Source organism: Bos indicus x Bos taurus, chromosome 16 (assembly GCF_003369695.1).
Source record: "Bos indicus x Bos taurus breed Angus x Brahman F1 hybrid chromosome 16, Bos_hybrid_MaternalHap_v2.0, whole genome shotgun sequence".
Classification (NCBI taxonomy): Eukaryota; Metazoa; Chordata; class Mammalia; order Artiodactyla; family Bovidae; genus Bos; species Bos indicus x Bos taurus.
Window position 1 is genome coordinate 60,430,848 of NC_040091.1, and position 273,895 is coordinate 60,704,742.

A 273,895-nucleotide genomic window follows, 5' to 3' on the forward strand; every position below is an offset into this window, starting at 1 on the left:
CATGATTAGAGAAGGCAATGGCACCCCACTCCAGTACTCTTGCCTGGGAAATCCCATGGGCAGAGGAGCCTGGTAGGCTACAGTCCATGGGGTTGCAAAGAGTCGGACACAACTGAGCGACTTCACTTTCACTTTTCACTTTTCACTTTCATGCACTGGAGAAGGAAATGGCAACCCACTCCAGTGTTCTTGCCTGGAGAATCCCAGGGACAGGAGCCTGGTGGGCTGCCATCTATGGGGTCGCACAGAGTCCGACACGACTGACGTGACTTAGCAGCAGCATACACCATGATTGACACTGTAAATATATTGGATTGGCAAAAAACTTCATTTAGTTTTTTCCATAAGCTGGCTTTAGTAACAGTTATCTTTAACTTCATTCAAAGGAATTTTGTTAGATTGCATTGTAACAATTGTCATTAAAAAAAATCTAAGTTGGTGATTTTTTTATGTAGCCATTTTAATATTGAAGATAGAAGGAAAAAGTGACATTTTCAGCGTATTATGTTTTATTATTTCAAGAAAGGTAAAAACGCAACTGAAATGCAAAAAAAATAAAATAAATAAAACGGATTTGTGTAGTGTATGGAGAAGGTGCTGTGCCTTATCGAACATGTCAAAAGTGGTTTGCAGAGTTTTATGCTGGAGAATGCTGCATGGTCAGGAAGACCAGTTGAAGTTGATAGCGATCAAATCAAGACATTAAGAACAATCAGTATTATACCACTCAGGTGGAAGCTGACATATTCAAAATATCCAAATCAAGCCTTGAAAATCATTTGCACTAGCTTGGTTATGTTAATCACTTTGATGTTTGGGTTCCACGTAAGTTAAGCAGAAAAAACAACCTTCTTGACCATATTCCTGCATTTGATTCTCCACTTAAACATAACAAAAACGTTCAGTTTTTAAAAACAAATTGTGACAGTCAATGAAAAGGGGTTATTGTACAATAACGTGGAATGGAAGAAGTCATGGGGCAAGCAAAATGAACCACCAACAACCACACCAAAGGCCGGCCTTTATCCAAAGAAGGTGGTGATGTGTATGTGGTAGGATTGGCAGGGAGTCCTCTACTATGAGCTCCTTCCAGAAAACTAAACAATTAATTCCAATAGTGCTGCTCTAAATTAGGCCAACTGAAGGCAGCAGTCCATGAAAATCAGCTGGACTTAGTCAACAGAAAACACATAATCTTTGATCAGGATAACACAAGACCGAATGTTTCTTTGACAACCAGGCAAAAATGGTTACAGCTTGGCTGGGAAATTCTGATTCATCCATGTGTTCACCAGACATCACACCTTTGGATTTCCTTTTTTTTTCTGATTCATCCACGTGTTCACCAGACATCACACCTTTGGATTTCCTTTTTTTTTTTTTTTTCTTTACAAAATTCTCTTGATGGAAAAAATTTCAATTCCCTGGAAAACTGTAAAAGTCATCTGGAAATGAAATTGTCAAGTTCCTGAATAATGGCAGAAGGGGAACAAAATGGTCAATACATTGTTCTATATAGTTCTTGATGAAATGAAAAATATATCTTTTATTTTTACTTTAAAACTAAAGGAACTTTTTGGCCCACCCTATAGTATCTCATCAGAGAAGGCAATGGCACCCCACTCCAGTACTCTTGCCTGGAAAATCCCATGGACAGAGGAGCCTGGTAGGCTTCAGTCCATGGGGTCGCTAAGAGTCGGACATGACTGAGCAACTTCACTTTCATTTTTCCCTTTCATGCATTGGAGAAGGAAATGGCAACCCACTCCAGTGTTCTTGCCTGGAGAATCCCAGGGACGGGGGAGCCTGGTGGGCTGCCGTCTATGGGGTCTCACAGAGTCGGACATGACTGAAGTGACTTAGCATAACATAGCATAGCATAGTATCTCATTTAATTTTCATAATCTTTTGAAGTAAATTGTACTACTATCTCACTGTTATAGATGAGAAAACAAAGATACAAAGCTATATTGTTAGTTATTGGTAGAGATAAAATTTGGATGCAGATCATCTGACTCCAGAGTCTACATTTTTAACCATCATGCTACATTCTATCCCATCAAAATACCTACTTCTTAAGAAGTGAAAATGATATTAAACTATGTCTTACAAACCATGACATATAGTGGATATAAGTTAGAAAAAACATAATGCATGGCCTGTAAGATTACTTCACAATCTGATGAAATTTGTACCTCTCTATAAACACAAACGGAAAAGGCAACCGCAACCCACTCCAGTACTCTTGCCTGGAAAATCCCATGGATGGAGGAGCCTGGTAGGCTGCAGTCCATGGGGTCACTAAGAGTTGGACACGACTGAGCGACTTCACTTTCACTTTCCACTTTCATGCATTGGAGAAGGAAATGGCAACCCGCTCCAGTGTTCTTGCCTGGAGAATCCCAGGGACGGGGAACCTGATGGGCTGCCGTCTATGGGGTCGCACAGAGTCTGACACAACTCAAGCGACATAGTAGCAGCAGCAGGATAGACATAAAACCTGGTTTTGAAAAATTCTTTTGAAACTCAATTAAGAAGAATACTTTTCTAATAACTAAGGCCTACTGTGGTTCTGATTTCCAAAATCTTAACGTAGGTTGAACTAGATGTGCACGTGTGTTCAGTTGCGTTTGACTCTTTGTGGCCCTATAGACTGTAGTCTGCCAAGTTCCCCTGTCCATGGGATTCTCTAGGGAAGAATACTGTAATGGGTTCCCATGCCCTCCTCCAGGGGATCCCCCCAACCCAGGGATCAAGCCTGCGTCTACTGTGTCTCCTGTACTGCAGATGGATTCTTTACCCAGTGAGCTACCTGGAAAGCCTGAACTATGTGTAAGTTGAACTAAATCTCTGTCAATGCTCATTCTATAAATTTGGCAAAGGTTATGACTTCTTAAAACACTGTAAAGTCCAAAGTATTTTGCTTGATGTCACCTCTTAAAGAGTCTTTATCTCTTGTAGTGCATAATCTATCCATTGTTCAACAGATGATTCAAGCTGGGTTTGAGTGGTGTCATACTTGCTGCTTGAAACACAACACCCCAAATTTACTGGGCAAATTCCAGTAAAATCTTTCCCTTTGGAAACAGTCCCAAAGGATGAGATTTTCTGTTAACTGGTGGAATCCAAAGACCAAAGGTTTGCTTCTCTGAAACATTTTTATTAGCCTTGAATAAGCAGGTTGACAGACTCAGAGGGAATGAAATACTTTCATGTTCAGGAAATTCAGCCAACTTCCTATCTCTAAGTTTTTATTGTTACTGAATCAGCAAGTCTGCTCTTTGAATGATGTGGGTTATTCCTGAAGGAGCCCCTTTACTCTTGCCATTTTTCCTGAGATGGATGTGTGTTAGCTGGTTGGACTATAGGTTCAGCTCAGATTTAGTTCTAAGTGGCTAATCTTTTGCCCTTACAGCATATTATCTTGTTTCTCTAGAAAAGGCACACACACATCAAAATTTACAGCCATCTCAACATCTGCCTTAAATCGTTCACAGAGTGTACAGGAGGGGCTATATATCTGTGCTAAAAATTGCCTTTTATTATGAAATAAAATGCAAATAATGTAAATAAGAGAGATAAATAAAGCTCGTATAACTCTCATAGCTATAGTTGTCTCTTCTACCTAGAAAGTTGTTCAAGTACTTTCTGATTTGTTTCAAATCTTAAATGTAAGCATATGAGTTTACATAAGTGAACACACCAAACATAAAACACTTTAAATCATGGTTTCCTCAAAGCATCAACTCTCCTTAAAACAACACAAACAGCACAATGAAGTTAAAATGCATAAAGAGTATAAATAGAAATGAATGGAGCTGAAAAGCAATTGAACAGGTAAAGGTCGGAAGTAAGGTGCTGGGCTAATCAGTAATCTGGTGAAGTTCATTTCTTCAGACAGTATGAGGTCATGCCTCAGATAACAAAATACTTCTGGCGCCTTTCATCTGAGTTCTTCAAGTGCTTTGCTGACATTATCTAATAGCAAATATTATTGTCCCCATTTTATAGGAGGAGAAACTAAGATACTAGGAGACTAAATAACTTGCTTAAGCATGCACAGGGAGGTGGTGATGGAACCAGAAATTTACTTCAGGAATCTAATCTGCTTTTCTGTTCATATCATTAGGTCAGCTTTCCAGATACCAAAAGACATTTATTGGTATAAGTTTGTATTAAATGTACTTTTAAAACTGTTATCTTCTGTAAACAAGTCAATGAAAATGCTTTTGTTGTCCGTCATGGTTGCTTTTTGTAGAAGTTATTTGAGAGGTGATTTAAAAATAAATTCTCCCAGGTTCAAGAGTATCCACATTAAGTTAAGGTTACTTAGTAGAACCCGTTTTTGGATATCTAATACAGAACTATAATGAGATTATGTCAGTTAATATCCAAAGTCCTAATAATTGTGTGTGTGTGTCATACATTATTTTTGGTGGGGAAGAGCGTGAACAGGAGAGATCTAGTAATTATTCCATACTTCCTAACCCTACTCAACTCAGAATTGCCCCTGAAAATTCTATAATCTCTATGGGAACATATTAGGGGAAGAGGGGTGGTTTTTGTTGTCCTTTCTCAAGATTATTATTCATTCTTTCCTTTGTCTTAATCTCCAAGTTCCTGTAAATCTTTTATAGTCTGCCTCACAAACACAAAATTTTCAATGTGTAATACTGACATTGCTTCTTCTGACAAGAATCACAAATATAAATTATTTATAATCACAAATATAAATTTTTTTTTGCAAAGCTTTTAATTTTATTTTATTTTTAAACTTTACATAATTGTATTAGTTTTGCCAAATATCAAAATGAATCCGCCACAGGTATACATGTGTTCCCCATCCTGAACCCTCCTTCCTCCTCCCTCCCCATACCATCCCTCTGGGTCGTCCCAGTGCACTAGCCCCAAGCATCCAGTATCGTGCATCGAACCTGGACTGGCATCTTGTTTCATACATGATATTTTACATGTTTCAATGCCATTCTAAAAATATGGAACACTTCACGAATTTCTGTGTCATCCTTGCACAGGGGCCATGCTAATCTTCTCTGTATCGTTCCAATTTTAGTATATGTGCTGCCGAAGCAAGCACTATAATCACAAATATAAATTATTTATATTCTACTACTATCAAATACTTGTGCTAAAAGTAAGCTGTTCACAGGACAAAAATAAAGTTTTATAGTATTAACTGCATGTAAACTCTAACTACATTGCAAAATGAAAAAACTAATAAACTCCTTCATTTTGGCCTGAACTTGGGATTAAAGTTACTGACAGGAGGTCAAGGGCAGGGCGCTGCATATGAACATGCAGGGATACACCCTTCCTTTATTACCTGTGTGTGCTAGTCCAAAGGTGACTTAAACTATACTTCAATATGAAAAAAAAAAAAAAAGGTCACCAAAGAGTTTCAAGAAAGAGAAAGATCATGAACTCAGCAAATACAGCTGTTCTTCATTTAGTCACTCATATCCTTTTTATTCAGCCAAAGCACAGAAATTCATATCCCAGTGTTCTTTCCAAAGAGCATCTGACTGCTTTGAACAGCCATGCTATGTAGTAGAACAGTAATACGTTCTGGATCTAGAAGAGGGAGTTTCCAGTGCCGCCTCTAGCACTCTCCAACTTGTGTCTAAGAGCACCCTACTTCACTTTGCTCATCTCAATGATGCAAATACTCCTCAGGTTTTCATGAGAATTATGCAAGACAGTGTGTGAATAACAGGTTATTGGAGGTTATACAAGAGTTACTTATATAGTATATACTATATAAGTACATATATTAGTTATATAAAATAAATATATAATAGTTGTATAGTTACACTGTAACCACTTATATGTGTAAAATAATTGTCAACATATGTTAGATCACTATATATGTTTGCTTGACACAAATTTTTCCATTCATGCTTGATACATGCAATCATTTATATTTCCCAAAGCAGCTACCTATTCACCATCACTCTCATTTCTGCCTGTCATTTTTTGTCAGACAATTCCAGCTGCTTTTGCCTCTTATAATATTTTGTGGGCCTTCTGTTCATGCTCTAGGATTTGTAACCAAATGCTCACATGTTCTCATTTCTTGTTCAACAGGTGGGGAGCACTTGATCCTGGGATTCCAGGAGTGTTTTTAGTGGCTGATAAGCCTCATTAAAACCTGTGGGTCTTCTTCCCAGCTGCCTTTTTCTATTTTTGGAATGGCCAGAGAAAACGTCCTGTCAAGAGCTTAAAATTTTCCACTGTCTGTAAATAGGATGGTTTATCCCTTGCAAAACTTAACCTGGTTTGGTTACATACAATCTCATTCAGACTTATAGTCTGCAGTGTTTTTTGTTTTTTTTTTTTAATTGCACCTGTCTTGCTATCAGATGTTTCATTGCACATTTCATTTGTATAATTAGTTCATAAATCAGCTCTGAAACCAAGAGATTCTCTTAAGAGAGATGGTCTTCTCTCTGAGTGCTCTAAAAAACAGGGCTTGCCTTTGTATAGTGAAGGGATTACCATGTCTGTTAGCTAAGCTATTTACAAGCAATGCCAGTAGGTAAAATACTAAAAAGAAGGCACTCAGCAAAAAAGAGGCTAACCTTTGAAGATTCATGGAGATTAAATACAGGAAAATACAATTTTTAAAGCTTAGAAACGTTTCGAAATCACATGTTTCAGAAGTACTCTTGTTCTTAACAAGTATACAATTTAAGTTCGGGAAAATGGGAAAGACTTAGTACTTATATTCAAACATACTAGTTGTCTCACTCATAAATCTTGTTGAGGAAAACTAAAAAGATAGAAGTAAAGCATAGAGAGAAAATGATCAAAAGCCAACCTCACCCTAATCCATACCTCCTCTCCAATTTCAGAGTTTATCATTTTTATATATTGTTGCATATTTGTATATACACATGTACCCACAGAATAAGTATAGAATCATTTTGTTTTTTATTTACATAAAAGTCAGAGTGCAGACATCTGTTCAAGCAAGTTGCTTTTTTACACCCAACAATGCTTTTATTAAACAATATTTTTGAGACACACCCATTGTTTCCAATGTCTCATGATTGTCACAATACATGAATCTATGGTTCTAATCCTGTATATTAAAAAAAAAAAAGATCAGCCTCAGATGTGCGCTAAATCCTGGTTTACTTTTAACCTTACCAGAAATTGAGGAAGGAAGAAACTCTCTAACCCCATTGCCTGTCGCTATGCCAAGAGTACTTCAACATTCATCTTACAAGAGGGATTAGCCATCAAAAGTGAAATGTGGGTTTGAAGCAATTTTCCAGATAATTCAGTCTCCCAAAGCTGCTTTGATCTGAACGAGAAGATACTTAAGAAATGGCTTTTGTTCTGCCTTAGACTTCCAACTAGTTCTCCTCATCTGCTTCACTAAAGGAATGAATTCATCCATCCATCCATTCAGTGAGTTTTTATTAACTCTTACAACTAAATGCATAGCACTATGTTAAACAGGTCTGCATTTTTTTGTGATTGCAAAGAAGGGCAGGCCCTGTGTGAAGGGCGTGTTTATCCTTCTCACGTCAACTTTACACATTACAGGATGTACTCCCTTAATCCAAGCTACCTTTCCCAACCACTATGAACCAATAACTCAAAAACAAGATGGGAAAAAGTGTAGGTCCTACCACGGATTTAACTGCTCTACAATTTCATCACATCTTCAAGTCATACCCTATCTCACAAAAGTGGAAATAGACCCTAAAATCAGAATCCCTGCTAACACTAGGTCCATCCAGGTTAAATTTCTTGTTTTAGAATCACAGGGCAAGTCTGTGTGAGTAGAGTTTGGAATCAGACAATCAACAATGCCCTGCTATTTAAAATTTCAAGTCCTTGTAAACCCTGAGGTATTTTATCACAAGGCTTTTATTCTCAACAACTGGTTTGTGCAAAATCAATGTTAATTATATCTATAGATTATTTGGAATGGGGATATTAAGATCCTTTTTTTGGTCTGCACTGCATGGCTTGTGGGTTCTTGGTCCTCCAACCAGGGAATGAATCCAGGTCCCCACAATGAAAGCACTGACCCCTATCCACTGAACAGTCAGGGAATTCCCATTAAGATATTTTTTAAAGTTCAAAAATAAATTTCCAGACCATCCAAAAGTAAATCTGAGCCTATTTGGGTTGTTTGCTGCTAAACTCATTTAGCTGCAACATACACTGAAAACCTCTCATTTCTTTCTGAAGCATGATGTCTCACTTTCCCAGGCAGGGTTAAACCTTTTCCTTAGCAATAAGACAAAGATAATATTTTAACATTTACTCAACAAGAGGTTGTAAGTAAATTAAGTGAAGGTCTCTGTTTTCATTTTACTAGATCCTATTTAATGAGAACTTCTTTCACTTCACTTCTTTCTTCTGAGCTATGGCTTTCTGCAATGGTCAGGTAACTTTTTACATTTAAGAAGAGTGAGTATTCTGAGCCATGGCTGAGCTCAAATCCTACGTCCTTTTTTCACTGAGATAGACAACACTGCTGCCTTATTGGTGTATTCTATCTGTGACTTGAATGGCTGAATTCTCAGAGAACTTTAAGACATATTCTTACATGATGTATTTCTAATCAGCAATAGGCCTCATTGTGTGCCCTCTCACAGAATCTCAAAATCCCAGGGCAGTTCCTCTGAGCTGAGTCATGGTGTCAGGACTGAGTGGCATCCACCATGAGAAACACAATGCATAGACTTATGCCTACCCATCTGTCCAGTGAAAAAGGGATTCTGCCGAGGTGACCCAGTAGATTCTTACCAAAGGCAAATTCTTGCCGTATATTTCTTCTAGGGCTGTTGGGATCATTAAACAAATGGGCAAAGCCCACTGAAAACACTGCCATAAAGTATTATACCTAATTCTCAGCTGATGTCTAACTAGTCTGTACTAGTTGAGTTGTTTAAATATTAAAATAGTTCTGTATGAGTTGCTGAAAAACTGCTGTCCCTCAATAAACTGATTCATAAGATCTAACAACTAAGGAGCTTGTTATCCCCATCCCAAAAGAGGTGGTGGGGGGGGTGTGCTGTGACCCTGCTGCATCCTTATTGGCTCCAAACCTGACCACACATCATAAATTTTAGTGTCACTTTCACCTAAAACAAATGTAAAAATAAAAATGAATGATGCAACAAATGCATATACAAGTAGACGGACTATGTTTTATAAATTTAATGTCCAATTATTCACGTTACATAGCACATTATCCAGAAATTTAGTAGGTTAAATAAAAATACTGCTCAGAAGTCTACAGATTGGGCAGGACTTGTCTCTGCTTCAGTTATGTTAGCTGGGGTGGCATAAAGACTTGTGTGATGGTTAATTTCATGTGCCAACTTGGCTAGGCCACATAAAATAGCACTCAGCTATTTTATCAAACAGCAGTCTGGATATTGCTATGAAGGTATTTCTTCGATGAGACTAACATCAAATCAGTAGATTGTGAGTAAAGCAGATCACCCTCCATGATGTGGATGGGCCTCATCTGATCAGTTGAAGACCTAAAGAGAAAACAGACTAAGGTCCCATAGAGAGGAAATTCTGCCAGTAAACTGCCTTTGAATTGAATTCTTCCCTGGGTTTCCAGCCTATTGGCCTACTCTCAGATATTGGACTTGCCAGGCTCCATGGCTATGTGAACCAATTTCTTAAAATAAATCTCTCTCTCTCTTTCTCTCTCTCCATATATACATAAAATATGTCATTTCCTTCTCCAGGAGATCTTCCTGTCCCAGGGATTGAACCCTCATCTCCTGCATCTTCTGCATTGGCAGGCAGATTTTTTTTTTTTAACCACTGTGCCAGCTGGGAAGCCCCATTTTTTACTTGAACTGGTACTAATTTACCCCCAATGAAGTTACTGTTGCTTTTTCTTGGACATAAATTCTTTTCTTGGCTTAAACTCTGATGAAAAGAATGACTGTGCTTTTCTGTCCAGTGTTGAAAAGGTGAAAACCTTCTTGAGCCCCAATTTTGTAAGATACCATTTCTACTGAGTGAATTACATTTTTGTGCTGTTCTTCCTCACATTCCCTGCAAGGATTTTTAAATTGCTTATTTTTATTTTTAACGTGTACTATTTATTTATTTATTTTTAAATTATGTGATAAGTGTTTATAACTAAAAATTATCCTTAAATATAGAAAAAATGAACAGGAAAATTGGTACATGGATTATAGTGGTTGTACTGGATACTTAAATTATAGCTTTTTTTTTTTTCTTTCTACTTATATACATACCCCAAATTTTCTATAACAAGCAAGAAATACTTAGTTCCAAAAACTGCTTTTCTATATTCATGACTTGGGGGAGGAAGACAGTGGCTCAGTGCCAGGACCCTTGGGTTCTCATGCTGGTGTACACTTCTGACTCACCCTGAAAGTGACTTCAAATTTGGGGGCCTAAGTTTTTCATCTGTTAAGTGAGAGAAATGGGGACACTGGCCTATATAGCCCCAAATTGCTCTATGATTCTTATTCTTCTGCCTCTTCTTTTTTTTGTCCTTTTCTGCTTGCCCCTTTCTTCCTTCTCTTAATTTCCCCCTCCTTTCCTTTTTCTTTTCCTCTTGTCTTTCCCATTCTCTGACCTGCCTCATTATCAAAACTCTTCTCATGCAAACATCAGATAGCAGCAAAATTCCAACCAGTCTATAAAATGAAAAGGATTTATTCCTCCTGGAATAACTTTCTTGAAGTCAAGGGAAGCATAACTTCAGGGATGGCATTAACGTGTACTATTTAATATTTTGAATATAAAAGGGCTCTGAAGAATAATAATAGCACATCTTTATATCCACTGGAGAAGGAAATGGCAACCCACTCCAGTACTCTTGCCTGGAAAGTCCCATGGACAGAGGAGCCTGGTAGGCTGCAGTCCATGGGGTCACTAAGAGTCAGACACGACTGAGCGACTTCCCTTTCACTTTTCACTTTCATGCATTGGAGAAGGAAATGGCAACCTGCTCCAGTGTTCTTGCCTGGAGAATCCCAGGGACGGGGGAGCCTGATGGGCTGCCGTCTCTGGGGTCGCACAGAGTCGGATACGACTGAAGCGACTTAGCAGCAGCAGCAGCAGCATATATCCACACCCAGCTTGAGAAATAAAACATTATCAACACAGTTGAAGCTTCCTGTTTTCACCCCATCACACATTGATTCTCCTTCTGCTCCCTCAGAAGTAATCGCATTTCTGAATTTGGTATTTTTTTATTCCTTGATATTTGGGCTTCCCTGGTGGCTCAGATGACAAAGAATTCACTGGCAATGCAGGACACCTGGGTTCAATCCCTGGGTTGGGAAGATTCCCTTGAGAAGGGCATGACAGCCCACTCTAATATTCTTGCCTGGAGAATCCCCATGGACAGAGGAGCCTGGCAGGCTACAGTCCATGGGGTCACAAAGAGTCGGACAGAACTGAGCGACTTAACACATACATTCCTTGATATTTAAAAATATTTCAGTATAATTGTGTGTATTCCTAAGTAAGCTATACCAAAATTGCATGTGTTCTTAAGTTTTATGGTAGCGGTACTATGTATATAAGGGCTTCCTCAGTGACTCAGTGGTAAAGAATCTGCCTGCCAATGCAGGAGATTCGAGTTCAATCCCTGGGTTGGGGAGATCCCCTGGGGAAGGAACTGGCAACTCACTCCAGTATTCTTGTCTGGGAAATCCCATGGACAGAGGAGCCAGGTAGACTACAGTCGTTGGGGTCACAAAAGAGTCAGGAATGACTTACTGACTAAACAACAACAACAAATTATGTACATACCGTTTTTCAATTTGCTTTTTAAAAACTATGTTTGTGAGATTCATTCTTTAATTTCATTGCTGCTTAGTATTTTATTGTATAACTATTCCCCAGCTTACTTACCCATTCTCCTACTAATGGGCCTATTATTTCCCATTTTTGAGATTATGAACAATGCTTTCATAAAATCTCTTGTACTTGTCTATGCACTTGGGTTTCTTATAGAAGTTAACACAAGTTTGAAATAAGGAACTTGTATCAGAATATATATCAATGTACCATTTCTTTCATCAGGAAAGTTTTATTGCCAAAAAAAAGGTCAGCGCACCTAGGCAGTGTGCTTAGTGATGCAGCTGATTTATATCCTTGCACAAGCTTTTGGGGCTTCCCTCGTAGCTCAGCTGGTAAAGAATCTGCCCGAAATGCAGGAGACCCCAGTCCGATTCCTGGGTCAGGAAGGTCCCTGGAGAAGGAAATCACAACCTACTCTAGTATTCTGGCCTGGAGAAGTCCATGGACAGAGGAGCCTGGCAGGCTACAGTCCACGGGGTCACAAAGCATTGGACACCATTGAGTTACTTTCACTTTCACAAGCTTTTTATCTTATTGTGGCTCAGTAACAACAGGTTTGAGAATGTGAGCCACTTTCAGTGAAATTGTTGGTTCATAGGGATATCTTCCGGAGAAGGCAATGGCACCCCACTCCAGTACTCTTGCCTGGAAAATCCCATGGATGGAGGAGCCTGGTAGGCTGCAGTCCATGGGGTCGTGAAGAGTTGGACACGACTGAGCGATTTCACTTTCACTTTTTCACTTTCATGCATTGGAGAAGGAAATGGCAACCCACTCCAGTGTTCTTGCCTGGAGAATCCCAGGGACAGTGGAGCCTGGTGGGCTGCTGTCTATGGGGTCGCACAGAGTCAGACACAACTGAAGCGACTTAGCAGTAGCAGGGATATCTTCAACTTTACTGCCTATTTCTAAACCATTCTCCCAAATCATTGAATCAATTTACACGGCTATCAGAAGTGAATAGAAATTCCCATTGCTTCACAGCTTTGCCAACATGTGGTATTATTATACTTTTAAATTTTTGCTAATCTGGTGGCGTCAGATGGTTTCTTATTATGGTTTTATTTTGTCTTTCCATAATTGCTAGTGATGCAGAGCATCTCACCATTTAGAAGAATTTTAAAATTATTTTTTATTGAGATATAACTGACATATAACATTGTATTAGTCTTAGGTAAACAATATTATTATTTGATACTTGTATCTGTTGTGAACATATAGTATTTGTCTTTCTCTGTTTGACTTATTTCACTTGGCATTATGTCCTCAAGTCCCATCGATGTTGCAAATGGCTGCCACTTTTAAAAATTGGTTTTCAGTTGTTTTTTAAATCACTGAACTTTTCTGGACCGTTGCTACTAATCTTTCTTTTTTTATTTAGTCTTTTTTCTAAAGATGAACTATATCAGCTATTGCTTTTTCTTGTTTTTATTTATTTATTTTTTTGATGTGGACCATTTTTAAAAAGTCATTATTGAATCTGTTACAATATTGCTTCTGATTTTTATGTTTTGGGTTTTTTTTTTTTTGGTTGGGAGTCACGTGGGCTCTTAGCCCCTTGACCAGGGATCTTAACTGCACCACCTTCATTGAAAGGCGAATTCTTAACCACTGGACCGCCAGGGAAGTCGTCCACTACTGCTTTTTAAATCTCCTCCTCTTTCTTTCCCCACTGTTGATCATTCCACTCCTGCCTGTGGAATATTACTGATGCATGTATGACAAACTTTCTGCTTTTCTAACTCTTTGCTGGCTCACATTCTCTCAGGATCTATCTCCAGTTGTAAAGGTCATGGAACTGACTGCTGAATAAGCAAGACTTAGGGGTACAATAATAAAAGCAGCATGATTCTTGCACTGTCCTGCTAAATCTATTCAGCGAGGGAAATCCTTCTCTTACTCCTAGATAAAGCTCAGGAAGTTCTCATGACTTTTCTGATCAATTTTAGTTAACAAAAAGTCTTAAATCACGTAAGCTGGCAAACAATGTTAATTCAGTAATAAAACATCCAGTCCAATTTATGAATCAACATTTCTATCCTTAATCAAAAGTATGACTTCTACTTCCCTCCTATCTAGGGCTTCCTGCATTTGTGCTGTCTCCTTCCACAGAGGGAATAAAGTGCTTTTCTTTTTCTATCTGGACTGTCTCCCTTTCCTCAGGTTTACTGCTTAAACAGGGGAGGAAGGCAGGAAGTCAAGGAGGCAGCAGGGAGCTGTGAGGCTTAGGAGAACATTCCCACCTGTTGTAAGGTAGATGTTTAAAGCCAATGTTTAAAGCCAGTCCTTTCTCTTGGAGTACTTCCCTGGCTTCTTTAAGGGTTCTCCTGCCTGGTCACCATAGCTGCAGCTCCCTGGGTGGGTGTCTTGTGTCCTCTTCAGCTGACCACTCCCAATATCCCCTCATCTTCAGTTCCTGGACAAATACTCTTCTTTCTTTCTGAATTTCAGGCTGCCCTCTTGAGAGGATTCCTTCACTTTTGATTTTTTTTTTTTAAAGAAAATACTATTCTTTATTTTAAAATATTGGGTTGGCTGAAAATTTTGTTCAATTTCCCCAGAATATCTTGTGGAAAAAGCTGAAGAAACATTTTGGCCAACCCAATATTTGTTTTTTCAATGGTTAGTATATTCACATTCTTTACTGACAAGTCGCTTTAGTAACCCAGAGAAGTGAAGGAGAAAGCAGCTGCCTCACCACCCAGATATTGATTTGTTCAGATATTCCAGTGCCTACTGATACAATAAAACCATGAAAATTTTCTTTTAAAAAAAGTTCAAAATTTTAAAAATATAAAGGAGTACAACTGATGTGTCTCCCTCTAGTCCCTGTTTCCTTCCACATTGACAGTCAGTGTTGCACTCTCCTCTGCATCTCTGAGTGTGTAATCAAATGTTGTATATCCTCCCCCCTTTTCTTAAGTCGAGTCAGTTCTTAAATTGACCAGTGGAATACTAATGACATGGGTTTCTACTTCAGGTCCCATCTCTGGTTCCTGGGATTCACTAATCTCTGACTCCCCTTTCAGAGCAAGACAAACTTGATTTCACAAGTAGCGTCAGATACTCAGACACAGAAGTTGTTCTTTTTTCAGGCCCATTTCCAGCCTCAGGCTACTCTGGCGTCCAAATTCCGGAGCACACATGTAGTTCTCCATGTCGACTCCTCAGAGCTCCTCTCTCACTAGCCTGAGGTAAGGAAGAAGCTACCTCTGCACCCCACTGCCTGTTTTTTCCCCAAAAATCTCTTCCTCAAAGCCTCTGAATCTACAATCTCTGAATTCCTTCGTATCAGTGACCAAGATGAAGGCTCTTTGGTGAAGTTATATGAAGAATCATAGTTCTCCTTTGATAATGTGCTTCTTGGAGGTCCGTCATGTAATTTACTCTGGTTGTTGCTATCAGTTTGCCTTAGGGCTTCAGTCAAAAATAGTAATTTCACATTTTTCCAAAGAAGACACGCAGATGGCCAACAAGCACATGAAATGATGTATCACTCATCACCAGGGAAATGTAAATCAAAACCACAGTAAGATGGCACCTCACCTCTGTTAGAATGGCTGTTATCAAAAAGAGAGAGCAAGTGCTGATGAGGCTGTGGAGCAAAGGGAACCCTTGAACACTGTTGATGAATATGTAAATTTAGTGCAACCACTACTATGGAAAATCATATGGAAGTTACTCAAAAAGTTAAAAATAGAATTGCCATATGATCCAGCAATTCCACTTCTCAGTATTCATTTGAAGAAAATGAAATCACTTAACTTGTATAGATATATGTACCCCCATGTTCATTGCAGTCTTATTTATAATCGCCAAGATATGGACACAAACTGTTTATCAACAGATGAATGGTTAAAGAAAATGTGATATATATCTATATCTATATATATGTACAATAGAATATCAGCCATCGAAAGAACAAAATCCTGCCACTTGTGACAACATGGATGAGGGCATTATGCTGAGGAAATAAGTCAGACCAAGAAAGACAAATACCACATGATCTTACTTAGATGTGGAATATAAAAACAAAAGGAAAAGAAAAGCTAAACTGATAGGTACAGATCTCTGGTGGAGGCCAGAGATGGGGAAGTTGAGGTGGAAGAAATGGGTGAAGGGAATCAAGAGGTAGAAAACTTCCAGTTATAAAATAAATGAATCATGCAGTTGTAATGTAGAGCATGGTGACTGCAGTTAATAATACTGTATTTCATGAAAACTGCCAAGAGAATAAATCTTGAAAGTTTTCATCACAAGAAACAAATTCTGGAACTATATATGGTGATGAATGTTAATTAGATTTATTGTGGTATCATTCTGCAATATATACAAGCATCAAATCATTATGCTGTACACCTGAAATTAATATAATGTTATTTTTCAATTATATTTCAATTAAAAAGAAATGAAAAAATTAAAAATTGCAATTTAATATCCCTGTTAACAACAATCATATATGGTTACAAGCTGCCTTTATAGATATTCTTCTTTTGCTTTCTGGATTTGGTGTCAAATGACTTCTCCGACCATGACCTGACCTTGGCCCATGTATACATACTCACATATGCACAACTATTTATATATATGAAGATAAATGACTATGTCTGTTTTCTTGTCAAGCTTCTTATTGATAAGTTTTAGGTTTTTTTTTTTTAAATAATTCTGCACATCAGAACACCAAGCACTCTAAAATATTCAAGACTAAGCCAAAAGACTGAATCTAGAAAAAGCAAGTAACCAGAAAACCCATCCCTAAATTTGCACAATTTGTTAGAATTGAAGGGAGATTTGCAGTCTGAATGGTTGCATTTATTATTGAAAGGGTGTGGACAAGATTACAGATCAGATTTGACACCTAGGCTTGATATTTCAATAGAAGTGTCTTTAGCCAGTCCTGACACATAATTTCATTCAATTAACCTCAAATAGTGAATGACACCACCATAGCTGTATCTCTCTGTTTCTCAATTTGTTATGTCTAGAGATCATTGTCAAAATTTACATTCTCAGGAGAGAACACATGTAGCGATTCACCTCAAACTTAATTAAATCCAACAAACATTCAGTTTAATTCAACAAATATTGAGTGCCTAGTACATGACAGACACATATTCAGCTGATAAAAAATAGCAAAAATAGCTAACATTTTTGAGCATGTACTATACACAGAGTATGTCCTTTATTTATTATTTATTTTTGGCTACACTGGGTCTTCGTCGCTGTGTGCAGGCTTTCTCTAGTTGCGGCGAGCGGGGGCTACTCTTCCTTGCAGTTCAAGGGCTTCTCCTGCAGTAACTTCTCTTGTTGCACAGCACAGGCTCTAGGGTGCTCGGGCTTCAGTAGTTGCAGCTCGTGGACTCAGAGTTGCAGCTCTTGGGCTATAGAGTGCAGGCTCAGTAGTTGTGACGAACGGGCTTAGTTGCTCCACATGTGGAATCTTCCCAGAGCAGGGAACGAACCTGCATCCCCTGCATTGGCAGGAGGATTCTTCTCCATTGTACCACCAGGTAAGTCCTATGTCCCTTACACATGTTGTTTCTTTTGAAAGTGATAGTGTTAGTCACTCAGTCATGTCCAACTCTTTGCGAACCCATTTCCTTCTCCAGGGTATCTTCCTAACCCAGGGATTGAACCTGGGTCTCCTGCATTATAGGCAGATTCTTTACTATCTGAGCCACCGGGGAATCCACACAAAACCTTATGGCTGTCAGGAAGATCCCCAGAAGAAGTAAATGACAACCCACCCCAGTATTCTTACCTGGAAAATCCCATGGATGAAGCAGCCTGGCGGGCTACACCCCATGGAGTTGCAAAGAGTCAGACACGACTGAGCGACTAACACACAGAAACTATTGTAATCTCTACTAGACAGATGCAGGAATTGAAGCACAAAGAGGTTAAGTATCTGACCGAAATTATTTGATTTAATCCAGGCCCACTGCTGCTGCTGCTGCTGCTAAGTTGCTTCAGTCATGTCCAACTCTGTGCGACCCCATAGATAGCAGCCCACCAGGCTCCTCCGTCCCTGGGATTCTCCAGGCAAGAACACTGGAGTGGGTTGCCATTTCTTTCTCCAATGCATGAAAGTGAAAAGTGAAAGTGAAGTCATGTCGGGCTCTTCGAGACCCCATAGACTGTAGCCTATCAGGCTCCTCCATCCATGGGATTTTCCAGGCAAGAGTACTGGAGTGGGTTGCATTTCCTTCTCCAAAATTTATGCTCTTAAGTAACTATGAAGGAGACAAAGGCCTTTACAGTCTAATGTGATGAAGATATGTAAGCTAAATGCAGAATTATCTATAGTAGATAAGCCCTAAGGAGGTACACAGCACTGTGGAGTGCAGGGGTGTGCTCAGTACTGCAAAAGATGAGCAGTCATCTTTTCCTGCAGTTGATAGCTTTTGAGCTTGTACTTAAGGAATGTGGCAGAAATTATAAACCAGAGTGATATGTGATCTAGGTTATGGACAAAAGTCTATAAGTAGGAATGAACAGGCTGTGTCCGATATCCAATTTGACTTGAGCATAACATTCAATTAGGGAAGTAATAATAGCCACTGTTTATTACTCTCTTTTATGTGCAGGCTCTTGACAAATGTTATTTCTAATCTTTACGGATTTCCCAGGTGGTGCAGTGGTAAAGACTCCGCCTGCCAATGCAGGAGATGCCAGAGACACAGGTTTGATCCCTAAGTCAGGAAGATCCCCTGGAATAGGAAATGGCAACCCACTCCAGTATTCTTGCTTGGAAAATTTCATGGACAGAGGAACCTGGTGGCCTACAGTCCATGGGGTCACAAAGAGTCAGACATGACTGAAGCGACTTACCATGCATACACAGACAATAAAATGAAGGGTTTTGAGTTCATAGGGCAAGTGATAGAGCCAAGATTTGAACTGGAATCTTCCTGACACCACACCCCTGCCCTGTTTGTTTGTTTTAATATGGCCTTACTTTAGTGTTAGTGTTAGTCGCTCAGTCGTGCCCGACTCTTTGTGACCCCATGGACTGCAGTCTACCAGGCTCCTCTGTCCATAAGATTTTCCAGGCAAGGATATTGGAGTGGGTTGCCATTTCCTTCTCCAGGGGAATCTTCCCAACCCAGGAATCGAACCCGGGTCTCCTGTACTGCAGGCAGATTCTTTACCGACTAAGCAACAAAGGAAGGAAGATAGAAAGCTTGGCTTGTGCCATATTGAGAAGATCTTAATGACTGAGGTGAGGAATTTTTACTTATTTTGGCAGGCACAGGCAGGCAGGGGCAAAACTCAAGCTGAACTCTAGGAAGACTGCTGAAATTATTTGGGCAATAGAAATGAGAGCCTGAATTAGAAGAGCAGTGGTGCAACTGGACAGAAAGGGAAGAGATAGAAGAAATATACATTCCTGGTATTTAGAGACAATATTTGCTTGGGTATGAACAAGGCATAGAGAAGAATATATAATATTTTAATACTTTTGATTCTCTCAGTTCTCAGAAGTATGTTTGCAATGATCATTAGCAGAAATACAGGGCAGGAGGAGGATCTGGCTTTGTGGAACTGAAAAGAGGGAAAACAATAAACTTAATTTGGGAGTTGGAGGCACTGATCTGTATCTATGTGGAGATGGGTAAGACAGTTAGAGATTCAGTCTGAAGTTTTAGGGCTAAGATCCAGTGCTTAAAAAGAGTTGAGAATCAAAGCTAAGTTCAGAAAAATTTGATCTTGGTGTCTACTAAGAAGTAGGAGAAAAAAACAGAGCTGCATTAAATACCTATTATGTGCCTAGCACTGTGGAAACTACTTGGAGGTTAACGTTTCCTCATTAAGCTTCCAATCTTGTTCAAGAGATTAGTTACTCTTATGAAGAGCAAACAGTATAAAACTTAATATACTCAGGAGCCAAGCTGTAGGGTATAAACAATAGGAGTAGGAGATGTTGGAAAGGAGAGAGCTTGATTTGTTTAAGGTATTTTCAAGGTGAGGGAGAGGCCAAAGATTGTAACAACAAAGATTACAAGTTGTAAGAGATGGAAATCGTGCATAGGCTGAAATGAGGGTAACGCTGCTCCCCACACAGTGACAGAAATTTTTGGCATTTTCTCTATTGCCCAGGGGATAGCATGGGGATGAAAAAAATATAAATAGTCTTTGGATTAAGGAGACCTCAAATTCTACAAATTCTGCCCTTTATTAATGGTTTAATACTGGGCAAATTACATAGCTTTTCAGAACTCATTTCCTGTTTTTTTAAAAAATAAGTATAATACTCAATAAGATCGTTGAATACATTCAGAAAATAGCATGAAAAGCATCTATTTCTTTGTTTTATATAGAAAAGTTGGGGGAAACCTAATGAACTCTTTCCTTATGTTGTTTTTCTAGCTACCACTTACACCACTGGGATACCCACATTTCCTGTTCTTCCCTCCAGCACAGCTTCCTGGAGACACAGCACACATTTTACACGTGTGCAGGAATTTTGTACATTCATTTACCTCCTATTTAGGCACAGGTATAGGCCCTACATAGAGGGGACAGTTATTGCCTCCTGCTTTTATTAAGATCCACTCGACAAGCATTTATTGAACACCCACAATGCTTCAGTTACTATGCTAGAACCTGTTGGGGTAAAGGATAAAGACGAAAACAACCTTTGGATATACGAGTTCAGAAGGTGGAGGAAAGTGATGGGTGCAATGTGCAATGAGCTTATGTGCAATGAGCACCTAGCAGGTGGCATTATTTGCAGAATAGATGTCATTTAAGCTAAGTCTTGTCAGATCATAGAATTCACCATGCAGAGTCTAGGGAGAGGATAAAAATGTTAGACTATATGGTGATCAAAGGGTCTCTTAAAGCACAGTTATAACAATGCCAACACCTAACGGGAGAAAAGTCCATTTTACTTGCTCTGGGGTCTTAAACCACTAGACAGAGCGCACGCTGAACAGAATTGTAACCCTCGCGAATAAAACGGCCAGTGACAGCACTGGGTAACTGCGGCAGCCGCAGAGCCGCAATTACTCTGAAACTGACTGGGATACAGAAGATTTATTTGGACAACTGGTGAAACATCGTAAACTCTGAGAAGCTGCGATTTTCAGACTTCCAGTTCATTCTTGTCACAACCCCAGCTTGTTGTTTTTTTTTTTCCGGCCCAGGGTGAAATCCGCAGTCAGAGGCCCAATTAGCTTCCGAAGAAAGAGGGCGGGGGATGGGAGTAGGGGGGAGACGAAGGGGCGGGGCGGGGCGGGGCGGGGGGAGGTCTCCGCTGCGGATCTACTTTGGCTCCTCCCAGGTCCTGCAAGGCTCAAACTTCGCCACACAAAACATGGCGCCCTTGAGGTTCCTCTCATCGTTTTATCTCACATTCGCTTCTTGGCCACACTCAACATGGCCCTAACCGAAGGTTGCATTCCTCTGGAGCCGACTCGGGACAGTTCTCGCGAGGTTTGCCCGGACCCTGACTGCTCCCGCCCTGCCTCGCGCCGCCGCCACAGCCACTGCCGCCGGCGCCGCTCCTCCTCCGTGTCAGTTGTTGGGCTGTAATGGCGACTGGGCCGCCGCTGCCGAAGTGACTCCCGGGCGGGGGAGCCGGGCCAGACCTGCGCCAGAGGGAACTGCAGAGAGCCGCAGCTCAGGGGGTGGCTTGCTGTGGGGGAGGGGAGGCAGCCTTTCTGCCTCTCCTTCCTTCTCTGCAGACCGGCGGATCCCGGGAGCCGGTGTGAGGCGGGCAGCCGGTGCGTCCCCGGAGCGGGGAGGCCAGGCCGGGCAGCCCTGGGGCCGGTCGGGGCGGCGTCACTGCACCCTCCGCCAGGCCCCGCGGGATGCGCCGTAGGGGCCGAGGGCGGAGGCGACACTCTCAGGTGAGCTGTGGGGGGACCTGGCTAGGACCGCGGATGCTCGCTGAGCCGCCGCTGCCTCTGTCCGCGGTCCCCGGTCCGCGGCGGCGGCGAGAGAGGCGGGGCGGGGCGCGGGGAGCCCTGGCCCAGCCTGGCGTCCCCCTGAAGGAGCCTCCCTGGGTCCTGAAGCTTTGCTAGGAGGGCCATTCTGAGACCTGGGTTTCAGGTCCCACCGGTGCCTGCCGTGGACGAGATTTCCTTCTTTACCTGCCAGTGCGTGCGACGCCCCCCCGCCCCCCCCCCGACCCTCCTCTCTTCTGCAAAAGATGTGAGATACATTCTTGCCTTTGGTCTCCAGAGAAGTGTCCCTTCTTCATTTGGAGATCAGGCATATTTTGGGAAATTCCGGGGAACTGGCTACAGTGGCAAGGATGACGAGTTTCTGTTCCTTTTTGGTGGGAATAAACGTTCTCAAGTATAGGGAAAACTTTGATCTTCTGCTTCTCTGGCAGCTGCTGAATGTCGTCTATTCATTTATTCACAAGTGGTGGAGGGGGAGATTTAAAAAGCTTGTACGCTTTGTAAGCTGTCAGTATTCTCCCCCGCCCTCTTTAAAGTGTAGCCTAACATACTAAATGACATTTAACTAATGTCACAAATATGGGTTGGATTTTGACTGGCTTTTCGGATAGGAAGTTTGCACATAGGTATAGATTTTGGTGTGGTTTTGGTGTAGCAGCAAGTCCTCCATATAGGAAAAAAACGCGTTGTCAGGAATACTGATCAGTATCCATGTCTGTACTCCACCTGTTTGTTTTGATGGTGATCCTTGTTTTGAGTTTCGAAAAGTCGTTAATGGTTATGTTGCCATGTTAACGATACCTCCTCCAGTCCTGACTTTTAAGGGTTTTAAAAGAATGGCTATTTTAGGCAAATCTAGTAACTGGAAAAGGTTTGTGGAAGCAGTGATAAACCACTCTCCAAAAAACATTTTCGTAGTTTAAAATATTGTTTTTTAAACAAGGCACCGTGCTGCTATTAATCATAACATGAGATTGTGACTTTGGGGGTTTGTTTGTTAGACCTGTGGTAGAAGTTGCCTTAAGCTCATGGGAATGTAGTAATTAGTTTTGGTGTGCTAAATTGGCAGACTCCATTCAGTGTAATAAAATAAATCTGAACTGTTGAACTGTCATTGCATTCAATTTAAGATACTTTAATCAGAAAAATAAACACAAAACTAGGATACATTGTATATATGTTTAAATACATGTGTATCTTATCTTTGCTTAGTGACTAGCAGGGCATGTGTTTGTAATGATGGTTAGTTATAATATGTAAAAAATTTCATGCATATGTAGAAGAATTTCTCTGATTCTCTAAGATATATTGGAGTATGGTGTTATGTAAGAGTGTTAATACTTGAACAACCAGCCTCCTGTTGGGTAATCAATGAATTATGAAGTTTAGAATTTTTTTCTAATGCTCTAATTGCTAGTCTTTTGTCCATTTTATAACACTTTTACTGAAGAAAGGAAGATGAAGTCACTATCTAATAAATTTTGTTGTTAGTTAAATAGCTGTAAGTTACTGTTGGAGCAAAAAGAAGCTGCTGCTAAAATAAATTACATCATTTTTTGGTGTGCTTCCACATAAATTATTTTATTTAGACCTCATAGCAACTTTATGAGGTACATTTGACAAATGTCTTTATTTTGCAGTTGTGGAAATTGACAGGGAATAAATAAATGAACAAGAAAGTTCATTTATTTATGTGAATGATGCTCTTATTTCCACTGATGATCAAAGGCTTTAAAATTTTTATTTACTTCATTGAGGTATAATTGACATATTAGTTTCAGGTGTATAACAATGATTCGATCTTTGTATATATTGTGAAGTGATCATAAATTAGTTAACATCCTAGGATTAATATCACTTAAAATTGAATATTAATATAGATATTTCTGGGATTTGTTTTCTTTTTACATCTAAAAAAGTTATTTTTTCTTCCTTTTGGTAAGCCAGAAGTTCCTTATATTGATGACTGTCAGTTCTTTAAAAAATTAGTATTTTCATAGCATTAGGTTAATTAGTAACAAGCCATGAATTATTGTAGTGAATTGCTTTACTTCTATATGTACTTTTTGGTTGAACAATGTTCTTAAGAAATGGTAGTTAATTTGTCATCTTTCATTTTGTTTGGATACTGAGAGTTCTGTCATTTTTAGTGTTTCAGATAGTTTATATTTTTGTTTAGTTGAAACAAATATTCAAGCCACAAGCAGCATCACTGAAAAGTATTGCAATCTTGGTGATTTTATTATAGAATCGATGATTTTAAAAGTTAACTTGCCGCCTGTATTTGTGATTGCTAATTTTGCCTTGTGGGGCAAGTTGTGAAGTAATTTTCTTTATTGTCTTTTTTTTTCCATGTCAATTTCTAATGTCACAAAATAGCCTCCTCCCAAACCTGAATTATCAAAAGATTGCAGTCTTTTTTTGTGTGTTAATATTTTTTTGTTCAGTGAGCAAGTATAACTGCACATTTGCTAGTGGTTTCTTTGGGTTATTTGCCTTTCTCATCTCGATGTAAGTTCCATGATGGCAGAGATTGTCTATCAACTATTGTGCACCCAGTGCCTAGCACACAGAAAAATAGTCAATAAATATTGGCTGAATAAACTGACTAGAGAGTGGTGTTGGTATAGTATATAAACGAAGTAAAATACTAGTTCATGGTTCCTAAGCACACATCAGCTCTTCTTAGGAATATACTTCACAGGTAAACTCAGCTTTGGTAGGTGGCAGGGGAATGACAGCCTGGGATTAAAAGATATTGAGAATAAGCCACAGGTAGATCCTAAAAACTTTATTGACTATTTTAATGATTTGCCTAGATGTTCTGGCAATAGTTATTGTAATTTAAAGGAAATGGGAGCTTTAAGACCCTGACCTGTTACACTAGTATTGTAATTACAGCCTTTAATAACCTTAAGTCACTTCTTAATTACAGCATTGGGAGTTTTAAATCTTAAAGGCTAGCTAGTCCAATTCCCACGTTTTATACATAAGTAAATAGACTATCATATAGAGGAAATATCTCACCCATAGTTGATTTCATAACTGAAGACTCCACTATGCAGACTCTACTACATTTGTTTAATATGAAGATACTTATCAAATGAGAGGGTAATTGTGATCAACCAGCAATCTCTTCTCTATAAGAAGAAATTGTATAAGTATTAGTTAAAAACTCAAAAGAGGCTTCACTTTTCATGAATCAAAAATATGTTTTAACTTAAATATGAATCTCAACCCTCTTCTCTGTCATTGGGACTATAATGTGGTACAGCTGTTTCTGGAAGGAAATTTGGCATTACCTATCAAAATTAAAACTGCACATATTATTTGGTAGAGTCATTTCTTTTTTAGGAGTTTACAGAAATTTTAATACAGAAGCACAAGAACACATCTATAAGGATGATCATTTTAGTATTATTACAAATAGATGTCTATAACATTTATAAATAGTAAAAAAAAGTCCTAAATGTCCATTGGTAAGGGCATAGTTAAAATTATAGCATATTTATGCTGTGACGTACGATGCACTTATTAACAGATTGAGGGAGAGCTATACTTCCTTCATGAGAAGTAACTGAGTGTTTCTTTGAGCACAGGGACCATGCAGCCCATTTTCTGGGATCACATCCTAACCATTTATTAGCTGTGACCATTAGCAGGTTACTTAAACTCATCTGTAAAGTGGATATAATCATAGTTCTCACCTGCCAGAGCTGTTGTGAGAATTAAATGAGTTAATGTTTAAGCCCTAAGTAAGCACAGAGAACCTGCCTGCCAGTGCAGGAGACATAAAAGGCATAAGTTCGATCCCTGGGTCTGGAAGATCCCCTGGAGGAGGGCGGCATGGTAACCCACTCCAGTATTCTTTTCTGGAGAATCCCCATAAACAGAGGAGCCTGGCGGACCAGAGTCAGACATGACTGAAGTGATTTAGCATGCACGCACGCACGCCCTACATATGTATTTGCAATTATTGTTATGTTCTGACAGGGAAGAATGTTCATGATATAATATCGAATGAAAAAAATTAGTTGCACTAACTGTGGAATGTGATTCAGTGTAAAAACAAAAACATAGGCAAAGAAATGTAGTTTGATTTTGTTTTGATTTTGTATGTGCATAGGAAAGGCTCTGTAAGGGATAGACATTAAACTATTAGCCGTGTTTATGGCTGGGAGAGTAGATGACTTTCTTTTTTTTTTCCTTTAGACATTTTTGTGTTCTTAATTGTAAGTTCCACTTTTTATCATTTTTGAAAATTTTTCTGAAAACAATATTGAGGTAGAATTTTTCTCTATTATACAAAAATATAAATGTATTTTTGAATATAATTTTTCAGAGAGCTACAGAGTTCATTCACAGAATATCACATGATTAGGTTCTATTTTAAAACTTTTATTAATGGAGAGTTAAAACTAATCTATGAAAATTTCAAGTGAGTGTATTTATTTTCTTCTCACCTTGTGACCTTACATATTATTTCTTAATTTACAAAGTAAGCACATAGACTGGATCAGTGTTTCTTAAACCTTGGATCCCCCGGCCATGCTGTGATGCTGTGAGGTACCTGGGAGCACTGTAGTAAACTCTCCTGGGCACAGTGGGATGTTTCTAAATTCTTGAGGGAAACAGTTATACTTGACAACTGTGGGTTCAGTTCAGTTCAGTTCAGTCACTCAGTCGTGTCCGACTTTTTGTAACCCCATGGACTGCAGCACGCCAAGCCTCCCTGTCCATCATCAACTCCCAGAGTTTACTCAAACTCATGTCCATTGAGTCGATGGTGCCATCCAACCATCTCATCCTCTGTCATCCCCTTCTCCTCCTGCCTTCAGTCTTCCCCACCATCAGGGTCTTTTCAAATGAATCAGCTCTTTGCATCAGGCGGCCAAAGTATTGGAGTTTCAGCTTCAACATCAATCCTTCCAATAAACATTCAGGACTGATTTCCTTTAGGATATACTGGATCTCCTTGCAGTCCAAGGGACTCTCAAGAGTCTTCTCCAACACCACAGTTCAAAAGCATCAATTTTTTGGTGCTCGGCCCTCTTTATAGTCCAACATTCACATCCGTATATGACCACTTTGAAACCATAGCCTTGACTGGATGGACCTTTGTTGACAAAGTAATGTCTCTGCTTTTTAACATGCTGTCTTGGTTGGTCATAACTTTTCTTCCAAGGAGTAAGTGTCTTTTTATTTCATGGCTGCAGTCACCATCTGCAGTGATTTTGGAGCCCAGAAAAATAAAGTCTGCCACTGTTTCCACTGTTTCTCCATCTGTTTGCCGTGAAGTGATGGGACCAGATGCCATGATCTTCGTTTTCTGAATGTTGAGCTTTAAGCCAACTTTTTTACTCTCCTCTTTCACTTTCATCAAGAGGCTCTTTGGTTCCTCTTCACTTTCTGCCATAAGGGTGGTGTCATCTGCATATCTGAGGTTATTGATATTTCTCCTAGCAATCTTGATTCCAGCTTGAGCTTCCTCCAGCTCAGCGTTTCTCATGATGTACTCTGCATATAAGTTAAATAAGCACAGTGATTGTATACAGCCTTGACGTACTCCTTTTCCTATTTGGAACCAGTCTTTTGTTCCATGTCCCATTGTAACTGTTGCTTCTGGACCTGCATATAGGTTTCTCAAGAAGCAGGAAAGGTGGTCTGGTATTCCCATCTCTTTCAGAATTTTCCACAGTTTATCGTGATCCACACAGTCAAAGGCTTTGGCAAAGTCAATAAAGCAGAAATAGATGTTTTTCTGGAACTCTCTTGCTTTTTTGATGATCCAGCGGATGTTGGCAATTTGATCTCTGGTTCCTCTGCCTTTTCTAAAACCAACTTGAACATCTGGAAGTTCACGGTTCACGTGTTGTTGAAACCTGAGAATTTTGAGCATTACTTTGCTAGCGTGTGTGATGAGTGCAATTGTGCGGTAGTTTGAGCGTTCTTTGGCATTACCTTTCTTTGGTATTGGAATGAAAACTGCCCTTTTCCAGTCCTGTGGCCACTGCTGAGTTTTCCAAATGTGCTGACATATTGAGTGCAGCACTTTCACACCATCATCTTTGGAATATTTGGCATCTGTGAGCCCTTGATCAAACTATTAGTTTGAGATACTGTGCTTGAGTTTGTGTTCCTTTCCTTTGGGAGTCTTTTGAAGACAATGTGTCTTCAAAAAGCTAGAATCTGCTGTTTGGCTCAGGAAACTCAAACAGGGGCTCTGTATCAATCTAGAGGGGTAGGATAGGGAGGGGAAATGAGAGGGAGGTTCAAAAGGGAGGGGATATAGGTATACCTATGGCTGATTCATGTTGCGGTTTGACAGAAAACAACAAAATTCTGTAAAGCAATTATCCTTCAATTAAAAAATAAAAAAAAGAAAGCTAGGTTTTGGTGGTGGTTGTGATTAAAGGAAAGTTCTGTGCAGAAATCAGTGTGAAACAGTAAATCAAAGTGGCTGTATCCAAAGTGATTTCAAGGTTTGAAAAATTATGTATTATCTATTAGGTGCACACATCCCATTAGTAGGTAATTGTGGTTATTTAGTAATTAAAATATTTCTTTTAATTTGCTATGTGTTTTTCAGTTGCTACTAAGTTGTTAAGCTATAAATACTTATTAGGTTGTATGGACCTAACTGCCTAATAAATGGGGCTATTTCCATTAAATATTTTTTTAGCCTATGAGCACTGTGAAAAATAACTGATACACTAAAGATTCTGTGAACTGAGAAAGCTTGGGAACCTCATGAACTCTTTGGGACACTCACAGTATAAAATAGATTTTCCACGGGAACATAATACACATAGCTACATATATATTTTTATGTAAAATGAAATGGAAGCTTCACTTTAAAAATCCAATACACTCTGATATTTCAATGTAGTTTTATTTGGTTTCAATAAAAAATTCAAGCTTCAGCCCACCAGGTTGATTTCGTTTTGATCTGCTAATGGTTCCATTACTGATATTTGAAAAAGATGAGGCTAGGTGACTCCTCACTTTCAACTCTAACATGCTGTGTTCTCTGTAATTAGTTATAAATGGAGTTGGACTACACTTCCATAGATATATCTCTGAAAATCTGTGTAGATGCTTCACTCTCGTGTTGAAATGATGAAACATTTAAATTCTGTAGAGAAATAATGATGTAAAGGAGGTCTTGTTATAGATGAAAGGATATTTTTGCAACCAGAAGAATTGGATTTATCTTTGATAAGTTTGGGGTTAAGTGATTTTTTAAAAAAATAACCAATTAAATTTTTTGTTGTTGTAAGTGGACTTTTTTTTTTTTCTTCTTCCCTTTCCTCAGTCGTGTCTGACTCTTTGCGACCCTATGGACAGTAGCCTACCAGGCTCCGCCGTCCATGGGATTTTCCAGGCAAGGATACTGGAGTGGGCTGCCATTTCCTTCTCCTTAAGTGGACTTTTTAAAAACTAGATTTAAAAATCATGCATGAGTAATAATAGCACTGGGTTCATATATGTTAACAGGCTTCATTTCATTCATGATTTCATGTCTAAATTTATAAGAGTATTTTAATTTATTTTAGTTTGGGGCTTATTTTAAAATATAAAATATATCTGTATAACTGTTATTTTATAATCCTTATTTTTTTAATATATTACCACGAGAGAAATTTTTGCTTTCCAGTGGTTAACCTCTTCATATTATATGAAATACCTTTGGGTTTTTTTGTTTTTGTTTCTTTTGCTCTGTTTGCATTTACGAATTGGATTCTGATAGTTATCAGTGGGGCCATCATTCAGCAGAGAGGTCTGAGGCACCTAGTATGTGCTGTGTACTGTGCATGGACTAGGGCTATAAAGAATAAAACATCATCCCTACAGTCCCATGTAAAAGACAGATATGTAAATAATAGTATGGGGGTTGGGGAGGTAAGAGGAAAGGTAAAGTGCTATAGATCCACAAAATGGGAGCGACTGCACAGTGTCAAGAAGTCAGAGGCTTCCAATGAAATAAAAAATTGTATTTGTTTCCTTAACAGCCTCTAAATTAGCCAAATTATTGAATGTTGAGGAAAACTTCTGAAAATTATTTTTCCTTGCTTGTTTCCTCACAAGGTGATAAATGCAATCCTTACCCAGCCTTCTGTACTCCAGAGGCCAGACTGCTTTAACAAATTCAAAAGCATATCCACTGGAAAATCTGCTTTCTCAGACTCTCACTCTTTCTCCGCAGAGTTAACCAGTGTTAATGGTTTCTTCTGTATTAGGGAAGCTTTTGTAGTGAAAATTTCATACTTTAGGGGAAAAAAAAAATCCTGATTCGTACCATAAGACACTTTTATAGGGATATATTCCTTGAAATCAATTTAGAGGAGTAAATATTCAGAGTGGATAACTAGATAGTAGGTGGAACAAAATATAGGTTCCTATTTTTAGGGTTTTAAAAATAAAAGACTAGGGGTACCTTTAGTTAGGCTCTGGTTTAGCTCTTCATTTCATATCAGTGGAAGACATTGCATTCTTTGCAATCCTTATCCAGCCTCTTATACTCCAGAGGCCAAACTGGTACCAAATATTACAGGGTTTTTTTGGATTTCCTGGATTATAGGCAGTTATTCTTCATTTGTAAAAGTAGTTGTTGAGGTTTGTATATTGTACATGAGAAGAGGTAAGGCTAATTCTCAGATCTCAGATGGTAAAAGCATCTGCCTATAAAGCGGGAGACCCGGGTTCGATCCCTGGCTTAGGAAGATCCCCTGGAGAAGGAAATGGCAACCCACTCCAGTATTCTTGCCTGGAAAATTCCATGGACAGAGGAGCCTGGCAGGCTACAGTCCATGGGGTTGCAAAGAGTCAGACACGACTGAGCGCCTTCACTTCATTAGGGGAGTATTGGTTACTCTGAGAATTTACATGGAACAGTACAGGTCTGATTTAGAGCTGGAATGTTTTCCACTTTTCCTAGCCTGGTCCTTAGTAAATTTGTCCACTTTGAGACTAGATAGTATGATTATTGCAGGGTTGGTTTTCTCAACCTTTCAGGCAGGGATGGTTGTTACATAGGGTCTGATAAAGATGAGAGAAATGAAGCAAAGGTATGGAAAGTACTCCTTGGGAGAGCCAGAACAAAGTCACATCTTTCATCTTTTATCCCCAGTACCTGGCACATAGTTGGTGCTCAGTAAAAAGTTGAGCTGAATGAGTCTATGTGACTGAATGAGAGTGCTGTCAGTAAATGTGAAAGGAAAATTTACTGCTAGAAGATACTTGAGAGTTGGCTGTTTCAAAGTGTCACATCTTATTTGTATATACATATGATAAATATGGGCTTCCCAGGTAGCACTAGTGGTAAAGAGTCCACCTACTAGTGCAGGAGATGTAAGAGACGTGGGTTTGGTCCCGGGGTTGGGAAGATCCCGTGGAGGAGGGCCTGGGAGCCTACTCCAATATTCCCGCCTGGAGAATCTCTTGGACAGAGAAGCCTGGTGGGCTTCAGTCCATAGGGTCGCAAAGAGTCGGACGTGACTGAAGCAGCTTAGCATGCACGCACTTGTGATAGATACAGATCAGTGTTTCTCATACCTCTCCGTGTCAAGAAGACACATTATATTCTTGATTTATTGAAAATTCAAGGAGCTTTTATGTGGACTATATCTACTGATATATATTTTATTAGAAATTTAAACATTTATTTATTTAAAATAGCCATAAACTCATATCATATTGGGCTTCCCTGGTGGCTCAGATGGTAAAGAATCTGCCTGCAATGCAGGAGACTCTGGTTCAGTCCCTGAGTTGGGAAGATCCCCTGGAGAAGGGACTATTAATACATAATAGTTTTAAATAAAAAAAAGCTATATTTTCCAAAACAAAAAAAAATTAGAAAGTGGCATTGTTTGGCAGTTTTCAAATCTTTTTAATGCTTGATCTAATAGAAGGTACCTGGATTCTCATATCTGCTTCTGTATTCAGTCTGTGTGATATATGTCATGGAGCCTTCGGGAAACTCCACTACATGCACTCTGATGAGAGTGAAAAAGACAAATAAAGTCTTCATGTTATTATGGAAATAATTATAACTTTAAAGACACCCTCAAAATGGTCTTATAGATCCTCAGAGATGCCTGGACCATACTCTGAGAGCTGGTGGTATAGATTATAAATTCAAAGGGTCTTAGAGGTCATATAGTATAATTATTGACTTCTTGTGGCTATTTCTTGCTTGTGCAACTGGAGTGCGATAGGAAACACCTCTTTTGGTTTTTGGGAATAATCATGAGTTGGATTTTGGAGATGATAAGTGTGATGTGCTTTGAGATTTCTAAATAAGCAGTTGGTTATATGGGCTAGGCTATCAGAGATGAGATCTGACCATAGTTTCAGAAATCAATAACATAGGCTCTGTATCACTGTATTGCTCTTGGTCTTCTTACACTACTGTAAACTTAATTTTCAGAAAACTTGAGAATACTTTTGTTATTTATTTGACTGAGGAGTTTTAGTGTAAATTTTACAGTGAGTTTAACTGCCATCTTACAGAGAAACAAGTTGTTTTGTGTAAAAGTCAAAGCATAAATGAACAATACTGCTTTGTTCAGACTAAAGTCAGATATCACAAGAACTAAAAAAGAAACTGTATTTGGCAATTTACTCTATATGCATCAAGTAAAATATAAATGAAAGCTCCAAACAATGAACTCAAAAATAAAAATGGCGAGTGTGTGTATGGGAAAGGAGAGGGCTGCAGAAGCAGTGGAGTAGTGGTGGGGAAAGGACTGACAGCTAACTTCCAAACCATAGCTCAGGGTGAGACTAACTTGCCAGTAGAAAATGGAAACACAGTTTCAAAAAAGCTATGATAAATAGTATAAAAAGAATCTAGTTAAAAGTGATATAAATAAAAAGCAGGAAAACCTATAAGTCAAATAAGACTGCAACGAAAAAACTATTTGCTTGATAACAGTCATAATCTAAGGCCAACAAGGAGTTCATACTTCATGGATCACCAAAATATTGACCTCATAAGAGAAGTAAGTACAGTCTAAGAGACGACCAACCAGAACTGAGAAATTTAAAGGAATTATATTTACGTTTTATCTTTCCCTTTTACTATGCAGGCTAAGAGTTCATAAATAGGGAGAATGGAAAAAAAGAAAAAGTAACTTTTAGAGGAAAGGGACCGTAAGAACACTTCATCTGTTTTAACATTTCCTCACTCCAGGTTCTCTCAAGAAACTTGGTAACCATCAATTATATTTTCTCTCATATGTATCTCTAGCCTTCTTTTCTCTCTGAGATTCTTCTTATCATCATTTATACTTAATCAAATCTTACTTAAACACAAAAATCCCTCAACACAATACCCTCCTCCGTTACTGCTGTTTTTTCCTTTACAGACTTCTCAAAAGAGTCGAATCCGTTTTCTGTCAGTGTTTAGAAGATACTTTTCAGTCTCTCTCCAAGCAGTTCCAGTGAATTTGCTACCCCCATTTCTCTGCATTTAGCTCTCAGTAAAATCACCAAAGAGCTCTTTATCTGTAAACCTAGTGAGCATTTTCAGATAGCAAATTCTCAACCTGCTTGGCCTTTTGGCAGCATTCATCTCATCTGACCACTCTCTTGACATATTCTCTTTCCTTTGACTTCTATACACTACACTCTGATTTTCTACCTCCACTCTACTTCCCTTTCTCGGTCTCCTTTGCTAGCTAGTCCTTGTCTTTCAAATCTTGAGGTGCAAGAGAGTTTGACCTTGGGTTCTTTTCTTCTCTAGTACTGTGTTTTCTCCCTGGGTGACCTTTCCTATGCCCAAAGCTATCATCTGTATGCCAGTGACTGCCATTATATGAATGACCATTAGTACCTTTCAGAGGTTTGAGAAAGGGAGAGATCTAGATTTAATTTCCAGTTCTGTCTTTTATTAGCTGAATGACCTAGGACTAGTTCCATTGTCTGATACTATTTCTTCATCAGTACAATGAGTATAGGAATATTGCCTCATGAGATTGGAAATAATGTGTGAAAAGTAATGTGCTCCCTTGGCCCACATAGAAGAAACATGGACTATATTAGCTGTGGTTATTTCCTACTAAATGCTCTCATGTTCATCCACCATAGTGTTAGAGGTCTGTGATTTTGCTTCCTGGTTTAAAATGATTGTTGTTGTCAAGTGTTCTGGAACTTCAGGAGAGAGATGCTGTCAGGTGGTTGGGGAATAGGATTAGTTCTCTCCACTGATGCTCATCTTTATGGGATCAACAGTGTTTTGGGGCTTCAGGCTTCAAAGAGTAGATTGAAGATGATTTCTAGAGCTGTAGTTCTCAAAGCTCATATGTATTGGGATTTCTGTAGACCTTTAAAAATACAGGTTTTTTTACTTCTCAGATCCACTGTGGAGAAGGCAATGGCACCCCACTCCAGTGTTCTTGCCTGGAGAATCCCAGGGACAGGGGAGCCTGGTGGGCTGCCATCTGTGGGGTTGCACAGAGTCAGACATGACTGAAGCGACTTAGCAGCAGCAGCAGATCCACTGATTCAGAATCTCTTGGAGTAGAGCCTTGGCATCTGTTTTTAATGTGTTATCCAGGTGATATCTCCTCTAGAACTTCTTGAGAAAGTATACTCAAGAGACAGGAACTCCGCAGCTGCTTGGTGAAAGGCATTGCCTGGCTGCTTAGAATCTTACTTACAGTGGGAATGATTGGGAATGTAGAATTTTTGTTATTGGGTTTCAGTATACATCAGAGTTCATATCTGCTGAGGATATACACTCAAGAACATCATGATACTTCCAGAATCAGGAAATTTGATTGCTAACAGACATGGAATTCTTTTTTTTTTTTTTAATTCATTTTTTATATATTTTTGACTGTGCTAGACTTTTGCTGCTCTTCATAGGCCCTCTCAGCTATGGTGAGCACAGGCCACCCATTGCTCACCCCCTGCCCCCCCAGTTGTGGAGTACAGGCTCTGGGGCACACGGACCTCAGTAGTTGCAGCCCTCAGGCTCAGCATTTATGGTGTATGGGCCCAGTTGCTCTGTGGCACATAGAATCCTCCCGGACCAGGAATCAAACCCATGTCCCCTTCATTGGCAGGCAGATTCTCATTCACTGTGCCACCAGGGAAGTCCCAGACATGGAATTCTCAACAAGGCAGGTGTGTTTGCCAAATTGTAACCTGACAGTTTGCAATGATGTGTGAATGTTCAGTTGCTAAGTCGTGTCTGACCCCATGGACTGCAGCCCGTCAGGCTCCTCTGTCCAGTATTCCAGGGAAGAATATTAGAGTGGGTTGCCATTTCCTCCTCTAGGGGATCTTCCCAACTCAGGGATCAAACCTGTGTCTCCTACCCCTCCTGCATTGGCAGGTGAATTTTTTTTACCACTGTTCCACTTGGGAAGCCCTCTAGTGATACCCTTCTAGTAATTCCCACAAAGTATCTGTTTAGCTGGGGCCGTACCATTCCCCTCCAAAAAACACTAAGATTTTTCATGAGGTTGAAACTATGGGTCTAGTAGTTAATCTTTTCTCTGGGTGAGTAGCTGGGAGAAATGTCTTCCTTTTCTGAGTAGTTTCTGCTGTTCAGTGAATCTTGATTACAGTGTATAAGTGAAGTGAGAGTCACTTAGTTGTGTCCGACTCTTTGTGACCCCATGGAGTATATAGTTCATGGAATTCTTGAGGCCAGAATACTGGAGTGGGTTCCCTTCTCCAGGGGAATCTTCCTAACCCAGGTCTCCTGCACTGCAGGTGGAATCTTTACCAGCTGAGCCACCAGGGAAGCCCAAGAATACTGGAGTGGGTAGCCTATTCCTTCTCTAGCGGACCTTCCCAACCCGGGGAATCAAACTGGAGTCTCCTGCATCCCAGGTGGATTCTTTATCAGCTGAGCTACAGGATTTATTTCTCCAGTTTAACTGCTCATTACCTTGTACATGTCTAGAGAGTGAATAAATGAACCTCAAATACAGTTTATACATAGTTCTTGTACTGTTTTTTGACCCAATTGTAATAAGGCCTTTACTTGATTATAGCCCTAGCAATAACATTGTCTTTTGCTCCTGTCTTCTGATTCATTGTACATTAATGATGGATGATGTATTTTTACCAAATGACTCCCATTTTTTCCATGGTGTTGTACATTTAACTTATTAAATGGTTACCTGTAGACCTCTTCTTTGCCCTGCTATCAGCAAGGTCGATTACACTTTTTGTATGTGTGCCTTGTAGTTTATTTTGCCACATATTCTTATAGGCTACTTGCAATTCATCAATAGGGTATGAATTCCATTCCTTTGTTTCCCATTTCTTTTTTTTCCTCACTGGCTTACTGGCCTAGTGATATAGGTTAATTGTGTTCCTCTTCCTTTATATGAGTAGTTTTCTAGCCTGGCTTTCTTTTTTTTTTGGCCATGCCTCGCAACTTGTGGGAACTTAGTTCCCTGACCAGGGATCGAAACCAGGCCCTTCACAGTGAGAATGTGGAGTCCTAATCTCTGGACCTGCCAGGGAATTCTTAGCCTGGTTTTTCATCCACCTCTTCTGCTTCTGTGATCGTGTTGCTTGTCACTTCTAATGATCTACTTCACTCTCTTTCCTATATATCCTTTCACTGGCAGCTCTTTCTTTGATTCCTTTTTATTTTTTCCTGTTTCTATTTGTTTATATGTATGTCTCTCTCACTGAATTGTGAACATTAAATTCAGTTCAGTCGCTCAGTTGTGTCCGACTCTTTGCGACCCCATGAACCACAGCACGCCAGGCTTCCCTGTCCATCACCAGCTCCTAGAATTTACCCAAACTCATGTCCATTGAGTTGGTAATGCCATCTAACCATCTCATCTTCTGTCGTCCCCTTCTCCTCCTACCTTCAATCTTTCCTAACATCAGGGTCTTTTCAAATGAGTCAGCTCTTTGCATCAGGTGGCCAAAGTATTGGAGTTTCAGCTTCAACATCAGTCCTTCCAATGAACACTCAGGGCCGATTTCCTTTAGGATGGACTGGTTGGATCTCCTTGCAGTCCAAGGGACTCAGAAGAGTCTTATCCAGCACCACAGTTCAAAACCGTCAATTCTTTGGTGCTCAGCCCTGTTTATAGTCCAACATTCACATACATATATGACTACTTTAAAACCATAGCCTTGACTAGACAGACCTTTGTAATGTCTCTGCTTTTTAATATGCTGTCTAGGTTGGTCATAACTTTCCTTCCAAGGAGTAAGCGTCTTTTAATTTCATGGCTGTGATCACCATCTGCAGTGATTTTGGAGCCCCCAAAAATAAAGTCAGCCACTGTTTCCACTGTTTCCCCATCTGTTTGCCGTGAATTGATGGGACCAGATGCCATGATCTTCGTTTTCTGAATGTTGAGCTTTAAGCCAACTTTTTCACTCTCCTCTTTCACTTTCATCAAGAGGCTCTTTAGTTCCTCTTCACTTTCTGCCATAAGGGTGGTGTCATCTGCATATCTGAGGTTATTGATATTTCTCCTAGCAATCTTGATTCCAGCTTGAGCTTCCTCCAGCTCAGCGTTTCTCATGATGTACTCTGCATATAAGTTAAATAAGCACGGTGATTGTATACAGCCTTGATGTACTCCTTTTCCTATTTGGAACCAGTCTTTTGTTCCATGTCCCATTCTAACTGTTGCTTCTGGACCTGCATATAGGTTTCTCAAGAGGCAGGTCAGGTGGCCTGGTATTCCCATCTCTTTAAGAATTTTCCACAGTTAATTGTGATCCACACAGTCAAAGGCCTTGGCATAGTCAATAAAGCAGAAATAGATGTTTTCCTGGAACTCTCTTGCTTTTTCAGTGATCCAGCGAATGTTGGCAATTTGATATCTGGTTCCTCTGCCTTTTCTAAAACCAACTTGAACATCTGGAAGTTCATGGTTCATGTGTTGCTGAAGCCTGGCTTGGAGAATTTTGAGCATTACTTTACTAGCGTGTGTGATGAGTGCAATTGTGTGGTAGTTTGAGCATTCTTTGGCATTGTCTTTCTTTGGGATTGGAATGAAAACTGACCTTTTCCAGTCCTGTGGCCACTGTTGAGTTTTCCAAATTTGCTGACATATTGATTGCAGCACTTTCACAACATCATCATTTAGGATTTGAAACAGCTCAACTGGAATTCCATCACCTCCACTAGTTTTGTTTGTAGTGATGCTTGCTTTCTAAGGCCCACTTGACTTCACATTCCAGGATGTCTGGCTCTAGGTGAGTGATCACTCCACTGTGATTATCTGAGTCATGAAGATCTTTTTTGTACAGTTCTTCTGTGTATTCTTGCCACCTCTTCTTAATATCTTCTGCTTCTGTTAGGTCCATACCATTTCTGTCCTTTATTGAGTTCATCTTTGCGTGAAATGTTCCCTTGGTATCTCTAATTTTCTTGAAGAGATCTCTAGTCTTTCCCATTCTATTGTTTTCCTCTGTTTCTTTGCACTGATCATTGAGGAGGACTTTCTTATCTCTCCTTGCTATTCTTTGGAACTCTGCATTCAAATGGGTATATCTTTCCTTTTTTCCTTTTCTTTTTGCTTCTCTTCTTTTCACAGCTATTTCTAAGCCTCCTCAGACGGCCATTTTTCTTTTTTGCATTTCTTTTTTTTGGGGATGGTCTTGATTCCTGTCTCCTGTACAATGTCACGAACCTCCATCCATAGTTCATCAGGCACTCTATCAGATCTAGTCCCTTAAATCTATTTCTCACTTCCACTGTATAATCATAAGGGATTTGATTTAGGTCATACATGAATGGTCTAGTGGTTTTGAATTTGGCAATAAGGAGTTCATGATCTGAGCCACAGTTAGCTCCTGGTCTTATTTTTGCTGACTGTGTAGAATTTCTCCATCTTTGGCTGCAAAGAATATAATCAGTCTGATTTCGGTGTTGACCATTGGTGATGTCCATGTGTAGAGTCTTCTCTTGTGTTGTTGGAAGAGGGTGTTTGCTATGCCCAGTGCATTTTCTTGGCAAAACTCTATTAGCCTTTGCCCTGCTTCATTCTGTACTCCAAGGCCAAGTTTGCCTGTTACTCCAGGTATTTCTTGACTTCCTACTTTTGCATTCCAGTCCCTTATAATGAAAAGGACATCTTTTTTGGGTGTTAGTTCTAAAAGGTCTTGGAGGTCTTCACAGAACCGTTCAACTTAAGTTTCTTCAGCATTACTGGTCAGGGCATAGACTCGGATTACTGTGATATTGAATGGTTTGCCTTGGAAACGAACAGAGATCGTTTTGTTGTTTTTGAGTTTGCATCCAAGTACTGCATTTTGGACTCTCTTGTTGACCGTGATGGCTACTCCATTTCTTCTAAGGGATTCCTGCCCACAGTAGTAGATATAATGGTCATCTGAGTTAAATTCACCCATTCCAGTCCATCTTAGTTCGCTGATTCCTAGAATGTTTACATTCACTCTTGCCATCTCTTGTTTGACCACTTCCAATTTGCCTTTATTCCTGGACCTAACATCCCAGGTTCCTATGCAATATTGCTTTTTACAGCATCAAACCTTGCTTCTATCACCAGTCACATCCACAACTAGGTGTTGTTTTTGCTTTGGTTCTATCCCTTCATTCTTTCTGGAGTTATTTCTCCACTGATCTCCAGTAGCATATTGGGCACCTACCAACCTGGGGAGTTCATTTTTCAGTGTCCTATCTTTTTGCCTTTTCATACTGTTCATGGGGTTCTCAAGGCAAGAATACTGAAGTGGTTTGCCATTCCCTTCTCCAGTGGACCACATTCTGTCAGACCTCTCCACCATGACCCGTCTTGGGTGGCCCCACTTGGCATGGCATAGTTTCATTGAGTTAGACAAGCTGTGTTCCGTGTGATCAAATTGGCTAGTTGTCTGTGATTGTGGTTTCAGTCTGTCTGCCCTCTGATGCCCTCTTGCAACACCTACCGTCTTACTTGGGTTTCTCTTACCTTGGGCGTGGGGTATCTCTTCATGGCTTCTCCAGTGAAGCACAGCGGCTGCTCCTTACCTTGGAAATGGGGTAGCTCCTCTTGGCCGCCGCCCCTGAGCTTGGACGTGGGGTGGTAATTAAGTACTCATTGACTGAATGAATGATTGTGTGTGTGAGGATAAGTGCTGTAGAAAGTGAATAAAATGGTATGGGAAACAGATGAAGTAGTAATTCTTAAGGGACTGCCTGGGAAAGATTTATAGGAGATGACATTAGAGGTTGGTCTTGAAGGGTATTACTGCTAGAGAAAATTTAGGAAAAGAAGATATGGAGATAATGAAAGTTTCGATGTTTAGAGAAAGCGTGCTAGGTATAGCTGTTTGACAGGAGCAGTTGGTATACTGTGACAATAGCGAGGGGTAAGACAAAATTAAGGGTTGTGAAGAGTTCAGACTTCCATCGTGCTAAGGGATTTGGAACTTTATCCTATAGATGATAGTCACTGAAGAGTTACAAAAGTAGAGTTGCTAGGATCTGTTGTAGAAAGGTAACTTTGGTTGTAGTATGGAGAATGTTAGGAGCAGAATAATTTAGGAAGCTTTTTTACTATAATTTAGGCTAAAGATGATGCTCTTACAGAGGCAAGGGGAAGAGAGAAATTAGAAATATTTTAAAGATTTATTTTTCAGCATCTTTGCAGAGGCATGTTTTACATATTGTAACATCTTAAAGTTAGCATTGACTTGGTAACTCAGTAAATAATGAAGTGAGGAAAAGGCAGGGATGTCAAAGATGAGATGGATGCATGGTAATCCCATTTGCTAAGAGAACAAGAAGAAGGAACCATTTTGAATATAGATGATAATGAATTTGGTTCTGAACTTGATAAGTTTGAAAGGCCAGTTGAACTGGGAGATGCACCATCAAGTAGACTGAAAACTTGGGTCCAGAGCTCAGAGAACAATTCAGGACATAAAAATATGGTGACGTTTAGGAAGTAGTTGAAACCATGAAACTGTGTGAGTTTGCCTGGGAACAAGGAGCACAAAAAGAAGATGCCTAGGAATGGAATCAGGAAGAAATAGAAAATATGAACAGATTGATTACTAGTAATGACATTTAATCAGGAATCAAACATCTCCCAAGAAACAAAAAGTCCAGGACCAGATGGCCTCATGGGAATTCTACCAAACATTTAAAGAAGAGTTAATACTGTCCTTCTCAAACTGTTCCAAAAAATTGAAGAGGAAGGAATACTTTTAGACTCATTCTTCAAGGCCAGAGTTACCTTGATAGTAAAATTAGACAAAGACCCTACAAAATAAAGGAAGGAAGGAAGAAAGAGAAATTGCAGATCAATATTACTGATGAACATAGATGCAAAAATCCTCAACAAAATATTAGCAAACCTAATTCAAGAATACATTAAAAGTAAACACCATGATCAAGTGGGCTTTATTCCAGAGATGCAAGGACGGGTCAATATCTGCAAATCAATCAACCTGATACATGACATTAAAAAAATGAATAAAAATCACACAATCATCTCAATAGATGCTGAAAAATCATTTGACATAACATAGCATCCATTTATGATAAAAACTCTAAACAAAGTGGGTATAGAGGAAATATACCTTAATGTAATAAAGGCTGTATATGACAAACCCACAGCTAACATTATACTCAACAGTGAAAAGCCCAAAGCTTTTGTTTTAAGATTGGGGACAAGATAAAAATACCCACGTCTGTCACTTTTATTCACATAGTAGTGGAAGTCCTCCAGTTCAGTTCAGTAGCTCAGTCATGTCCGACTTCGCGACCCCATGAATTGCAGCATGCCAGGCCTCCCTGTCCATCACCAACTCCTGGAATTTACCCAAACTCATGTCCATTGAGTTGGTGATGCCATCTAACCATCTCATCCTCTGTCATCCCCTTCTCCTCCTGCCTTCGATCTTTCCCAGCATCAGGGTCTTTTCAAATGAGTCAGCTCTTCACATCAGGTGGCCAAAGTACTGGAGTTTCAGCTTCAACATCAGTCCTTCCAATGAACACCCAGGACTGATTTCCTTTAGCATGGACTGGTTGGATCTCCTTGCAGTCCAAGGGACTCTGAAGAGTCTTCTCCAACACCACAGTTCAAAAGCATCGCTTCTTCTGCTCTCAGCTTTCTTTATAGTCCAACTCTCACATCCATACATGACTACTGGAAAGTCCTAGCCACAGCTATTGGATCAAAAAAAGAAAGAAAGAAAAAAAAGGCATCCAGATTGAAAGGGAAGAAGTAAAACTGTCACGATTTGCAGATGATGTGATACTATGTATGGAGAACCCTAACAGCTCCACCAAAAAACTGTTATGCATAATAAATGAATTCAGTGAAGTTTTAGAACACAAAAGTAATATACAGAAACGGTTACATTTTTATACAGTAATAACTTTCAGAAAGAAAAATTAGGAAAACAGTCCCATTTACAGTTGCATTAAGAAAAAATAAACCCAGAAGTAAATTTAACCAATAAAGTGAAAAACCTGTACTCTTCAAGCTGTAAGACATTGATGAAAGAAATTAAAGGTGACACAGATAAATGAAAAGAGATACAGTCCAATGTTCATGGACTGGGAAAAATAATATTGTTAAAACCCATACTACCCAAAACAGTCTTATGTAATCCCTGAAATGGCATTTTTTTACAGAACTAGAGCAAATAATCCTAAAATTTGTATGGAACTGCAAAAGTTAGTAAAAGAAAAGTTTTGATAGATTAGATTCTCTTCTTTCTATGAGGAGATTTTTTTTTTCATTGTAGTTATTCCTCAATGAAAGAAAATGGTGACATATGTATTATATATTCTTAAGTGAAGAACAAACCTGCTTAAATAGATTTTATTAATAACATTTATTGGGCATGGGATAACCATGGATTATGAAAGGTGAATTATTGTCAAATTGAAGTACTTCATGATACTGAACATATTATAGAATTTAATTAAAATTATAATTGTAAACCTAAGCTAGGATTTGGTTATTTCATGGTATCTGAAAATACTTTGGGAGAGGGGAGAATAAACTGGAAGATTGGATTGACATATACACACTATATATAAAATAGGTAACTATGAAGGACCTACTGTGGGCTTCCTTGGTGGCCACTTAAGTGGTGGGAGACATGGTTTTGATCCCTGGGTCGGGAAGATTCCTTGGAGAATGAAATGGCAACACGCTTCAGTATTCTTGACTGGGAAATCCCATGGACAGAGGAGCCTGGTGGGCCACAGTCTATGGGGTTGCTAGAGTTGGACATGACTTAGCTACTAAACAACAACAAAGGACCTACATTATAGCTCAGGGAACTCTACTCAATAATCTGTAATGGCCTTTTTGGGAAAAGAATTTAAAAAAGAGTGGGGCTCTTCATCAAGAGGCTCTTTAGTTCCTCTTCACTTTCTGCCATAAGGGTGGTGTCATCTGCATATCTGAGGTTATGTATATGTATATGTATAATTGATTCACTTTGCTGTACACCTGAAACTAACACAACATTATTATTCAGCTGCTGCTGCTGCTGCTCACTAACTTCACAGGTGTTCCTGGCCTTTTGTCTACCCATCACCCTGACGTTTAGCAGGCATTTATTGATAGAGCCATACAGGTCATTATAGTTTTTATATATTTTTATTTTATATACTTTCCTTTTTATACACTTTTCCTATTCCTTTCTGGAATTCCTTGAGTCCCCCACCTCTGGGGCTGCTCTGGTGCTAAGTCGCTTCAGTTGTGCCTGACTCTGTGCGACCCCGTAGACAACAGCCCACCAGGCTCCGCCGTCCCTGGGATTCTCCAGGCAAGAACACTGGAGTGGGTTGCCATTTCCTTCTCCAATGCATGAAAGTGAAAAGTGAAAGTGAAGTCGTTCAGTAGTGCCCGACTCTTAGCGACCCCCATGGACTGCTATACGCTAGTAAAAATTTAAAGAAAAAAGAAAATACTTTTAACTGAAGTTTAATATATATTGAAAAAGTATATGAATGTACAGTTTGGTGAAGTCTTACAAACTGAACACACCCAAAAAGTCAGCACCCAAATCAGTTCAGTTCAGTTGCTCAGTTGTGTTCGACTCTTTGCAACCCCATGGACTGCAGCACACCAGGCTTCTCTGTCCATCACCAACTCCTGGAGCTTACTCAAACTCATGTCCATTGAGTCGGTGGTGCCATCCAACCATCTCATCCTCTGTCGTCCCCTTCTTCTCCCGCCCCCAATCTTTCCCAGCATCAGGGTCTTTTCAAATGAGTCAGTTCTTCGCATCAAGTGGCCAAAGAATTGGAGTTTCAGCTTCAACATCAGTCCTTCCAATGAACAGGACTGGTTTCCTTTAGGATGGAAGGGATGCTCAAGAGTCTTCTCCAACACCACAGTTCAAAAGCATCAATTCTTTGGTGCTCAGCCCTCTTATAGTCCAACATTCATGTCCATACATAACTGCTGGAAAAACCATAGCCTTGACTAGATGGACCTTTGTTGGTAATGTCTCTCTTTATTATGCTGTCTAGGTTGGTCATAGCTTTTCTTCCAAGGAGTTAGTGTCTTTTTATTTTGTGACTGTAGTCACTATCTGCAGTGATTTTGGAGCCCGAAAAAATAAAGTCTCTCACAGTTTCCATTGTTTCCCCCATCTATTTGCCATGAAGTGATGGGACCAGATGCCATGATCTTTGTTTTCTGAATGTTGAAGCTGTAAGCCAACTTTTTCACTCTCCTCTTTCACTTTCATCAAGAGGCTCTTTAGTTCCTCTTCACTTTCTGCCATAAGGGTGGTGTCATCTGCATATCTGAGGTTATTGATATTTTGCCCAGCAATCTTGATTCCAGCTTGTGCTTCATCCAGTCTAGCATTTCTCATGATGTACTCTGCATAGAAGTTAAATAAGCAGGGTGACAATATACAGCCTTGACGTACTCCTTTTCCTATTTGGAACCAGTCTGTTGTTCCATGTCCAGTTCTAACTGTTGCTTCTGGACCTGCATATAGGTTTCTCAAGAGGCAGGTCAGGTGGCCTGGTATTCCCATCTCTTTAAGAATTTTCCAGTTTATCGTGATCCACACAGTCAAAGGCCTTGGCATAGTCAATAAAGCAGAAATAGATGTTTTTCTGGAACTCTTGCTTTTTTTTTGATGATCCAACAGATGTTGGCAGTTTAATCTCTGGTTCCTCTGCCTTTTCTAAAACCAGCTTGAACATCAGGAAGTTCACGGTTCACATATTGCTGAAGCCTGGCTTGGAGAATTTTGAGCATTACTTTGCTAGTGTGTGTGATGAATGCAATTGTGTGGTAGTTTGAGCATTCTTTGGCGTGGCCTTTCTTTGGGATTGGAATGAAAACTGCCCTTTTCCAGTCCTGTGGCCACTGCTGAGTTTTCCAAATGTGCTGGCATATTGAGTGCAGCACTTTCACAGCATCATCTTTTAGAATTTGAAAGAGCTCAACTGGAATTCCACGACCTCCACTAGCTTTGTTCATCGAGATGCTTTCTAAGGCCCACTTGACTTCACATTCCAGGATGTCTGGCTCTAGGTGAGTGATCGCACCATCGTGATTATCTTGGTCATGAAGATCTTTTTTGTATATTTGATTTTGCCAAATCAGTAAACAATATTATTAGTACCTCAAGCGCTTCCTTGCTCCAATTTTTGTCACCCTCCTGCCAAAAGCATACATAAGGAAAAAAAAAAGAAAGCATAAATAATGACCATTGTCAGTTGTAACAGAGTAGATTAATTCTGCCTGTTTGATGTTTTATAAAATGTATACAGTGTGTACACTAGTTTCTGGCATTCTTCACTTAACACGTTTGTGATGCTCAACTGTGTGGTTGTATGTAGTTGTGATTAGTTCATTCTCATTTGTTAGGTGGTGAATATACTGCAGTGTATTTACAGGGTGAGATTTCTGTAAATGTCACACTCTTTGTATTTAGTTATTGCTTTTGAAGATGATTATTAATAGGGCTGTTATTTTAAAGCAGATAGATTCTTTTTTTTTTTCCTTGGCTGCACTCTTTGTTGTGGCACACAGCCTTTCTCCAGTTGCTGTGTGCAGAGGCTTCTCTATTTGTAGAGCATGGGCCCTAGAGCATGGGGGCATTCTCTAGTTGTGGTGCACAGGCTTAATTGCTCTGCAGCATGTGGGATCTTAGTTCCCTGACCGGGGATCGAACCTGTATCCCCTGCTTTGGAAGGCTGATTCTTAACCACTGGACCACCAGGGATGTCCCTGAAGCAGATTCATTTCTTTTTGCTAATCTCCATTGTCTCAGCTTTATCGGCATTAGCTCTTAAGCATAGAGATTTTGGATGTATATGCAGTTTTTGATTATTTAATCTGTTTCTGCTTCCCATTAGAAAATTGATCATTATTTTAGCGTTTATTTTAAAATGAGGTCTGCTCAAAGAAAAGTTTTGTCTAGTCATTGACAGATGATTTAGTGATATAAAATAGCTCATGTTTGTTTCGGAGAAGGCAATGGCAACCCACTCCAGCACGCTTGCCTGGAAAATCCCATGAACAGAGGAGCCTGGTGGTCCGTAGTCCATGTGGTCGCTAAGAGTCAGACACGACTGAGTGACTTTTACTTTAATTTTTCACTTTCATGCATTGGAGAAGGCAATGGCAACCCACTCCAGTGTTCTTGCCTGGAAAATGCCATGGATGGTGGAGCCTGGTGGGCTGCCGTCTATGGGGTGGCACAGAGTTGGACACGACTGAAGTGATTTAGCAGCAGCAGCAGCAGCCACATGTTTGTTTAGTTATCATTTGACACTTAACTAGACCAAAAGTATCTTTATGAGAAGGACAGTGAAGTGAGTTTATTTTTCTAACTATGTTGGTAGCTCTGATTCTAACTCTGGTTAGAATAACTTTAACTATTGGCATATTTATTGATTTAAAATTTTTACTATTCTATTTTTAAACATCTAGATTGACTTTTCTTAGAATCATATTGTATAACCTATGAAAATTTTAGTTTTAGAAAATTTTTATTTTTGGAACCTTTTTGAAGTTTTTCCTAAGAAGTTTATAAATCAGGATTGTTTATTATAGGTAAAAGTAACACTCTTAAAAATTAATTATACCTTTAGTTTTTCATGTTTGGACTTAGTAGGTAGGCTTTTCCTTTTTTACGTAAATTAGAGTCTTTAATAATTACAATATTGAACTGCCTTTACAGACATTGAAGAAAATTATTTTTATCAAATATGACAAAGGTTTAATATACTATTTATAATGTAAGATGGCATCCTACTCCAGTACTTTTGCCTCGAAAATCCCATGGATGGAGGAGCCTGGTAGGCTGCAGTCCATGGGGTCACGAAGAGTCGGACACGACTGAGCGACTTCACTTTCACTTTTCACTTTCATGCGTTGGAGAAGGAAATGGCAACCCACTCCAGTGTTCTTGCCTGGAGAATCCCAGGGACGGGGGAGCCTGGTGGGCTGCTGTCTATGGGGTCGCACAGAGTCGGACACGACTGAAGCGGCTTAGTAGTAGTAGTAGTAGTATAATGTAAGAACTCAGCAAATCAATAAGAAAAACTTTAATATCCTGGTAGATTAGTGGGCAAAGAACAAGAAAAGATAGTTCACAAATGAGGATCTAAAATTAAGTTCCATGGCAGAGTGTTTACTCCTTCAAGCAATCTACTAAATTGAAATTAAAGAAACCTTTTTCTGGTACAAATGAACTTACTTGCAAAACAGAAACAGACTCACAGATTTAGAGGACAAACTTATGGTTGCCCAGGGGAAGGATGGGGGAAAGAAGAGATAGATTGGTAGTTTGGATAGATAGGTAGTTTGGTAGTGTGTGTGCGCTACATTGCTTCAGTTGTGTGTCTGACTCTCTGCCTGCCAGGCTCCTCTGTTCATGGGATTCTCTAGGCAAGATTACCAGAGAGTGTTGCCATGCCCTCCTCCAGGGATCTTCCTGACCTAGGGATCAAACCCATGTCTCTCGTGTCTCCTTCATTGGCAGATGGATTCTTTACTAGCGCCCCCTGGGAAGCCCAGATGGACACATACACTGCTTTATTTAAAGTGGATAACCAACAAGGACCTACTGTATAGAACTCTGCTCAATGCTATGTGGCTGCCTGGATTGGGGGGCAGTTTGGGGGAGAATGGATACATGCATATGTATGGCTGAGTCCCTTCGCTGTTCACCTAAAACTATCAAAACATTGTTAATGTACCCCAATACAAAAGCTGTACCCCAATACAAAATAAAAAGTTTTTAAAAAGCCATTTTCTTCCCTAAAAGGAATATAATTAATATTCCTTAATAATCAACAAAAGTAAAAAGCATAGTTAATACTAAAATATATTAATAAAACTGATCAGCTCGTATTATTGTAAATTGGAAAACAGTTCAACACTGGATCTCTAGAGTAGCATGTTCTATATATTCTTTAGTTCAGTTTTTGCATACTTTGTAGATCCTGTTCTTGTTGAATAATCCAAATGAGCAAACATTCATATATATAGCTATTTTCATTACAGTGTTATTTATCATAGAGAAAATGAGTCATATTATTGTATTGATAAACTCTTGTTGGATTACTTCCAGGATGGCTCATTCATATGGCTATAGGCAGGAACCCTAAGTTTTTTTTGCCACATGGATCTCTTCATAGGGTTGCTTGACTGTCCTTATGACATGGCAGCTGGATCCTTGAGAGAGAACAGGCAGTGCCTTTTGTGACTTAGTTTTGAAAGTCACACATCATTTCTACCACATTTGATTTGTTAAAAGTAAACCACTAAGTCCAGCCTACATCCAATGAGAAGAAAATTAAGCTCCACTTCTTGAAGAAAGGAGTATCAAAGAATTTGTGGATATATTCTAAAACCCACTTCAAATGTCTAGCATTTAAATAAGACACAAAATTGAAATTATAGTGATTACAGTTGGACTCTGTTGCAGAGGGAGAGGGTGGGAAGATTTGGGAGAATGGCATTGAAACATGTATGATATCATGTATGAAACGAGTTGCCAGTCCACGTTCGATGCATGATACTGGATGCTTGGGGCTAGTGCACTGGGACGACCCAGAGGGATGGTATGGGGAGGGAGGAGGGAGGAGGGTTCAGGATGGGGAACACATGTATACCTGTGGCGGATTCATTTTGATGTTAGGCAAAACTAATACAATTTGTAAAGTTTAAAAAAAAAAAAAGACAAGCTCAAAACAATAAATTAAGGAACCTAATTCAATCAAAAAAAAAAAGTATAAAGAAACAGAAGGGATCTTAATGATTGTGTTAAGATTTGGAGAGCAGGAATGAGTTTTCCCCTTCTACATTTTCCAAACTGTGTTTTTATGTGACTTTTACAACAGAATTTTGTCATCAGTCTGTTTAGTTAGCGTAAGTAGATCATGATCTTTCTCTTTGAGTCATTATATACTTTTTTCCCCTTTTTAATTTGTGTTTTGTGGTGAGATACATGTAACATAAAATTTACCATGTTAACCATTTTCCAGGATTCAGTTTAGTGGTACTAAATACACTATTACTATTATGCAGTCATAGTAACCATCCATCTCTAGAACTCCTTTCATCTTGCAAAAATGAAACTCTATACCCATTAGACAATAGCTTCCTATTTTCCCCTTCCCCCAGCCCCTGACAGTCGCTATTTTACTTTCCCTTCCTATGATTTGGACTATTCTGGGTATCTCATATAAGTGGAATCATATAGTATTTGTCTTTGTAACTGGCTTATTTCACTTCGCATAATGTTCTCAAGTTTCATTTATTGTAGCATATGTCAAAATATCCCCCTTCTTTAAGACTGAATAATAATGTTTTATGTGTATACTGAAAGTGAAAGTGAAGTCGCTCAGTCGTGTCCGACTCTTTAGGACCCCGTGGACTCTAGCCTACGAGATTCCTCCATCCATGGAATTTTCCAGGCAAGAGTACTGGAGTAAGTTGCCATTTCCTTCTCCAGGGGATCTTCCCACCCAGGGACTGAACCCGGTTCTCCCGCACTGCAAGCAGATGCTTTTACCGTCTGAGCCACCACACTACATTTTACTTATTTTTTCATTTGTTTATGGACACTTTGGTTGCTTTCGTCTTTTGACTGTTGTGAGCAGTGCTGTGAACAAATATCTCTTCAAGCCCCTGCTTTCAATTCTTCTGTGCTGGACCATATGATAGTTTTCCTTTAAATTTTTGAGGGGCTACTGAGCTATTTTCCATAGCAGGTGTACCATTTTACATTCCAACAAACAGTGCACAAGAGTTATAGTTTCTTCACATCTTCATTAACACTTTTGTTTGTTGTTTGGTTTGATAGTAGCTATCCTAGTTTGTGTGGGGTGGTTATGATATAATTTTTAATGGTTTAGCTTTCCAAGCAAAAATTAAGTTACTAAATTATCAGGAACTCTTAAGAGAATATAAAGATAACTTTTAGAGATGACAAAATTCTTTTTTGACTTTCACAAAAGGCAAGATAGGGCATTTTCTTCACTGATATTATAATGTTGATTTTCAGTGAATGCTGATGATGTGATTGCAGGTAAATTGGCAGGATGAGGAGCAGCAGATCAAAAGAGGTGCCTTTACCAAATCCAAGGAACTCTCAAAGCACGGATACTATTCAAGGTATGATTTGTTTTTTTTTTTAAACTGAACTTAATGCTTTGTTTAGGTCCTGTGCCTAAGATTTTGGGCTATTCAGTAAATGAAAATACCCATATGCTTTGATTTATAACAAATGGATAAATGCTTTTTAAAATTCAGTTTCATTTTAAATATACGATGTACTTTACCTTCAGAGGCACACAATAGTAAACTGTCTTGTAAAGCAATACATTCTTTTTTTAAAAAGAATCAGTATATGTAAAATTAGTTATATATAATATTTTACAATAAATTCTGACTTAATGTCAATAAATGATACTATATAGCTCCCGATGTAGACCTGTAGTGCACAGATTAAAAAGTTATAGTCTCATTGAACTTCTTGTTTTTAGTGATGCATGGGGGTAACTTTAATTTAGGACTTGATTATTTTGAGGGACTTTGACAAATGTGTACATCTGGAGCAAGATAATTGGGTTCGTGAGGGACCTGGAAATCATGTCACATGAGGAGCATTTAGAGAAGATGAAAATATTTATCCTAGAGAAGGCTGACTCAGGGGAAATATATAGACTGTTTGAATATATACTCTTTGAAGGGCTATTGTCTGAAAGAATGAATAGATGTTACCTTTGTTTCTACTAGTAGGTTGAAGTCTGGAGTAGTTTTCTGATCTTTTCATATCATAATACGAAATGCAGTATGGTACTTAACAGTGTATTTGTTCAGCTCATTGGGATAAACTGAGGATACTGCTTATTGTTGGAAATGTAGATGGGGGTGTTAGTCTAGTTGTCCTATGGGATCAGTGTCCTAGGGGGATCAGTGCCTAATACAGCTCTAAACCATGTATTAGGAAGCTAGGCTTTACAGGATGGGAGAAGAATCATGTTTTGGCTCAATGTAATAAAGCGCTTGCTGGAGAACAGTTCTGCCTAATAAAGTGGTTCTCAAACTTTTGAGTGCATTTAGGAGCTTATTAAAATGCAGATTTCAAGGTCCACTTCAGAGATCCTAATTCAGTAAATATTAATGTTGCCCAGCAGATATAACCGCACCATGGGATGCACTTTCTCAGACCAAGGCTGCTGTAAGTAATTATAGGTTCCATTTATTTCCTTCTAGTTTAAAATTTTCTGTTATGATTGAGTAGATTAAAATTCTTTTCTATAGTGCTTTTTTTATGAGAAAATAGTTAAACTTTTCAATATGAAAAGTTACATACTATGTTACAAAATTAACGTTAGTGACAACTATTAGATAGTAAAGTAGTAATTAGGACATTACTTTAAGTATCAGAAACATTAGCACTATGGCATATAAATTATTAAACTATGTTGTGTTATTTATTCTGCTTTAATAAATTTACTCAGTTGATATGTTGAGATGAAGTTTTAAAATGTAGAATTTATTAGAGAAGGTAGGAATGTGTCTATGTAGGAAGCTCATAGAGCAGAAATGAAAGGGACAGCTTTTGTTTGAGTGGACTGTGAGTCACCTGCTAGTTTTTTGTGGCAGTAACAGGTTGTTTTCTCTTAGTACTGCTGAAGAAGGATGATTATGTGCCACCGTTCTCATTTATATTCAGTCCAGTCTTGTCTGGAGTTTAGGAATCCAGATTTGTCAAGTGATACATAGCTCTTTAAAGAGAGACCTTTTTCTTTTCTTTTTCATTTGCTCTCTAGGCAAATTGCTCTTCTAATATATATTAGGTTGGTACAAAAGTAATTGTGGTTTTTGCATTATTGAAATTTGCCATTTGATATTGGAATACACTCTAAATGTGGTTATGTTATACATCATTTTAACGTGCATTTCTCACTTTATGTTTTTTTTTTGCTAAAGACTTAAATTACTTGCTGCTTATTTTATATTTTTTTTAGACTATGGAAATTATGTTAGACAAAAAGCAGATTTGAGTGATTTTCTTATTCGAGTTCAAAATGGGTCATTTGATGCAACAGAGACAACTGACAATAACAGTGCTTTTGGACCAAGAACTGCTAACAAATGTACAGTGTAGTGGTAGTTCAAGAAGTTCTGAAAAGGAAACAAGAAGCTTGAAGATAAAAGAGCATAGTGGCCGGCCATCAGAAATTAACACGACTAATTGAGAGCCATCATCGAATTGATCCTTATATAACTGTGTGACAAGTTGCTGAAGAACTCAGTGTTGACCATTCTACAGTCGTGCAGCATTTGAAGCAAATTGGAAAGGTGAAAAAGCTCTATAAGTGGATGCCTCGTGAGCTGACTAGAAGTCCAAAAAATCGTCATTTTGAAGTGTCTTCTCTTATTCTATGCAACATCAGTTGTATTTCTGATTGAGAATCCATTTCTCAATTGGATTGTGCCATGTGATGAAAAGTAGATTTTATATGACAACCAGTGACAACTAGCCGAGTGGTTGCACCGAGAAGCAGCTCCAAAGCACCACCCTAAGCCAGACTTGCACCAGTAAAAGGTTCTTGTCACTGTGTGGTGGTCTGCTGCCCGTCTCATCTACTGCAGCTCTCTGAATCCCAGTGAAACCACTACCTCTGAGAAGTATGCTCAGAAAATCGATGAGATGCACCCCAAGTTGCAACACCTGCAGCCGGTATTGGTTAACAGAAAGGGCCTAATTTTTCTCCATGACAGCACCCAACTGCATGTTGCACAACCAGCACTTCAAAAGTTGAACAAATTGGGCTACAAAGTTTTGCCTCATCCAGATATTTACCTGATCTCTTGCCAACCAACTACTACTTCCTCAGTATCTCAACAACTTTTTGCAGGGAAAATGCTTCCACAGCCAGCAGGATGCAGAAAATACTTCTTAGGAGTTTGTTGAATCCTGAAGCACAAATTTTTATGCTACAGAAATAAACTTCTCATTAACAAAAATGTGTTGATTGTAATGGTTCCTATTTTGATTAATAAAGATGTGTTTAAGCCTAGTTATAATGATTTAAAATTTGCAGTCTGAGGGCTGCCCTGTTGTGTCAGTGGTAAAGAATTCACTTGCCAATGCAGGAGACACAGGTTTGATCCCTGATCCACAAAGATTCCACATGCTGCAGAGCACAATAGCTGAGTTCAAGAGCCTGGAAACCACGACTACTGAAGCCCTTATGCCCTAGAACCTGTGCTTCCCAACAAGAGAAGCCACCGCAATGAGAAGCTGACACACCACAACTAGAGAGTAGCCCCCGCTCTCTGCAACTAGAGACTCAAGTCCACACAGCAATGAAGACCCAGGACAGACAAAAATAAATAAATAAAATTAGTTTTAAAAAGTCACAGTCTGAACTGTAATTATGTTTGCACCAACCTTATATATGTGTGTGTGTGTATGTATATATATTTATATATTTGTCTTATTTGTTTTGTATTCTACCAGAATTCAAGTCATCTATTTTTTAACAGTATAAACTTGATATTTTCTGTCCTATAATCTTTTGAACTGATTTGAAAGTCAATCTGATAACCTAGATTTGGTCATAATGCAGAGTCAGATTTTGGGTCCATGAATGTAGCAATCAGCATATATTCTTTGTGAGCATTGTACATTTATAATGTAAGAATAATTTTTATCCCATATTAAATTTAGAGGTAAACTAACTTAGAGCTGAATTGTTAATAGTTGTTTTTAAAAAAAAATTATTGGGTTTTAAAAATAATTTTTAGGGGTGATCAATGGTTCATAATATAAATGGGGGAACAGTCTGATATAGAATTATTAATATATAAAGGATTATTCCAGTTTTGTGAGTACATTGCACTGCTAAAATATGAAAGAGGATAAATCAGAATTTTACACAAAGCTTTTATTTCTTTGTGGTGGAATTTGGAATTTTGATTAATTTTATTTTTTTCTACTTTCTTCTGTTTTCTTCACATTTTCTCCTGTAAGCATTTAGGAGAAAATACTTTTTAAAATCATTGGTGGTTATATCAAAAGTCAACTGTAGTGCTTGGAAACCTGAATTTTATCTTATTAACTTTGTCCTTATTGTAAAACTTATTTTGTAGATATAAAATGATAAAAAGTTGTGGCTATTTAAATAATCCTAAATTTTAGTCTCGAGGAATTGTTCTTTCCTCACTTTTGCATATAAAACACATAAAATATGTAGAAATGCAGAAAATATATGTAGCATAATGATATGCAGCATACAATGTCAGAAAATTTACTGCTTTTAAAAAACTCAACAATTAAAAAAGTAGTCAACAGGTCAAATGGAAAACTCTTGGTATTCTATAGACATTTTTATTTTTGTGTCCAAATTTGGGCAGCATTGGCCAATTGCTTAAGTAGTAAATAATAGAAAAACTATATTGTTTTTAGTTAAAATAAAGCATTCCTAAGTTTTTTCTGCTTTGGAGAAAGTTGTTGGATAATATAAGTAATTAAATTGATGGTAGCTGGTTTAGAATAGAATTAACCTATTTGTTTTGATGGTGTTTAAACTTTAGCTGAGACACATTGAAAACAAATTGGAAGTAGCCCCTACAAGTACAGCTGTGTTTGATTCTGTCATGGATACCAAGAAATCTTCTGCAAGTGCTACCAGAAAAATTAGTAGAAAAGGTATGTAGGAGGTGACTTCCAAAGATATAAATATATTAAATATGAATTTTTGGCGTTTTGGTTTAATTTCTCCATATAGTCCCATGTATTTCCTTGTTCTTTTGTCAGAGACTAGGTGCTTCATCAGCATTTAGTTCTTTTCCTTTGGTACTGAGTAGTTACGAAGCAGCCTCATGTTCAGTGACTGTAGATGACGTTTTCTCCATCTTTTGATCGGGGACTTAGCACTACAGCATCACCTTTGGCAGTGAGTTTTCATTTGTTAGTGAGAATTTGATTTTGAGCCTTTAGGGTTATATATGTCCTTTTTAAAAAAGAAAAATTACAGGTATTTTAGTTTGAAATTTAGTTGACTTAAGACTTTTGTTTTTTTGGTTGGGATTTCTGATCAAAATTAGAATATTTATCTTACAAATACTATCATAAATTGACACTGTCAATATTTTCTTTGGTTACCTTTTATATATTTAATTTTGTGGTTGCATAATTAGTGGAATAAACCTGCAGATTAACTGAAACTATGATTCTTTTTTATAATCTGTGAGTCTTGGGTTTTAGCTGATGCATCTTTTTTGAAGTGAGAGCCTTTGACAAAAGGAATTTTTTATTTAGAATTTCACTTGGTGTTGTTTGCTTAGAATGCAGTCTTTCTCTATAGATTGAGTTACTGTAATAATAGAACCTGAATTTTTTTTTAATCTACTTGTATGGTATTCAGCTTGAGAGTGCAGAAACAATAAGATACCTAAGTTATTTTCTTAAATGCTAGCCACGTTCAGAGACAGTTGTATTTTATATCATATGTTTTCATAGATTTCCTTTTTCTTCAGATGGTAGATACCTGGATGATTCTTGGGTTAATGCTCCAGCCTCCAAATTTTCTAAATCACGAAAAGAGAAATCTCGTAGTCCTCTCAGAGCTACCACCCTGGAGAGTAATGTAAAAAAAATTAATCGTGTGGAGTTTCGTGACCCTTTGGTTTCTTACAGGTTAGTGTGGGTTTCTTTTTTTTTTTAAATTATCTATAGAGTTAACCTATAGTATTTGTACTAATATTATAGTTTATTTTCTCAGTTTTTCATCACACTCTGAATCTAGTAGTATTACCTTTTCCATTTTCCAAAAAGGTAAAGCAAAATCTTTTATGAAATGCTAACTTTCTGTTCTTTTACAGATTGAATATTTGGGGAGAAGTAGTAATATTTACTCCAGACCACTCCATTGTAATATGCTTCCTGCACACAAATTATTCGGTTTCTGGAAGTATGGCTTTCTTCTCCCTTATATCTCAGATTGGATGTTCTACACAGTGGTCTTCACATAGTTTAGTTTTCTTCTCTTTTTTGAGTTGGAGGGGGCTAGCATTAATCAGTTACCTAAAATTTCTTTCTTCTGAGAATGTGAGTTGGTTTATTGTTTGTGTTGCCAGTGGTTCCTTTTAACAATTTAGTTAGATGTTCAAGATTGATGAATGAATTTTAATATATGAATAGTATAAAATGCTTTGCATTTTTGTTAGCTAATTTAGGATATTTACCAGATAAGATTAAAGAGTTTTGTATTTGAGGGACGTTTTAACTACTGATAGAAATATGTTCTTGCTGTTAGGATAGCAAATAGTATTAAGTAATAGACACTGAAACTTATAGTTTGTTGTTTCATTTATAATCATTTTTTAGTATTTTAAAGTATCAATCAGTAAAGTAAGGAGTTTTTAATGATGGTGCTTGGAAATACTTAGTTTTTATATTTGCTCTTGTTCAGTTGCTAAGTCATGTCTGACTCTTTGTGACTTTATCAACTGCATCATGCCAGGCTTCCCTGTCCTTCACTATCTCCCCAAGTTTGCTCAACCTCATGTCCATTGATTCAGTCATGCCTTCCAACAATCTCATCCTCTGTTGCCCCATTCTCCTCTTGCCCTCAATTTTTCCCAGCATCAGGATCTTTTCCAATGAGTTGGTTCTTCACATCAGGTGGCATTCAGCATCAGTCCTTCCAATGAATATTTAGGGTTGATTTCCTTTAGAATTGACTGGTTTGATCTCCTTGTTGTCCAAGGGACTCTCAAAAGAGTCTCTAGCACCACAGTTCAAAAGCATCAGTTCTTCAGTGCTCAACCTTCTTTATGGTCCAACTCTCACATCTTATATTTGAGATAAAAAATTTGGATGATGAAGGTGAATTATGCTTCCCCAGTGGCTCAGCGGTAAAGAATCTGCCTGTAATGCAGGAGCTGCGAGTGATGTGGGTTCGTTCCCTAGGTCGGGAGGATCCCCTGGAGGAGGGCATGGCAACTCACTCCAGTATTTTTGCCTGGGGAATCCCGTGGACAGAGGAGCCAGGTGGGCTACAGTCCATAGGGTCACAAAGAATTGGACACAAGCAACTTAGCACACAAGCATGCAGAAGTAAATTATGGGTTTGATTTTCAGTGTGTTCCATTTGATGCAATTTTGAAATATCTAGGTGAAAATATTCAGTAGGCAGTTGGATGTTTGGGTAGGAATGTGTGTGGAAAAGTCAGTGCTACGAATATAAATATGGGAGTTGTCAGTAGCATTGAAGTGATAAAAGTGAAAAAAATAAATAGAGAAAAGGCCAGGGACTTAATCTGGGTACAAGTGCATAGTTTAGAAAAAGGAGAAAGGGAAAATTTAAAAGAATAATGAGATGCCTAGAAACATAATCACTATCAGAATTGAAACTAAATTACTATTTCTATTCTAATATTCTTTCTGCAAATAATACTACCTCACATTTAAAATTGTGTAAATTATGTGTATTTTAAGAAAAGAAACAAATATCCATAGGATAGCTGTGAATAGAACACCCTCCACCTGGCCAGCTCCATTCATCATCTAAAACTCAGCTTTTATCACCTTCTGTATGAAACACTGCTGTATCTGTTTCTACCCCATTTCATTCCCTAGCTTATTCAACCCTTCCTCTGTGCTTCCCAGGTGGCACTAGTGGTAAAGAACCTGCTTCCTAATGCAGGGGACAGAAGAGACTCAGGTTCGATCCCTGGGTCAGGAAGATCCCCTGGAGGAGGGCATGGCAACCCACTTCAGTATTCTTGCCTGGAGAATCCTATGGACAGAGGAGCCTGGCAGGCTGTAGTCCATAGGGTCATAAGGAGTCGGACAAAACTGAAGCGACTTAGTACCACCTGTGCTTCCTCTGTTGGAGCATTTTCATGCTGCATTATATTTTGATTAAATGTGTACCCATTACATTACTTTATGTAAAACTACAAATCTGTCTCATTCCCAAATCATCTTAATGCTTGTTATTTAACTAAGTATTCTATAGATATTTTTTCCAGCATTTTATTACGACAATTTTCATATTTATAGAAAAGTTGAAAGAATTGCATAGTGAACATCCTTATTCATAGTAGATATTTAATGAGTGAGTGAGTGAAAGAATGTGTGAAATTACTTTTTTTTTTTTAAAGTTCATTTATTTTGGTCTATCTAATTTGGCTCTGCTGGGTCTTAGTTGTGGCGTGCTGAGATCTTTAGTTGCAGCATGTGGGATCTAGTTCCCTGAACCTGGCCTCCTTCATTGGGAGTGCAGAGTATTAGCCATTGGACTACAAGGGCAGTCCCTACTTTACTTTTTTTAGTTAATTTTCTTTCCCTTACGATTAAGACATGTAGGTAACCTACCATTTTATATTTTATTTTATTCTCTGTTGTTTAGTCACTAAGTTGTATCTGACTTTTTGCGATCCCATGGACTGTAGCTTGCTAGGCTTCTCTGTGGGATTTCCCAGGCAGGAATAGTGGAGTAGGTTGCCATTTCCTTCTCCAAGGCATCTTCCCGACCCAGGCATAGAACCACATCTCCTGCATTGGCAGGTGGGTTCTTTACCGCTGAGCCACCAGGGATTCCTGTTTTATTCTCTGCATGTGCTGATTTTAGACCTTAATCATTTAAACAGTGAGTTGTTGCAGTCTGGTTGAGATAGTGAAAATAATTGAATTTAGTCTTGATCTCTAGTGAAAGCTGCAGAACTCAGTTCTCAGCCCCCGTCTTATTTAATAATCAGCCTCTTAGAAGAGGGTCTAATGTTTTTTGAGTCATGGACCCCAGTGAGAATCTGATAAAAGCTATAGACTGTCTCTTTAGAGAAATGCACACACTTGTGTACTCATGATAGCTGCAAAATTAACCATATTTTGCTGTAATAGAGTCATGACTTTAATAATTTTTGTGATATTTAGAGTTTTATGCCTAAACTGAAAGATTTAGGTCAGTATATACAATGGCACCATTAAAGTGAACCACACATATGTAATTTAAATATTTTTAGTAGTCATATGCACACACCCAAAGATGTTTTATGGTCTTTATTTTTTAATTTTTAAAAATCTGGTATGTAATTTACATTACAGCACATCTCAGTTTGGATTAAGCACATTCTAGTGCTCAATTGCCACATGTGGCAAATGTCTACTCTTTCGGAACTTGGGGGTCCAGATGATTGTTATGTCTGTTCCTATAATTTTGTTGGGTAGCTTTTCATGTCTTCTTCCTACTGCTGAGGCTTGTCTTCATTAATCTCCCTTTTAATAACTGCTTCTGTTTCTAAAATATAACTTACTAGAATGATACGTAAGATCAAAATAGTTTCTGAAGGAATACTTTTGCTAGTGTTTTTGTGAGTAGAGAATATGGACTTTGTGATGCATGCTTTGGCTGTGTCCAGTCTTCTTTGCCTACTCTGGAATTTCTAGACATGCTTTACATAACTTGAAGCTGCCAAAAAAGTTGTCTGTAGTTCAGAGAGATTTAACTTTACTAACCACGTTTATCTGGAGGTGAATGTTTATTGTACTTCCACTTTATTTCTACTCCCAATCTGTTAATTTCGTACACTATTTAGAAGTTATATATGTGAAATGCCAGAATTTGAGAACTTTTCCCCCTAGTTCTTAAGATTTTATGGAGAAGTAAAATGTACATTTTGGTAGTAAGTGTCAAGTGAATATCCAAAGTCAGATTGTATTTCTGCTTTCTGGGGTTCTTAAGGAAATCTCTGCATGCATCTTTTGCATAGTTTTATAATATGCACATTATGATTTAGATGATTTGCCATAATCTAACCTTTGATACCCAGGAGGCATTGAGCACTGAATTATTTCTAACCTACTAGAGTGTCTAAGTTTTGGGGTCTCTAATGTTTAGAGTTCTCCACTCAGTTTGTATGACTGGTTTTTGTATTCTTTATTTAAAGCTTATTATTTTTTAATCATAGGGAAGTCCATGGCACACCATCCAGTATAAGCCCCAGCCATTTAGAGTCAAAGCACGTATATTGTGTGGATGTTAATGAAGAGAAGCCTGAGAGTGGGAACCGGTTGATGTGCAGTCAAGAAGATCGGAATATACTTTGTTGTGATTTTGAGAGCTCCCAATCATCTGCCGTTGATGATACAGTTGTTAGGTTTTTAAATGATCGACCAACAATTGATGCATTGCAAAATTCTGAATGTTTGATTAAGGTGGCAGCTGCCATGAGAAGTGATGAAGAAAAACCTAATAGAACAAAAGGAAATGAGAACACTTTGAAGTCTTCTGTGTGTACCATGGGCCATAATATTGATTCAAAAGTGTTACGGTTAACTGACTCTTCTCCGTCTTCTACTAGTACTTGTAATTCCCAAAGATTAGATATCCTAAAGCGACGACAACATGATGTCAAACTGGAAAAACTCAAGGAGCGGATTAGAAAACAGTGGGAACACTCAGAAGAAACAAATGGCCAGGGCCAGAACCTGGGTCATATTGACCATCCGGTAATGGTTGTTAATGTTGATAGCTCAGTGACAGCGAAAGTCAGGAAAGTGGCAACAGCTCCACCTGCTCCAACATATAAAGGTTTGTAATCAGTGTTTACATCTTCTCTTTTCCTGCCTCCTTGTCTCCTTGTTTCCCTAGGGTGTATTGGAGTAGAGAGGATCATTTAGAACAGGGGGTGATTCTCAAATCAAGTGCATAAAAAAATTAATTCAAAGTGCATGCTAAAAATGCAGACTTAGATCCTTCAAGAGGTTCTTTTAGTTTGAGACTTCCCATATGAACCTTTAATAAGTTGTACAAAAGAGAAAATAAAAATTAGTATAAATTTTAAAATAAAATATATATAAATAAAATATAAAAATAAGTATAAAATTTCAGAGAACTGAAAGAATATTGCTCTTACTCTGTCATTGTATTTCTGTTGTTATTAGAAATTCTTTTAAAAGCAATGTTTGAAAAATACTTCAATCACTGCTAGTAAATATTTGGTTACAGAATATCTTGGCACTGACATTTTGATCCTCTTTTGTTAACCTTAGAATTTTGACAGGGGTTTTCTCCATGTTTAAGAAAACAATAAATCAGATTTCCATTGAGAAGATGCTTTTCAGAGAGAATTTCTGCTTTCAGCCTAACTCAAGTTTTTATATATGGTGGTTTTGCATATTTATGTCCCTGAAATTATTTTCACAGGGTCAGGGTCATCCATGTAAAATTTTGATTCATTGATGAGGTTAGACTTTGGTCTTAAAGTTCCTACCATTCTGGCCTTTCTTTTGCAGATATTTTTTCAAGTTCAGTATTTATAAATGTATGACAATCAAAATATAATCAAGATTGGTTTATTCTATTAATTTTAACAGAACAAACTTAACTATCTATAGTTTGAACAGTTTATCAGTTTTTTTGTGATATGTTTTGCTAGTAATATTCATTATGAATTAAAGATAGATAAGTAGCATTTAATTCTAGATAATTTATGATAAAATTGTGGGTAGTTCCCTTAATAAAATTCTTTCTTATCCTTCTAGTTGTTTGTGTGCCATGTAGAAATTGTCCACATTGCTGACAGAGCAATTAGCAAATGATGGGGTCAGAAGTTCTGGCTGGTTGTAAGATAGTGATTATACAAAACTTTGGCTATATTTATATCAGACCCATTAAATGCAGATTGTACCTTTAAGCTTTGTTCATTCTAGAAGTCAAAGTCTGCGGTTTCAAAAGTTCTTCCACTAAGGCAGAGTTAAGATGGTTGATTTGAATCTGTGTTCTATTTAATAATTTGTAAAAATCTAAAAATTAAGAAAGAAAGCAACCTTAAAGAATCAGAGTGAAAATCTTAGGTATGACTTTGAGTTGTGACTAGATTTTGTATATTCCTTTTATTACTAGTTTTAATACTTTAGTTTCCATATTAAAATATATTATGAATGTAACTTTCATGAGGTTAACTAATGAAATATAGTATTCATTTCAGAAATCATAACAGAATATGGTTTCCAGTGGCATCCTGAGCAGTGGATTTATCTTTTCCACCAGTGAAGAACTGTTTTTCTGCTAACTTTTTGTTAGTGTAAATTAAAAGTATCTTAATATACTGTATTCTAAAGTGACATTTTAATTTCATTTGTTTAAATACTTAGTAAATTCACTTGATTTGCAGTTGAAAAGACGAAAAAGACATACATTGAAAAGCTGTATCATTCTTGTGCTCCAGTCACCTGGTCCCCTTTCTGGAGGTTACTTGTGTTAACAATTTATGTACCATTCCAGAGATAATATTCTCTTACACAAATGAAAGAGAGAGAGAAAAGAGAGAGAGGAGGAGATTTTTCTTTGTCTTTTTATATAGTTGTTAGTATATGAAACCCATTCTAAACACATTACATTTATGTGTGTATATGTTTAAAATTTGAAGTAGTGAACACAGTGGTTCTTTCATTGTTTTATACTTAGTGGTTTACATATCTTTTTCTTTCTGGTTTAAATGCCCAAGAAGATTAAGCCTTCATTGATCATCTTATTTTATTTCAAACCTTAGTACAGTGTCTTGGACACAAATGCACAGTAAATATTTTATTCTATTCAATAAATTCAATTAGTAAGAAAAGTGTACACAAAGAGAATGGAAATAAAAACTGGGGAACAGAAAGAGAAACTGATGTAGATACTGAAAGCTGCTTAAAGTTGACTTATAAGTAAAGATGCAAATATAAAGAAAGGCTCCCATAAAGATAAATGTTTCCTGAAGGGAAGAGAAGAGAAAAGTGATAAGGTTGAATGTAGAGAGATGGAACGAGGGTAAGAAATGTTGGGAGGAAGATAGGTTTACATGGAATTGCCACACTTTCTTGTTATAAACTGTAGTTTGCAATAGACTAAACACTTTATAAACTTTTTGTTTATATAGCTATAAGCATAGTTGTATGTGTCCTGTGGTACAAATTTCAGGTGAAATTAAGCTTATGCTGTTGTCTTAAGAGCTGAATAGAGTACTTCTTATTAGACATGTAATTATTTTACCAGTAACATTTTATCTAGCACTTTTAAAGTGCTTTTACCAATTTTTGACTCCACTAAATTGATTTAATTTTTACAAAATATTTAATGGCAATTCTTTGGTAAGTTGAGCCCATTTGAAAATACAGATCTTTTTACTATTCTGGTTATCATCCATATTCATTACTTCATCTTTTTTTGCAAAGTAACATTTTAAGTTTAGTATATTTCTTAAGGAATAGTGATAAATTTGAAGTAGGAAACCAGAATGATAATTTCTAGGAAATAGCACATGTGTAATGTTTGTTAAGAAATAGAACAAGTATGTTTTAAGCAACTGTTTTCCACACTTTGGTTGTCTGATTTTGCCTGTGTAGACAGAAGCTTGTCCATTTGTTCAGCCATAGGCAAAATCAGAAAAGTGTGATTATTGTTGTTTCTCCTCAGACTTGAAAAGGTAGTTTCTTTCTCGGATATCCATAATTTATGATTGACATTCTTTTATCATTTAATTTGGTGCTTCTCCATTTCTAGTCTTTTTGAACAAATGTATATTGCTTTGTCTAACTGAAGCTTACTTTTCCAAACAGCACTTGTTAACACATTATGTGGTAGCTAATGATGCATTCCTCTTTTAAAAGCTTATAAAGCTGTTCAACGTTTAATTATTAGGGATGCACAAATTAAAACCACAATGAGATACCATTTTATACCTATGAGGGTGACTATAATAAAAAAGACAATAACAAGTGAGGATATGGAGAAATTTCTGGTAAAAATGTAAAATGGTGCAGCTTCTTTAGAAAACATTTTGATAGTTCCTCAACAAGTTCAGCGTAAGAGTTACCATATGACCCAGCAATTCCACTCCTAGATATACTGCTGCTGCTGCTGCTAAGTCGCTTCAGTCGTGTCCGACTCTGTGCGACCCCATAGACAGCAGCCCACCAGGCTCCCCCGTCCCTGGGATTCTCCAGGCAAGAACACTGGAGTGGGTTGCCATTTCCTTCTCCAATGCATGAAAGTGAAAAGTGAAAAGTGAAAGTGAAGTCGCTCAGTTGTGTCTGACTCTTCGCGACCCCACGGGCTGCAGCCTACCAGGCTCCTCTGTCCATGGGATTTTTAGGCAAAAGTACTGGAGTGGGGTGCCATTGCCTTCTCCGCCTAGATATACTACCCAAGGGAATTGAAAAAGGTATATTTACACACATCCTTGTGCATATATGTTTATAACGACATTATTCATAATAGCCAAGAAGTAGAAAACAGCCCAGATGTTCATCAACTGGTAAATGGATAAGCAAACATTGATATATCTGTACAATGGAGTATCATTCAACAATAAAAGCTAAGTGAAAAGCCAGACACAAAAGGCCACACATTGTAGGATTCTATTTATATGGAAATGTCCATAATAGGCAAATCTGTAAAGATAGAAAATAGTTGAGTATTTGGCAGGGAATAGAGGGAGTAGTGTGGGGAGCAACTGCTAATGGTTACAGGGTTACTTTTCAGGGTGATGAAATGCTCTAGAATTAGATGGTGGTGATAGTTGTGTAACTATCTGAATATCCTAAAAAGCAGGGAGTTGTACACTTTAAAAGAGTGAATTTTATAGTATATTAATTTATTTCACTTAAAGTTAATAATATAACAAAACTTTGAATGCAGTATTGATAAGGATGTTTTGTATTGTTGGTTATATATTAGGCTTCAATCCTTCAGAGACCAAGATTCGAACACCTGATGGGAAAGTGTGGCAGGAGGCTGAGTTTCAAAACATGAGTAGAGAACTGTATCGTGACTTAGCACTTCACTTTGCAGGTGAGAGTAGAGTGTTCCTAGGTTTTCAGTGTTTTATCATGCATACTACCTAAGCTGCAATGCTGAAACATAAAATTGTCACCAAACTAAAGTTATTTCCCATTTCTAAATGCATGGTATACTTAAGTGGTGATATTGTCAGTCACAAGACTCTTAGCTTCTAGGCTTTGCTCCAGGGTTAAATTAGCATATATAGCTGAAAAGACAGAAACTAGGCTATTTTTAAACTAAGGGACGTTCTGAGTGGGCTTGTCTGATTTGAAGGAAACATAGGAGTCTAGTTGAAGTTTAGTAGCCCTCTGAGATCTTTGAAATGGTCAGTAATTTGGTGGGCAGCAGATAAGATACTGTGAGGGCAAAAAGCAGGAAGAAAAATGAACATTATCAGAAGGGAATAATGTGTGTTAGAGGATTGAAAATAGAGGAACTTATGGAAGACTCGAAGAGGAAAATAGGAAGATCATACATATAATATTACTATATTGAAACCTTGTATGATTTGGGGCAAGATGCTGCCCAACATTTAGTCTCCTAAATGTTTTACAGTTGAGGAAGTGTAAGGTCAAGGAGTAATTTTCCCATGGTTGCATAGAGCAGTTAAGAATTGAAGCCAAGGTTTAAAACCAACTCAGTCTGACTCTGAAACCTGAAAATTTTCTGGTAAGCCCTAGTAGAGACTCTGCTAATAAATATTATGGCATTCACAGTCCAGTCCAATTTTCCTACTATTATTTTTGAAACAATATCTTCAGAAATTTTTTCTCATATAAAAAGGAAATATAATGTAATAGTTAAGAGCGAGATTTTGGAATTAGTTTACAAGGATTCAAATTCTGGCTCTGCCACTTAATTAGTTTTTCATACTATCTGTGTTACATAAACTCTCTTCCTTGGTTTTCTCATTTGTAAAATGGGAATGGTAATATGCTTCATAGAACAGTATCAGTAGACTAGTGGAATGATGTATGCCAAAGAACTCTTAAAGAGGTCTGCCTATTATAGTCTGCCTTCTCTTTTGTTTCGGTGGGTCAACTCTCCCACTGCTTCTGTCTTAAACAAAACCCATCTACTTCTGTATTAAATTCCAGTTGCTCTAGTGTATTTAAGGACATTACTACAGCCCTGTTTTCTCTTTTCCATTATCAAGTTTTCCCTCTCTATGAGGTCATGCCCATCAACATAGTGTTTGATAACATGCTGTTATCTGGGCCATCATAAAAGAACCCCTCTTTTGGCCCTACTCTGCTTTATTTCTCTCCTTTTATTTACAGTGAAGCTTCAGAAAGTTGCTTTATCTTCATAGTCTCCAATTTTTCTCCTCCATTTTACTCTTGAATCCTTTCTGTTAGGTTTTTGCTCCTACTTCTCTGTGGACTGCTGTTACCAAGGTCATCAGTGACTTCCACATCGCTAAATCCAGTGTGTAATTCTCATTTGTTATCCTGCTTGATCTCTTAGAAACATTCAGTTCAGTTCAGTCGCTCAGTCATGTCCAACTCTGCGACCCCATGGACTGCAGCATGCCAGGCTTTCTCAGAGCTTGCTCAAACTCACGTCCATCAAGTTGGTGATGCCATCCAACCATCTCATCCTGTGTCGTCCCCTTCTCCTGCCTTCAATCTTTCCCAGCATCAGGGTCTTTTCAAATGAATCAGTTCTTTGGATCAGGTGGCCAAAGTATTGGAGTTTCAGCATCAGCATCAGTCCTTCCAATGAATATTCAGGATGATTTCTTTTAGGATGGACTGGTTGGATCTCCTTGTAGTCCAAGGGACTGTCAAGAGTCTTCTCCAACACCACAGTTCAGAAACATCAATTTTTCGGCACTCAGCTTTCTTTATGGTCCAACTCTCACATCCATAGATGACTACTGGAAAAACCATAGCTTTGACTAGACGGACCTTTGTAGGTAAAGTAATGTCTCTGCTTTTTAATATGCAGTCTAGGTTGGTCATAGCTTTCCTTCCAAGGAGCCAGTGTCTTTAAATTTCATGGCTGCTGTCACCATCTGCAGTGATTTTAGAGCCCCCAAAATAAAGTCTCTCTCAGAAATGTTGGATATCACTAATCACTTCATCTTTGAAATTCTTCACTTGGAATCTTATCTATGATACCATAAGTGTTTAGTTTTCCTCCCAAGTTTATCTGCTCTTTTTTGTTCTTTTTTTTCCCTAATCAACTATCTGATCTCTGAATATTGGCATGTCCTGGTCCCTGTGCTTGGATCTGTGTTTCTCATTGTTTTTCTTTTTTCGTTTTTCTTTTCTCTTCCATCCCTTTCTTTTTCCTTTGCTGCTGCTGCTGCTGCTAAGTCGCTTCAGTCGTGTCCGACTCTGTGCGACCCCATAGACGGCAGCCCACCAGGCTCCCCGGTCCCTGGGATTCTCCAGGCAAGAACACTGGAGTGGGTTGCCATTTCCTTCTCCAATGCATGAAGGTGAAAAGTGAAAGTGAAGTCGCTCAGTCCTGTCCGACTCTGAGCGACCCCATGAACTGCAGCCTACCAGGCTCCTCCTGTCCATGGGATTTTCCAGGCAAGAGTACTGGAGTGGGGTGCCATCGCCTTCTCCGTCTTTTTCCTTTATTGTTTTTTAAATTTTTTGTTTATCCATACACAAACTAGGCAAGCTCATAGAGTTTCAGTACTTTAAATATTCTCTGCTGATGATTCCCACATTTATGTCTCTGACCAGACTTCTCTGAATTCAGATTCATATCCAGCTGCTAACTCTGCACCTCCCCCTGGATGTATAATAAATTTCTTAAGCTTAATATATCCAAAAATGGAGCTAGCTAACTAAATGAGGTCATGGTACACCCCTTAAACTTATTCCTCTGGTAGTCTCTCCATCTTACTGGAGAGTAAATCTTGTCCTTCTGATTATTCAGGTCCCAAATCCTTGGTCATCCTTGACCCCTCTGTTTCTCTCATACCTTATATCTAAATTGTCTGAAATACCTCTAAAATATAATCACCTTCACCTACCACCTAGGTTCAAGCCATCCACTGTCAGTCTCCTGGCTGGATTACTGCAGTAGCCTTCTAACTGGTTACCCTGCTTCTGCTCTTCTTCTAATGAATCTGTTCTCATCATAGCTATCAGAGTAAGCTTATTAAAATAACATTTAGGTCATGTCACTCCTTTGCTCAATTTCTCATCCTATTCTTGAGTAAAACCTGAAGTTCTCACAATGACCTGTAAAGCCCTATGTAATCTGGCCCTCAGTCATGTCTTTTGACCCTAACTCTTATTGCTTTTCTCTTTCTTCACTTCATTCACATTGATTTCCTTGCTATTTCTTAGACACTAAGTATGCTCGTGCCTCAGGGCCTCTGAATCACACTTAACTTCTTTGCTCAGAATGCAGAGCTCTATATATGTTTAAAGTACATTTATCCAGATCTGTGGTTGAGATTAATTTTCAAGTTTATGTGTATAGTCAGTTTATTTCTGCAGATTGGAATTTAAAAATTAGTGAGCATAGTTTATATGTGAAATACTTTGACATATTTCACTAGCCTAATCATCAGATCAGATCAGATCAGATCAGTCACGTCCGACTCTTTGCGACCCGATGAATCGCAGCACGCCAGGCCTCCCTGTCCATCACCAACTCCCAGAGTTCACCCAAACTCACGTCCATCGAGTCATTGATGCCATCCAGCCATCTCATCCTCTGTCATCCCCTTCTCCTCCTGCCCCCAATCTCTCCCAGCATCAGAGTCTTTTCCAGTGAGTCAACTCTTCGCATGAGGTGGCCAAAGTACTGGAGTTTCAGCTTTAGCATCATTCCTTCCAAAGAAATCCCAGGGCTGATCTCCTTCAGAATGGACTGGTTGGATCTCCTTGCAGTCCAAGGGACTCTCAAGAGTCTTCTCCAACACCACAGTTCAAAAGCATCAATTCTTTGGTGCTCAGCCTTCTTCACAGTCCAACTCTCACATCCATAAAAGGGCCTAATTTAGGAATATTGAGTATTTTATACAGTTTTATTCTAGAAGTTCATGATATTTCAGTTAAGTGGGAATTTTTAAATGAAATAGGAATCTATGAAAGTGCTTGCTTCTGAGATTCTGTAAATGCTATAATCTAGCTTGGAAAGCATTATTGTAGCTTCTTTCAGTTTGTGAAAACCAGGTGAGTGTCTCAAGGGTTTCCTGAAAAAAAAAAAAATAAACCCACAAAGAATTGAGACTTAACAGTAGAGTAATTGTGATCTCTAGACCTTTCTGTAAGAGGACTTGACATTGCAGCTTTTGAGTCAAAGAAATAGTGAAGGTTTCTCTCTCCCTTCCTGAACCATGTATTCTATATAGCTTTCTCATACTGGGGGGAGGATGAGTGGGTCAATACCATTTATTATAATATTTGCTATAAATGTTTCTGTTTTTCAGATGATAGCTCTATGAAAGAAAAACCAGCTGAAAAAAGTAGAGAGAAGAAAGTGGTCAAGCCAGTACGAAAAGTCCAAAAGGTAGCACAGTTATCAAGTTCAGAATGTAAAACAGGTTGGTTTTCTCAATATTAGGCCCATCTTAAAATTACATATTAGTGAAATGGCATCTATTCAGAAATAAATGTTCTTATTATTTGACACATACAAAAATTCAGTATATTTTATATATCATTTTATGTGTGTTTTCTTGAGGTTAATTGACACATTTAGAATATGTAGTCTGAAAAGTCTTCATATATGTATATACTCATGAAATATGTTCACCATGATACTGAACAGTGCCCCCCCCATTTTTTTCTGTCATTATTTTTTAATAGAAATTAACCAGATTAAAGGTAATGATTTTTATATAGTGAACTTTTATACACAGAGGGATGGCTTATGCCTGTAGCTAAGTCTCTTTACTTATTCTAATGAGTGAATAAATATTACACAAGAAAATCCGGCAGTTTGTGGTAGTAATGGACTGGACGCAGAATAAATCAAGATGAAGGGAAAGAGAATTCCCTGGCTTTATAGTGATTACCATTTTAGGCTTAATCTATATTGCCTGAATTGATACGCTGGTTCTGTCATGTCTAACTTTATTCCTTTGGTAATTGAGTTAATTTTGGTGTCCTTTGGTTTCCCTGTTTGTAAATGGGAAACCACTAGTTACTTTTCTCATAGGTTGTTGTGAGAACTAAAATAGTTAATACAGTATAGTACCTGACACATTGTAAACACTCACTTGTTAGGTGTAATTTCTCTACTACTAATTATTATTTCTAGCTATATTGAAAATGGCTGTTTAGTGTGTCATATTTAAGTCATTGAGTAATTTGGGTCAAGGGAGTGGAGAAAGTTGGAAACTTGTCACTTTCAGTTTGGAGACAATTCACACATTCATTATGCAAATATATTTGCTTTATTTAAGGCACTGGGATATTCTAAGCTTAGGCAATATAGTGGTAAGCAAGATGCACATAGCTCCTTCCCTCCTGGAACTTAGAATCTTGTCAGGAAAAAAGTAGATATGTATTATAATAAAGTGTAATGAATATTGAATAAAGTGAAAGTTAAAGTGTTAGTCACTCCGTCGTGTCTGACTCTTTGCCAGCCCATGGACTGTAGCCCACCAGACTCCTCTGTCCATGGGATTCTTCAGGCAAGAATTACTGGAGTGGGTTGCCATTCCCTTCTCCAGGGGGTTCTTCCTGACCCAGGGATTGAACCCAAGTCTCCCACATTAGAGGCAGATTCTTCACTGTCTGAGACCACAGGGAAGCCCCCAAATAATTGAATAGGGAACATACAAAGTCCTATAAAAACATGAAAATAGAGTGATGGGGCACTGGTTTCTGACGAAGTGTTTGTTTTTCTGATCATAGACTAATCAGTTCAGTTCAGTTGCTCAGTCATGTCCAACTCTTTGTGACCCCATGGACTGAAGCATGCCAGGCCTCCCTGTCCATCACCAACTCCTGGAGTTAACTCAAACTCATGTTCATTGATTGGGTGATGCCATCCAACCATCTCATCCTCTGTTGACCCCTTCTCCTCTCACCGTCAATCTTTCCCAGCATCAGGATCTTTTCAAATGAGTCACCTTTTCACATCAGGTGGCCAAAGGATTGGAGTTTCAGCTTCAACATCAATCCTTCCAATGAATATTCAGGGCTGGTTTCCTTTAGGATGGACTGGTTGGATCTCCTTGCAGTCCAAAGGACTCTAAAGAGTCTTCTCCAACACCACAGTTCAGAAACATGAATTTTTCGGCGCTCAGCTTTCTTTATGGTCCAACTCTCACATCCATACATGACTACTGGAAAAACCATAGCCTTGACTAGATGGACCTTTTTTGGTAAAGTAATGTCTCTGCTTTTTAATGTGCTGTCTAGGTTGGTCATAACTTTCCTTCCAAGGAGTAAGCGTCTTTTATTTCATGGCTGCAGTCACCATCTGCAGTGATTTTGGAGCCCAAAAAAATAAAGTCTGCCACTAGTTCCATTTTTCCCTATCTATTTGCCAGGAAGTAATGGGACTGGATGCCATGATCTTGTTTTTCTGATCATAGACTAATCAAAAGAGTGCCAAATAACTTACTTTGTGACGTCCATTGTTAATTGTAGATGCCATACAAGAAAGACCCTGGCTATATTCCAATAAAAAAATAAAATTTTATAGGAACAGGAATTACCTGGGTGTAAACTAAACTAATTCTTACATTAAAAAAATGTAAGAGTGTTTTTCATGTGATATTGTTGTGAGGGGCATAGTTTGAAAGGAAACACTGGGACCACTGTAACTTGTAAATACTGATCTTGGATTGTATTTATCCAGTTTTGTGGTGGGCTAATTCTGCCATGTGTATACTGTGGCAGTGACTGCTACAGAGAGTCATTTAATTGAGTTAAAGCTATTTTAAGAGTTTATCTATAGTAAAAGTTCTTTTTCTACCAATGACTGCATGGGACTATTCCAGAAAGCCAGAATTTAGAAATAACCACCCAGCATATTTGGAAGCCAACATTAATAACCACCCAGCATATTCATGATTGCTTGCTCTTGATTCAGAAAATTAAGCTGAAATTGAAGAGAAACCTGTTCTCCCATTTTGCTTAAGCACATGAAGTATCTTATAAATAGATTGAACAGTAGACTTAAAACCATTTAAATATTTTAGATAAACTTTTTAAGGTTAATAGCAAGGTGCAAAAGCTTTTATAAAGTAAATAGTACACATTTATAATTCATGTTTTTTAATGATAGATGTTTTCATTAAAACTACTTTCATTTAAACTTTTAAATGGTACTCTAAATATTTTTAAAAATTATAGATGCAAAGTAGTATCACAGAAAGCTTGGAAAATAGAAAAAAACAGATAAAAACCACTGCTCTTACTTAAACAAAGGACTAGTAGTTTTGTGTATTTTCTTAATTTTAAAATCAGTAGTAGATTACTGTAGTCATTGTATTATAAGATTTTATCTTTTTCTCTTAGCATCTTAGGACACGAATATTTCTGCTATTTCTTATAGAAATTGTAATTGGAAATGGCCACACAGTACTCCTAATAGAAACATAGTTTATCTACTATTCAATATTTAGGTTACTTCTGATATTATAAAAATAATACAGTGAACATTGTCATTTATTTTTTTTCTTTCTGTTGGATACATTTCTATTACTTCGATTATTTGATCAAGGGAAATATGACCCCTTTGACATGTAATACTATTTTTTAAAAGGAAACTGTATCCATTGATATTTCAACAAGCATAGTAAAAATGATTTTTACTGTAATTTTACCAGCTTTGGCTAGAATGTAAAAGTATTTTTTCTAATTTAATTAGGTTTAAAGTATTACTTCATTATTTTCATTTCTATTACATTTTTATATTGCTTTGTATTTAAATACTTTTGCATATTTATTGCAGATTTTTTAAAATGGTTTCTATTTTATAAATGGTCTTTCATGGTATTTTTTGTTTTTTAAGTCACTGTTTTGAAATAATGGTCTAATTTTATTTTTTTTTACTGTCTCAAGCTAATAAATGAAAATTTTTTCTCTTGGTAAACAGCTGTATTTATTGGAATATACTTTTATTTTTATGAACTTCTATAATGGCAGTTTAAAGCATTGATGATATTTGCTTTTTGAGTGTCATTGTTTTATGCATTAAAAAGTAATGTGTAGTAATGTGTTATATGTCTGTAAAATCCAATGTTAAATTCTCTGTAATAACCATCCCCTTCAAAGGTAGTAGTCACTGTTAACTCTTTGTTACATGTTTCCTTAAGGTTTTTTTCTATGCTTTGCTTAAGTCATTTGCTCATTCAGCAGACATACATTTTACTGTGTCAGGTACTGTGCTAATTTTGGTAAAACCAAACACTTATAGTTAAGACATATTTTTATTCTGTGCCAAAATTGTTGAATTTGGTGCCCTGGTTAAAGTTTCATAATTCATTAATATTTGGTACTTAACTTTCAAAGCATTTTACACTTAGTATTTGAGGTGTGTGGGTAAATAAAAATTTAAACAGACTCCATTAATTGATTTGGGGGGACTTGAGTTTAAAAATAAAATTAGATTGTAAATATTTTGACTTTGGCATAAGATAAGCAAAAGATTAATTACAAGTACTTGTATGGTTAAGTAAGAAGTACTTCTTACAGCTAAAATTTAAGTTTTATATATATATATATATCTTTTCTTTTTTAGGTAGCAGTCATCTGATTAGTACATCGTCTTGGCGAGATGGACAAAAATTAGTAAAGAAAATTCTTGGTCCTGCACCTAGAATAGAGCAAAAAGAGCGAAGAGCAGCATCAAGTGACAGAAGTGGAAGAGAAAGAACTACTAAATCTGGTGAGCAGTTACGTTAGTTAAACTACTTAATCATTTAAATTGTTGAGCAAAGTGATTAAAAGTTGATTGTGTAAGTACTTTGAGAGATGAAAATATTCCTTTAAGAATACTCTTTAAAATTTTGCTTTTTAATTGTGAATGTAGCTTAAAAAAGAAGAAATGTTCTGTTGGGCTTGGCTATGGGTAATTTCCATATATAGATGTTATGTTGATCCTTATTAAGAATTTTGTTTGTGTTATAGTAATTATATTTATCTGTCATTATGAATAAATAGCAAGGCATCATATAATCAAATCCTATTAGACCATTAGGGACCTTTAGAGGATTAAGTCCAATCTGTCTTATCTCCATAGATACAAGCAGAAGTAGATACAAGCACAAGGTTGGATTTGTTTGTTTGTTTGACAGATTAGGAAACAGGCCCTGAGAGAGAAGTGAGTTTTCTCAAGGATATACAGTCAGTGGGTGACAAAATTTGATCTAGATCCAGCACTCTTTAGTTTGACACTCAAGTCCATTCTCCTTTTAAAATGTCATGAGTGCCATTTGAAATAACTAGTTACTTTTTCATGAACACTAATTTTAGAAAATGAAATATAAATACCTACAAGCCAGTTTTCCTTTTCAGTTGAAAAAAAATTGCCTCAATTTGAGCTTCTGAAATGGATTCCGTAAGAAATGCTATTTGATAGAGAGAAGAACACATATTTTGTATTTGCTCTTTTTATCTGACTTATAAATAAACTCATACCATTGTCAGTCTAAGACTAAGCCACATCAGCAAACATTTAGTTGATAAAATGATTGTTTTTCTATATATTGAATTTTTTCCTGTTATTCATTGGAGAGTTGTGGCAGCCTGACATCAGTTTTTTAACAACTGATTGAGGGTTTGGGGAGAGAGATAAATAGTAACATTAAATATGCATATGGGAGAGAACTGTATCTCTCTATTAATAGTTGATATCGATAATTATTAATAGTTAGATATTCACATAAATAGCAAGATTGTCCTTATTTCAGAAATATTAAAAGATGCACTAAAAAAATGCTGTGGAAGTACAGTTTCTATGGAGTATCAGAATTGTTCTCTGTTTTTCTTTTCTTATGTTCTTTATAAGACTTTTTAAGATATTTGAGTTAAAGTGAAATTTCCTAATTTTCTCCTTAATGCAGTAAATCTTAGAAATGAATATAGAATTTTCATACTTTGCAGGGGGCCATATTGGAAGAGCAGAGTCGGATCCTAGATTGGATGTTTCACATAGACATCGTCCACAAAACTCAGAACGTTCAAGAAGTAGAGCTCGGTCAGAAAATAATGTAAAGAAATTAGTTCCATCTCTTCCAGATAATAAACAGGAGGAAAATGCTGCCTTAAATAAGGACTTTTTACCTGTTGAAATTCGTGGAATTCTTGATGACCTCCAGTTGGATTCAGCAGCTCAGACTGCAAGACAAGAGACAGGAGAGTTACAGAATCAGAAGTCATCAGCATCCATACAAGCTCCTAGAAGTCATAGCCCAATAAAAAGAAAACCTGACAAAATAACAGCTAATGAAGATCCCCCTGTTATTTCTAAAAAGCGTCACTATGATACAGATGAGGTACGACAGTACATTGTTAGACAGCAGGAAGAAAGGAAGAGGAAACAGAATGAGGAGAAGAAGGCCCAAAAGGAGGCCACTGAGCAGAAGAACAAACGATTACAGGAGCTCTACCGGAAACAGAAAGAAGCCTTTACTAAAGTGAAAAATGTGCCTCCTTCTGAGCCATCAGCAACTAGGCGACTGCAAGAAACTTACTCCAAATTGCTTCTAGAAAAGTCATTGCTTGAAGAGCCAACTCATCAACATATTATGCAGGAAACACAGGTAATGGTACTGACAAAATTAGAAAGGGAGGTAATTCATGGTTAGGAAAAACTTGCTTGCTGTAATATTTAAAAATTACTCACCATTCCTAATATTCAGACATATGTTCAGACAGTATTGATAATAATGATGGCCTTTCATGAAGTTTATTCTATATGCAGAGTAATTTTATAAATACAATTGAAAACAAGTGCTCAGTTAGTTTCCTAGAGTGATTGTTGATCTGTCTCATTTCTGGTTAGTTATATTCTTGCCTAGTTTTTGTTGTATTACTGAGCAAAGTTAGACTGTGTTAATAATGAAAAACCTAGTTTTGTTATCTGTGCTGAAATGAGAGAATATTCTATTATAGTATGCTAATTTTATGAGTATTGATTTTGTTTTTAAGGATAATAAAAATAACATCTGAGTCTATGCTGTGTGCCACTTACCATTTTAAAAGCTTTACAGGTTTAAGTTTCAGTAAACACAACTCTGAGAAGGGGAAGTACTGCTAGCATTTCCACTGATTAGGTGAAAAAGAGAATTAGAAAGAGTATTATTTCCTCCAAAGTACACAGTGAATTAATTGTAGGTGCCCTTGTTGGATTTCAGGTGTAATTTTTGCTGTTAACCGTAATGGTTGGTTTTAAGACAAACTAATTTAAATTGGTTTTATTTGAGAGGAAAACAGCTCCGGCATTTCATGATCTTTGTAAAGCTGAAGTGACTTAATATTTGTCTTATGTATAAATGTGTCTTTATTATGGGAGTCAGATAAAAATACCCTTTTTTTTACAGACCAGACCAGGGTATCAGCCATCTGGAGAATCTGACAAAGAGAACAAAGTGCAAGAACGTCCCCCAAGCGCATCTTCCAGTAGTGACATGTCTCTGTCAGAACCTCCACAGCCTCTTGCCAGGTATAAAGGGGAGAATGACAGATGCTTAAGGTTCTTTCTTTCTGTGATTTTTACTATAGTGGTCTATGCCCAGTGAATTTTGTTCATTGACCTTCTGTGAGAACAAGAGGTTTATCTAGAAATTGGTTAATATCTTCTAATGGACACTTAAGCATGGTTATACATCTGTACTTGGTGCATGCCCTATTTTGCTGTTTAGTTTCTTCCCTGTTCTTTAATATTTGGTGTAAATAGCAGTTCCTCTTGGGGATCACCTTCAGTTGGAAGTACTCTTGCTTTCTCTGACCTCAACCCATGAAAAAAGTTTGTTGGATAAGTGAATCACAGTGGAATTAATATTTTTAAGTATTTGTGTTAAATATTTTTGAAAAGGTGTTTCTTTATTTATTATTACTCAAAATTTCTTCATATAACTCCTGCATCAACATATCTTACCTCTCAAAAGCTGTATTTGGATACACATATGAACAAATGAACAAGGACTAAGAGGGGATTTGATTTGAATTCAGATTGGTGACTGAGGGCTATTTTACCTTAAATTAAGAAAAAGGTTTTTTTTTTCCCCCTTGGGCTGTATTGTTTGCAGTAAACAAACAAACCTATTTGTCCATGAAAGTTAAGGTGATCTTCAGACTGCATGATTTTAAATTATGCTTTGAAATAATCATTTTTGGAAGAGAAAGATTTTAAAATTCTCTTTTGGGAATGCACAAATAAAAATCAAGTCACTGGTTTGGGGTTAATGTACATAAGACCCTCTCACCCCTTGCTGACCCCCATGACCACCCTCCACCAAGAGAGTAATAAGTTTGATAAAAATAGCTAACATTTATTGTTTGTTACATTTCGGACACTGATCTAAGTACTTTGCATTTAACCCTTGTAAATTCTTTGAGTTCTCTCAGTTGTTGTTGTTCAGTTGCTACGTTGTGTCCAACTCTTTGTGACCCTGTGGACTAGAGCATGCCAGGCTTCCCTGTCTTTCACTATCTCCTGGAGTTTGCTCAGACTCAGGTGCATTGAGTCTCTTGGTTTCTTTGTGCTTAAAAGCACAGCATTTCTTTTCCTTTCCCTTCTTGTTCCACCATTCTGCATTGAAAGTGAAGGTTGCTCAGTTATATCTGACTCTTGTGACCCCATGGACTATACAGTCCATGGAATTCTCCAGGCCAGAATACTGGAGTGGGTAGCTGTTCCCTTCTCCAGGGGATCTTCCCAACCCAGGGATGGAACCCACATCTCCAACATGGCAGGCAGATTCTTTACCAGCTGAGCCACCAGAAAAGCATACCCTATTGAACTTTTATTATAAGTGAAGTTGCTCAGTCATGTCCAACTCTGTGACCCTGTGGGCTGTAGCCTGCCAGGCTTCTCCATCCATGGGATTTTCCAGGCAAGAATACTGGAGTGGATTACCATGTCCTTCTCCAGAGGATCTTCCTGACCCAGGGATTGAACCCTGGTCTCCGCATTGCAGGCAGACTCTACTGTCTGAGCCACCAGGGAATTTCATTGAACTTTATATATTTTCGTATTAGTACTTAATGGCATCGTGTTTAGCTGTTTATTAGTCTGTCACCCCTGTTAATTCTTTTGAAACTGAAGGATTAGGTCTTAATTGATCAAGTTTATTTCCTTTTTTGTGTATGGCTGTTCTTCTACCGTTAAAATTAGCATTCTAAACACTTGAATATAAAGATCACAGATTTTTACTCAGCAGTACCTTTTTATTTGTAACTTGCTTTGTATTTCCATTACTGCCATTACTAGTTTAGTTTGGGCACTAATAACTTCACACTTGCATACGTAATAGTCTATATTCTGTGGCATAGAATCCATTCACTAGTCTTCCTTTACTCCGCTTTCATAGCAGTCCTTTAATATGAAAGACTGCTACAACATAACCTTCAACCAAACTGTGCATGACATGCTTTTCATTTCCTTTCCCTGGTTACTCTCTTCCAGATGGTTTTTTTTTTTTAACTTAATTGGTAGGACTTCATATTTATTTATATTTGATTGGTCTGAGGTTGCAGCCTGTCTAAATACCTTTGAGTCATAATTTGATTATATGTTGGGTTAACCATGCCTCCTAGCTTTCTGTCATCTACAGATTTGATAAGCACACCTTCATGTCATCATCCAAAAATAATGGACAAGGCCAAGGACGAAACCTCATTTTTTTTTCTCCCCTAAAGATCTTCTTAATGGTTAACACTAGCCTTTAATCTTTGTGTATGGTATTCCTTAATATACAGGGAGGTATCCATAGTCTGGAAACATAAGTGAATTATATAATGTCATCTAGGACATCTTTGTTCTGTTTCTAGCCTCTGTGGATGGACTATCAGTTATTTCTGAGAACTAGTTTGTATTCATCTCATTTCTTTAGAATGCACAATGTTAAAACCTAACTGTTTGATGCTTACTAAATATACATTGATTAGAGTAATATTATGCCTATAATCTTAAGCATTTCTCTTTTATGAAACATTATTTTTAAAGGGAAAGGTAGAGCCAATGTTGTGAAAAATTTTGTCCATAGAGTTTTAAGGGTTATAAGGCCTTCTCTTTAAGTTTTAAAAATATGACTTAGTTTAAAAAAAATGTCATAGTGAAGAAAGCTGTTTATAAAACAATATGTATGATAAAATCTCATTTTTGTGAAAGTAACACCACCAAACACAACATACATGTAGAAAAGGGTTTGGAAAGATATAATTCTAAGTGAACTAGTGATAGCCTTTCTCTCATTGGTTAGCTATGAGTGATCTTTATCCTTTTCATCCTTTGTTGTTGTTGTCCTCATCTTTTTTTTTTTTTTGCAGTGGCTACACATTATTCTTATAATCAGCAAATGCAAAACTTTAAAAAAGAAAAGGATGGCTTAATTATGAGGTCCTGTGTTAACATATTGTAACTTTCATTTCCAGAAAGGACCTGATGGATCCTTCATGGATGCAGCCTGACAGACTAAGTCCACGACTCCACCATCCTCAACCACAGCCTCTTGTTGGGACAGCTGGAAGTTTACTTTCCCATCTCTTGAATCTAGAGCATGTAGGAATTTTGCATAAGGATTTAGAATCCATTTTACCAACGAGGAAGAATCATAATATGGCTTCGGGGCCGTTAACTTTTACACCTCAACCATATCTGACCTCACCAACTGCTCATCCAGATGCCTTGTTAAAATCTAGTGCTAGCCAATATAAAAGTAAACTGGATCGTATTGAAGCCTTGAAAGCAACAGCTGCTTCTTTATCCAGCAGGATTGAAAGTGAAGCCAGAAAATTAGCTGGGGCTAGCATTAACTATGGGTCAGTATGGAACACTGAGTGTGATGTGCAGCGAACACCACAAGAAGATGGACATTGGACCAAGGCTATAAGTCCACCTGTGAAAGAGGATGCAGAAGATGTTTTCTCTGCTCGAATTCAAAAGATGCTGGGAACCTGTGTATCTCATGCAACTTTTGATGATGATCTTCCTGGTGTAGGCAACCTCAGTGAATTTAAAAAGCTTCCTGAGATGATAAGACCTCATAGTGCCATATCAAACCTCAGAATGAGATCTCCTGGACCCAAACCAGAAGGGCTGCTAGCGCAGTTGTGTAAGAGGCAGACCGACTCTTCTGGCTCTGATATGCAAGTTTGTTCTCAAGACAAAGCCAAGATGTCTCTTGGTTCCAGCATAGATTCCGTCAGTGAAGGGCCTCTTCTTAGTGAGGGCAGTCTCTCTGAAGAAGAAGGACATCGAGATGAACAATCCCCTTTGAAGTTAACAGAGATCTTGAAAGAAAAGGAATTTTGTGCTGGAGAAAGAAATGCTTATGAACCCATCAAAGAGTTTCAGAAGGAAGCTGAAAAATTCTTACCACTCTTTGGGCCTATAGGTGGTACACAAACCAAAGGACCATGGGAAGAATTGGCAAAGGGAAGTCCACATAGTGTCATTAATATTTTTACAAAATCATATAAGTTATATAGAAAAGGTGAGAAAAATAGTAACCCTTGTAATATTTGTATGTTATCTTGCTGCTGTTACTGCTGCTAAGTCGCTTCAGTCGTGTCCGACTCTGTGTGACCTCATAGACGGCAGCCCACCAGGCTCCCCTGTCTCTGGGATTCTCCAGGCAAGAACACTGGAGTGGGTTGCCATTTCCTCCAATGCATGAAAGTGAAAAGTGAAAGTGAAGTTGTATCCAACTCGTAGTGACCCCATGGACTGCAGCCTACCAGGCTTCTCCGTCCATGGGATTTTCCAGGCAAGAGTACTGGAGTGGGGTGCCGTTTCCTTCTCCAGTATGTTATCTTAGGATAAATTATTTTGCAATCCTGTACAAGATAATACTTAACTACAGATTTTCATCATTCATTATAAGGGTAGTAGAGATATATCATTGTCTAAATTAATCTCAATTATCTGCAAGCTTCAACTAGAGTATTGTAATTTAATCTTTAAAATTTTATTTTTTAGCTGTTGTGATTAAAACAGTAGTTGATTGATGGTTATGGAAATTTTGGTCTGATTCAGAGAAATTCTTAGATGATGTTCAAGATTGGTATATTATCAAGTGTATACTCGGGTTACTCTGGCCAGAGTTATATATTTAGATAGAAAATATATGTATTTCTTAAAATGGTGATTTGTGTGTGACTCATAACAAATAGATCTTTGGGACTATAATGGTCAAGAATTGAGAGGGGCAGCTGTAGTAACATTTCTAATATGGAAGCAAATTTGTTATTGTTTGTCTAAACGAATGCTAAAAACAGACTTTGAACAGTAATGTAGCTGTATATTTGGGTCCTAAAATAATAACTTTTAAGGTACCCTTGTGATCCCTGAGATCCTGCAATGCAGCATTTCCTTTTGTGTGGCAGACTGAATTCCTTCAAGTTCCTTTCTTTGTCCTTCCTACCATAGGTGGATTCTACCCATCTTATGCTAATATCACCTTAGAATTCCCAGGTTGGAGAGTGAGTGAGGCTGAACCTGAAATAGGCTATGGATACTGGGTTTTTTTTTTTTTTTCATTTCCATTCTATATAGTGAACGATTTATCTGACAGATGAATTGATTTCATCTTTTCATCTTATGCTTAATTGGGTTTCCCATTACATTTGACTAGAATTCATAGTTAGCTATTTCATTTGATCTTGTGCAGACCTATATGTGCCTGTTTATCTCTTTTGTTTAACACTTATTTCTATAAGTAGTCATTTTCAAGTTCTTTGAATATTAAAGTTCTTTTGATTAAAGCAAAGTGCTTGTAAATCAACCCCCTCAATTTTTTTTCCACAAGAAGGTTGGATTTGTTTTTAAATCTTTCTATTAGATTTTCATTAAGATATTATAGTTATACTGAAATATTTAGAGTTGAGATGTTATCTGGGATTTGTTTCAAAGTAATATTTGAGGAGAATTACAGATGGAGGGAGTATGAAGTTTGTGTTGCTATTTGTTAAAGCTGGATAATGGACGCATTAGTTTCATTATATGACTCTCTACTGTCATATATGTTTGAAAATTTCCCAAATAAAAAGTTAAAAATGTATTATCAGATATAAAGATAACTTGAAAAGAAGAGCTAATAAAAGAAAACTAAAATATTCCTAAATCCATGTTGTTAATCCCCAGGTTGTGGAATGCTTTGCTTGTAGTTTTTTAAATTTTTATTTTAAAACACATTTCAATTACTACTTTTGACAGAATTTGAAGACAGGTTGGAAGGAGGAACATCAGCATCACGGCCTTTGAATGCCATCACAACCCCTTTAAGCAGCATTTCCTATGAAGATGATTTTGTCTCCTCTGCAGGGAGTGGGACTTTGACAGAAAGAAAGTCAGCTCTTGAACCCAAGTAAGACTGTGTTAACAGTATGGAATAAAATCTGAAGAGTGAGACAAATGTACAAATGAGAACTGAGGTCTGGATATAAGTCAGATTTTGCTTGTTTGAAGATCATGTAGAAGCTGCATAGCCTAGTAGTTATTAAGAGCATGGGCTCTGGATCCAGACCACGTGGGTTTAAATACTGACTCTACTAGTTTGTCTTTGGGCATGTTGTTTATCTCCCTGTGCCTCAGTTTTCTTCTCTGTTTAAGTGTTATGAATGTTCAGTGAAATACAAAGTACTTGGAATGAGTCTGGCACATAATAAACAAAATATAGATTGTTAAATCAATCTGTGAATCCCCGGTCGAGGTTAGTATTGGGAAAATTATCCCATGGTGTGTTAATGTGAGATGATTAAGAAATGATTTTCTATAACGGAGTTGAAGATGACTAGCTAAACACTTGGCTCCATGATCCTATTCAGTTCAGTCACTCAGTAATGTCTGACTCTTTGCGACCCCATGGACTGCAGCATGCCAGGCTTCCCTGTCCATCATCAACTCCCAGAGTTAACTCAAATTCATGTCCATTGAGTCAGCGATGCCATCCAACCCACCTCATCCTCTGTCATTTCCTTCTCCTCCCACCTTCAATCTTTCCTAGCATCAGGGTCTTTTCAGATGAGTCATTTCTTCACATCATGTGGCCAAAGGATTGGAGTTTCAGCTTCAACTTCAGTCCTTCCAATGAATATTCAGGACTGATTTCCTTTAGGATGGACTGGTTTCATCTCCTTGCAGTCCAAGGGACTCTCAAGAGTCTTCTCCAGCACTACATGATCCTAAGTAATCAGTAAATTTTTTTATAGTTGGAATAGCATCAAAAACTTTGCAAATCTTTGAATAGTAGCGATATTATAATGTTAATATTTATTGAGCAGTTAATGTACAAGGGACTTCCCTGGTGGCTCAGTCAGTAAAGAATCTGCCTGTAATGCGGGAGACCAGGGTTTGACCCCTGGATGGGGAAGATCCCCTGGAGAAGGAAATGACAACCCACTCCAGTATTCTTGCCTGGAGAATCCCATGGTCAGAGGAGCCTGGTGGGCTACAGTCCATTGGGTCATAAAGAGTTGGACACAACTGAACAACTGACACTTTCACTTTAACGTGTTAAGTTACTAAGAGGACTGATTGGGCTTTCCCTGTATGAACTCATTCTTCTAGTAGCCTGATATGATAAATATTTTTGTTACTATTCATACTTGAGAGAGGAAACTGAAGTCCTAAGGTTGTTACTTGTACAGTGTCATATAGTACGTGAATCATATTTCGCCAGAGAATTTCCTCCCTAAATTTTGTTACCATATAAAATAATCTGTAGTCACTCACATGCAGTATAATTTTCTTCACACATTACAAATTGTAATGCACATAAAATTATTGGATGATCTTTTAAAAATTAGTTATATCCTCATATATATGAAATCTAGAAAGATAGTAATGATGATCCTACATGCAGGGCAGCAAAGGACACACAGACATAAAGAACAGACTTTTGGACAAAGTGGGAGAAGGGGAGAGTGGGATGATTTGAGAGAATAGCATTGAAACATATACCTACCGTATGTAAAATAAAAAGCCCGTGGGAGTTCAGTGTATGATGCAGAGAACCCAAAGCCGGTGCTCGTGACAGCCTAGAGGGGTGGGATGGGGAGGAAAGTAGAAGGAGGGATTCAAGAGGGAGGGAACACGTGTGTCTCTAATGCCTGTTCATGTTGATATATAGCAAAAACCATCACATTATTATAAAGTAATTATCCTGTAAAAAATTTAATCAAAAAATTAGTTATATATAGCTGGATTAATGAAAATAAGTATTATTAAGATTATAGCAGAAGTGTAGTTTTAAATTTTGAACTTCAAAGAAAAGGTTTATTTTTTAATCAAGATGTGTAAGGATTTAATTGTGGTAACATTTAGTATCACCAATCAATATGATTTATTATATTTTATTTCTGAGTTGGAGTAGAACATATTATTCCCTATAAGATTGTTAGAAGGAAAATAATAAATTATACATTTGAATAGAAATTGAGCTCACATTTTTCAGTATCCAGCATTATATTTTTTTCTTTTATGTGTCCGAATTACCCATTTTTATTGGTTTCACTTCAGTAAAAAACTGCCTAAGACTTTTCTCAGTAATAAATTGAGCCATAGGGAATAATGCAGGCTTCTGGTACTGACAAAACAAGACAAGTGGAAAGCATCTTTGATTATAGTTATATTCTCTTTGTGACTAAATAGATTTTAAAATATCTATAGTTTTAGCTGTGAGTTGAAACTTTTTGTTTCTTTAACCACTGTTACTTATTCTTTGACAGTATTGGGGGTCACAGTTTAGGCATTCAGGAGGATCATTCTAGCAGAAAGTCTGCCTATGATCTCTCCTCTGTGGATGTTACTTCCCAGCACTCATCAGGGGCCCAGTCTGCTGCATCGTCTCCTTCTTCTTCTTCTAAAGGGAAGAAAGGAAAAAAAGAAAAGATAGAATGTAAGTGGAATCTGTGTGATGATCTTTTTCTCTTTACCAGTGGCTTTGTGACTGATCTAAAGTTAACAATTTGATTTCATAAGTTAGATAACTTCGTTATGATAATAGTATAATTGACTTTCATACTTACTTATCATTACAATAATACCTTTTGATATATAGCATTATAAATCTTTTGCTTACTATGAAAGGAATACATTAACAATGGTAAAATATTAAAAGTTGTAGAAAAACAATTGTACAACAATTATAAACCACTGTTGATTCTTCTCCTCAGAGATAACTACTATTGATGTTTTTGGTGCCTATTTTTCCAATATGTACATAAAACCAGGCACACTCCCACATGCATTTTAATGAAATAATATTTTGCAGCTGCTTTTTAAAAACTTTGTATCCTGTATGTTTCTGAGTGTTGTTAAATATAATGGTCAAATTTCTGTATCTACAAAGGGAAGATGATAATAAATGCTTTCTATGGTAATTTTGAAGCCTACATATATAATATGTACATCTCAGTACTTGCCACAGTAGCTGGCCCTTTGGCATTCTTGACTAATTGAGAATACCTTTCAGTCCCCTCAGTTCTACTGGCTATAATTTGCTCAGTAGGCCTAATGATGAGAAGATAACAGTCATTAGGCAAAGGCCTCTTAGATTCACAGGATGGTCTCTAGGGAATGATTTTGCTTCCACAATTATTTTTTCTAATAGTAAAAAATTGCTTGTTGAGTTTAAAAAAAAAAAAAGACTGGGGAGGACAAATGTATAAATATAGAAAGCTATTTAAAAATGAAAAATCATCTGTATTCCCTCCACCTAGAGATAACCAATGTTAATGTCTTTTTAGATTTTATTTTACTGTGATAAAATATACATAATGTAAACTTATCATTTTAACCATTTTCAAGTGTTGAATTCAGTACTGTTAATAAGCATGTTCATTGTGTTCCACAACCATCATCATTACCCAACTCCAGAACTTTTTCATCCTGCCATGCTGAAACTTGGAACCCATTAAACAGTAATTTCCCTTCCCTGAGCTGCTGCTAACCACTGTTCTACTTTCTGTTGCTAAATTTGACTACTCTAGGTACTTCATATAAGTGGCATCGTCCAATATTCTTTTTGTGTCTGGCTTATTTCATTTAGCATAGCATCTTCAGATTTCATCCACATTGTTGCATGTATCAGAATGTCCTCCCTTTTTAAGGCTGAATAATATCCCATTATATGGATATACCACATTTTGTGTATTCTTTGATCAGTTTATGGGTATCTTGGTTGTTTCATCATTTTAGCTATTGTGAGTAATATGGACATGAACATTGGTGTACAAATACTGTTTGAGTCCCTACTTCAGTTCTTTTGTGTATATATCCAACTGTAGACTTGCTGGATAAAAAGTCATTTCTATATTTTAGCTATAACATTTTACATTCTCACCAGTAATGTACAAGGGTTCCAGTTTCTCCACACATATACTAACGCTTGTTTTGTAGTTTTTGTTTTTTTAAGAATAGATATCTCAATGCATGTGAAATGTTAACATTTTTAGTGAGAATACTTCTAGACAGTTAGTAGGCATATGTAAATAGAAAATGTTACATGTATGAGATCACATTTTATGTGATTTTTTTTTTTCCTGTCAATGGGTTACAGAAACCTTTCTCTGTTAGTAAATATGGTTAACCCTTTTTAAGGGCTTCCTTGTTTGTTGTTTAGTCACTAAGTCTGAATCTTTTTGCAACACCATGGACTGTAGCCCACCAGGCTCCTCTGTCCATGGGATTTCCCAGGCAGGAATACTGTAGTGGGTTGCCGTTTCTTTCTCTAGGGGATCTTCCAAACACAGAGAGCGAACCCGCATCTCCTGCATTGCAGACCGATTCTTTACCACTGTGCCACCCGGGAAGCCCAGTGGCTACCTAGTGTTCTGTTGTTTGAATGTATTGTAATTTGTTATCCAGTTCCCCATTGCTGGACATTTAGATTCTTTCTTTTCTGTAATAAACACTGCTGCATTTTCTATAATAAACACTGTAAGGCATTGAATAGCCTTACAAATGCATCTTTACACATTGATCTGGTTCTTTTAAGAGAAAATCCTAGAAGGAAGATAATGGACAATGAGTATAACTTGCTTAAAATTTGGATACATTTTGCTGAATAGCTCTTCAGAAAGCTAGTGCCACTTTATACTTCCAATGTGAGACTGCTAGGAGAGATTTTTTTCTTTTAATTTTAATTTTTTTATTGAACAATAATTGCTTTACAGAATTTTGATGTTTTCTGTCAGATCTCAACATGAATCAGCCATAGGTATGCATATATCCCCTCCCTTTTGAATCTCCTTCTCATCTCCCTCCCCATCCCACACCTCTAGGTTGATATAGAGTCCTTGTTTGAGTTTCCTGAGCCATACAGCAAATTCCTGTTGTCTGTCTGACAGTTTTACATATGATAATGTAAATTTCCATGTTACTCTTTCCTCCCCTCTCCTCCCCTCACCCCATGTCCATAAGTCTATTTTCTATATCTGTTTCTCCATTGCTGCCCTGTATATAAATTCTTACAGTAACATTTTTTTAGATTCTGTATATGTGTATTAGAATAGATATTTATCTTTCTCTTTCTGACTCACTTCACTCTGTATAATAGGTTCTAGGTTCATCCACCTCATCAGAACTGACTCAAATGTGTTCCTTTTTTATGGCTGAGTAATATTCCATTGTGTGTATGTACCACAACTTCTTTATCCATTCATCTGTCGATGGACATCTAGGTTGCTTCCATGTTCTAGTTATTGTAAATAGTGCTGCAAGAAACTGGGATACATGTGTCTTTTTCAGTTTTTATTTCCTCAGGGTATATGCCTACGAGTGGGATTGCTGGGTCATATGGTGGTTTATTCCTGGTTTTTTAAGTAATCTCCATATTGTCTTCCATATTGACTGTATCAATTTATATTCCCACCAACAGTGCAAGAGTGTTCCTTTTCTCCACACCCTCTCCAGCATTTATTGTTTGTAGACTTTTTGATGAGGGCCATTCTGACCAGTGTGAGGTGATATCTCATTGTGGTTTTGATTTGCATTTCTTTAATAATGAGCGATGTTGAGCATCTTTTCATGTGTTTGTTAGCCATCTTTATGTCTTCTTTGAAGAAATGTCTGTTTAGGTCTATTCCCTACTTTTTGATTGGGTTGTTTGTTTTTCTTGCATTGAGTTGTATGAGCTGCTTGTATATTTGGGAAATTAATCCTTTATCAGTTGTTTCATTTGCTATTATTTTCTTCCATTCTGAGGGTTGTCTTATCACCTTGCTTATAGCTTCCTTTGCTGTGCAATAGCTTTTAAGTTTAATCAGGTCCCACTTGTTTACTTTGGTTTTTATTTCCATTACTCTAGGAGGTGGGTCATACAGGATCTTTTTGATTTATGTCACTGAGTGATCTGCCTGTGTTTTCCTCTAAGAATTTTATAGTTTCTGGTCTTACATTTAGGTCTTTAATCCATTTTGAGTTTGTTTCTGTGTATGGTGTTAGGAAGTGTTCTAATTTTATTCTTTTACATGTAGCTGTCCCGTTTTCCCAGCACCATTTATTGAAGAGGCTGTCTTTCCCCATTGTATATTCTTACCTCCTTTGTCAAAGATAAGGTACCCATAGGTGCATGGGTTTATTTCTGGACTTTCTGTCTTGTTCCATTGGTCTATATTTCTGTTTTTGTGCCAGTACCATACTGTCTTGATGACTGTAACTTTGTAATATAATCTGAAGTCAGGAAGGTTGATTCCTCCATCTCTATTCTTCTTACTCAAGACTGCTTTGGCTATTTGGGGTTATTTGTGTTTGTATATGAGCTGTGAAATTTTTTGATCTAGTTCTGTGAAAAATGCCATTGGTAATTTGATAGGGATTGCATTGAATCTATAGGTTGTGTTTGGTAGCATAGTCATTTTCACTTTCCTACCCAGGAACATGGAATGTCTCTCCCATCTGGTTATGTCATCTTTGATTTCTTTCATCAGTTTCATACAGTTTTCTGTGTATAGTTCTTTTGTCTCCTTGAAAGTGAAAGTGAAGTCGCTCAGTCATGTCCGACTCTTTGCGACCCCATGGACTGTAGCCTACCAGGCTCCTCCCTCCATGGGATTCTCCAGGCACGAGTGGCCTTAGGTAAGTTTATTCCTAGATATTCTTTTTGTTGCAATGATGAATGGGATTGATTCCTTAATTGCTCTTTCTGTTTTTTAATTGTTAGTATATAGAAATGCAAGTGATTTCTGTATATTGATTTTGTATTCTGCAACTTTTTTTTTTTTTTCTGCAGCTTTTCTTAACCTCACTGATTAGCTCTAGTAATTTTCTGATACTATCTTTAGAGTTTTCTATGTAGGGTTTACTTCTTCTTTTCCAATCTGGATTCCTTTTATTTCTTTTTATTCTTTGATTGCTGTAGCTAGGATTTTGAGAACTATGTTGAATAATAATGGTGAAAGTGGACACCCTTGTCTTGTTCCTGACCTTAGGGGGAAAGCTTTCAGTTTTTCACTATTGAGAATAATGTTTGCTATAGGCTTATCATATATGATCTTTACTATGTTGAGGTATGTTCCTTCTATGCCCATTTTTTGAAGATTTTAGTTATAAATGGGTGCTGAATTTTGTCAAAGGCTTTTTCTGTGGCTATTGAGATTATCATATGGTTTTTGTCTTTCAGTTTAATATGGTGTATCACATTGATTGATTTGCGTATATTGAAGAATCCTTGCATCACCGGAATAGACCCAACTTGATCATGGTGTATGAGCTTTTTGATGTGTTACTGAATTCTGTTTGCTGGAATTTTGTTGAGGATTTTGGCACCTGTGTTCATCAGTGATACTTTGCTGTAGTTTTCTTTTTTTGTGTTGTCTCTGGCAAGGAGAGGTATAACTCTCTTGCGCATTGGAAGTGTTCTTTAAAACAGATTAGAACATTAGACATTTTATCAACACTTCTCAAAGCCTGTCTTTTCTTGTGAAATACTGATTCACTGCAGTAGGCCGCTTCATAGGTGTTCTGAGAACAAAAGAACTCCCATGATTCCACAAACCTGGGAAATGCTTTTAGAGTGAAACAGGCTTCTTTCTAACAGGACTTATCAATACTTTTAATATGCTGATATGGATTATTTAGGATGAGGATGAGACTATAGTGTGATATTTTTCAAATTTATTTGACCACAGAATCAGTTCTTCAGTTAGCATGTTACATACAAATTCAGCAGAATACATTTCAGGAAATGATTTTGCTCAGTTTTTTTTTTTTTGCAGTTGTTATGCTTTATTATGTTAGTTTCTCACCTAAGGTTACTAACTGCTGCTGCTAAGTCGCTTCAGTCATGTCCAACTGTGTGACCCCATAGACAGCAGCCTACCAGGCTCCCCTATCCCTGAGATTCTCCAGGCAAGAACACTGGAGTGGGTTGCCATTTCCTTCTCCAATGCATGAAAGTGAAAAGTGAAAGTGAAGTCGCTTAGTCGTGTCCGACTCTTCGCAACCCTATGGACTACAGCCTACCAGGCTCCTCTGTCCACGGGATTTTCCAGGCAAGAGTACTGGAGTGGGGTGCCATGGCCTTCTCTGAAGGTTACTAACTAGTTATTGGCAAAACCTAGATTCTGACTTCTAACTTATAAATCAAGTTTATGTTTTACTATAATATATTGTACAACTTAAGATATCATGATATATTAAATTATGAGCGTAAACAATATGATTCAGTGTAAGTTTTAAAAATTATAAGCTAATCCTTGATTAGGTGAAATACAGGTAATTTTTTATGGTTTTCAGTTTCCCTGATTCCTTCTCACAGTGCCTTAAGAAAACCCATATATTTTACTTACCACAGCATCAACTTAAACTTAGTATCTTATCCCAAAGTTCTAAGATGTATACATTTTGTTGCATATACTTCGATCTGGTGGTGAAAAAGAGTGCATGCTCACTCACTTCCTCAATGTTGATGAAAAGAGTAGATGAAAGTGGTAATCATAAGAAAAAAATTATGTTAATTTAACTTTAAAACATATAAATATACTTTCATTTGGAAATCTTTTAAACTAGGGGCAGATGATTTCTTTGCATATAGGTCCCTTGAATGGAGTTTAGATCTTTCTTGCATAGACCATTGTATTGTCTACGATTTCTAGTTTTTTGAAATGAACAGTTTTTAAATTGTGTATTTTAAAAAATAATATATTAAGTGAATGAATTGTTTTTATTCTATAAGAGTGCATCTTTATTATGGTAAAGTTAGAGATAACCAGTATTAACAGCTTGTTTCTAGCCTAGGGGTCATAAATAGATATTAGATTGTAGAATCCTTTCTAATTGATGGACAGTCCTATTTGTATTTTTCTCCTCATTATGATATACTGACTAGCATATTTAATTCATTGTATACATCCTCACGTAGCTTCCTAGGATAAATTGCTATGAAGAATTCCACTGTCAAGGGTTTGGCTGGAAAATTATTTTTATGTATTTTTTGAGTTGTCCTTAAGAAAGGATATATGATTCCTTAAAAAACTAGGAATAAAGCTACCATATGACCTAGCAATTCCACTACTGGTCATATACTGTGTGAAAACCATAAATGAAAAAGACACATGTATCCCAGTTCATTGCAGCACTATTTACAATAGCTAGAATATGGAAGTAATCTGGATGTCCATTGACAGATGAATGGATAAAGATGTGGCATACACACACACACACACACATATACATATACACACACACAATGGAATATACTCAGCCGTAAAAAAAAGAATGAATTTGAGCCAGTTCTAGTTAGGTGGTAGATTTACAGAGTGAAGTAAATCAGAAAGAGAAATATCATATTATTGCACATAAATGGTATCTAGAAAAGTGATATTGATGAACCTATTTTTAGGGAAGGAATGGAGATGCAGATACTGAGAACAGACTTGTGGACACAGTGGAGGAAGGACAGTGGAACAAATAGAGAAAGTAGCATCAGCATATATACACTACCATGTGTAAAATAGATAGCTGGTGAGAAGTTCCTATATAACACAGGGATCCCAGCCAGGTGATCTGTGATGATCTAAAGGAGTAGGATGCGGGGAGGGGAGGGAAGCTCAAGAGGGAGTTGATGTATGTATAACTATGGCTGATTTACATTGTTGTATGGCAGAAATTGTCATAATGTTGTAAAGCAGTTTTCTTCCAATTAATAAATTAAAAAACAAAGAATATATGAGTTTGCACTCCCATGAAAATGGTGTGTGAGTATTATTTCATGTGTGTGCTGAATGACAGTCAAGGTTACATTACTTCAAAAATATTTGCTAATCTGATATTGAAAAATGGCATCTCATTGATTTGCATTTCTTTGGTACTTGGGTTTAATATTTTTCACATGGTAAGACTGTTCAAGTTTTTCCTTTTCAAACCAAATTTTGATGAAAAATTGTTACTTTATTACCATCACTACAGAATAATGTAGCTTAATTTTAAAATTTATTTTCTGTGTGACAAACATAGCTAACATAAAATTTGCCATTTTAACCATTTTTAAGTGAACCATTCAGTGGCATTTAATTTATTCAAACTGTTTACAACTAAGTTTCACTACTATCCACCTCCAGAACTACTTCATCCTCCTGTACTGAAACTCTCTATACCTATTAAACAGTGATTCCCTGTTCCCCCCTTTCCAGCCCCTGGCAGCCCCCATTCTACTTTCTGTCTATGTGGTTAAGTGTGTAGTTCAGTATCATTAGGTACATTCACAGTGTGCAACTGTCACCATTTCATTCATCACAGCTGTTTCATTATTCCAAACTAGAACTCTATGCCCACTAAATAATAGCTTTCATTCTCCCCTCTGCCATTGTGTTTCTATGAATTTGTCTATTCTAGGTACCTCATATAGATATGTAATGATACTATTGTTCTTTTGTGACCAAATGGCTTGTTTTACTTAGCGTAATGTTGTCAGAGTTCATGCATGTTGTAACATGTGTCAAAATGTCCTCCTTTTTTAAGACTGAATAATATTTCATTATATGTATATACCAGTTCTGCTTATGCAGTCATTGTTGAAGGACATTTGAGTTGCTTCTGCCTTTTGGCTATTGTGAATAATGCTGCTATGAACATGGGAGTGCAGCATAATTTGTTTTTTACTTTTCCATTGTCTTTTGATCTTTAACCATTTAAAAACCAGATTAAAAAAATTTAGCTGCCATTAAAATGTGTACACGGTTCTTTTGTGCCTTTTTTTTTTTTAAACATAGCGTGCATTTTTCTTTGCTGCTATTGAAGCATATCATCAAGATGAACAATGCCCTAAAGTCTGGGTTTATGTCCTATTTCTGCTGTCAATCATGATTCCTTAAGTTATTTAGCCTCATAGATCTCTAGTTACTGCATCAGCAAATTAAACATACAATACCTACTTCATAAGGTGTTTAAGAGCAATAAGGTAATGTATGTGTTCAAATTACAAAAAGCTGTTTCTTTATTCAAGTTACTATTATCTATGTAATTTAGACAATTCTATTGCTGGTAATGGAGGTTGAAATTTTTTTAATTATAAAGTTATACTTTGAATGTCATGTACAACTTTTGTTTCAACAGTCTCCTTAAGATACCCATATAAGTAAAATTATTTTGAATCAGAGAATAATTGTTCAGAGAATATGAACAGTTTTGTAAATCTGGGTGCGTAGTTCTTACCATAGAGTTTTTCAAAAGGATTATGTAGTTTAGTTGACAGTTGATAACCTTTTTCTCTCACCTCTGAGTTTTACCCTTAAAAATGTGGTGGTGGTTACTTTCTTATAGGGACAGAGTAGTACTTCATTCTTATTTAATATGCTTGTCTTTTTTCTGAACCATTTGATTTAAAAAGTTTATTTTTTAATAGCAAGTAGATATTAATGGAAGAAATGTCACTTCCCTTATATGGAAGTAAAGAAAGAACTGCATTAAAGTCCATTTTAAGATATTCTGGTTTGTGTTTTTCATTATTTTATTGAAATCTAGGTGTTATCTCTTAGTAGCTTCTAATACTGGGAATCAGTTTTATAAGAAATTTACTTTACAGGGCTAGATTCACTCACTGGAAATATTCAGAACTCACTTGTTGATGAAGAAAAAGTACACTCTGGTTCAGAACGTGGCTCTCATCAAGGAAAGAAATCTGGGACCAGTAGCAAACTTTCTGTGAAAGATTATGAGCAGACTCTTGATACCGATAGCACTTTGGAAGAAATTTCTGGGCATTCTTTGAGGTAAAGTTATGCATATTTTATACTGGAATTTGTATTTCATTAAAGTTATAATATCATTGATGCTCAGAGAATTCACTTAGTAAATTTATGTATTTTTTATAGTTTTGTTCATAGCTCTAGTCTTTATATTATAGAATATACTCATCTCTCACCTAAACTATTATAGCTACTGCTACAGGAATTCTTTGCCTCTAGCACAGTCCACCCTTCTATTCCAAACACAATTTTCACAGTTGTTTTCTTCACTCAGTCATTTGACCAAGCAACTACTCTCCTTAGAATACTCTGGAGCTCACAATTACCCGACAGATCAACACTTAGAGCTTAACTTTATTTGAAGTGTTATCACTAGGCTACCAAAGACTGTCTTACTTCCTTTGTTTATACAATTTTTCTTCTCAACTGTATTCTTCCACTCTTTAAACATAACCACTTAGTACCCTTTTGGTATCATTGTTTATTTGTACCTCTGAACTTTTCGCTTATGCTCAACTTATTAGACAATTAGATTTTGAAATCTCTTAAATTGATTGTGTAACTTGCACACTGTAATATATTATGCACTTAGCCTATTGCTTACAAATAACTATTGCTTCATGTACAATTCCTGCTCTGTCTCCATGACTTTTATCTGCTATGCTGGTTCTGTTCTTCTGGAAATTTAAGCTCTGAGAAGGCATGGACTTATTTTTTTACTTTAAAACTATTTGCTTTTTCCAATACAGTGCTACATACAGACAATCATTTTTAGTGCTTTCATGTTGCAGATAGTGCCATATTATTAATACCATCATTCCTGTGTCTAAAGTTGAATTTTAATTTCTTTGTCAATGATTTTGGAATTCAGAAAACTTTACCTTTCCTTAAGAGATACCTGATGATTTAACTGGCAAAATTTACAAAGTTAAACATTTCTAAAACTCCAGAGCCAAATAAGTTGATAAATGCCCCATGCTATAGTCTAGACCCCCTACTTCCTCACCTATGGAATTTGACAGTGGATAAAACAATTTAAGGATTTGATACAAAGGAGTCCAGTTTTTTAAAAAAATTATTTAACTTATATTGTCTTATTTGGCTATAGACACTTTCTGTGTCCACATTCTTTTCCTTTGTTTCTTTTTTATATTTTAGAAAACTTATTAATATCATTGGAAACAGCTAGTCTAGGTAAGTCTCTGCAGAGCAAATATGAATTCATCTTGTAAATCCATATGGTGAGATTTATCTTATGAGTCAGTTCAGTTCAATTTAGTTGCTCAGTCATATCGGACTCTTTGTGACCCCATGGACTGCAGCACGCCAGGCCTCCCTGTCCATCACCAGCTCCCGGAGATTACTCAAACTCACGTCCATTGAGTCGGTGATGTCATCCAACCATCTCATCCTCTGTCATCCCGTTCTCCTCCTGCCTTCAATCTTTCCCAGCATCAGGGTCTTTTCAAATGAGTCACCTCTTCGCATCAGGTGGCCAAAGTATTGGAGTTTCAGCAATTGGAATATTGAGCTTCAGCATCAGTCCTTCCAGTGAACATTCAGGACTGATTTCCTTTAGGATGGACTTGTTGGATCTCCTTGCAGTCCAAGGGACTCTCAAGAGTCTTCTCCAACACCACAGTTCAGAAGCATCAATTCTTCTGTGCTCAGCTTTCTTTATAGTCCCAACTCTCACATCCATACATGACTACTGGAAAAACCATAGCCTTGAGTACATGGACCTTTGTTGGCAAAGTAATGTCTCTGCTTTTTAATATGCTGTCTAGGTTGGTCATAACTTTTCTTCCAGGGAGTAACTGTCTTTTAATTTCATGGCTGTATCACCATCTGCAGTGATTTTGGAGCCCCCAAAAATAAAGTCTGCCACTGTTTCCCCATCTATTTGCCATGAAGTGATGGGACTGGATGCCATGATCTTTGTTTTCTGAATGTTGAGCTTTAAGCCAACTTTTTCCCTCTCCTCTTATGAATACTTTGTTTTAATATTGTGTTGGAATTCTTTCAGGGAAATCTATTAGGAAACAGAAGCGATGATAATTCTTTCTATGTTCTATAAATTGTCAGACTGTTAAAAACAGTATTTCTCTAAACTTCAGAAAATTAAAGGTTACTGGAAGCTAGTAAGTGCCTCTGAAGACTACTTTTATTCAAATTTAAATGCTGGTATAAGAGAAATTTTTACCTTTTAAAACCATGTCATAGTTTTATTAAAGCTAAAAGTAAGCTTGCTTTAGTATGTTGAAATATGCTAACTGCTAACATGCTTTATAGGATATTTGAGTCAGTATATAAATCTTTAGTGCAAAGCAACATGCTTTTTGTTATCAGAAACATTACCTTTAATGAGCTTAATTTATCAAAGAAGGACTTGACCTGTGCCTTGTGTTGAATTAAATGCTTTGAGTTGTTTTAATAAAACTGCTATGAGAGGTTACTTCTTAGAAAGTTCAGGAAAGAACTATAGCATTAAAAAGTGGAAAGAAACAAATGGACATATATATTTAGAGATGGTTAGTATGAAACTTTGCTGTGACTTTTTGGTTAATAAAAGTAATAACAAAAGTAGTTTTGTCATTTAAAATTTTTTAACATAAAATGATATTCTCTTTCAGAGACATTTTAAGGTATTTTTATGAAATAGGCTTTACCTTGCTTTTTTTATATGTTTGTAATTTTATTGCTATATAAGATTTTAGTATTCTAGAGGATTTTGCCTGCTACTAAAATAAGTGATTCATAGTAAATTACATTGTAGAGGAAGGAGTTTAGTCCCAATTTAATCAAAAGACTCCTTTTCCATATTATTTTGAGCAGGGCTTGTCCCTAGCTTCTTCCCTTCTGTAAATCTAGCAATAAAAGGAGTACTCATAGTCATTTATTCAGTGTAGCAACTCTGTTAAAATGAATAAATCAAAGCTTTTTAAAGCTAATGTTAATAAGTTTTGCATGTTGTTCTTATTGTTTAGATGGTTTTTGAAGTAGATTTCCTGTCTCTAATGTCTTTATGAAACAAACTTGTAGTGTCTCATCAGATAAGGGAAGATCTCAGAAAACTCCAACTTCTCCCATATCTCCAAGTTCTCAGAAACTGTTGCAGTTTGACCTTCCAGGAACTTCATTAGAAAGATCTAAATCCTCAATAGTAGTGACTCCAACAGGGTTTAAGCCTAATGCAACTTTTGCTGACGTGAACCTGGCTGCCAGCAGAACGACAACAGAGATGGCGTCAACACCAGGCAAGTAGATCCATGCAGCTGTAATTTTAAAAATAGGATATGAATTTATTTCTAAAAATTTATTTCAGTTAAACCATAGAGGAATGTTACTTCAAGTGAATGCAATTACTATTTGAAGTATTAAACAAAAATTGTGCCAGAAAATAAATATTGAAAAGCATGAGAGATTCAGTAGTGGTGACTTTTCCCATCTAGCCAGCATCAGTCAAAAGACACTTGAAAAATGTGTCTTGTGTATGTATTATGTACACTGGCTATGTATTATGTACACTGGCATGGTTTATACGTACGTTCACATGCATACACACTCAAAAAAAGTAGCTAGTAGAATACTATGTACTAAAACGTCACTGTCTTTCCTACAAAGGATAGCAGACTTGTTTTTGGACCTTAAGAAATGAATTTTAGAAATCAGATGTAATTTCACATGAACTTTTATATATGACAATTATATGTCTTCCAGGTTCTAAGCGCTTTTCTCCTGCTGGCCTCCAGCATCGGATGGCAGCAGAACTCAGTTACTTGAGTGCCATTGAGGAGTCCGTGCGTCAACTATCAGATGTAGAAAGAGTTAGAGGAGTTTCACTTGCTCAACAGGAGAGCGTGTCTCTGGCTCAGATCATAAAGGTATTTGTGGAATTTTCTTTAGCTTTCTGTGTTTTTTTTCCTCTTTTCTTTGCTATTTAAAATGATCTTAATGATGAGTTAAAAAGAAAACACGAAACTTTAAGGTGCTAAGTAGAAAAAATAGTCTTGTCACACAGTACCTATAAATAATCTTGAGAAAAACTGTCATATGCTAAAAAGATAATTAAACATGCAGTATTTGGCAACAGAACAGTAATACAGTCATTCTCTTTCAAATACTTCATTTTCCACATTCTTTACCTTTTTTTGTTACAGTGTGAAAATTGGCTTATCAAAATTTTTCAATATTTTCTCTTTTTGTGTGACAAGTCAGAAATGACTTAGTTTTGTTTTGTTTTTTTTAATACTTTATTTGTACTGAAAAGTTTCTGAGCTCTAAGTGTTTGGTAGTACCAGGATAATAGGACTTTTCCTTAAGGAAGCTAACAAAAATCTTAGTGTTCCTTGGTGGAGATGCTATTGGTATCTTAAAAAAAAACTGAGGTGACATTTGCATATAATAAAATACACAGATTTTAAGTGTATAGTTTGATGAATTTTGAGCATGTAACAACTACCTTAATCAAAATGTATTACACTTTTATCACTCCAGAAGGTTCACCCAGGCCCCTTTTCAGTTAATCTCACCACCCAGAGGCAATTAGTATTCTGATTCATATCACCATAGTTTATTTCTGCCGGTTCTGCTGCTGCTGCTAAGTCGCTTCAGTCGTGTCTGACTCTGCGTGACCCCATAGATGGCAGCCCATCAGGTTCCCCCGTCCCTGGGATTCTCCAGGCAAGAACACTGGAGTGGGTTGCCATTTCCTTCTCCAATGCATGAAAGTGAAAAATGAAAGTAAAGTTGCTCAGTCGTGTCCGACTCTTTAGCGACCCCACGGACAGCAGCCCACCGGGCTCCTCCGTCCATGGGATTTTCTAGGCAAGAGTATTGGAGTGGGGTGCCATTGCCTTCTCCTTCTGCCAGTTCTAGAACTTCATAAAATGGAAGTATACTTTGTAATGTGTTGTGTTTAGTTTATGCAGCATGACATTTTTAAGATTGATCCATTTTGTTGCATGTATGGTGCTTTTGGTTTTTTAGCTGAGTAACATTCCACTGATGATTATATCACGTATATTTATCCATTTAAATTCATTTGGATGAATTTAAATGGATAAATATTTAAATGGATGAATGGATAAAATTCATTTATCCATTCTCTTTGTTGGTGTACATTTGTATTATTTCCAGCTTTTGGCTATCATAAATATTCCTGCTGTGAAATTTTTTTTTCCAATTCTCTGTGTACGATACAAAATTTTACTTTTCTTGCTTAAATACTTAGGAGTGTAATTGCTTGGGTTAAGTATATATTTATGAGAAAATGCCATTCTTTTTTCCAAAATAATTGTAACATCTTATACTCTGATGGCAGTTATATGAGAGTTCTAGTTGTGTTGTTTCTTTGCTGTTATTGTGTATTCTAGTCATTCTAGTGAGGGTGAGGTAATATCTCATTATGGTTTTTAATTTGCATTTCTTTTATGACTGATGAAATTGATCTTTTGGTATATTTATGATTCTTCTTGTATCTTCTTTTGTGAATATGTGAGCAAATCATTTGCCTCTTTGATAATTGGGATATTTGTCTTTTAATTATTGAGTTGTAGGAGTTCTTTATATGTTCTAGAACAAATCCTTTTCAGATATATCTCTAATATTGCTATCCATCCTAGACTTGGGGCTTCCCTGATAGTTCAGTTGGTACAGAATCCGCCTGCAGTGCAGGAGATCCCAATTCGATTCCTGGGTCACAAAGATCTACTGAAGGAGGGATAGACTACCCACTCCAGTATTCTTGGGCTTCCCTTGTGGCTCAGCTGGCTCAGCTGTGCCTGCAATGTGGGAGATCTGGGTTTGGTCCCTGGGTTGGGAAGATCCCCTGGAGAACGGAAAGGCTACCCACTCCAGTATTCTGGCCTGGAGAATTCCATAGGCTCTGTAGTCCATGGGGTCACAAAGAGCTGGACATGACTGAGTGACTTTCACTTTCACTCACACCCTAGCCTTGCCTTTTCATTTTTTTAAACTCTGTTTTTTGAAGAGCAGAAGATTTTAATTTTGATGAAGTCTAGTTTTTAATTTTTTTCTTTTATGGGTAGTGCTCTTTGTATTCTAAGAAATCTTTCCTTACCCTAAGATATTAAGATACTCTAACAAAGATATTCTTTTATGTTTTTCCCCAAAACTTTATAGTTTTGCCTTTATATTTAAGTGTGTGAGCTATTTCAAGTTAATTAAGAATTGTGAGAAATGGGTCAAAGTTAATCCTTTCCCTCCCATTCAGGTGTTTGGTTGTACTAGCACCATTTTCTTAAATTACCCTGACACCTTTATCAACAATTAAGTAATCATATATGTGTTGGTCTGCTTTTGCATTCTGTTCTTTTCCATTGACCTATTTGTCTAGTACCATACTGTTTTACAATAACTTCAGAGTGAGTCTTTTTTCTTCTTTCTTTTATTTTTTCAATTAAAAATTTTTTATTGGAATACAGCTGATTTACAACGTTCTGTTTCGGGTGTACAGCAAAGTGAATCAGTTATACATATGCATAATAGCCACTCTTTTTTAGGTTCTTTTCCCATTTAGGCCATTACAGTTTATTGAGTAAAGTTCCCTGTGCTATGCAGTGGGTCTTTATTAGTTATTTAATTATCTATTTTATATATAGTAGTGTGTATATGTTAATCCCAATCTCCAAATTTATCCCTCTCTCCCATAGTGGGTCTTGAAATCAGGCTGTAATTACTCCAGTTTTGTTCTTCCCTCAAGATGATTTCAACTTTTCTTTGTTTTTTCTATCTAACTTCTAGAATCAGTTTGTCAGGTTCTACCACAGTTTTTTAAAAGCCTGGTGTAATTTTGATTTGATTGACATTGAATCTACAGATCAGTTTGGGAAGAATTCACATCTTAACAGTATTGCGTCTTGTAGTTCATGAACATAATATCTTTCTGTTTGTTTAGGTTTTTTAGATATTTCTCTCAACTGTAATTTTCAGTGTAGAGATGTTACACTTTTTAAAAGTTATTCTTAAATTTTATGTCTTTTTGACGATAAATCTTTTCTTTTATTTTTAATTTGATTTTCTAGTTCCATCTTAAAATATCTAGATAGTTTTTTTGAGTGGAACTATTCAGCCTTCCTTCACTCCTCCCAGTAAATAACAACAGTGCTGTCCATTCATTGTGACAGTAAAAGCTCCCCAGACACTTCTAAATGCTCACTGGCGGACAGTGGAGAGGAGCTAATTCCACCTTTGTTAAAAAATCAATGGATTGAGAAATAGCCCTTTTGCAGCTGCCATCTTTTCCTTGAAATCTGAACCACTGATACTATGTAGTATTTTAGGGATTTATTGTAACCCCAGGTTTCCACATATGGCCAGGGCATTGTATGACTTCATATGTAAACTTACCACCTTTAGAGAATCTATATTATTTAGCACCATTCTAGAAGAGATAATAATATATAAATTTATAGATAACATTATATGGAATAATTGTAAGAAAGTGTTAAAAAGGAGACCTTTGGGGGTGACGTTTTAATGAAGCTGCTCCTGCAAAGTCAAAGGAGTCATAAAATTGTGACTTATGAAGCATTATTTTTATTTTTACATGTAGGATGTTTTAATGTCCTCCAAAGAGCTGCCTGTAACTTTTGTTTTAAACAAGCTTTTTGATATCAGTTCTTAGTTCTGTATGCCTTGGAAATTTTTTTCTATTATATTATTTGACAAACAGGTGGTGGTCACTAAATACTTTCAGATCAGATCAGATCAGTCGCTCAGTCGTGTCCGACTCTTTGCGACCCCGTGAATTGCAGCACGCCAGGCCTCCCTGTCCGTCACCAACTCCCGGAGTTCACTCAGACTCACGTCCATCAAGTCAGTGATGCCATCCAGCCATCTCATCCTCTGTCGTCCCCTTCTCCTCTTGCCCCCAATCCCTCCCAGCATCAGAGTCTTTTCCAATGAGTCAACTCTTCGCATGAGGTGGCCAAAGTTCTGGAGTTTCAGCTTTAGCATCATTCCTTCCAAAGAAGTCCCAGGGCTGATCTCCTTCAGAATGGACTGGTTAGATCTCCTTGCAGTCCAAGGGACTCTCAAGAGTCTTCTCCAACACCGCAGTTTAAAAGCATCAGTTCTTCAGTGCTCAGCCTTCTTCACAGTCCAACTCTCACATCCATACATAACCACAGGAAAAACCATAGTCTTGACTAGACGAACCTTTGTTGGCAAAGTAATGTCTCTGCTTTTGAATGTGCTATCTAGGTTGGTCATAACTTTCCTTCCAAAGAGTAAGCGTCTTTTAATTTCATGGCTGCAGTCACCATCTGCAGTGATTTTGGAGCCCAGAAAAATAAAGTCTGACACGTTTCCACTGTTTCCCCATCTATTTCCCATGAAGTGATGGGACCAGATGCCATGATCTTCGTTTTCTGAATGTTGAGCTTTAAGCCAACTTTTTCACTCTCCACTTTCACTTTCATCAAGAGGCTTTTTAGTTCCTCTTCACTTTCTGCCATAAGGGTGGTGTCATCTGCATATCTGAGGTGATTAATATTTCTCCTGGCAATCTTGACTCCAGCTTGTGTTTCTTCCAGTCCAGCGTTTCTCATGAAGTACTCTGCATATAAGTTAAATAAACAGGGTGACAATATACAGCCCTGATGTACTCCTTTTCCTATTTGGAACTAGTCTGTTGTTCCATGTCCAGTTCTACTGTTGCTTCCTGACCTGCATACAAATTTCTCAAGAGGCAGATCAGGTGGTCTGGTATTCCCATCTCTTGAAGAATTTTCCACAGTTTACTGTGATCCACACAGTCAAAGGCTTTGGCATAGTCAATAAAGTAGAAATAGATGTTTTTCTGGAACTCTCTTGCTTTTTCCATGATCAGCAGATGTTGGCAATTTGGTCTCTGGTTCCTCTGCCTTTTCTAAAACCAGCTTGCACATCAGGAAGTTCACGGTTCACATATTGCTGAAGCCTGGCTTGGAGAATTTTGAGCATTACTTTACTAGCATGTGAGATGAGTGCAACTAAGTACTTTAGATAAATAATAAAGGGTTGATGTGTATGCTATTTACTCTCTTTCCTTTAGGCTCTCATGGGTTGCTTCAAAAGTTTTGTGTTAGGAAAACAGCTTTCCATTTAATATAATTTCTGCATTAAAATAGTTTAGTATCTTAGAATTAATAGTTGATCATTTCTTTATTTCTGAAGGCACAGCAACAACGCCATGAAAGAGACTTGGCCCTTTTGAAGTTGAAGGCTGAACAAGAGGCTCTGGAATGTCAGCGACAATTAGAAGAAACCCGAAGCAAAGCAGCTCAGGTAGCTTCTTTTACAAATTTCTATCCTTGAAATCACTTTAGATTTCTTTTAATTTTATAGGAGGCATAAGGAAAGATGTAAATAATAATGTTTTAGTACATTATCCCATGAGTTGATTTTATGCCATTTGACTCTAATAGCCACCTTGTGAAATTTAAGTAGTCACGTCAAGATTTATCCTCAATTTAGAGAAATGGAAATGGAAGTACATGGTAGTTACTTGTCTACAGACACATCAACTTGTAAAGAGTGGAGTTAAGACTTAAACTTCAGCAGTGATTTTAAGATTCCAGATTTTAAACTCTAAATTTTAAGACGTGAAATCCAGATAGTCAAAGTTTGGTCCCCCCCGCCTCAACAAGGCAGTTGATCCATGAAACTGATTTACATGTTAAAACTAATTTGGATAGGATGAAATTAGACATAAAGAAAGTTATCTTTCCCCCACTTTTATTAACAGGTCCATGCGGAATCATTACAGCAGGTGGTTAAGTCACAACGGGATATGACTGAAGTCCTGCAGGAAGCAACATGTAAAATAGCCACTCAGCAAACAGAGACCGCTCGCCTGACCACAAATGCAGCACGCCAGATCTGTGAGGTAAGAGCCACTGACAGCACTTTTCCTTTAGGTCTTTTTAGTCAGCCTGAGTACCTTTGGTCTTAGCAGTAGTGGGTCTCTAACATCTAGCAAATGCATGCTTTTAATAAGTGACTTTCAGTGAGGGCCATACCCTATTGAAATGAGGCATCATTTATTGTAATGTGTTGTCCAGGTCAATGATACAGGGGCAAAAGATGCAAAAGAACTCTATATTTTTTCCCCCGAGTAATCTTTTTAAAAAGATTATGTAATGTATACTAATATATATTTACAATAATGTGTGTGTATATATATTTACAATAATATGTATCCCTTTTAAGTATACAGTTTTATGATTTTTGACAAATATGTAGGTATAGGCATCTGTGTATATTTCTTATTTATTTATTTATGACTGTGCTGGGTCTTTGTTACCCTGTGTGGGCTTTTCTCTAGTTGTAGTGGGCAGGAGCTACCCCATGCGGTGCATGGGCTTTTCATTGCAGTGGCTTCTCTTGTTGCCGAGCACAGGCTCCAGGTGTGCAGGCTTCACTAGTTGTGGCACGTGGATTCAGTAGTTGTGACTCCTGGGCTGTAGAACACAGGCTCAGTAGTTGTGGCACACAGGTTTAGTTGCTCCATAGCATGTGGGATCTTCCTGGACCAAGGATCGAACCTGTGTCTCTTACATTGGCAGGCACACTCTTTACCACCGAGCCCCAGGGAAGTCCTAGGTATATTTCTTTATCATATCTTTCTATCCCTATAAACACCACCATAATCAAGAAATATCCAGCACTCTTAAAAGTTCCCTCATGCTTTGCAGTCAGTCCCCCATCTCAGTCCCACATCTGTTTGGTATGTAGATGTTTCATTGTTATCCAGAGTGATATTAGTGTCTTTTTTTTTTTCCTTAATTGTACCAAGTATAAAGCCAGAAATAGTTTTACTGCTGTCTCTGTATAGGATATCATGATCTATACTATAAAGTTTCAGTTTATTTTAGCAGTTACTATTTAGGACTGTTTGTGAAATGATTCTGTTATTAAAAAGCCATGAACCTGCTATATGCTGAGTACTTGGGGTTGTGCAAAAAAGTATAGAGTCTCTTCTCTCAAGAAATTTTAGGTTACAATTAACAAAGGTTTTAAAAACACTTAGTTTGTCAAAGCAATGATGGAATTAACACCAAATAAATAATATATGGCACTAATGGCTAAGAGTAGGGAAAATGTACTTCACATTATTGGTGAAGTTAGAAAATTCTAATTGAGTTTGCTTATTGAAGAAAGATTTAATTTTTGGTTTTAGTTAGTTCAGTCACTCAGTCATGTACAACTCTTTGAGACCCCATGGACTATAGTACACCAGGCTTCCACGTCCATTACCAGAGCTTGCTTAAACTCATGTCCATTGAGTTGGTGATGCCATCCAACCATGTCATCCTCTGTCATCCCCTTCTCCTCCCCCCTTCAATCTTTCCCAGCATTAGTTCAGTTCAGTTCAGTCACTCATTCGTGTCCGACTCTTTGCGACCCCATGAACCACAGCACGCCAGGCCTCCCTGTTCATCACTAACTCCTGGAGTCCACCCAAACCCATGTCCATTGGGTCGGTGATGCCATCCAACCATCTCATCCTCTGTTGTCGCCTTCTCCTAAGGCTGTCAATCTTTCCCAGCATCAGGGTCTTTTAAATGAGTCAGCTCTTTGCATCAGGTGGCCAAAGTACTGGAGTTTCAGCTTCAACATCAGTCCTTCCAATGAATATTCAGGATTGATTTTCTTTAGGATGGACTGGTTGGATCTCCTTGCAGTCCAAGGGACTCTCAAGAGTCTTCTCCAACACCACAGTTCAAAAGCATCAATTCTTTAGTGCTCAGCTTCCTTTACAGTCCAACTCTCACATCCATACGTGACCACTCGAAAAACCATAGCCTTGACTAGACGGACCTTTGTTGACAAAGTAATGTCTCTGCTTTTTAATATGCTGTCTAGGTTGGTCATAACTTTCATTCCAAGGAGTAAGCGTCTTTTAATTTCATGGCTGCAGTCACCATCTGCAATGATTTTGGAGCCCAGAAAAATAAAGTCAACCACTGTTTTCCCATCTATTTACCATCAGGGTCTTCTCTAATGAGTTGGTTCTTCCCATCAGGTGGCCAAAGTATTGGAGCTTCAGCATCAGTCCTTCCAGTGAATATTCAGGACTGATTTCCTTTAGATTGACTGATTTGATCTTCTTGCGGTCCAAGGGACTGTCAAGGGGCTTGTCCAAACCATCATTCAGAAGTATCAGTACTTCAGCATTCAGCCTTCTTGGTGGTTCAGCTCTCACATCCATACATGACTGCTGAAAAAACCATAGCTTAGACTAGACAGACCTTTGTCGGCAAAATAATGTATCTGCTTTTTGATATGCTGTCTAGATTTGTCATAGCTTTCCATCCAGGAGCAAGCATCTTTTAATTTCATGACTGGAGTCACCAACAGAAGTGATTTCAGAGCCCCCCAAAATAAAGTCTCTCACAGTTTCCATTGTTTCCCTGTCTATTTGCCATGAAGTGATGGGACCAGATGCCATGATCTTAGTTTCTTGAATGTTGGGTCTTAAGCCAACTTTTTCACTGTCCTCTTTCACTTTCATCAAGAGGCTCTTTAGTTCCTCTTCACTTTCCACCATAATAGTGGTGTCATCTGCATATCTGAGGTTATTAATATTTCCCCTGGCAAATTGATTTCAGCTTGTGCTTCATTCATCCCAGCATTTCACATGATGTATTCTACATAAGTTAAATAAGCAGGGTGACAGTATACAGCCTTGATGTACTCCTTTCCCAATTTAGAACCAGTCTGTTGTTCCACATCCAGTTCTAACTGTTGCTTCTTGACCTGCATATCGATTTCTCAGGGGGCAGGTCAGGTGGTCTGGTATTACCATCTCTTTAAGGATTTTCCACAGTTTATTGTGATCCAGGCTTTGGTGTAGTCAATAAAGCAGAATTAGATGTTTTTCTGGAACTCTTGGTTTTTGATGATCCAGTGGATGTTGGCAATTTGATCTCTGGTTCCTCTGCCTTTTCTAAATCCAGCTTGAACATCTGGAAGTTTTCAGTTCATGTAGTTTTGAAGCCTAGCTTGGAGAGTTGTGAGCATTACTTTGCTAGTGTGTGAGATGAGTGCCGTTGTGGGGTAGTTTGAACATTCTTTGGTATTGGCTTACTTTGGGATTGAAATGAAAACTGACCTTTTCTAGTCCTGTGGCCTCTGCTGAGTTTTCCAGATTTGCTGGTATATTGAGTGCAGCACTTTCACAGCATCATCTTTTAGGATTTGAAATTGCACAGCAGGAATTCCATCACCTCCACTAGCTTTGTTCATAGTGATGCTTCCTAAAGGCCACTTGACTTCAGGATATCTGGCTCTAGGTGAGAGATCACACCATTGTGGTTATCTGGGTCATTAAGATCTTTTTTGTATAGTTCTGTGTATTCTTGCCACCTTTTCTTAATATCTTCTGCTTCTATTTATTTTTTTTTGGTTTACTTTGGCCTATTTTAGACTTGAAGACTTTCTGCTTAGTAATTCATAGATTGTTATAGTTAGGTGAAACCTTAGAGATCCTGTGGTCTACCTCTGTTTATTTTATAAAGATGTGAAACTTCAAGAATCTAAATGACTTGCCCACAATATGTTACCCTATTATGGTAGAATTTGCTTGCTTTCAATACAGTGATCTGTCCAAGACACTCTACTCTCTCTCATTTCTTCTGTGACATTACCTTTTTGCTTCTTCTTTGCCTTCTGTCTGTTCATATTTAGATGGCGGAGTTGACTCGAACTCATATCTCAGATGCCATCACTGCTTCAGGAGCTCCCCTAGCAGCACTATATGATCACCAGCGGCAGCACGCTCCAGACTTTGTGAAACAACTAAGGACAAGAGCTGAAACAGATAGGTTAATATCCAGTCATTCAGCAAATATGTAATGAATATCTGTTATGTTCCAAGCACTGTTGTGGGTACTGAAAATATAATTATGGACATATAATCTAGTGGGGAAGAGAGACATTAATCAAATGCTCTTTTAGGTGAGTAAGCACAAATTAAGATAAGTATTACGAAAGAAAGGAACATTTGTTTTTGAGATATACAGCAAATGAGTTTGAATAACATGGAAGTCAGAGAAGATTTTCCTGAGGAAGTAAAGCTAATGGTGAGATCTAGTGGATGAAAAGGAATCAGTGATATAAAGGAGATAAGGAATAGGCAGGTCAGTGCATGCAAAGGTGGAAAAGAAAGTGAAAGAACACCAAGAAACTGGAGGCAGAGGGCGAAAGGAGAAAGGTAGGAGATGATGCAGGAGTCAGATCATGGTAGAACTTGGCAGATCCTCTGGATTTTGGAGTTTATTCTAGGAGCAATGAAAAGTCGCTAGAGAGTTTTTTAGGCAGTGCTGGGTGATGTCATTATGTCTGTGTGTATATATTTTTTATATCAGCTTTGTCTCTAGTTCATAGATTTTTTTTGTCTATTCACATTCATTGATAATTGAGGTGATTTGTGTTTATTTTGCATAGTGAATAGATATTCTTTAGTGTGTTATATACTTTTCTATGAACAAATACCTTTCTCAAATAGTTCGTAACCCGTATTTCATAATTTCTATTCAAGATTTTATCTCAATATTAAACAGTATTTAAAATCTTTCTCTTATTTGAGACTTTAAATGTTTTAATCAGTTTTTCTTTTCTTTGTAGGAAAAGTCAATCTGGTTCACTTTCTCAGAGTAAAGAAGGAACCCTTGACTCTAAGCATCAGAAATTTTCCCCTTCGTATGATAGTTATTCTGAGTCTTCAAGATACAAGAATCGTGATAGAAGGTGAAGACAGTTTGATTTAGTAAAGTTTGACAAATGGCTTAGACATTGCTTTTTTAAAATTCTTTTGTCTTATTTCTTTAAATGAAATAGTGTTTTCCCTTCTGTTCTGGCTTCCCTGATTTTTAGCCCGTTTATGAAATAGTTGTTTCATGTAATAATATAGCTACCATTCCTTGACAATCTACTGTACAAGTACTGTAAGAATTGTTTTTACTGCATTTAATCTTCACAGCAACCTTCCAAGACAGATGTTATTGTCATTTTTTAGGTAAGGGAACTAAGGATCATGGAGATGTTAAGAAACTTATCTATAATCACATAGCTAGTAGCACATCAAAAAATTGAACCATGATGTATCTGGCTTGAGAGTACACTGCTTTGCTTATATCCATATTTTTTGACATTACTGTATGTACTAATTTTTATCATTATGAAAGAAGATTGAATACTTTGTCATTGATACTTGATACTTGGTAACATCTGTAATTTTCAGTGATGGATCTGTCCTTCGATTAAAAAGTTTTAGAGGCTACTTTCCATCATTCCTAGAGATAGGATACCTATGTTATCAAAGTATACTAAAACCTCAATTTAAAATATTAAATCATGAGACTGAAAAATATGAAAATTAATGGGGGTTAAGTACCAACAGTTATTAAGTACTTTCATACTTAATAACTGTTGTGTGGAACTGTTGTGTGGAAAAAGTGTCTGGAACTATGTGACTTTCATTTAACCTTCACTGACACTTAATTTAGGCCATCACCTGAGTTCCTGCAGTGGTCTCCCAATAGGTTTTCCTGTCCTTTAACCTTTCCCTTCCTCTATTCATTAACCACATGGCAACCAGAGTGATTGTTTGAAAATTTGCAGCCGATTGGTTATTTACCTCTTTGAAACATCAGTGTTTCCTCAGAGCCGCTTAGTACAGCACGGAAGTCCCTTTGTGATTAAGCCTTTAGTCCATCTCCAGCTCTGTCACTTGGCATTTCCCCTCTTACCATATTTTACTAGTTCTAACTACTTCATTTCTCTAAGAGCCTTGCTCTCTTTGTCTCCTGTGCCATTACATGCTGTCCCTTCTTTCTAGACCCTCCCTACTCCATTTTATTTACTATAGTTTTACTTCCCCTTTAAGAATCAGTATTAGCCCCTCATCTGCTTTAGACATCCCTTCTGTGTTTACCCACAGCAATCCAAGTGTAACTATTACAGCCATTAGCAGCTTCTATATTCTTACTCCTTTACTTATTACTTGTAGACTAAACTTGGAGCTCTTTGAGGACTTCATTTTCATCACCCCCACAATGAAACCCTATACCCATTAGCAGTCAGTTTGTATGTCCCTTCTTTCCCAGCTTCTGGCAACAACTAATCTACTCTTTGTTTTCTATGGATTTTTGTCTATTTTGGATATTTCATATGAATAGCACCATTCAATAGGTGGCTCTTTGGAACTGGCTTCTTTGACTTAGCATAATGTTTTCAGAATTCATCTATCATGTATCAGTACTTTTCCTTTCTATAGCCAGATAATCTATTGCATGGATGTCCCACATTTATCCATCAGTTGATGGACTTTAGAATTTTTTTAATTTTTTTTTTTGCTCTTGTGAATGGTGCCACTGTGTACTGATTCATTCATGTACAAATTCTTGTGTGGATATATTTCATTTCTCTTGTGTATATACTTAGGAAAGGAATTGTAACTCTGTTTAACATCTTGATGATATGCCAAACTGTTTTCCAAAATAGCTGCTCTGTTTTACATTTTCACGAGGAATATAAAGATTTTCCACATCCTTACTAACACTTCTTGATAGGCTGATGAAGACTGTGTGATTCCTATATCCCTAGAGCTTAGCAATATGCCAAGTACATAGGTAGGCAGTCTACTACATGTTTTTCGAGTGAATGATTGGCACATAACTGCTAAGTAGAAGAATTGAGATTAACCGCATACCCTACTGATTGCAAAGCGCTTGTGGTCTCTTGCATTCTTTTACCTTATAGCTTTATTATACAATTTATCCTTTCAAAAACGTTTATTAAGTCAGACAAATAATTATGTAATATTCTGATAAGTACCATCATAGAAATCTGCACACACAGTATAAACACAGAAAAAGAAGTGACCAAACCCTCTTTGAGAGTAGAGAAGGGGTCTACAAACAGTTTGCAGAAATGCTACTTCAACTGAGTCTTGAATTCATTAAGCACAGAGGAAAGGTAGGGCGTGTCACAGGAGGGAAATAACTTATTCAGGGGACCTTAAAACTTGGCTCATGGTTGGCTATGTATTTATATTTAGTGAATAGATAAAGAAAGCAAAGAGGGAGGGAGGAAAATACTAAACTTTAAAACAAGTTCACTAAGCATTTGGAAACCCGAGGCTTAAAGTAAGGAGAAGAGCAGAGCTAATGATACAGACTTGAGGCTTACTCCAGATGATAGCAGTAGAAATTATAGATATGCATAAGATTGTCTAAGGAGAGTATAGAGCATAAAGGAGAAAGAAACCAAAACCCTAAGAAGCACAATCATTTTAAGAAAAGATAGAAAAATTAAAAGGAAGTGAAAGAAATACAGGAAAACTTGCTAGGGAGGTAGGGAGAGAAGCAGGGGGGAGTAGAGTCAGGGAATATAAGAAAGGAGAGCCCTTTTATCATTTAATTTTGTTATAATTTCAAGCTTACAAAAGCATTGTAAGAATAATACAAGTTTCCCAAATATCTTTCCTCCAGATTACTCTACTGTGTTAACATTTTACTATATTTGCTTAGCAAGTTTTTAAAGGAAGGAGATAAGAGATTCATATCACCTGATGTAGAAAAATAAATTATCTATTGGATGTGATAGTTAGAATTTAGGTAGAGTTTACAAGAACAGTTCCAATTAGAGCAGGTGGGAAATGAGGCAGGCTTCAATAAATTATGAGGTTGATGAAAAGTAAGGAAGTGGAAACAGCAAGTAGAAGCCCCTTTTACTAGTAGATTGATTGATTTTAAAATGAAAGGCAAAAAGGGAATGAGAGCCTGAGAATAGTGGTTCCCCATCATTACTATTTAAAAGTGAAACCTCTTCTGCTACTCATCTTTTCTAAAATAGTTTCTTCTCAGACTTAGGTCTAAGTGGCATTTTTATGTTTTATATCTTTCATTGTTTCAAATCTTGATCATAAGGCACATTTCCTTGGCCAAATAAGTTACTTTGAAATTATATCCGTATTTTGTTGCCTTAATTTTTTTTCTCATTTGTTTCCATAATATGCCTAAACAGGAGTAGTAGTGGTAGCAGCCGTCAAGAAAGTCCTTCAGTTCCATCTTCTAAGGAAAATGAGAAGAAACATCATGGTGAAAAGATGGAGAGTTCTATTGATGAACAGGTTCAGACCGCTGCTGATGATTCTTTTCGAAGTGATAGTGTACCATCTCTTCCTGATGAAAAAGGTAACTTTGTTTGCACATATATGTGTAATTACTTATGTGGGGAGGCTTCTGAGCCCTTCCAGATATTTGTGACTGAGCTAATTAGTATAGTTAGAACATGGTGATATTATAGACAGGTTTCATGTTTGATATTAAATGTGTTCAGGTAAAACTGTTTCAAATGCACCATGCCTTGATGGTGCATTTATTAGTAACATTGCTAATATTTTACATGATTGTGTGTCATGATCCTAAAGGGAGGCAAAACTAAATCTAGGAGAATGTGCATGTGAATGGAAAATATATATTCAATACTGAAAAAAACTACTTTTCTCCTATTGTAGGTATGTAACATGACCATAAGAAGGAAAATACATTATTAGACCTTTAAATTTTAAACAATATAGTAAGGATACAATTTCTTATAAATGATGATGCCATCAGATATATTAATTAGAATAAACTCATTACCTAACTCCTCCTGGATCATAAACTAAACGTGTACACCTGTCAAATCAAGAATAGTAAATAATACAGCAAAGAAAATAAAATTTGGCAACAAATGGCACCTTTAAGACATTAACTCAACAAATTAACAGCCTCATTTTTAGATATGCTCTTAAATAACTTTATTAAGCAGTGTTTTTGATCGATAGTCTAAAACTCTGTTCAAAGCAGGATGAGCTAGACAGTCTTTGGAAAGTAAGAAGAAAATATTTAAATTTATTCATCCTTTAAATATTTTTTTTGTAAATTTTGTAGTGAGTATAAAATAGGGGTGCGTGCTAAGTCGCTTCAGTGGTGTGCGACTCTTTGCGACCCTGTGGACCATACCCTGAGGGGCTCCTCTGTCCATGGGATTCTCCAGGCAAGAATACTGGAATGGGTTGCCGTTTCCTCCTCCAGGGGATCTTCCGAACCCAGGGATCAAAACCAGTGTCTCTTGCATGTCTCCTGCATTGGCAGGTGGGTTCTTTACCACTGGGAAGCCCTAATATAGGGTATAGTAGTCTATAGTTATGGCAGCCCTAGCTGATTAATACAGATGTTGGTACCTAGAAGTGAGGTGCTGCTATACTTTAAGTGTGAAAGTGGCTTTGAAACTGGATAATGAGTAAAGGATAGAACAGTTTTGAGGTTCATGCAAAAAAAAGCTCACATTGCCCTGCAGAGATTATTGGTAGGAATATATATATATATTAAAGGTGATTCTGATGGAGTCTGATAAAGGTGGAAATAAGGAACATCTTGGGCTTCCCTGATGACTCAGTGGTAAAGAACCCACCTGCCAACGTCAGAGGCGTGGGTTCGATTCCTGGGTCAGGAAGATCGCTTAGAGAAGGAAATGGCAACCCATACCAGTATTCTTGCCTGTGAAATCCCATGGACAGAGGATCCTGGCAGGCTACAGTCCATGGGGTCGCAAAAGAATTGGACACCACTTAGTGATTAAACAACAACAAGGAACATGTTACTAGAAATTGGAAGAAAGACAGTCTTTGTTATACAGTGGCAAAGAACTTAATTAAACTTGTTCTAGTGTTTGTGGAAGTTCAGTTCAGTTCAGTCACTCAATCGTGTCCGACTCTTTGCGACCCCATGGACTGCAGCACTCCAGGCCTCCCTGTCTGTCACCAACTCCCGGAGCCTACTCAAACTCATGTCCATCGAGTCAGTGATGCCATCCAACCATCTGATCCTCTGTTTCTCCTCCCGCCCTCAATCTTTCCCAGCATCAGGGTCTTTTCCAGTTAATCAGTTCTTTGCATCAGGTGGCCAAAGTATTGGAGTTTCAGCTTCAGCATCTGTCCTTCCAATGAATATTCAGGGATGATTTCCTTTAGGATTGACAGGTTTGATCTCCTTGCAGTCCAAGGGATTCTCAAGAGTCTTCCCAACACCATAGTTTAAAAGCAGCAATTCTTCGACACCCAGCTTTCTTTTTGTCCACTTTCACATCTATACATGACTAGTGAAAGAACCATAGCATTGACTAGACAGGCCTTTGGTGGTAAAGTAACGTCTCTGCTTTTAGTATGCTGCCTAGGTTGGTCACAGCTTTTCTTCCAAGAAGCAAGCATCTTTTAATTTCATGGCTGCAGTCACCATCACCATCTGCAATGATTTTGGAGCCCCCAAAAATGAAGTCTGCCATTGTTTCCACTGTTTCTGCATCTATTTGCCATGAAATAATGGGACCGGATGCCATGATCTTAGTTTTCTAAATGTTGGGTCTTAAGCCAACTTTTTCACTCTCCTCTTTCACTTTCATCAAGAGGCTTTTTAGTTCCTCTTCACTTTCTGCCATAAGGGTGGTGTCATCTGCATATCTGAGGTTATTGATATTTCTCCCGGCAATCTTGATTCCAGCTTGTAACTTCATCCAGCCTGGCATTTCTCATGATGCACTCTGCATATAAGTTAAATAAGCACCGTGACAATATATAGCCTTGACATACTCCATTCCTGAATTGGAACCAGTCTGTTGTTCCATGTCCAGTTCTAACTGTTGCTTCCTGACCTCCATACAGATTTCTCAGGAGGCAGGTCAGGTAGTCTGGTATTCCCATCTCTTTTAAGGATTTTCCACAGTTTGTTGTGATCCACACAGTCGAAGGCTTTGGCATAGTCAATAAAGCAGATGTTTTTCTGGAACTCTGTTGGTTTTTTGATGATCCAGTGGATGCTGGCAATTTGATCTCTGGTTCCTCTGCCTTTCCTAAATCCAGCTTGAACATCTGGAATTTCATGGTTCACGTACTGCTGAAGCCTGGCTTGGAGAATTTTGAGCATTACTTTGCTGGTGTGTGAGATGAGTGCAATTGTGCGGTAGTTTGAACATTGTTTGACATTGGCTTACTTTGGGATTGGAATGAAAACTGACCTTTTCCAGTCCTGTGGCCACTGCTGAGTTTTCCAGATTTGCTAGTATATTGAGTGCAGCACTTTCACAGCATCATCTTTTAGGCTTTGAAATAGCTCCATCACCTCTGCTAGTTTTGTTCTTAGTTTTGCTTCCTAAGGCCCACTTGACTTCACATTCCAGGTTGTCTGACTGTAGGTGAGTGATCACACCATCGTGGTTATCTGAGTCATGAAGATCTTTTTTGTATAGTTCTATTGTGTATTCTTGCCACCTCTTCTTAGTATCTTCTGCTTCTGTTAGGTCCATACTGTTTCTGTCCTTTATTATGCCCATCTTTGCATGAAATGTTCCCTTGGAATCTCTAATTTTCTTTAAGAGATCTCTATCTAGTCTTTTCCTTTTTGTTGTTTTCCTCAATTTCTTTGCATTGATAGTTGAGCAAGGCTTTCTTATCTCTCCTTGCTATTGTTTGGAACTCTGCATTCAAATGGGTATATCTTTCCTTTTCTCCTTTGCCTTTAGCTTCTCTTCTTTTCTCAGCTATTTGTAAGGCCTCATCTGACAACCATTTGCCTTTTTGCTTTTTTTTTTTTTTTTACTTTTTCACTCTCCTCTTTCAGTTTCATCAAGAGGCTCTTTAGTTCTTCACTTTCTGCCATAAAGGTGGTGTCATTTGTATATCTGAGGTTATTGATATTTCTCCCAGCGATCTTGATTCCAGTTTGTAATTCATCCATTACAGCATTTCTTATGATGTACTCTGCATATAAGGTAAATAAGCATGGTGACAATATACAGCCTTGACATACTCCTTTCCTGATTTGGAACCAGTCTGTTATCCCATGTCCAGTTCTACCTACATACAGGTTTCTCAGGAGGCAGGTCAGGTGGTCTGGTATTCCCATCTCTTTCAGAATTTTCCACAGTTTGTTGTGATCTGCACAGTCAAAGGCTTTGGCATAATCAATAAAGCAGAAGTAGATGTATTTTCTGGAACTCTCTTGCTTTTTCAATGTCCAATGGATGTTGGCAATTTGATCTCTGGTTCCTCTGCCTTCTCTAAATCCAGCTTGAACATCTGGAAGTTCACAGTTCATGTACTGTTCAAGCCTGGCTTGGAGAATTTTGAACATTACTTTGCTAGCGTGTGAGATGAGTGCATTGTGCAGTAGTTTCAGCATTTTTTGGCATTGCCTTTCTTTGGGATTGGAATGAAAACTGACCTTTTCTAGTCCTGTGGCCGCTGCTTAGTTTTCCCAGTTTGCTGGCATATTGAGTGCAGCACTTTCACAGCATCACCTTTTAGAATTTGAAATTGCTCAAGTGGAATTCCATCACCTCCACTAGCTTTGTTCATAGTGATGCTTCCTAAGGCCCACTTGACTTCGCATTCCAGGATGTCTGGCTCTAGGTGAGTGATCACACCATCATCATTATCTGGGTGGTGAAGATCTTTCTTGTATAGTACTTGCATTTCTTCTTCTTCGGATGGTCTTGATCCCTGTCTCCTGTACAGTGTCACGAACCTCTGTCCATAGTTCTTCTGACACTCTATCAGATCTAATCCTTTGAATCTATTTGTCACTTCCACTGTATAATCATAAGGGATTTGATTTAGGTCATACCTGAATGGTCTATTGGTTTTACCTACTTTCTTCAATTTAAGTTTGAATTTGGCAATAAGGAACTCATGATCTGAGCCACAGTCAGCTCCCGGTCTTGTTTTTGCTGACTGTATAGAGCTTCTCCGTCTTTGGCTGCAAAGAATATAATCAATCTGTTTTTGGTATTGACCATCTGGTGATGTTCATGTGTAGAGTTTTGTCTTGTGCTGTTGGAAGAGGGTGGTTGCTATGACCAGTGCGTTCTCTTGGCAAAACTCTGTTAGCCTTTGACCTGCCTCATTTTGTACTCCAAGGCCAAATTTGCCTGTTACTCCAGGTAGCTCTTGACTTCCTACTTCTGCATTCCAGTCCCCTATAATGAAGATGACATCTTTTTTTGGGTGTTAGTTCTAGAAGGTCTTGTAGGTCTTCATAGAACCATTCAGCTTCAGCTTCTTCAGCATTACTGGTTGGGACATAGACTTGGATTACTGTTGTATTGGATGGTTTGCCTTGGAAATGAGCAGACATCATTCTGTCGTTTTTGAGATTGCATCCAAGTACTGGATTTTGGACTCTCCTGTTGACCATGATAGCTACTCCATTTCTTCTAAGGGATTCTTGCCCGCAGTAGTAGATACAATGGTCATCTGAGTTAAATTTCACCCATTCCAGTTCATTTTAGTTCAGTGATTCCTAAAATGCCAATGTTCACTCTTGCCATCTCCTGTTTGACCACTTTTAATTTGTCCTGATTCATGGACCTGACATTCCAGGTTCCTATGGAATATTGCTCTTCACAGCATTGGACTTTACTTCCATCACTAGTCACATCCACAACTGTGTGGTGGTGTTGCTTTGGCTCCATTTCTTCACTCTTTCTGGAGTTATTTCTCCACTCTTCTCCAGTAGCATATTGGGCACCTACCGACCTGAGGAGTTCATCTTTCAGTGTCATACATATTTGTCTTTTCATACTGTTCATGGGGTTCTCAAGGTAAGAATACTGAGGTGGTTTGCCATTCCCTTCTCCAGTAGGCCATGTTTTGTTGAAAGTGGAAATTAAAAGTGATGACCCTGGATATTTAGCTGAGGAGATTTCTAAGCAAAACATTGAAGGCCTGGCCTAGTTTCTTCTTACAGCTTATAGTAAAATGTGAAAGAAGAAATAAATTGAAGGAATTATTAAGCAAAAAGGAACCGGAATTTGAAGATTTGGAAAATTCTCAGCCTGTGCATGTTGTAAAAAAAAGGAGAAAGCGAGTTCTGGAGAGAACACTAAGGGCACAAGTAGACAGTTACTTCATAAGAAACCGCCCGTGGATTTAATCAGCCACCTCAGCATGTTCAGCTGAAGCCAGGAGTACACATGGGATTATATGAGCAGAGACACAACCAGTTTGGATTAAAGGGCAAGAGACAGGATGAAAAAGGAAAGCTTTCAGACTTCTGGGATTCTGTGGGATGAGACATTAGAGCTATCCAACAGTGAACATGCCTATAGAAGATTAAGGTGGCTAGAATTGATGGGGCAACCAAGATCCAAAGAAATTAAAACTTTGAAAAACTAATATGAGGAAGAAAAAAAGAAAAAATCTAAGTCACTTTGGTTTGGCAATGATTTGTTAAATATAACACCAAAAGTACAATCCATGAAGGAAGAAATTGACAAGATGTACTTTATTAAAATTTTTAAAATTCTGCTCTATGAGAGAGATTATTAAGATAATGAAAAATTACAGACTATTAAAAAATATTTGTACAAAAACACATATTGGATAATAGACTTATATCCAGAGTACATAAAAGACTCTTAAAACTCAACAGGAAAATCAGCAACCCAGTTAAAAAATATGCAGAGATCTAAACAGATACTTCATTGAAGAAAACATACAGATGAAAATTAAAATCTCAGTGAGATAGTGTAACTTGCTTATCAGAGTGACTGAAATCCAAAATAACAACAAATTGGTGGCAAGGATCCTGGGCACCAGGAACGTGAATTGATCACAGATGAGAATGTAAAATGGCATGGTGCCTCGGGATGACATATTCACAGTATTTAATAATGACCCAGTAGTCATATGCCTAGGTATTTACCTAGTGATCTGAAAGCTTAAGTCCACACAAAAATCTATATGTTTAATGTTTATGGCATCGTTATTCACAATTGCTAAAAAACTGGAAGTAATCAAGATGTCTCATGGGGGGAATGGATAAACAAACTGCTAAATCTAGGCAGTAGAATACTGTTCAGCAAGGAACAATTTAATTCATGGACCAACACGAATCAATTTTAAGTGAATTTTACTGAGTGCAGTTAGCAAGCCCCCAAATCATATATATTGTATGATTCCATTTATATGACATTCTGGAAAAGGCCAAACTATAGGGGTGGAAAACAGATTAATATTTCCCAGGTATCAAGTGGAAGACAAAGTGTTAGACTGCAAAGAGATGCACAGAAGAACTTTTAGTGTGAAACAGCTGTTACGTAATAAAGTATTGTGTGTTCAGCATGTACTGTCTGATGTGCATTTGTCAAAACCCTAAAACTGTACATTACAAAGAGTAAGCTGTAACATATGCAAACTAAAGATACACACACCAACCAGGATGTTGGAATGGGGAGGTCCCAGGATGCAATGTCTGTGACAAATCAGCCTAAATGCAGTACAAATGAATAGCATAACCGCACTGAAGGGGTAGGGGTGGAGGGAAAAGGAGCTGGCCCAGATAAGTTTGGAAAATGGCATTTTCCAGTAGGAATTGTAAGCTTAAATACAAAAGAAATAGTATAAAAACTCTGTATTCTAGTTGGTAAGTTTGTTTTTTACAGATGGACAGTTTACAGTTGTTTACATATCTGATGGGGTTGAACAGATAAGTAAATGGATGTTAAATTGTGGGAAATAGATTTCTCAGTGTTGGAGATAGAAATCATAGACATACAAGAAAGGAAGACTAGAATGAATCCTGTGATAGAGGATTAGAGTCAGAAACATCAGTATGGATCATGTTTGGATGGGTGGATGGATACAGGAACGTGTGTGTGTGTGTGTGTGTGTGTGTGTGTGTGTGTAGATGGGTTGGTATACCTGCAGTTATTAATATTACTTGACTCTCTCCACTGAGAGTGAAGAGAGAAGCTCTGTCCACTGAGAGAGAGTGGAGAAGCAACAATGTCCTAGGAGTTATAAGGACAACCATGCCAAGATTGTGGTTTCTAAATATTCTCCAATAAAAGAAACCAGAGCTCTTTGGAGAAATGACTGACTCTAGGACTATACAGGGAAAATATGAAGTGAAAGAAGGGATTGAAGGGCAGGGGGAATGTCAAAGGCGCACAGGAACCAACCTAAAAGAGCTGTTATGTTTTTAATTAAGCATGGGATTGAGGAATTTCTAAAAATTTTTTCATTTGCATTTCTTTAACTTCTAGTCATGTTAATCTTTTTTAAAAAACTTAATTTTGGCCATTAATATTTCCTTTGTGAAGCATCATATCATGGCAATTTTTCATTTTTCTGTAGGGGTATTTGTTGTTTAGTTTCTCAGTTGTGTCCAACTCTGTGACCCCATCGACTGGTTTTCTGATTGATTTATAAGAGCTCTTTATATATGAAGTACATCACACTTTTGCCATATTTCTTGTACTAGTATTTTTAGATAGTTTAGGTTTTTTTCTGTTTCTTGTTTGTAAAATGAGTGAATTTTGCTTATTATTCCATGCCTATTAATAACTAGTGTTCAGTTCTTTAATTTGTTAGATGGTCCTGTAAAGATGCAACAGGGGCTACTAATTGAATATCTACTGAAACCTTTGTAATGGTAATGCCTACTTGCTCCATATTCTTTTAGATTCAACTTCTGTTGCAACAGAATATTCCCTGAAATTTGATGAATCCATGACAGAAGATGAAATAGAAGAAAAATCATTTCGATCTTTACTACCTTCTGAGAGTCATCGCAGATTTAACATGGAAAAGAAAAGAGGCCATCATGATGACTCTGATGAAGAAACTTCTCCAGAAAAGACTACCCTGTCCTCTGCCAAGGTGTGTTTTAGTTTACCCATGGAGATACTTCATATATAGTTATGGATATGCTCTCTCAAAAGTGTGAAGTATCATTTTGTATTTGAACTCAGTTGTCAGCTACCAGAATATTTTTCCTAAGGTACCAATTTTGGGGGTTTTTTTTTGGGGGGGGGAGTATAGAATTTAGCTTTTCTTTCCTTATAAAGTCGCTTAACAAATATATTCCTCGAAATAATACATAGGACCTTTGAGGATGTGAGCCAGAGTTATGTCTTGAGCTTTTTCATTCACTTCAGTCTTACAACACTTTATTCCATTAAAAAAAATTGCATTTATATAATCCTTCTTATTAAATTTTAAGCCTTTTGGATAACAGGGACAAATTCTTACCATCTTTACATCCCTGGGACAGTGCCTGACTTACTCTAGTTATTTGTTAAAATTTTATTGGGTAAATAAATTGGCAGTTGAGTGTTACTTTCTCTCTCATGTGCCTTTTTTTTGAAGAATGTTCTTTAACATGGTTGGCAGCCTTTCTATATACATAATTTATTTTTATAAGTGCATACCTCTTTTAATGAAGTTAATTAAGTTCCAAAAGGTATATACAGTGATCAAGATGACTTAAACTCTCTAACTCAGGAGCTGAGCATGCCATTCTCAGGAGGACAAGACAGCTTTTCTAAATTTACTATGGAGATGGTTCGACAATATATGAAAGAAGAGGAAATGAGAGCAGCTCACCAGTCTTCACTCCTGCGTCTCCGTGAAAAGGCCTTGAAGGAGAAAACTAAAGCTGAACTAGCCTGGTTAGAGCATCAGAAAAAGTAAGTTCTTTCAATGAACATAATTTTGACTGTTCAGTTTCTCCTTTTATGAAATGCTTTGTTTTTAAAGATGTTTTTGTTTCCTCATTTAATTTGATCAACCTTGTTTCTCAGGCTAGAAGTATAGCAGTCATTGTTGAATCATGTTGCTTTCAAGACCTCCTATTCATATAACATTCTCTTTGTATTTCTTTCATCACTTAACTGACTCTTATATTGTTATTTTATGCTTACTTTATTGTGTTATAGATTCTCAAAGCTATTCTATCTTTAAAGGACATAGTCTAAGATTTGCTTATATCACATATCCAATAAAATATTGGTTGGGATAGGAATTGTTGCATAAAGCAACTGTTTTCTACATTTGAAAATGTTAAATGATTTAAAAATTTTAAGGGGTTGAGAATTCTTGATATTAGAATAGGAATTTAAACTAATTTTGTCTCAATGGGAATGATTGCAGACATCTACGAGATAAAGGTGAAGATGACAAAATGCCCCCACTCCGGAAGAAACAGCGTGGTTTGCTCTTAAGGTTGCAGCAAGAAAAGGTATGTTAGGAAAAACAAAGGGGACAAATTAGATTGTGAAATCTATTATTTCGCCTAATCTTTTTTCTTATTATCTCACTGAAGGAGATTTAGTTGATATTAACCACTCGTTATGCCTACTACTATAATTACAAGAGTTGCTTAATGGCCTACTGTATTTCTTCTAAATTAGGATTGTGCTTCACTGCCAACAGAATACCGTATTAAGTCAAACCTGCTTTCATTTGCTGTGTAAAATATTGTACAATTGTGTTTTGATATGTGTATTTTAAAAATTATAATATTTGTGAGTCTAATTGTCTTAACTTTTTAGTCATTGTTTCCCTAAAAAGACTTTTAAGATACATGAATTACAAATTGACAAATATTTAGGCTTAGTGGACCTAGCAGGACCTGGGATTTGAATCCTGGAGAGGCAGTGTAGTGTCATGGTTAAAAATTCAGGCTCTAGATTCAGACTGTTTGTTGTTGTTTAGTCACTGAGTCGTGTCCAACTCTTTGCAAGCCCCTGAACTGGAGCCCTCCAGACTCCTCTGTCCACTGGATTTCCTAGGTAAAAATATTGGAATGGATTGCCGTTTCTGTCTCCAGGGGATTTTCCCAACCCAGGGATTGACCCATAGTGACAGACAGATTCTTTACCACTAAGCCATAAGGGAAGCCCTAAATTCAGATTGCCTAGATTAAAATCCCAGATCTACCAATTATTAGTTTTATAATCTTGAAAAGTTACTTAACTTATCTGTGCCTCAGTTTCATTTTCTATAAACTGATCATAATAGTAATAACATACTTTGTTGTTGAGAGGAATAAATGAGTAATATATATAATAAATTTAGAACAGACCTTGGCACAAAGGTAAATGCTCAATAAATGTTAGTTGTTATTATTTGAATTCGAGCTTTGCCAGTTGCAAATGTGTAATCATGGTCAAGTTTAAGTAACTCTCTGAAAAAAAAAAAAGTAACTCTCTGAGACTTAGTCTCCCCATCTGTTGAAGTGAGATTATATTTCATATGGTGGTTGTGAGGATTAAATGAGATAACATATATATAATGTGTTTCACATTGCCTGGTAAGTATTTAATAAATTCTGCTGCTGCTAAGTCACTTCTGTTGTGTCCAACTCTGTGCGACCCCATAGATGGCAGCCCACCAGGCTCCGCCGTCCTTGGGATTCTCCAGGCAAGAACACTGGAGTGGGTTGCCATTTCCTTCTCCAGTGCATGAAAGTGAAAAGTGAAAGTGAAGTTGCTCAGTTGTGTCTGACTGTTCGCAACCCCATGGACTGCAGCCTTCCAGGCTCCTCCGTCCATGGAATTTTCCAGGCAAGAGTACTGGAGTGGGTTGCTTAGTTTCCCTTTATTGACCTGTTAGCAGGTACTAGCTGCTATGTTGTATAGGCTATGAACTTAATCATTTGAGTCATATATTGGAATGTTACTTAAAAGTTTGTTTTTGTTTAACTTTGCCATAGAGGGAATTCCTTGGTGGTCCAGTGGTTAGGATTTGGTGCTTTTATTGCTGTGGTCCAGGTTCGGTCCCTGGTTGGGGAACTAAAATCCTACAAGCCACACAGCATGGCCCAAAAAAGAATGTTCACCTGAGGAAGCATCACTGGTCATATGAAGTTGAGAAACTTTTTTTTTAAAGATGTTATTTTTTTAATCCAAAAAAAAAAGGTTTTAAAGTAACTTAAAATTCTCCCTTAGTTTAAATAAATAATTTTTTACAATATTACAGTAGCTTTCTCTTTGTAAAGCAGGAAAAAACTGAATTTACAAATAATTTCTCATTCCGTAGGCTTGTTTTCACTTTCTTGATACTATACTTTGAGGCACACAACTTTTAATTTTGGTGAATCTGTTATTTTATTGTATGCTTGCTGATACCAAATTTTACTTTCATTGGTTTGAAGATATACTTGTTTTACCTTCTTTTTTTTTCTTTTTTTCCCATATTTTTTGGCCATGCTTTGTGGCATGCAGGATGTTAGTTCCTTGACCAGGCATCGAACCCATGCCCCCTGCAGCAGAAGCATGGTGTCTTAACCACTAGACCACAAGGACAGTCCCTTACCTTCATTTTTGAAGGATATTTTTAAGTAGGTATAGGATTATTTTCCTTTAACATTTTTAATGATTTCATTTTCCATTGTCTACTGCTTTCCTTTGTTCCCATGGAGACACAAGTTAATTCTTTCAGAGATTGCTTTTAAGATTTTAAAGAATTTGTCTAGGGAATTCCCTGGTAGTCCAGTGGTTAGGACTTGGCACTTCCACTGCCAGGGATTGGGTTCAGCCCCTTGTTGGGGAACTAAAATCCTGCAAGTCACACAGTGTGGCCAAAAAATAAAAACAAAAATTTGTCTTTGATTTTACAATGATTTAATATAGATTTACTGTGATGCGCCTAGGTAGTTTTTTTTTGTTTTTTTTTTAATATTGATACTATTAGAGTTTGCTGAGCTTCTTAAATCTATTGTCTGTATTATTTCATCAGTTTTTGAAAACTCTCTCTTTAGGGTTTTGCACTGTGATATATACTGTTAAATCTATCCAATGAATTCTTAATTTGAATTTTTTTTAGTTCTCTAATACCTGTTTTGTTCTTTTTTATAGATTTTCATTCTTGTTGAAATTTTCTACCTTTTCATCTGTTTTTCTGTATTTTTCTATTATTTTTTGAACACATTATACATAGTTTTTTTAACTTGAAAGAAAAGTGAAAGTGAAGGTTGCTCAGTTGTATCTGACTCTTTGTAGCCCCATGGACTATGCAGTCCATGGAATTCTCCAGGCCAGGATACTGGAGTGGGTAGCCTTTCCCTTCTACAGGGGATCTTCCAAACCCAGGAATCTAACCCAGGTCTCCCGCATTGCAGGTGGATTCTTTACCACCTGAGCCACCAGGGAAGCCCAAGGATACTGGAGTGGTTAGCCTGTCCCTTCTCCAGCAGATCTTCCCGACCCAGGAATCAAACCGGGGTCTCCTGCATTGGAGGAGGTTTCTTTACCAACTGAGCTACCAGAGGAGCCCACTTTTTTAACTCCCTTATCTCCAACTCCATCATTTGGACATTTGTGTGTCTACTACTATTGTCTGCTACTATTTTTTATTATCATACTATCCTTTTTCTTTGCATGCCAGTAATTTTTTTAAAATCAATGCTGGACAGTGTGTATAAATAACTGCAAAGGCTCCAAATGATGTTATCTTCCCTTAGGATTTGTTTTTTCCTCTGCTATGCATTTGGAGTGGTCAGCTGTTCATTTTATTCCACTCAAGGGCTGAGCTGGGTTGATATTGGGTTACGGTGTTGATAAGCCTCAGTGTCCTGCTTTGCATTGAGCCTAGGTTGTGACCCTGCAGGGATTTTAGCTAAAAGCCTGGTTAACTTTTTTTTTTTTTTTACCAGCACAAGAGACTATAGGATTTCTGCTGTGCTGTTGAACGGTTTCTGGCTTAATTCCTTAGGCTTTTTGTCTATGCTACTTTAGAATTCGCAGATAATTTGAGGGGAAGACTGAGTTTGAAGAATTAAATTGGAAGTTTTAAGACAGGTTTAAGAATTAACTGTCTTAGGTCTCCAGTTTTTGTCACTGAAGTTCTCTGTAGCTGGTGAGAGAGTTCCTGAAACTGGTGTAACCCCTTTCAGAGTAGTTTGATTGTATCTAGTCAACTTGAAGACACATATAATCTGTGACTCAGCATTTCTGTGTCTTGGTATATATCCTCGAAGCTTTTGCACTGTATAGGGGAAAGTGGAAACAACTTATTTCTTCAGTGATAGATGAAATAGAGCATATTTCTGCAAGAAAATATAACAATGCAGGACAAATTGTACTAGATATAAAACCCATTCAATAATGGTAACATTCTGTATCTCTGCTGTCCAATACCTGGAGAAGGAAATGGCAATCCACTCCAGTATTCTTGCCTGAAGAATGCAATGGACAGAGAAGCTGGCAGGCTACCATCCATAGGGTCGCAGAGAGTTGGACATGACAGGTGGATTCTTTACCAACCGAGCTATCAGGGAAGCCCAGATAGTAAAGAATCTGCCTGCAATGCAGGAGACCAGGTTTGATCCCTGAGTCAGGAAGATCCTCTGGAGAAGGGAATAGTTATCCACCCCAATATTCTTGCCTGGAGAATTCCATGGACAGAGGGGTCTGGCAGGCTACAGTCCGTGGGGTCACGAAGAGTCAGACATGACTTATGACTAAACAACAACAACACACATAACATAAAATAAGCATTTAAAAATGAATGTACCATTAATCATTTTAAAGTGAACAGTTGCTTCTACAACCTTATGGCTTATTCTTAAGAGAGACGCAAACATTTCCCCCTTAGAACCCATTAAAAAATATTTTCTTTCTGCTAGTCTTGGATTGGGTGAAATTATACATTAATTGATTTAGAAACTCGGGCCTAAGCTAGTAGGTGGTTTGTAGAGCTCTGGGAATCCCTTCGACCTTTTTCATGGGAGAAGGAGATCAAAACTGTTTTCATGAGGACAGTAAGATGTGAATTTGCCGTTTTTATGTATTGATATTTGCACTAAATGGTGCAGCAGCAATGGTCGGTAAAACTGCTGAGGCCTTATTTAGCACAAATCAGGCAGTGGCACCAAACTGCTAGTAATCTTTTATCTTCCATTGCCATACACTTGCAGCGAAAAAAAGCTAATTTCACTAAAGAATGTCTTGATTAAGTCTAGTAAAATTATTATGTTGGCATTTGAGTACTTGTTTTTGTGTTCTGTGTGACAGGAATGGGAAGCCTACAATGCACTTTTCCTGGATATTAGGGGAAGGTGATTAACTCATGGGAAAGCATTTGTACAGTTGTTTCAGCTGCAAGCTGAGCTAGCCACATTTTTTCGTGGAATACTGTTCTTACCTGAAAGAGTTATCCAGAGACAAACTATGTTTATTCAGAATAGAGTATTTGACAGTCATTTTCTCAAAAATGAACAAAGTGTGCTTGTACTTCAAAGAAGACAATTGATAGTATTTGTTGCCAATGGTAAAAACTTCTATCTACCACCTAAAACTAAAGAATTTTTCTTATAAGATCATAGTGATAATAATTGTGATTTTCTTGGTATTGTGTAATGAAATATATGAACATTTGGAAGATCTTCATAACTGAGTGAACTAAGCATTTTCCAAATAATCAGTGCATGGTATTTTTTTTTTTTTTAAATCAAGCCATGGTGGAGGGTGGGATAGGATAAATTAGGAGTATGGGATTAACAGATATAAACTATTATGCATAAAATAGATAAGCAACATGGAATTACTGTATGGCATAGGGAACTATATTCAATATCTTAACAATAATCTATAATAGAAAATAATCTGAAGAGAATATGTGTTACTGAATCATTTGCTGTACACTGAGACTAATACAGTATTATAAATCAACTATACTTCTGTCTAAAAAATTTTTTAAACCCCAAAACTCAAGTCAGAACAAAAAAATCAAGCCAGACAATAAAGATTTACAAACATCTGAATACTACTCTTTTCACTAATTTTGTTTGTTTTAGAAAATAGAATTATTTTCTTAAAACTGTGCTCAATGCCATTGTATACACATGAGAGTGAAAAGACAAATAATGTCTTAGTATTATGAAGATAGCTTGAGAGTCTCCAGAAAGGATCTCAGGAACCCCTAACGACCATGGACTGTACTTTGAGAAGTGTGTTTGAGAGGAATTTTATACATGTGCCCAAGGAGACAAAAAAGTGAAAGACTGTTGATTTTAGTATTATTTGTAATAGTAGACAGCAACCTCATCTAACCATAGGGGTAACAGATCCATGAAATATATATACCTCCAATGTAATTTTATGCAGAATTTAGGGACAAATCAACATGGAGACATATAAAAGCAATGTTTAGTAAATAAAGCAAGATTGAAAATATGTATGTATGATATTATTTATAAAATATTGTAAAACATTATACAAACCAAACAGTATATTTATTTTTGCAGGTAACTACAATTATTTGTAGAAGAATTTTAAAAAGCTGTATACCGTGGAAGCGTATATACCATGGTAGTGGTTACCTTTAGGGAGTGGGGTAGGGGATTGCAGACTGGTGTTATCTGTAATATTTTAGTTCTTTAGAAAATTTAAGACTAAGAGGAAATATGACAGAATATTCAGTTCAAGTCAGTCGCTCAGTCGTGTCCGACTCTTTGCGACCCCATGAATCACAGCACGCCAGGCCTCCCTGTCCATCACCAACTCCCGGAGTTCACTCAAACTCACCATCGAGTCGGTGATGCCATCCAGCCATCTCATCCTCTGTCGTCCCCTTCTTCTCCTGCCCCCAATCCCTCCCAGCATCAGAGTCTTTTCCAGTGAGTCAACTCTTCGCATGAGGTGGCCAAAGTACTGGAGTTTCAGCTTTGGCATCATTCCCTCCAAAGAAATCCCAGGGCCGATCTCCTTGCAGTCCAAGGGACTCTCAAGAGTCTTCTCCAACACCACAGTTCAAAAGCATCAATTCTTCGGCGCTCAGCCTTCTTCATAGTCCAACTCTCACATCCATACATGACCACTGGAAAAACCATAGCCTTGACTAGACGGACCTTTGTTGGCAAAGTAATGTCCCTGCTTTTGAATATGCTATCTAGGTTGGTCATAACTTTCCTTCCAAGGAGTAAGCGTCTTTTAATTTCATGGCTGCAGTCCCCATCTACAGTGATTTGGGAGCCCAAAAAAAAAAGTCTGACACTGTTTCCACTGTTTCCCCATCTATTTCCCATGAAGTGATGGGACCGGATGCCATGATCTTCGTTTTCTGAATGTTGAGCTTTAAGCCAACTTTTTCACTCTCCACTTTCACTTTCATCAAGAGGCTTTTGAGTTCCTCTTCACTTTCTGCCATAAAGGTGGTGTTATCTGCATATCTGAGGTTATTGATATTTCTCCCAGCAATCTTGATTCCAGCTTGTGCTTCTTCCAGTCCAGCTTTTCTCATAATGTACTCTGCATAGACGTTAAATAAGCAGGGTGACAATATACAGCCTTGATGTACTCCTTTTCCTATTTGGAACTAGTCTGTTGTTCCATGTCCAGTTCTAACTGTTGCTTCCTGACCTGCATATAGGTTTCTCAAGAGGCAGGTCAGGTGGTCTGGTATTCCCATCTCTTTGAGAATTTTCCACAGTTTATTGTGATCCACACAGTCAAAGGCTTTGGCATAGTCAATAAAGCAGAAATAGATGTTTTTCTGGAATTCTCTTGCTTTTTTGATGATCTAGTGGATGTTGGCAATTTGATCTCTGGTTCCTCTCTGCCTTTTCTAAAACCAGCTTGAACATCTGGAAGTTCACAGTTCACGTATTGCTGAAGCCTGGCTTGGAGAATTTTGAACATTACTTTACTAGCTTGTGAGATGAGTGCAATTGTGAGGTAGTTTGAGCATTCTTTGGCATTGCCTTTCTTTGGATTGGAGTGAAAACTGACCTTTTCCAGTCCTGTGGCCACTGCTGAGTTTTCCAAATTTGCTGGCATGTTGAGTGCAGCACTTTCACAGCATCATCTTTCAAGATTTGACAGAATATTCAGTTCAGTTCAGTTCAGTCGCTCAGTCTTGTCAGACTCTTTGCGACCCCATGAATTGCAGCACGCCAGGCCTCCCTGTCCATCACCAACTCCCGGAGTTCACCCAGACTCACGTACATCGAGTTGGTGATGCCATCCAGCCATCTCATCCTCTGTCGTCCCGTTCTCCTCCTGCCCCCAATCCCTCCCAGCATCAGAGTCTTTTCCAATGAGTCAACTCTTCGCATGAGGTGGCCAAAGTACTGGAGTTTCAGCTTTAGGATCATTCCTTACAAAGAACACCCAGGACTGATCTCCTTTAGAATGGACTGGTTGGATCTCCTTGCAGTAACAAGTGTTAATTTTGGAAATTAGATGTTTATTGTGCACTTTCCTGCACTTTCAGGTAGTTTCAAAATTTCTTAAACATGATTTAAAGAAATTATAATAAGTTATTCATATCTTTATTATGCTCACTTTATTGATGAGAAAACAGATTACAAGAAATTTATGATAAAAAAAGGATAATTGTTAAATTTTAATGATTGTTAATAGTGAAATGTGTTATCTTTTGCTCACTGTTAGCAACAGAAATGGAGAAGGCAGTGGCATCCCAGTCAGTATTCTTGCCTGGAAAATCCCATAGATAGAGGAACCTGGTGGCCTACAGTCCACAGGGTCGCTAAGAGTCAGACACAACTGAGCAATTTCACTTTCACTTTTCGCTTTCATGCATCGGAGAAGGAAATGGCAACCCACTCCAATGTTCTTGCCTGGAGAATCCCAGGGATGGGGGAGCCTGTTGGGCTGCCGTCTATGGGGTTACACAGAGTTGGACACGACTGAGGCGACTTAACAGCAGCAGCAACAGAAAATAATATCCTGTGTGGAGAATGTTTGATGCAATGTTGTCTTAAGTGTTTTCTGTTCGCATTTTATGTGGAGAAAATTCTTTTCTAAAAGCAATTTTAAAAACTGTTCTGCTGCTGCTACTGCTGCTAAGTCGCTTCAGTCGTGTCTGACTCTGTGCGACCCCATAGACAGCAGCCCACCAGGCTCCCCCGTCCCTGGGATTCTCCAGGCCAGAACACTGGAGTGGGTTGCCATTTCCTTCTCCAATGCATGAAAGTGAAAAGTGAAAGGGAAGTTGCTCAGTCGTGCCCGACTCTTAGCGACCCCATGGACTTCAGCCTACCAGGCTCCTCCGTCCATGGGATTTTTCCAGGCAAGAGTACTGGAGTGGGGTGCCATTGCCTTCTCCTATAAGGCCATAAAGTGATTCATTCTCTTTGACTTGTTTGTCCTACTTTTTGGAATCTCCCCTAAAGAACTAGCCCATGGTATGAAACAATTATAGGCATTAAAGCATTATTTGGGATGGAGTTTACAATAGAATAATGGTTATATTAATTACTTTACATGATATGCAGTTATTAAACAAAGAACTGTAAAGATTGAAAGGCACTATGGAAAAATGTGAAAGGTATGTTAAGTTTTAAAAGGGAATATGAAATTATTACTCTGTTGTGGTTATAATTACTTAAATTAAGGATTAAATCATGTTAAATTATTTTACAGTGATAGAAATTTTTCCTCCTTCACTACTAAAACATTTTTCAATGTTATTTTATCTTGAAGTTCTTTATGTATGTAGTTTTGTATATGTGATGATTGTATTTTCTTTTTAAAATATTAGTTTGAATTTGTCTCCTCCAAATTTTAAACCCTCTCCTAAATCTTTAAACCTTAGGCAGAAATTAAACGTCTTCAAGAAGCCAATAAGGCAGCTCGGAAGGAAAGACAACTGATTCTTAAACAGCAGGAGGAGATAGAAAGGATCCGACAGACCACCATAAAACTGCAGGAAAAGTTGAAATCTGCAGGGGAGAATAAATTGGTAAACTACATGAAATTCTTGTTTGTTTTCTGCCTCATGTAGCTTCCTAACACCTAACTCTGCCTCCTTACATGATGGATGTGTGTTCATCCCAACACTGTGATATAGTAATGCACCAGGATAAAGTTGTATGTACGTGCCTTTATATAAAATGAGAGTTCTAATTTTATTTTCCCCATGGATTATTCTTTTGAATGGGACACATAAGTCATATCTTAGTTTCAAAATGTTTTCTATTTATAAACTCAGTTGGGATAAAGAGCTTTGCTTTTTGCTAATCAATCCAAATATATTCTTCAGAATTAATGGGAGGAATTAATTTTTTTACTCTTTATGTGATACCTCTTTCAGCTGTCTAATGTCTTATATAATGATACAAGGCTAAAGGAGATATTCAGACAAAAACAAAATTGGACTTATTCTGAAGTATTGTAAAGTGTCAGTGTAGTGTTGGAAGATTCAGACTGTATAGAAATATAGTTAAATAATACTTTAATATTCACTGCTTTGACTTTTAAAATACACTTTAAAGTTTGAAGCAATCTCAAATTTATAGAAAGTTTCAAACACATAAAAAGAGCTCTGATTTTCTGAGCAAGAGTTATGTTGCTAACAAATTAATATTGACACATTACTACCATTTAATCTGCAAACACTATTCAGGTTTCTCCAGTTATCACAATAGTGTTCCTTATTTCAAAAGGTAAGTTCAGAAGCACATATTGTATTTAGTTTTCATATATCTTTAGTCTCTCTCAGTCTGGAAAGGTTCCTCGATTCTCATGACCTTCACATTTTAGATTACAGGCCAGATACTTTGTAGAATGGTCAAGTTGTGTTTGTCTGATGCTTCCTCATAATTAGATTCAGTTTATGCATCTTTGGCAGGAATATCACAGATGTGATGCTGTGTTCTCTGCATTCGATCTGGTGGTACCTGATTTCAATATATCTCATTACTGATGTGTGTGCATGCATGTTCATTCGCTCTGACTCTTTGTGACCCCATGTCCTGTAGCCTGCCAGCCTTCTTTGCTCATGGAATTTTCCAGGCAAGAATACTGGAATGGGTTGATGTTGACTCAATCACAGAGGAAAAAAGGGTAACTATACAGTGAAGGTGGCATCTACCATATTTCACTGTAGTTACCCTCTTTCCCTTTGTGATTAATAAGTACTTTGCATGATGATTTGATGATTAATAAATACTTTGTGATGGTATTTTGAGACTACATTAATTCCTGTTCTTCATCAGAGTTAAATTTATTCTTTTATGTCAGTATGGACTCATAGATTCCTATTTTACTCAGGAGTAAAATCTGTTACTATCATTATTTATTGTGATGCTCACTTTTTCTTAAGTTGGGCCATTCGGAGCCTCTTAAGCAGGTTTCTGTGTCCTTTTGACATGTACTCATCAGTCTTTGAGCACTTCCATATTTTCTGAAACAAGATGTTTCAGTCATTTTTTACTCTTTTTTGCCTCAGCCTTGGTTTCAGCTGTTTCTCTGAAGAGGATACTTACTTAGAAATCAAGATCTGGTGCTAGGCATGCTCACTGCTATTAGGGTTTTGTTCCTCTAAGCAACAAATCTGGGGACTGTGTTAGGACATATATATACATTTTACTTGTGCAGTATAATTTTGTCCTTTAAGTAATACCTTAATTTCAGCTATTTTACAAATACTGTTTAGAAGATAAATTAATTTTGAGAAGACAGTGTTTAAATTAGTTTGAGATCTTAAATTCTAGTTTAACACTTGTCCTCTTTTGTTTGCAGGAGTCTCATAGTGATGATGATACAAAAGATAATAAAGCAGCCAGTCCTGCTCCAACTGACTTGGAGACACGCAGTCCTTCCCCTATTTCAATCTCCAGCAGTGAAACAAGCAGCATTATGCAAAAACTGAAGAAAATGAGAAGCCGCATGGATGAAAAGTAATTCATTTTTTAAAATATCTCGTTTACACTGAAAGTAGTAGGAACAAATAATATTTTTAATGTACTTCATCAGATTAGATGGATACAACATAATATTTTATGGCTTCAGCTGCATTTTAGTAGATTAAGTCATCCTGGAAGTCAATTAACTATAGACCTTATTTATAAAACAAATTTTCTCTATTTTAAATACTGTCATGTTTCTTATTTTAAAACTAAAGTAGTATTTGCAGATATACCCATGATAATGTTTTCTCCTTGCTTTTATTAAAAGTAATAAAATGAGTAAGTGTGAATTTTTTTATCTTTTCTGAAATCTGAGGACATGTCCACTAACTTGGGAAAACAATCCAGTGGTATAGCTTGAGATCTTATCTTGTGACTCTGACAACTCTCAGGCTTACCCAAGTAGAAGAGTGAACTCTTAAACTCGTGAGTGATTCTGAATTGCTCAATTGAAACCATAAAGTCTGAAATTCTCCCAGAATGTTGAATGATTTGGCTGTCTACCATTCTACTAAAATATTTCTATGTATTATTTTTTAAAGACTCTTGGAGAAAGCTACTACTACTTGGATATAGCTCAGTCATATGCCAGCTTTGACCATACCAATGATATTTACCTGACAGTTTACTTTTTTGCATGTACATTTAATTAAATATACTTATAAAGTAGCTGCTTGTAGACTATTTTCTACCTTCTTTAAATATGGAAGAGAGGTCCTTTAAAATTTTTGTTGATTGCTATTTTATGTTAGCAGTTTGGACCACAGATTGAACTTAAATTGTACCTTGATATCCTTTGGCAGTATACTATGCATCACCAAATTTAGTGATGTTCTATCTTTATATGTGATATTAGCCTATGATTTAGGTTCTGAATAGTCAAACAGTTCTAAGTCAAACCTTACTTACTGTAAGTACAGTGTTGTACACTGGCACTTCATTGCTTAATTGAATTGCATTTCAGTGACTTAAAATTGGCATTTCACAACTTAAAAATACCTAAATTAATTATGAAAATAAGTTTAAAAAATAAATATAAATTTAAAAAATAAAAAGTATAAGGGAGTTAAAACTGAATATTTACAAATTTTATAAGAATGCGTTTTCTAAGATTTCCATGGACTAGACCAGTTAAGACGTATTCAAGTAGGAATTCTTTCTTCCTTTCCTGACAAACTTTCCAGTAGTCTATGTGGGCATACTGTATTGCTCCAGGGATCTTTAATTCAGAATAATCTATCTCATAAATTTTCATAACTAATTAAACATTTTCTATCTGCCTTGTAAATGCCTTTGGATCATAAGTGTTGGAGGAAAAAAAGCTTCACGGGAAATTTCTTCATTGATTTCTTGCTTGTCTATACCAGTAAAATCTTCATTGCTGGTCTCTATGAATAATATTCTAATAATTTTAATCACATCTGTGGAAGGAACTGCTTATTCTGCTTGTAAGATTAGTCAGTTTATGTGGTGTTTATTTCCAATTTTGTTAGAGTTTTAAAAATCCTAAATAACAAATTAAAAGTTGAATATATTGACTTTGTTCTAAGTTTTGTTATTTTCTCAGAGCCCAAAATATTAAACACCTAGAATTTTTTTGCAACATTGCTGTCCCTTCCTTTGTCAACTACTGCAATAAATTTTTGAGAAATTTGTCAAAGAGAATAGGCCTTGAAGCATTCAGTGACTTCTTAATTTATTGTTTGAAACAATACTTTTGTGTTTATGGGAGGGATGGCGTAAAGACAGCAAAGAAATTAGTTTTAATGTTTGGAAGATGATGCTGAAATTTGAGGATGAACAGGTGTATTTTTCAAAACTAGCAATGCATTAAAAAGGGAGGTTATTGTTATGCGATTTTTTTTTTTAATCTCTAGAACAGTGTACAGTTGATCCTTGAACAGTGAGGGACAGAAGTATTAGGAATGTTAACCATCTACATGGTTGAAAATTCACCTATAACTTCTATGATCAGTTCAGTTCAGTCGCTCAGTCGTGTCCAACTCTTTGTAACCCCATGGACTGAAGCATGCCAGGCCTCCCTGTCCGTTACCACTTCCTGGAGCTTGCTCAGGCTCATGTCCATTGTGTCAGTGATGCCATTCAACCATCTCATCCTCCTCTGTTGTCCCCTTCTCCTCCTGCCTTCAGTCTTTACCAGCATCAGGGTCTTTTCCAGTGAGTCAGCTCTTTACATCAAGTGGCCAAAGTACTGGAGTTTCAGCTTCAGCATCAGTCCTTCCAATGAATATTCAAGACTGATTTCCTTTAGGATTGACTGGTTTGATCTCCTTTCAATCCAAGGGACTCTCAAGAGTCTTCTCCAACACCACAGTTTATTTATTTATTTTTTTACTTTACAATATTGTATTGGTTTTGCCATACATCAACATAAATCCACCACGGGTATACACATGTTCCTCATCCTGAATCCCCTGCCACCTCCCTCCCTGTACCATCCCTCTAGGTCCTCCCAGTGCACCAGCCCCAAGCATCCTGTATCCTACATTGAACCTGGACTGGCGATTCGTTTCTTATATGATATTATACATGTTTCAGTGCCATTCTCCCAAATCATCCCACCCTCTCCCTCTCCCACAGAGTCCGAAAGACCGTTCTATACATCTGTGTAAAAGCAGCAATTCTTTGGTGCTCAGCTATGTTTATGGTCCAACTCTGACATCCATACGTGACTAGTATAAAAACCATAGCTTTGACTATACACACCTTGTCGACAAAGTAATGTCTCTGCTTTTTAATATTTGTGATTCCTCCATATACGTGGTTCCTCTGTATCTGCAGTTGTACATCTTCAGATTCAGCCAACCACAGTCATGCAGTACTGCAATATTTATTGAAAAAAAAATCCACATGTAAGTGGACCTATGGAGTTCAAACCCCTACTGTAATGTGAAAACTATTTTTGAATACTATTCAGATTACCAAAGCTTTAGAGTTCAATCTCTTTCAACAGTGTTGAGGTGTCAGCTCAATAAATAGAATGAGTTAATTTTGTAGTCATTTGCTACAGTAAATAACTAATGACAAAATCATTTAAGCCTTTGCTACTAAGCACTATTATTTGTTTTGTAGATTGGAAAAGCCAGTCTTCCAAGAGATTGCTATTTTATTAATATAAAATACCTGTCAGAAAATAGTCAACCTTCTCAATAAGTTAAGATACTTTGAGAGGAACATTTTCATTATGTATTACTGCTTATTGTTAACTCTTTGAACTTTGATTCTGTGATAAATATTTTTTCTGAAATGTTGAAACTTTTCTTGGCTACAATTAAAGATTTCCTTCATTAATGTTTCCCTGAAACAATAATGCCTTTGTTAAAATTTCTAGTCTGTGGCTTTTATTGACCTATTTAACAAGTTGACATTTTAGAAATCATTTCCATTTCTCAATATAGTGAAAAGCAAAAGAACTTTAAACTATGGAAAAAGTTAGTTACAATGCAGATATCAGTATGTTTGCAAAAGCCACACTGTCTAGACCTCAGTTTTTTGATCATTATTGGTAAATGGAATCTGAGTTTTGTTTACTGCTGTGAGGGGTATTATTTACAGTATAAAGTTGTGAAACAGATACTCGTGGGGAAAAACCATGCATTTGACTTCCTGTTAAGTTGACAATTCTATTTTAGGAAAATTATTTACCGAGCAAATGAAACACTGAAAGAATGATGTTATCTTCCTCATTAAGTGTTAAAATAGGACATAGGGCACTTTTTATTTCATTTGTTAACAGCAACTTGTTCTTTATTAATTGTATACTTATTCTCTCAGCAATTATTTACTGAGAAGTGTGTGAATATAGTAGGTTCTGAGGGACATGAAGATGAATCAGACATAAACCCTGCTCTTGAAAAGCTTACTGTCAAGGTGGAAAAAAGAATAAATACCAGATTCCTTTAGTAAGGTGTATAAAAGTCTAATGCTAAGAAACTCAGAAGAAGAAGTTTTTACTGAAAAGAGTACATATCACAGAGATTTTCTTGATGAGTGTTCAAAATTAAATACTTTGGATTTGCACTACTCCATTAAAGAAGACATTTTAATTAAGATTTTAAACAATGTATTAAATATCATTGCCTAAATTAGATATACAGTTTTCTTAGAGAAAGTTCTAGACTAAGTATAGTGGATGAATAAATCCTGATAGTCTAATAATATGCTCTTTTTTCCCTTTACTTCCTAGATTAGGGATAATGCACCTGTATTATTTCATTTATTTAAGTACAGTATGCTGCTGCTGCTAAGTCGCTTCAGTTGTGTCCGACTCTGTGCGACCCCATAGACAGCAGCCCACCAGGCTCCTCCGTTCCTGGGATTCTCCAGGCAAGAACACTGGAGTGGGTTGCCATTTCCTTCTCCAGTGCATGAAAGTGAAAAGTGAAAGGGAAGTCGCTCAGTCGTGCCCGACTCTTAGCGACCCCATGGACTTCAGCCTACCAGGCTCCTCCGTCCATGGGATTTTCTAGGCAAGAGTACTGGAGTGGGGTGCCATTGCCTTCTCCGATTTAAGTACAGTATATGCAGATTATTAAACAATTCAATAGATTTTGCTGTAGGAAAAATAGACTGTGTTTTATGTCAATACTATCCATATGCTCATTTATCTTTTTTGAATATCATTAGAAATGAAAGAATTGATTCATTTTAAAATTAAGAGCACTGTTTCATTTTTACTTGTAATAGTATAGAATTAAAGAATTGTTTATATCCAGAAAAAAAAAAATTCAAGATGTTAGGTTTTGTATTTTGTTTAATATCTTTCAGAATCAGATGACTTTAGAACTGAAAGTTTTATTTAAAGTTTAGATCATAATTCTGCTCTTTCAAATTGTAACCTAGTTTTAGAATCTGTTGGAATACAATGCACTGTTAGCTCAGTGGGAAAAAAGGGTTCTCGTATCACATGGTCTAGCAATGTGTTGAGGTATGTATTTTTCAAAAAGTGTGAAAAGGTACTTAAATGAAGAAAGAATCATAAAACGTTGAAACTAGGGAATTTTAGGGAAGTTGTCTATTACAGTCTCTTGGTTCTACAGGATGAAATTGAGGCCAGTAGTTATTGAGTGCCTTGCCCTAGGTCACACAGGTAGCATAATGGCAGAGCTCGAACTAGAGCCCTGCCCTGTGGACTTCAGCCAGCTACAGTGAAAATTAAGTCAGCATATCTGTTTTCAATTTTGTAAATTTTTTTTTTTTAACTTAAAGTTGTCTTAGTAGAAACTGACCTTCTAAATAGCATTTGTTGAAGCTGGGCAAGTGCTCAGTGGCTGATTACTAAGGTTCAATAGCTGCATGGCTAAAGTTTAGAGTCTAACATTTTGACTTTCTTTTGAATTTCTTAGGCTTAAGCATTATAGGAACATTATTTCCATACTAAATTAAATCTGTCATCTATCTCATGCTCATCCAGAGTTCTGTAACCACCAGAGGCCTTGTTGAGGAATGCCTTGACAACAGGCATAAGGTGTATCAGTAGCATTTTCTATGAGTAGGCATTTGTGTCTCCATCATTCATAATTTTGTTTCTTATTTGTGTGGCATTAACTCTAGTGTGAAGTATTACTTTTTTTTTTTTTTTATCAATTTTTTTTAATTTTTAATCAATTTTTGGAGGACCCTCTTGAATTCTAGAATATATGTATATTAAGTAAGGAACATGTTTGTGGGAAGAAATTCCAACTTTAAACTTTTCTTAATACTATCTCTTATACTGCTGTCTTTTTTTAGCGTTTCTTTTGTTGTGCATTTCTACCCTGGAGCTTTTGAATATGCTTTAATCTTTGTAAGTGAGAAGTAAATGATTAGTATTTGTTCTAAGAGAGAAAGTTATTATTCTCTATATTGAATTGGACAAAAACATTTAATATGTATTTGTTTTTTTTTTTTTTACAGTTTATTTCACATGTTCCAATATTCTACTTTTTCTACTAGGTCATGCATGCATTTAGCTGTTATATACTTAAGAGGGTGGGTGATATTTGAATGTTATGAATAGAATTTTGGAATCTTTTTTGAAGTACATTTGTTTTTGCATAATATTTTGATAATTGGCATCAAAATAAGCTTATTATATATTCATAAAGAGGGGCAAGGAAGAGTGCAGTGTCTTATTGAAAGTTGGTAAAATTGGTTTTCCTTGCACTTCAGTGCAGAAAATCAAGGCAATCCAGAAACAATAGAGAGAAGGAAGGGAGAGAGAGAGAAAGTGAATATTAAGTTGTATGTGGGGAAACAGACTTGAAATCATCTACACATGTAGTTATCTAAAGATATACATGTAGTCAAGATTCTACATACTTTTTAAATTCCAAATAAGTAACTGGATTCATACCTAGATTTTCTCACATCTGTGATTTACTGATATATTATTCCTTGCTCTTCCAAGGCAATAAGTGTTGGCCTTGATCTACAAGTTACTGTGTGCATGTGAGCAGGAGCATGCTCTGTCAAAGAGAATTAACCTTTAAACCTTTTAAAAATTACTAGACTTATGTATCCTTTCATATATACAATGATCTATTTAAAAATTTTTTAAAAAAGAGAAGCTAGTGCTTTTTTCCTACTTTTGTAAGTTTAACATATGGAATTTCTTACAACTTTTAACCATATGATTGATTGAACTGTCCACAGCATGATTTTTTTTTTTTTTTTCTTTTAAACTACTGGTAGTATTTGTGCTCGCTTCGGCAGCACATATACTAAACTACTGGTAGTATTTATTGGAACTAGCTTAGTTTATTCTCTCTTTTTTGGGGTGGGGGAGCCACATCATACAGCTTGGAGGATTTTAGTTCACCGACCAGGGATCAAACCTGGGCCATTGCAGTGAAGCAGTGAAAGCACTGAGTCCTAATCACTGGATTCCCAGGGAATTCCTATTTAGTTTATTCTTAATTATGCACCCTAATATTTTATAGAATGGGTATTATATTCCAGTATTGTTTAAATGGGCCTTTGTTAAATATAAAGCAAGATAGCTCCACTAGGTCCAGTTAGCATTAAGTTTTATGTTGTAGATATGAACAAGATATCTTTACTATAAATTGATTTTCTAAACTATATTACTGTTTTAGGCTAGATTATGATGGTGAGTTGAGTAAGGCAAATGTAGTGCTTTTTAAATTTAAATTCAAGTTTAAAATATATGATAAGACACAGATATAAAAATTACTTGTTTAAGATTACATATATGTATAGAATTGCTGATATGCGAGGTTCATGGCCATAATTTTTGTACTCTATGTTAAAGCTTATGAGAAAAAAAACTTAGCTTCACACTCCTCATTACTTTACTCGCAAATAAATTTACCTGAAAGTATAGATGATGGTTAAGCAACATCTGAGAAGAAAGGCACGTACATTCAGAAATCATTGGTAAGGTCTATAAAAGCAAATGTTTTATATGTCACACAAAGTATAACACTTGCTTTAACCAAGTGGCTTATTGTTGTTCAGGAAGCATATTTAAAGTTCTGTGATCGGCTCTTATGCTTTCCCTTTCTCATTCTTTCTCCTTCTTGATCTCTTGGTTTTAAAATCTTCCTCCTTATTTTGTAGACACTGCTCTCCTGTTCACTACTTCTTCTCTGTCTTTACGTCTCATCACTGGGCCTCTCTCAGTGTCTGTTTTCCCAACCTTCATCCCAAATTCCAGCTGTATATCTACAACCAGTTGGTCAGGTAACTTTGCACCTTTTTCAGTGCACTCTTTGATAGAGCATGCTCTGTTCTTTTTGCTTGTCTTTATTGCTTTTTTTTTTTTTTTCTTTCTTTCTTTCTTTTTTTCTAACAGCCTAGGGGCCTCTTGTCAAATGTCCCATAGATTTTACCTTTTTGTTCCCACAATTATTTGACATGCTGATTGTTCAAAAAGTAGAGTGACAGTTCTTGTGCTTTTTATTAAGTGTGTGTTGGATATGTGAATGCCTTTTTGTTGATTAGCTACCACTACAGATCTAACACTCGTAATATGAGCAGCCCAGCTTTTATTTAGCTATGACATCTACATTTGAGGAGAGCTTAATAGAAGCTTTTTAACTTCTCAAATAACTTTTCCTAAATCAATGCTATTCTCTAACCCTTTGGAGCCAAGATTTGTTAGGCTATCTAATTTCAGAGATTGGGTTAAATTGAGAAGTTTGAGGATTTGGTGCATCCTTATTTTTTACTCAAGTAAATAAATAGTTATGTTTTATGCGTAAGGCATCTGACTGTGGTGCATCTGACATTGTTTCTCTCCATGAAAAACAGATATAGATTATCACTTGGCATGGCATCTCCCAGGTAATGCTTCACTATACCTGAAGCAAAACCAGACTGAATTTGAAATAAAGGTCAAAAAGGGACAAGAATATGTTTTTTGTTTGCTTGCTTGCTTGGGATTTTGGGGGTTTTTGTTGTTGTTGTTTTGGTCTTTGTTGTTTTGAGTTTGTGTGTTTTTTGGTCTGAGCCTTCAGAATAAATTCTTTATACCTTCTGTTATGAAAAAAGAATCACCTATGAAGAATGAATATATAAGTACTATCAGTCATGGTTGGCTGAATATTCTGAAAAAATTTTTTTCTGAATTTACGACTGTTTTTCCTTTGCTAATCTTCCAAACAGTTAACTACAAGTAGAACATAAATTCTCTCATTTCCTGAATAAGATCACTTATAAAGTTTCTGTTCTCTCAAAAACTTTTTTCAGAGAAATATTATGAATGTCCTGCTGTTATACAGTTTGTTGATAGTATAATGAGTGATAAACCTCTTTAAGTGATTTCTGCCTATAGATTTGTTTTCTCACTATTCTTCATGGTGCGACCATAGGTTTCTGACAAAACGAGAGCAAAAACTAATGCAGCGGCGACAACATGCAGAAGAGCTACTAGAGTGGAAGCGACGTTTAGATGCAGAGGAAGCAGAAATTCGTCAAATGGAAAAACAAGCCTTGGCTGCCTGGGACAAAGAATTGATAAAACCTAAAACTCCTAAGAAAGAGTTGGAGGACCAGAGAGCTGAACAGAAAGGTAATAAATACTAACTGTCCAGACTACATTCTAAAGCCTGACATAAATGAAAGATTTACTTCATTATCTTAAAAAATATGAATGATTAAGGGTAAAGAAGGTGATACAAACATATATGCTTCAGAATTGGAAAGATAAGAGAATATGGTAAATACTTTTATGCTAATATACTTGAAAACTTAGAACAAATGGGTAAATTCCATGAAATGGAAATAGGTTATTCTAGGATCAAGTAGGGTTTAACACATACTAAAATTGATAATGTGGTCAAAGATTAAAGGAGAAAAAGTACGTATATCTCAAAGATTCAGGAAAAAAACACTTAATAAAATCCAAAACATTTGTAATAAATCTCAAATCAAATTAGCAATACAAGGAAACTTTCTTTACCCAGTATAGGATATTTATTAACAAAAACAAAAAACCAAACCTGCAACAGACTTCATATTTTAATGATAAAACTTAGAAAGTTTTCCCTTTGAATCTGGAGATCAGAGTTGCTTATTTTTACCTGTAGAATGAAAGAAAGAAGCAAAACTCTCATTATTGCAGATGAGAAGGCTATGCACATAAAAAATCCAACATTTACATGTCAGTTATTAGAATTAAAAAGGGATAGAAAGTTGCTGGATTTACAATCCGTAAATAAAACTCAATTGCATGTCTATAGATAAGCAGAAATCGGTTAGAAAAATCTAATTTTTAAAAGAGATGCCATTTATAAATTTTAAAAAGTATACAAGATCTTTATGGAGAAAAATTTAGAATTTTCTTAGGAAACATTTGAGAAGACCAAAATAAATAGAACTTTTCCATATTCACAACAGATTCAATATCATAAAGATGTTAATTCTCTATGAATTTAATGATAGATTCAAAACAATTTAAAGCAGAATCCTAGCAAGATTTCTTTGCAAGGTTTGACAGCTCCTTTTAAAGTTTATATGAAAAAGCAAAGGACTAAAAAACAATGCAAGAACTTAGCAGTTCTAAAAGTCTTGAAACTGGTAAGTTCTTGCATTGTGTTTTAGTCCTTTGCTTTTTCATATAAATTTTAAAAGGAGCTGTCAAACTTTGCAAAGAAATCTTGCTAGGCTTCTGATTTTTGTTATCAGAGATAGACAAATAGACTGTTAAACAAATAGCCCAGAAAAAGACCTGTGAGTATATGAAAGTTGACTTCTGACATAGATAACTCAGGAAACTAGTGAAGAAAGAAGTGACTCCAATAAATTTTGTGAGAAGTGAAAATAAAGTTGGGTCCCTACCTGACAATATAAAAAGATCTATCTCTAGTGGGGGAGAAGAGTGTAAATGTGAAATTTAAGCTGTAAAACTTTTAGGAGACAATATAAAAGTATATCTTTATGACATCAAGGGGATGGAAAGATTTCTTTCACATTATATAAGACAAAAATCATAAAAGGGAAGATATATAAATTTGACTGTAATAAATTATTTGTTTATTAATACACCATAAAGTAAAACAACATATTTGCAGCACATACAACAGACAAAGGAATAGTATCAAAAATATATAAGTAACTCCTGTGAATCAATAATAAATGACAACCACATTAAAAAATAGGCAAAAGAGCAAGTGGTTCACAAATAAGAAACTCTATAAACAGTCAATAAACATATGAAAAAATGTTCAACTTCATTAGTAATCAGAGCATAAAATCTTAAAGAAATACCATTGCATGCCAATGTTCATTTCCTAGGGCTGCCCTAACAAACTACCACAAATTTGGTGGGGGTTTTTTTTTGTTGTTCGCTCACTTCCGGAGGCCAGAAGTACAAAATCAGGGTGTTGGCAGTACTGTGTGCTCCCTCTAAAGGGTCCAGGACACAGTTCTTTCTTTCGTCTTCCAGCTTCTGGTGGTATGCTACAGGCATTCCTTGTGTCTGCTTTTAACTCAGTCTCACATAGTCTTCTCCTCTGTGTCTATCTTTCTCCTCTCCTGTCTCATAAGGAAACTTGTCATTGAATTTAGGGCCTACCCAGATAATTCCAGAAGATCTCATCATGAGATCCCTAATTTCATTACATCTACAGACCTTTTTTCCAAATAAGATTGTATTCATAAGTTTTGGGAATTGAGACATGGACATATTTTTGGGGGAGCCATCATTCACCCCATTGAACACACCCATCAAACCTGTTGGTTTGTAGGTGGAACAAAGAACTGCTAGTGTAAGTGTTAATTGTTAAACCTACTTTGAAAAACAGGTTGAAAGGTGAGGCATTAAAAATCATCAATAAAATAATAAAAATAATAGAGCCAGGTATGTATGCCCTGTAATTCAGCAATTCCATTGCCAAGTATAAATCCTAAAGTATGGTCCTTGATCTCTGAGATCCTTTCAGAAGGTCTGAATAATACTGACATGTTGTTTGCCTTTTCTACTGTGTCAACTTTACACTGATAGAATAAAAATAATGGTGGGTAAAATTGCTGATGCATTAATATGAATCAAGGCAGTAGAGCCAAATCACATAGTGGTCGTCGTACTGTTCACAACCCTGTACTCACAGTAGAAATGTGCCATTCTTACACTTAATGTAATTTTAAATATTTGTGTAATTAATTTAAATATTATTGAATCTCAACTTTGCGTACGTATCTTTTTAATATTTTGTGTGACCAAATAGAAAATATTCAAAAAGCACTTGTGTTTGCCAAAGCATGACATTTATCTTGAAGAAAAGCTAGTTATTTGATTTGCAAACTGAACTAGCCATTTTTTTCATTTGGTACCATTTTTACTTAAATGATCAACAAACTGTGTTTATTCAGTCTTGAGTATTTATAAGCAATTTTTCAGAAATAAATGAAGCAGCTCTGACTTTTCAAGAAAAACAACTGATAGTGTTTATTGTTGATAATAAAATTAAAACTTTCAAGTGAAGATTAGGGCTTTTAGCAATGCTATTTCCCCTGTTGTGAGCTTGACTGCTTTCCAGACTTCTCTGGTATGAGTGATGGTATCAGTCAAAGTCATCTTTTAATATTGTGTGATAAAATGTGTGAATATTTGAAAAGATCTTCCTAATAACTCAGTGAACCAATATTTTCCAAATGACCAGTGAGGATTAGAAAATCACGTATGGGTAAAAGATCCTATTAAGGTGAAAGATCAGACTGTGGATTTTAATGCAACAGATTATGAAAAGTTCACTGATAATGGTGTAAGATTTCACATTACAGCTAACATTTAAGAAACTACTAATTGTCCACTTTTGGTGTGGCATTAAAAAAGGAAATCCAGTTACCTGTAAATACTGTTAAAATATTCTTCCCTTTTCTTATTATGTATCGTTTGTGTGAAGCCAGATTTTCTGCATACGCTTCAGCCAAATCAACATATAACCACAGATTGCATACAGAAACAAATATCAGAATCCACCTATCTTCTGTTAAGCCAGCCATTAAAGATTTTATTTTACTGTGTCAATAAAAGTTTCTCTCCTTTCAATTAAACTTCATTTTTTCAAAATAAGTACTATGGTGGCTCAGAGGTTAAAGCATCTGCCTGCAATGCGGGAGACCTGGGTTCGATCCCTGGGTCGGGAAGATCCCCTGGAGAAGGAAATGGCAACCCACTCCAGTATTCTTGCCTGGAGAATCCCATGGACAGAGGAGCTTGGTGGGCTATAGTCCACGGGGTCGCAAAGAGTTGGACAGGACTGAGCAACTTCACTTTCACTTTCACTGTGTTGAATTTTAGAAAATATAATTTATGTTAACACATAAAGGTTTATTACTCTTATTTTTAATTAATTAAAAATTTTATGGATTTTAATTTATATTGTAAATACTGATAGAAATAACTGTGTCTATAACTACATAAACTAAAGTTTTGGGGGGTCCTCAGTATTACAGAGTGTAAAGTGGTCCTGAAACCAAAATGTTTGGGAACTGCTGTCTTATAGCATTGTTTTTCAAGTTCTGGTTTGTCCCATTAGAGATGCATGAAATCTATTTAGTGGATTATAGTCAGCATTGTTTAAAATTGAAATAGAATAGAAAATATCATTATGTCATACATAGTAAGGATAAATACTATGATAAAGGTAAAAAAAAAATCTTAAAACTACTGCTCTAGAGAACTTTTACATAGATAATAAATGGATATAAATAAAGCTATCTATAAATACTGATATTATAGAGATATACATATAGATATCTATAAGTATTTATCTATACTAGGAGATATATAACAGCAGTATTTGAAATGGCAGGGGGGAAAAAGGAAACCACCCACATTAAATAGGAAAATGGATTAATAAATTGTGGTATATTTACATATTATGCTCAGTAAAGATAAAAAAATTACAGTATACAAGTCAACATATAAGAATCTCAAATCACAGGAGACTGCAAGCAGCTTGATTTCTTTTATAGAAAATTAAAAGCAAACAAAACTAAATGATATATTGTTTAGCTATACATACCAAGTGATACATAAAACTAATGATACAGTAAATGCAGTTCATCTGTAGTGTTCCTTTTTATCCTTAACAATTTTTATTTAATTTCTTCAGCAAAGGCTTACTTCTGTGTCAGTTTCCACATCCTCATTCTATAGCCTCAAATTCTGCTAGACTTGTCCATCTTGAAAGGAAATCTAAGAGGACCTAGTAAACAGATTCAATTTCTCAGGTTTCGTCATTTGCTGTAATAGAAGTAGAAAACATTTCCAACCATGTCTGGAGGGCAAATCAAGACTAGTTGTTGTTATTCAAACCTCCATATGTCAGGAACTGTTGACCTATATGATCATGGAAAGTGTTACTGGGTAAATGAGCTAAAGACAATTTCAATCTCACCAAATATTGCTAAGGAGTAGTGTAGTTAATGAGCTAAATGACGTAAGTAAAAGAAAAATTAAGAAAAAGAATTGTGTGTACCTATTAGGGCACATTGTTGGAATAACTGAAGTTTACTAAGACCAAGCAGAAAAGTAACTTTCTGAAGACCATGTAGTGGTTCATAAAATTTTGAGTTGACTGGAGAGCCAGCTCTACACTGAGCTTCTAGAAGAAGTTCTAAAACCATACCAGAGAACTGGCTTGATGAGAAGACTGCTCTAGCAGTTACTCACCAGAGCACTAAAGAAAACTACTGTTTTTGTCATTCGCCATTCATGCCGCTTCTGCACCACTTTGCAACCTCTGAAAAATCCACTGTCACTACCAAAAGCCACCTAAAGTAGAGTCCACATGGAGCCTTCTTTTTCAGGTTATTCACTTTTGTAATGAGGTCTTCTACTGGGACACCTAGTTTCAATGCCCAAGTTCCAGTGCCCAGCAAGGAAGCTGGCAATTGGCTTTTCTGGGTTCTGTCTTGGGTGACAAGGAACTCATGTGGCAGGAAATCATCAAATAATCAATGAGGGATTAAAAGTAAGCTTGGGGTCCAAGAAATCTGACAGATGTCCATCATTAAGGAGTTTAAGCCATGTATCTTTCTTTCATAAAACATAAAATATTATTCAGGGAAGAGCTCTTGAGACTTTTCAAAAGCCTGATTTTTTAAATGGCTATTGAGCACTTGAAATTTAGCTGGTAGAACTGAGAAATTGAATTTAATTGCTATTTAAGTGGCAACATAAGGCTGATGGCTACCATATTGGACAACACCTACAGATTAAACATTTTACAAAGTTGTAGTGTTTTTCTGCTATAGTCCGTATTTCTTTAAAAGCGTAAAAATGTTGCTAGACTCCTACTGAAATATAACTCTTCAAAAGTCAGGAATACAGTGAAATACATACTCACATCTATTAGGAAAGCTATTCTCAAAAAAAAAATGTTGACAAGGATTTGGAGAAATTGGTGCCTGTGTGCAGTGCTGATGGGAATGTAAAATAGTTGTAACTATTATGGAAATGGTATATCAGTACCTCAAAAAATTAAAAATAGAATTACTATATTCCACTTCTGGGTTTATATACATATATACCAAAAAGAATTGAAACCGAGTTTTCAAAGAGCTATTTGTACACCCATGTTTATAGCAGCATTATTCACAATAGCCAAATGATGAAAAACCCAAGTGGCTATCAACAAATAAGTAGATAAACAAAATATGGTATATACAGGCAGTTTATTAAATGTAATTTTGTAAATGTTTATTAAAGTAAAACATTCTTTGGGGTATAGGTATTTCTTTTGTTGGGCTTCTCAGGTGGCTCAGTGGTAAAGGATTTGACTGCCAGGATATGGGTTTGATCCCCAGGTCAGGAAGATCCCCTGAGAAGGAAATAGCAACCCATTCCAGTATTCTTGCCCGGGAAATCCCATGGACAGAAGAGCCTGACAGGCTACAGTCCAAGGGGTCGCAAGAAGTCTGACATGACTGAGCACATGGTGATAATAATAGTAACTGATATAAAATTTTATCGATATTGAGCCAAAGTATAACTTAATCCTTGTGGGGCATTATATCCATGGTGACAGAATGAAAGCAGTGTACATTCTTAAGATCATACAAGTATAATATCAAGAATTTTCTGTTTACTGTCAAAAGTATTTGTTTTCTTAGAGCTGAGGCCACAGTGGACAGGAAATTCCAGAGGAAGGATAGTGCTACACGTTCCAAAAGTGCTGAGTAAAATTCATAGTATATCTCGATGCATACAGTTCATTCATTTGTATTGCTGTGTAGCATTTCAGTTTATAAATATACCACAATTTATTCATTTTACTTCAGTTCAGTTCAGTCACTCAGTCGTGTCCGACTCTTTGCGGCCTCATGAACCACAGCGCGCCAGGCCTCCCTGTCCATCACCAACTCCCGGAGTCCACCCAAACCCATGTCCATCGAGTCAATGATGCCATCCAACCATCTCATCCTCTGTCGTCCCCTTCTCCTCCTGCCCTCAGTGTTTCCCAGCATCAGGGTCTTTTCCAATGAGTCAGCTCTTCCCATGAGGTGACCAAAGTATTGGAGTTTCAGCCTCAACATCAATCCTTCCAATTGAACACCCAGGTCTGGTCTCCTTTAGAATGGACTGGTTGGATCTCCTTGCAGTCCAAGGGACTCTCAAGAGTCTTCTCCAACACCACAGTTCAAAAGCATCAATTCTTCGGCGCTCAGCTTTCTTCACAGTCCAACTCTCACATCCATACATGACCACTGGAAACACCATAGCCTTGACTAGACAGACCTTTGTTGGCAAAGTAATATCTCTGCTTTTCAATATGCTATCTAGGTTGGTCATAACTTTCCTTCCAAGGAGTAAGCGTCTTTTAAAATTTCATTGCTGCAATTGTCATCATTTTACTTAGTTTTTTACTATTACAACAACACTGCTGATAACCATGTATATGTCTCCTGCTGCATGTATACAAGATTTCTCTAGGATATATACCTAGAAGTAGAATCTCTAGAGCATAAAGTGTTTTTTCATGTTTACCAAATACTCCCAAATTGCTTTCCAAAGTGATTGATTTCCATATGTTTCCATTTTCCTAACAAATACGAGTTGTAATTGCATCTTTACAGACACTCAGGTTATCATTATCATTGCTGACTCTATGTTACAGATAATGTCTCTCAGTTTGGATCAGCCAAAATTCTTAGACTTAAGGATGTTAACAGTAAATGTGATTCATTAAGTGATGGGATTAAAAAATATATCTAAATGCAACTAGTGAAATCATGCTAAAAACAAATGTAAAGTCTAACAGATGAACATTTCCCTTGACTATGATTGTGTGCTTTTTCTTGTTTTCACCTTCTCTTCTAGAAATAGTGAGTGAAACAGAATCTCCAGTACCTTCCTACTCTCAGCTACACAGTGAAAGCTCTATTCCAGAAGAATTGGGCAGCCCTGCTGTTGAGTATATACCATCTGAGTCTATAGTTCAGGAGCATCCTGGGAGTCCAGATCATAGTATACGTACTGAAGACATGGTTTTTTCACAAGAACTAGAATCTTCTACCTCGCCTAGTAAATATGTAAGTTAATATATATTTATATCTTAAAGGTTCTTTACAAAAAACCTATCTGAAAGGTATATTATTAACTTATATTCTTGCTATTAAGGAAGCATTGACTATGACCCATACCTGTAATGTATAGTACATGACATTTGAATAGAAATAAAGCTTTTCATTGACTCCTAAAAATTTATAAATATATGAATTTTAGCTTTAGTGGCATTAATAAAATTATATGCTATGAAGTTTTTAATAAACAAAGATAGGAACTTCTAAAGTCTTTAATAAAGATAATGTGTGGGGCAAGTTCTTATTAAAGTCTGCGATTTGTCACATAATAGAAACAATAAGACCTTAAACCATACCAGTGTGCCTTTTCTATAATTTAGTTAATGACTGCTCTATACTTCTTAATCATAGTAGTGGTTTCATCTCTTTAAGGCAGATCTGAAATGGATATGGATTCTAAATTAGAATAATAGTCACTTCAGAATAAAGAGGTTTTTCACATTGCCCTTAATTCTATACTTTAGTAAAAAACTGTCTAGTAAAACCTTAAGCTAGAAATTTAGCTTTTTCTAAGCTTAATTTTATAATGTGTATGAAGGATTAGCGTAATAATATTAAATACTATAAGTGAACAAAAACATTGGTAAAAGCCACTTTGTGTTTGAAAAAAGAATCCACCTAAGTTGGAAATAGACCATATAAGAAAGTCAAAGCTAGTGTGCCTTAAAGTCACTTTTATAATAAAAAGTAATATTTATTGGGTGTTTGTCAAGTGCCAGGTAGTGTGCTGAATGCCTTATGTAGATTATCCTCATAGCAATTCTTTAGATAATGTTTTAAGCCCCACTCTGAAGCTTAGCAGACTGAGTAACTTGCCCACCATTGCAGGGAAAGGAAGTGATGATATAACAATTAGGAACCACATCAGGCTTATTCACTTCCTCTTGATACCAGGGTAGAAATTACTCCCTTTGTGATAAATAATCTAGTGTGGGCAGTCTTCTTATGCTCTTATTTTCTTCCCTCCCCCCTTTCCTATCTTCTTCTTTTCTTCCGTAAAGATAGTACCTATTTCATATTAAATGTTTTTCAGTTTTATTGACATATAATGGACATTTAGCACTGTGAATTTAAAGTGTACAGCATGAGTTTAAAGTGTACAGCATGATGACTTGACATACACATATTGTGAAATGATCACTACAGTAAGTTTAGTGAATATCCATCATCTTGTATAGTTACAAAAACATTTTTTTCCTTGTGATGAGAATTTTTAGGGTCTACTCTTTTAGCAACTTTCAAGCATACCATGTAGCAGTGTTAAATATAGTCGTCATGTTGTACATTATATCCCCAGTACTTATATATCCTATAACTGGAAACTGATACCTTTTGACCAGCTTCAGCCAGTTCCTTACCCACTACTCCCCACCTCTGGGGACCACAAATCTGATCTCTTTTTCTATGAGTTGGAGTTTTTCTGGATTCCACATACAAGTAAAATCATAAAATATTTGTCTTTCTCTCTCTGACTTTCTTCACTTAGTTAAGTGCCCTCAAGATCAATTCATGTTGTTTCAAATGACAGGATTTCCTTTTTCTTTTTTTTAATGACTGAATAGTATTTGTGTGTGTGGGGGGGGGTGGATGTCACATTTTCTTTATTCATTTATCTATTGATGAAGAACTACCAATGATCCAGCAAATGCACTTGTGGATATGTATCAGAAGGAAGTAAAATCACTATGTTGAAGAGATATCTGTACACCCATATTTAGTATTTTTAAAGTTAAATAAAGGGGTAAATATCACTGATTCAGTAGCCACTCATAGTTTATCATAAACATCTTTAAAAGCATGCTTTTAAATAACTTTTTCCATACACTTAAAAAAGTTGAAATCTTTTGTGTAATTTGCAAACTTTTTCACTTTTTATTTCATGAAGTTATTTAAAATTCTTTGTAAATATTACCTTTAACTTGTTAGTATCTTACATTTTAAATAGAGTTTAATAATTGTATCACAGAACAGTTCTTATTTGATTTCTGTTTAAACAGTCACCTCCCAAGAGCTGCATGTCTGTGTCAAAGCAAGAGTCTAGCAAAGGAAGTCATAGGACTGGAGGACACGGTCGTCTGCCCGTCAAGTCCCATCAACATTGTTATAGTTGGTCAGATGAGTCATTATCTATGACACAGTCAGGTAAGAGTAACAAGGAAGGAGTTAGTTTTCTTTGTAGTATGTTTGCATTTCTCTTTAATAAGCTTTGTCTGTCTATGTGACTGGTAAAATGTTATACTCTGTTTCATTTGTAAAGGCTTTTTCCTTGCCAAAATTGAATTACATAATTCTTTGCTTTCCCTTGATAATTTATATGCCTCATTATACAAACCATGATAAATTGTTATGTTCTTAGACATTAGTAGTCATTTATTCATCAGACATTTGTTAAATTTTTTGTGTGTGACAGGTGCTGCTTATGTGTTCCTATAGTGCTCTGCACTTTTAACTTGTTATACCAGACAGCACATAAATTTAATCAAACATTAATTTAAAACACATTAATTCAACCTAGTAGCAGGTCTCCTCTACTAGAATTTATGTTCCTGACCCTAGCAGTACTTTGCATTGCACATAGTAGGTATTATGTTTCTTGAATGATTTAATGATGCCCATGAGGAGAAACAGGAGGTGGTAGAGCAGGACAGCATTAAGTCTCAAGGAAGGAAAAGTAGAGACTGCACATGGCAGTAGGGAGCATTCATTATTTTCCCATAACCTGTATCCTACTATAAATCCCAGTTGTACGTAGATTATGAAAGAATGAACGGGCTCTACTCTAAGAGACTTCAAGGCATTGATCTTGGGAGACATATCTAGACAGACAAAACTTGGTTTATGTAGGATTCTGAGGAAGATTAATACTATATCGAGTGTATGTCTTTTGAGCTCATTTTCAATTTTCTTTTGAGAGTAGACATTTAGTAAAGGAAAAGTAAAAAATATTACTCATTTTTTTTATCTTTGATCCTATTTTATACCCCCTTTGCTTTCAATGTTTTATTAAACAACAGTAACTCTTGGGTTTTTCCTATGCCCATATTTACTTATTCTTTGAATAACTGCATAATATTTCAAAGGGTAGATATACCATAATATAACCATTTCCCTGGTGATAATCATGTAGATTTTCTTTAAATTTTCAAAATTTCAAGTAATGGTATAATGAATATCTTCGTTTATATATGACATGACATGACATGTGTGCATTCTCAGTCGTGTCCAACTGTTTGCAGCCCTATGGACTGTAGCGGCAAGGCTCCTCTGTCCATGGAGTTTTCCAGGCAAGAATACTAGAGTGGGTTGCCGTTTCCTACTTTCTGACTCAGGAATCGAACCTGCATATCTTGTGTCTCCTTCGTTGGCAGACAGGTTCTTTACCACTGTGCCACCTGGCAGCCCTTTGAATTTATATTTATATTCCTGTTGAATATTTCAGTAGGAATAAATTCTTAGAAGTGAAATTACTGAATCAAGTCAGTAATCGAAGTTGAAGAATGTTGTCTGTCATATTTATCTGTTGAAAGTGATTAATTTTTTGTATATATTTGCTTTCATGTAATCTGGGGAAAGTGGAGTAAGCTTACTGCCAGTGGAGTAAGCTTTCCGTGGACATAAACTTGATATTTGGAAATATGGATTCTCATTATTTCTCTTTTACTTACTGGTGACTTTCTTCAAGTTTCCTTCCCATAACTGATGTTCTTTCTTATCTATAGCAATGAAATAGTATCTTAATCATCCTTGTATGAATTATAAAATAAGGATTAATAATATTTGTAAGATATTATTTTAATGGTAAAATATATTCAAATGAGAACTGTTTTAGAAAAATATCTCTGAGATTTCTAGGCTGTAGATGCCATCTACCTGTTCATGACAGCATTATTCATTATATGTGGTATTTATAGGAGTGGTAATGTTAATGCAGTGGAGTTATATAATACCTTTCTTAGTTACATGATGGAGAGTTTGTTATGAGCCAGATTAATACAATCAACGTGTCAAATAATGAAGCTTAATTTTTAATCAAGTTATTCTGTTCATCAGGTTATTCTGTCTTGATGTATTTCAGCCAACAGAAGTCTCATTTTCCTGTCATTTCCCCTATCCCCTTTCTTCCAAAAAAAACCTGTAGGAGAGAATTCCATAAAGACAATACATTGATCTAGAGAGTTACTTGGATAAAAAAATATTTTTCTAGAGGTTCCTTTAGATATTATTGATGATAAACACTATATAGTAGAATTAGATTTGGGCATGTGGAAAATGTACTCCCATTCACTGTCATAGACTTTTATTTGATCTCTTTTTACCTTTCACTTGTAGAACTTTGGTTTCTTTACTTCTTAAAAATGTAAATATTTCACATGGTCTTTCATCTGAACTTAAAGTTTCTCATCATCTCTGTTAAATCTTCATAGTTATAGTTGAGAAATGTTTTTATTTAAAAAGATCACTGCTTACATATCCAATTTTTAAAATATATTCATTTAAAATAATCATTTTGGAGGCAAAGTTATAGGAAGTATAGTGGTCTCCTATAAAATTTTATCAAAGTAACATCTCAAGTTCTGGAAGCACATAAAGTTTATCAAGCTAAAAGAATACACAGCTTTAGCAGATTCAAAGGTATGGGGTTTATATTTCATTTTAGAAAGGTTATAATTTTCAGCCCAACTTGCAGTCCTACCCCCCAATTATTGTTCAGAATTGTTAATTAAATCACCGTAAAGCTTACCAGTAAGATTCAGAGCCTTTTAGCTCTAGAACAAATTGAGAGGACGTCTACTCGTCTCCTGCGAGAACACCAAAATTGCATGTTCAACAGCCATTGACAGGAGGATGCTAGAACCACCATAAAAAGATACTGTACGTCCAAAGTCAAAGAAGCTATAGCGAGATGGTAGGAGGGGCACAATAACAATAAAATCAAATTCCCATACCTGCCAGGTCGGTGACCCAAAAACTGGAGACCAATAGTAGCAAAGAAGTTCTCCCACTGTTGTGGAGGTTCTAAACCCCACATCAGGCTTCCCAGCCTGGGGATCCCACAAAGGGGCTGAGAATCCCCAGGGAATCTGACCTTGAAGGCCAGTGGGATTTGATTATAGGAATTTCACAGGACTGGGGGAAACAGCAGAGAAGGCAATGGCACCCCACTCCAATACTCTTCCCTGGAAAATCCCATGGACGGAGGAGCCTGGTAGGCTGCAGTCCATGGGGTCGCTGAGGGTCGGACACGACAGAGCGACTTCACTTTCACTTTTCACTTTCATGTATTGGAGAAGGAAATGGCAACCCACTCCAGTGTTCTTGGCTGGAGAATCCCAGGGACGGGGCAGCCTGGTGGGCTGCCGTCTATGGGGTCACACAGAGTTGGACACGACTGAAGTCACGTAGCAGCAGTAGCAGCAGCAGGGGAAACAGTGACTCCAGTCTTGGAATGCACAAACAAAATCTTGCACACACCAAGACCCAGAGGAAAAGAGCAGTCACCCTGTAGAAGACTGAACCAAAACTACCTGCTAATGTCGGAGGTCTCCTGTGGAGTCATGGGTTGGCAGGGGCTCACCACAGGGAAGGGGACACTGGCAGCAGCAGTCCTGGAAGGTCCCCCTTGGTGTAAGCCCTCTGGGAGGCCGCCATTAACCCTGCCATAGTGCCCATAGACCTCAGGCCGAACAACTGCCAGTGCAACCCCACCCATCAGCAGATAACTGGGTTAAGTTTTACTGAGCAAGGCTCAGATTTTCCCACTGCCAGTCCTTCCTATCAGGAAGCTTACACAAGCGTCTTAGCCTCCTGCATCGGAGGGCAGACAGAAGAAGCAAGATCAACAGTCCCACAGCAGCTAAAACAAAACTCACATTACTGAAAGTCAGTCAGGATGAAAAAGCAGAAAGTTATGTCCCAGATGAAGGGACAAGATAAAACCCCAGAAAAACAACCAAGTGAAGTGGAAATAGGCAACCTTCCAGAAAAAGAATTCAGAATAATGATAGTGAAGACGATCCAGGGTCTCGGGAAAACAATGGAGAAGATGCAAGGAATGTTTACCAAAGACATAGAAGAACTAAAGAATAAACAGAGAAGAATAATATACTAGAAGGAATCCATAGCAGAATAACTGAAGCAGAAGAACAAATAAATGAGGGAGGACAGAATGGTGGAAGTCACTGCTGCAGAACAGAATATAGAAAAAAGAAAAAAATGGAGACAGCCTAAGAGACCTCGGGACAACATTAAACACACCAACATTCACATTAGAGGGGTCCCAGGAGAAGAGAGAAAAGACCTGAGAAAATATTTCAAGAGATAATAGCTGAAAACTTCCCTAACATAGGAAAGGAACTAGTCAATCAAGTCCAGGAAGCACAGAGAGTCCCAGGCAGGATAAACCCAAGGAGGAACACACCAAGACACATACTAATCAAACTGACAAAAATTAAAGACCAAGATAAAATGTTAAAAGCAACAAGGGAAAAACGACAGGTAACATACAGGGGAACTCCATCAGGCTATCGGCTGATTTCTCAATAGAAACTCTACATGCCAGAAGGGAATGGCATGATATATTTAAAGAGATTAAGGGGAAGAAGCTGCAACCAAGAATACTTTACCCAGCGAGACTGTTATTCAGATTTAATGGAGGAATCAAAAAGCTTTCCAGACAAGCAGAAGTAAGAGAATTCAGCACCACCAAACCAGCTTTACAACAAATGCTAAAGGAATTTCTCTAAGCAAGAAACACAGGAGAAGGAAAAGACCTACAGAAAATGAATCTGAAACAATTAAGAAAATGGTAATAGGATCATTACAACTGTAAGCCATAATGGGAATATGATTAATCTAGTAATATAAAATAATTACAATCTGGGGGGTTAAGTAGAGTGATGTGGTAAGTGGAAGTGCATACATGGACATGTTTTCATCTGCTCAGCCAGTCTGTGTCTTGTGGTTGGTGCATTTGCACTTACCACATCACTCTACTTAACCCCCCAGATTGTATGTAATTATTTTATATTATTAGATTAATCATATTCCCATTATGGCTTGCAGTTGTAATTACCTTTTATTTTTTGTCTGGCTATTGATTGTGAAAACTGATAAACATCTTTTATTATTGTGATTATGCAACTATTACTCACTTAATACCATTGTATCATGATTGTTTCAACAGAAAAATAATTGAATTCTGTATCATCAAAACTACCATTTAATAGAAAAACCTGTAATCACTTTTTAAAATCCAAATGCATATCAGATTATCTTGGAATGTTTTGAAAAATCAAATGCCCAGATCTGCTTTTTTTCTCCCAAAGCTCCAGATACGTTTCTCATGAGCAACTGTGTTTAAAAACAACTGGACTTACATGATGCTCTTTTACTTTCATCTAGTTCGTTTCATTTTTTCATTTCATATTCAGTGCCCCCGTTTCACTTAGTTTATGTTTTCCAATTTCTCCATCTTCTCTTTTTTGTGATATTCTTTCTCAAGCCTTTATCAAGCGTAGTAGAAAAGTTTTTGTATACCTATATATAAGTAATATTGCCTAACTAAAAAACGTATGACATTTGACTCAACTTGTTTGACTTAGTATGAATAGAATGCTAGATTTCTAATTTTAAAAAATAGATATTCAACAAAGATTTACTGTATAGCACAGGGAGCTATAGTCAATATCTTGTAATAGCCTATAATGGAAAATAATCTGAAAAATAATATATGTGTATATGTATAACTGAATCACCTTGCTGTGTACCTGAAACATTGTAAGTCAACTGTACTTCAATAAAATATATATAAATAAAATCGATAAATTAAGCCAAAAATAAATAAAATGAATTTATTATTTTCTTCAGAAATTAAAGGAGAACAAGAGGAAGATACTCAGTTGCTGTCTCCTTACCACCACCTTTTTTAGGTTTAAACCAAAAAATATGTTACATAAAATATGGCTACATAAAAATGTTTTATGTGTACTAATACTACCACTGTTTATTGAGCTTTTTATAGTAGTCCAAGTACTGTGCTACATGCTTTATGTATCTTATTTAATTTTCACATCAGTTCTAGAAATCATTAAGTGACAGACACCTTACTAATTACCAGTAGTAGATTCTAAGCTAAAAATGACCTTTATTATTGCTTCATTTTATTAGTGTTGATCAGTAAATAGTGAACTTCGCTATTCACTCAGGGCTCAGTCTGATGGCACTACTGGCATAAGATGGGTATAATTTTCCTTTTTTTTTTTTTTGGGGTATAATTTTCCTAATGCACCTTAAGTCAGGAGACTAAAGTAGCAGGAACTTAGATGTCATTATTTCTAATTATTTAGATCACATTGCAAAAAAAGGACTTTTCAAAATAAATTCTGTGATTAGTTCTTTGCAATTTAATCTGAAGTGCTTAAAAAAAAAAAAAAAACCTGGGTGTTTATGATGTAATGTTATAATGTGCATCTAAGTCTTCAAGTTGTATATAATAGTATTTCTCTTAAAAGACTATTAAATGCCTCACTCATCATTAGCGTGTGGAAATGACACCATGGTGTGATTCAAGGAGGAGATGTCATTTTTTTTCTGTGTAATTTCCATGTGTAGTGAAATAAGCTGTTTTTAAATGATGCTTATTTTATTGTCAGTAGTGTTCATTTGACTGTGCCGGGTCTCAGTTGTGGCATGCTGGATCTTTAGTTGCCACATGTGAACAGCACATGGGATCTAGTTCCCTGACCAGGGATTGAACCTGGGCCCCCTGCACTGGAAGCACAAGTCGTAGCCACTAGACCACCAGGGAAGTCCTAATGATGCTTATTTTTATAAGATTTGTGTGATGCTTACAATGAAATGTCTTTTTCATGATTTTGCTGTGACTAAACATCTACTTTGTATGTATGCATGTATGTGTCTAAATTGTTGGGAAGAAAATAAGATTGAACCATAGCTTTATTTCATTATTTTAAATGTTTTAAGAGCTTCCAAAGGTTATCACAAAGTATATTTCTTTATAATTTTTCTCTCTCCTTTTATAATATTAAGCCATTAGCTGATGACTCACAATCAATTTCAAATGGTAAAATTCTAGTTTGATTTTAGTATGACTTTAAAACTATCAAACTATCTATTAATAACCAAGAGGAGGTACAGTTAAGTATGGCTATCCTGTTACCAGGAAATAAATCCTTAAAGAATGTCCAAATTCCGCTAACCAAAAGTTTTTCTACTTCCAGCTACTTATCAAGACAGAGTATCTTCAGATTTGCAAACTTTATTTGCAGTTTCAAAATAGCACAATTAGAAGGTGAAAATAAACAGGAAGACACACACCCACCCCTGCATAGAGATTTAGGAGAAAGGATGGAAATCACCAATAATTTTTTTCTGAATCTAAAATTTTAAATGTTAGATTAACTTTACATTGGTGCTTTCTATTAACAGTTACTGAATTTATTTTTTTTAATGACATTAAAAGGTTTTATATCTCTTTCAGAAACTACATCTGACCAGAGTGACATTGAAGGTAGAATCAGAGCCCTGAAGGATGAGCTGCGGAAAAGAAAATCAGTTGTGGACCAACTAAAGAAGGAACAGAAAAAAAGGCAAAAGGAAAGACTCAAAGCCCAAGAAGCCAGTCTGATCAAACAATTGGAGGTTAGATATAAGAAGGCTAGTGCAAACATGAAGCCAGAAATGTTTTAAGCATTAAAAAAGTGATAGATTAAAAATTTTCAATATTAGTTTTGTGCCACATTTTAACCTAACTTTAAAAACAAAGAAACTGACGTGTCTGAACAAACTCTTGCTTGAAGCATTAAATATTAAAATGTTAAATATTATAATATCAAGTATTAAAGTAAATAGTAAAAGTATTAAAATGAGTTTTTTCCCCAAAGAGGAAAGATTAGGCCTATGAAAGTAAGCTTGATATCCATGTCATCTTAAGGAAAGAACCATTAGATAAATAATCCTGGCTATTGAAACTGTTAACTGCCTTTTCTTTTCTTTGGGTTTTTTTTTTTTTTTTTTTTGCAGAATGGTGTTTCATGCCACCCAGCTTATTAGTATGATTCTTTGTACTATTTGAATAGCTCCTAAAGATAACTTTAAACTTGAGTTTCCTTCCAAACTCTAGCAGCCTTCCCTGATTTGATTCTACCCAACTCTGGAAACCTGGTTTTTGTTTGTTTGTTTTGTTTTTAGCTTTAAAAGCATGTGGGCACAGAAGGTTTTACTGAAAATTCCTCTGAATATTTTTAAAATTAATTTATTTAATTGGGGGCTAATTACTTTATAGTTTTTATATCTTTCTCATTCTGTTTTTTCCTATTCATTCAGTTATCAGATCCCATTGATTTCTTTTTTCATAAATCTTGCTTGCCCCTTTCCATTCCTACTGACATCAAGCTATTTGGAACCTGATGTCCTCTTACCGCTGTAGTGTGCACAGCCTCTTACTCTTACATGTCCTTGCCTCCAGTTGCTTCCCTACGGCTTACATGCATTCTGTCAGCCTAGTATTCCTAAACACCATATTCATTACAGAACCAGTCTGAACTTCCTGTATCATAAGAACCCCTTCTGAAGGCCTCACCTGACGTCATTCAGTTTCTTCTCAGTCACTTTCAGTAATAACAAGTTTCAGATTTTCAAGGCAGTTGATTTCATTGGTTGGACTCCAGGTGCTCTAAGTGCTAAAAAGGTTTTTGTTTGGGCAAAATTTCTGTTATTTTAATCATCCTTGTGTGCTAAAACCAAACATGTATTCTCCTTTATTAATGTGTTTATTAATTTAATCAAATATTCAAGGACCTTTTTATGTGCTGGAAACTTGGCTAATTACTGTACACATATTTTTCACTTTATCGTCAAAGCAACAAGGTGTGGATATTACTATCCCTGTTTTACAGATGAGGAAACTGAGTTTCAGTGAAATTAATGATATCCAGAGAGATGCAGCTCAAATGTGTTAAAACTAGGATTTTAATTTAGCTTGAATTCCAAATTCTGTGGCCTTACCATTACACTACACTGTCTTCCACATAGAAGATAAACCTGCTAACAGATCTGAAGAAGATAAGACATTTACATTAGTACACAACACAGAGATGGGAACAGGAATTGTAACTGGCACATATGTTTAGAAGAAAAGTGATTAAGATTCAGTGGCCATGCTGAAAAGCAGTGAGAAACAAAATTTTAAAATGAAGATCAAATTTAGGGCTTTAGAAATCAGACTGATGAGTTTGAACTTCATCCTATAGGTCTGTAGTGCTCAATCTGACTATACATTAGAATTAATCAAGGAGGTTTTTTGAAAAATACAAATATCCAGGCTCACTCCCAGAGATTTTTATTTAATTGGCCTAAGCTGGGGCCCACGATTTAAAAGTACTGCTGAAGGTCATGTTCAGTTCAGTTCAGTCTCTCAGTCGTGTCCGACTCTTTGCAGCCCCATGAACCACAGCACGCCAGGCCTCCCTGTCCATCACCAATTCCTGGAGTCCACCCAAACCCATGTCCATTGAGTCAGTGATGCTATCCCAACCACCTCATCCTCTGTCATCCTCTTCTCCTCCCGCCCTCAATCTTTCCCCACATCAGGGTCTTTTCAGATGAGTTAGCTCTTCGCATCAGGTGGCCAAAGGTCATGAGGACCAATTAAAAGCTAAATGAAATACTATTACATTGAATAGCATTGCCCCAAAAGTTCAATAATAGATACATCAACCAGAAAAATATCTAGAGAAAAATATAAAGATCCATCTCATTCAATATTATATTAAATGATTTAAATAAAGGCAATAAAAAGTTCTTTATTTAGATTTTATAATTATAGTATATGTATATAGTATACTATATAAATTAGTGAAGCTTTATTTATAGAATGACTAATAACTACGAAGTATTTTTGCAATTCTGTACTATTATGCTCTCAACCACTCCCTTCTCTTTCCTTGAGATCTCTATTCCCAAAGTACAGATTCCCTTAAGAAGCTTACTGCCATTGAAACTCAGTGCAATGGCTGAACTTAAAAATATCAGGAAAGTATTAGGACATCCTTTAAAGAATAATTATATAATCAGCTAAAGAGTTTTTTTAATATGGCAGGGCCTGAATTATTGCTTCATAAGTATTACGCTTCTGTAATTGAGATTATATCATTTCCTAATTGATATTAGTGTTACATTATACATCTTGCTTATACATAACCTATTTCAAGAAGGCTATGCAAATAACTAATTTTAGAACTCTGAGAAATAATACTGATGCAGGGAGTAAAAATTTTATATTAATATCTTTTTTACTGTTTGAATATTTTACCATTAAATGTTTAGTTTTCTAAGTTAAGATAGTTTTTAAAAATTCTGTACATTGACTCCTCTGATTTCCCTAAACGTAGTCATACGATGAATTCATTAAGAAAACTGAAGCTGAGCTTAGCCGAGATTTGGAAACTTCACCAACAGCCAAGCCTCAGATTAAAATGCTCTCCTCAACTTCTGAAAAACCCAAGATCAAGTCCCTTCCACTGCACAGGTAGAAATTTTGATAACTAACCTATATCCTGCCTTATTTGCAAAAGAAATAAGGAAAGATTTTTAGTTGAAGCTAACTTTTGAGTAACTGTGAAATTGTAGAAGTGAGAATACTGGTTTATGGTTTTAGTGTCACTAAAGTAAATTTGTTGTTTATGATATAATCACAAATCAAATTTATAATAAGGCACAGATTTAAAAATATATTCTGAAATCTGGAGGGTGCAGTGAAAATAATACTTCCAGCATTGTTGTTACAGCTTTGTAAGTTGGTATAGTTGTTGTGAAAAACAATTTGGCAATGTTTCAAAAGTCAAAAACAGTCTGTAACTTTTGACTCAATAATTCCCCATCTGAAAATCTAGCTTGAAAAAATACAAACTACCAAAAATATCTATTTGCATGAACATGTTTATCATAACATCTTTTATATTAAGTAAACACTGGAAGCAGTCTTTATATCCAGAAATGGGTGAATAACCCTGTTAATGATGGTTCTTTCCAGGGATAGAATATTATGCAATCATTGAATGCAAATACAGAAGATACAGAGTAGCACCATTAGAATATATAATATGATATATAAGGATTTAAAATGAATTTTGAACAATGAGCAGAGGTTATGTAGGTCAGTGGGACTGAAGTAGTGGGTATTGCAGAGAGGCACTGATGAGTGACTAAAAGCAGTCAAGAGCTTGGCATATCATGGAAGCTGAATGCCATAGGATATTACCAGAGTTAGGAGAAGAAACTGGAAAAGTAAAAAACAGATTGTGATAATATTGTACTCAAGCATTTTTAGTATTTTCTTATTCACTTTCTTAGAAGATGTGAAACCTTAAAGGCAATATTTTAGGATATTTTTTGTTTCTTAGAAACATTACACAGACTCATTACAATTAATTTAGCATTACCTGGGTTTAAATCCTGGCTCCAGCACCAGCCAGCTATTTAATTAGGGGCAAGTTATTTAACCTCTCTGTACTTCAGTTTTTTAATCAGGATTTATATCCCTATAAGAACACCTGAGTAGTAAACTTGTTATCAGGGTTAAAAGACTTAACTTAGGGCAGGGTCTAACACACAAAGTTAGCACTGTGTATTAGTTTTATTATTATTGCTACTAAAATATTGAGGGAAGTGGTAAAAAGGAATAAATTTAAATCATATCATTCATAACTGTCCCAAAACAGCAGACATCAACAATTAGATATATTTCTTTCTCGGGTTTTTTTATAGTTAGATTTTGTATTTTTGTTGTGTATATACTTTCCCTTTATGTTACATTATATGTAAGTTTTACTTTAATTTCTACATTCGATTAAGGGTTTTTATAGTTTTTATTAACCAAGCTACTAAGTATTTTAACTGGAGAATGATAGAATCATATTTCTCTTTAGAGAAATCTTTTTGACTACAGTATGAAGGAAAGATAGAAAGGGATAAGTTTAGAAGCAGGGATAACAGTAGTCTAAGCCAGGCCTCAGATAATCCACTGTAATAAGAATAGAGATAGGAGATAGATTTTAGGAATATTGAAGAAGTATACTTGACTAATTAAAGTTATATGGGAATGCTGAATGTCATATTTCTCTTAAGTAGTAGTTGGTTGAGTCAAAGTTACACTAACCTAAATGGAAAATCAGGTGTTCCTCAGTGGGAGGCTTAAGATTTTGGTTTTAAAATGTTAATTTTAAGGTATCTATAGTTCATCTAAGTGGAATTATCCAGGAAAGATGTTAGGTTTATACATATGTGTGTGTATATATATATAGGGATGATCAACATATAGATCATGGTTGAGGCAATAAATATGGCAACATTTGGATAAACCTTCTTCACCCAAAGAAAGTATTCATTCAGAGAGAATAAAAGAGAGCCAAGTACTAGATATGATAAAATAGCAACCTTTGAGGAGATTAGGAAGAAATAGGAGTAGAAGGCATATAATATGACTTTGCAAATAAAAAGAAAGCAAGAAAATGAAGATGGTAAATGTCAAATTAAAGCATAAAAGAGAACAGTAGTGTAGCATCAGATGAAGGAATAAAGAATGGGGGGAGGGGAACTTTGCTCAATATTCTGTAATAACTTAAATGGGAAAAGAATTTGAAAAAGAATAAATATATGTGTATGTGTAACTGAATCACTTTACAGCTGATACTAACACAACATTGTAAATCGGCTATAGTCCAATATTAAAGGAGGGAATCTTTTTTTTTTAAGCTTGAGGTATACATATAAGCTAAAGGGGAAAAAAAACCACCAGATTGAAGGACTAACGATTGTAGAAAAAAGAATGGTTAGTTGAGGGATATTGTCAGTGAGACTGTGGAAATTATGGGATTTGGGGCAGAAAGAAATTTGAGCAAATGTAAGAGATACACCTTTTTCTTCTTGCAGACAGGAGGAAAGGCAATTGGGATGGCTGTGAATATAGATGAATTTGTAGGTAAAAAGGTTCCTGCTGATGGCCTCTCTCTTTCTTATTAAAAGAGGCAAGATCATCTATTGAGAGTCACGAAGGCCAGAAATAGGCTTGGTGAAAGTGGCAACGGTTGGAGTACTTCCTGTGGAGTAGAAAGAAGTCGTCTAGTCAATTCGACTGCTTTTTGTTACCAGTTATTATAGTAGCAGCAATACACTTATTTCTGTTTATTAATTTTTCTGCTTAAGATCTGAAACAGCAAAGAATTGGAAATCACTGACAGACTCAGAACGATCCAGAGGATCCCTGGAGTCTATTGCTGAACATGTTGGTATGTAACTAGAAAAAATAATCACACTGTATCTACATGGGCTAAAGATTTATACAAATGCCTATGCAATTCTACCTCTAAGTTATTTGGTTAAAAAGTGAATTTTCTAAAGATAGTAGATCATTTAATATTTTAAGTTACTTTTATATTTTAAAGTGATTTACGGGTTATGCATAAGTTATATGAATCAGTCTTTATTGTCCCAGTAACTGACAAAAACTGAATCATAAAGACATTGATCTAAAATGGCTATGAGGGTGTCATCAGCATCTCAAAATTCTCCCTTAATCAGATTTTGCATCTGATTGTGTAATTGTTGGCCTCCACTATTTCTCAGCTGTGTGGTTATATACATTTTTTTCAGTCGAGTCCAAAGAAAAATAAGAACTATTGAAAATAAAGTATAATTAAATGAGGAATTAAAACTGAGGCGTGAAAAAGCCTACCTGGCAGTAATGACAAAGCAGCAATTTGAATTCAAAACTTTTAATTCTTGGTTTGTTGGTTCACTGAATCTTAATTATTTTCTTCTTTAAAGTGCTAATATTTGCAGAAATAGGTGTTTTTTGGGTTGTTTTTTTTTTTTTTACATTCAAGAGGTTAGTTGAAGTCCCTGGGAAAATTCATTCTTCTAGAAGTATATATACTAGTACATTTGTCCCTCCTTTATTGTTTTTCTATTTGAAAAACATATGTAATATGCTTCATCCAATTCTGTGTTTGCATAATTTGAGAATCAATTTCTCCATAAACTTTGATTCATTTTTCTTAATTTTATAACTTAAGACAACACTTAAAAAATTATACCAAACTTCAGATTTTTCAGTTTAGTTCAGTTCAGTCGCTCAGTCGTGTCCGACTCTTTGTGACCCCATGAATCACAGCACGCCAGGCCTCCCTGTCCATCACCAACTCCTGGAGTTAACCCAAATTCATGTCCATTGAGTCAGTGATGCCATCCAGGCATCTCATCCTCTGTAGTCCCCTTCTCCTCCGGCCCTCAATCCCTCCCAGCATCAGGGTCTTTTCCAGTGAGTCAGCTCTTCGCATGAGGTGGCCAAACTATTGGAGTTTCAGCTTCAGCATCATTCCTTCCAATGAACACCCAGGACTGATCTCCTTTAGGATGGACTGGTTGGATCTCCTTGCAGTCCAAGGGACTCTCAAGAGTCTTCTCCAACACCACAGTTCAAAAGCATCAATTTTTCGGTGCTCAGCTTTCTTCACAGTCCCAACTCTCACATTCATACATGACCACTGGAAAAACCATAGCCTTGATTAGACAGACCTTTGGTGGCAAAGTAATATCTCTGCTTTTGAATATGCTATCTAGGTTGGTCATAACTTTCCTTCCAAGGAGTAAGTGTCTTTTAATTTCATGGCTGCAGTCACCATCTGCAGTGATTTTGGAGCCCCAAAAAATAAAGTCAGCCACTGTTTCCACTGTTTCCCCATCTATTTCCCATGAAGTGATGGGACCAAAAGCCATGATCTTTGTTTTCTGAATGTTGAGCTTTAAGCCAACTTTTTCACTCTCTTTCACTTTCATCACGAGGCTTTTGAGTTCCTCTTCACTTTCTGCCATAAGGGTGGTGTCATCTGCATATCTGAGGTTATTGATATTTCTCCCGGCAATCTTGATTCCAGCTTGTGCTTCTTCCAGCCCAGCGTTTCTCATAATGTACTCTGCATAGAAGTTAAATAAGCAGGGTGACAATATACAGCCTTGACGTACTCATTTTCCTATTTGGAACCAGTCTTGTTCCATGTCCAGTTCTAACTGTTGCTTCCTGACCTGCATATAGGTTTCTCAAGAGGCAGGTCAGGTGGTCTGGTATTCCCATCTCTTTCAGAATTCTCCACAGTTTATTGTGATCCATACAGTCAAAGGCTTTGGCATAGTCAATAAAGCGGAAATAGATGTTTTTCTGGAATTCTCTTGCTTTTTTGATGATCTAGTGGTTGTTGGCAATTTGGTCTCTGGTTCCTCTGCCTTTTCTAAAACCAGCTTGAACATCTAGAAGTTCACGGTTCATGTATTGCTGAAGCCTGGCTTGGAGAATTTTGAGCCTTACTTTACTAGCGTGTGAGATGAGTGCAATTGTGCAGTAGTTTGAGCATTCTTTGGCATTGCCTTTTTCTGGGATTGGAATGAAAACTGACCTTTTCCAGTCCTGTGGCCACTGCTGAGTTTTCCAAATTTGCTGGCATATTGAGTGCAGGTCTTTTAATTATTTTTAAATGTTCTGTTTATTTTTGGTACAGTGTATATTCATAAAGGAAAAATTTACTACCTATGGTAACCTATAAAACAGGTCATATTTACTGACCAGAGCTTTTTCTCACTAATATTTGGTTTTTATTTAAACTTTGGTTTCAGAAATTGAAAGTTGTGATTTCAGTAATTTTGATGTGATTTTTTTTCTTCTTCCCCCTTTAAGATGCTGCATTGACAGGTTCTGAAAGATCAGTATCGGAAAAATCTTCATCTGCCTACGCAAAGAGAATGACTGAATTGGATGGTCGGACAGAAGAGCACTTTCAGACTTCTCCAATTCTGAGATCATCAAGGAGGACAAGAGCTGAATCTGGAGATTCTCTAGAAAATGTCCCTTCATTATCTCTTCTCAAAGAATTAAATGCCTCTCATAGAATTCTGGATGTATCAGGTGCCAAGGCTGAAGAAGAGTCTAGTCAAAAATCAGAAATACAAGAAGTAGAATATACAAAATTGGAGGAGAGTGCAATTGAAGATGCCTGTTCTAAACAGTCTAGGAAGGCTGATGTCTTCCTGAAGCTAGACCTGGAACAGGGAGATTCATCTGAAATTCTTTCAAGAAAAGATCTTCCTTTAGATTCTATAAATGTTCAGAAAGACTTAGTTAGATTAGCCATTGAAAATCTTCATAATAAAGAAACGAAAGAGGGACAGTCAAATGAAGATATCAGTCATAGTCCAAACATCCAATCAGAAAAAGAGACTCATGTACAAAAGAATATAAAGAGCAGAGACTCATCTTGGTCACAGCGTCTACTTGCATCTAAAGAGATATCGTACTCTGAAGATTTTGATGTATCGTCTTTCAAGAAAGACATTTCAGCTGAATTGTACAAAGATAACTTTGAGGTGGCGTCTTTGTTGTCACTCAGGAAAGACTCTCAGTCTTGCAGAGAGAAGTTACAGGCAACAAGCATCTCTAGAAGTAGAGCCACTAGCTTTGGTAGTGATGATGAAATCAGCGAGTGCCTCAGTGAGAAAAGCCTTTCTATTCATAGCAGTGTCCACTCTGAAAGGCTGTTAGAACTCAAGTCCCCCACTGAGCTTATGAAAAATAAGGAGCGCAGTGATGTAGAGCATGAACGGGGAGTTACTGAATCCCCTTCCTTGGCTTCAGCTTCTCTTACAGATGAATTACTTGATTTCCACATTGGTGATAGGGTATTGATTGGCAATGTTCAGCCAGGAACTCTTCGGTTCAAAGGTGTGACTAGTTTTGCCAAAGGGTTTTGGGCTGGAGTGGAGTTGGATAAACCTGAAGGAAATAACAATGGAACATATGATGGCATTGTATACTTTGTGTGCAAAGAGAAGCATGGGATTTTTGCTCCTCCTCAAAAAATATCTCACATTCCAGAAAACTTTGATGACTATGTAGACATAAATGAAGATGAAGACTCTTACTCAGATGAGCAATATCAATATTATAATCAAGAACAAAAAGATACCGAGGGTCCCACGTCTGACAGAGAAAAGGATACAATTGAATATTTTTATGAGAAATCTCTACCTAGTGTGCATGACACAGAAGCCTCAGTTGATAAAAGCCTTAAAGTAGAGACAGACAATATACAGGACATTCCTGGGGTACTCGAAGCCCATATTCACCAGCAGAATTCAGTGGACTCACTGATGTCTTCAGAGGAAAACAAAGACCTTGTTTCTGATGCCACAGAAAAGGTTTCTTCTGTTGTAGAAGACGATACTTTAGATAATACCTTTTCCGAAGAGTTAAAGAAGCAACAACAGTTGACTGAAGAGGAAGAGAACTTACATCCCGAAGTTTCAGAAACGCTTTCTACCCCACTTCTGGACCTGTTAGCAAGAGAGAAGAACCAATTGGAAGCCCAGCTGAGGTCATCTGTAAGTGAGGAAAAAAAGTCAAAGGAACAGCTAGAAACAGTCAGCTTACTGACAGACAGTTTGCTCCAAGTCTTTGTGAAAGACACAGTCAATCAACTACAACAAATCAAAAAAGCTAGAAATGAAAAAATCCAGCTTAGCAATCAGGAGCTTCTTGTTGAGGATCAAAAGAAAGTACCACCCCAAGGCCTATCCCAAAATCTTGAGGAACAGTCACCAAGCGTTCCGGGTTGCTTCTTAAGGTCTGAATTGGAAGATGAGAAAGAGGAGATTTCCTCACCAGATATGTGTCCTAGACCTGTAAGTATTTTGTTTAGAAAAAAAATGTCAATTAACCTTGCCTTTGTGGTACACTTTAATTCTGTAACTCCTAATAGGTATTTTGGTGATGTGTTGTTTATTAAATACAGATCACTGTACTAGTTTTTAAAGGCCATGTAGCTATTTTTCTGTCTGAAGTATAATTGTCCTCTATTATGTCATGAGTGGTCACTATAGAGTTGTCACAAACACAGGCAGATTTATGCTGGGTTGAAAACCCCTGTATACTGTCCACAGATTAGATTCCCTTCCAGATTCACTGATCAAATTTATTCATGGAGATTTCCATTGTTTCTCAACCCAGTTCTTTCTTGCCTATGATATCGTTTGTTCACATATGTACTCAGTCATAGTTGCCTTGCAGAAACTGCCAGTTGTGATGTTGACTCTGGTACAACTGAAATATATCCACTGTGACATATACTCAGGCCATCAACTTGTTTAGGGTGCCCATGGACAGTTGAACAACAGTAATGATTTTGAGTAACTTGAACCAGATGATCACCAAAGGTGAGAAATTTTATCTCATTTCCATATCCCAGAAGTAAAACATTACTTGAGAAACAGAGTAATGGTGATACAAAAAGGAAAAAACTAATCAATACATATTTTGTAAAAACTGAATAATAAGGCTTATGTAAATAGAATTACAGGAAATAGGGTAGTTTTTCTTAAATTGTTCATCAGTAGCCATTATATTGTTTTTATTTTGCTTGTTTATAGAGAAATAGCAAATATACAAGTAATGTATGTAGTTTGTCTTAAAAAAAAGAAAAAAAGCCCAAACTTGTTAAGTGACCTGAGTTTACTAAGTGGTGATCTGTTTGAATGGTTCCATTTCTGTAGGAAAGTCCAGTATTTGGTGCCAGTGGGCAGGAAGAGCTTGCTAAGAGACTTGCTGAACTTGAGATCAGCCGGGAGTTCCTGAGCGTGTTGGGAGATGATCAAGACTGGTTTGATGAAGACTTTGGTTTGAGCTCTTCTCACAAGATCCAAAAAAACAAGGCCGAAGAAACAATTGTACCTTTAATGGCAGAACCTAAAAGAGCTCCAGAAAAGCCGTGTGAAACGTTACTGGCAGTCCCACATACTGCAGAGGAAGTAGAAATTCTTGTACATGATGCAGCAGAAGAACTTTGGAAATGGAAAGAATTAGGTCATGATCTTCACAGCATCAGTATTCCTGCAAAACTGCTTGGCTGTGCCAGTAAGGGTCTAGATATAGAAAGTACTAGTAAAAGGGTGTACAAGCAGGTATGTAACAGGGAAGGATAATTCTAATTTTTAAACTTCTCACCGTTGTCTGAAATTTGGATTCTTAGCCATTTCATTTGTTTCTTTTTCTCTATCAAGGCGGTTTTTGATTTAACAAAAGAGATTTTTGAGGAAATATTTGCTGAGGATCCCAACTTGAATCAGCCTGTCTGGATGAAGCCATGTAGAATCAACTCCAGTTATTTCCGACGAGTGAAAAATCCAAATAACCTTGATGAAATCAAGGTAAATTGGAAACTACAAAGTATCTCCTTTTTTTATTTGATCTTCTTTTTGTACAGGTCTATAAATGTCATTAAAGCAGGTACTCTTTTGTATTATTCACTCTTCTGCCCTCAAGACCTGTTCCATAGTAGATATTCAGTAAATATTTGTTCATTCAGTCTGTGAGCAAAAGAACAATGAGGGTGACAGGGAATCCTGAACCCTCAACTTATTGCAAAATAAAACGTAATGGTAATTTCATATACATATGTTTTATAATATTTTTAAGAAATTAGCAAATACTCGGGGAGGTAAATTATTGGAATTCGTACGAGCTTTAGGTGAGTTCTTAATGATTTAGAGATAGGTATAATACTCTAAAAGTATCAGAAGACATATATCAAATATGCCAACCCTAGACACATAAATGATATAACCTTTCCATCTTTGATTTTGGAGGTTTCAGATTGGTTATGTGGTTTTGAAATATGTAGGATAGTGTGATATATAAAAAATATTGCTTGTTGTCTAAGAAGCCCCTGAAAAGATTAAGTGCCCTGAAGCTACAGGGACTTTCAACAAACCAACTTTAAAATCACATGGGTGAAAACCTCTCTGCTTGTTCACCTGTTCTTGAACTATATAGCAAAGGTTATATTCCCATTGCAGTGCCTCTCAAACTTCAATGTGCATCTGAGTCACCTGGGGGGATTTTGGTAAAAATGCAGATTTCTTATGGAGTAGATCTGGAGTAGGACCAGAAAGTCTGCATTTCTGCAAGCTCCGAAGTGATGCTGTTGTTGCTGACTCTAGGATTATTTTGAGTAGCAAGGCTCTAGAGTTTTGTCTCCCAAACTTATTTGATCATAGAAACTATTTTTTCCCCAGAGAGTCTGCCTCCAATTACTTATTTTACTTATGTATTGTCTTACATTATTCAGTTGTATATCTGGACGATCAAAATACATTAAACGAGCATACACATTAATCTGGTATATAACATGAAAGGAGGCACTGTCTAAACAATTTTGTCTTTGTTTTCCCTGAGATATAATTGACATATAACATTATATTAGTTTCAGGTATTTAATGTAATGATTTTATCTTTGTATATACTGTAAAAAGAGCACCACAATATGTCTGGTTAACATCCATCACCACACATAGTTACAAATTTGTTTTGCTTGTGATGAGAACTTTTAAGATCTCTGTTAGCAACTTTGAAGTATATAATACAGTATTGTTAACTATAGAAAGCTTTTAAAAATAGGCATACTGACAGAATACCAACAGATATCTATGAGATATATGCTTACATCAGAGGTAGGCAAACTATGGCCCACAGGCCAAATCCAGGCCACCACATGTTTTTAAAAATAAAGTTGCCATAACCACACCTAGTTATTTACATCTTGTCCAGGCCTGCTTTCCTACTACCAACAACAAAGTTGAGTAGCTACAATAGGGACCATATAGCCCACAAAGCCTGAAATAGTTACAATTTGGTCTTTTACAGAAAACGTTTGCTGACCTTTGCTTAACTTAAAGCAGGAGAAAAAGAAGTTTTCAAAGATTGGCTTGATGGATTAAAAAAACAAAAACTTTTAAAATAGTGTTCGACTTTGAGAAATGAATTATCAGAACCACCTAGGGGGCTTTTTCAAAGCCCCGGTGCACTCCATTCCTTTCAGCCCCCAGCAGTTGATATATCCTTGAATGCATGTGTGTGTGTGTGTGTGTGTGAATGTGAGTGTGAGAGAGACATTGTTTTTTTTAATAGAACCATAGAAAGTAATATTATTTTATTGGTAACAAAGAACAAACATGTTGAAATAAGATACATAATATATACCAGCATTCGTCAGACCATGTACATCATTATAACACACAGTGATGCTTCCTACCAATTTTAATATTGCTATAGCAAGGCTTCCCAGCTGGCTCAGTGGTAAAGAATTTGCCTGCAGTGCAGGAGAACCCAGGTTCAATGCCTGTGTTGGGTAGATCCGCTGGAGAAGGAAATGGCAACCCACTTCAGTATCCTTGCCTGGGAAATCCCATGGACGGAGGAGCCTGGCGGGCTACAGTCCATGGGATGACAAGGAGGCAGACACAGCTTAGCAACTAAACAGCAATGGCAGCATCTCAAATGCGTATCTTGTATGTCTATATCCTCAGGTCATTGAAGAATACCTTCTATAAGGCAGGAATTAAAAAAAAAAAAAGCAACAAAAATATTGTTAAAGCATTTTGTAAAGCTTTTTTAAAGGGTGATAGTTCAAATACTGTTAGTAAAATTACCATGCCTCTCAAACTGAAGTGTTGATTAGTATTTTTTTAATTTAACATACTTGAATCTTGGTGCTTCAAAATAAACTATCCCAACCAAAGCCTTATTCAGAGATTTACTTTACACGTTCTTTTGTAGTTTTGCCAGCTTGAAGTAAACTAACGGTGGTTCTTGGGTAGAGGGGACTCTAAAGTGATTTTTGTTTTTGCAAATTCATCAGTGGGTTTTACTTGTTTTTTTGTATGTTGTATAGAAACAAAAATTCTTTAAGTGAATAAAGTCTGAGCATTTGGGAATGCTTTTCATTTCAAATTGCTAAGTGGAACCGTAAATGAAAGAAGTTTGCATTAATGTGATCTTTTTTTTAATAAACATTGTATTCTTAGCAAAAATCTGTTTACTGCTTTATAAGTACTAAATCTGAAAAAGTTTGTGTTTCATGCATTCCTCTTATTTTCACAGAACTTCATAGCAACTGAAGTACTCAAGCTATTCAGTCTTAAAAAGGAGCCAAACCACAAAACAGATTGGCAGAAAATGATGAAATTTGGAAGAAAGAAAAGAGACCGAGTGGATCATATCCTGGTCAGTGTCTATAACTGAACTGTTTTTATTTGACCATCTTTTCCAAAATCAGAATGTAGTTAGAGTCTAAAAGGAAAGGAAATATAATTGATCTTAGGTATATGATGTGCTCATGTGCTCAGTTCTGTCCGATTCTTTGTGACTCTGTGAACTGTAGCCCGCCAGCCTCCTCTGTCCATGGGATTTTTCAAGCAAGGATACTGGAGTGGGTTGCCATTTCCTCCTCCAGGGGATCTTCCTGACCTAGGGATTGAACCCACGTCTCCTGCGTTGGCAGGAGGATTCTTTACCACTGAGCCATCTGGAAAGCCCAAGTCTATAATAGTAAAGTCTTAAAGTCTTCATTTGCTGCATGTCTCTCTGCCCATCAGTTTTGAAAATTGCTTTCTTTTAAATTCAGTAGATGAATATTTAACTTAATAGTATCTTGTAGGTGTGGAGAACTTGAGAAATAAAATGTTTGGAAACAAACTTAAGGTTCTGAATTTAAAGAGACCAGTATAGACGAGGGCCAGACCACCTGAATTTAAATCCCTTGTTTTGGCACTTGTGTAATCTTGGACAAATTATCTAATCTCTTTGTGCCTCATTTCTCTATCTGCAAAATGAAGATGAGAATAATAGTACCTACCTGTTACAATTATTAAGAGAATTAAATGAGTATTTATGTATATATATAGAACAGTACCTTGCACATAACTCAATAAACATTAGCTGTTATCATTTCATCCAGAAATTTAGCTGGACAGGATTTATTCCATTTTGAAGTATATTTTCTAGCATTAGAAAAGTGCTTATCAAACAGCAACAAAAAAAAAAAAAAAGGAGAAAAAAGGCTTTCATTCTTTCTTCCCTAAAAGAATGTTAAGATGTTGCTGCTGCTGCTGCTGCTGCTGCTAAGTCACTTCAGTCGTGTCGGACTCTGTGCAACCCCATGGACTGCAGTAGATGTTAAGTAGTAGCAAACCTTAGGAAACTCAGGTATTAGTTGATTCAGGTTTATCTCCAAGCATTTTCACTCTGGACTTTATATTTTATCATGAAAAAAAATATAATGCTTAAGTTTATCAATTTTTTCCAAATATGTACCTCTAGTGCTTCATTTACTCAGTAATAACTTTACTAGGTAAACATTGGTTAAATATTCTTTCTCATATCTTACTTGATCCTCACAATAATTATATGAGGTAGGATAGACTGTTACTCTGTTTTACAAATGAGATTCAAAGATACTAAGTGACTTGCCTAACAAATAAGAGCAGGACTTTAACCAATTCATAGATCTTTGCCTCTCAAGATGAACTTGCTCTCATATTTCTGCAGTGGTTTAGATTTGAGTTAGTAATTACCACAATGTTACTTCTTCCACCTCTTTAGAAATTAAAGGAAAAAGCACACCAAGAGACATTCATTTATCCTTCTATCAGTTGAATTGGTCATATTCCCTATAAATCATCTTTGCATGCATTTAGCCAAGAATTGAAGAAGGAAATGGCAACCCACTCCAGTGTTCTTGCCTGGAGAATCCCAGGGACGGGGGAGCCTGGTGGGCTGCCGTCTGTGGGGTCGCACAGAGTCGGACACGACTGAAGTGACTTAGCAGCAGCCAAGAATTGTGCTAATTAAGGACCAATGTTATAGTAGTAAGCAAGATAGACATAGTCCCTGCCTTCATGGATTTTACAGTTTGTTGGTGGAAGCTGCTGCTGCTGCTGCTAAGTTGCTTCAGTCGTGTCCGACCCTGTGCGACCCCAGAGACGGCAGCCCACCAGGCTCCCCTGTCCCTGGGATTCTCCAGGCAAGAACACTGGAGTGGGTTGCCATTTCCTTCTCCAGTGCATGAAAGTGAAAAGTGAAAGTGAAGTCGCTCAGTCGTATCCGACTCCTAGCGACCCCATGGACTGCAGCCTACCAGGCTCCTCCATCCATAGGATTTTCCAAGCAAGAGTACTGGAGTGGGGTGCCATTGCCTTCTCCATGGTGGAAGCTAGCCATTGTATATAATTATACAAATGTGTAATATAAATTATAAAAATAGAAGAATAGGGAGCTATTGTAAAAGCATTGACAGGAAACTTATCTAATGAGGATGGTCAGGAAAGGCTTCCCTGAGGAAGTGACAGTTGAGCTGAGATCTTAAAGATGAATAAGCACAACCTGAGTTTTGTGTAGAAAGAAGAGCAGTTCAGGGAGAGGAGGCTACATGTGCAAAGACGTGAAATGGGAAGGAGTATGGAACCAAAAAGTCCGTGTGGCTGGAGAGTGAGCTGAACTGCCTGGGCCTATGTAACTTTTTTCATGAGTTCATTTTTTATAATGTTTAGTGAAATGATACTGTTATCAACTTGAGTTCATTATCAACAAGAAACACTAAATAAACTGGTCATCGTCACCATTCCCACTATTATATTTAGCCAGTTTAGCATTTGGAGATTCTAATTTATGTGCATTTTAGAGGAACTGAGATTTAAAACAATTGTCATAACATGTAAAACAGAAACTTTGCCGTCAATTCAAAAGAAAAGGGTCTCAAAAATAGAAATTTCAAATAAGTTTTTAAAATTATATTTATTATAAATAATCATGCTCATTTTCAAAATGTAAAGTACTGATTATTTAAAAGAAAACAGTCATGATAATCTTACCATGTAGAAATTCTTAATTATTTTGACATAATATCCTTAGAGTTTCTTTTTATACAAAGAATTTTTTTTAATGTTTGGGATCATAGTTTCTTTCATATTCTGATTGTTTTTACTTAATTAAATGTGGATTTTCCTGTTATTAAGTGTATATCATTTTAAAAATAAATTTCCATTTTAATTTCTGTGGAAATAAAATAGTCCATTGTGGAATTATATATTATGGTTTATTTAATCAGTTAATCATTTTTTTTTATTCTTTGAAATAATACTGTTGTAATAAGTATCTTGCAATATGGTATATCTTTGTAACTATTTCCAATAATTTACTCAGTAAATTCTTAGAAATAGAGTTGCTGATTAAAAGTATATGCAGAATGTTAAAGCTTTTGTATGTGTTTGTCAGATTGTTTTCCAGAAAGGTTGTACCAGTTATACATACTCACCAGCTGATACAGGAGTGGCGCGTCTTTTTACCTTTGCCAATACTGGCTAATGTTTTGATCTTTGTAAAAAAAAAAAAAAAAGTTCATTTTTCTTTTAACAATTTTATTATTAATAAGGTTAATTTTTTTTACTGGTTTCATGACTATTCCAAATCTTTCATATGTTTAATAAATATATTGGAAGTACAGAAAAGAACAGAAATTAATAGAGGAACCATTGTTTGTTCATCTTTCATTCTGAGTTCAGTTTTCACCTTTGTAGTCTTTGTCTATACATCTTTTTATTTCAGCTCTTACTCTCTTTTTACTTCAGCAATTTGAATATACTATTTCATTATAATCTGACCTCTGTTGTTGATCTTGAGGAATATGCTGACAGTCCTTTATGGGGGAATTTGTCTTTTCTTTTTGTTTTCTATTTAAGATTGCATGTGTTTATATATTTGTTTGGCAATTTCTCTGGATGTGTCTAGTCATGGATTTATTTTTATTCTTCCTACTTTGGATTCCCTGTGCTTATTGTATCTGTAGATTCATTGTCTTTATTCAGTTCTGGAAAATTCTCAGCTATTGTCTCTTAGAATATTGCCTTTCCCCAGTTCTTCCAGTTTCCTCAGGTACTTTTTTAGACATATCATTGGCTTTATTCTTTTTCTTTCTTGTCTCTTAATTCCTTCCCCTAAGTAGTTGCAACACTTGCCACTCTTTTAAATCCCTATTTATTCTAATACTTAAAATCTCCTTCCTTTCTTATGATTTCTTTATGAATTACAAACATTTTTTATTATGCAAGAACTTTTTGCATTATCTTATGCTTCCACTTTTGCTGGAATTGATAGTCTTGCCAGCTAGTTTTCCTATACAGGGTTTGGGGCTTTTTTTTCCTTTTTTTTTTAATATACTCAAATTTTGTTTGTAACTGATATTTGGGTATTGTAATTCAAAAGAGCAGGAGAAGGCAATGGTTAATAATTTGGTCGGCTTTATACTGTAGAGATAAGAAAGCCTTCCTAAGTGATCAATGCAAAGAAATAGAGGAAGACAATAGAATGAGGAAGACTTTGGTTTGAGACCCTCTACACTGCAGTTAACTTTGCTGAATTCATGACTGGCTCAGGGTTGACAGTCTACTTCCTCCACCTGGCCTCCATCCCACTCAGAGTATCATTACATATATTAAGTCTAACCTGTTCCTTGTATAAGTAGTTTTTAAACGTTTATTGTCAACAAGCAAAGCATCTTGGACAGTTTGTTCTGATTTGATTCCTTTTAGTTTACCTTGAAAGTGAAGTCGCTCAGTCGTGTCCGACTCTTTGCGACCCATGGACTGCAGCCTGCCAGGCTTCTCTGTCCATGGGATTCTCCAGGCAAGAGTACTGGAGTGGGTTACCATTTCCTTCTCCAGGGGATCTTCCCAACCTAGGGATCGAAACCAGGTCTCCCTCATTGGGGGCAGACGCTTTAACCTCTGAGCCACCAGGGAAGCTAGGAATCTCCAAATCCTAAAATGCAAAGACAGCATTTTTTATAAAATATAACAGTAACTTTTAAAATAAACTTGAGCAATAGCACATTTCAAGAATATTCTAATACCAAAAGGAGGAGGGGGAGAAATTCCTTGGGAATCCAGTGCTTAGTATTTGCCACTGTCACTTCTGGGGAACTGAAATCCCACAAAGCCACATGGCATGACCAAGGGAAAAAATACTCCATAAATATGAAATTATGCTTATTTATTTATATACTCCAGAATCATGTCCAATATTATCTTTTGATATATGCGTTTTATAATTGTAAATCCTTATATCTAAAAATTTGCTTGCTTCTCTCCCCCTAAAATTCCTCTATGTATTCTCCTGTGTTGACAGAGACAACATACTTGCAATCCTTAATATCTATAAAATAATGAAATATCATCAAGGTTGACAGATTTGAAATTTTTATTCGACAATTGAGTTTTTTCAAACTTTTTGCAGCTTAAAAGGGCTATTGATAACATCATATAAATTACCATTTTTCTCTGACTTATTTCCTTGGGCTGTATTCCCATGCATGGGTTTACAAAGTCAGCAAATATCATTAATCTCCTAGCTTTTGTGTGACAGTAATGTTCTAACCTTTCTGTTTTCTAAATTCTAGGTACAGGAGCTTCACGAGGAGGAGGCCCAGTGGGTGAACTATGATGAGGACGAGTTGTGCGTGAAGATGCAGCTAGCTGATGGGATCTTTGAGACCTTGATCAGAGATACTATTGATGTTCTGAATCAAATCAGTGAAAAACAGGGGAGAATGCTACTTGTGTGACATCTTGCAAATAAATCGAACACTGAGTGCTAATGTGAGTCCTGGGCCTTTCTGCCTCGTGATACACACCCCATCTCCATCATAGCAAGAGTGCTTCTGGACCTTGTACCTGTTCTTAAAGACTACTGGTTTGGAGTTCATGGGACAGTGTGATCTATCTGGTATTACAGCCTTTGCCTTTAGGGACTGTCCACTGGATTAATTGGTGGTTTTGGTGGGCAGGGTTGCACTCGTGATGTTGACGCACAGTATGATCCTACACCTCTTGTTAGCGTTCCTACTGGTCTCAGATGAGGGCTGAAAACACCAGACTTACCTCTTAGCTTAGACTAGGGTATCACTTCCTTGAGTCTGAAGTCAGGCAAGAGAGGTATATAGATGTGCATCATACCGTTTCTGAAATGTAATCCTGGTTTGTACCATGAAAGTCAGAAAATGGACGTTATAGTCTCTATAGACAGTATTAAACCCTGAACTGCTTTCAGATAGGCAAGCTGGATAATGTGTGCCTATTTCCCATTGTGGAGTGCATTTCATTTCCTTTTGAAGATGATTTTCTTCCATTATTGCAGTTGAGCAGCACCAAGTGGACTGTCAAGTTGACAGGAATCAATGGTAGCCTTGCCTTCTGAGCACCATCTAAAGAATTTTAAACTTGTGCATTACGCTTAGTTTTCCTCTGTGGGCATGAAAACAGAGAAGTGCCCTCACTGAAGACTGGGCTTACAGGACTGGTGCAGGGCTGGTTCTTCTACCCCTTGTCGACTCCTGCACTTTTCTTACTTCTTCTGAACCTCTACCAGCTGCTCCCAGAATCACAGATCCTCAGGACCATCTCAGGCATCCAGGCATGGCAGAAGTGGAAATAATTCATTTTTGGCCTTCAAACTTTCAGCTCCCATTTCTCCCCAAGAAGTCAGAGACGCTGTTACTTGAATGATTTAGGAAATGAGTGTGTGCACCAAAGACAAAAAGATAACTGTCTATTGTTTGTGTGCTTGTTTTGCGCTATAGAACATTTTTTTAATTTATTTTAAGATAAATTATTAAGTTGAAAATGTATGTCCCTATTCAGAAGTGAAAGATTCTTCTTGTAATAGTTAAACTTCCGTCTTGAAGCTTCTATGGTTCGTAGTCTTTGCACAGGAAGCCTGTGGTTTTAACAAACCCATACACCTGTCCAAGAAGGCAGTTAAATTACATGAGAAGAAGTGAACTTTTCTAAGATCATCTGAAAGTAGCAGGAATGGGATAAGATGATTTGAAGACACTGTAAAATTCAAATTCTGCCTCTCTTGCAGCATTGCTTCTCACAACTATTACCTGTATCTGAAAAAAAAATATATAGACTCCAGCTGCTACCTTAGAGCATGTGTGATGCTCTCCTGGGGCCTCAGCACCCTGCCTTCTTGACTGGTTTCTCTTAATCAGTCCTATCCTTCTTCAAGCAATCTAGAAGAATGTGGATAATCTTAGGCGTGAATGTCAATGCCTTAATATTGAAGGTCCTGATTAGAAGCATGATAGAAGACATCCACTGGATTCATAGTTAAAATATCCTGGAATGTTATACCTTCAAAATACGTTAGGAAAACCCCAAAGATGGTATAATCTTTTAGTGTGCACATTCGTTCATTTCTGCATCTTTCCTCCAGACTTGCCTTTGCGTCTCAAATGTTTCACTATGCACACTTCCATTCTCTTTGGTTTCATCTTGTTATTATGAGAAACTTACTGAAATAATCATTGGAATATTTGCATTTTGCACAAGGACTGGTATGATAGCTCTTGACAAATAGGAAAGCACTGAAATGTTGTGATAGGGTCTCGGGAAATGCTCAGATTGATGTTGCCAGCATTTCTTCTAGGCTTTTGATGTTGAGCTCTAGTCTTGTAGCCATAATGAGCAAATTGATTAAGAGAAGCTAGGGTTTCTTGGGGTTATTAACCAGTAGTGTGGAGATATTATTTTCATGTAGCCAAGGAAAAGCAAAGCCTTTTCTTTTCAGTTGTGTTGTTTGAAAGACGGAAAAACACCTTGTCTACATTCTTTGGCTGTTTGTAGGATTACATTGTCCTTATGATACTGAAACTTTACAGCTGCTGTAAATTTTTTATAAGCGAATATGAAAATAATATAATAGGAATATAGGTTGTTTTTCTACATCCTCATTATTTGGACCTAAATCAATTTTTAATAAAGTTTTATCTTAGTCTGTATGACTTTGTGATTCCAAAAAAAGGAAAAAAAAAAATGATATAAGTCCATGGAATCAGCATCCTGGACTTAAAGTTCCCTGGTAAGAATGCTGCCAAGAATCTGGCAGCAGCAGTCCCAACATACTCCAGCTCTTGTTACTGTCTTGAGAATCCTGGGTTTCCGATGAGAGGCAGGAATGAATCAGTCTTACTCTTTGCTAGAAATGATTATCCATAGTTTGGTAGCAGAAAACAAGGGAAACTATAATCCGCAGATTTCTTACTGTTGTAACTATTTGGATACAATTGAAAAGGGGCTCATTGTTAGCATTAGGAATAACAAACATGGATACCCAGCCACTCGTTCCATATTGGGATCTTTTTAATCAAGCTCTGCCTCTTAACCAAGAATCTAAATACTCCCTCTTTGTAATCTTTGTTCCTTCTCCCCACACTCCCATCCTCTTTCACTCTTCATAATTCCTCTAAGAAAAAGATCTTTGCATCAGCAGTAATATCTTTTAGAATAATAGCACTATCAGAATTTAGCAGTAAACCAACCTATAGGCTTCAGATTTATTTCTGAGTCCAAAATAATTTGTGCTATCCAGGGTACTTCACTCTGGGTTAAATAAGTACAGGGTATAGATTCCCTCTTCAGGTCTAAACAGGAATTTTTACTCTAGGGAAAAATGGGAAGAGCTCAAAAGTAGTTAATAAGGAAGGTAATTTGTTTTTCTTTTACATAAAAGAAAGGAAAATTCCTTCTGTGACTACAGGTCTCTGAGAAATTATCTTTCAGAAGAGATTTCATTGCTCATAAGAGTGTTGTGGCCTATTGATAAAAACAATTTTGTTCACTTTCTTGTCTTGAAAAAAAGTGGCCTTAGCTTTTTGCAATACTTGAATAAAGTGTGTACTCGCACAGCGTTAGAGACTCATAACTTTTCTGCAAGAAGTTCAAACTTACATCTTCTTTTACTACCTTAAGAATACTAGTGAATAAAACATTAATTCAAAGAGCAAATGATAGAAACTACAATGATGTTTAATGCAAATTGTAGAAATTTACATGTTTACAAATCATCTTAAACTGGTTGTGCAACAATTCAATAAGATATCTTTGTATTATAAAAATGTGAAGAAAAAATGTAAACTGATGTAAAAGAGGTACTGTCATTTTAATTAACCTATGTTTAATAGCTTTTCCTTCCGAACTTTGCAAAGCCTTCTCGGTAAACACATTGCAAAGCGTCCCCTGGGAGGCCCAGCCTCCCTGTGTGTACTGTACTGTGCAGACATGAAAAACAAACCCGTTTACTGTGTATTTGTAAATAGCCTGGTCATCAGGCCATTTTCAGCCAATAGTCACATCCAGTGCAACTTCGCACAGAAGACTTAGGGTGTGGTTTGTAAGTATGATCTGTAAAATAACTGGGATGAATTCCCATGTACACCTGTGTAAATAGATTTGTTAACTGAAATGTACTTTAAGAAAAGAGAAAAATCTGTAAATAAACTGATTTGTAAATTAATTTCATGTCAGGCCTTCGTTTCTTTTTTTGCCTTTTGAGCCAAGTTTCGAAAGCTAGTCTGCATAAAATTCACTTCTGATCTCTTACTGGACAGCAGAGTGCTGATGCCTGAGCAAAAGAGTAGAGCAGGCTGCACGGAGGCACTCTTTACACAGATGCCACTTCCACACCCTCTGAGCAGCTTCAGCAGTCACCGCGCACACCTTCGTGTTCCGAGCGCTGTGCCCAGTGCAGGGGAGATAACGAAGACGACGGGCGTGATCCCTGACCTTGGGGGATGAAAGAGACATCAAAAAGTAATTTCAAAAACAGTGCACGACAAATGTGGTAAGTCCTGCAAAGGAAGCACGTGCTGTTTTGAGAGTATGTAATACAAGGACCCAACAGAGTAAGGGAGTGAGTCAGAGGAGAGTTCCCTGATAAAGTACACATTGTGTTCTGTATCAATGGGCTTCTTCCCTGTCATTCACAGCGAATGTCTTTTCTCCTAAGTGACTTGAATTCTGATCACCCTTATATAACACACCTGGAAAGTCACAATTAAGTGGACAACACGGAAGAACAACTATCTGATGTGATGTGGCTATAATTTATTTCTAGATATACCAACTTGGAGAAGAATGGGGCTAGACATACGGAAGAATAAAAGTACTGCAAAGGTGGAAATGGATGGTGTTCAGGATTATGAATGATCTCTGGTACAACAAGTTAGAACTCACCACCATCATCTCTCCTGAATTCCTCTGGTAGCCTCCTGATGTCTGTCCCTGCTACACCTTTTAAGTCCTACACAACCATGAACATGCAAGAAGTTCTCAGAAAAAGATCCCATATTGCAGCAAGTTCTAAGACATTGCTTCCGAGTGCCCACTTTGTGCCAGATACTGTGTTGCTAAGTCACAGTAGTAATGACAGCTTGAACCTTGGAATAAAGACCAAATGCCTGTTTTCTTGAGTGAAAACATGCAAAAATAGTAGATGGGGGAAGGCAATTAACATAGCAGAGCTAAGTAGAAGGTGAGACCAGCACTGGTGGGACCTGCAGTGATGAGTGCCTGTAGAGGTGAGTGCTGGAGAAGCAAGCCAGTGCTCCACGAAATCCCAGAAAAGCTCAGAAACTGGAGGCAGCGGCTGCCACAGAGAAAGGTGTGAAGCATGGCATTACTGTTTCACTGGCTGGCCAAAGCTGTGGGGCCACCTGTAGGGCCAGAGCTAAAAGGCAGGCTGGTGCTACTCATGGAAAAGGCCAGTGCGTAAGGTCACTGAGAACAGACAACGGCACCGCAAGCTCAAGTGGTACCGCTTTGCCTTACAGAAAGAGGCGAGAAAGCGCCCAGGATCCAGTCCCTTGCAGTGCTTTGTCCCGCGTGGCCAGCGGGTCCATCCGAAGCCTGAGGGGACGATGTGATGGCACACACCCCTCCTGGTGTTGTATGGAAGGACCCTGTCACCTCCTGTGGAGTCTGAGATACAGCAAGCTAGGGGCGGGCCTGAACAGAGGGCCACTGACGCTGGCACGGAAGCAGAACCCGGAGTACAGGCTGAGTCTGAAGCAGGGAAGGGTGACGAGCCCGGCACAGACTGTGAGGACTCTTAACTCTCAGTAAGGGTGTGTTCCAGGCCCAGGCCCATTCTTACGTGACTGTGCAGAAGGCGAGAAGTTGTACATGACTGCCTTTCCTAACAGTCCACCCCGCCCCCGCTGCCCAGACGCCGACAGAGCAGATGAAGGCGCACCGAATCTGGTAGGACCGTCGTTGGCCCCAAATGTGTAGGCGGAGCTGGGTGATGGGCCCCCTGAAACTCTGCATGGATACAGCGTGCTTGCGGAGCCTCCCTGTCACCCTGAGATGGCGCATCACCAGAGAAGCAGCAGACCCAGGAGGATGATCAAGCAGGCCTCCCTGGAGGATGGTCCTCAACTAGGAACCACCAGTGCCTGGACTCAAAAGTGGAGACCAGGGGGACTGGGGGTGCGCAGATGGTAACCATCCAGCCCAAGCCGGGCGCTTCTGCCTCCCCACCTTGTCGATATGCCCACAGCAAGAGGCGCTGGCAGTCGTGTTAATACCAACACCACCCCCTTCTCCCAGCGGAATGAGAGCCATTCAGGTGTGCATCACCACCTTGGCTAGTGTGGGTTGTGATTCTTGTTGATCTGAAGGAAAGTCCAAGTCACTGTGTACCGGCCAAGCCATTAAAATGGGAGTGTGGGACAAGAGGGGCCTTGTTCTGGGACGAGAAGCCCAGCATTGTTTGAGTTGGCCTCCTCTCCCGCCCGCTGTGCTGATTCTTATCAGAGTGTCATGCAAGCACCACAGAGGCTTCTTAGAAGTAAGAAGACAGGTTCAAGTTCCCACCTCACTCCCACTCCAGGAAACACCCAAAGCTGAAGACACTCTGATCGGCTATTTCTGTGGGACCCACCGCCCCTTGTTGCTTGAGCCGAACAGTCCGTCCTGGGGAGGGGAGTCATCCTGAATGGACTTGACATGCCCAGTAATATCACCCACTTGAGTCAGAGGTCCCAGCACGGCCAGGGGAACCTAGTGCCCCATGTTCTGTGTAGGGTTCCCGGGAGGGAGGCACTTGATGGTAGGTAGCATTGCCTCCATATTTGAACTGGGAGGCCCTCCTGGTGATCCCACTGTGGCCCCGATCACATCACCCCCAGGAGGTGTGTTCCAGCAGGAGAGAAAGAATGGTTGGGTGTCCTGGCATTGGGATTTGGCTAGTGCAAGCTAATCAGGCAATTGCCTGGTCCTCCACCCTGTCCAAGTTCAATGTCACCCCCTGTGTGTTGGAGCGCAGTGGTTAGTGTTCAAATGGCTTTTCTTAAGTGGGGGTGCCATTCAGTAAGCTGGGTTTTTTGATGGTTTTGTTGCAGTTGTTGAGGACTGAATGGAAAGATCCAATCAAGCTTATTCAGAAACCCCTGCCCAAGTGAGAAGACGGCACGACCCTCTTCTGGAAAAACAGTAGCACTGGAGAAAAGACCTGTAGGTATTAGCATTTGAAGACTCCTTCAGAGGAAAAGTTGGATTGCCACCTGACCTCCTTCCAGTAGAGTCGACCAGTGAAAAAGCCCCACCCACACACACTGAGTTACTCATCACACTTTTAGCACATTACCCACGTGTGAACAAACTGCCAACCATGTCCAGACACTTGGGGGAAGCCTCCTACGTGAAACATGTGTGCTAAGTCACTTCAGTCATGTCCAACTCTTGTGCGACCCAATGGACTGTAGCCCTCCAGGCTCCTCTGCCCATGGGATTCTCCAGGCAAGAATACTGGAGTGGGTTGCCATGCCCTCCTCCAGGGGATCTTCCTGACCCAGGGATCGAACCCACATGTCGTGTATCTCCTGCACTGGCAGGCAGGTTCTTTACCAACAGCGCCACCTGGGAAACCACCTATGTGAAACAGACCAATCCAAAAAGGAAAAAAAATCAGCGGGGGTGGGCGGGGGTCGGAATTCGGTGAAACAATGAGGGGCAAAAAGAAAACATCACAAGGAACACAAACTGTAATTCAAATTAAAATCCTGAGATAGCAGAAGCAATATTGTATCCATAAAATAGGAATGAGATGCTCTGAAAGAGTAGAGTCAGACACCAAGATACTGCTCTTGAAAAATAAAAGTATTATAGCCATAATTTTAAATTCAATAAAAAGTTAGAGGATAGAATTAAGGAAGTCCTTCTAGAAAATAAAACAGGAAGGTAGATAAAAATAGGAAAGAAATAGATAAAATCAGGGAACCAATCCAGGAAATCTAACACCTAATTAACTGGACATCTAACAAGAACAGAGAAAACAAGAGGCAATGACACAAGAAAAAATTCTGCAAATTAAATATATGAGCTTCTCATTGGAAATGGTTCAGTAGGCGTCCAGCACAATAAACAGATCCCCAGTAAGTCGTGTCATTGTGAACTATCAGGACTCTGTAGGTAAAGAAATAATTCTTAAAGTTTCTGCAGAGAAAAATAAAATATTGCATGTAAAGGATTAGGAATAAAAATATCATCATTCTCCGGAGAAGAAAAATACAGCAGAATTTTCAAAAACTGAATGGAAATAATTTTCATCCAAAAGTCTACACTTGGCCAAACAATGAATCAAGTGTTAAGGCAGAATATGGACACTTTCAAAAATGCTAAGTCCTTACTTATCAAGCATCCTTTTCTCATAAACCATGAAAGGTAAAGACTTGGCATCCAGAAACAAGGGCTCTACTCCAGGAAGACTGTGAGGGAAACTCCCAAGATGACTTGGAAACGGCATTTCCAGGATGACGACTATCTTGCACACCTAAGGAACAGTCAGTTCAGACTGGAGCAGGGGGACAGACAGCTCGAGAAGGAAGGTCTCTGGGTGGAAGGGAGGGTGGAGAAGAGAGTAGGAAATAACCTGATGTTTTAATCATGGGAAACTTTTAATTGGTAGGCTGCTGGAAGGTGAGAAAAGACTTAGTAATAGGTTCAAAGAATGAGTAATGAAAAGATGAGGAAAAACAGTTTTGTACAAACAGGGAACAATCATGACATACTGCTTGACTCAACTAGAAACAATGTTTATAATTAAAAATTGAATATTGTGATATCATTATATTGAGAAGATGAGGAAGGGAAGGGTGGTATCAGAGAATTAAATATGCATCTACCATTCTAGCAAATCTGATGGTTAATTTCATGTGTCAACTTAAGGCCAAAGTATCCAGATATTTGATCAAACATCAGTCTAGATGTCTCTATGTATTAGATGACATTAACATTTAAATCAGTAGATTTTCAATAAAACTGATTATTCTTCATAATGTGGTAGGCCTTGTCCATTCAGGTAAAGGATTTAAGAGGAGGAGGAAAAAAGACTGAGGCCCCACAGGGAAGAGGGAATTCTGACCCCAGACAGCCTTTGGCCTCAAGCTGCAACATCAGCTCTTAACTCAGCCTGCTGGCCTGCTTTGGTGATTTTGTACCTGCCAATCCCTACAGTTCCTCTCTCTTTTTCTCTTTCTCCACACATACATGCCATTGGTTCTGTTTCTCTGGAGAACCCTGAGGAATACAGGCATTCAGTAGCTAAAGTATAAGAACACCAAGGTAAAGACCAGAGCAAAAATCTGAAATGAAATGATGAACAGTGGGTGCTTCTGGATGATGCGAACTAGAGAAATGAGATTGAAGACTCCTCTGTGTATCTGTGTTTAATAAAAAAAGAAAAATTTTTTTTTTTTTGCCATGTACAATCACTTTCTGGGGGACTCCACTGGGTTTTTGTTATAGCATGCAGGATCTAGTTCCCCAACCAGGGATAGAACCCTGGCCCCCTGCATTGGGAGCACAGAATCTTAATCACTGGACCACCAGGAAGTCCCTACAAGAATCACCTGGATAATAAAAATTAATACTCCCTCTGCCCCAAAATAAAGCCACACCAAAAAGACCATATTCAGCTTCTCTTCATTTACTTCTCTAACCACATTTAGATAGAATTATACTCCTTTTCCTCTTACAATTTCAACACTATTCTGATACTACTATCTGCAAAAGTTAACTTTAGGTCACAGCTTTTCGACCTAAATATTTTTCATTTCAACTAAGAATTAGATTCAAGGTCATTAAAAAATGTTGATATGTAATTGAAATGGTGCATTTAACACAATTAAAAATATTTTAGTTCTTTTGCATATTAAAAAAAGATTAAAGATGTGCATCCGATTGTAGGGAAGTGATTTGTCCTGTTGCGTCATTAACTAGCGGCCTCAATGTGTCAACTTGAGTAGAACTACATTCAGAAGGCCCACATTTCCCTTGGCTCTGTAACTCTTACAATTTATTTTGTTTTCGTGACACTGGCATCGTCTGTAAGTAGATATCAAATTTTTGTGTGTCTTTGTTTGAACAAGGATATTCTTGAAAAATACATTTTATGCAATTTTGTCTTAAGAATGCACATCAGGAAACCCAAAACCACTCTTTTAGCTCCAAACACATTCCAGGATTCTGAGTTTCCACAATACAAAGAGGCATGTGTGATGACCCATTTTAAGCACAGTCAAAATATTTTGAAAAGTAATAATCATCTAAATAACTTCCCTAACTGGTCTGTCAGTGTTATTACTACTATTTTGAGAAAATTGATTTAAACAATTAGATGAGCTAAGTGGAATTTTAAAACTCCAAATTCCTACTCTGAGTCTCAAGGTTGAGTTTCTTCAGTGAGAGAAAGGGGGTAGAAAAGGCATTTATTCAAGAATTCCTTGGGAGCTGCAATATTGACCATTCCTGCTTCTGGTCTTTGAGACCAGTATCTTGTTAATTCTACTTCCTTCAAAGAACAATTGCTCAAAATGTATATAACATGAAAGTTTGTCTTAAGAAGCCTCCATACACTATTTTCATCACTCTGGGAGACCCAGAATAGAAGCTGGGAGAAACTGTACCTTTCTAGTGAAGAAGATGAACCAATTAACAAAACTGTTAATTGGTTCTTCAGTGAAGGGCCAGTGATTGGAAACAAGACCATTTCGGTTTCTACATCTTTGCTTATAAAAAGAGCTAAGGACCTCAATGTGTGAAATAACCAATATGAAAAATAAATTTTCCTGGGAACTCTCACAACTAATAGTCATTTGACTGCAAGGAACAGAATACTTGGCTAAAAGTAGATCAACAAGAGGGTCTTGGACCTCTCACACAACAAGGAATCTAGAGGTAGACTGTGCTGGGATCTGTCAATGATTGTGCAACGTTAGAGCTTTGTGTCAGCTTTATTCTCTTTGATCCCTTCCTCATGATGGCCGGGTGTCCAGAGCAGCTCCAAGTACCTTGTTCTCACACATCATCCAAAGGGAGAAGGGAAGAAAGGGATTCTATCTACTTCATTCTCTCTTTTACCCAGAGAATGGAGTTATTCCCAGAAATTACAAGGGGAAATTCATTTAAAATGATACTAGGGAATGAATATGTATTCATGGAGCCTAGGGATCAATCTTGCCCCGATTCCCATTTCCTCTCATGTCTCTTTCTTGTTGTTATTATTATTATTTTCTCTGCTACTGCAATTTTTGTTAAATGTTTTGATGAGAAAAAAAGAATTGAGAAGCTATTCATATAAGTCAAGAAGAAATATGTGTTTATGTCAGCAAAAGAAGTTCAAAGTTAAAAAATAATTTACTTTATTGAAGTGTAGTTGATTTACAATGTGCTAGTTTCTGGTGCCCAGCAAAGTGATTCTGATATATCCATATATGTATATTATTTTTTTCATATTCTTTTCCATTGTATGTTATTAGAAGATATTGAATACAGTTCCCTGTGCTTGTTATCTGTTTTATAAGTAGTGGTTTGTATCTGCTAATCCCAAACTCCTAATTTATCCCTACCCCCTTTCAAAGTTCAACATTTTTAACTTAAAAAATATTTTCAATTATTCCCGTAAGTCCCAGCCAACGTCCTCTGATGTGTCACTGGCCAGTGTCCTCCTCAAATTGTGAAACTCAGCAAGTATCCAGAATTTTCAGCTTCTGAGGGCAGGTCCCATAGGTAAGGAAGAAGAATGGGGATGTGACTATTTGTTTCACAACCAGCAGTGTCTGCAAATGTATATATCCCAAGCTGCTGACTTTCTTGGCAGAGTTATGAGTTTGTGACTAAATAAAGGTGTAACTGAGGAGCTCTTGCTGACCGGTCGTGTCATCATGTCAACACCCTTCCGTGTGCTCTATTATGACCAGAAGGGCCTTGGGCGTTCATCCATCTCTTCACTGCTGGGAACAACCACATACCAAATAGCCACAAAATGGAGCAAGTTCTCCAGCTTTAAACGCACTAGAGACAAAGCCATTTTTCTTGATCTCATTCATTAGCCGGAAGGTCTTCAAATTTCCCTTGCATGATTTACGATCTGGGTGTGGAGGCAAAACACATCCGTGTTAATAAGTAAAGGAAACCATTAGGTAGCAGCCATCCAGGGCCAAGCTCATCATCCATCCATGCATTCCACGCGTCCACTATTTTCTGGCTTTGTTCTACGCACTGGCAATCCCCACAAAAAATCAAGAAATCTAGGTCGCTGTTCTACTTGCTTACATTCAGGCAGGAGGAGACAGACAATAAAACAAGCAATATATATCTTGGGACTTCCCTGGCAGTCCAGTGGTGAAGATTTCACACTTCCACTGCAAGGGAACGTGTGGGTTCGATCCCTGGTTGGGGAACTAAGATCCCACATGCCCGTGAAACACAGCAGGATGGACGGCTGGGGTGGGGGGAGGCGCGGAGGGAAGTGTAATGAGGAGAGTGGTAAGATCTATGAAGATTGACGAACAGGTGAAGTAAAGAGGGGGTAGGGCAGGAACTACTGTCTACAGAAAGGTCAGGGAAGGCCTTTCTGAGAAGCTAACACTTGAGCTGAGACCTGGATGATGAGAAGATCTGAGGGAAGAGCATTCCAGACAGAGGGAACAGCCAGTGCAAAGGCTCTCAGCTGTGAATGAGGAATAGAGAATAGACGGGTGTGGCTGCAGCCCTGTGAGCAAGGGAGGGTGGTAGATGCTGAGCTAGGGCCTCACTGGCCGTGGCGTGGGGCTGGGGTCTATTCTCCCGTATGTCACCTGGGAGAGCCGTAACCAGGGGAGTGACAAGGTCAAGTCTGTACTTCGAAAATCTCCCTCTGGCTGCTGAACAATGAACGAAGAAGCTGTTGCAGGGGAAGCTAATGACATAGACTAGAGAGTGAGCTGTAGAGAGGGAGTGCCTTTCAGAAGGGAGGCCCTGGGCTGCTGCTGACTGAATGGGGCACTGATGGAAAGAGAGGCGTTAGCCTGACGTCAGTGGTGTGCCTTTGACGGAGACGTGGAAGGCTGGGAGAGGATGCTCTTGTTAATTCGGGTTATTCAGAGGTGGGGAGGATGACTGTGGCCTGTGGTATCAAAAAAACCTTTTGGAAGGGTGTGGGTCCTGAGCTTTGGGCTTGACAAAGAGAGGTCTGAGTGGGAGCTTCATGCAGGGAAAATGTGAGCACAGACAGGTGGGCTGGCTTACAGGAGCAGGGTGCACGTGGGGAGGATAGGCTCGGGGAGATAGGCTGAGACCACGTGACAGCCGTATTTAACTTTATTTGGTTCGTGACTCCACTTACCAGTTCTTCAGCAACCACAAGGGGACAACTATGCCGACAGCTACGAACATCTGAACGGCGGGAGGCCTCAGGGAAGGTCCACCGGCCCCTGTCAAGAGGCGTCATGGAGCGATACTGAACTCTTCACCATGACCAGGGGTCTGTTCCCCAACCTGAGAGGCTTAGAGACAGGAAGGTATCAGTTCTCCCAGAGACGTCCAGGCACTCTAGAGAAGCCAGAATAAGTCTCATAAATTGAAGACTACACCAGAAATCTTCCTTACTAATTTACAGTGGAGAGTATAACTTTTCAAAGCGCCTAACACCCCTATCTTCTCCCCATGGGCATGCACCCTGCCCTTTCCTGGTCCCAGAGGTCGCATCGTTAATTAGCAGTAGGTGTGGTGAGTGTGGAAAGCGGCCGAGGTCCGGAAGGGCACTGCACCCTGCATGGAGGCCCCGGCGTCCTCTCAAGCTTGGACTGCTCCTGCCTCTGTTCTGCACAACGCTGCCCCTCACGACCTCCACATTAGCAGACCCTCCAACAAAGGCCGCGACGATTCATAGGATAATTCAGTGAGCACTAGCTACCCGGGTGCTGGGCCCTCTGCAAACATCAGTGGATTTGGTCCTCCCAACAACCTTACGAGGCAGGCCCCATTGTACAGGTGAGGAAACTGAGGTTTGATAGTTTAGCAACCTTGCCCCAAAACACAGTTTATGAGTGACACAGCCTAGACTAACCCGGGTTTCTCCGGCTCCCAAAGCCAGGCCTTTTCCTGTGTGGATTTTTGGTCATTGTCCCTTCTATTGGAGCATCTTCCTCGGGGCTCAGGAGAGGTTCCATCTTCTTCCATGTAATTCTGGGAGGGCAACCTAAGGCCTCAGGTCCTCATATCCTAGAAAAGCCCCCAAGAACTGTCCACAGAAGAGTTCAGTTCAGTTCAGTTCAGTCGCTCAGTCGTGCCCGACTCTGCGACCCCATGGACTGCAGCACACCAGGCCTCCCTGTCCATCACCAACTCCCAGAGTTTACTCAAACTCATGTCCATTGAGTTGGTGATGCCATCCAACCATGTCATCCTCTGTCGTCCCCTTCTCCTCATGCCTTCAATCTTCCCCAGCATCAGGGTCTTTTTAAATGAGTCAGTTCTTCACATCAGGTGGCCAAAGTATTGGAGTTTCAGCATCAGTCCTTCCAGTGAATATTCAGGACTGATAACAGAAGAGCTAAAATCTTTAAATACCTCCCCATCTGTTTAGAACAGAAACAAACCCCTCAGCACAGGCTGCAAAGGCCCCGCAGCCTGGGCTCATGGCCTCATCACACACCTATGCTCAGATCAGCATTACGATCACCCAGAGGTTATCATAGTGTAACGCAATGGCACAATTTCCTGCCCCCCCTTGGATGGTTAGTAATATAATATGACAGAGTATTTAGAAGTCCTTCTAAATGCTTTTCATCTAAGTGTATCAATGTATATTAATTCACTTAATTGGCAAAGCAGCCTATGAAACAGATACTATTTGCAGGCCTATTTAATAGATATTATGATTGGGCATAGGGAAAGTAATTAACTTGCCCAATAAGATTCAGCTAGCAAGTGGTGGAGCCAGATTTGAATCCATATAATCAGATCAAAAGCCATATATTACATCTGGCAACAGAGGCCTTCTAGTGTTAGGGCTCAGGTCCTGAATGTGGGTACTTGTTTTCTTCTGAAAACAGGCTAGAAAACAGCCTGCTGAGGCCTGACTTCCATGGTTGTCCAGAGAAGAGAGAAATCCTCTTGGGTCCACAACCAGTACTTTAACCAGGTCCTTTAGTCACCTAGCCTGGGTTAGGACCACAGAGATCAGATTCCTGTCTCTGAACTCAGACCCCACATCTGCACAAACAAGACAAAGGAAGGAATGTCAGCTTCAGCCTCCTGCTCTTTAGAAATCCCTGGTGTTCTAAACTCCACCCTCAAGAACATCTTGCCTAAGATGGTTTTCACAATGAGAGGAGAGGCAATCTTCATTTCTCAATAAGAGCATTAAACTCTTGTTAAATGTAGATCTATTTTTAGCCACTAAAGTCACCTAATCTAAAACAATATGCATGGGGGATTCCCTGGTGGCTCAGACAGTGAAGAGTCTGCCTGCAATGTGGGAAACCTGGGTTCAATCCCTGAGTCAGGAAGGTCCCCTGGAGAAGGAAATCGCAACCCACTCCAGTATTCTTGCCTGGAAAATCCCACGGATGGATGAGTCCAGCAGGCTTCAGTCTATTGGGTGGCAAAGAGTCAGACACGACTGACGGACTTCTCTTCAACAACAAAAAATCATGCGTGGCTACGTCTGTGTGTGGGTCTGAGTGTGTGGTGCAGTCATTCTCAGTGAAGGGGAAGCCACAGACCAGCACAGCTCACAGGTGGAATAATCTGAAAGGGAAGTAGGCAATTCTGAAGGTGGAGGCCAGCTCACCCCGTTCCGGGACTGCAAGACTCCCTAGGGTCCACAGAGTCCCGGGCACAGTGGGCAGAGTGCAGGACAAATCCACCCGGCACAGGACTTGCCACGAGGGGCCGGCCATGCCTCTCTTCACTTTAGTTCCCTCCAGCTCCAGGCTACGAGATTGGCCTTTGGGCAGCTACTTTGAGAACCACGAGGTATTGTCCCTGGGCCTCAGAGCAGATCACTGAATTATGTAGACGCTCCCACATAAGCCTTAAAGACAGAACATTGAAGAGCCCATCAGATCAGATCAGATCAGTCGCTCAGTCGTGTCCGACTCTTTGCGATCCCATGAATTGCAGCACGCCAGGCCTCCCTGTCCATCACCAACTCCCGGAGTTCACTCAGACTCACGTCCATCAAGTCAGTGATGCCATCCAGCCATCTCATTCTCTGTCGTCCCCTTCTCCTCCCGCCCCCAATCCCTCCCAGCATCAGAGTCTTTTCCAATGAGTCAACTCTTCGCATGAGGTGGCCAAAGTACTGGAGTTTCAGCTTTAGCATCATTCCCTCCAAAGAAATCCCAGGGCTGATCTCTTTCAGAATGAACTGGTTGGATCTCCTTGCAGTCCAAGGGACTCTCAAGAGTCTTCTCCAACACCACAGTTCAAAAGCATCAATTCTTCCGTGCTCAGCCTTCTTCGCAGTCCAACTCTCACATCCATACATGACCACAGGAAAAACCATAGCCTTGACTAGATGAACCTTTGTTGGCAAAGTAATGTCTCTGCTTTTGAATATGCTATCTAGATTGGTCATCACTTTCCTTCCAAGGAGTAAGCGTCTTTTAATTTCATGGCTGCCGTCACCATCTGCAGTGATTTTGGAGCCCAGAAAAACAAAGTCGGACACTGTTTCCACTGTTTCCTCATCTATTTCCCGTGAAGTGATGGGACCGGATGCCATGATCTTCGTTTTCTGAATGTTGAGCTTTAAGCCAACTTTTTCACTCTCCACTTTCACTTTCATCAAGTGATGAAATCACTTTACATCATTACATTACATCAAGTGATACAATTTGCCCAACTGGTGGAGCTGAGACTTGAACCCAAGTCATATGCAGTGTCAGGACATGAGTCAGAGCAGCTGTTCCCAAGCCCTTCCGCCCTATGGGGTGCCAGTGACAGAGGATCCCAGGGGCTGCAGGATGCAGTGGAAACAACCACTATTTGAGCTCCCAGGGCAGGGACAACTGGAGGACAGGACAGCCACCGGGGAGAACTGCCCTGGGATCAGAGGGTCCCCGCCCAGAGCACAGAGGCATAGCCAGAGCGTGGCCCCGTTACCGCAGGGGTTAGTCCACCCTGAGACAGGCAACCTGGGTCCGCTTAGATCCACCTCTAAAATTCGTGGGGGCAGGACAGGAAGAGAGATGGAGGCCACAGGCCATATATCTACACGTTTAAACTACTTAAAAGTCATCAATCAAGCTCACACACTGTTAAGTGAAACGTGTTCTCTCCTCTGACTTTGACACGTAAGCTTCCACGATGACCTGGGAGGCCAGGTTTGGATTTAGAGCTCTCGGGCTCCGCGGAGCTCTGTGTCTGACTGAGGAGGTATGGGGAAAGTGGGCCCCAGCCCAAGGCCCTCCCTTCCTCTTCTAGAGCCTGCTCTGTCCTACCTCTTAAGGGGCTTTGCCACACATGTGTGGACACTGAGCCTGCATATTCAAGCTCTGCCCATGGTTTTTTGCACAAAGCTGCTGCTTGGCTACTACTTGGGCCCACTCAAGAGCATGGCCCAACCTCAAGAAGATGAACCCAGGGGAGAGGCCCTGGGAGCAGACTCATGGTCATTTGGGATGGGAATTCCACAGTCCCAGGCACCCCAGCGTGGTCTGGGGGGCAGGGGGGTGGGAGTTTTCTCCTTGGCCCGTGGATTCTCCACCCTGTGGGAAGAGACCCCTCCAGAGAGGGCCTCCTAAACCAGGAGGCCCAGGGCAGAGGCACTTCAGTCTGAGCCTAAGGAGGTTGTTGTTGCCACTTCCTTACTGTGAAACGTTGAGCACAGTAATCTCTCTGTTCCTTGTTCTCCACATTTTTTTTTAAAGGAAATCATTGTAATAAGGAATAACTGAAGAATAAGTGAGCTTAGTGTCAGTAAAGTATTTAAAACAATGCATGGCAAACAGCAAGGTTATGTAAGTGCCATCAGTTTAGTGTAATTATTATTTGGACTTAGTCAGGCATCCTCAAAGTTGTTAACAGATTGAGTGCTCCCCAGAAAACTCATTTCTTAACTGGTGATGGGCAAGAGCTCTTCCTGGAGAACTGGAGAATTCCAAGAGTCAGGCACTCTGGAAGCCTGATTTGCCCTCAGGCCAGAACATATAATAGAACAGAAATTTTGGAAAGGCAGGAGCAGAAGGGAGTGGGAGAGAGAGGGATGCAGCACTGGCTGCTAATTCATTCGGAAACCGTGCTTGGGCAGCGGGCACCTTCCAGGCCCCAGGTAACCAGACTGTGCAAGACAGACTAGGGGCTGTGCCTCTGTTAGTCTTACCTTCTTGGGACAGGGGAGAGGGAGAGAGGAAGCTATTTAACAGGAAAGCAAGGAAATAAACACGGCTTTCACTGCTAGAGATTAAGAGGAGTGAAAGCGATCAAGTAGGGTGAAGGGAGAGTGATGACTATTGAGGGGAGGGGAGCTGCTTTCTACAGGATGTTTATAGAAGGCCTCGGAGGAGGTGGTGTTAAGCAGAGACCTGCACAATGAGGAGGGATTGGCTCTGTGAACGACCAGGAAAAGATGTCCCAAGAAAACTGGCCAGAGCAAGCGCCTGAGGTCATAGCATGTTTGATACAATGTAAGAAGCAGAGAGAAGAACTACGTGGCTTAAAAGTAGTTCACAGAGGGAAGAGTGATAGGTAACAGAAGTCAGCAAGGTAAAGAGGGACGAGATCACGCCCTTCTCAAAATATAATATGCCTACACACCATCTGGGATCTTGTCAAAGTTCAGATTCAGAAAGTCCGAGGTGGGGCCTGAGATTCCGCATTCCTGACGTGATCCCAGGTAAGGCCAATGCCACTGGCCCGTGGACCACTCTTGGAGTAGCCAGGCTCTCGGCAACAGATTTCATTTTAACTATGTTCAGAAGACTTAAGTAGGAACTTAAGTCTTAAGTTCTTAAGACTTAAGTCTGGCCATAATTTTTTTGGAGGATAATTGCTTTACAATGTGGTAGTCTCTGCCATACATCAATGCGAATCAGTCATATACACACACACACACACACATATATATATATGCTAAGTCACTTCAGTCGTGTCCAACTCTTTCTGACCCCATGGACTGCAGCCCATCAGGCTCCTCTGTCTATGGGATTTCCCAGGCAAGAACACTGGCGTGGGTGGCCATGCCTTCCTCCAGGGGATCTTCCCGACTCAGGGATCCAATTGTGTCTCATTATGTTTCCTGCATTGGCAGGTGGGTTCTTTACCACTGGCCCCACCTGGGAAGCCCATATACATATATATCCCGTCCCTCTCGAGCTTCCCTCCTCCCTCCCCCTGCACTAGGTCGTATTTTTAAAACTCGGTCTGTTTGCAATGTGGAGACTGGGCTAAGGGTAAGACAGAAAACTGGACCCCAATGGGGAGGTGACTGTAGTAGTCCAGGTGAAAGGCAGTGGAGGCCTGGGGATAGTGGGGGTGGGGGATGTGGGTGAAGCACAAGTCAACCAGCATGGCTAATCGACTGGATGACAAAGGTGAGTTAAAAACAGAAACGCAGCATGTCTAAGCATTTCTCAGATGTCTGAGTCAGGGTTGGGCCCCAGCAAGGGGCTAGGTGATACCATTACTGACTTGGCTGAAGCTGGTGTCGGGGTGGGGTGGGGTGGGGGTGAGGGACAGAGTTTATAAAGGAAAACCCAGAGTTTCAGTTTGGATGTGCTAGGTTTGAGATGACGGTCACATATTCAAGTGGAAATGTGAGTCATATAGACGAATCTTGAATTCAAGAGTAAATTTACAGCTGAAAATAAAAATTTAGGAGCATTGCTTTGTAGATGATGTTTTAAAGGCACAAGAGTGTTGGGCTTGCTTGTGGAAAAAGTGTAGAAGCTGAAGCTGTGGGTATCTGATACTGGTGAGGCAGGAGGGGAACAAGGAGAGCATAACAGTGGACCCCAAGGATGTCCACACCTGATCCACGAAGCCTGGGGATACATTACCTGGCATGGAAAAAGGGACTTTGCAGATGCAATGAAGGTTAAAGACTTTGAGATGGAGAGCTTAGCCTGGATTATCTGGGTAGGCCCAATCTTACCAACAGAGTCCTTAAAAATAAAAAAGGAAGGTAGAGAGGGGGTCAGAGAGAGATGATATTGGAAGAGGCAGAAGTGACTTGAAATATGGGAGGGATTTACCCCCCCACTGCAGGCTCTAAAGATGGAGGAGCTAAGGAATGAGTTGCCTCCAGGAGCTGGGAAATAGTCCTCAGCTGATAGCAAAGATGTAGGACCTCAGTCCTACAACTGAGGGAATGAATTCTGCCAACAATCTGAATGTGCAAGGACACAGATTTTCCCCTAGAACTTCTGGAAGGGAACACAGAGCAGCCAGCAATTAGATGTTAGCCAGTGTTGGACTTCTGACCTATGGAACCGTAAGATGACCAACTGCCTTGTTTAAAACCACTAAGTAAGATAATTTGTTACTGTAGCAATAGAAAAGGGATTCATGTGGTTTAAACTAAAAGCAAAAAGAAGAAAGGGTTTCAAGAAAGAGGGGGCCATCTGCTGTGTCAAGGCTGCAAGTGAGAGGAAGGAGGTGGGAGGTGGACCAGGTGATGCTCCTGATTAACCAGGAGCTTGTGGTTAATCTTGATGGGCAGTGTCAGAAACCAGGCCAGGATGGGTTGAGGAGGAAAGGGCGGGGTGAGGAAGTGGAAGCGGTGAATACAGACAACCCTGTTGTTAAGTTTGGTTGTGAAGAGAAGGAAGGAAATGGTACCGTACCTGGGGGGAAGATGTACGTTCACCTAGGAGTTTTGTCGGTTTTCTTTTTTCTTTTCTTTTCTTTCTTTCTTTTTTTCTGGCTGCCCTGCACAGCATGTGGGATCTTACTTCCCTTACCAGAAATCAAATCCCTGCTCCTTGCAGTGGAAGTACGGATTCTTAACCACTGGACCACCAGGGAAGGCCCTTGTTTTCTCAGTTTTAGGAGTAGATAGAGAGCATGTTTGTTTGCTGAAGGAATCAATTTAGTACCAAGAAAGAGTTAGGTGTGTGGGAGCAGGAGGAGAGGATCGGGAGCAAAATTACAGAGCCACAAGCGGAGGGGGTGGAGGTGATGAGAGGAAGGAGCTGGAAGGGAGACTAAGCAGATGAGCACAAGTGTAAGGGGTTTGCAGTTTGGTGGATGGAGGAGGAGCTCCCGTCCAAGGGCTTGTTCTGTCATCCAAATGCCTGAAATGCTCACAGGAGGGTATGGGGAGAGAGACGTGCTGGAGGTTTGAGGAAAGACAAAATGATAGCAAATGGCTTGTCTTAGACTAGAGGAAGTCATCTGATTATGAAAGGAAGGAAGGAAGTGGCCTTAGCTTTCTCTTTCTTCTCCCCCGGGTGCTGGGACTGTGGGTGGTCTGTCGGGTCAAGGTTGGGCTCTGCAGTATGTTTCTTACTAGACACACACCCTTGGAGCAACTTTCTTAGCCTGCCTGAGCTTCGGTTCGGTTCTGCGTTACTGTCGTCATCAGGCTTGACGACGCCTACTTGCATCAAAGGAGACAGCATGTGGCAAAGTGCTTCGTGGACTGTCCGGTCCTGTTTGGGTGTGAAATGTGCTCTTTCGTCATGGGTGGAGTCTATCTTATGATTCCTGGCCATGGCAGGGGGATCCCTGAAGGCTGGAGAGGAGTGTCTGGGAGGGTGCTCATCTAGCCATAGCCTCTGTGTGCTGAGATCACTCCCTTTCGTAGCTGAGCAGTCCCTTCCACCTCCACCTGTTTCCAGGAGGGCTGAGAAACTCAGGCCTCAAAGGGAGGGGAAATCTGTATCGGGGTTTCCTCTCCTTGGGGTGCTCCTCCAGCCGTATTATCTGCAGCTGTATTGTTTGCGGCTGTCACCTGGCAGGTCCTGCCTTGCCCCTTGCTGAATGTCTGCTTCCCAGAGGGACCCCAGAGTGGCAATAAGTTTTCCAACTCAGGTTCCCTGCAAAAGCTGTCTGTTGGATTAGAACATGTTGTGTAGGTTGTCTGGAGAAGGGCTTTTGTTGTTGTTCAGTCGCTAGGTCATGTCTGACTTTTTGTGATCCCATGGACTATAGCCTACCAGGCATCTCTGTCCGTGGAATTTTCCAGGCAGTTATACTGGAGTGGGTTGCCGTTTCCTACTCCAGGGGATCTTCCTGATGCAGGGATTGTACCTGCATCTCCATGTCTTCTGCATTGGTAGGCGGAATCTTTACCTACTGAGCTATCCGGGAAGCCCCAGAAAATGTTGGGGTACCCTTTAAAAATGATTCATAGCTGCCACAAGGATAAAAGATTATCTTTTCTGACCAATATCTGAGCATCAACCAGGATATGCAAAGACACACCCCACAGTTAGTGAATGGGTAAATCACAAGTGTGATTACTTTCAAGACAAGATTAATAACACAAACAATGTTTCCAGAAAGAACAGGAGGTTAGCGAACTTTTATTTTTGATAAGGCAAAGTTAAGAAGAGGAGACCATGAAGGTCAACTAGGAAATTTCAGGCTCATCAAGTGGTGGACAGGGCATTTTATATTTTTATGAAAGTACAGAAGCAGACACTACATTCAAACTCCCCTTCTGGACTAGAGGGTACAGTCCCCAGCTGCAAATGAGGCAGCCGACCACCAAACTGCAGAGCATGGCACCCCGGGAGATGCGACAGTGGTGTCTGGGCACCTAGAAAGTCCATCTGTCCAACAGAAGCATCCTCTCAAGGGGCTGGGCAGGGAGTGAAAACCAGGGCTGGACGGGGTGTGGCTGAACTGTGGACCGCAGCACAGGGCAAGTGGGTCCATAAGGAAGGAGAGGTGGGGCCTTGTGAAGTCCTTCAGGGTATCTGCTGATAAGCAAGGCCATCGTAAAATAAGAACAACATTCTTATCCACACACATCTGGACACTGACGTGGTCACCTGGGAACATTAACACACTCGGTATTTCATCTGGGTGATTCATGCAGAAAGCACTAACAGTGCCTGCTGTGGACTAGGCAAACTCCTGCAGGATAGCCTTTCTTCTCTGCATGTGCTCTCCCTCTTTTGCAGCTAAATGGCTTAAGTCAAATTTATCTGGATATCTGAAAATTTCTGATGCATTCATGACACAGCTACATAGGTCTTGTGACCTCCTGGAGTACCCAGACTTAGCTACTATTTTAAAAAATACTTATTTGGCTGCGTTGGGTCTTAGTTGTGGCATGCAGGCTTACTTGCTCCAGGGCATGTGGAATCTTGGTTCCCTGACCAGGGATCAAACCGGTGTCCCCTGCATTGCAAGGCGGATTCTTAACCTCCGGACCATCAGAGGAGTCCCTTTGCTTCTACTTTAAAAAACAAAGAAAGAAAGAGAGAATTAGTTGAGCCCTGCTGTCCTGGATACTGTCCTAGGCTCTTTCACTTTCTCCCACTGGATTTGTCCGCCTCTGCCTCCAGGCTCTGGTCACAACCTGCTTTAGTCTGTGCCGCCTCATTTACCCTCTTCCCCTGATAACAGTATTCCTTTTTCTTTGGAAAACCGATCCTTTCTTACTCCAAACATGTACTTATGGTTGGGGTTGCCAGTTACAGTGCTCACCCCAATAGTGACGTGACCTCTCTGGTCACAGTGACTGATCTGGGGATAAACAAACAATCCAAGCCTAACCAGAGTTTTCTCCAGTATTTTTCAAACTAGGATCAGGAGAGAAGTTCTATTGCTTTTTTTTCCCCCCCTTCTGATCTCAAAGTTGAAAGCATACAACCAGAATTCTGGACTCTCAGAAGCAGCCCAGCTGAGAAAATAATGCCAATGTACAGAGACCAGAAATGCAGAGCAAGATGGTGTCATGGTGTCTCAGAGTCTAGGCATGGCTTTGTCCTACCCTTGATTTAGTTCTTTGAGGCGACTGAGTCCCCTTCCCTGCTTCAGCTGATTCGGTTTGGGAAACCCACTCCAGTATTCAATCCTAAAGGAAATCAGTCCCGAATATTCATTGGAAGGACTGATGCTGAAGCTGAAGCTCCAATACTTTGGCCACCTGATGCAAAGAACTGAGTCATTGGAAAAGCCCCTGATGCTGGGAAAGATTGAAGGCGGGAGGAGAAGGGGACAACAGAGGATCAGATGGTTGGATGGCATCACTGACTCAATGGACATGAGTTTGAGTAAGCTCCGGGAGTTGGTGATGGAAAAGAAAGCCTGGCATGCTGCAGTCCATGGGGTTGCAGAGAGTCAGACATGACTGAGCATCTGAACTGAACTGAGTCACCTTCCCTGCTTCAGCTGATTCAGTTTAGGATTTTCTTGAGTATAACCAAGTCCTCCTAAGGTGCTCATTTATTCAGACAAATCCCAGAATCTCAGGCAGTCCCTTCAACTGACCAAGAGGTTCAGATCCTGTTCCTCTGAGTTTTGACATCCCTTTGAAGTTTTCTTGTTTCCTCTGTAGCAACCCCCACCAAACTGGCTCCAGCTCATGATTCTGGATTAAATATTTATCTCATCTCCTCTAAGACAGGCTGAATTTTCAAAGGCTTGACTAAAATTCTGAGGGCTGACAGCCAACAAACAAATAATATGAGGTAGTAAATGTATAAAACAGACAACATTACAGAAGTCTTCCGCAAGCTTACTTCAAGACTTGCAGATCTATATTACTGCATGAGCTGTCTTGAAATGGCTTTATTGTAACTCTGAAGATGTGGCAAAAGGTTTTAGCAATTCAGCCTGGATCCTTTGCTTCCTGGCTATGAGTCTGACTCCACATAGAGGGCATTGTTTAAAAAGTTAAAAAAAATTTAATGTACCAAGACAAATTGATTAATCCATGCAGAAATCTGGTGTTGAACTCCAACTCTGTCCTTGTAGAGCTGTGTGACCTTGGGCAAGTTATTTAGCTTTCTATGTCTCAGAGACTATGTCTGTAACATGGAGATCACAATATTATAGGATAGTACGGAGGATTAAGTGAGATAAAACATGTAAAACATTCAGGGTTAATAAGTGGAATTTCTGTTCACTTCGTCCCTGAAACAGAACAAGCTGCAGGAGGACATGGCCATCTTCTTTCTGGTCCTTGCTTGCCTCACTGAGAGGAAGGATGGTGACCTAACTGGTAAGTTTTGGGAAAGGAACTCCACCGTATGGCTCAGTCTCTCCGGAATCTCCTCCTCTGGCACCTGGCAGCCTGTGTGCCAGCAGGTGCCCACCGAAGTCTTTTCCTCCATTCAGCCAGCTTACAGGACAGGCTCAGCCCGTCAAGAGCTGGAGTCACGTTTAATTAGGAACGCTTCGTGAAAGTGCATCTAAGCCACATTCTCCAGTCAATTTCATCTGTGAGAAAGTGGAGGCGTTTGCGTCTCCATTTGCTCTCTGTGCTTGTTCCTTGCTTGAGACGGGACACAGGGGTATTACTGACAGCCCCCCATACTCCCACCCCAAGCCCCTCTACTTAACAGTGCTCAACCCATAGGAAGCGCTCAGTAAGTGCACAGACATCTATTCTAGGAGCCTAACATTCTCCCAAACCAATCCCACAGTATCACAAGGTTGGCAAGGTCCCCAGAAGTCTCCTGAGGGGAAGACTGGACAACTCCACCCCAGCGACTCAGCCTTGTGGCCCTGATGCTTTTGACTTCAGGCCTCATTTGATGACTTGCAGGTTCCTAAAAGGCTTGCCTCTTGATATTGGCCAGAGAGCTCTAACAGAAAGCCCTGGAGACTACAGCCTTATATCTTCACTTGAAATAATCTGCTTGTCCTTGTGGAATGAGGATGGAAAGAGGGAGAAAGCAGAGGGGTTAGAATAGTATGTTGTTGTGGGGGAGGTACCTATTCCCTTTGAATTGCCAAATGACCTGGGGACCAGGGAAGCTCTACCTGAATATGGGGCTCTGCCCCATTTATCCTTTTCACAGAGGTCCTCATCTTAATATTTCAATAGCTATGTTGGAAAGCCTGATGAAAATGAACTCTACCATTACTTTGCTGTGAGACCTTGCGCAAGCGCCTTCACCTTTCTGGACCTCAGTCTCCTCAGACAGATCAAGAATAAGACCATTGGGCTAAGTGTGAGCAGGAAAGAATAAGGAGCTGGGAAGGGATTGCCTAAGCCCTTGCATGCTGGCTCTCTCCAGTGGGTGGCTAGACCCCCAGTTCCCTGCGCCCACCCAGGAGACTCACAGAAGGACGGGCAGGGATTTCTGTGTTTCCCACTCTCATTTCTAAGGCCTCGAAGTGCCCAAGTTTAGGTACAGTATTCTGCCTCCTCTACCTTCCTCTAACCAGCCTTTTGTCTCAGAAGCCCACTTTTATGGACTATAATCAGGACATCCTCACTTCCGGTTTTGATTGAGTTTGGCCAATGGGAGGTGATGGCAAGACAGCAGAGGACCGGGGGAGAAAGAGACGGAAGTGAGATTTCCCTGGTGCCTCCCTGCTTTCCTCCTGGCTCTGTGTCCCTGGCAGTGGCAGCATTTTGTGGTCACGGCTCCTATTGGGAGGCCTCTCTTCCTGGACTCAGCTTCCACCAGTCTTCCTCGCAGAGTTCCCTCCCATAATTTCCTCCTTTGGAGGAGTGCAAGAAGGACTTCTGTCATTAGTTGCTAGGGACCTTACACGTCTTGTCAGGTCCTTCCACCCACACACACCTCTGAACCAGTCCATCCATTAGCAATCCCCTCAGCCATCCTTCTGAAGGTGCCTTTTCTTTCCTGCCATATCTAACTGATAATGGACTCTCACGACCTCTCTTCCAATTTTCACAACGGGTATTCCAACTGAGCCCAGGCATGGAGAGGTTCACCTTGAAGACCAAGAGGCAAGTTCTGAAGGGACAAAGCCACGATTCCTTCCCTGCTGCTCAGCCCTTGCCTTCCAGCGGCTCACACTCTCTCTGATCCTCAGTGCTAGTGAGTAAGTAGAAAGTCATCTAGTGCTCTGCCACTGGATGACACGTTTTACCAAACACTATTCTGTTGCTCACCATCACCATCTGTATTGGTGTAGAAGCTGCATTCCTCTTACCGTCTATCTTGTTTTTAGTGGAAAGACTCCCAAATTCCCTTTTATTCACACATAACACACGAATGATTCACAAGTGGGAAAGTCAACAGGGCTCCTTTGACCTTAGTCTTCTCATTGGTAAAAATTAGATAATATAATAATATTCTCAACCTCATAAGGATGGGGTGAGGGTTAAATGAGTAGCGTCTGTAAGTGCTCAGCAGAGCAGGTGCAAACTATTAGCCGTTACTTTTATTCTCCCATCTGATTTATCTTGCCTCACTTTCCTACCACGTGTATGCAGGAAGGGGAACAGGGAACCAGCTAGGAATTCCCAAATGCCCCCACTTTCAATCCTTTCCTTGGCACGTCGTCCCCCCTCCATGCCCTATCCCCAAGTAGATTTCCTTCTCTGGCACTTTTTCATCCCAGGAAGCTCCTGGAAGAGCAAGCCAGGAAGTTGTAAAATTATGTTTTCTGTTTTCAATTCTAGACCAGTGGTTTTCACATGGTGGTCAAGGGGATCCCTAGGGTTCCCAAGAAGCCCCCATGGACCACAGAAAGTGGTTACTGCTGTAGGTCATACCTTTCAGCTTGCTTTGATCTGAGACTCCTTTTAAGATTCTGTTTAAACAGACTTCTGAGGCTTAAAGTTGAGAACCCCCGTATGACTGTTGTGAGACACTGATGTTCCAGATTTTATAAGTCTCAATGCTAATTTCTTCAAAGAAGAAATTGCCAAGAAACCTTATTCCATTCTTATCATTTGTATTCTTTTCTATTTCTGATATGATCTGAAATAGATATGTGAACAAACAAGTCTTTGTGTACTTACATGGGCTGTCCTTCCCAGGTACTCTTCACGTTCAGCCAACATTGTCCCCTTAATTCCCTAGGGAAGATAACTACAACACTGTTTAACAACAGAGTGAAGGCACTTGACTTTTATCGGCACCTGATCTCACCACTGGAGTGCATCCATCCCTGGGAATCCCAGGTTGCCAGGGGACTATCTGTGCAGTTCAAGACTTTGGCACAGAGAATATGAATGGATGAAGGGAGCAAAAGCCCCAGCCTCCAGATATCTGCCTGGAACACTCTTCCACATTGACACAAGTTTCCCTCCCATTCTCCATTTGGGTCTTTGGATCAAATATTACCTCATTAGAACTGCCTTCAGACTGGGGGCAAGAGGAACCCCCTACCTTGTCTTCTGAGCTCTCCAGTCCTCTTCCAGCCATGCCCCTTTCCACAGAGTTAGAAGCCCATGGGTCAAGGGGATGTGCCCACCCAAAGCTCCTGTGCCTCACCTCTTCTTAGATCATACAGGGAGTACCCGAGACCCTAGAACTCCCATTCCAAGAGTACCAGGCCAACTTCCAGAGACTACATCAGCCTTTTCCTCAAGGTCTATTCTCTTGAGGAACCAAGGATGGGCTATTTGCTAAAGGTATGGCTGGAGCTCAGATATGCAGACAGGGATGTTATAGGTGCAGGCACAAAGTCCCATGAAGAGTGGGACAGAGCTGGGGTGCAAAGAACGGGAGGAAGTTTGAGGGCCAGGGACCAGTTACCACCCAAGAAGCCCCATTCCAGTGTACATCTTAGGGGGAGTCTGAGAATCCTAAACTTAAGTTTGGCCTTCCAGATTTTTGTGACTGTGTACTTGTCAAGATGAAAGGACAGGATTTCTACCTAAGTTTAGACTGGCTTATAATTTTAAATTAGGTAGATATACGTGTGGGGCTTCCCAGGTGCTCAGTGGTAAACAATTCGCCTGCCAATGTAGGAGACATGAGTTTGATCCCTGGGTCGGGAAGATCACCTGGAGAAGGAAATGGCTACCCACTCTAGTATTCTTGCCTGGGAAATCCCATGGACAGAGGAGCCTGGAGGGCTGCAGTCCATGGGGGTCGCAAAGAGTCGGATGTGACCTAATGACTGAGCACACACACATGATATGTTTATCTCCATTTGCACTGTTTGCCCTGGCCCTGTAAATATCAGGGATGGGTCTATCCCTGACCTCCCTATCTAAAATAAAATACCACTTCCTCTGTCAAATAAAATACCACTTCCTCTGTCACTTTATTCTTACTTCATCGTACATTTCTTCAGAACCTTTGTCAACACAGGATCTACATTTATGTCTCTATCCTTGTCTATGTAGGTTCCATGACTGTAGAGTCTTGATTTTATGTACTGCCTTAGCCTTAGTACCTACAGCAGCGCCTCGCACAAAGAAACTACTAGATAAATGTTGAATGAATAACAAATCTAGTCTCAGAAGACTTACAAGCAAGGTGGGCTAACCCAGGAGGCACAGACGAAAAAGATCAGTTGTGACAACACTCTGAGGAACACCTGCTCCCCTGAAGATAACCCAGCATTGGAGCAGACTGGAGGGTTAGATGTGGGGGACCTGGGCTGCTGGGAGCCAGGTGGCCAGAACTGCGCGCTGAGCAAACTCTGACGCCACCCAATGGGCCATGCCAATCCAGTCCAGTCTATGATGGGAGGGGGCTTCTAATTCATTATCAGGAAGCCCTCAAATATGTTTTCCTTGGATGGTCACAGGCCTCAGGCGGTGTGGACACATCTGATCCCCGTGGGGTCATTGTGGTTACACACTCAAGAGACTGTCTTTCCACCCCTCCCTCTCTCCCACATGCTTCTAAGTCACAACTTCTCGTCGCTTGGTGGGATCCCCAGCACTTTCTGGGAACAACGTCCATCGGTCCAATCCATTCCAACGGATTCCTTTTCCGTTGGATACGGGGCCCATGAGAAGCCAAACAACTTCCCCGGGTCGCCCAGAGAGACTCTGTCGCCCGGGACTCTGCCCCAGCGGATGTTCCACACCTATCATTTGGCGGGCGGGGCTCGAGGGCCTGGGCTGCGCTCTCCGCCTTTTCTAAGAGGCGGAGGCGAGAACCCGAGCAGCTCTGAGGTCTAGGCGAACGGCGAAGAGAGGCGCTCGCAGCCGGGCGGGGAGACCAGCGCCGGGCTTCTGCCTTCGTCGGCTCTCTGGCCGGCGGGCGGGGCCAGAGGGCGGGGCCAGGGGCGGGGCCGGACCATGGCGGGCGGGGTCTGCGGGCTCCACCTCCCGACGGAGGCAGGAGGTGCCGCGGCGGAGCCGCTGAGCTCCAAGTCTTCCGAAAACTTGTGCGCAGCGGTGGCCTCGGCGCGGCGGCCGAGGATGGGGTGGTGCGGCCGCGGCTCCGGACCGCCGCCGTCGCGGCTGCTGATGCTGCTGTCGCTGCTGCTGGCGGTGCGCGGCGCTGGCGCGGCCCCGCGCTCTGCGCTCTACTCGTCCTCCGACCCACTGACGCTGCTGCGGGCGGACACGGTGCGCAGCACGGTGCTGGGCTCCAGCAGCGCCTGGGCGGTGGAGTTCTTCGCCTCCTGGTGCGGCCACTGCATCGCCTTTGCCCCGACGTGGAAGGCACTGGCCAACGACGTTAAAGGTGAGAAACTGGGTGCCGGGGTTGGGTGGGGGGAGGCTCGCTCTCCTCGTCCCATCCGGGCGGATCCCCGCCACCTGCCTTGCGGAGCCCCCTTCGGCATTGCCCGCTTCCCCCTGCCCATCACCTCCGCCCATCTTTCTTTCTGCCCCTCCCACCCCCCTCCCCACCCCCGCGCCCAGTTTCCCAGCTCTCAGCTCCATCTTTAGCTCCCGCCCTTCGCTTTCTTTTTCCCCTTGGCCGATGTCCCGAATTTCTCTCCCTCTTCCCGCGGTCTGGGTCCGCAGACCTGCCCTGCTTTCCATGTCAGTCTTCTGCCGGCTTACGGCCCCCATGCCTGCGACGTGGTCGCCTTTGTTCCTCCTCGCTGACACCTTACACGGCTTCCTGTAGTTCAGCCTTGTGGCAGCAGCACCCCTCCTACCGAGTTCCCCAGCTGCGATGGGATCAGTACTCATTCGACTGCCCTCTTATCCCCACTCCCTCCTTCCTTGCCCCACCCCTTGGCTAGCAGACCCAGCTGGTACGTAGACTCCTTTCTCAGCTTTATCTTTGAGGCAGAGTTTCCCTGTTTCCTGTTTCCAGGCCTCTCCTGACCTGCTGCCTCCGGCTTTAGTTTCTGGGCCCTCCTCTGTCTCCCCTTCCTTCTGCTTTAACCTAAGGAGCCCAGAGGCCTGATTGAGGGCAGCCTCTTGGTGTGTCTTTGGCCCTTACTCCATTTTACCATTCATTGGCCTGGCCGCTAATACCATGTTTTCTTCATTCTAAAGAGACCGTCAATTGCCATTCTTTTACTATCAGCCTGAGAGGTAGAGGGATAAGATGATCACTAATAGATGGATAGGGATTTAAAGGCATCCTCCATTACAGAAATGTTAATGTTTTTAAAAACTTAAGTTTTGGAGCTGAATAAATATGGCAACCATAGTAATTTATATTTATCTAGTGCTTACTACAATAAATGTCAGCTTCCTGAGTAAGTACTCGATGTACAGTATCTCAGTTTCCTTTCTGCAAGTCAGGATCCCTGTGGGGTCATCCATCTGTCTAGCCCGGGTGGTGGGTATTTGGGCGGGGCTGGTATGTGGTAGTGCTGTATTTCTGATATGCTGCTCTGAGTGGAGCTATTTCCTGCTTATGGTGCTAGGGCCCTAGCAGGGCTCCTGGCCTTCAGTGGTCACTGAATGAAGACTGCAGTTGTCTTTAGGGAATAGGCCTCTTCCTGGAGAGAAAACAACTGGAGCTGTTGTTCCCCTGCTGTGCTGTTGGTATTTTTTTTGATAAACTTAACTGTTTGCGGTAGAGTAGTGCATTTGGTGGCACTAGAGCCCACCTGTGTATGCTGAAGACATAAGAGACACGAGTTCGATCCTGTGTCAGGAAGATCCCCTGGAGGAGGGCAGTATTCTTGCCTGGAGAATCCCATGGACAGAGGAGCCTGGTGGGCTATGGTCACACAGAGTTGGACATGACTGAGTGACCAACACACAGAGATGTTGTTACATTTGTAGATGTTGTAGATGTTACATTTGTAAATTTGTATGTTGGTTTTCAAACTCAGGCCCCTTCTTCCCTGGAGCAGCTTGCACAGTGGTTGCTGAAGTGGCCAGATGGAAAGATGTATCATATGGTCTAGCCATATGGTCTTGGAAAGTTATTTTAAAACAAAACCAATAAACCAGTTTCCCTCCAAATTACATATAGACACTTGTCTGCAGGCCTCTACAGTTCTGTCACCTAAATGTGCCTTTTCTCAGCAGTTCTTCATGCTATTTCAGTGATATCTACACATCTGGTCAAAGCAGGAGGCAGGTAGAATGTTGAACGTGGAATCTGAACACCTAAGCAGTGTTAGGTGTTCAGGGGACACTGTGGTCCTGAACATCATAAAAAGTCCTAGGTCAGTTTCTACTTTGAGGCCATAAGAGGTCCTTAGTGGCTACAGATGGACTCCATCTAGAAGATTCTTAGGTCTTGAGAGTGATGGACAGAAAGATTACCTTCCAGCTGACTCATGAGTTCATTCTCTTGCAACCTAGAGATTTCCAGTGAATTGTACATCCAGACACTGACCCTGCCTGCTCCTAGATGAGGGTCTTCTCCCCACTGTAGGAAGTAAGAGTCTTTCCCTAAAAAAAGCAAGTCAAAACTTACCCTTAGAAAGGAAAATGGTGTCTGTGGAGATGAACCGCAGTCCATGAGAGGTAGGAGGTTTAGGTGAAAACCTGGAGTCTCTCATGAGCCATGGAGGTGTCAGCTCCCTAAGCAGGATCAGGTTGGGGGAACTGACTTGTCGAATCTGGTGTTGTGTTGCCGTGATAAAGAATGCCTCCACTCCAGTCCAAGGAAGTGTTTCCTGGTGAGGCCCTTCAACACCTCTGTGTTCTGAGGTTCCTTGAGAAAGTTTGGTTGTGGACCAGCAGAGGGCTGCTCTCCCACCACCACAGGCCCAGGGGCCTGTGGCCCCTGCCCTCTGCCTTTGGTATGAATGTGTTGGGTAGGAGCAGTGAGACTGTGGAAGGTTATGGGCGGGGTGGAAGTGGGGGAGAAAATTGTGCAATCCTGCCGAGTTGGCCTCAGGCATTCAATCTGACTGGCCAGGGCTCATTTCTTCAGTAACCTGTAGGCTAGGTTCTCTGGGGCAGTTGTTACCCTGGGGCAAAGCACCTGTTTCTAAGGACCCAGATCATCCCTTTCTACTCCAGAGCAGCTCTTGTTACCTCACCATACATTTGGGAAAATTGTGTTCCTTTTAGACCTTCAGGCTTCTTTACCGGCTAATCAATCAGCAAATATTTGTTGAGTGACTTCTGTGTACAAAGCACTGTTTACATTACTATTGGGTAAATCACCCAGCAGGGAAATTGGCACCCCTAAGAAGCTATATTTGAAAAGGGTCAAAGGAGCATGGCTTAGCCATTTCTTGTTGTGGGAATTCAGGGAAGGGCAAAGTCACAGAGGCCTTTATCTAAATAGTTATTTATTACACACTTGCCTTCTGCCAGGCACTGTGCTAAGGGCCTTTATTGGCCATTACAGGCCTTTAGACAATCTTTGTGAGAAGACATCTGAGCAACAGATAGTCCTGTTTAAAACAAAACAGTTAAGTAACTTTCCCAAGATTACACAGATGCTGGAGGAGGTTCTCTCTTTTTTTTATGTATTTATTTTTAATTGAAGGATAATTGCTTTACAATATTGTGTTGGTTTCTGCCGTACATCAGCATGAATCAGTCATAGGTATCCATATACGTCCCCTCCCTCTGGAGTCTCTCCCTCCCACTTCCCACTTCATCCCACCCCTCTGTGTTGTCACAGAGCCCCAGTTTGAGTTTCCTGAGTCATACAGCAAATTCCCACTGGCTATCTGTTTTCCATATGGCCGTGTATGTGTTTCCATGCTGTTCTCTCCATTAGTCCCAGCCTCTCCTCCTCCCCGCCCACCCCTCCCCAGCCCCGGGTCTGTAAGTCTGTTCTCTGTGTCTGCACTGGAGGAGGTTCTTGCACACAGCTCCTCCTGACTTTTTAGAGCCAGGCCAGGTGGTGAGGCGGGAGATGGAGGAAGGGTAACGCAGGTGAAGAGCGAGGAGATGAGACGTGTGAGACGTGGGTGCTGAGTGACAGCGAGCGGTGTCGGTCCCTCCCTTTCTCTCCCAGGTGTGGCCCTTGCATCCTGCTGGTACCCTTGCACTACTGGTGTAGAGCCTGGCCCAGGGCAGCCGCTCACTGAACACCCGTGCAGACTGGGGACATGAGCCTCACGGGATCCCCATGAGGCCGTGGGGAGCAGGGCTTCTGCTGCTGCCGTGGCTCCCCTTGACTCAGACCCAGGGTGTCAGCCAGCGTGAGGCACAGGGAAGGCATTTTGGCCATGTCATGGTCTCATGGCCCAGAAGCTGGCATCAAGGGGGAGGGGACGTGGTGGGAACAGCCTAGGCCGGGCTCCGGCTCCCTGAGTCGGAAGGACTCCCTAGAGACTCAGGTGGGATCGCGTTCTGACCTCTCCACCCGACTGGCCCCTGTGGCTGGGGCAGGCCTGGCCTCTGCCTGAATAGAGGCCCAGGCTGCATCACCCTCCGAGGTCTCAGCCATTCCCCTTGGCAGGAGTGGGTATCAGAGCTGGAAAGGACTTGAGAGACCTTCATCTCGGCCCTCTTTGACCTGTGAGGAAACAGACCCAGAGAGGAGACGTGAGGTGCTCGTGGTGCTTCGGCCAGTGACAGCCGTGAGCAGGCCTTGGGTCCAGTGCCCCTTCCCGGTCTTATGAGTGGGGGCGGGGACGCTGCCCGTGACTCCGGAAGGGGTGCACCCCCCTCACCCCAAGGTCTCCCTCTCCCACCACCCCAAGGTCTACAGCTGTCCCCTGCCTACCCTAGCCTCCCCTCTCAGCCCTTCCATTTGCTCACTTACACTCTGGGCAGTGGAGAGGTTACTTTGCCAGGGCAGTAATTGAATAGAGAGGAGGGCTGGGCTGAGTCTGCTGATTATTCGGTGTTAGGCCTGCAGGTTGTGGTATTAAGTCACCCAAAACCTTAGAAAGCCTCCTCCACCCAGCTGTGTTCCTTTTTGACAGCAGGGCAGCTTCCCTTAAATGTGGCTTAGCTTTACCAGCGGGGCACCCAGATAAGGCCGTCTTTATTCCTGGTGCTGTTACTAGAATGATGAATCGTCAGACCTGCGGTGACTAGTGTCAAACCAGATCTGTGTAGGTCATTATGGCTCATTAAGGTATTGACATTGATATTCCTGAGAAACATTCCTCAGCCTGGACTTTCCCAGCACCTGACTGGCCCCAGCCTCCCTCTCCCCCTCGGGCTGGGGCTGGTAAGAAGAGGCACTGGGTTTCCATTTCCTAGAGGTAGAGGGAATCAAGGCATAAAGAGAAGAGTCGCAGACTTCCAGGAGCCAGGAGCTGAGAACTCCCAGGCACCACCACCACGCCCCACCCCCCCCCACCTCAGCCTTCCCCATTACTAACACCCTCCCCATCCCATCCCCTCTGAGCTTCCTGGCTGAACAGAGCAACTTTCTGTTGTGTCCTGGGCCCTCTCGAGACCAACAGAGAGGCTCAAATCCTGGGTTTTCATCCCATATTCACCACTGATTAGTTATGTACCTTGGGCACAGTTATCTGATCTCTATTTTACAGTCTAAGAAAGCAGGTCTAGAGCTAAATACCTTCTTACTTTTTCATAGCGGAGTTGTGCACATTAAACTACATAAATAAGGCATGCAATAACCTAACATGCCTGATATCATCATCTGAGTAAGGGCTGAGTCTGTGATATTGACCAACCCTTGTGTGTTGCAGAGAATGGTGTGTAGCTAGAAGAGGAAACCGTTTTAACCATTCTCTCTCTCATGGAGAAGGTTGTGATCAGAAGTGAAGTGAAATTCGCTCAGTCGTGTCTGACTCTGCGAACCTATGGACTATACAGTCCATGGAATTCTCTAGGCCAGAATACTGGAATGGGTAGCCTTTCCCTTCTCCAGGGGCTCTTCCCAACCCAGGGATCGAACTCAGGTCTCCCGCATTGCAGGCAGATTCTTTACCTGCTGAACCACCAGGGAAGCCCTTTGTGATCAGAGCAAATGGCAAAAATACAAAGGGAGTGTCTTGACCCTGGTGAGGTAGAGGGACGAAAGTGGGTTTTTGGGTCTGGTAGGCCTTGGGCCCCTTGGAGACCTCTTGGTCCCTGTCCTCATTTGGCGACCAAGGGGAAATGGTGCCCGGGGTGGTGGTGGGGTGAGAGAATCTGGAGTGTGCCATGGGTGCTCATGGAACACTAGCTTTGAGTCCTAACCAGCCCCCCTTCCCCGCCATCCCCTGCCAGTCCCTTGAGAGCCTCATTCCCCAGTGAGCAGCAAGTTTGAGTCCTAACCCCACCCCCTGCCACCCTGCTGCCAGTCCCTTGAGAGCCTCATTCCCCAGCGAGCAGCAAGCAACAACTTGGCCTGAGGGAGAGCGGCCTGTAGTCTCTGAGAGGAGAGGAGCAGCTGAGGCCTGCTGTCCTCGGTCACCCTGCCAAGTGGCCCTGAGAGACCCCTGGCCAGGGGCCCTCACTGTTGGAAGGACTCAAAATTGTCTCTCTTCCGCCCTTAGATCTAATTGACTTGTTGACTCTCTTGAGAACAGCTGGATCTTTCCTGGGGGTCTCCCCAAATTAAATGACCAGAGCCCTAGACACAGAGCTGAAGAAGCCAAACCTGGAATGTGCTAGATGACCCTGTGGGGTGACTTGTACTTCTCACACTTTGCTGGGCCTCCCTTGGATAGGAGAGGCGCCAGAGAAAGGAGCTCTGGGGTGCTCTGTCTGTGATCCAGGGCACCATCCCGTCCCTGAGCAGTTTGCTTCTCCTGCAGGTGACGGGCATTAACCTCACTCCTTACCTGAACCTGAGGATAGAATGTGGCTGGGAGATGTTCCAGCCCTGGAGTGGCCCTTGCGTGCTACGTTGCTCAGTCATGTCTGACTCTTTTCAACCCCACGGACTGTAGCCTGCCAGGCTCCTCTGTCCATGGGATTCTCCAGGCAAGAATACTGGAGTGGGTTGCTATGCCCTCCTCCAGGGGATCTTCCCCACCCAGGGATCAAACTTGGGTCCTGCCTTGGCAGGTGGATTCTTTGAAGCAGCCCTTGGACAGGGGTCAGTTGTGTAATTCATTTAATAGTCGCTGAGAACCTATTGAGTTCAGGATAATGCGGAAGCTTGGCAAGGAGGGTTCAAGGATGGACAGGCTGTGGGATGGACAGGCTTGGAATTGTGTGGTGGAAACGAACACAGGGTCCTGAGCCTTGGGCTTGGAAGGTGACTCTTTCTAGGGGAAAATCCTGTTCCAGTTGAGTTGTACCTGACAACTGGAAGTTTGTTAGAAGGGTATAGGTGGCCGTGGAGTAGCCTTGGTGAGCATTGTGCTTTTAAGAAAGAAGAAAACCCTCAGAGTTCCTGGGGTATGATCTGGGGAAGTGGTAAGGGGATGCTGGGTGGGGAGGGACCAGACCAAAAAAGGCCTTATGCCTATAGGTTTTCTTCTAGAGGCAATGGGAGCCACCAAAGAATATTGAATAGAGAGTGACATAGATCTGCAGATAGGAAAGATCACTGGAGGCCAGCTAAGCCGGTGATAGAGCATAGTAGAACTTTGGCCAGGAGGGAAATGAGACATTTCATCTGGACAAGAAACCCTGCACTAGCTCACTGGGAGGGTGGTTAGAGGTGAGGTTAGAGATAAAGAATCCAGGAGCAGGAAAAGGAGACTAGACTAGGGAGTGGGCGGGAGGAGACTTGCGAGGGAGGGTGGACAGGACACGGACGATGCTTGGGATTAGCGGTTCCGCGTGGCTGGACTGCCTGACTCTGTCCCTCCCACGTGGTGCCCACAGTGGGGGTGGGGATGGGGAGAGCAGAGTGGCAGGGAAGGCAGGAGGGCTCCTGTCCCGAGCCTAGCACGGAGCAGACCCTGACCAGTGACCAACAGCCCCATTTGTGCAGGCCACCCTGCAGCTAGATGTCAGACCAAAGGACACAGGCCATTCGGGCTGGCAGGCGTTTGTAGGTCAAAAGGCTGTCTTTCTGTGCCAGGGGAGCCAGGAGCTCCCTAAATGGGGTTCGATGAGATGGGGGAACGTTGGGGAAATGGCATCACAGGCTGGGGCTCACCTGTCTCTGCAGAACACTTCCATTCATGCCCTATTCCCCCATCCTCACGTCTCTCTCCCACCAGGATTCAGTGCCAAGAGGAGACTGCCAGCCAGAAAGCAGAGGGGGAGGGGGGTGGGGAGGAAGTGGGCATTGCCTCTGGCCTGCCTCACAGTCCCAGACCCCCTCCCTTGTGTCACCTCTAGAAGGACCAGCTTGGCTGCTTTGAACCTTCAGAGCCTTTCCTTTGAGGGCTGGCTCAGGGTATGCAGTGGTATCCTGGCTCTTCTGTCATGGAAGTGGGGGTGACCCTGCTCCTCTGGGCATAAACAGTTCTTGGGAGATCCGATGGTTTTTCAGATGTTGTAAGGGACAGTTCTGGGGCGAGGTCAGAGGTCCTGGGTCTTGGGGATGTTATTTGGCAGTTAGTCTCCTGTCATTAGTGGGTTCTGGGTGGGCTGCCTGTGTCACCCTCCACCGCACCCCATCCTGTGCTCCAGATGGGAGGTGAAGGGCCCTGTGGGGAAGATGTGGGCTCCCCGAATCCCCGGGCAGGCTTGCTCCTTCCCTTACATGCCCAGAAATGCCCATGCTGCAGGGTGCTGTGGGAGTCAGCCCAGACCCCCTGCCTGCACGCCTATGCTGGCCCCTGCCTGCCTCCCAGCAGCGCCTCTGCAGCCCGCCTGGTCTGTGTACATGCCCTCACAGTCCACCTGCTCCTCACCTGCCCACCCCGTTCCCTGGTTCCCTGGCAGCTCGATGACTGTTGAGGCTCCACTCGACTCCCACCTTTCCTGCCAGGCCCCTGCATGGTCCTCAGGGCTGGTCTCCCCTGTGGCCACATTCCTCCAGGGCCCTGTGCCACTCAGCATGGTACCACCCTTCCATTGCCACCTCACGGTCTGTGCAGCTTCATGTGCCTGTCTTCCCGCCTGGCAGGAGCAGCCTCACCATAACGTGGCACTTTGGTGGGTACTCCCGGGGCACCTGACCTGGAGCTGGAGCTCGCGAGGCCTGCCTGGTTGATGAGTTTGTTTTCTGTTTCGTAGGTCCTGGGCTGCGGCCCAGATCGGTGCCATTGTTCTCTCTGCCAGTAAGTTCCAGCAGAGGGAGACTCATGGCCTGGGGCCTGACGAAGGAGCAGGGTGCCCAAGCAACTGGCCTGGGGTGCTGCTCGACTCCTTCCAGACCTGGCCTCAGGGCTTCTTTCCCAGCGGCTCTAGGTCCCAGGTGTCTTCGCCCGCCTCCTCTAGACCTGTGCCTTCATCTCTGGTTGGGCAGCCGGGCCTCACCGCCCTGTGTCCCACCCACCCAAATGGGGCTGACAGCCAGCACCTTTGGCCACAGAAGCCTTCACCGAGGGTCCACTGGGGAATTCAGAACTCCTGAGGCATGCTCTTCACCCTTCTGGAGCTGACCCTCTCTAGAGGCCAGCAGCAGTTGAGGCAACTTCCCAAAGGCTTTTCCCCAGGAGGGCCAGGCTGGTCTCACACCTCCCTTCAGCCCATGTGTCCCTCCTCCATCCCCGAATAATGGAGAAACACAGATTGCCGTCCTGAGTAGGCTGCTGGTGCTGGGTAACTGTGCCCTAAGCACAGGCTAAATGCAGAATAACCCAGCTATCTCAGAGGCCCTTTTTTGAAGAAGGGGCGACCTTTCTCCTTAGAGCTTCTGGGACAGGCACTGTGGGCATTGGTGGGGATGGCGTGTACTTACCCCAGGGTTTTGGTTTTTTTTTTGTCATTTCAGATTGGAGGCCGGCGCTGAATCTCGCTGCTCTGGACTGTGCTGAGGAGACCAACAGCGCAGTTTGCAGAGACTTCAACATCCCTGGCTTCCCGACCGTGAGGGTGTGTGACCGGGAGAGGGCAATGCGGGCCTAGGGGGGAGTGTCGTTGGAGCACTTTGCCGGCTGCCCCGTGCTTCCCTGGCATCTGCCCAGCTGAGCTCCGTGGGGGTCCTCCCAGGCTTCTGGGCCTGACCTGATTAGATCCCAGCCCCTGGAGTCCTATGCTTTGATGAGACATCTTCTCTAGAGGCAGAAAGGCATGTGAACTGGGAGGCAGAAAAGGAAGAGGCTCACGTGGTGTGTGACCTTCTCCCCTTTATAAAAAGGGGCTGGCTGTGTGTTGTCGTGTTGGGACCCACAGATTTTGGCTGTGAAAAGTGATCATCCCCTAGGTTGATGAGAGCTCCCAGCTCCTGGGAGCCTCTTTCCAATCAACTCCTTCCCCCGCCCCCACCCCCCGACCTCCCAGCCTTAGAGGGCTGATCTCAACCATGTAAAACCAGGGTTTAGGCTCTGACATACCTGGGGGCAGGATCAGACTCAGGGGACCACATGGTCTCCCCAAAAAGGACCCGAGAGACACTGGCAGGCCTCATCTTCCTCAGGCCAGTGCCTTGAACCTGAGTGTCTCAGAAGTGACCTGTCTGGAGAGGCTTAGCCCCGTGCCTCAGGCTGCAGGGATACCCATCACAGGAGTCGACACATGACGGCCCGTCACCCGGCTCTGGCTGCAGGCAGCATGAGTGCTCTGATGAGACCTTGCCTGCCCCCCACAGGGCATCAGCCACTTAGTTAGCATCTGGACGCCTTCCAAGGCTCTCACGTCAGAGGCCCTGGGAAGCCCAGAGCAGCAAGGCTGTGTGCCCTCCTCAGGGCTCAGGTCCGGCTGTAATCCAGTTAGTTCTCCTCCAAATTAAAGAATCCACATCCGCATCTCTCTCTCCAGCCATAGATAATTAGCCTGCTCCCCCCTGCCCCCGAGAATGGTATCTAGAAAAGCAGTTTCCTCTGCTTCCACTAGGATTAAGCAGGAAATGCCTTTGAAGACTGAAAAGCCAAGCATTGTCCCCAGAACAAGAGATCTCTGAGTTGAGGGGCTTCAATTGCCAGGTGGAACTTTGAACCATATCTGAGCCTGAGGACACCTGGTGAATTCCTCTGGAGAGTAAGACCCTGGGCTCCTCCAGCCACGTCCAGTTCTGAGTCCACATTCTCCTCCAGCCATTTCCAGCTCTGAGTCCATGAGATGGTCCTGTTCTCATGGCCAGTGACCTCCTGCTGGGTTCAGGGTTCTGTGGCCCAAGAGAGCTCCCTCCCACACTCCTGTTTACCACTTAGGGTGAGGGCCCTAAGCCCCCATTCCGCTGGCCTGGGAGGTGTCCTGAGGCAGCAGCTGCTGCTGTTATCATTTAGAGGAGGCAGCAGAGACATTTTCTATTAACCATCTCTTTTACATTAAAGACTCCCATGATGGGGCCACTCCCCTATCCCCAGCCCCAAGATATGTAACTTGAAATATTCAAAATTATTCTCCAGGGGCAGCATGGAGCCTTCTGTTCTTTCTGATGAGTCAGGGTGAGCAACCCCTTGTGGGAAGCTGAGGAAAAGAGTCAGGGTGATGGCAGGAGTCCCTGTTCACAGGCCAGAGTTTTGGTCCCACTGAGGGTTCTGCTCAGGGGTCCAGCTACTGCCCAACCCCTGGGAAGAGGGTTGGTGATGGGCCTATGGCCAGGTCGGGACCTTCTTGGGGGGTTCCGTGGGGCCTGGCACCTGGGACATTCTGTGTCTGGGAGAGGCTGGGGCTCAGTGGGTGTGAAGGAGGCGGCCCAGCCACACCAGGAGATCCAGTTACCCGAGTCACGCAGAACACGCAGCCCGGGTGCCTCAAGTGATTCATCTCCCCAGCCGCCCAGCTGGCTGTGGGAGGGGCGCTGGGAGGGCCCCTGAGCGGGGCTCCCTGACCTCTCCTGCCTCCACACGGGCAGCACCAGGCCGGGCCAGGCGGGGCTGGGCTGGGAGTCACCTGTCTATTTCTTCAGAACTCCAGAGACCAGAGTGGTGACCTCTCAGCCTCTCCCAGGCAGCCCGCCGCTCAGCCCTGGCAGGGAGAGGCACTCTGTGCCCTGGCCTCAGGGCTCTGGGCCAGGGTGCGTGTAGTTCTAGCTACTGGTGCATCTCAGCTCTAAGGCCCCAAGCAGTGGCTTTCAGATCTTGGTACTGTGGCCAGCGATATTTACAAGGAGATCCAGAAGTCGATTTGGATCCGTTGTCCCTAAAAGCAGTCGTTTCATAAAACAATGTTCTTAGTAAGTGCAGTACACATTGATATTTTCTATTCTATTTATTAAAAAAAAAAAAAACTGGCTGTGATTCACTAAGTTGATTTTACAGCTTACTGCTAGATTGCTTCTGGTGTTTGGGAAGCACTACTCAGATTCCAAATCTCCAGAAATTCTGGCCTCCTGAGAGCCCAGTGTGCCTGTGAGCAGCGTGGCTGGACTCCCTGGAACGCAGTGCAGAGCCCAGAGGTGGCCCTGGCTGCCAGCCGGCCAGGGAGACAGCCCTGGTCCCCTGGGAACTGGGGCCCGTCCTCACCCCCACCCACGAAGGCTGAAAGTTCTAAGATGATGAATAGGCCGAAGAGAGAGTATTGCTAGTGTAAAGGGGACAGGCCCACACAGGAGTCTGGCCACCCCCAGTGACATGTGTCATTGTCCCTTTCCTCTGCTTCCTGCCCCTTGTCACCCTGAGCAAACAGCTTCCACCAGCCCATCCTGTTTAGCAAACAGCTGGCCCTGCAGGGCGGGCCAGCTGCATCAGGGCCCAATCAGATGGGAGCTTGTGCCCAGCTGGAAGAGAACAGAGGTGAGGGAGGGAGAGGATAGCTGGAAGCAGGTTCTGGCTTGTGCTTGGGGACCTAGAAGCTAGAACCTGGGGTCAGGGAGGCTTTGCCATGAGTCACAGGAGCGCCCCTCAGTGGATAATGGAACAGTGTAGCCGAGGGCCTGGCTGGGATCAAGATTACAGGAAGCAGCAGCCTTGCGTGGGAGCAGACAGAAGTCTTCCCTTTGCAAGATTCTGAGGAGATAATCGACACAAGTTCAAATCTTGGCTCCCCTCTTACTGTGACTCGAAAAGTTGCTTAACAATGCCCTAGCCACCGGCCTCAGTTTCCTCCTCTGAAAAATGGGATGATAATATCTCCCTAATAGATCGTTGCCACGTGTGAAATGAGGTCTTACATGTGAGACTGCCAAGGCACTGCGGTGTTCACCAGAGTTCCATGAATCTTAGTGGTCTTCTTTCCGGTTGCCCATGGGCTCATGGTAGCCCCTCTGTGATGCTGCATTTGAGGCAGTCCATCTGTCAGCAACTGTGGAGTGAGTGTTTTCTGTGGATACAGCCCCGTGCTCACCATTGCAGAGAAGCCAGGCCTGTAAGCCACAGCCAGAAAGATAAGCAAGGCTGGCCAGACAGGAGAGTGCTGTCCACAGGGCACTGGAGTGCCCAGCTAGTTGCCAGGCAGGGAGTGACGTGTCTGTGGTGAACGCAGGGAGAGTTTGGGCTCACTGAACTCTCCCTCCCACGTCAAAGAGCCCTTCGTGTGGGAGGAGGAGCACCCAGAGGAGGGGGACTTCCGCAGGATGTGAAGGACAGATCAGGTTTGGCTGGGAGGGAGGAGGAGCATGGGCAGGGAGGATGTGAGGGCAGAGGCTGTGGGCAGAGCCATGTAGTGAGCTGAGAAGGCTGATCTGGCTGGAGTAGAGGCTCCTGTGGGGGCTGAGGCAGGGCCCCGGGAGGAGGGAGCCCAGGGATGGCCCGTCCTGGAATTCAAGGCTGGGAGTAGGGGTTGCAGTCTGGGCTATTATTTTGTGTCTCTCGTTAGATGGTGACATGTCAGGGAGCTGGGGCACAGGGATCAGAAAGATGTCTCTAGCCTCTCCAGAGAAGGAGATGGGCTTGCTTTCAGCAGTCACTCATGCTCTTCTAGGCATCTTCTCCATGGACAGTCCACAGGGTAGGAACCGTTAAGCTTGTGCATATCTTACAGGCTTACTGTAAGATATTTGGAGGTCATTTTCCTTAAAACTTGTTTCAAAGGCTTGGACTCAGTGCCACTGATGGTTGCCACTGGCAAATGTACTTCCTGCTTAGCCTTATTTGCCCCCTGGGAAGGCAGCTGTTCCTGGATAGGTTGGCAAAGACCTGCCCAAGGCCATCCGGTCACCCACCTTTGGGGAGATCCCCATGGTTGGGGAAGGCAGAAACTCCTGGGCAAAGTGTTGAGAGGAAAGAGACTGGGCTGACTGCTCCTGGAGGAAAGAAAACTCACTGCTGGCATCTTAATGGCCTGTTTCCAAGGAAGGTGGTAGTTTCCCTTGGGTACAGCACATGCCTCCAACAGCTGACTTAATAAGGATGCATATTAATAAGAGGACAAAAATGTGCCCTGACTCGATTTTAATGTGATTTTTACATGAGCTTCCAAGCTGATCAAAGGGCAGAGGTTCTCTATTCAACTGAACAAATGTCTTTTGAGGGTTTCCATGTCCTTGACACTGTGCCAGGCACTGTGGGGCTTGCAGAGGTGAAGAAGCTGTCGTCCTGCCCTCCCAGTTGGGAGGTGGATGCGTGGAAAGATCAGGTTCAAGTTCAAAATAGCTGAAGTGTAAGAAATAGGGGGCCAGTGGGAGGTAAGTGTGGGTGGGGGCAGATCCTGGAAGGCCTCGGATGCTGCGAGTTCACACTTTATTCCTTGGCAGTAGGGCGTGATGGAAGGGCTTTTTAGGAGGAGTGACGTGATCAGACCAGAACTGTCCTTTAGAAATCCTTGCAAAATGGCGGTGAGGTGATGGCTGGAGAGTGAACAGATGGAGTGTATTACTGATTCTAGGGCATGAGTCGGGGCACAGGTAGAGACAGTTGTAGTGGTCCCGGAAGTAGGGGGTAGGCCCTACTTCAGACAAGGCATCTGGTCTCGAGAACTGCAGAAGTGTCACAAAGGTCAGGTTCACAGAACACAGGGCTTGGGGGAGAGAGAGGTCCTGGGCTGGGTGGCAGGGAGGAGCTGGGCGTAGAAACAGGTTGGGGGAGGGCTGACTCAGTCTCCAAGAGTGTGTGTGTATTGAGGGAGGGGTGCCAACATCTGGAAGAAAGAGAAGTTAAGACAACTGAGGCTCTGAGGCAGGGTTCAGGTCACAAAGCGTTGGGACAAAGTAGATGACATCAGCCAGGGAGACAAATAATGGGTTTGTCTGTCCATTCACCCGTTTATTCACTCGTTCATTCAAAAGCAGAGACTGAGCCCCTCGTTGGTGACAGTGGCTCCCTGCGCTTTTTAAACAGCAGAGTGCCACGGTCTGATGCATGGCGGGAGGAGAACTGGGGCAGGAGATGACAGGGGCCATGGGCACAGGGGAGGAGCCCAGGACGAGGCTGAGACGAGGGCAAAGGGAAGGCTGTGAAGATGACCACAAAGGCCTGGGTGGTGTCAGGCAAACCAAGGGAGGGTGATGACATGAGGTGGAGAAGGAGAGTGTCGGGAAGACGTGGCCCAAAAAGCCCTGGCTGAGGGGAGGAGAAGCAGGCAGCGGTGGCGACAGATACCGCGGAGAGAGTAGGAAGGGCTGGAAGGTCACTGGGCGGCCAAAGAGGTCAGCCTAACTTTCCTGGAGCCCTCACAGCTGAGTCGAGGGGGCCTGAGCCACGGCTGGCTTCTTGGGAAGGCAGAGTACACTGTTCTGAGAAATTTGGCGGTGCAAAAAAATGGGACATGCCACAACTGGAGAAGCCTCCATTCCCATCCTTCATCCCTTCCTGTCCCTTCTCTTTTTTTTAACTTTTTAAAAAAATAGATCTGAGTCTATTTGTAGGCTTAGTGAAGGAGCTGGTAGACTAAGTAAAAAGTGAAAGAGAATGATCGATAGGAAAAAGTTCCTCTAGAGTGTGAGGTGCGGGAAATAGCACTCCGGCGGTGACATTGTTCTGGAAGGTGGCTGGGACAGAAGGGGCGGCTGTGTGAGGGGAGCTCTTGGAGTTCCTGCAAGCCCCTAACTCAGGCCCCTGTCTGACTTCCCACTGCCCATGGCTACGGCCTTCAGAAGGCTCAGCTTGGGTCTGGGGGGCTCACGTTTGATGGAGGTCATGCCAACCCCCTTTTCATAAGGCCCCTGCTCAGATCTTGGAGACCTGATGGTTGAAGAAGAAGAGTCACCACACTACTCTTCAGTAATGGACAGTAGCAACTATTGCCACGGAAAAGCCACATGGCTTAAGGCGTCATGGTGTCAGTCATGTTTTTACAGCTATGGAAGCAAGTTGAAATCTGTCCTGTCTGTACAAGGACCACATCACTCTGCGTAACTGCAGCTGTAGAGGCCAACCTCTGGGATATTATTTGTGAGCAAACCAAACCCCCAGTAGGTGTGTCTTTTATTTTGTTTCTGAGAAACAAAATCAGCCTATAACATGCCCTCTCTACTTGATCTCATGTCATAAGCCTGGAAAAGTGTGCTCGTTTTTACAAGTATAAGGATGGCATATAGTTTTCTTAATTCAAAGTATATTCAGTATCTACAAAGAACACTATTGGGAATACAAGTGGCATGTGCCAGTGAATGGTTTTCACCCAGAATAGAAGTTTATATTAATGCTGTAAGTAGAGAGAGGATAAAACAGGGTTCAGGTCCAGGGTCCAGGTGAGGTCAGCAGGAGCAGATTTCAGGTGGCGAGAGGTGCGTGACTTCTCCACATCTTTGCTGTTCACGGGGGAGAGGCGGGCAGGTGGCCTCCACATTTTAGTTTTCTACCTACAAATAGCAAGAACAGACAGGTCCAGCTGATCGGTGTTTCCTAGTATTTAAAAGGAACAAAGAAAGGGGATGATGATGTTAACATGTGTTGATTTCTTGCTGTCTGTACCAGGTACCATGCTAAGCACTTGAGTTGTCATTGAATTGTCACAGTTCTCCAAGGTCGACAAGTGTCATCCTCATCTTAAAGATGAGAAGGTTCAGAGAGGTGGACAGATTGCCCAGGGTCACACAGCAAGAGCGTAGTAGAACCAGGCCTTGAACCCAGGCCTGGTAGACCCGAGGGCCTGCACTCAGGCACCAGCTTGGATAACCGAACGGCCCTGCTGTTGGAGACGGGGGCCCAAGATGGCTACAGGTAGCCCTGAGGTTAGGGACCTCAGGAAGAGACCTCTCCCTAGCCCGCAGGCTCTCCCTCAGGCAGTTAAGTAGCCACCTGTCAGGACGACCCAACTCCGTTCCTCCTGAGCCCAGGCCGGGGTTCTGGCTGCTCTCTGAGACGGGAGCCCGGGTTCTGAGGTGCCCTCCTGTGTCCTCTCGCCCAAGGCGGTGACAGGCTGGCCCTGGGCGTCATGCGAATGGGGAGAGAGTTAGCCCGGCCCATGTGTTACAAGGCTTGTTTCCTCAGGGGCTCAAGCCTACCCTTCAGTAGGACTGAACTGGAGACGCCTCCCTTCTGGAGTGTGCCGAACCAGGCTGAGAGTCCTTGGAGGCCAGAGACGCCAGCCTCTCTGCCCCTCTTCCAAGATAAGGAACCAGGACAGATGGCCTCCAAAGGCCGCTGACATTTTCCAGGGTGGGGCTGGGGGTATGAAGTGACTTCACTTTATTTTTTCAGACGGGCCTGCATCATTTAGTCACAGAGGAGCTATTTACTAGTCCTACATGCTGGGTCCCTGAGCTTCGTAGAAACAGGCCGCCTCCAGTCAAGTGTCTGAGCCACAGCTTCCCTGGGGTCTCCAGAGCTGTGGGGGCAGGGCTCCGGCGCAGGACACTGGGGAGAGGAACCCGGGTGCTCTCCAAGAGCAGACACCTCCTCCTCTCATTTTACAGACCAAGAAACAGGCTCACAAAAGTCATTTCCCCATAGCCGCCCCGCTGAGTAAACAGCTGGGCCTCCACAGCCCAGCTGCTGTGGCTGTGGTACTCGGAGCTCCACTGACTCCTGCCTGTGTGTTTGCTTCCAGTTCTTTAAGGCCTTCTCCAAGACCGGCTCAGGAACCACGCTCTCAGGTGGGTGTCCCGGCTCTCGGGGTCCCGTTGGCGCTGTCCGCGTCTTCCTCTCCCTCCTTCACCTGGGCTTCTACTGAGAGGGGAGAGAGAGCCCAGCAAGGTCTGAAGGGGGAGGAGGGCCCCAGGGAAAGCCAGAGGGATGTCCTCCTGAACCTGCCCTCCCCAGCCAGCCTGGAAGATTCCTCCGGGAAAACGAGGCTGAAGAAGCCCGTCCTGGGAAGCGGGGTCAGGTGTTCCCAGAATGGCCCTTGTGTCAAAGTGGGATGGGCACCCAGAGGAGCAGCCAGACAGCGTGTGGAGGGCTTTTGGGGCGCTCTCTCCTGCCCTGAGGGATGGGTCCCTCTGCCGAGCTTAGGGCCGGGGGTGACCCCCACCTGCCTCACGTGGAGGAGGACTGACAGATGCTTCGTCTTGCTCAGAGCTAGCTCGTGCGTTGGGCCCTTTCTTCTGTGAGGGAAGCTGGGATCTGCACCCTACTCCTCATCCCCTGCCCCCTTCATCACTCCCCTCCCCCATCATCATTTACAGTGGCCGGAGCTGATGTGCAGACGCTTCGGGAGAGGCTCATCGATGCCCTGGAGTCCCACAGTGACACGTGGCCCCCGGCCTGTCCCCCGCTGGAGCCTGCCAGGTAGCTGGGGCCGGGGTGGGCCCGGGGCGGGGTGGCAGGATGGCAGGCATGGCAGTGAGAGGGTGGAGGGGACAGCAGGGCTGGGCAGTGGCTTGGGTTCTCCTGTTGCCTGTGCTGTGGACACCTGTACAGTGGGCTGGAGCCCGGAGCCGCTGCGAGCAGCTGGCGGAGGGCTTCCCATTGCTGGAGAAGCCCTGACTTCCTGGGGCTGAGCGGGATGAGAGGGCCCACCCCACCAGCTGGGAAGGGAAGGGTGGGCCGGGATTCTCTGGGTCATACCTGCTCTGCTTCTCACAACCTGTGCTCAGGAACCTTTGAGGAATGAGACAGGATGTCGCTCAGTCTGACAGAGGAAGGGTCCCTGAGAAGGTGGGCGTGGGGAGGAAAAAGGGAGACCAGATGCCATTTAGAGGAAATGGGACGGGGAACTGAGAGGCACAAAGCCCTGTCAGATGAAGGTGCTCCTTTCCTGAGCCGTGGCTGTGCCTGGGGGAGGGGGAGCTGACTCTGCGCCCCCCACCCCACCACCCCACCCTCGTGCTGCAGAGCATCCAGTGGCTGGGATTCAGGCAGCCTCCCAGGATTGCCTCTGTTCTAGGAAATCAAGATAACAGGGTGCACAGTCTCTGGCCCTAACTCCCCCATGAGGGAGACAGGGAGATTGAAAATACGAGGTCCTGCCCTTCTGGATGAGAGCTCCAGATAGGAGACAGCCCACCTGAGGGGCCAAGAAGGAACAGATGCAAGTACCAGCCAGGACTGCTGGAGGTGCCCAGCTGCAGGACACAGTGAAGGTTCCAGAGGCTGAGAGGGCCTCGGGAGGCAGACACTGGGCTTAGGGCCCCCTAAGTGTGTGTGCTGGTGTCTCGAAAGCTGAGGCCCTGCTGAGAGATTGTGTTTCCAAGTGTCAGTGGCTGTTGAATCCAAGTCACAATGCTTCTTTTATCCTCTTTCCCAATTCTTCATCCTCCCAGAGGGCCTCCAGGAGACCCTGGACTGAATATCTAGTCTTGGTGCAGTTTGGGGGTTCCATAAGTAGACCCCATCTCTGCAGGAAACACCCAAGCCAGCCTGTGCCCCGCCCCTCACTTCTGACGTTTCTCAATGACCGTGTCTCTATGTCTCTCTCTCTCATACCCACACTTCCCTCATGGTGCCTTTCGGCCCAGAGGGATCTCAAGAACAGTTGACTGGGTAAACCTGCCAGCCTCTCTCAAAGTGATCCTTCTAAAGAGCTTTAGGGAGGAGGCAGAGATGTGTAATGGAAGGTGGGCTGCCTACTCCAGAAGTGTGAGAGGGAATGAATGGGTTGGGGGTGGGCTGTGTGGACAGCAGCCTGCAGGGCCTGCTCTTCTGCCAGCCTGGGGGACACCTGCTACCACCTCAGCGGCTGTCAGTATCCATCCACCCACTGGGGCACGCTCTGGCCCCCACCTCTCTGGCATGTCGTTTTTACCATCACTGGGCTGGAATCCATTGGCCAGCTGTTGTGTCATTGGATCCAGAGAAGGGAGACAGATCATCAGTTTGAGGATAAAAGTAGAGGCCATCATGTACTGTTACGTGTCTGATGAGGTTCTGCTTTTTTATTGAAATAAGGACACAGATCATTTTTGCATTATGTAATTGTTTTCTGTTGAAACTCTGCATTTTAAAAACAATTTATATCTTAATTATTTGATTTTGGGGGGAATAATAAAATTTGACTTATTAATTTCCACCTTTGTCCTGGGACCCTAGTTTCCTTGTTTTAAAATGAGGAGGTTAAAAAATCTTAAGATAAGATTAGATGGCTTCTAAGATCTCCTGTACCCAGGACTTTCTGATTTTTTAATTCCTCTTTTATGCCTGCTACAGGAGAGGAAAAAGCAAATCTCCCAGTTGGTAGTGACTTGGCACAGACTAAGACTTGTGTCTGATAGCTAATAAACACCAGTCTTTTAGGGGACCAATAAAAACTGCAGTTCTAAGTCTGGGCCGTACCCTGGGCCAGAGCATAGAAATAACTGGTCTCAAAGCTTGCCTCCCCAGGTCTCCTCCCTAGAGTGCCCATACTCACTCCTGACTCTGAAAAAACAACCCAAATAGCTTGGTGAAATGAACCAGACATTAGTTTAGGTTTAGGTAACAGAGAATCTTTTGAGAATCAGTGTTTGGTTTACTCCTGCTGGAAGGCTGGTATGGAGACTGCGCGAAGCCTTGTGTGAAAACAGCAGATGTGTGTGGCTGTCCCCACAGTACTGTGTCTGCCAGGACGGTTGTCACCAGCAGTTTTGCTTTATTCTCACCACAGAAAGAGTGACTGCCAGCGGTGTCTCTTGCAGGCTGGAGGAGATTACTGGATTCTTTGCAAGAAACAATGAAGAGTATCTGGCCCTGATCTTTGAAAAGGAAGGCTCCTACCTGGGCAGAGAGGTGAGCTGCCTGCAGGGTTCCTGCATCTCCAGGATAGACATTGTGGGAGAGAGAGCCCATTGAGTTCAAGAGCAGGGCTGGTCCTGTGCACTTCTTAGCCCAGCACTGGCCTTCCCCCTGCTGGCGGAAGTGGGGAAGTGTAGGAGCTGGACCTTTCCGTTTAAAGCCTTTTTGTCCGTTTTGATCTTCCTCTTGGCAACTGAGGGCTTCCCAGATGGCTCAGTGGTAAAGAATCTGCCTGCCAATGCTGGAGATTCAGGAAACTAGAGTTCGATCCCTGGGTCCAGAAGGTCCCCTGGAGGAGAAAGTGGCAACCCACTCCAGTATTTTTGCCTGAGAAATCCTATGAACTGAGGAGCCTGGAGGGCTACAGTCCATGGGATCGCAAGGAGTTGGACACGACTGAGCACACACGTTTGCATGGAAAATGAAAATAATAACATCTGCTATTTATTAAGCATTGCTAGATTGCTGACACATATAGTTGCTAATTTTTCTAATTAACAAAGATGGTCAAATAACAAGCCGAAAATCACACGGCCAGTAAGTTGGTACAGCAGGACTTCAAACCAGGTTTGTCTGCCTCCAAAGCTCGTGTTGTTCCTATGCTACCCCACCCCCAAAGAAGTGGAGTAACAAATCAGGGGGAGGGAACCTCAGAGAGCATCTAGTCCCTCTTGAGGATATGGGGTCCCTTCCCAGGTGAAACAGATAACAAAATCAGGCTGGTTGGAATCTCCACTCCAACATTTATGATCAGTGGTCCTCAACCTTTTTGGCACCAGGGACTGGTTTGGTGGAAAACAATTTTTCCACGAACTGAATGGAGGGGATAGTTTCAGGATGATTCAAACACATTTCATTTATTGTGTACTTTATTTATAATCTAATGCTACTGCTGATCTGACAGGAGGCACCAGTCTGCAGCCTGGAGGGTGGGGACCCCTTACTTATGTGATATGGCTGTGATCGTTAGTCAACTTTTCTGATCTCATTTCCCTGTCTTTGAAGTGGTGATAATTACCTTTTGTCAGAGAGTGGTTGGGAACAGCAGGTGAGACAGCATAGGGGAAGAACCTGGGTGAGTAACTGGCAAAGAGTATGCACTTTATAAAGATCCATCCCAGCCTGCTGTGTACAGCCCGCCATTCTGTGGCTACATCATGAGCTTCTCAGGCCCCTGGGCTTATTCCAGGTCCCGAGGTGGGACAGGCCAGTGCCCGGGAGATGTTCCAAGGCAGTGCTAGGAGATAAGGAGGGGATGAAATTAACACCACTGTTGGATCTGGGTGGTTCTCCTCCTGAAACTCACCAAGCACAGTAGAACACTCTGAGCTTTCTCCAGACCTCTCAGCCTTGAGACGGGAAACATGGAGGTGGGAGGAGCAGGGAGCTTTGCTGAAGGATGCCTGGCCCTTCTGGGGTCCCCTTCCACACCTGGGGTCATGCCTGTAGAGATGACTGATGAATGTTCACTGGAATAGCTCTCCCCACTATACTCCCTCCATCCCTCTAATAACCAGGGGCAGGGGACCCGTGTTCATGCAAAGGCGCTCAGGGATGGGTGGTTTGAGAGGGAGGAGGACACACTGGCCAAGAGCCCTGGCTCTGGAGGCAGATTGACTTGGGATTTATAGCCCAGCTCAGGCACTTGTTAGCTGTGTGATCTGATCACGTGATTTCACTGCTGCGCTTTCAGCTTTTGCCTCTACTGTACAATAGGAGTTTGATTTTTTAAACGGATACTTACATACATACTATTTACTGGTCATTATTAGAAGCATTCTTGTAAAATTAATCTATTCAGTCTTCTTAACAGCCCTTGGAGGGGGGTATTATTACAATTTTGCAAGTAAGGAAATGGAGTCTGGGAGAGATTTAGTCTGATCAGGCCAGGATTTAAACCCAAGCAGCCATGGTATTCTGGGCCACCTGGCTTAGTCTCCTAGTAATTGTTCCTATTTCACAGTGAATGTTATTTTTGAAGATTAAACGAAGCAATCTATATATAAAACACAATACATACTCAATAAATACTACCTAATATTATATTTCTCCTTCTTAATGCTAGTGCATTAAGAAGGAGAAATTAAATTAATCAATTCAGTCGTGTCCAACTCTTTGTGACCCTATGGACCATAGGCTTCCCTACCCATGGGATTCTCCAGGCGTGAATACTGGAGTGGGTTGCCATTTCCTCCTCCAGGAGATCTTCCCAACCCAGGGATCGAACCTGCTTCTCTTACATCTCCTGCATTGGCAGGCAGGTTCTTCTCCCTCTTAACTCTTTCTAAAAATAAAATCATTGTGTCTAAGTGCTTTTCTGATTTGGGACATAGGTAGAAGTCTTTTTTTTTTTTTTTTAATTTTATTTTATTTTTAAACTTTACATAATTGTATTAGTTTTGCCAAATATCAAAATGAATCCATCACAGGTATACATGTGCTCCCCATCCTGAACCCTCCTCCCTCCTCCCTCCCCATACCATCCCTCTGGGTCATCCCAGTGCACCAGCCCCAAGCATCCAGTATCGTGCATTGAACCTGGACTGGCATCTCGTTTCATACATGATATTTTACATGTTTCAATGCCATTCTCCCAAATCTTCCCACCCTCTCCCTCTCCCAGAGTCCATAAGACTGTTCCATACATCAGCGTCACTTTTGCTGTCTCGTACACAGGGTTATTGTTACCATCTTTCTAAATTCCATATATATGCGTTAGTATACTGTATTGGTGTTTTTCCTTCTGGCTTACTTCACTCTGTATAATAGGCTCCAGTTTCATCCACCTCATTAGAACTGATTCAAATGCATTCTTTTTAATGGCTGAGTAATACTCCATTGTGTATATGTACCACAGCTTTCTTATCCATTCATCTGCTGATGTACAGATATAAAAATGAAACCACATTTTATTATGCCTTTTGCAATTCATTGGAAAGAAAATTACATTAAATTGGGACTGTCCTCAAAGATTTGAGACACGTGGCCTGCACAGTTCAAGGAGGCAGCATTTGCACGCCTTGCTGTGGGTTGGATGTGGTTGGTGGTTGTCACTCATCATGAAAGCCTCCTCTTGGAAAGACTGAGAGTCTTGCTGGAGCACAGCTGTCACCCAGGCGCATGCCCAGGGCTCCCTCTGCCCAGTGGCCACTCCGCCCCGATGTTCCCCTGTCTCTGCAGGTGACATTGGACCTGTCGCAGCACCAGGGCATAGCAGTGCGCAGGGTCCTGAACACAGAGCGTGACGTGGTGAACAGGTTTGGTGTCACCAACTTCCCGTCTTGCTACCTGCTGTCTCGGAATGGCTCCTTCTCCCGGGTCCCCGCGTGAGTGTCTCTCCACCCCTCTCCCCTATCCATTCCTGTGTTTCTCCTTTCTTCCTGCCTGGAGAGGCCGCCAGCCTTTCACAGGGGCTGATGAGTTCTTTGCCTTGCAAGTCTCCTGAGGAGTCCCTGGGCAAGCAGGGAGCACCCTCTGCAGGAGGAGCAGATGTCTGCCTACGGCAGGGTCGGGGAGTCTACAGCCTGAAGTCAGGGCCCAGGATGCTGCACACGCACTTCCGCCCCCCAGCTCAGCAGTCCAGGCCCAGGTCCCTGGCACACTCAGCACCCAGCCAGTGCCAGTGCTTCTGCACCAACCCCACTGCAGCCCTGGCCCTATTCCCCACCCTCCTCTCTTCACAGACAGACTCCTTGGCAGGCTGCGGGCCTGGCAAGCACTCAGCTATGCCTGACCCTCCCTCCCTTTGGTTTTCTAATTGCAGAAAAGTTCATTAGGAGCCAGACAATAGCCAGTTCCAAAATGCCAAGAGAAAACAATCAGGCCAGCCGCAGCCCCTCTGTCAGGCTCCCGCTGCTGAATGGCCCATTAAATGGCGCCAGATGGTGCCTTGGTGCCCTCCTCAGGCAGATGATTGATGTCCGCCCGGCCCCACAGGCAGGGGCCCAAGGGCCAGGGAGACCGCAGCCGGCCCAAGATGCCCAGTGAGCCGCTTCTTGGGGCCGTCAGTGCCATCCCGCTCCGGGGCCGGGCAGTGTGGCCCCTGGTCCTCCCGGCCACCCGGCAGCATGGGGCCAGGGCTCAGCAGGAGCACAGCCTGGGAGGAGGCAGGATGGCAGTGGGGACAGGGAGGGGCAGGACGTGCCAGTCCTGGTGGGAGCGGAGGCATTGTTTCCGCTCTTGGAGTTGGTGAAGGGGAAAATGGTTTGTGACGATGCTGCTTCCGCGCCATCTGCTCATTGATCGACATCAGTCTGGGACAGTGGAGTGGAAAGCAATGTTTCTTGATGCCGGCTCCCCGGGGTGTCCCGTCACACTGCTGGGCTTCACGTCCTTCCCTCCAGTGGCCCCGTCTAGGAGGCATCGCCTGCCCCTGAGGACTCCTCTTTATGAGAAGACAGGGAGATCAAAAGGATTGGAAGAGACTTGAGAATTTTAGTGGTTTGGGGGGTTGTGGCTGTGATTTTTTTTTCAGTCAGGTATCAAACTTCCGTTGACCTCCCTGGGGCGTGATGTCGCCTCTGGTACCTTGGAGCCAGCTTGTGTACTTCCTTGAGGCCACACACGCCACTTTGTATCTTTGGTCTCTGGGGAGGATCATCAGACCCACAGTCCAGTCTGCAGCCAGAAGTAGCACTCTCCCCAGGAGACCCACCTGCTCCCGAAAGTGCCCTGTGCCCTGCTCCCCCCGCCCCACCTCTCTGGGGCAGGTCGAGGAATTCACAGGCCCAGCCTCTTTCCCAGGTGGGATTTTGATTTCAGGCTGGTGTTAAACAGACTTGGCACAGCATGGCCAGTGAATAGAAAGGTTAACATGAGGCAGGGGTGCCTCGCTTTTGACCTCACTGAGGATAAGATCAAACCAAGTTCAAATATTTCTTGATAAACATTTTCGTCAGGGGACCCACCAGCCTTCTCTCTTTGTCATGAGTTAGCTCTGGGGTTTCACTCCTTCGAGCTCACTGCCTCTCCCCGGTGATTCCCTTCCCTCACAGGCTTACAGAATCCAGATCTTTCTACACCACTTACCTGCGGAAGTTTTCTGGGAGCACCAGGGGGGCTGTCCAGACCACAGCTGCGCCAGCTACCACCAGCGCGGTGGCTCCCACCGTGTGGAAAGTTGCAGATCGGTAAGGCCTTGCCTCATCCCTTCCCCTCCCCACCCTCTCCTCGGATCACAGCCCCCCGGCCCACCCCTTCCTTCCACACACTGTCCCTTGCCACAAGCCTGACTCCACAGGGCTGGCCTTGGCCTTAGGGGGACCTGGGCTGCTGGCCACGCACTGGAGAGTCGTCCTGTTGGGGCAGCAGCATCTGACGACTGCGTTCTTCACGATGGAATGCATACTTTCTGATGCCCACATTCCTTAAGCTTAACTCTATTCAAGACCAATTAGAATCGGCTTGGGAGGATGATCTGCAGCCTCCAAAACAACTTCCCACCCAAGCAATTATTTCTCCAACACAGATTTGAGTACCTGCTATGTGCTAGGCACCAGAAATACCAATCGTGCAGGGCAGGTGTGGTCCCTGCCCAGAGATTACAGTCCCTTCACAGCATCCCTTCTGGGGAGGCACCTGACCTCACTTGAACGCCTCTGGGGTCAAGGAGCTCACTACTTTTCTTCAGGGTAGTCAGTATCTTTGTGCTCAGCTGTAAGCACGAGGAAACTGTTCTTCTCTCTCAGCCTCTTGAGCCCCGCCCTGGGAGTAGAATTTCTGCCTTGGGCAGGGAGACATGGCCGTGGACTCTTGCTCTGGCCCCCAGGAGTGTACCGCGTGGAAATGGCTGAGCAGGAAGCTCAGAGCTGAGTCCAGAGGGTGGTCTCCAGCAGGGCGCTGCACAAGAGAACAGGGAGTGGGGTCATCAGATTCCAGGAAGGATTTTGCATCCCAGCATGAGGGACTCTAAGGATGGAAAGTGCTAATGGAGAGGTTTTTAGTAAATCGGGTGAGAAGGAAAGAGAAGGTGAGAGTGATCATTGTAATTATTCACATTATAATTCTTCGGACTATTCAGATTGCTGTGATGGCTGGCACTTCTAGCCATGTGTGCTGGGCTCTGCTGGTACTTCTGTCGTTAGCCCCTCTAGTCGGGGGCCACTCCTTGACGCAGAACACAGAAGGAAACTGAGACTCCAGGACACAGAAAGGGAGCAGAGAGAGGGGACTCGGGCAGGAGGGTAAAGCGCAGGTGGCCACAGTGCCCACCCGTCAGCTGACCTTGCTGACTCCCCACCACCTCAGGAGCAGGAGGGGCAGAACTTCGTTTTACCTTGAGATCACTGTGGCCAGAGAGGTGGGCTGAGTTGCCCAAGCTCCCAGGGCTAGCCCACCATAGAACGAGACCAGAACCCAGGGGTCAGGAGGCAAGGGTAAAGAAGCAGCCTGTCCTTCAGGTCCCTGGGCCCAGATCCCACAAGAGCAGTGATGGGCATGGGGTGGAGCAGCCAGCGCGGAGCCTGCAACCCTTCTCCCAGGGCTGGGGTCAGCCCAAGAGGTGTAAGATGGATCCCTGCCTGATGCCCACCGTCTGGCAGCTGCAAGAGCAGCAATCAAAATAACTGGAAACCCCACTTCCCCATTTCCAAACCCCCATTCTCAGCCTTGGCAGCCAGCCGAACCCATGGTCTTTCAGAGGGCTTGGCTTCCCCAGAGCCTTGTTGTGTGGGTGCCCCTGTGGGTCTACTCATCTGTCCCTCGGAGTCTTTGTTCAGATCAGAGCATGAAGCTCAGTCTTCTCCTTGTGGTCTTTTGTGAGTGCTAGGAGGGGTGGGGCTGTGGGCCTGCAGAGAGAAGACCCCATTCTATGCCAGGAGCTAGCGAGGGTTTTGTGTTTGTGCTTTTGTTTAATCCTCTCAGCAACCTACCTGTGAGCAAGTTGTTACTCTCCCCATCTCACAGATGAGGAGTTGAGGCTCACGTTAAGTAATCCACCCAGGGTCACACAGCTAGTTACTGGCAGAGCCAAATGTGAGCATGTAGGACTCTGTGACCATCAGGAGTGCCTCCTCTTCTCTCCCTATGGCCCTGGGTGCTCCTCCTCTGCCCCTTGCCCACAGTTATCACCCCTTTCTCTTCCTGGCTCCCTCTGGGTCCTCAGCTCCAAGATCTACATGGCTGACCTGGAATCCGCACTGCACTACATCCTCCGGATAGAAGTGGGCAAGTTCTCCGTCCTGGAGGGGCAGCGCCTGGTGGCCCTGAAAAAGTTCATGGCAGTGCTGGCCAAGGTGAGCGGGGCCCTGGGGCCCCTCATTCCAAAGCTCCACATGGGACCCGTGTGCATCCCTGCAGGCCGGTGCTGTGCCCTCCTGGAGGAGTCAGCCCGGCCCCTTCCTCTGGAGCTCGTGGTTGGGTTCGGATCTTTGGACCCACCAGCTGTCGCAGTCCACCGTGGGCTGCTGCCCTGCGGCCCCAGTCACGCGCCCCCCAGCCCCCTGGGACAGCCCCCTTCCCCTGTGCAGGGAGGTAGGTGGGACATGGCGCCAGATGCCCGGGGGGTATTCCCACCTGCACACGTCTGCCTGCCTGAGTCCTCTGCCTCAGGCCGAGCCTGGAGCGTGGCCTCTCACTCCCCGTCGTGATCACTGGGAAAGGAGAAGCTGTGGATGCTGCAGTGAAGGCTTCTCTGAGTCTCTTCTTTCCCCTCTCAGACTCAGAGTCAGAGGGAGCTCCCTGGCCTCAGCCTTGCATTCCTCGTCTGTAGTTTCCTGCCAGCGTGGCTCCTCCACATTAGTAGCCATGCTTACATGCAGCTCCTGCTTACGCAGGACCCGATATGTGTCAGGCATTTAATCCTCTCAGTCTCGCTTCAGGGTGGCTAGTACTACCCCCCTTAGGAGGTGCAGGTTACCCAAGAGACCTGCCTTAGGCCTCCCGGGAGGAGGTGTCATGGCCAGGGTTTGAACTGAGGTTCCAAGTTCAGTCCCCTGGAGGAGGAAATGACAACCCACTCCAGTAGTCTTGCCTGGAGAATCCCACGGACAGAGGAGCCTGGCAGACTATAGTCCACAGGGTCGCAAAGAATTGGACATGCCTGAGCAACTAAGCACAGCACAGCTAATCTAAGCTGGCTTCCCTGATGGCTCAGATGGTAAGGAATCCGCCTGCCAATACAAGAGACCATGGTTTGACCCCTGGGTTGGGAGGATCCCCTGGAGGAGGAAATGGAAACCTACTCCAGCATTCTTGCCTGGAGAAATCCCATGGACAGAGGAGTCTGGTGGGCTACAGTCCATGGGGTTGCAAAGAGTTGGATACGACTGAGCGACTAACACACACATACACACCTCCAGGCGTGCACACACACACACACACACAAACCTCTCCAGGTTTAGAGCTGGGCCCTTTCTCTGCCATGCTCCTTACACACACCACACACACACACACACACACACACACCCTCTCCAGGTTTAGAGCTGGGCCCTTTCTCTGCCATGCTCCTTACACACACACACACACACACACACACACCCTCTCCAGGTTTAGAGCTGGGCCCTTTCTCTGCCATGCTCCTTACACACACACACACACATACACACACCCTCTCCAGGTTTAGAGCTGGCCCTTTCTCTGCCATGCTCCTTCCTCATCTCTGAAGACGAGATGCCGGCTGCCTCCTCTCTCTGCACCTGCTGCCTCCTCCCTCCCCACACCCTTCTCTGTTGCTCTAGGCCCCCTGCCAGCGCTGCCCTACTTAAATCCCAAGGCTCTGGCTGCCCAGGATGCTGAGTCAGATGCGGGCTCCATCCCCTTCAGAGGCTGACTGCTGACTCAGCCGCCCTCGCCCTGGGGGCAGGTCTGAGCCCCTCCTTCTGGCGCAGGTCTGGGGCAGCTGGGGCTCCCTCTGGGGGTGGTCTGCACCTCTCCCTCGGGAACTGCTGCCTTCCTAGCCCCTTGTCCCACCTCACCAGTCCTGACCTCCTGGTCCACTTGGCTTAGTGACGGGCAGGTGTGGTTACACCGAGGACCCTGGGAGGTGGTGAGTGCTCGCCATCATGCCATTCCAATCTCAGCCGAGACAGCCTTCGGCCCCTCTCACGTGTCCCATGCAGACAGGGCCCCTGTTCTTCAGCCCCATCTGATAATAGAGCCTTTCCCCACCGGCCCTGTGAGCTGCTTGGTTCTCAAGTGGCTGAGGCCCGGGGTGGCTGGCCCAGAGAATCAGGAGAGGGGAAGAATCCTGGAGTAGTTCTGTAGGCTGTCTTCCTGCTCGACACATGAGGAGGGGCAGCCAGGAAGCTGGGAGGGACCCCCTCACCCCACAGGCCAGTCCTCTCTGAAGGACTCCTCCCAGGGGGGCTGTCAACTGAGTGCTGCTTGTGTCTCTCAGCTGGACTCAGAGCTGGTTTTGGTTTGCGCCCCCCACCCCGTGTGAGGAAAAAGAACTCGACCCAGGAAAGTCCTGACCAGGCAGAGGCTTAAGTGCTGCCCACCGAGCTTCTGCCCTCAGCAGTGCTGGAACTGAGTTTGGGGTGAAGTCCTCCCTGCTGGAAGACACGCCCCTCAGAGAGGAGAGGGCTGGCCCTGGGGCAGAGGCAGACTCGAGGTAGGAGCCGTGGGCCAGAGGGCACAGGCTTGGAAGCCTCTGAGCCGAGCAGCACAGCCCTTGAGACTGTAGAGACTTCTGGCCGTACCCTTGTTGTGTGGTTGCTTCTTCCTGAGTAGCAGTAATAGGAGCAGCTACTCATTTGAAAAGACCCTGATGTTGGGAAAGATTGAGGGCAGGAGGAGAAGGGGGTGACAGAGGATGAGATGGTTGGATGGCATCACTGACTCAATGGAGGTGAGTTTGAGTAGACTCCGGGAGTTGGTGATGGACAGGGAGGCCTGGTGTGCTGTGGTCCATGGGGTCGCGAAGAATCAGACACAACTGAGTGGAGTGAACTGAACTGAACCATTCCTTGAGGGGCTTCCCAGATGGTGCTAGTGGTAAAGAATCCACCTGCCAAGGCAGGAGATGCAAGAGACTCAGGTCTCTGCGTTGGGAAGATTCCCTTGGAGTAGGAAATGGCCATCCACTACCAGTATTCTTGCCTGGAAAATTCCATGGACAGAGCAGCCTGATGGGCTACAGTCTGTGGGGTCACAAAGAGTCAGACATGACAGAGCGCGCGCACACACACCCCATTCCTTGACCTCTGACAAGGTGTCAGACTCTGAAGAGTGCTCCTTTGTGTTTTAGCTTATCTGTATTTCTCAGAACAAAACCCCACAGGTGGGTTCTAGCATCGTCGCATCACATGCATGTCTGAGCTAACCGTCACCCTTTCCCACTGCGTGCCTGGGGCGCCGAAGAAAGTCTGGGGGGCATAGAGCTCCCTCCTCCTGCTCAGCCTCAGGGACCTGTCAGCTGTGGGTCTGCCCTGTGGCCCAGCAGGGAATCTCCCTGCTCCCTCACGGAAGCAGCTGGCAGGACTGGCCACTAGGTGGCATGTGGTCACCACAGTTTCCCTGCTCCCAGCACAGGGTGACTCCCTGTGGTCCAGAGCCCCTTAATTCATCCTTCCTCCTGACACCGTGGCCTTAGAGGGCGTCATCTTTCCTAATCAGGACAGCGGGTGAAGGTCAGTGAGGAAACGCTGACTTGAAGCTATAAATTTGTGTTGAGAACCCAGAGGCCAGTGTGAGCTGACCAAGAGGCAGCGTGTCAAAGCACAGGATTCTTTCTGGCCATTTCTCCCGCTGGGGGACAGTGTCCTGCCCGGAGGTTTGATAAGAACACGCCATGACTCCCTCAGAAGACTGGATCCCTTGGCAGGTTTTTCTGTTTAGGGATCATTCCTGTCTTCAGCTTCCTTCTTCTTACAAATGTTTCTCTGTGCTCTTGTCCTCCAGGTTTCTCTATATTGTCCTTCTGACCTTCTTGATGATTTTTCTGACCTGCTCTGCTACTGCAGCCCCCTCTCTCCTTCCCCCACCCCCGGTATGCTCGTGCATGTGCTCATGCGTGCACACACACACACACACAACACATCCATCCTCCTCCCTGGAGTCCTTGTGGTTTTAAAGTGCTGATACTAATCAGATTTGAGTTGACTTATCTTCAGAGTAGCTTTTCCTGCTCCTCAGAGACTACGGGGAGTTCCCATCAAGATTTGGATCTCGGCTCTGGCCCCTGTGCTGCCTGGTCGCCACTGGCAGCCCGTGGAATACAAATGAAAGGCCATTTGCCAGCCCAGCCCAGCTGGTCAGTTCACTAATCAGCTGCTGTATCAGAAGATTACCTGAACAGAGGCCCGTGTGGCACAGGGGTCCCAGCCGCCCTGGGCAGTGACACAGGTGCTCGGCCTTCCCCCCAGTGGGTGTGTGGTCAGGGGTCAGAGCCCCAGCCTGCAGCCTGGAGTAGGGGCAGCCTTGAGGGCCCAGCTCCACTGAGCACCTCTGCCCAGCCCTCTGCCTCACCTTCCGGTGTCCCAGGGCAAAGGTAGTGAGTGAGGAGCCCACATTTGGGTGTTTTTTTTTTCTCTCCTCACATTTGGGTCTTAGAATGTTTTCCTGGTGCTTTTGGAACATTCCAGAACATACCTGAGCCCCCTTCCGCCCACCCCCACTACCCTCCCCAGGGGAACCCCCGGCGAATTGCTTCTCACTGTCCACTTATTGCTTCCATAGTATTTCCGTGGCCGGCCCTTAGTCCAGAACTTCCTGCACTCCATGAACGACTGGCTCAAGAAGCAGCAGAGAAAGAAAATTCCATACGGTTTCTTTAAAAATGCGCTGGACAGCAGGAAGGAGGTGAGTCTGGGAGGCAAAGAAGCTCTCCTCCATGTTCCATATCTATGGGAGCAGAAGGGTCCACCTTGTCCCCTCTGACCTCCTCACCAATCCGCATTTAGGAAGGAGGCTGTAGTCTTGGTTGAGTCCTTGTGTTGGTCACGAGTGAACCGCCATCTGTTGAGCGCTCTCTCTCCAGACCTCACTTAATCCTTACAACATTAGTAGAAGGCAGATACTGTTCCCATTGGGCAGATGAAGAAGCAGAGGTCAAGTAACTCTGTGTGTGTCTAAGGCCACACAGCCAGTAAGTAGTTAAGCTGGGCTTTAGAGCTGGTTGTGAGATATCCCTGGTGGGAGAGCTTTTTAACCACAGCCCTCTGTTGCCTGCCGGGCTCCTCAGCACAGCTTCTCTCCAGGGGCGCTTTCTGGGCTCCTGCTGTCACTGCTGTTTGCACAGGTGGGCACGTCAGCCAGCAGAGGTGCAGAACCTCACAGACGTGTGTGTGTGTGTGTGTGTGTGTGTGTGTGGTAGGGGGGCGGGGTCAAGCCTGAAGGACCCTTAGAGATGAACCGCTCATTCTGCAGAGGGGGAGGTTGAGGCTAGAGGAGGGACATGACTTGGGCTGTGTCACCGTCTCTCAGCCCTCCTGCTCGTTTGATGGGTGTCACCAGCGGAAGGGAAACGCCCACCTCAAGGCGATAGACTGAAAAAGGGACCGTTTGTGTCAGGGCTGCGTGCAGAACTGGAGTCTCCTGCAAGCTGCTCTCCCCACTCCCCACGCAACTCCTGTTTCTTCTCTGCACATGCATTCATGCTCCTGTGTGTCCCGTAGGGCACTGTGATCGCGGAGAAGGTGAACTGGGTGGGCTGCCAGGGGAGTGAGCCGCATTTCCGGGGCTTTCCCTGCTCCCTGTGGATCCTGTTCCACTTCCTGACGGTGCAGGCAGCTCAGGAAGGTGTAGACCATCCTCAGGAAAGAGGTGAGTGGAGGCCCAGGCACCCGCTGTGCCTCAGCCCACCCCATCCCGCCCTCTGCTGGCGCCCTGCTGCAGGCCTGAACTTAGGGGAGTCCGCGTTTGCAGCTGGGGACACATGACCAGTGTGGACCCAGAGCAGGAGGGCCTAGAGGCCACTCTGTCCTGCCACTCCGTCTTGCTCATGGCCCCCGGGGTGGTGCCTCACAAACTCAGGGGTGTGAGGCTGCTCCCTGGCTTTCTCGAAGCTACAAGCTTGCTTTATTTTTATTCTTCATGAAAGAGATCTAGTTCTGTTTTTTATATTCCTGTAAAGAAAAAATCTATGTCTTCTTCACAATGTATGCAGCTAATACCATGGACTCTGAACAACTTCATTGTATTTCTCCCTGAAAAAATCATTTTCCAGGGGAAGCTGGGGAAACCTTGCCCCCTTTGCCCTGTTTTGTCCCCAAACCATGCAACTGCTGTCCGTCACTTACCCTGCCTCTCAGCCACACGAAACGACTGCATGGGTGGGCACCCAGTTCAGCCCCCGTTCCCTGAGGCACCAGGCTCACTCCAGGCCCTGGCCCAGCCTGGAGGACGCAAAGGTGGGAGAGATGTGCCCTGCCGCCAGTGGACTGTGAGGCAGGTGGGCACAGGGCTGACGGGCCGTGTGCCAGGGCCCAGGGGCAACGGGGAAAGGAGGATGCGCGGGGGTGGGGGAGTGAGGGAGTGCTCCATGATGTTGGGAAGAGCAGGAGGAGGTCAGTGAGGGGGAAGACGGACCGGAGTCCTGGAGGGAGGAGATGGCCTGTGCAGAGACAGAGGGAACTGGAGGAGTGGCCAGGCATGCGGACAGTCAGCCGGTCTGTCAGCCACGATTTACAGAGCGTCTCTGAAGAGCCAGGCCCCACGCTAGGGGTCAGGTATAGCAGTGCTTGCAGCAAGACATCCCTGCCTCGAGGGGACAATATTCCAGTGGCAGGAGACAGACAGTAAACACACGGATAGATCACTTCAGGTGTGATGGTGAGTCTGTGAGGAAGACAGAGCCCGTGGTGGGGTGAAGGGCTGGGGAGGGGTTGCGTGTTCAGACGGGCTGGCTGGCTGGGGGAGGCTCCTCTGAGGAGGGGCCCAGTGCTGAGACCTGATTGGGGAGAGGGAAGCAGTGGTGGGATGTCTGGGACAGGAGCCCCCCGGGGCCGCCTGAATCTGCTCAGGCCGCCACAACGAGCTGCCACACACTGGGCCTTAAACAATAGAAACGTGTCTTCTCACGTTCTGGAAGCTGGAAGTCCATGATGAAGGCGTTGGCAGGGTGGGTTCCACGGAGGCCTCTCCTTGGTTTTGTAGATGGCCGTCGTCTCCCTGGGTCGTCACATGGTCCTCCCTCTGGGTGTTCCTGGCTGTGTCCAAATGTCCCCTTCTTACAAGGACACCAGTCATATTGCAACAGGATACACCCCGGTGACCTCATTCTCACTTAATCACCTTTTTAAAGATGCTGTGTCCAAATACAGTCACATTCTGAAGGACTGGCATTAGGACTACAGCATAAAAACGTTAGAGGACGCAGTTCAGCCCGTAACACAGGTCAAGGACTGGAAAGAGCAGGAAACAAGTCAGGCGGTTTGCAGCCCCAGAGTGGGCCAGGAGAGGGCTGCAGGAGAGGAGGTGGGCACTTGGAGGTCCTGGGGAGGGAGGGAATTGGATTTCAGTCCCTGCATTATGAGAATCTACCGGAGACCATTGGCAGGGGAGGGATGTACACGATTGATGCTTTAGAGAGATGACTGGGTGGAGGGTGTGCTAGAGCAGGGCAAGGTGGAAGCAGGGCAGCCAGTTAGGACATTGTAGAACTTGTCCCGGAGAGGTGGTGGCAGCTCACACTGGAGTTGTTAGGTGAGCACGTGTAAGAAGGGCAGATTTGGGTATGTTTTAAAGGCAGAGCTGATATGACTCAATGAGGAATTGGATAAAGAATGTGCAGGATGAAGGACTTTGGTCGGACCCTGGACTTGGGCCTGAACGTCTGTTGGATGATGGTTCTGTGAGCCGAGAAATGGGAAGGCTCGGGGGTGGTAGTAGATGGGGAGAGGGCACACATAACCGTGTGCAGCTGTGGAATCTGTGAATGGAGATGCAGACAGTCAGCCCGCAGTTCTGGGCCGAGGTCCATGACAGAGACACAAATCTTGTGGTCGTCAGCATGTAGATGGTAGTTAAGACCTGGGGACTGGATGAGTGCATTAGAGGGTGGGCAGAGAAGAGTGCAAATAGGCCTGAGTTCTGGGGCATTCAGCTTCCAGACCTCTGCTCGGTGGAGAGCAGGGGCCAGCAAAGGAGACTGAGAAAGAGCTGCCGTTGCAATTTCAAGAAGGCCCCCAACATAAAGAGTATCAAGAGAGAGGACCCAGCTGAGTGGATGCTGCTGTGCTGGGGGAGGTGATACCAAGGGAGGACCTCGCTGGCAAGAGCTGTTTCAGGGTTTAGTGGAGAGAAAGGCCTGGGTGGATTGGGCTGAAGAGAGAAGAGCCGGGGAGAAGTTGGAGGTACTGGGGGAGTGATTGGGGTATGACCCCGGTCAGAGAGAAATTTCTTTATTGTAGTTATTTTTTTCTGTCGGAAGGAGCTCATACAAGGAGGAAATGGATGATGCCATAGCAAATGAAAATATGGACAGGAGTGAAATCTTGGAGGAGGCAAGAGGGGTGAGGTATAGAGCATGAGGGCAGGCAAAAGGAGCGCTGGGGGTGGACGCAGGAGCTGAGGGGACTGAGGCGGTGAGAGGCAAGGCACACCTTGGTGTGGACACCGAAGTTGCTAAAACCAAGGGCCCAGGGAGTGGTGGTGAGCAGGACAGAGAGCAGGGTGCTGCGGTCCCAGTGGGCAGAGGGGTGGGACTAGGAGACGGGCTTTTAAAGGGCTGGGGGTTCACTGCAGGAAGGAGACAGAGTCTGCATGCAGCCAGCAGCAGGGAGGGTGCTTCCACCACCTCCAGCCCTGAGGTGTGTGGAGTGTGGAAGACAAAGGGGTTCAAGAAGGGCGGGCTTGAGGGAGCAGTGGTATCTTCAGGGAGGAGCCCATGTCGGAGCAAGAAGAGGCTCAGAGCCTGTGATGTTGCCAGTCCAGAGACCCCAGTGGGAGGGCATGAGGGGGCTGAGGAGAGATGGAGACAAATTAGGGGATGTGCAGAGCCAGATCAGGATGGGCTCTGGGTGTTGTAGTGCCCAAGGGAGGAGACACAATGGAGAGCAGGTCACGACAGGAAGCCTGAAGCAGGAGGGGCAGGGTAGGGACCCACAGGTCTGGTGGTGGGCGCTCCAGCCCCTGCTTAACTCTCCAGCCACATCTCTAAGAGCCTGAGTGTCCTGACGATGAGTTTGGACTCTATCCTAAGTGTCAGGAAGTGATGAGGGCCTGGATAAGAGTCAGACAAGGGAGACTGAGGTTTAAGAGTCTGGGGTGGGGGATGGAGTCAGAGCTGTGATCACCCCTGGAAGGTGAAGTAGGCGAAGAGACCAGTCCCCGCATCAGTTGGGCCCAGTGTGTGTGCCCTATGCAGAGGAGGCCGTGGTGGGCCTGTGATGGGGCTGGTGGTGGGGTCGGCAGGGCCAAGCAACCTGCAGGGCCCCCGGTGACTGACATCTCCTCTTCCCTGTAGCCAAGGCCCAGGAAGTCCTCCAAGCCATCCGGGGCTACGTCCGCTTCTTCTTCGGCTGCCGAGAGTGCGCTGGCCACTTTGAGCAGATGGCCTCTGGCTCCATGCACCGGGTGGGGAGTCTGAACAGCGCCGTCCTTTGGTTCTGGTCCAGCCACAACAAGGTCAACGCTCGCCTCGCAGGTAAGGAAGGGCCATCTCCAAGGCCAGAGTCACCTGCAGAGGGAGGGTGAGGTGGGGGAACTTGGGAGTCTTGGACCAGAGGCAGGAGACGGGACCCTGACTGTCCCCCTAGGTAACACTCCATGTTGTTGCTTAACACCCAGAGCCCCTTCACGGGCTCTCCCAGCCCTGCTGATGTACGCCAGCATCACTAGACCTATTTTCTAGATGAGGAGACTGAGGTTTCGGCACCCTGAGATCCTGGGCCTCCAATGCCGTTGCTCTCTCTCTGCCCAACACAATGGCCACTCCCTCTGGCCCGCTGGGGTCCCTCTTCCTGGCTTCCCTGTTCTGCTTCCTGGCTATTGACCCCTTTCTCAAACCAATAAAGAGAAAAGAGCTGGGTTTTTCCACCCCCCTGGGAGGGGTCTAATGATAAAATGTGCTTGAGAAGAAAAACCTTCCTGGAAGCCAAGGACCGATTCTCACAGGACGAGGCCTTGTCTTCTGCGTTTCCCTTGTTTATAGTGTTTTCTATTCCCCTGTGTTAAGGAGTCTGATGGGTCCCACAGACAAAAGCATTAAACTCCAGGGGTGACCAGCAGCCATCTGTGGATGGAAGCCTGGGCTGCTCTGCAGGGAGAGAGAAAGTGCGATTGGCTGGGACAGACCTCCCAGGAGTGGGAGGCGGGGGAGAAGGCCTAGGGCAGGCCGAGGTTAAAGGAGCCAGTGGAGCAGGTGGCGTGCAGGCGGCTGCCCTTGTCTGCATCTCCTGGGGCCTCCTGGTGGACTTCTAAAGGAGACACGTGCCATCTCTCCTCCCACTCCTTCTCTCCCTGCCCCTGCCCCGCCCCTGCCACCAAAAGCTCATCTGAGCCTCCAGCCTTGTGTGACCTGCAGGCTCCCGGCTTTCCCGGGGGCCCAGATGCTGCTGGAGGGCCAGGAAGTCAGTGCCCTTACTCTCTCTAGGACTGCCCTTTCGGATCAGCCAGTAACAATAATGAGCAGGTGCAAATGGAGTGCTCACTTTGCAAGGCCTGCTCGCTATCACTTCTCACTGAACCCTTGGAATCTCCGTGTTGCTCCCTCCCCAAAAATAACCCTTCTGATTTTACAATTCTGATTTTTACATCACTTGCTGCTGCTGCTTCATTCTGCCCAACCACTTTTTTTTTCCCCCATAAAACCTTTAATAGAGGTGCCTCCTCCAAGAGAGATGAGCTGATTGCCATTCCCCAGGTGACGCTGGGCAAGGGGCCGGTGGCAGGTCCTCTGGGGCTCAGCCTGGGGCTCTGCCCACAGAGCTGGCCCCGCTTGGGGCTCCAGCAGCCTGGCAGGAAAGGCAACTTCCTGTCTCTCTCCTGAGTGTCCTTTCCCCGATCCAGGCGCCCAGCCCTTGGGACCCACCTGAGGAGGAAATTTCACTGTGCTGTGTTGAGTCGCCCAGTCGTGTCTGACTCTTTGCAACCCTATGGGACTGTAGTCCACCAGGCTCCTCTGTCCATGGGGATTTTCCAGGCAGAAATACTGGAGTGGGTTGCCATGCCCTCCTCCAGGGGGTCTTCCCAACCCAGGGATCAAACCCAGGTCTCCCGCATTGCAGGCAGATTCTTTACTATCTGAGCCACCAGGGAAGCCCAAGAATACTGGAGTAGGTAGCCTATCCCTTCTCCAGGGGATCTTCCTGACCTAGGAATCAAACCTAGGGCTCTCCTGCGTTGCAGAAGGATTCTTTACCAGCTGAGCTACCAAGGAAGCCCAGAGTTCCACTACCCGCTACCTACCCTAGAGGGCTGCAGGGGGTGCAGGAGAAGCCTCGAAACTACCATGTGCCTTGAACTCTTGCTTTAAAAACATTACATAAAGAATGTATCTTTACTCATGTGAAATATGGGAACTTTCAGAAAAATGCAAAGAGGGTTAATGCTAATGGACCTACCAAAGCCTGCCAGACAGATCATTCTGTGTCTTCTCGCCCTTTCCCTTGTCTGGTCCAGGGGTACAAACCAGCAGCGAAGGTGACAGAGACAGTGGGTTGACACGGGGAAGTGGCTGGGGGAGAAACTGTGGCGTGGCGGGGGTGAGGAGGAACCGCCTTGTCCAGACGGGCACTACTGTGGGCTCCGCTGTGGGCCAGGCCCTGTGCTAGGCCTGTTATCTGCCCTCTTGCATGCATATCCTTTCCTGGGGCAGCGGTGCCCACTTTGTGCAGATGAGGGAGCTGGCATCGTGAATGGAAGGGTGAGATCTGGGTTTCTGGGTGTCCAGTGTGTCACAGGCAGTCTGTATGTGTGCTTCTCTCCCCAGGCGCCCCCAGCGAGGACCCCCAGTTCCCCAAGGTGCAGTGGCCACCCCGCGAGCTCTGTTCCGCCTGCCACAATGAACTCCGGGGCACGCCTGTGTGGGACCTGGACAACATCCTCAAGTTCTTGAAGACCCACTTCTCCCCAAGCAACATCGTCCTAGACTTTCCTTCAGCTGGGCCGGGCCCCTGGAGGGGTGCAGAGAGGATGGCAGTCATCCCAAAACAGGTGGAGCTGGAGCTGGCAACCGGAAATGTTACCCTGGCCCCTGAGAAGGCTGAGATCCCGGTGGGCTCAGGGATAAAGGCCCCTGGAGGCACCATCCCAGTGGCGGGACTTGGGGCAAATCACCCCAAGATGCAGGCTGGCCTTGGTGCGGCCACAGACGAGCCAGACCCGGGAGCTCCTGAGCACGTAGTGGAGCTTCACAGGGATAAGTCAAAGCAACCAGAGAGGGAGCAGCGCTTGAGCAGGAGAGACACAGGAGCCGTGTTGTTGGCTGAGTTCCTGGCTGGGAGGAACCTCCCTGGAGGCCCTTCAGAGCTGGGCCGAGTGGGCCGCAGCTCCCAGCAGCTGGCGGGCATCCCTGACAGGGAGCCCGAGGCTGGGGCCGGGCAGGGCCAGGGCCAGTGGCTGCAGATGCTGGGCGGGAACTTCTCCCACCTAGACATTAGCCTCTGCGTGGGGCTCTACTCCCTGTCCTTCATGGGCCTGCTGGCCGTGTACACCTACTTCCGGGCCAGGATAAGGGCTCTGAAGGGCTATGCCAGCCTCCCCACCGCCTGAGCTGTCCAACTCGGGATGGGGGCAGGATAGGAAGCTGCTGTCCACGGGCTCTTCCAGCCCTCTCTGCCTCCCTCCCCTTGCTCCTTGGCCGGGGACACCCAGCGAAACCAGTTGCTGAAGTGAAACCTCCCTGGGGCTTCAGGAAAGGGATGGTCCATACATAGGGAGACGTGCAGAGGGCCCGGGTCCATCTGCCAGCACGGGCAAGGGCAGCCTCGGGCAGCGGGGTCGGGAGGCTCCGTCCCCAGCCTCTCAGCGCCAAATTCCTCTTTTTCAGCTTATTTGAAGTCCTGCCTCATTCTCCCCGAAGCTTCAGTGTTTCCCGCTTGGTGTTGGCCCTAAACTGGGGCTGATGAGGCTGCAGTGTCCAAGGCTTCCCCTCTCCAGAGGAGGGGCCCCGGGACTGGAGTGGACCCCCTCCCTGCTTCCCGGGACTCCGTCCATCCTGCTGCAAAGAGCCCTTTGCGCCAGAGAAGGAAGGACTGCCTGTGGCCCTCTGTGCCTGCCCATCCTCCAGCCCCTCAGAACCCCCGCCCCAACCCCCGGGTGGGGTTTGGCTTTGGAAGGGGTCCTGGAAGCTTCTGGAAGTCCTGTTGTTCTCCCAGGTGAGGTCTTTGGGAGGAGAGCCTCTGGCTGGCTCCCTTCCCAAACCTTGGGTACAGGAGGAACACAGGCTGGAGCCGGTGTGTGACGGTACCGGGCTGGGGTGTGGGGTTTATGGAGGGCTATCTGGTCTCTAGTGCCTTAGCTGTGAGAGGGCCAGTGAAGCCTTTGCTCTGAATGTGCTTTCCGCATTGGGCTCAACCCAATTGGGCTCAAACCGCATTGGGTCTTCTGTCTTTTGATTTTAGTCTCCAAAATAGATGCTAATCTATGATTGTGGGGGGAGCCAAAGCGAGGAGAGGGCCGTTCCTCTCGAGGGTCACCTCCCATCGTGTAGAGGTTAAAAGGGTCAGAGGGGAGGGTGATGCTGTCCGCAGGCTCGATTCCCACTCCCCTCCACTGTTAGCAGGGGCTGTGGAATAAATTATTTTGTTAAGGCAAGCACCGGTGTGTTCTTTAACTTGCTACTAGCATCCAGGTCTGGATTGCTGTTGTTGTTTACTCACTCAATCGTGTCCAACTCTTGTGACCCCATGGACTGTAGCCCATCAGTCTCCTCTGTCTGTGGGATTTCCCAGGCAAGAATACTGGAGTGGGTTGCCATTTCCCCCTCCAAGGGATCTTCCCGACCCCAGGGATCGAACTCGTGTCTCCTGCATTGGCAGGCACATTCTTTACCGCTGGGCCACCCAGGGAAGCCTGTCCACGTCTGGAGAGAATATGCAAAACCCAGCCTCATCTGGGATCCAGTCACCTCACGGGGGATCAAGGGGCCTTGTCACAGCCTCTCACTCCTGGACGGGCTGTCCCCCACTGCCCACAGAGCTCTCTGTGCCCGGAGCCCCTCCATGCCACCTCCTCCCCACCCTCCTAGGGAGCCCCTGGCCGGGTGCTCTCAGCCCTGCTCCAGGAACCTTGGCTTGCACCTGCCTGGCCCTCCTCAGCCAGGTGGTCTACATCTCCGCTGTCCCTGGAGGAAGGAGAGAGGGCTTGTTTGTGAAAGCCGGCCTGGACTGGCTGCTCAGCAGGGAGGAGTCAGCCAGATTAGAGAGGCTGCCCCTAATCCGGCCTGCTGGGTTTTACAAGGATCAGAGCCGCTGATAATGAACCTCATTAAGGGGGAGCAGGAGCCTCAATCCGATTTGGGGTTTTCTCTTTGACATCTTGCTCTGCTCAGATGGCCTCGGCACCGGGCGGAGCAGGTGGGGTGCCAGGCCTGCTCCTCTGCTAGGGCAGCCGGGTGGGGAGGGGTTGGCCCCACTTCCCTGCTTTGATAGCCCTGGGTCACCTCTTTAGCTGCCTGACTGCACGAGTGGATGGCGGCTTGGAGCCTCTCTGCAGGCCTCTCATCTTCCCCAGAGTTCCCTCTCTGTGTCCCCACTCTAGTCATCCACCTGCCTGCCCCATCCGCCCAGGCCGTCTCTGCTCATCTTCCCCTGACCCACCGGGCCCTGGTTGAGAGGCTGACAGGCCCACAAGAGGGTGAAAGAGGCTCCCAGCCCCCGCCGGGCCAAGACCACTTGAGTACGCCTGTACCTCCACCACCTGGTACCTGACTTGATGCCAGGAGCAGAGGATTTCTACCAGACGGCCCTTACGGCTCCAGTGACCATATTTTCTAAAACCAAGCTCAGGCGTTCAGAATTAGAACTAGGCTGAAAAAGCTGACTCTGCGACTACCCCCGGTGCCCAAGGCAGGGGGTAGGGCCTCACTTGGGGCCACAGGGGGCCCTGGTGGTGGTTGTGGGTCTCTGTCCTCACCTTGGCCCCTGGCAGACAGCCTGAGCAGCTTTCCACCCTGTCCCAGTCCCTCTGATTGATACACAGGGGTGGGCCTCCTGAGCAGGACTGCTGCCTTTCACCTTGATTTCCCCAGGGCTCTCAGCAGCATCAGCATCGATAAACCGGCTTCGCCCACCAGCTGGTCCCCTCCCCCACCCAGGCTGCCAGCCTGGAAGCCGGGGCTTCTGTGATTTGAGCACCGCCCACCTGTCCTTCCAAGTTGTTTTCTGTACCTTAGGAGAGCTCCCCTGCAGGAGAGGGTCCTCAGAGGACCCCTGCAAAATAAAGGGTCCTCATTCCAGGGTCTGACAAACTCACCTCTGCCTGGTATGTTCCATACTGACTTCAGAAACGATTTCCTAGAGGAGGGGCGGCTGTGTTGGGTGTTGAAGGATGAGTGGGTGTTCCCAAGGAAAGTGAGGAGGAAAAAGGACATCTCAGGCAGAGAGAGCACGTGCCGATTCCAACAAAGGAAAATCACAAATACAAGACATTCTAAGCAAAAAGCTTTAAAAGACATTTGAGAATTTTTTTTTCCAATGCTGCACTGGGCTAGAAGCTGGGGATAAACAGGAGAGAGACATGGTGTTATGGAGCTTATGCTCTAGAGGAAAAGACAAACAGATGAGGGGGAAAAAAAAGATTGTGGTAAGTGCTCTGCAGGATAGAGAACGGGAGGTAGGTGGGGCGGCTTCTCTGAGAACTGAAGGAAGGAAAACCCAGAAGGGATTCTACGGGCAGGGGTGGAGGGGCTGCTCCATTCAGAAGCCACCCCTGGGCTGTGGAGGTCCCAGAGAGGTGGCCCACCTCTCCGCTGGGTCCTCCCCATAGCCTTGGCACAGGCTGTTCATGGCAGAGGCCGATGTCACCTCCCCAAGCCCTGGTCTCTGCCCTAGAGGACAGCGTGCTTATGGGTGGGGTGTGATGGCCTCCAGAGGGTCCTGGAGTGCACAGGGCTCAGTCCCTCTGCTCACCCTCTCTGCCCCTTCCCTCTAGGTGTCATCTGTACCTATGCAGGGCTGGGACAGGGAGGAGGGGGCCTAGCCAGTACCAGTCATGGGTACCAGACAGGGAGGAAGAAGTCTAGAAGTCACCAGACGAAGGTAAGGGGCCCTCTGTCAACAGGAGGGGTAAAGTTAAGAGCAACAGTCTTGGGGTCATTGGCCTTGGGCGTGTTGAGGAAGACTCCATGAGCATCTGCTTCAATTCTAGGGTGAGTGCCACCTGGCAGGGTTGGCAAGTTGCCAGGTGTTTCTTCGGCAAGACTTGCTCATCTCTACACAGAGACAGCAAAAGGCGCTTCCTTGGGGGTGGCCAGACATTCTGGGAGGAAAGTGGGCCCCAGGGCTGCCTGTTAATCCCCTGCCTCCACCATCACGTTGGGACCTCCTGCCCTCACCAGGGTCTTCCTGGGAGCCTCTGCCACCTCAGAATCAGAGCTTGTGGTCTGAGGGGAACAGAATCTCGTCTGTCTCGAATCTGCTCTACCCTGTCCGCATCATGTTCGCAAACCTCAGCACTTCTGACGGTCGCAGAGTTTAGCACATGATGTTAAGAATACTGATCATTTGAGGAAAACTCAGCTGAGATTCCATTTTTGCACCATACATTCAAATAATCCCAGTGATGAAAAAACTAACACCTAGGGAAATATAGCCGAATAGTGTTTTTGTTAGCATAAGAGCAATGGAAAAAATAAGTGATAGTTTGATCTACTTGATAACACCAATTTTTAAAAATACAGTTTAAAATAAAATCAAGCTACATATGTAAAGAACTGGGAAATATGTGCAATAACAATTACAAAGGGATATGTCTATTATGATACATGGCAACTGGAGAAAGATCAGTTTGTAAGTATTGACATAAGATGTCCAAAGATACATTTCTGTAAACATAAATATTACTATTTATTACTATCTTCATTAATATATATACATATTTAACAACATAATTATTAAATATAATTTAATGTAAATTATTAAATGTCATATATCCATATATATTAATAATGTAATTTATAACATTGTTACATATATGTGTTAATGTTTAGAAAAAGTCTAGAAGAATATACACCCAAGCTATAATCAGTACAGTTATATCTAGAAAGTGAGGTTGGGTGGACTTAAAACAGGGTTGGGACTAGACTGAGCAAGGGAGGTATATAGGGTGCAAAATTTAAGTGAAGTGAAGTCGCTCAGTCTTGTCCGACTCTTTGTGACCCCATGGACTGTAGCCTATCAGGCTCCTCCATCCATGGGATTTTCCAGGCAAGAGTGCTGGAGTGGATTGCCATTTCCTTCTCCAGGGGATCTTCCCAACCCAGGCATCGAACCCGAGTCTCCCGCATTGCAGGCAGACTTGCAGGCAGACGCTTTACCGTCTGAGCCACCAGGGAGAGTGAGCAAGGGAGGTATATAGGGTGCAAAATTTAAGGAGGCATTTATCAACAGGGTATCCCAGTAGGGCAGGTCAGCCTCTGAGAGTGAGTGCCTCCTTAAATTTGGTGCCCAGGTGCCTCCACCTGGAGCTGCCTCCACTCTAGCTCTGGCTCTGACTTAAATACTTAAGTTTGTTTTTGAATTTTTGCAATAAACATTTTTGAAAAGAAAAAATAGCAGGGAAAAGAAATAGAACTAAAGGATCTTCAAGATCTATCATAAATAAGAAAAGCATTAAAGCCCTATTAAAAATAATGAACCAAAGTATTAAAACCAAAAGAGAGATGCTCCTTCTATCTATCCTGTTGGCAAAAATGGAAGGGGAAAAAAAAAGATAGTGGTAGCTAGAGTGGGAGGAAATGAGATGCCTCTGTTATCTATTGCTGTATAACAAACCACTCCAAAGCTTAGCAATTTGAAACAGTAACAGTCATTCATTTTGATCATGAATCAGCACCTTGAACAGAGTTCAGCTGAAAACTGGCTCATCTCTGCTCCATGCAGTATATCTGAGTGTGGTCCATCTGGCAAGTTGAGGCTGGCTGTCCCTCGGAAGCTCAGCTAGACAGTGGGTGGGAGGTCTCTGTTCCTCTCCACATGGAACTCTCTGCAGGCTTCTTGGGCTTCCTCACAGCATAGTAGCTGATCTCCAAGAGCAACCATCCAAAGAGAATAAAGTGGGAGTGCATGGCAGTTTTTTGTGCTGGCCTCAAAAGTCAAAAAGCATTACTTTGTTGGTTGAGGCAGATTTAAAGGCTTACCTGGGATGCAGCTACAAAGGCCTTCCCTGGTTCAAGAAGAGGAGTCCTAGATTCCACCCTTTGATGGGGTAGTGATAAAGTTCTAGAAACTATATGAGATGGAAGAGATTGTTGAGGTCACCTTAATACAATCTGCTTCAGAGCACTCTCAAACACTGATAGTGGTATTATGAACTGATATAAATTTTGGGAAATGTGTAATTTTTAATGTAATGTAACTGGTAATAAGTTTTAAAAGCTTTAAGAAAATATGTAACCTTTGATCCAACAATTCTACTTTTAGAATTTATCCTGGGAAAGTAATTGAGGATACATACTAAGATTTGCTATATAATGAATATTTATAATACCAAAATAACATAGACCTACAGTCTAAGTTAGGAAATTGATTAAATTCTGGTACATCATTACAATGAAATACAACGCAGCCAACAGAAATGCTTTGAATGTGTACTTTTTAACCTGAATATATTTCCACATCATATTGGTAAGTGAAAACATGAAGTTGCAACAATAGTATGATCTTATTTAAAAAAAAACAAAACACACATATACTTATGGATACTGGATGTAGATCTGGGATACACACACCAGAAAAATAGTGGTTAATAGTCAGTGGTGAAAAAAAAAAAAAAAAAGTCAGTGGTGGAATCATAGCTATTTATTTCTCTTTTTACCTATCTGTATTTTCTTATTTGCATTAAATAAATATGTATTACTTGTACAGTTGAAAACACTTTTAGCAGGCCAAGAATATGAACTGTCAATTCATAAAAGAAGAAATACAAAGATCAAAAAATATATGAAACAATTTTTCAATAATAAAGAAAGTGAGAGATTAATGTAGTATCTTTTCTATACATCATGCAACGATAAAACCTGATACTGGAAAGGTGATAATGTATGTTGGCAGAATATTTCTGAAAAAAAAAATCCATCTTAAAGATGTTTATACCCTTTGATTCAGTAATTACACTGCTCAAAATGTATCCTACATTTTGAAGGAAATAATCAGAGATACTAACCAAAACCCGGAACCTACCTACATGTTCACCATCAGAAGACCTGCCCCCATAGAGTACAGTACCCACAGGGCAACTGGGTTTCCCAGAGCTGTGGTTCCCACTTCTTCCTTTTGTGTTCCCTGTTTGGAGGCCAAGAGGCAGTTACCATTTATCATCACATTTGCACTGCTGATTTAGAAGAGGGCAATACTTCTCCACATCCATCTCTCTAACTCCACGAGTCACGTTTCAAGGAAAATGAAGAGAGCATTATCTGTGAAGAATGTTCCTATATATTTGATACTCAGCAGAGCATATCTCCATTTTAAAATGGAGCTAGCTTACTGTATTTCGGACCTCAGATGCCTACCCTGTGGGCATGTGAGTTGTGATCTGACTTTAGACTCAGCTGAGATCTCACTCCATCAGGAAAGCCCTCTGAGCCCCTCAATCCTGAGTCAGGCATGCCCACCCCATGAGATCGCTTGCCACCCAGCAGCATGGTCTCCTGGCTGTGGCCTCCTCCCCCATCTCCTCTGAGCTCCATGAGGACAGTCTTCCCCTCTTCCACTGCAGCGCCAGGACTTAACACAGTGCCTGGCCCATCACAGGTGGCCAGATGGCTTCTGAATCAATGGGCCTATATCCTGGGATCTGCATCTCTCAGAGCATGTTGTTCCTTTGTATCCCCCTTTCAGTGCCACTCAGTGCTTTGAGCCTCAAAGATGCTTAGGATAATGTTAGGATGAGTGGAAAACAAGACTGTAGTACATTATTAAGGCTGGTGTGCTGTGCTCAGTTGCTAAGTTGTGTCCAACTCTTGGTCTTCCCTGGTGGCTCAGTGGTAAAGAATCTGCCTGCATTGAGGAGACCTAGATATTATCCTTGGCTTGGGAAGATCCCCTGAAGAAGGAAATGGCAACCCACTCTAATATTCTTACCTGGGGAATCCCATGGACAGAGGAGCCTGGTGGGCCACAGTCCATAGGTTCACAAAGAGTCAGACAGAACTGAAGGGACTGAGCACGCATGCACACATATGTCCAACTCCACATGTGACCCCAAGGACTATAGCCCGCCAGGCTCCTCTGGCCATGGAATTCTTCAGGCAAGGATACTGGAGTGGGTTGCCATTTCCTTCTCCAGGGCATCTTCCTGACCCAGGGATTGAACCCACATCTCCCACGTCTCCTGCACTGGCAGGCGAGTTCTTTCCCACAGAGCCACATGGGGAGGTTGCCCACTGTGGTAAAAGGATATTTTAGAGTCAAGAGACCTGGGTTCAAATCCTCCTGCTGCTCCTCACCAGCCATATAACCTTGGCAAGTGCTTCTCTGAGCATGAGTTTCTTCATCTGTAAAGAAGGTAGCACAGGGCTAAAAGTGTATGTGACAGGGCTTGGCACATCATAGGGGTTCAGACATAGTCCAATGATCAATACCATCAGCCTTCCCTCCTAATCACGGCAGACTAGGGATTGGGAAGGGGGTGGACTCTAGAGACCCAAGCAACAAAGGAAAACCAGGTGGCCGACACCCCTGGCTGCTGGAAGCATCGGGCCCTGGGTGTTGGAACTGGCCTGGAGGCCTGGCCGCTCCCTCTGGCTGTGAAACAGCAGTGCCAGGGCCTGGCTACCACAGCAACTCAGGGTCATTCCTCCAAGACAGGAAACTCCGTGTTGTCAAAGTCTTCTCTCAGAGGCCAGTCTCATTCACGGCCAACCACAGGTCAGACCACAGGCAGTAGCCTGAACTGTGGGTGGTAAGATGGACAAATTACCCTGACGAGCTCCAATTTCCACTCTCCAGGAGCAGTTCCCCACAGGCGGTCGCAGAGCGGCAAGTGTTAAACGTGGCCTTCATGGCGGATTACCCACATAAAGGAAGCTGTCACCTCCAGGCGTCAGGGAGAGCCTGGGGCTAATTCTGCTTCTTCCTGGGAGAATTCCTCTCTGTGTGCAGCCTGTGGCCTGAGCAACCCTTCCTGTCACGGCTGCCCTGTTTCTGTGACGGAAAAGACTGAATCCATGCCGTGCACGTGTGTGTGTGTGTGTGCGTGTGAGAGCAGGCCACGGCCACACATGCTGCAGACTGGGAAACACATCTGACCCTCTTCTAGAAAGCTTTGGGCGGGTGTCTCCTGAAGGGCAGTGACATTCATAGCTAATAGGTATGCGGTGCCCTGCCCTCCAGGGCTGGAGTTCTAGAAGCTGAGGCCCATTATAAGTTCACTGTAAAGGGTTTCATTATAACTTGGCCCTGGGATGGCTGAGGTGCCCAGGAGCCCTGAGAAGTCCCCTCCTCTTCAGGAGGAACAGAGGTTCACAGAAAAGTTAGCATGAGGGGGCAGGGGTAGGGGAAAGAGGGGGAGCCCCAAGAGTGAGTAGGTGGGACGTGGCCTAAGCAGGAGTCTGAAGGAACAGTCTGTTGGTTGCAGCTTGATCCTGCAGACAGCAGGGGCTGGTGGGGTATTGCAGCAGGAGATGATACAATCTCGGGTATTTTTTAGCAAGATGTCTCTGGTGTGAGAGGTTCAGGCCTGAGGCCCGCCTTCTCAGCCAGTACATGTAAGACCTTGGTGTGGCTGCCCAGCTGTGCTCTGACCCTTGCCCACCCCGCCCCCCACCACAACTGCCTCTCTGGCCACCCTCATAAGCGCCCTCCACCCCAGGCTGGGCAGTAAGACTTGTGGGCGCCCCAAGTTTCAGGATCTCTCGGAGCGTTCCTGGCCCTCCTCACATACACCCCGTAATCAGGCTCTTCCTCCCCTGACCTCGGTAGGCCAGCAACATCTTTTCCTCTCTCATTGCTCCCATCGCATTGCTGAAGACACGTGTTGACGACACGGCCTCCTCCATCAGACTTGAACTCTGGGGAGGCAGGGGCTGAATTTTTTCCATCCCTGTATCTCCTTGTTGGTCACCCCGGCTGCTCAGCGAGTGCTGACGAATGAAAGCACGGCCTCCACTCGCACTGGTAAGGAAAACGCTTTCTGACTTTGCTAGCACCCAGCTTCTCTCTGTCCAGGCCAGTTCAGCTCTCTCTGCCCTGGCTGCACTCAGCACCCTAGGGAGAACAGAGATGCCGAAAAAGTATTTTGTTCTCAGAAGCACTGTGAGATTTGTCCACTGATAGACTCTTCCTGGTGAGGTTTTGGTACACAGTATCTCCAGCAGAGCTCACACACACAGGGGTCCCAAGCCCCCAAGTGCCATGCCTTCATGAAGCTTAGTCCCAGAACTGGTGCAGGGTCGCATCTGTTGTGTTCTGTTGGTTAAAGTAAGTCACGGGCCCAGCCCAGATTTGAGGAGCAGAGATGCCACAAAGGCACAGGTACTAGAGATGTTCATTCAGCATCCCTTGTGTGACACACGACCACATGACCCTTTCTGACTAATATAAACCCCACAGGTATACTCCACATGTGTGGTATGGTATGTGTGCGCTTTAAGGATGTGGTCACATAGGTGGCAGCCATATTTTTTCTTCTAAGTGGTAGGACAGATGTTAATCAGTAATACATTTTGCAGCAGGAAGAGAGTCCATCATGAACAGAACTCAAATTGGATTTTGTAGAGGTGAAAGGGCATTTTAAAGGGAGAATGAGGGAGTAGGGAGGGGAGGCTAACCGGGGCTTAGTACAGTCAGGGACGTGAGTGGCAGCTTATTTTTGAGAGCAATTCATTTTTGTGTTTTTTAGGAAATAGTCAACAATCTAAAATTCAGTTAAAAATCACAGCCCACTTTGAAAAAGCCAAGATTGAATTGTGAATTTTAGAGATCACCTCTCATCACTGTAGTTTAAATAAATGGTGAAAAAGCAAGTCACTCCAAATGGTAATTTTGTAACTATTTACAATAATTTAGGCTCTAACTATAAAGCATATGTAACACACACACTAGCAAAATTACACTTTCAACTAAACCTACTGAAAAGCAAAACTTGGTGGGAAGGGATCATCCTGGGCAGAACTACCTGGAGGTGGTCCTGGCTGCTTCTGAAGAGCCAGCCCGTGACACCTGCTGGGTCCATACAGAAACCCCCAGATGCCTGCCCCGCAGGGCCCACAGACTTAAGTCTGCAGGGCAGGCAATGGGCTAGAAGTCCCCTCAGCTGCTTCCTGCCTGAGGATCTGGTCCTGTGATGCCTGAGGTGGCCTGAAAGGGGGGCCGGGACTTGGATAGAAGGGAAGCAACAGCATGCACCCTGGGTCTAGGGCAGCACCCTGAGGACCAGCGGGCGGGAACCCCCAGCCTCGTCCCAGCAAGCCGCGCTGATGCGGGAGACTCGCGTGGCTTTTCCTGTGTCTTGGGGTCTGGGCTGTTATCCCAGGCTTTCTTCTTCTAACTCTCATTACAGGGACCACGTGGTCCACATAATAAAGTCCAAACAGTGCCATGGGAGAGCAGGAAGTACATAAAGAGCCAGGGACGATTAGGGGTGAGAGGTAAGTGGGGCCCTGACAGCTGAGTTAGCTCGAGTCCCCAGCCGGTGACCACACTGATAACAGGCCCGGCAGCCTAACCAGGCCTGACAGGGCCACGCTGGCCACCCCGGGAGCAGCTGCTGCTGGGAGGGTGTGTTCCTCCAGGTCTCAGGCTGTAGCAGTGGATTACTTACAAACTCAGTTGCTCCTTCATCCCTTTATGTAACATACATTCCCAAAGACCCCATAATGTACAGGGTCCTACACTTGAAGCTGGAAGCATAATGGCAAACAAGACAGTTTCCTTACTGAGGGGCCTGAGGACTTGTTAACAACGTTTATTATCATTTCTGAGTCTCTGTGATGCCATGGATGGTAGCCCACCAGGCTCCTCTGTCTCTGGGATTCTCCAGGCAAGAATACTGGAGGGGTGGCCATGCCCTCCTCCAGGGGATCTTCCCAGCCCAGGGATCAAACCTGCATCTCTTACATCTCCTGCATTGGTAGGCGGGTTCTTTACCACTAGCGCCACCTGGGAAGCCCTGTTAAGGGCCAAATCCTGAGCACAGTGATTTCACTTGTAATCATGAGAGGCAAGTGTTCCTCTCTCCATTTTATTGCGGTTGAGTAACTGGCCCAAGCTCTCCAGCGCGGGGGCCGCTAGTGAATGAGATCGCCTTTGGAGAGCACAGCTAGTGAGAATCCAGTGCTCGAATGCCTTCTCAGAGCCCCCCAAGAGGATCGCAATGACCGAGTGGCTAGGACAACTGGGGGCACACAAGGAAGGGCAGGAATGTGTATTGTCAGGGGTGTTGTTGTCATGAAGATGCTGGAACCCCGGAAGGACTTGCCCTCTGTTGGCAGGTATTATTCTAACAGGTGCAGAAGGGCTGGGGGGAGGGTGTTCTCAGACAGCAGAGGTCTTGTCCACACTGGTTGGACCCTGGGGGCCTGGGAAGCCACCACAGGGAAGGTGCCCGGCCATCTGCAACACCAGCCAGCTCACAGGGCTCACTGGTACCTTCAGGGACTAAATCCTTGCCCTGACAATTGAGCAGCAGGTAGGGGTTGGCGGGGCTTACTGGAGCCCATCACTGGGCAAGAGTAGCTTTTTCAAGACAGACCCTGGGCTGGAGGACACGGGCAGAGCAGTGCTAGGCTTCTCCCTTCCTGCCGCAACAAACAGCGTGACTATCCTGCTCACAGCCTCGAGCAGGGGACATCCTGTACCCCACACAGCACACACTTCCCTTTCTGAACACCCCCGTTCCTGCCCTCCCGACAGAACACAAATTTCTTGCTACTTGGGCCAGTACAACCACCCCAGCAATATAAATACACAGTTTAACCCTTGGTGTAAAAGTCAAGCTCACTTGGGGCTGCGATTCTGTGTCCCCAGGGCCCTCGGGGGAGCCTTAGATATCTGAGTATGCAAGAGGAGGGTCACATTCACTATTCTAATCCCGGCCATGGTCGGGACGATGCGCCATTCACTGGTGTTCTCAGAACTCTACGTCGCGTGCACCGGTGCCTCTCCGTGTTCAGGAAACGGTGTACTGGCTCTCCTCGTGATACATTCCAGGTGCTTTTGTTAAGCAAACGAAATCATCTTACAGCCAGAAACTGAAGGAAATCAAGCAAAACTCTTTCAGTATAAAGGAGAGGAGGCGCCGTCTCTTTAAAGGGCTTACGGACAGCAGGATCTAGAGGCCAGTCAAGCTGGTTGAGTCAGGGCCCTATCCCACTGGTGGTAGGAAGGAGGGGGCTGGTAAGTGGGCCTCAGTCATGGGGCCTCAATCTAGACCTTTCTGCCGGAGCTCAGATACAGTGTGACCTATATTAACATACAACCAATAGCTAATAATAACCCTGAACATTTGTGAAACTCAGTATGTGCCTTTAGGCAGCACAACAGCCCCAGAGAGTACTTGTTATCATTATGCCCATTTTACAGTTGAATTTGTTTTTACCATTTACTAGTCCATGAATGTATCGTGTATCAGTGGACATATCTGCCACTTGTATTTCTCTGTATCTCCTCCCTGGTGCCAGATTCTGCCCATTCAAACCCCGCCTCCTGTCCATTCCTCACTTTTATTCCTGCCCTTTCACTCACCGGATACCCTTCTCTTCTCCCTTCCTCTCCCTCCTCGTCTTCTAGCCATCTGACCTCTGACCTCTCCCAGCCCCGCCCAGGCCTAATGCAGTCCAATCCCAGTTCTGTCCTCCGTGGCCTTGCCTGTCCTTGTTTTTGGCCTGTGTTCTAGAACAGCCAGGTGCACCCACTTAAAGAGCCCGGGGGCTGTGAGTGGTGAGGGAAGGGTCCTCTCAGGGTGAGCTGGGGAGCAGGGGTGGCTGGGCCCCCGGAGGCCACTGGCCTGGCTCCCGAGGGCGAGGGACAGAGCTCCCGGGCTCTGGGGTGGAGGTGCTGGGCCGAGCTAATCACCTAAATGGACGCAGGCTGCTGAGAGACAGGCTCTATTCCCTAATAGAATTTGCCCTCAAGTGCAATTTAATTTTCTCCGAGGCGGTCTCCAGCCCCTCTTCCCCTCCCCCAGACAGACCCTCACTTCCCCAGCTTCCAAGGGGGAGCAGAGCACCTTTTCTCGGAGAAAAGAGGAGAAGGGCCTCCCCTGGGCTCTGTCCTGATGGTCCGTCTGGCTGTCTGGCCTCCTCCTCTGGACCGGCTCGCACCCCGCCGGCCACGCCCCTCCCCCAGTTCCCACCCTGCCCAGGGTGCTGCTCCCCTCCCAGACACTCGCTGCCTTTCCCCTAGAGCCGCCTGCGCTCAGCGCTCAGCGAGAACAGCCGCTCCACGCTCCAGTCCTCACCACGAAGGCAGAGTCTTCCCCTGACCTCTGGTAAGTTCACATGCTTCGAGAATTCTCTTTGTCCTGCTTAGTGTCGGAGGCGTGGAGGGGAGGCAGGAGGCGGGAGTGGGATACGCGCAAGTGGGAGATGAGGACCCACGTGCACACTCTCGCCCTGGTGGAGGGGGCAGAAATGTGCTCAGAGCCCTGTGGTTTGGGGCAGAGCCCAGCGCCAAGCACCCTGGGGACCTTCCGGCCCACCACAGCCTCTTCCTCTCCCTGTGCTTTCCTTGGACTCCCAGATCTCAGACTGCAGTGCCCTGAAACCTGACTCTGGTCACTGGAAGTATTGGAAGACGTGGGTATCTGGGCTCTGAGGTGTCCTGCTAATTTCAGAGTGGATGAAGCGAGCATCTTTATAACAGAAGGTGCTGGCCACCTCTTTATCTAAGAGCCCCTCAGGCTAGGACAGGGGCTCAGGGAGGTTGGTGCAGGTTCCTACCTGGCCTGTGCCCAGGGTCTTGGGCCTCTCTCCCACCCTTCCCCTATTCCCCATCTACCCCTTCCAGCAGAGATGGGTGAAGCCCACAAAGAGAACCTTGGGGGAGGAAAGCTCAGGAAAGGGGCAGGACCCCCAAGATTAGCTGATGTGGCTTCAGACGAGGCAGGAAGACTGGGGGCACAGATGGATCCCTGGATTCAGGCAATCCTGTGACCCTCCTTTTTTATCTGGCACGCCCTAGGGAGGGAACACTAGAATTCCTTTTTCTTTGCCGTCAAAGCCTTGAAAAGAGCAAAGGGTGGGGCCGAGGATGAGGGAGAATGGATGGGTGGCAGGTCAGGGTCAGCTGCAAGGGGGAGATGGCCATTCTTCAGGCACAGCCACCTGCTCAGCCTGCCGGTTCCCTCGTGCAGCTGGGGTCACCTCACAAGAGTGTGGGGCCAGCTCCCGTGGGGCTCCACTTGTGGGCATCCTCCCTGCTCATTCACAGCAAATGCTTATAAGACCCTTATTCTGTGCCAGAAACTGTGCTGAGTTGGGAAAAAAGGGACTGCTCTGGTGTGTGTGTGTAGCACAGGCAAGTCAAAATGCCCAGGAACAGCACTGTCCAACAGCAATATAAAAGCCAGCCACGTGAGTAATTTTAAGTTTTCTGATAGCGATGCTAATAGAAGAAAGAAGTGAAATGAATACTCGATTTTATTTAACCCCACATATCCAAAAGACTGGGCTTCCCTGATGGCTTAGTGAGTAAAGATTTTGCCTGCAATGCAGGAGATGCAGGTTTGATCCCTGGTTTGGGAAGATCCTGTGGAGAAAGAAAGGGCAACCCACTCCAGTATTCTTGCCTGAAGACTCCCATGAACAGAGGAACCTGGTGAGCTGCAGTTAAGGGAGTTGCACAGTTGCACACGACTGAGCAACTAAACACAACACACATCCAAAAGACCCATCATTTCTACACGTAATAAAAGCTTCTAAAATCTTAATGAGATACTTTACACTCTTTTTCGTATGAAGTCTTAGAAATGCAACATGTAATCGACATTTACAGCGTGTTTGGTTTGCGGCTGGCCACGTCTTTCAGCAGCCACATGTGCTAATGGCTTCTGTATTGGGCAGCACTGCCCTAAAGCACTCATACACACCGTGGGGTCCAGGGGCCAGCAGCACTGGCATCTCTTGGCAACTTGTTAGAAATGCAGAATGTCTTGTCCCAGACTTGCTGAATCAGAATCTGTATTCAAACAAAATGCCCAGGTGATTGATGCTTATTGTAAATCCAAGGACCCTGGGTGTGTAGGGGAAGCAGGGTAGAATGAATTTTATAGAGCATTTGCTTTAGGGGCTTTTCGTATTGGATCTCAACCCCTTATCAGGGGGAATGATCTGAGTATTATCACTCCTGCTAACACAGGAAAACAGAGGCTGGGAAAGTTCAACTTCTCTCAGCCACAGAGCTCAGATGTAGAGTAGACCCAGGGTTTATGTCTTCTATGGAATGCTTCCTTGGTGAGGTCTGGGGGAAATCCTTTACCCCTCAAAGTTCTTAGTATTTCTTCCTTGGTCATCAAAAATGGCTTCCGTGGGCCTTCCCTGGTGGTCCAGCAACTAAGACTCCGTGCTCCCTAAGCAGGGGGCCTGGTTCGATCCCTGTGCAGGGAACTAGATCCCATATTCCACAACTAAGACCCTGAGCAAACAAATAAATAAAAAACAAATATTTTTTCAAAAAGTGGCCATGGTCACAGTATGATTGCTCCCTCCACTGAAGCATGTGAAAAAACAGGCCCCTTCCCAGTGAACGTGGGCCGTGAAAAGATGATCAAGCGGTGAGAGAAGTAAACAGTGGCATGTTCTTCGTCCTCAGACACTCACACTGGCATTTGTGGGGGACTTTCCGTGTGCCAGCCCCTGCGCTGATGGTGGAGCCCTTCTGCGACAATACCGCTGGGCGAGAACAAGCACTGTCCACATACCAGGCAGTGAGTGGAGGCTCAGAGGGCGTCCCCCTGTAGCAGGCAGCAACACTGAGGTTCATGTGGTTCCAGGGTGGGCAGTGTCTGACCCCCCTGCCTCACGACTTCTCACACGAACCCCACCCCCACCCCAACCTTTCTCCTGTCGCCTCTGCCCACATCTAGCACATTCACATTTTTTTGGTTGTAAGTCAGTTCCTGAGAGGAAACTGCTGAGTTAAGCTCCTCCAGTAAAAACCTTTCGCCAAGATGATGACGGGGTTGTTTTATAGATTAGCCTTGACACCTGCAGCTATTTCCAAATGGAGCCAGGCAGGACTTCCACCCCTCCCCCTCCTGCTCCCCATTTACAACCTCCTCCCTAGAAGCTGAGACAACAGAGCATCAGGTTAGAGGCTCTGGGACTGGGCCCTGGTACGTAGAGCAGGCAGCCCCATCTTTCTGCGCTGTTATTGGTAAAGTCAGATTACGATTGGCCCTACCTACCTTGTGAGGCTTAAGTGAGAAAAGATGTGGAAAGGCTGCTGCTGCTGCTAAGTCACTTCAGTTGTGTCCGACTCTGTGTGACCCCAGAGACGGCAGCCCACCAGGCTCCCCCGTCCCTGGGATTCTCCAGGCAAGAACACTGGAGTGGGTTGCCATTTCCTTCTCCAATGCATGAAAGTGAAAAGTGAAAGTGAAGTCACTCAGTCGTGTCCGACTCTTAGCGACCCCATGGACTGCAGCCTACCAGGCTCCTCCGCCCATGGGATTTTCCAGGCAAGAGTACTGGAGTGGGGTGCCATCGCCTTCTCCAGGAAAGGCTCCTAACCAACCACAAAGCACTGTGAGATGGAGGTCACTGGATCATTCTCGGATTCAGGATGCCTCTGGGTCCTGGAGACTGAAGAGGGACAGAGGGAAGGGAGACAGGGTGTCGGCTGTGTGCAACCTCTGGAGTTCAAGTTCTTTTTGTAAATGAACTTGGGTATTAGGTCAACATTAAAAACAAAGGTCAAGAGAGAAGGATTACAAGTTGTGTGGGCAGATCAGCTTCCGAAGAGAAGATACAGAATCAGGTATCTCAGTGTGCCGTGGAGAGGCTGTTTGGGAAAGCAGGCAGAAGGCACACAGCCCAGTTATTGGTGAAGACTGTGGGTCACCTTATTAACAACCATCACAGACACTTGAGTGCCTTCTGTGCATTGAGCACTGGGTTCTGGAGTTTATATGCATTATCTCTAGTCCAACAAGCACCCTAAAATGTAGACACCCATATTACAGATGAGAAGGGAAGCTAGTAAGGTTAAGTAACTTGCCCTAGGTGTCAGGTGAGCCCTGATGGTCTGACCCATTGCACCAGAGGCTCTTTTCAGGGATCCCTTCTCCCAGCCACCACCCAGCTGTACCTTCCTGCCCCCTTTGCTCGGTACAAAAGCTGCCTGTTTCCTTAATGGAGTGACAACTTATCATAATATAGTTAAAATTTCACCCAAGGAGTAATTTAGGTACCTTTACCTCAGCTTGTGACCTACTGTTGTGTAAGAGTAGGTTTCCACCTCCAAAGAGGAAAGAAAACAAACAATAAGGGGAAAGAAAACAAAAGCCCATGATCATGGGTCTCCCTCCCAACTAACAGTTTCAGGAAAGAAGAGCTCCCAAGTTCTAGTCTTTACTTGAAAGCATTCCAAAGAGTTTCTTGTCTCTTAGTTTCTCCCGTAAATACCAAACAAGAAAAAGTAAAACAGGCAAAATGCTATAGAGGGGATACAATAATGATGCAGCTTCCTAGTTGCTTCAGGTGACCATCTATGATGAGAGCACTACCATTATTTAGCCACTGAGAAGGCAAAGTAAGGGACCTGCCAAAGGTTACCCCAGTTAGGATGTACACAGTTGGGATTTGAATTCAGGTACTCTGAGCGCAGAACCCAGATGTTTCTAACCCAGGCTCTGACTCCCTCCCAGCACAAGGAAGGCAGATACACCTGGGGAACTTAGCTGACACTATTCCACAGGTGTGCTGGGAATCATGGAGCAAGGTAATCTGTCTGCACTTGGCACTCTGGGTCATTGTCTTCCAGGGCCTACCAAGATGCTGGCATTCACTGGCTATTTAGTGAATGCATAAATTAAGAAATAATCTAAAATATCCTAGATTTTTTTTTATAGGAAGTAAAAAGAAAAAAACTCTGAGATTAGAATGAAACCAAATTCCTCAATTCATTCCCCTGCTCTCCATACACATAGGCCATGGGGTGTTATGGCTGCACAGGTGGATCTCAGAAGACTTGGCCTTGCTCGGTGATGTATCCTGTTCTACCACCAGGCTATGCCCAGGGGCCTTCAAATAAAAGTTACTTCATGGTGCTGGCAGAAATAGAGCCAGACTACCTATGACCATAACCTGGCCCCACTGCTTACTATCTATGTAGCCTTGGCCTCATCACTTGACCACTCTGTGCTGACTCAGTTTTCTCAACTGTAAAATGGGGATAATAACAGTTCCTGCCTCAGTGGATTTTTTGAGGGTTAAATGAGTTAATATATACAGAACACTTAGAGTAGTGCTGGTGATATGAGTGTTAGCTATTGTCAATTTCCTTCTTCCTCTAAGGATCCCTGTGCCCTTTACTTATTCTGTTTCGCAGCTACTTACTGACTTATAATCTCATTTTGAGAGTTAGATGTCCAAGTACAGGACCATCTCTTTTCCATGTCCCTTAAATTCCTGTGTCAAGGACACAGGGCAGGTTTAAGATGAGCAACAACTGATCAGCATCCCTGGGGGGAGAGATCCCTGGAAGATTCTGGGAAGAGGAGGAGACAAATGACAAAGTGGTGGGCTCATAAAAGAGGCCTGTGACAAATGACTGGGAGGACTGGGTGGACAGATGGAGAAGAGCAAAGGCCCCTGTCCTTTTATTGGAGAACTCCTTGTGGCTCCCTGAACAAGACAGTGGCTCCCTAGGGGCTGGGCTAAGGGTTGGTCTCCCTGGTTTTCTCTGCTGGGATGAGTAATATGGACCAGGGCAGAGGGTCTATATCAATCTAGCCCAGCAGAAAAATGAATGAAAATTGAATTCCCCAAGGAGAATTGGGGAGCTGTTATCCAGACAGAGATAAATCAAAGGATGCCACAGAGACAGGGAGAGCAGGTTTCCAACAGCAGGAGAATAATTAAGGAAACAGTTTCGAAATGCAAATGATAAAAGAGGGTTTGAGAGGAATAAGGACAAGGAGGAGATGATTGGAGATGGGGTGACACGGAGCAGAGGCAGTGAATTGTCCCTCAGCGGGAAAAGAGACGGGGCTTCAGGATTCCTGGCGTCTTGAGGGTGAACTCCCCCACCCTGTGAAGTTCCTAAAATGCAAGGGTTAGAAGACACACAAGTCTGCTGTGCCCGGTGGAAAGAGCACCAGATTGGGAGTCAAAGGCTGGATTTAATTTCCAGTTGACTCTGTAACTTATTAGCAGTGTGACCTTATGCAAACCACTTAACTTCTCCGTTTCCTGATAGTCATACCCAAGCCCTGGCATGATGATGAAGATCAAATGAGATAAAATATGTGGAGAAACTTTGTAAAATGTAAAGTGCTAGACAAATGCAAGCTTTAATCATTTTCTTAAATTGAGTTTCTGGAGAGTCTTCTCTCAGAATTGGATCCACTGACATGTTGGGTTTGGTTCCCAGAAATGTAATATGTAAATGTCCAGAAAGTACTGGATACTCTTCCTGACTATTGACCGACTGCCCTGACAGAACTTTAAACCTGGGAAAGCCACATGGCCACCAGCCATGAGTGGTGGCTGGTACCCACCCTCCTACTGGGTATAGCTGAAAGGCACAGGTCTGAGGAGGCTCTGAGAACCGTTGCTCCTGGGACGTCACCTGCCAGCTGTGGACAGCCTTCAGTGGGAAAAGCCCTGAGTTAGCTCAGAGGTTTAAGTCCAAACACCTGGATGGTTTTCCTGGGCTATTCCAGTAGAGACTGTCTGCTCTTTCTGGGAACCAGTCCTTCTTCCATTCTGTGGGGGGTTGGGGCGGGGAGACTAGCTTAGCCCATTATCCTCGGTGTTTTCACCCTCCAATGCCACTTATGAAATTGTTGTGAATAATAGATGGAATTACACAGGTAGAAGTTCTTACCTTGGTGCCAGGCACAGTTTTACACTTTCAGTAAATATTGGTTATTATTATTACCACCATAGGTTATTATGTTGATGTTATTATTGTTGCTATCTGTAGTGGCAGGCACTAAAAGGTACATTTAAGGGAAGCTTTTTCTTTTTTAAACTGGAGATTCATTATTAGATGGGAAAGGTAAGGGCCCAGGAGGAAACTGAAATACCTTGGCAGATGTAGGTGTTAGTGGAAGACCTCAGGGAATGGGATTCAGCTCATACCAGTAGACAAATACCTCTAGAGAAGTATAGGAATGCAAAAAGGGTATTTATTAGTGGAGCTGCTTTGTGGGTACCTACAGAGGGATGTTGGGGGAACTGCTGCTCACAAGTCAAGAATTGACAGCAGAATGGGTCTCCCAGGGCTCTTCTGCCATTGGGTAGAGTTGAAAGTGGCATCCCCTAAACCAGCCCTGGGCACAGGAGAGTCCCCACCACAGTAATGCTGCCCCAAACCCAGTGACAGGCTAAAGACATGCAGTGAGAAGAGGGCAGGACCCAGGCAGGTTCATTCAAGGGGAGCAGGAGCTGCAGAGAGCATTTAAAAAATATAATATTAAATCATAGAAGTAATTATGCATATGCTTCACATTTCACTGCAGATAAATATTTTATCTTTCACTAATATTACTGAAAACATATATCAACTTTACAGGAAATCTGGAAAAGAAAAAATTCCGTAAAACACATCTCCCTAATATACTTTTTTTCTGTAATACACATCTGAATAGCATTCTGATATATTTTCTTCCAGTTTTTCCCCAAAGTTTTTGAAAAACAACTTCTATTAGTATTTTTTCTGCTTTATAAAATAGTGTGTTCATTGAGGAAACTGAAAAGAGCAAAAAGAAAATAAAAATTGTAATGTACAGATAACCACTTTCGTATTTTAGCATATATTTCTATCTATGCTTGTTTAAAAAATATCCTAAAGTCCATACTGCTTCACATTCTTATTTTTCCCTCACCTCCTAATAAATCTGGAGCACTTTTCTACATTATTAAATATCCTGTTGTATTTTCAAATGACTATAATATTCCATTTATATACTCTAATAATCCCCTATTGTTGGATATGTAGGTTATCCTCTTTAACTGTTATAAACATATATCATTATAGATATTATTCTTGATTATTTTGTGTGGACAAATTTTCATATGTATGAGGTCAAATCCATCACACTGTTAGGCTATAAAAGATATTGTCAAAATGCCCTCAGAAGACATTGTTCCTTTTTCCATACCCACCAGGAAACTGTTTTCTAATTTTCCCACACACCCTAGCCAACAATGGGATTACCACTGCTTTTATCTTTGACTAATATTTTTACATACTTATACAATATTGCATCCTGCTTTAAAAATTTTTAGTATTTCACAAGCATTTCCATGTTGCTAGGTTTCATAGTTACTTTCAATAATTGTATAACATTATTTTTATTTTATTGAATATTTAGGTTGTTTAAGCATCTTCTTGTCTGAAACTTTTTTCAGATTTTATTATTTCCGTAGAATAGACACTCAAAAGTGGAAAGACATGAGCTAAAGAGTATGAATAGTTTATGGACTTGATACATATTGCCCAATTGCTTTTCAAACGAATTTAAGAGCTTATAAACACCTTAGCAATGTTTGTGAAACAGTCTCCAAGTACCTTCAACAGGGGTGAATTTTCCGATTCCTCCTCCCCTTTTTCACTGAACAGACAGAAAGAGGTATATGTACAAGATGTTTTGTTTTGCTTTTCTTTAATTCTTAATGAGGCTGGCATTTCCTTGTGATTGTTTGCTGGCAAAAGTTTTCGTAGAAAACATTTTGGTAAACACTGAGAATGTCAACTGGTTCTTGGCTTCTTGGGCACTGGAATTGCCTCCCAGGTAGGCAGGGCAAGAGACGATGCCAACCCAGCACCAGGACACACAGAAGTCACTGTGACTTCATTGAAAACAAATTCTAAGCGCTGACAGCCATGCCAGGCTCGCCCACTGTCATGCTTGTCCCTCACCAGTCCTGGTATCCCCTCTTTGTGAACAATCCCCTCTTTGGAGAAAAGGCTGGATGGTTGGAGAGAGAGCACCCAGTTCCCCTTCCCATCAGAGCCAGACCCCACTAAGCAGGGACCACACATCTGTCTGTGTCTCCGGAACGAAATTCAGGGTGGCGGTGTTGCGAGGACTGGGATCCGGAGAGTTGCCTATTAGGATAGGATCCTAGGATTCGGAGAGGGTCCTATTGCAGGGGGATGGGCTTCTCGCGCCTGCAGTCAGGCGGCGTCGAGAATCTGATGAAGCACTCGGCGGAGACCCGTCCCACCGATGGGCCTTCTGTTTTATTTCCTCCAGGACCTCGCGCGGAGAATTGGTGTTTGTGTGCGTCTTGTAAATACCATAAGCCACACGCGCGCCCTCGCTCGTTAGCCCCGGCGGTGGGTGTGCGCGGTGCCGTCCCGCACGCACGAGGTGGGGAATTGTTCAAAACACCCGCGGTTGCAGTGGGTGAGGCAGGGCGGTCTCGAAGGACTGAGGGCAGGACGAGCGGGTCGGACGCAGGCAGAACGGCCGGGACGGGGCGGCAGAGGACCGAAGAGTCCACTGGGAGCCGCAGGCCGCGGTGTGCGGGGGCGCGCACCGGGGGCCCGCGCCCCGCTACCTCCGCGCGCAGTCCCTGGCGGCCCTCCACCACCCGCCGCCGCCCGCTGCGTGACTCGCGCGCTCCGGGTTGAGTACGGGCTGTCCCTGGCCCGGCCTCAGCTAGACGCGGGGGAGAGAGAGCAAGGGCTGGGAAGCGCCGGCGGGAAAGGAGTTGGCCGGAGGAGAAGAGGAGGCCGAGGACGAGGAGGATGGAGTCATCTAGTTACGGAGCGCGCTCGATCATCAGGCCGGGAGAAGCCCGGGACCGAGAGCGCGCGACGGAAGACCCCCGCCGAGCGGCCCGGC

General features: G+C 41.6%; 2 protein-coding genes and 1 non-coding gene across 7 annotated transcripts; 2 read left to right on the forward strand and 1 right to left on the reverse strand.

The window, feature by feature from the left end:
- Positions 1 to 4,988: 4,988 nt before the first annotated feature.
- Positions 4,989 to 5,095, reverse strand: LOC113907113. Its single transcript, XR_003515101.1, has one exon. It is a non-coding gene; the product is annotated as a U6 spliceosomal RNA (small nuclear RNA).
- Positions 5,096 to 21,333: 16,238 nt separating this feature from the next.
- Positions 21,334 to 184,082, forward strand: CEP350 (centrosomal protein 350). Of its 4 annotated transcripts, none has more exons than XM_027565478.1 (39): positions 21,334 to 21,701; positions 50,241 to 50,326; positions 51,352 to 51,395; positions 54,764 to 54,878; positions 55,709 to 55,868; positions 60,146 to 60,768; positions 64,900 to 65,013; positions 69,410 to 69,523; positions 73,681 to 73,827; positions 75,045 to 75,703; positions 76,484 to 76,605; positions 79,539 to 80,599; positions 82,321 to 82,471; positions 84,834 to 85,003; positions 94,130 to 94,316; positions 97,335 to 97,549; positions 98,013 to 98,176; positions 103,473 to 103,583; positions 104,044 to 104,184; positions 107,988 to 108,124; positions 108,927 to 109,049; positions 112,329 to 112,498; positions 120,809 to 121,005; positions 121,630 to 121,814; positions 122,278 to 122,365; positions 131,686 to 131,832; positions 133,614 to 133,771; positions 141,362 to 141,484; positions 142,615 to 142,814; positions 150,573 to 150,784; positions 152,833 to 152,977; positions 160,335 to 160,495; positions 163,246 to 163,382; positions 166,058 to 166,140; positions 168,582 to 170,581; positions 171,449 to 171,856; positions 171,956 to 172,102; positions 174,834 to 174,956; positions 180,184 to 184,082. In XM_027565478.1, exons 2-39 carry the CDS (start codon positions 50,254 to 50,256, stop codon positions 180,346 to 180,348), a joined length of 9,480 nt encoding a protein of 3,159 aa, XP_027421279.1. In that variant the 5' UTR covers positions 21,334 to 21,701; positions 50,241 to 50,253; the 3' UTR covers positions 180,349 to 184,082. The 4 variants fall into 4 exon arrangements, with proteins under 4 accessions (XP_027421279.1, XP_027421278.1, XP_027421281.1 ...); XM_027565477.1 differs by having other exon boundaries at positions 21,379 to 21,701; positions 51,349 to 51,395; XM_027565480.1 differs by lacking the exon at positions 141,362 to 141,484 and having other exon boundaries at positions 21,379 to 21,701; positions 51,349 to 51,395.
- A 25,881-nt stretch (positions 184,083 to 209,963) lies between these two features.
- QSOX1 (quiescin sulfhydryl oxidase 1) lies at positions 209,964 to 251,530 on the forward strand. 2 transcript variants are annotated; one of them, XM_027565482.1, is made up of 13 exons: positions 209,964 to 210,369; positions 219,757 to 219,857; positions 227,796 to 227,841; positions 228,370 to 228,472; positions 230,797 to 230,887; positions 234,074 to 234,219; positions 235,888 to 236,022; positions 237,996 to 238,125; positions 242,510 to 242,632; positions 243,448 to 243,595; positions 247,239 to 247,418; positions 249,705 to 249,928; positions 250,764 to 251,530. In XM_027565482.1, exons 1-13 carry the CDS (start codon positions 209,979 to 209,981, stop codon positions 250,770 to 250,772), a joined length of 1,827 nt encoding a protein of 608 aa, XP_027421283.1. In that variant the 5' UTR covers positions 209,964 to 209,978; the 3' UTR covers positions 250,773 to 251,530. The 2 variants fall into 2 exon arrangements, with proteins under 2 accessions (XP_027421283.1, XP_027421282.1); XM_027565481.1 differs by having other exon boundaries at positions 249,705 to 251,530.
- Positions 251,531 to 273,895: the final 22,365 nt, after the last annotated feature.

Excerpts from the sequence above, each read along its gene's own strand:
- CEP350 (XM_027565477.1), top strand. The coding sequence starts at position 50,254 with ATGAGGAGCAGCAGATCAAAAGAGGTGCCTTTACCAAATCCAAGGAAC. Across the intron at positions 55,869-60,145 it reads GACCCTTTGGTTTCTTACAG|GGAAGTCCATGGCACACCAT; the intron begins GTTAGTGTGGGT and ends TTTTAATCATAG. Across the intron at positions 85,004-94,129 it reads AAAAAAAGAAAAGATAGAAT|GGCTAGATTCACTCACTGGA; the intron begins GTAAGTGGAATC and ends TTTACTTTACAG.
- QSOX1 (XM_027565481.1), top strand. The coding sequence starts at position 209,979 with ATGGCGGGCGGGGTCTGCGGGCTCCACCTCCCGACGGAGGCAGGAGGT. Across the intron at positions 234,220-235,887 it reads TCCTTCTCCCGGGTCCCCGC|GCTTACAGAATCCAGATCTT; the intron begins GTGAGTGTCTCT and ends CTTCCCTCACAG. Across the intron at positions 238,126-242,509 it reads TCATGGCAGTGCTGGCCAAG|TATTTCCGTGGCCGGCCCTT; the intron begins GTGAGCGGGGCC and ends TTGCTTCCATAG.